General features: G+C 39.3%; 5 protein-coding genes and 1 long non-coding RNA gene across 29 annotated transcripts; 1 reads left to right on the top strand and 5 right to left on the bottom strand.

The window, feature by feature from the left end:
* Positions 1–234: 234 nt before the first annotated feature.
* ABI2 (abl interactor 2) lies at positions 235–69,847 on the bottom strand. Of its 19 annotated transcripts, none has more exons than XM_062640657.1 (12): positions 69,604–69,844; positions 40,776–40,943; positions 32,607–32,783; positions 29,007–29,024; positions 22,126–22,223; positions 21,183–21,329; positions 20,024–20,145; positions 18,882–19,064; positions 16,197–16,355; positions 11,784–11,870; positions 11,286–11,459; positions 235–6,174 (listed from the first exon to the last, which is right to left on the bottom strand). In XM_062640657.1, the coding sequence occupies exons 1-12, from the start codon at positions 69,718–69,720 to the stop codon at positions 5,999–6,001; spliced, it is 1,626 nt and encodes a 541-aa protein (XP_062496641.1). In that variant the 5' UTR covers positions 69,721–69,844; the 3' UTR covers positions 235–5,998. The 19 variants fall into 19 exon arrangements, with proteins under 19 accessions (XP_062496641.1, XP_062496640.1, XP_062496642.1 ...); XM_062640656.1 differs by having other exon boundaries at positions 20,024–20,148; positions 69,604–69,836; XM_062640658.1 differs by lacking the exon at positions 69,604–69,844 and adding an exon at positions 69,288–69,359 and having other exon boundaries at positions 20,024–20,148.
* A 15,671-nt stretch (positions 69,848–85,518) lies between these two features.
* On the bottom strand, positions 85,519–101,438 carry LOC134175124 (cytochrome P450 20A1). Its single transcript, XM_062640622.1, has 13 exons — positions 101,300–101,438; positions 100,646–100,695; positions 100,392–100,558; positions 95,051–95,196; positions 94,228–94,395; positions 93,313–93,391; positions 91,534–91,649; positions 91,065–91,119; positions 89,696–89,816; positions 88,689–88,800; positions 87,993–88,057; positions 86,047–86,136; positions 85,519–85,869 (listed from the first exon to the last, which is right to left on the bottom strand). The coding sequence occupies exons 1-13, from the start codon at positions 101,369–101,371 to the stop codon at positions 85,719–85,721; spliced, it is 1,392 nt and encodes a 463-aa protein (XP_062496606.1). The 5' UTR covers positions 101,372–101,438; the 3' UTR covers positions 85,519–85,718.
* LOC134175125 (alpha-aspartyl dipeptidase-like) lies at positions 101,212–108,699 on the top strand. Of its 2 annotated transcripts, none has more exons than XM_062640623.1 (8): positions 101,212–101,342; positions 101,707–101,791; positions 102,830–102,904; positions 103,432–103,511; positions 104,891–105,064; positions 106,526–106,585; positions 107,413–107,495; positions 108,073–108,699. In XM_062640623.1, the coding sequence occupies exons 1-8, from the start codon at positions 101,331–101,333 to the stop codon at positions 108,149–108,151; spliced, it is 648 nt and encodes a 215-aa protein (XP_062496607.1). In that variant the 5' UTR covers positions 101,212–101,330; the 3' UTR covers positions 108,152–108,699. The 2 variants fall into 2 exon arrangements, with proteins under 2 accessions (XP_062496607.1, XP_062496608.1); XM_062640624.1 differs by lacking the exon at positions 101,212–101,342 and adding an exon at positions 101,492–101,622 and having other exon boundaries at positions 101,703–101,791.
* A 5,824-nt stretch (positions 108,700–114,523) lies between these two features.
* NBEAL1 (neurobeachin like 1) lies at positions 114,524–193,841 on the bottom strand. Of its 5 annotated transcripts, XM_062640643.1 has the most exons (56): positions 193,692–193,840; positions 192,905–193,202; positions 176,695–176,786; positions 171,181–171,342; positions 169,788–169,869; positions 169,479–169,606; positions 167,365–167,447; positions 164,950–165,035; positions 163,148–163,454; positions 162,090–162,196; positions 158,602–158,688; positions 157,053–157,136; positions 155,436–155,534; positions 154,760–155,340; positions 154,158–154,290; positions 153,494–153,613; positions 151,896–152,199; positions 150,388–150,473; positions 149,881–149,970; positions 147,588–147,756; positions 146,422–146,555; positions 145,866–146,025; positions 145,667–145,769; positions 144,264–144,420; positions 143,530–143,688; positions 143,018–143,177; positions 142,661–142,749; positions 141,232–141,813; positions 140,460–140,635; positions 139,934–140,087; positions 138,323–138,451; positions 137,307–137,612; positions 137,055–137,204; positions 136,004–136,161; positions 135,194–135,318; positions 134,181–134,307; positions 132,585–132,733; positions 131,944–132,077; positions 130,938–131,039; positions 129,794–129,889; positions 129,541–129,665; positions 128,166–128,306; positions 127,936–128,066; positions 126,702–126,811; positions 126,023–126,140; positions 125,216–125,313; positions 124,789–124,905; positions 124,536–124,625; positions 123,261–123,370; positions 122,471–122,643; positions 122,116–122,210; positions 120,279–120,395; positions 119,444–119,605; positions 118,198–118,346; positions 117,401–117,536; positions 114,524–114,882 (listed from the first exon to the last, which is right to left on the bottom strand). In XM_062640643.1, exons 2-56 carry the CDS (start codon positions 192,953–192,955, stop codon positions 114,781–114,783), a joined length of 8,175 nt encoding a protein of 2,724 aa, XP_062496627.1. In that variant the 5' UTR covers positions 192,956–193,202; positions 193,692–193,840; the 3' UTR covers positions 114,524–114,780. The 5 variants fall into 5 exon arrangements, 4 of the variants coding, with proteins under 4 accessions (XP_062496627.1, XP_062496629.1, XP_062496626.1 ...); XM_062640645.1 differs by lacking the exon at positions 158,602–158,688; XM_062640642.1 differs by lacking the exon at positions 114,524–114,882 and having other exon boundaries at positions 116,988–117,536; positions 193,692–193,841.
* A 5,264-nt stretch (positions 193,842–199,105) lies between these two features.
* On the bottom strand, positions 199,106–200,132 carry LOC134175123 (uncharacterized). Its single transcript, XR_009968901.1, has 2 exons — positions 200,047–200,132; positions 199,106–199,360 (listed from the first exon to the last, which is right to left on the bottom strand). It is a non-coding gene; the product is annotated as an uncharacterized LOC134175123 (long non-coding RNA).
* A 5,888-nt stretch (positions 200,133–206,020) lies between these two features.
* Positions 206,021–208,194, bottom strand: LOC134175118 (gamma-crystallin D-like). The gene is given in 4 exon segments (XM_062640615.1): positions 206,021–206,778; positions 206,780–206,917; positions 207,955–208,085; positions 208,186–208,194. Coding segments are annotated over 4 exon segments (438 nt in total). The 3' UTR covers positions 206,021–206,618.
* Positions 208,195–209,499: the final 1,305 nt, after the last annotated feature.

The following is a 209,499-nucleotide window of genomic DNA, read 5'->3' on the forward strand; positions in this document are numbered from 1 at the left end:
GTGATGACAGGAAATGAGTAGTCATACAGAAGTGGAGGGAGGAGCTGCTGAAGGCAGCAGGCTCGATGCCAGTGCTCATACCTTTGCTGGGGGAAGTAAGTGCTGCGCTTGTAGCTCCCCTGGGATAGGGCTTCTGCATATACAGGCAACTGTCTCTGGCCTTGTTGTGTTGAAAAGCCTGTAGCTAAAGACAAGGATTGTGACTCGGCAGTGGCACGCTCACAGAACACAGTGTGTGCTTTGTTCTTTTTATTTAGGGCTCGTAACAAGAGGGTTTAGTACACGGCAACAGTTAATTCCAAGTACAATTAAAAAAATTTAAAAATTGGGTTTTTCACTCACTGGAAGGTGGTTCAAATGGCACACACAATAAAACATTACTGGTGGCATACAGCTCCCCAGAGTCCTGCGGACTTGGTCATTTACAGTGGGCTCTGCACTCAGACACTGCATCAGCAGTGCCAAAAGCAAAAGCACAGCGTGCTTCTCTGACTGCAAACCAAAGAGGGGGCATGGGGGGGTTATCTGCTTTCAGAAAAAAAGTGCATGGACAAAATCCATGTTAGACACTGACATTTCCAGAGAATTCATAGAAACTACTTGTCCATGCAAGTTGCAAAAGACACTTTTTCAAATGTGAAAAGAAGCACTTGTTCTTTACAAAAAAAATCTCAGACATGTCAGCACTTTACCAAGGCGCTGTAATGGAAATGAATTTGTACACAGTTCTTCCTCATCAGTCAGTAGTGGTTGGATTCTTCTGTGGGTTTAAGAGAAACCGAACAAATGTACTGCACACATTTCAGCTGTCCCCACGCTGGTGTTCAGCAGGATGCTGGGTGTAAGCTTACCTCTGGACAACAGGCTGCTGCTGACCTTTTTGTAACACATCTTGTAATAAGCAAAGGTCCTAATAAAATTTGTATGTTTAGCGTACCAAAGGAAAAAAAACACTTCCTGCGTGGGCAGGACATTGCACAAAACACATGGGTGTTTTTCTGAATGAAACGCCATGGTCTGTGAATTATTCTTTGTAACAGCAGTTGGCAAACCTTGGCTGCATCTAGCTTTCAGCATCCGTCCCATGGACATGAAGTGGGTGTCCCACTATTCCTGCAGTTTCAAAATCAAAAGTAGATCAGTAGGACTGTTACTACACACTGACTTCAGCTATTGGGGAAATTAAGAAAAACAACTACACACCGTTCCGTTCATGCACCATTCTGACTTCTGGGTAGTACCAGTTTACCCACAAACTGTGGCAGTGCCAAATACTCGAGATGCCAAAAGGTGGAAAAGGTGAATGTACCTGTTAAGCACAGCAAATTCTTGAAAGTGATGCCCTATGAGCCATAGCTCTTTATCTGCCTGCCAGTGCTCAGTTTACACTACCATGGTCTCTAGAGATCAGTGTTGTAAATACTTGCTTTAGCGAATGCAGCAGTGCTGTACTTTTCTCACTGCCACTGTTGTCAACATAGGAATTGGAAGTCTCTGCATGGGGTTTGTAATGCTTCCTGAAATGCTGCAGTGCTCAACAAGTGACTTTATACTCTAAATGCAAGTACTGCTTCCAGTAGAAGTCACAGCACTACGGTCTTTCCAACAGCATCCTCTAGCAGCTTCCAACAAGTTCCCCTGCAAGACAATACAAATGGCACCTGTTTCACATGATGTCCTGCTCCACCCCTGGGAGCAGAAGCCCTGTAAATGCTCCCAGTTTGCTAATCCACATGAAGTCACATCCTTTCTGGAAAGGAAATTAAAGTTTTGCTTTTGATTTATGCCTAAAGCCCAGCAACGTAACTAAAAGAGCTCATTTCTAGCAGAGAAGCTCATTCCCACAATATGTACACACACACCAGGCAGGCAGCCTACCCTCTGCCAGAAGTGTCCTGCTGCAGCTTCGCTTTTCATGATCAACTGAAACACCCTAGATAAAAGTACCACTTTTCAGACACTGCATTACTGCAAATGTCACCTTTGGCTGTCACCACGAACCCACAGCAGCACAGCACGTAAATGCTCAGGAGCTGTGAGCTTAGCAAGAACTAGCTGAATCTAAGGCTTCCTGGCATCCACTGATAAGCCACACTGCCACAGACCACTGGCACTGTGGGCAGCTGTGGTTCAAACCAGCAGCAATTTCCAGCCACATTCAGGAACATCCAACTCAACTAACCACAAAGACAACCTGAGTCACAGGAACGTGGTAAGCCTCCTGGTAACACTACCCTGCTCTGCCAGCTACCTTGGGGCCATGCTGCACCTCTTGTCCTCCAGTGAGAACAATGGCTCTTCATTCTCACCAGTCAGGCCAGCAAGTCTTCAGGCATAGCTTCAGCTCTGGTGCCTACTCCAGTCCATGGGCATGGGCACACCATCAGGATGCTCAAGCATAAAATTTGCTGCTTGCCTGTTCTGCTCCTCTCAGGCCTCTGCTGCATCAGTAAGAGAAACAACATGAAGCTATCACAGAAAGATTAAAAAAAACCACCACCCAAAACAATGTGGTGCAACACATGCCACCTCAGCCATGTCTCTGACACTGGAAAGAAGGCACCAACATAACCTGCTTCAGCACTAGACAGGGTCAGACTTGTAGGACCTCTTCTAGCACAGGCACATGGCAGTGAGGCAGCTGTAAATAGCGCTGGCCCTAGCAAGGAAAGAATCTTGAATACAGCAAACCAAGGCAAGACTGACCACTAGAGGATGCTGACTGAGTTCTGTGCATAATAAAAATAGCTGCCTGGGCTAAGGCAGCTCTCTCAAAGGGAGAAACATACTCATTTTGGCCATACAGCTTTCTTTGGGCTATTCTGGAGTGTCTCCTTCCCCCACCTCTCATGCATACACACTGCTGATCAACAGCCTGTGATACTGAACACATTCAGCTGTGGCAGCAGAACTCAGTGAAGAGATGTGCACCTATCTGAAATACTGAGGTGTTCCCCTCTTCCTTCTCCACCCCCTTTTTAAAGTAAGCACCTCAAATAAAAAGGAGTGGGGCAAAGAAGGTTTCAGAGAAGGAGAAGTACAAGGGACAAAACTGGAAACATGACTCGTACTGACTTTACTAGCATGCAATCTATGTAACAGTAATATACACAGCCTGTTTACCTTGGCCTGATCTAAGACCATTACATCACATCATCCCCAAACAAGCCACAGAATTAAAACCTGTACAAAATAAAAACTATGCATAAACTTCAACAAATTTCTTTACATTAGTACTGCATAATAAAGCATAAAACCAGCAGGAGGTGACCCAAAAATTCCATCCACAGCAATTCTTGCAGCATAAACAATCCCACTTGCTATCAGCAGGGACCTGACTAACCCCTGGGCCCTCAGACCAAGGCCAGTTCCTTAAGGAGCTTCACACATTCCACTCTCAAGGTTTTGCAGCTTCATCTTCCCTGCTGTGCTCTGGCAGGGGCTCAGCACTTCCCAGAGTTCACACTGCTCTGCTCTCACAACACAGAAAACTTGCAAGATGAACTGCCTGACTGAAGAACAAGGACACTGGTGTGTGCCACACACAGAGGAGGTACACACTATACCCACCCACCCAGCAGAAGCGTTCAAGCACATGCTCTTTCTTACACAGACCTAGTTAAAAACACATTTCAACAATGCATGACCTCCCACGTGCAGCATGTGTGCACAGGGAGAGAGGTTCAGCTCTCATTCAGTAACTCTCTAAGCTGCCCTAACTTGATGCAATTGAGCACCATGCTCAAGTCTTTACCACAGACATACCCAGGGCAAGAGAAAGGAGGAAAGCATTGATAGTCCTGGAAAACAGCCACCCTGTGAGCACCAAAGGCTTGTGAAATACTGCTGTTCCACCACCTGGGCCGAGAGCACTGCCTCCCTGTGCAAAATGTGTAGGTCTGTCCTATGACACTAGAAACAGTCATTCCAGTGACTGACAACCTGTGTTTCCAGGCTTGCTCCCAGAGAAACAATGGGGTGAGGAAATTAACCACAGCTGCTTCTGCTAGTCTTGCTGCAAGTCACAGGTTTTCAGAGAAGCAGGTAGTGGATTGATAGGGGGAGAAAGTAACCTCTATCTTTGTACCAGTTTCTTCAAACTTGTACCTGCTGTAGGCTTCAACCAAACTAGTTCCGTATGCACTGTCACAGGAGTTAACATACTCTTCCACAAGCTCACAGGGGTGATCACATTCATCCATGTCCATCCATACAAACACACCTCACGTTTGTTTCCTCTTTCTTCCTCAAGCAGCTACAGTGCCTCCCCGCCCAGGAATGCACCAAACCTATACCTCCACCCTGATACTGCACTGATCACCTAACAAGGGCACTGGGTCAATTACCTCTATCCTTGCCAAAACCGTCACAAACCCAGCCTCGATGCTCTCTTGTGCACTGCTCTGTTCTACACACAGGCCTCAGAAGACAGCTGCAGCACTGTCACACCTTTGGGGACCTACTGCTGGTACCAGCTGGAACTCGGCCAGGTGACAGAAGTTGCTAGGGAAGATGCCCTGGCCCAGGAGACTGGCAATGCAGGCATCAGCTCTATTTGTAGGCTAACAGGACTGCAATGAGATTTACCCAGCTCACTCTGTTAATGCATGACATTTACCCAAAGATAACATTTGGTCCTTCCTGACCAAGGGCAGACTAGTGCAGCCATCACTTTACACTGATCTGCTGGGCAGAATCACTGAGCAGCATTTTTAACTGAGACTAGATTAAAAAGCAAACTAGCAACACAAGGGGCTACAGAGTCTTTACTTGGTAATAACTCCACCCAGATCCAGCAGTCAGCTCAGAATACCTATTTCTTTATAACAGACAATGGAGAGGGCTGGGGGAAGAGCTAGGACTACTACCAGTTACTGCTTGGATTTCCATGGGAAACCAGTACACACAACAGCCCTTTTTGCTTCCACTGAAGAGATTTTGGCAACAGACATGAAGACGACAATTGCCGTTTGTCCTGCCTCTACACAGGGCTCTCACAGTACATATGCAAATCTAATCAAGTACAAAATAGCCAATTTACAATACCTGATTGGATTTTTAAGATTATATTGTGCATAAGACTAAAGTCGGGGGTAAGTTTCACTAGTGCAAGGAGGTGCGAGTAGACTTGAGCCTTAGATCACAGCCCCTAGAGTTTATCCTCAGACCCCAGGAGAACCTGTAAACTTTGTTTTGCATTCACCGTCAACAGCATCTGTGAGTTCTGTTTAAACCAGCAGCGCCCGTGGCAAGTAGCTCACTGTGGAGAGGAGCACACTTACATCAGTGCAGAACACAAAACGAACTGGTGGCATTCAAAAGATGAGGAAATGGGGGTGGGGGTCCTCTGGGCTGCAGCCATTTTAGTTGTCTAAACTGAAAGGTGAGTAAATGAAAGCCAGCTCTGTGTGCCCCTGTGTCAGCCTACATGTGCAGAGCAGCTGCAGATGGGTTTATGCTAAAGATGTAACCAGCTATCTGGAAGTCAGTTATAGGAACGCCTCTATGTAAAATTCCAGTTTGCTAGCACATGATTTCTTCCAGCTGCATGGGAGCATAGTATAGAACAGGAGGGCTGTCCACTGGCTGGTAAACCTTCACCACAAACATCCAGGACATCCCAAGCGCCAGGCACTGCTGCCAAGGGTAGTACCACAAGGACACACAGGATTCCAAGACATATCCCAAGCCTGTCAGAAGAAGTCAGTAATTGAGTGAAGTATCAGCTACTCAACGAGTTTTACATCTGAATGTGTCAGCTTAATTCAGCATCAGATGGGCCAGGATAGCCTCTGCTGGCAGCTGAAAGAGCCATTTGTTCAAACAACTCAAATCGCTATTGGTTTATAATGGGGGAGGATGGGAAGAAAGGGGGAAGAGTGGTTGTTACAGTTATCCTTCATTCAGTTAGATTGGATGGGGCCCCAGAGGCTGGTGGAGACCTGGGAAGCCCTGACAGCTCCTGCAGCAGGAGATGCAGTGTTCTGTCCTCTAGTCTTCACTCCGAGTAATGCATGATTGACTCCACATAGTTCCCTGGGAAGAGCCCGGTCACTCCATTCATGACCCCTTCATACCAGCCGTCGTCATTTTTCTTGATAACATAAATAATGGCACCTTCTTGAAATGATAGCTCATCTTCTTTGTCCTTTGTGTAGTCATAGATTGCCACCACTAGGAAAGAACAGAGTGTGACTGTTAGGAGAGGTACAGGGAGAAGAAGGAAAAAAGAAGAAAAAAAAAACAAACAAACAAAAAAAATCAACCTGCCTCATACAAAGTTCCCCACATTCAAGGCAACCTCAGAGAGCTGCACTGCCTCACCTCTGTGTGTGCAGAATAACCTGCTGAGAGCATCAGCTTCCTCCAGCCCCTTTTATAAGAGCTCATGCTTTGAAGCACATGAGTCAGGACCACTGTAATTCTTCTATTTTTACTATTCCCAGACCCATCAGAGGAGAAGTTTACAAATACACAAAAAGCTTTTGGTGAGGAATGATACAAGGAGGTGGCTGTAAGTCCCCATGGCTATGACTGCTATTTCAGAGTTCATGTATTAGATATATGCGCTAAATCAGATCCCTGCACAACTACTAATCAGCAGGAAAACATGGAAGAGGAAGAGCAGCAAGAGCTCTTTTCAGATCACAGTATGTGTGAGCCAAGGCTAATGTCTCAGACTTCCATCTACCTTAGATAATGCCACATTTAAATCTGTAAAATGCGAAGGTGCAGTCCCAGTAGCTAGAAGTCACTCCCACAGTATACGGTGCCAAGGTGGCTCCCAGTTTTAGGAACTAGGAAGTAAGGTAATTCTCTGAAACAAAATGTATGCCTACTATATCACAGGACAATTTTCTTACAGCTGCAGAATATTTTACTGAAGGCACAAAAGCTGTCAGTAAAGTCAAAGAAATTGGACAAAGCACTGGCAAATATTAAAGAGGTCATTGCCCTGAAATGGCAGGAAAGAGACATCAACTCAGTATGTTTTTCCATTCTTAGTCCTACCAATTATTATGTGTTCCATACAGAAAATCAGCTATGCTGGACTCTGAATACTTTAAACAAATAGCATCAGTCACTGCTTTGAGCACTTGGCAATGAAACACGCAATGCTGTCACTGAAAGAAAATGGATGTTGGACAGAGATCCTAAAATCTCATACTGAGGATAGAAGGGAAGATACTCTGAACAAAAGCAAGGAGAAAAAATTAACAGCATGTGTTCATGAGCACAGTTTCCAAGAGTCCTATTAAACTCATCATGTTGTTCAAAAGAAAAGAGGTCATTTCCTTTTGAGGGGCCAAAGGAATCAATACAAATATTTACTAGGGAAACCTGGATCCTGAAAAGATTATCAAGTAGAACATCCAAATCAATGCCAGTGGAGACTCAGAGTATCTATAGAGATTTTATATTTTGTATCAGATCTCCCAAACAGGAGATTTGTATCATTTGACCAGAGCATATTTGAAAAACACATGTTGCTAGTTCTATGCTTATGCACCCTTGTGCAGTCCCTCATTCTAACTAGTTTTAGACATACCATTCTAAGGAAACAAAACACTAAAGGAGAAATTAATAAAATTTCAGCTTGAGAACCAGAAGTCACTGCACAAACACAAGATACAATTAAAGTCCTCCAAAATTCCTTTTTAACTGCCTTCTATGAACTATATTCTCATTTAAAAACACTTCTTCCTACAGTCACTGTGCTGTTCTTAAGTCTTTTGATAATAATAATCCAAGGATCGTGGTAACTTACACTTCCTTTCTTTCTCATGTTTGAGTGTACTCTAGTCCCTTCTCATACTGAATGGTCTCACTATTTCATGATCACAAGTACGAAAAACTCTTTCCTAATTTCGTTATTAAAATTTGCTTCTTGTTAAGCCTCTTATAAAATTACCCGAAGCCTGGTTTTGTTTTTACACCATTGAGTTACCAGGAGCCCAGGCCAGTACTGCAATAAAGGCTCCAGATGAGACACGAAGCAGCAATACTGACTCAGGAGGTGGCACCCTTTCCTGCGAGACTGAGCCAGGACCTCTTTTCTATCTGAAGCATGTTCAGAGAGAAACTCGGGTAGTTTCTATCTTAACATGTTTCAATGTACATATGGAAACCAGAATTACTCCTTTAGGTGTATGTTCTTCCAATCAGTGATCTTTGGTCCTTCAGCAATTACACAGTTCGGCTGAACCCCATTCACATCAAACTGACCATTAACATAGCCCAGACTGATAATCCAACAGAAACCTGATATATGTGACCACACACCTTCTCTATTTGGCGTGAAGGCATTTTTTTCTTCTGGATACCTGTTTTGATTTTTTGGTTTTTGATTTGCAAAGCTGGGACATTTTCTTACCTCTTCATACCACAGACCCAGACAGAGAGCTCAATGGAAAACTGCAGTATGTTTCCCTGGACACTGCAGGTTGGCTGTTGCTATTATAGCCATGTGTTAGTGCCCTCAAGTTCAATGTCCCCAGTAACTGTATCCTACCTAAGAGTTTCTCCATCTGTTCAAAATAGATCTGCTATTCACTTCTTCCTTAACTGTAGGTTAAAGCATGTCTTAATGTTAAATACACCTCCCACAACACATGACCCATTTACAGAACAGGATCACACTGAACCCCATCTCGATAGCAACCCCCTGGATTTGACACCTCCTTAGTGTCCCAGCTTCTGCCTTCTCGCTTCTGCAAAGGTTATCTGCACTAATCCCATTAGAAACACTTCCATATGAACTTAAATTTAAGTGAGCAGCCATACCAAAAGAATAAGCACAAATCCTAGGAATTGCTACTCTACTTACTGGGGGTAATAGTGTCTGACCAGCCATTTCCACCAGTTTTGTCCACTTTGAATCATGTGGCACAGAATACTGTTTACTGGAACTTCAGGGGCTGCCATAGGAATAATTAATTTGCAGAAGATAATGCATTATTATTCCACAGCAGCGTAAGTATAGACATTCTTTGGGTATGTGTCATGGTTTAAGCTCAGCCACGCAGCTCGTTCACTCACTGCCCCCCCTTTCCTTCTCCAGCTCCTGGAGGGCTGGGGAAGAGAATGAAAAGAATGTAACTCCCATGGGCTGAGATAAGAACAGTCCAGTAACTAAGGTATAACACAAAACACTGCTGCTACCACCAATAATAATGGTAATGAGGGAAATAACAAGGGAAGAGAATACAACTGCTCACCACCCACAGACTGATACCCAGCCCAACCCAGCAGTGAACTAGCCCTTCCGGGTAACTGCCCCCAGTTTACATCCTGGGCATGATGTGCTGTGGTATGGAATACCTCTTTGGTCAGTTTGGGTCAGGTGTCCTGTCTCTGCTTCCTCCTGGCTTCCCCTCCTCCCTGGCAGAGCATGAGACTCACAAAGTCCTTGGGCAGACTAAACATTTGAGCAGTAACTAAAAACATCGGTGTTATCAGCACTATTCCCAGGCCGAAAGTCAAAAACACAGCACTGCACCAGCTACTAAGGAGAAGAAAAAATGACTGCTACTGCTGAACCAGGACAATATGAAAGTCCTCTTTCAGCATGGGACTTTTCAATAACTTTCAAGTTTATCTGTTACAACCAAAAAAAAAAAAAGAAAAAAAAAATCACAGCCAAGCACTGTTCTCCCATCTCCAGCAAAGCAGACGAATCTCAAGATGTGGGCTGAAGGGAAGAAAAGCTATTAATGTAACTAGAACAGAATCTATGCTTATGTCAGTTCCCCATTTTTTCTGGGACTGTAAAACTATTATTTAATTTCTTCATACACTGTAAACATTTTACAATGTATAAAGAAGTTGTTATTAGTTTTATGAGTATTTCTCAGAACACAGCAACCTTTTAGATATTTCAGTCATCTAGTTTTCAAAATATTGATCAAAATTATGTTTTTGCATAGGCAAAATATGACAGAAAGTCTGGTTTCCTATACTTATGCTTTTCTGCAGAAATCTGTTTTGACTAAAAGCCTGTCTCCAGCTTATCCTTAAAGACTCCCATTACGGTTTGCTATCCCATGTCATTATTTCTTCAAACAGAAAGTTGTTTTTCCCAGGCCACATGCCACATGATTTTGTGGCCTCTCTTCCACACAGACACACACACAAACACCCCCCTTTGCATTATTTGCTATAAACAACCAATGCACATCAGGGTCCTCTTTTTTCTGTTTTGCTCCTAGCTGAAATGCCACTGAGGATTTGCTAAGGGCCAGACAGCGGGAATAACAGAAACATAACAGAGATAGTGACACTTGCTTTCAATCAAGGGTGTGGAGAGGTCAACAGATAAAGCGTCTCACAAATGGTCTCAGCTTGTTCTCAGCCGAGCTTGGGTACTCCCTGCACTAAACACACCAGCTAAACAGAGGGTGGGAGAATAACAAAAAACCTTCCACATATTTCTCCATCTCCCTCAGGAATAGTAATATTTCCTTTGGGCTGGAGTTGACAGAAAGCACCTCTTCCATCTCTTTTTCCCCTCCCTCCTGTCAAGTCCTGCACTGGCATTCTTGAATTATTTTCCCTTACGCAAACTGAATGTTTTTAACAGTCATTCCACTGAGACACCTAGTTGCTTTGCAATATCAGATTTTCTATCACCTTTTCCTAAGAGGTACATGACCCTGTTTCACAGGAGAACACCAGGCTGTAGACTTTTTCATATTCAAGCACCTCTAAGCCATTTACCTATTGAGTTTATTTTACCTGAGTTTTACTCCAGCATGTTCCCACACACCTGCTTCAGAACTGGAAGACATCTAGATGCAGCCCTGCAGCAATACCTCAGTCCTATGCACACCCAGCACTTTTTAGCTTAGCATAGTCCCACATTGATGCAGCATTGCATCTCACAGAGCCCTAAACACACACTGCAGCAACTCTCCAGATACACACATATAGTTCCAAGTGCAACTGCAGCACTGATTCATTCATTTTTGACCTCATACGAATTTGATTATCAGGATTAAGCAGATTACTGAAAGGTGAGTCTTAAATAGATGACAGAGCATTTAAAAAATACGTAATTAGCCAGCTATTCAGTATCTTTCTTTTGTGGAGAAAGGGGTGAAAGAATCAGTCAGACTTAGCAGAGTAGCTTAACTTCTGTTCTTTAAATTACTATTTGGAGGAGCACCTTCACCACAATACTACAAAGGTATTTAGGCAGACTCCATGTCCAAAGCAGGATGGCAGGTGGTTATGCAAAATTATTGCTGCAAACACGATACTATCATCTCTACTAGCTCTAAACATACCCTTTTCTAAGTAGGTCCTTGGTGCCCAAGGAGGGTCCTCCTCAGCATATGGATCACTGTACTCCACCACTGCTGCTTCCTCCTCCTCATAATCCTCTGGAGGTGGTGGTGGAGGTGGAGATTCATCAAACACTGGCTCATCCACAGGCGGTGGTGGGGGAGGAGTATCTGAAACTGAAAATAAACAGTAGTATAACCATGAAAATGTCTCTAGAACCATGGTAGCAGGTTGAAGAAATACTCTCTATCCCAAGTAGTTGCACTGGGACCAATAGTTAGAACTTGTGGAAATACACCAGAGACAATAAAATTCAGAAAAGGAAGGATCAGGTTTCTCCAAGAAAATTATTTCCTTTTCCTTCCCTTCAAATTTTAGATGAACTTGCAGAGGCAGTACAGCAATCAGAATTCTGGCTATATACAGACAAATCCTTCATCCACTCAAAACAGAAGTCATGTCCAGTAATAAATCATAGCACAAGGAAGCAGCAAACTTACTGTTTTCTTGAACTCTGGCCACAAATCCCATTAGTGGTAACTGTGGAGTTACCTGTAGGATGGAGGGGGGAGGAGGAGCAAGGGATGCTGCCACAGAAATTAAAAAGAGAGAGGCATTCAGTTAGAAACACAACAAAGCAACAAACAGGAAAGTAGATGTCATCACCACTCAGACAGTGTAGCAGTCTGCCAGACTCACATATAAAGGCTGACATTCAAAGCAAAATGGCTCAGGTGGTTTAAGGGTATTCCTAAACCTTACTTCAAGGAGATGTCTCTTGTTTTTAAAATTTCCAAGCAGCTCTTTTCCATAAGATTAAGAATCCATGCTGAAGCATTCTCTTAAGTTGAAGCTTATTGCTACAGCAACACAGCACTTCATGAACAGACCTAAGTAACAAATCTATCAAGAGGATTCTTTCCCTGTAATCCTCCACCTTTCAGATCAAACTGATATTTTTAGAGATGACTTCTGTAGCGGCATCAACCAATCCTTAGTAATGAAAATTAATATAACAACTTTACACCAAAAAGTAGGCCAAAAACCCAATCGAATGCAGTAGTTATTTTAGGCAAAACAGCCCACTGCACTGAACTCCGAATGGCCCTGGTACAATACATGAGAATTCACACTTAAAGAAGATACATTCAGCCAGTTGCAATGTTACAATACGGAACTGTGGTTTAACCCAGGAATGAAAGTTTCAATTTTCTAGTTCAGGTAAAAAAGTAGTTACCTAGTTTTATGTAGGTTTAGTATCACTTTGCTAAAGTAACAGTAATGTTCTTTAAGCAAGTTACAAGATTACTGTTTAGAAGGCACACCTCAGGAAAAGCACAGCTAAACAATTTGTTAGTAGCGGCACACAAAACATTTAGTCACGTCCAAAAGACTGAGAGGAAAATGGTGTACACTTCAGGTACCAGCACATTTCTTTAGCCTGCAGAAAACTAAATTTCAGACTCATCCCAGAGCCAGTAAGAAAACTGCCAGGTATGATGTAGTATTTTTCAAAATTAATTCATGCCATCACAACAAATGAGAAAAGCTCCAGGGCATTTAAAATTAATGTCTCAAAATTTCTTCTGTTGGCTTCCTGTATTTCAGTAGAACTATTATCTGAAGTGCTTTGAATTTCTTCTGTCACTCACATTCACATTTCTTTCATAACTACACATCCCAAACAAAAATCAAACCCAACAGAGCAACCATCCTTTTTGTTGTAAAATACCCCTGTACTTCCATATAAAGCAAGCTCCATTATCTCACCATTTAATTGGTATTTCTTGAGAAAAACTGAAATAGATTTCTAATTACAGCTTCTCTAAATTGAGTGATGTGACCTCTGAGGGTATTTATTCTTTCAAGTGCAATCACAGTAGCTAGGAAAAAATTGGTCTTGCATTTTTTCAATGAAGGAAAAGGGAACTTGAATTTGAAATCCTACTGAAATGCAGTAATATTCATGATTTCAGCATCCTTGTGCAGCTCTGAAGTCCCTACCTTTTTAATTACACATGCTATAAAAATGCTCAGTTTCAAAATGTTTCCTCTATTCATCATCATGTAGATTCACACAATTCGTATCTATCACACGAGACTAGTATTTCCTGGGTCCCTTCAGCGTACTTCGTTCATGTGCTATTCCTTTGAAAGAAATAAAGAGGCTTTCCACATAGAAAATAAATCACTCTAGACAAGCATTCCAAGCAACTATGAAAAAAAAATTTTAGTTTGGGTTATGCAGTTTAATCAAAATGGTGATGCTAATGCTAGCTGACATCATTCTTTGTTTATTCATTTGGTTTGTGCTTCCGCCTATGCACAGTGCAGGGACTATCCTATTTTATATATATATCATACTATATGATATATACATATATACATAGCATATATATTATACTATATGATATATAGTGACTCTAATCTAGTTTTGATATTTAGGAGCCAATATGATAAATATTTTATTAACAATGACTTTGTTTATAAGGGGCATCAAAAGAACTTTACTGTACCTCTGCTGCCTCAAAAGACAATATGAACACCAGCTTAAATGCTCCCTCCCAGCTTCTTTCCATGTAGACCATTGGTAGATTAAGAGTTTAATCAACACAGTTGATGTATATTAATTCAGAAATACGCAAAAGCACCTTCTACTAGACTGCTTCAGACTGATAAGAATTCAGCTACACAGTGTATAGTGCAAACCACCATCTTGGTACTCGCCCAGATTCTCCCACAGGGTTTTCAGCCTGTGCTGAACTCCGCACACTGCTTCGACACTGGTATCTAAGGCTGAGAAGTTAAAACACTTTTTAGGTGGCATGGCTGGCAAGAGCAGCTTTGGGCAGACATACGCTGAGACCATTTAGGGTTTGCATTTCTTAATATTTTCTTTTCAGTTATTAAAAAGGTCTCACCATGAAGTAGGGAAATTATGTTATCTTAGAACTGGCCTTCAAAAGAGCGAGACAAGGAAAGGATCTTTCATCTTCCTGTGAAACGAATAAACAAAAATGGCTATGCCAACATACTAAAAACATACTAAATGGAGGTGGAAAAACCAGCCTGCAGAACACAAGCCACAGCTGGCACACTCCTCGGCCTGTTGCAAGGTCTCTTTTTAATCTCTTAAGTTTGTGTTTTCTCCCTCTCTTCAGGAATGCTGAGAAGCAATTGTGGCCCCTGTCCTGTAACTACTAACCCTGCTCTTTACAGACTAAACAGTCCTCCTGTTCTTAGGGTCTCATCAATTACACATGCTCAAGCATCCTCTCCTTTCAAGGTAAAGGCCAAAAAAACTTGGATTTACTAACAGTCATAACTGCAAAACTAATAAATTCTGTATTCTGCCAGAAATATATATATATATATAAAAAGTCTGTTACTACAACTGCTTATTTGTTGTATCAAGTATGCCAGTATAATTTAAGTATTACGTTTGTGATTTACCGCTCAAGTGACTAATCACAATAATCATTATCTTCTTAGCCACAATTCAGTATGCAGACTGCACTGCGGTTCTGTAACCTATTTAAAGTCTATCTGGCATCTTCTGTGATTACCTATTAACAATGCAATGGTGGCTTGAAGAGAACTATCCCTTTGCTAAAGCAGAAATGCACAGCAGTTGTCAGAAACTCTCTGGATATGCTAAAAATCCTCTTTACTGCTAAGGTAATCCTGAAAGTTTCTTTTATTGCTATTACCCATTCCTTCTTGCCTGTTCCCCTACTGCCTTCAATATGCACATAATGTGATTAACACCACCATGTATTTCAGGCAACTGGGCTGCAATTTAGTTATATATCCTCCTCCATTCCTCTGTCCCCAACAGGATGATCCATTTCCTTCTCATGTTATGCACAAGCATGGCAGGATAATTCACAAGCAGTAACATTTGAACCTGATCAAATCTTTTAAATGCAGATTGCAGCATTTGACCTAATTCTAAATTCAGTGCTCAATTAAAAAAAACAAACCTAAAGGGAAAAAAAAAAAACAACACAAAACCAAACCAAACAAACAACAAACCTAAACAAACAAAAACCCAAATAAACACACACACACAAAACCAAACCAAACCAGTAAAAACCACCACCACAAAACATAAATGCACTGTGGTACTTAATGCACAGTGGTACTTCCAAGTCAACATACAATCCTGCTGGTAATGGCTGATTTCTTAACAAGGAACCTTCAGCATGTTTCCTGCATCTTTCACAGCAGCTTCATTAAAAAAGAAAGTCTCCCTTACTCTGTTATTGAAACCTTCATGTCACTTCAGAAGCACAGGAAAAGGACTGCTTAGATAAAAGCAACTGTGTTACGCCTGTCACACAGACACACCATTCCTTGTTAATATCTCATCCTGCTTTTTAAGACAGGTTGTCTATTAAAATAACATCACCTGTAGACTTAACAGATAACACAGCACCTTTGTATCCCATACCAAACACCATGACGACTCCACGGTGTCTAATGCTTACCCTTGTATAACAAATGCAATTTCTTGAACTGACCATTAATCAGAAGGAAAAAGCATACAAGATAAAGACTGATTAATGAAGTATCAGTGTTCTGGTGCAATGTCAAATACCCATCCATGCAACAAAGCAGATACATGACACATGGTGTAGTAAAGGAATTAAGCTTCTCTGATAGTGACTGTGAGATCAAAAGTAATTTATTTGGCAACAAAGCCAGTATTGTTTTAAACTGCTTGGCATAATGAGAGCTGAACACTCTGTACTTTGACTGCAGCTTTGGCATGGCTACCCGCAATGTACTGGAAGTCACCCGAGACTAACTGCAAGATCTGCAGGGGCAACAGAACATAAGATTTCAGAGACCCGAAGGCCTCTCCATTCACCTCTGTGCTGAATTCCAACAGAGCAGAAAAACTTTCTTACTTGGATTCTGGTTATAAAATGGCCCTCCATTCATCTGGTTCTGAAGGCTTGTCTGTGATGTGATCGAAGGAGGACGCCGATATGGCAAAGATCCCCCTATTGTTGGGGGGGTGTGTCGAGATGCAGGCCTGTTCATGCTGTAGAACTGAACTGGGTGACCTAGGTTAGAAAGAGAAATGTATTAGCAAAGAGAGGAATGATGACTGCCTGTTTTATATTCGCATTCAAGATTCAAAGGCTTGGAAAGGTTTTGGGGTCTTTTTAAAGACATCTGCATCCTAGGAGCTGTCAGACAGTTGAACTGCAAGGCTGTCAGGACACTGGATATCTCAATAGAAACACAAAAAACAGCTCTCCCTACTGCCTCTAATCAGCACTGCTCACAAAATCCAAATACAGAGCTGTCTAAGCTACAAAGCTTCAATATGAAAGAAAATAATTCCCAGTTATCCATTCTATACAATGCAACAGCTTCTTGCAAATTTAGTTATTTATAAACCTGCAAAAAAGTTACACTTCACAGTTCAGCAATTAAACACCATATACGTACAAAGTAACTGTACGCCATTTCCAAGATTCAAAGCTGTTACCTTCTGCAACCGAAAAACACAATACTAACTACGCTACTGCTATTCAGGAAACATGCAGAGAGCCATCTGGGGAGAAGAGAATGTTAGGAACTCCTTGAAGAAGGAAATAAATTAAATCGTACTCAAAGCCCCTTTCCCTCAGGGAGCTGTCAATTGAAACAACTCCTTAAAAACTTGCTCTTGGTTTCAATCACTTCCTGTATCAAAATAATTGATCCTGATTCTAAGCAAGACCACTAAGCTCTCTTCTGTGCTCAAATAAAGTTCTTTTCCTTATATGCTGTATATAATAAACTGGATTTATTATAGCCATATGGGTTATTACCCTCCTTAACTATTCTGCCTCCACCATTCTGAAGAAATGCAAGGAAACAAGGGGAGAAGGGGTGGTCACTGTGGCTGAGGAGAATTGCATGGAGGGGAGTAAACAGGGCAGCAGAACAAAGAAATGGGCATTTTTTAAAAAACCTGCACTGTTTTCTCCATTCTGCTTGGATTCCTTTGCAAAGCTTCACACTAGGTCAGTAAATAAAATGTTACTTGCTCCTAAGAGCAAATGCAAAAATCCACATTCCTCCTGCTTTGTATGGATACATCCCAAAAAATGCACTTTTTACAGACGGAGGAGTTACTACAAAGGAATCCTCCTAATGCGTGTGTGTGTGTGTGTGTGTGTGTATATATATAAAAGATACATATATATCTTTTTCACATTTTTCCTAATACATCTTTCCAGTGTGCCTGTCTCCCTGTTTCTTAATGCACTGGTAGAAATTGGTGGTGATTAGAATGAAGCGAGGACAGAAAAAAGATGCATAAGAAATCCTTAAGAACCAAAACCTACAACTTCATAGATGGTAAACTATACAGTCTCTTCAAAAACTTTTTTCAGAGGAGCCGTGCAAGCACCCTCACTAATAGCACAGGGCAAGAAAAGATCTTAGAAAGGTGAGTAACCTGAAATTTCTCTTACAGATTGTGAATGTGAATTTATAGCCATTAAAACATTAATCTCTGCTCGACTTTGATTTATTAAAAATACAGAAGCATTATGGCTTAAGTAGAATACTGACAGTGCATCAAAAATGGAAAACTGACTGAGGGCCCACATGACACAGATCATCATCTAATCATGGAAGTAGTTTAGACAACAGGATCATCTTCTAATACCAAAATTCATTACAGTCTGGAAGCTTCTAGTCAGAGTCATGGATTCTAGCATAAGTATATTCCCATTTTATATGTGTCACAGCACCTTAAACTAAATAGGACTTCAGGAATGCTTCTGGCACCTGGTGAAATTCTAAGAGACACCAACAGTAATAAATACACAAACCTATTCAGACCATTGTGATCAGCCTCCACTATAACAACATAACAAAGGTCGTAGGTAGCTCTGTACGAATTTCACTGTCTAAAGGAGATCTTTAAAATACAGGTGTAACTCCCTGTTCAAAACCTGATATAGAACAGTCTTATGGTTATGCTGCAACTTCAGCATATGAGAAAATGAAAAAGCGTAGGGTAATTTCATAAGCACTAAAAAAAGCAATTTGCAATATACACCCAACATACCATGTATTAAAACAAAATGCTTTAGCACTATTCTGCATAATAAAAAAATTGTATTCTACCTGACACTGAACACAAAAAAAATTGGCTTTTTTAATCAGTTCATTGAAGGAATACCTGTCATTTGAAAGCACTGAAGAGACAAGTCATACAAATTATACTTTGCTAGATGCACTTTTTTTTATTCGATCACTGAAAGAGATCAGACCCAAACTATCAGTGCTGGTTCCCCCACCATAATTATTCTATGAGAGTCTCAGTATTCAAACTGTAATCAAATTATAATAATTAATTATATACATGTAAAAATAATAGAATTAAAAATTATTGCTCTTTATAAAACTAGCACATCTTGAATTGTCTGCTGTAGCCATTACCTTATAGCTGGTTATTAGCAGATATTTTCTGGTTATATTTTAAAACATAATTTAAAAAAGGTCACTGCTTCTGAAGTAACTTTGAAAAAGCCTTGGATCGTGATCACATCTGGGTTCCTCTGCCCACCAGCTGAGCACACACTCACCTGTAGAGGGTGTGGAAGAAACAGCAGGGGGAGTTGGAGAGGTGAAGCCATCAGCAAGGGGCTGAGCTCCTGCAGCAGCAGCAGCAGCATCTGGGGCAGCAGAGGAAGGGGCAGGAGCAGGAGGAGTGGGGGCAGGAGCAGAGGTAGCAGGAAGGGGAGCAGTGCCAGCCGAGCCAGCAGGGGCTACGTGAAGAGAGGAGGAAGAGGTGGAGTTAATAAGGAGATATGTTAGCAAGGATTAGAGAAAGCTGCTGACTATCCAGTGTTAGCTCTTCATTAGATGCATAGTATTTTAGAATGCACGAGGAGATGAGAGAAAAATGGAGCTGTTAAAAAAAGGCTCATTCCTATGTAGACGGTAAATGAGGGTCAAGCAAATCCACTTCTTTACAGGTCTGAAGGGAACAACCCAGAAGTTCTCACTGAAAGCCATCACTTCTGAAAGATGCCTTTACACCTTGCTATTTATGCTTCTATCTGCAGCATGGCTGCCTTTAGCTTTGCATAAATTACCTAATTAGAGAAGAGGAGAGCCAAATATGTCCAGTTCTTTGTTTCAGTAGCATCATGTATCTCAGATTATGTTGCAAACCAACTATGCACTTCACTTAAAGGACTGAGCAAAGGAAGAAGAGTACTAATGTCACCTCCTATTTCTGGAAAGACTGTGGCAATTACATTGAACAAGTATCTTTTTGTGACAACTCAGGCTTGCACTAATGTACTAAAGATTTACTCTGTGACTGCCTCTCACTTCATCTAATTTTCTAAAAACATGCTTCTATGTATCTGCACAGCCACTGAAAGAAACATGTATTTGCTCAAAAGGACAAGGGAGAAGTTTCCCCCAGCCTACTAAAAAAGTAGTTGTGCCCTACCTAGTTACATGTAGGCAGACAGGCAAAAAAAAAAAGGGACAAACAAATTAATATATATAATATACGAAGCAAGCATGGGAGCACATCAGACACCACCAGAAAAGATATTATTTGATTCAAACTCACACTTTAAATAGCAAGCAATTTTCAAGGCTTACACATTTCTGGATAATGAACTTTGAGACTTTCCTTGGGGTTTAGGAGACTCGCAAATGATAAAGGTTAATGCAGAGTCAGAAAGAGGAACAGTAAGTTTCCACTTACCTGGATAGACACTGGGAGGAGATGGTGTAGGAACAGCAATTGGAACACCCACACTTCCACTTCCACTGTTCTCTCGACTGCTGCTCCTACTACTTGGATGGCTTCCTCCACTACTCCCACTGCTGCTGTAAGAAACCAAAATAACCCATGGTATGAATATGCTGCTGTGCATGCTGAAACATAAGATCCCTCATATAGCACCTTCCTAATTCAGAGAAGTAACAGGGAAAACGAGAAAAGAAACAAGGATGATACAGACCTATATAAAGCTTAGTTTTTCTAAAACTCTCTGCACTTTTGACTACAACACGACAGTTTTTTCAGTTAGTAAACTTGCCCAAAAATGAAAAACTTTTGCAACCTTGTTCCATAGCACAACATTGCAATATTGTTAAACCCTACTGAGCAAAGACAGACCTTTTTCCTGTAACTCATAAAACATGTAGACTGTTCAGACCCTGATTTGTGTGCTTTCACGTGAGATTACTAGAATCTGGAAATTTCAAGATGAAGTAAAAGTCAGGTTTTCTTATATCTTAAGTCCATCTGTTTTGCCATCCTCAAGTGCTTATGATGTTTACAGATTTCAAGGGGTAGTATTTAGACCTGTCACATCACTGAACTTATTATCCTACAGAAAAAGCTACCTTTCTCCAGAATCTTTGGTAGCATAATTCAGCTTTATTCTCTGAATGTTGTTACCAATAGCCTCAAAATACAATGCTCTTTTTCAGCTACTCAATCTATAAATATCAAAGACCATTCAAACAAAAATGTGACCACAGACATACTGGGCAGTCCTTCAACATGTAGAAAGCAAGTTGTGTACAAAGTCTTTTCCCAGTTCTGAAAGCATTTCTTAAAATATCACTATCTACCCACTTGAAAAACATCACAATTTTAGTAACTAAGTACTGTAACTAAGTGATGGCACTAAAATTAAAGTGACTAGGGGATTAAGTGAACAATCTTAAAATGATTCACTATTCTGGGTTTATTAGAGTGCATTCTCCTCATGCCAAATGATGTTCCAAGTCCATATTGTAAATTAGCAGGTTTCACTGTAAAGGTGCAGATGGATTTGATATTTATCACAGCTTTTATTGTCTATGTGCTTATACAATACTAACCACACACTGTACAGGACTACATTGAATACCTGTATGTGCGATTCCTCTGATTCACAGAAGCAGTTCTAACAGGGCTCTGTTGTGAGGGAGCCATATTGCGCGTTGGGCTAGGCACGTAGTCGTTTGGTACCACTGGAGGACGTACCGGCTCCAATGTACGATAGGGAGAATGACGCCTGCCCAAGGACAAGCACATATCAGAAGCAAATTAAAATAATACAGACAAACCTAAAGATTTTTCATTCTTTAAAAAACAGCTACATACTAATCAGTAATAAGAGCTAATGAAAAAAAGTACGTTTTCCTGCAAGTTTGCTGTATCTACTTCACAGGATGAGAAAAAACAATTGAGGATTTCTTCATGTACTTCAAGCTTCCTAACAATAAACTCTGTGTTGCACATCCCATTCATGCTTTAAAAGTAATCCATATCTTGTTTTAAGATAAAACACCACAGTTTGTACGTATATACATAATAACATACCAACAGACTGAATTTATCCCAGTTCTAACATATTTTCCTAAGGTCAAAGTCAAGTTCACAGACTTAACACGAAAGCACTTCCATCACACACAGCATAAATAATTAATGAACAGTGCCACATACTAATTTTCCAGTTGTTTAGCACCATCTGTCAAAGCCACACAGTTACTGATTTTTTACTCTAAAGCACGTAGTTGTAAGTGTTCTGCAATGGTAAAGAAGTTCCTGTCGGGAAAGTAATGATGCCCGCTGTCTTCCGACAGAAACACGGTAACTGATACATGAGACAAGATCAGTGTAAGAGAATGAGAACATAACACCCCTTGACCTTTGTGAATGGTTAAAACAAACAAACAAACAAAAAAAGTAAACTCCAAACCAAACAAAAATACCCAAACAAACCCCACACCACAGAAAAAGAAACAATCTTCCTTTTTTCCCTCCTCTTGTTCACCAAAACCGTTCATAGATTTGGTAACTGCACTTACCCAATAGTTCCTTTTCCTGACATCGGTGGACTTGGTGGCTTCTGGGTGGGTGGTGTTGTACGAGGCAGCCCACCCATCTTCATATTCTGTGTGCTGACCTGCATGAAAGAATGGGGAGAAAAAAAACGGCCTTCACTAAGCTCAAGCTTCTAGGGGGAGAGACACTGAGATACCTTTAGCAATTAAGCAGGGAAAAGTTAAAATGAACAAAAAAAATTGAGAGGCCATGCATTTTATATGCAATTTCCACTCTGCTAGAAGTCAAGAGTTGAGCTCAAAGGACTCTTTATTATATGGGGGGGGGGGTGTAAAAAATTGTATGTACAAAGAGTGAATTTGCCTTTAGGCTGTCATATAAAAACACTAACAATACAGACACTGTATCTAACTTGGTTAAACCCTCCAGTCATCTTTTGAGATAAAGACAGTTATTTCAGTTTGCATTACTGAATGGTAGGTTTGCAAAAGTATTTTTGAATACTCTTAAAAAATACTGAGGTTTATCTGATAGGTGACAATTCAAAGTTATCCATACAAATATGGAAGGGTCAAAGTAATCTCCAAATATGATCCATTACTGGCTCAATGTTTTCACAGTATGATATTTTTTAAGATAATATTTATTGTAAATATTATTTATATATATGTAAACCTAGAGAGAAAGCTATATGGAGAAACATAAAAAGATGCAATTTTCCCTCCATCATATCTGTAGCAATTTAATCTCTAAGAATTGATAAATAAATGGATGGGGAGAAAAATATTTAGCAGTGATGTGACCTAATTGTGGTTGCCCATTTCCCCTCTTTCAGGGTAAAATACTAACGAAGTAACTTTTGTATTAAAGAATTTACTCTAACTTATTTTAAAAACTCATCTGCATTTCTGACTGATTGACCAGTATAGGAATCCTAAACAATTGTTACCAGTGTAGGCATTTTGCTTATGCCAGCCAAGTGTAATTCTCTCAATGCATACACCCAATACATGGTCTTCCTACAAGTCTCTGTGAAAACAGCTGTGATTTATGAATGCTCAAAGAAATGCTCAGACAGAGGGATATTCAACAAACCTAACTAAGCATGCTTACATCCCTTTTTCTGTTGTTCTGTAATGCTCTATTTCACAGTGTTTCTTATTTCCAAAATGTTAAGTCTTGCCTACTACCCCTACCTCCCATATATAAAAGAAACAGAGACCAAGGCATTAAGAGTATTTGCAAACACCAGTAAAGGCAAATTACTCCTTTAAAATTTGACTATAACAACTCATTTAAAACCCTGACAATGTTTAGATTTGTGAACTCATAAATATTGCCAACAGTGCAGAGCAATATAATCAATATTCTAATGCACTGAAACTCAATTCCCTGGCTCTAGATAATCCCAGTGCTATTACATTTTCAATCTGCTAGGAGGAAAAGAAAATCAAGCAATGGAAGTTGTTTGTTGGGTTTGGGTTTCTTTTGTCAGATTCAAAAAACAGATGTTTGGATTTAGTTGTGCAAGAGTACTTTGTAATGTCAATTTAAAACTTTACTTTGCATAGTCTTATGAAGTCCTTTAAGCCAACTCTAAGCAACAAGAAATCTAAAGTTAATTCAAGTGAGGGATGAGGTAAGCACTGAACTACAACTACTTGAAGGGAGGAGGGTAAGTGTAAAATGTTTTATTCTATATACGGAACATTAAGAAACAGCACAAAATTAGATTTTTTTTTTTTAAAGTTGCAGCACCCCTGTACTTCCTTTTTAATAAGATGCCTGTTTTACTCACCCACCTATCTCAGTTGCCCAAAAAACCCCACCTTACTGCATTGTCTCTTGCTATATTTCAAACTGCCCATTAAGCCTACAGGGGCAGGGGTTTTGAAAGTTTTTAGATGACAGCAAATGTCAACCAATCTGCATGCCCCTGAAAAGTCCATTTAGGTGTTTCAACCTAATTCTTTCTGATCAGATGAGGTAACCACTAGCTAATACTTTACAGTTAATGTAAGATTCCATATATTTAACCATAAAGGCTCTAATTATTCATATACAATCACTGCAGGAACAAAAATGATGTTTTAGGCTTCCACTGGGCTAGAACTACACAAAAAGAAAGGACAGTAGAGGTGGAGAATGTAGCGCCATCACACAGTATACAGTAACAATTCAAAGTAATACTTGCCTAATGCATAAATCCAGTGACTGCTAGTTACTTTCATTAACATTGTGAATAAATATACCCTTGACATAGGATGGGAAATAAGCTTTAGAAAATACTGCCAAAAAGAAGTGGATCATATTTTAGCCACGAAACTACAGTCACAAAAGGAGCCATCCTTAAAGACTAAAATGAAAGATGGGGAAATGCACTGACAGTAAGCTTAGTTTCAAGCTCTTTGTAATGACTTTTCAACATTGAAATCAAAATGTTAAAAAAACAGGTTTACAGGGCTGTCATCAAATCTGACAGCACTGATGGCTTTAAGAGCAGCTACTGCAAGTTCCCCTTCGACTTATGGCCAAATAATCATAGAAGAGAAATAAAGAATATAACATTTTTCCAACCGTTCTGGTCAGATCTGTGGAAATAATACCATACAAACCACTAAGAAAGTTTACAGACTGCCTTGAAGAAAGAAAAGTAAAATAAAATTTAAAACTACAGAGTTGCAACTTCAGTTGAGATACAAACACTGTCACATTTCCAGCTGTCCCTTTCTATGACAACTTCTACTAGAAGGGGAAAAAGGGGGAGGGGGGAAGACATTAATGCCCCCCTCTTGCAAAATTTTACTCTATTGTCTCTTCTGGTTTGCACATATGATTGTAAAGATCATTTCCATACACAAATTCTCATTCACACACATTCCTCTTACAAATCCAAAGCAACCAGCAGAACTCAGGTCACATTTGCATTTGCTTTCAAGTTTCCAAAATCCCTTTTCTGGAGTAAAGTGGAAAGTGGAATTTGCCAGAAGTCACCCGGTTTCTGACCACATTTCCCCTGGCTCTGCACAGCTGAAACTATGTAGATGCAACTGGTTTAATCAGAGGGGGAAAGCAGAAGAATGCATCTGTCTTCTGGGGGCTGGTTTGCAGGACCCCACAGATCTATGGCTGGTGTGTAGTTAAAGCTTGCAAATTCTTTTATGAAACTGTGTGGCACAATGGAGCCTACACCCAGAAACACAAAGGATTACCTCTGCCTCTGCTCACAACTGCCAAAAAAGCTAACCACTGTGCTAAAAAAATTAAAAATTAAGACAGTAGTAATGATCTGGGTACAATGCTCATTAAAAAAAGAAAAAAAATGTCGCTGGACTGTTCTAAAAATGGGAAGACAACCCTGTGAACAGCAAGTAGCACACGGGGTCTTACCCAGAACACATACACGGATTTTTTCCTTTTTTTTTTTTGCCTCTTCCCATGGAAGCAAGAAAGTAGAAAATATTACAACTGTGGACCACTGTTTAAAAAGGGTACAATAGTATTTCATCCAGTACCTTCTCTACTAATCTACATTGTCAGTTTTAGAAAGGTGACATCTGATGACTTTAAGACGCAGTACAGGACTGACTAGAGCCCTTAGAAAATTATAATTAATGTTTTGAATAAATAAGACTTATTTGTCCAATTTTTATTTTTGGCAACTAGTTTTTCCATAGATGCAGTGATTAAAGCACCTTCTTAAGGTGCTACATATGACTGAGTTTCATTTACAGTTACATTTTTAGAAACATTTAAGAGATTAAGCTTCTTTAGCACTCCACCATATAAGACATTTGTAGTGAAATAAACAAGTTAACACTGAGAAATCCTGCAGTTCATTCAATTCAGTTCTTGGGAACATTTTTCATGAGCAAAAAAAAAAAAAAATCACTGAACAAGAAATGCATAAACACATAGGTGGCCAGATGAAAGAGCTGCTCATCAGAGGTGCAAAAACTACAAAAACTATTTGCACCAAAGCACTGTGTATTTACATGGCTGCAAGGCACCTACCTGTAAGGAAGATTTCAATACACGTGTTTTACTCTTCTGAAGAACATTTCATTGTCAGTCCAATTACCAAAACAAAGTGTTTTGGTTTGTTATTAGGTTTTGTTGTTTGCCTTTTTGGGGGTTTGTTGTTGTGGGTTTTTTTTTAATTTTGGTTCCCCTCACTCCCACCCCACACCCCTGTCAAGAATCCTGAATACCAGCTGTTCCACACACTCAAATCTCAGGAGGAGCTACTTTCTAAAGCTAAAATCAGGCTCAGCCTAGAAATTTTTAAGTGGTGCTTTACCATCATATTAGATTTTCTAGAACTTTCAGCATGTCAAAAGAATCATGTTTTGCCCAAAATCTAGTCAGAAAAAGTGTCCCATCAGTGATGTTCCACAGGTCATATTCAGAAACTTCAAGCAGCTACTCAACCTTCTTGAGCAACTTTATATCTGACTCCAGCACAAACAAACTAAGGCTGAATGAAATCTACCTTCTGAAACCTTGCTTCATCTTGTTAACACTACAGAAAGGAGGCACAGATTTTTGACCCATTATCTGCTACCTCAAAGTAAATTCCCTTTCAGGCTGTGTTCAGCCACTTGAGTAACTTACTCTGTATATCTAATTAAACTATATGTTTGTCAGTTGATATGAAAGTGAAATATCTCGGGAAATGACCATAAGATGCAGCTTCAGCAAGGGAATTAACTAGTTTTCACCACATCCACTTATGTAAAGTAACTGAAGAACCAAGTCTGGCAAATCAAAAAGCTTTAAACAATGTCATCTTCAATTGATTTGCTGACAGCAGATGCTACAGATATTCCTTTGACTTCTAATTGGCATTTTCTTCAAAATCTGTTTAAGTTTAACCTACCCAGACACAAGCACAGCCCTGCTACAGTCAGTCAGTTTAATATTGGAACTGTTGACTAAGACTAAGGGCTCTTCACAGCCATGAAAATCAATGCAGGCTAAACATGTCATATCCAGTCTCTCGTAAGTAAAATTATTTCTCACATGGAACTAGCGTTAGTAGCTGTCTTTCAGGTTTCATCTCTCGGGCCAATGAACAGCAACTCTACTGAGATTTAACTAGTAACTAATGTCCACTAAGAGAAGCTATGCTGCTTTTTGACTTAATTCTTTTTTTAAATCCTCACGTTTTGGCAATGAGTTGATTGACATGTTGTCATTTCCCAAATCAAATTTCTGATCAGATTCTCTCGAGTGAAAACAAAGAAACATTTTAACTTGCATTATAACCAAAAATGTTACTTTCATTCCAAACCTATAAATAGAAAAAAATCATTTTCTGTGAAAAGCTAAAGGCTCTTATCACCATGGCAGATGAGATTATCTGATACAGTACCTCACATAAAAATCTATAATTATATATAAATTTATTTTTAGGATAGTCATTACTTGTTTATAATTGAAACTACAGAGAGCAACAAAAAACACCTGAGTTTGCAAAATTTTTTTTTTTATGATTGCTAGGAAAATGGTCATCCAATATAAACTGTGCTCAGAATAAGCCATCTTCAGCATTAGATGTATCCACTCTGTGTGGATACAGACAGAAAGAGCCAGAGAGAAGATTCTGCAATTCTCAAATAAAAAGCATTTAAACACTATGTGACTTGAAATACCATACCTCACACACTTATGTAAAAATGTATTTCAAATAACATGCAAGAAATCTCTCATTTATTAAACATTTTCCATTGTGATCAGATGTACTACACAGACTTAAATACATTACTAAAAGTATCACCTGGACAATTCCATCAGGATGTCATTGGGATAGCTACAGTAATACCTGGTTTTATAGGCAATCTTCTGAGGAATATGCACGATTTTCTTTCAGCTTTTTCCAATCATGGAAAACACTTAGTAATGAAAAATATTTCACATTAACTTGGAACTTCATTTAATTAATATACTCATACTACATGTAAATATTCTGTGTTCTTAAGTACAGTTCCCTCTTTAAAACTGTGGCGGGCTGCTACTAGAAAACTTTCATTCCCTCTTTTCCCAAACCACTAGCACTTCAGGAAAAGAAAGATGTCACAATACTCAATGAAGGTTATGACCTATCAATTAATGTGCTATGAACTCCAACACAGTATCATGTAACATCATTTAACTGCTTGCCTAATTGATTTGATGTTTTTTATTGCTACTTCTGCAGCTCCTAAGGCTACTAGCATTTAAACCTTTTTAAAGTCCTTGAGAATTTTACATACTTCACTGAGTTCTTTGCTGTACTACATTTAATACTCAACTAAAATGTATCACATAGCTTGTTTAGGATTTATATTTTGCACAACTATCAAATCTGTGAAAATTTCCACATATGAATGCCTCTCAGGATTTAAACAGTGCTAGCAGTTTCTGAAAAAAAATAAGGATACTGCAACTTTAAAAAATAACATACAGATTTGAATTTGTTACAGACCTTTGGAGCCCATTATCTGAGCAATCTCACACTGAAACATTAATCCAAATCAAATCATACCTTATACCGCATATAGGATAAAAAGAATATTACACAGGGGGAGGCTCATATTCAGCTGCCTAATTCACTGTACCTTTTCATCTATACAAGATTAGCACAACATTCCACCCTTGCAAATCATCTACTAGGTATGCTGAAGACAGTTAATATTTTGCCACAAGTCTTTTCAAATTAACTGTGTTAGCTTCCTTACATAAATACATCAATTTGTATCACAAAATGTTTATCTGCAATGAAATCATTCAACAGAAGGTCTGATACACAGGAGGGAGAGTGGGTGTTGTTTTAAACAATCAAGTAACATTTATGTTAATCATCTCCCCGTGTGTAATAATCTCAGAAGAATAAGAATGGAAATCCAGCCCTGGGGTTTCTTACCTTAAATCTAAGCAACCACTTAATGCATAAATGGAGCAAATAAAAGAGGTAAGGAAAAAAAGCATTGAAAGGTTAGTTGGAACTTCAGGATATGAAGAGAAAGGAAAAAGAAAGAAAAAAGTTAAGCATTCAGCATTAACAAAATAATGTATCAGTAGATCATAGAAAGAGTGATTAAAGCAGAAGGTGTCATGAACAAAAAGATTTAAGCTGAAACTTTTAACATACATTGACTACAAAGCCTTTGGATTAATACCTTAAAATTTATGCTCTGTACAATGTTTACGCAAGTTGTTACAGTGCTAACAAAATGTCAGCTTCTTTCAGAATGAATTGTGAGATCTAGATAGATTAGCTTTAGAGATTAAATTATTTGTGCTCTCAAAGAATAGCCTTATCAATACCTTTACTCATTTAAATGGTTACATGCATTAACATATTTACAACAGCCCCCAGAATATTAAGCTACTATTTCCTTTCTCAGCTAATATTTCTCTCCTAGACAATGCTGTTAGTTAACTCTTAACCTGATGTCGTGACATCTCTCTTGAACAAATGACAAGAGCAAATCATTATGTCTTGTAAGAAGTACAGCACTCTATATGGATACTGCACCACATACCAGTATTTTCTAAGCTGTATTTTAAGACATTAATCAACAGCTAAATCTTATTTTAAAGCCTAAGCGCTAGCTTTTTGACACTGAGTCTTACACCTTACTGGCATGCATCTCCTCTTCTTTCCATACAACCACTTTTTCAGAAATACTAGTCTTTCCATTTCAATGTGATTTGACCGTTTTCAGTTCAGCTAATCTGAACGTACTATTCTTGTAAAAACAAACATTAAATACGCAGAATCTCAACAGCAGAGCATCCAGGGTGCCTACTCTGTTTCATCCACTTAGAAGAGACCCTAATGTATTAAAAAAGAAACATAATAGGATTTACTAGGAAAATCTCCTGTCTTTGACTTTAAAGTTCTATGGATCTATTAACCAAAACAGTCTCTGCTTCATACAGCTACACAGGAAAACCAGGTGCCCCTGTACTGGCCAGGGTGGCCAGTTACGTAAGAGGGTCCATGACCTTTTCCTCAATAGCATTCCCTGATAATTTACCTTAATACACATGACTTTGAATGGATCTTCTTTTCCTTTTTTCCCCTCATCCTCTTGACTAAAAAGCTCTTAGGAGGGACAAACAGATCTGAAGATTTTGTAACTCAGAAAACATTTGAAAAAAATTAAAATCAAATCTCTTTTAGAGAGATCTTCAGATTCCTGCAGCATGGTAGCTTAGGGAGGGAAGATGAGGAGAGACCGCTGGAATGATAGTGGCACTTAAATTCTCTCTCACCTCTAAAGAAACCATATGGTAAAGCATCTCTTCCTGAAGATGCTTTGAATTTCTGAATGGAAGGAATAGGTGCTCAAGTGCCTATATTACTTCTCTCAACATGGTAGACTGGATTTCTTGGCCAAGCACAAAAACAGGTTCATAAGCACAACTGGCCACTTCCTCCCATCAGCAACAGAATGTTTTTCTTCTTCTGCGCTGAACAGATGGTTAACCTGATTGGAACACATCTATGGATCTTAAGGATAGCATGATTTCAAGTTCTCCAACTTACTGTCACATCTATGGATCTTAAGGATAGCATGATTTCAAGTTCTCCACTTACTGTTTCACAAGTACACAATACTTTTCTATTTTCTTGATACATACAGTATATTGTAAATAAAGTTTGTAAAATGTTTTCAGCATACCACAAGCATAAAAATGGATGCAAATACACATTTGACTCATCATCCATTTGATGAACTATGTTCTTTCAGAACATACCTCATTGCATCAGTGAGTACTGTTCTGCTACACTGAGGTAAGTGGGATACCAGTTATAATGGTTTAGAGCCTGTGCTAAATAAGATTGTGCTGCTGAACAATTAAAAACTATTCTTTAATGAGTTCTAAAATAATCTCCTTGAAACAAAAGTGATCATTAAAATATTAGCAACAGTAATCCTACAGGTTAATATGCTTCATCCACATCCAGAAGGAGTTCTGCTGACCTGCATAAATTCAAAATTTGTAAGAATTAGCAGCAGATTTTAACGCAAGACTGGTAATAATTTCTGGGTGAAAACTCTAGTTATTAATGCTGGGGTTTGTTGGTTTGGTTTTCTAAATCAAGCTTAAAGAGTCACTTGTCTTTTTAAAATCTGTCTAAAGTTACAAACCGAGACTGACTCTTTCAGTAGGAAATGGGGAAGAAAGACTTCCTGTTAAAGATATTGAAAGATATTGATTGTTAAAGATATTGAAAGACCTTGAGAAAAATTGCTTGGCAAAGATATTTAAATTGGACTGTTCAGAATTTGAATTTTAAGAGTTTGGTTAAACCATCTTTGTCATTTAAATAGCTATCCAAGCAGGCAGTTCAAGTTGAACAACATAGGTAACCTAATGCAGTTAGGTGTCAAGCAAAAGAAATTTTGCCATCCAAGCAGGCAGTTCAAGTTGAACAACACAGGTAACCTAATGCAGTTAGGTGTCAAGCAAAAGAAATTTTGCCATCCAAGCAGGCAGTTCAAGTTGAACAACACAGGTAACCTAATGCAGTTAGGCGTCAAGCAAAAGAAATTTTGGTGTACACTGACTGGAAGAAGCACCTTACCTTACTGCTACTTAGCAGATTTACAGATTTGTTAGTTTTTCATGTGAAAATGACACTGCTTTATGTTATTTACCTTTCTTCTCCTGGAACTTTAACACTGTCAGTGTTCTCTTTTCCATATTTGTTTTCCTGGCAGCACAAGTTAACAATGAGCTCACACCTGCCAAGACTGTTTACATTCAGGATGCGCTTTTAAAAATGTGCATAAATAATCTCACACATGATATTACTGCTGTTGTGTACACTGATCTAACATCCGCATACAACAGCCACCAGTTGCGTCTCAGTCTGATCTTTGCCCTGAAATGCCTCCTTTTTTCCTAGTCTTAAAAGAGAAAACCAGCTGGCTTCAAGCTTGGCAGCAGTATTCCCATTCTGAAACTCCATATGGCACTAAAGTTGTAGAGCACTCACTTTAACAAAGCGCATCACAGGATATGGGTATAACTGACTGACAGAAGGAAGAAAAGGCAGCCCATAATACTTCTTATGCAAACCCTTTCTTCAGGTGAGCTTCAAAGCAAACCAGTGGCAATTACAGCTGGATCATAGTTTGTGGTGCTAATTCAAGCAGGAAACTGATGGCCATTAGCCTTTCAGTCCCCAGGTATATCCCTGGCAACTGATTAAGAAAACAAGTAACAGCATCACACAAGCAGGCATTCAGACCCATTTTAAAAGGTGAGACCCATAGTCTCAAATATCCTCAGAAATAAGGTTGAGTAGGCTTGCAAGATTTAGAAACACTGGGACAAGGGAAAAAGAAGAGGCAACTGCAAATTGGACAGGACTCCTCTTATGCTTATAGACACACTGGCCAAGCAAGGAGAAACTGGTGTATTACTACGAGAAACAGCAAGTTATTTTGAAAATATACAAAAGACAATGTATTTGCAGTTTGGCTGTTTTAACAATATCACCTACCTTCACTCCATGTCCAATATCATCTAGAATTGTATAATCAATAGGTTTCCTGATGTAGCGAACTGGTCGCTCCAAGTTAGCTGGTGCAATGATTTTGTGAGTTCTTGAGGTGTTTTTGTTTGTAGTCAAGATACCAATTTCTCTTCTAGCAACTTTTTCTTTGTGAATGTCCACCGTCTACAAAAGACGCAGTGTATTTACTAACAGTGGTATGCATTTGAATACAGAGTCAGTATAAAAGAAAATTGAATCAGTTCCAACGTTTTGAAGATCCCTGTACACTGTGCTAAACATATCACTACGTATACTTGATTCCATCATCTTTATTCAATTTACTGTTGAACTTGCCACCTCTAAACCCACACTAACAGCTATGGGTTCTTTGGGTTCTCTGTTACTCTAATTCTTTACAGTTCAGCAAAATTTCTTCTCCCTTCCATCCCTGGTAGTTCCCGTCAATTTACTGACACAGTTTTATACGATTCCTTAAATTATCCTTTTTAATTTTACAAATACTCCCTAAGCTTGTCCTGAAATAGGCTCCAACTAGATGAAGTTTAAGGATACCTTCCCAAAACTTAACTTCTATGACCTGAAAAACAAATCATAAACAGGTTTTCTTACACTGTAAAACAGTTTGCTATACTAGGACTGGTAGTCATCTGATAGAATAAAATTTCACTCAGACAAATTGATACGGTATTTTAGTCACTACAAATCACTCATCACAAAGCAATTATTAGATTTTAGAAAGTGCTCAGTACTGACTTGTCTACAGTGAAGCCAACGGTTAAGCCCACTGTCTTCACTTAGAATGTCTAAGGCCAATGCTGAAAATCCCTTCTTCCACATATTACGAGTACCACCAAAGAATCTCCAGTGTAAGATAAAGCCCTGCTGAAAATCCATTGCCTAAAAACCTGTTATTGAATCTTGGCTGGTAACTAGACTAGGAAAAAATGTTTAATTATTCCTTCCACAATAACAAAATCTCTTAAATCATGTCGCACAGAGATGTTGCATCATTTAAAACAAAAAATTCTTTGCTCACAAAGCAGCTTTCCTCATAGGAAACTTGCCAGAGTTGTGAACAAACATTTCAGCTACACGCTAACAAGAAAAAGGTAAGAAAACAGCCAAAATCACCAACTGTATCCAAGCCAAAAAAAGGACATGCCATTAGGATTCCTAAACATTCACATGACTTCCTGTTACTGCTTGAGTACATGAATGGCACCAGAAAGACTTTTCACAATTAGGAGGCAGGCTCCATAGCAATTAAGTAACAGGAACAAATGAGAATTCACTTTCACAACAGACATTTCTTTCCACTTCTTTTTTTCCTTCGGGCAGGGACTGGGGCAGCGTGGTTGGCTACACTGGTTTACGCTATTGTTTGTTCTACTGATAGCAAAACAGACCCTGTATTGCTTCATGCAACCATCATAACCTTTAAAACTACAAAAATTAAAAACTGAAGAAACAAAAAGCCACTTCCAAGAAGTTATTTCTTCACATTCTTTCCAGAGAAGAATTTTCATAAATACAAAGAACATCATATGGAAGCTTAAATTACTATCTATCAAGATTACTCAGTACTTCCTAGCAACATAGTTTCAGGATCTTGCAACTTTGTTAAAGTTATGTACTGAATACAGTTGTCAGGTACATTTCTGCAACCTCTAGTACCACCTGCCCAGAACTGTAAGGTTTCTACTAAAGTTGCACAGCTATTTCTTAAAACAAAGCTATGGAAAAGTAGATTATTCAAAGTCAAAATATGTTGGCAAGTCTCTATGGAAAGCTCAAGTTTGTTGAGCAATGATTTGAAATTTAATAGTAAACTATGTGGGACACATCCTCCATCACGCTCGCCAAAAAAAAAAAAAAAAAAAACCAAACAAAAAAAAATTAGAATTGGCCAATATATAAACTCTGTGGAAACACACATATTTCTATGACTACTTAACAACTAAAGCACTCTCCATGCAATTTTGCCAAAGTCCTTCTTGAAGGTCCCTGTGATGACCTGGTCTAGGTACTACCCCCGAGTACAACAGTGCAGATCAGATCTTAACAGCTCTTATGATGTTACTGGCTATACAAACACCAGTGCAAATAGAGCACATAAGCAAGTTCCAGGCCAGAGTACCAAAAGGATACTGTTCTGCAACAGCATAGGATTTAATACTTTATTGTCCATCACAGGTTTTTATCCCTTCGCTGTGCCAAAAACCTTTGCTTTTGCAGCATAGTGGAAGAAGTTCTGGAACAAACAGCAGTCATACCAGACAGCCTACAAAGTCTTCAGCTCACTTGTTGAATAGTCAGAAAGCACATACTTTCTAATGATATGTGACTGCAGTAACTTGGAGGACAGTCTCATGTTTAATACCACTGAAGAATTCAATCTCCACAATTATCTCGAACTTCATCTGTCATCTAGACATGTCACTAGAGAACTGCAGAAATACCACGTTGCCTCTTGAATGGTCTTTGTCTCACAGTCCTCTGATACCATTAACTAGGATGTTAAACCACCTCAGCTGCAACAGCAGCTGCACCTCAAATGCTATGTGACATTTCAAATGTACTGAAACATCAAAATCTAATGGGTCTGAATCTGGTCATTCAAAACTCGTTTATGCCTTGGACACTACATTTTCAGAGCCTTAATTTCAATCTATAAATCAGAAAGAAAATACAGTAATTCATGCAGTGTTAGCAAGATTATCTCTTCCTTTCTTTCCAAGAATTTGATGTTTGCAACTTTAAAGATGTTCTTTTAATATATTTTTGTATATATCGATAATTACGCAATTATCCATAAATACAGTGAGAGTTCAGATAATATAATGCACATATTATTGTAGTGATGGTACCTTCGCACTGTGAAAAATTGTTTCCATGAATGAAAAGCATGGTTTTTTTAATCATTCATAGGATTTATGAGTACAACCAGTTTCCTTAAGGACCATGGTGATCAGTGAGGCATTACTACAGTACCAAACAATGAAATGCATAGAAGCTAATTACATGCTGAAGCTCATCTAATGGGAATTCTCTTGCATGATGATTCAGAATATCTCTTTTTCATTGCATAGCTATGGAATAACTAAGAACACAAAATCAGCACCTAACTCTGTTTTTTAAGTATTTTGCTGGGAGGTTTTTTACAAGTTTATTTTTTTTTGCTTTAGTAGACAGCTAGAACCCTAAGATCTTAAGACACCTATAAAACAGAGGAAAGGAACATTGTGGTATATGATTAGTAAAGAATGGAACAAAGATTAACCTGCTACTAAAGAAAATGAAATAACTTCTCCTCAACACAGGTAATTATTGCCTCCAGCACTAGCATAAATCCCTTAAGTGAGACAGGAGAATGCTAGCAGAACGTTTATTCAGCAGTTGGGAAACTTCTGTTGAGAAGTTTGGGGGATTAGAGCTGGACTAACAGAATACCTGGCTTGAAAAGTCTATCAGAAAACACAAATGGGATATCCTGTGCCCTTCTATAACTTAAAGCCACTGTTTTTTAACAAGAAGTTTCAGACTTCTGACAGCTTTCCCTCCACCACCCCCAAGCTTCTTTGGCAAAAGCTTTAAAATGGCAGTTTGTTAAAGGCTGGGCTCATTACTATAATGTTTTCGTATGTTTTCCTACATGCCTGCAATAAGCCATGGGGAAATAAATTAAAAACCCACTACTTTTTTTTTATTGTTATTACGATTTTTCTGGCCATTTTGAAACATCAAGTTGCCATACTGAGTTCAATGATAACAGCCTCAAGATCTGTAAAGATCAAAATAAAAAAAAAAAAAACAAAAACATTAAATCATTTCTGGGTTTCCAAAATCGACAGTATTTACCACTTCACGTAAACGTCACTGAACTCAGTTTCGAGAAATATTCTTCTCTACCTCTAAGTGAAATTTCTCAAGGTATTAAGTTAGTACTTGTGCTGGTTTTGGCTAGTGTCAATTTTCTTCATAGCAGCTAGTACAGGACTATGTTTCAGATTTGTTCTGGAAACAGGGTTGATAACACAGTGATGTTTTAGTTATTGCTGAGCAGTGCTTACACAGAGTCAAGGGCTTTTCTGCCTCTCACCCCACCCCACCAGTGAGTAGGCTGGGGGTGCACAAAGCATTGGGAGGGACAGCTGACCCCAACTGACCCAAGGGAGATTACATACCATATGATGTCATGCTCAGCATACAAAGCTGGGGGTAGGATTGCTGGGGGGCCACTGTTCAGGAATGACCAGGCATCAGTCAGTTGGTAGTGAGCAATTGTTTTCATTTGCATAAATTCTCAGGTTTTACAGGTCTCTTTGTGATTTTCCTTTTAATGAAAAATTTTAATCATCATTGTTACTATATTTTAATTATTAAACTCCCTTTACCTCAACCCATAAGTTTTTTCACTTTTACTCTTCTGATTCTCTCTCCACAACATGCTGGGGGGGTGGGGAGTGAGCAAGCAGCTGTCAGGGGCTTAGTTGCCCCAAACCATCACAGCACCTTGAAAGTCTAAATTGTAGTGAAATTTCAGAAATAAAAGTCTCCAGAAGCCTTGATCTCTTCTTCTTCTCAAAACAATCTATTGTAAATGTATCAATATATTGACAGTTTGAGCTCTTAAAATTCAATTAAAAAAAAAATCTTCAAAGGAAATTTTGTTTAAATATAGTGTGGCTGAGCTTTAATTTTTTTTTTTAAATTTGATCTGATAGAATTTAAATTAATTGCAAATTACCTTGAAAACTGGATTATTACTTGAAAAAGAGTGTCTGATTTTGACAATCAGAAATGTTACTTTAATTGCCTAAAGTTGTATGCAATTTATACTCAAAGAAAGAGGGTATAATGATACAAAAATGCTGAAAACCTACTTGCTCCATAAACAGGTAATGCATACTGTGGAAAATGAGACTTACATTACCATTTTTTTAAGAGTTTGGCTGTTCTTGTAACTTGCAGGACTAAGAATTGAAAATGGTTACAAGGCGTTACTGACTTACCAATGGAAGGTCCAAGCTACCTTCCCTTCAGAGACCAACCAGCTCACACATGTTGCTACAGTTCAGCTAAGTAGCACGTGCTGACTATAGAGCAGGTTAAGTCTCTGCTCTATTCAATACCTGTTCCCACACCCAATGTCATGGGAGTCAGATTCTGCAGTGCCACTGGAGATAACTCATTGCTGTCATTCATCTTTGTGATAGCATGCTTGTTTACATAATTAGCAGCAGAGAACAGTTTTAAAGATTACCTTGCTAACTACAGAGTATTCTATAACTAAACCTGAGAAAACTACTTCTCATCATACAAATATTAAAACCTGAAAATCTGCCAGATTAATTTAAAGAATTTGGATGTTATGAACTTTTCAGTGTCTGCTAACTTGAAAACTGTAACACAGGGGTTTTTTAGTAAATACAAATATTTACGTAGATTATCTGTATTTAGGATTTAAATTTTCAGACAAATATGAAACACTGCATATGATCTAGTTCTGGACAAGGTTCAAAAAGGCAAATGAGAATAGATTCATTAGCTTTCAGACCAAATAAAAGTAATCTTAGAATTTAAACCAATAGGATTTAACCACTTGCATAAAAATAGATTCAATAGTAACAATTTCCTTATTCAGGACCTATATATGATCTGAAAAACCACAAATGAGTATCAGCTTCCTTTTCAGTTCTTTGATTAAGTTGGTATTCAGAAGGAAACATAGAAAGTGACATAAATTGGCATTCTATCAATGAACAGAGAGCTAGAATAATTTATCTTATCAAGTTAATCACATCTCTTCCAGTTTGAGCTACTCTTGAACAAAATAAGCATTTTAAAAAAAGTTTTCTTACTAAGAGCCAAATTATTTTGCTCCCTTCTTTGGAGAATATATGGAATTGAAAATCAAATTAAAAGCAGGATTACATGTCCAGATACCACAATTTGTATTAGTGTTTTCTAAACTTAAGCATCAACAGCTACTGCCCAAAGCATTAATGCAGTAACACACTGCGAGCAGATGGGAATTAGCAACCTGTTTTCTGTTCTACATTACTGACACCATTTCAAGTCAGACAGACTGAAATCATAATTTGGCATTGAGGTATTCTATCATGAGACATTTTAAGTGGTACTAGAAACAGCCCAGTAAACTTTACACCCAACATAAAAACGACCAAGGAAGTCTTGCACAGGTTAAGCTTGTTCCAGAAGAAGTATAACTAAATTTCCTGAAAATGTATTATTTATTACATAGAAACTATGACAAAATAAATTAAAAGAAATTAAAGACAGCTAATACAACATCGGTATCATGGGATGAAGCCATTTCTGAACATATTAAATTCAACTTAACAAAGCTTCTTTGATCAACACACTCTATGTATTGTAATATCCAAAGTTCAATACTGTCTGCTCCTCTGATACAATTTCTTCTTTGAAGATTTGGGGAGCATCCTATATATGGATAATGTAGACACCCCCCCCCAAAAAAAAAAAAACAACACACAAACCCAAATCAAAACTAACCTAATTTTCAATTTTACAGTGATATTAATTAAAAAAAAAACCAAAACCACAACAAAAAAACAAAACAAAACACCTACTACTTTTTTTGTTGTTATGCAACTACAGCCTATGAATTTTGGCAGATACATCTTCATTAGATGTTGGGTGATTGTAATGCAGTTCTCAATTTTAACTAACTAGCCATTTATATAAATGCAAAAGACAATCTAACCAGCATCTCAAGCTGCATAAATCTCAGCTTCTCAGAATAAAACTAAAGTGCTGTGACTTTTTTGCAAAGCTATTTTACAGACTCTGTGTGACAAAATGAACTTTCCACATCTATAAAATGCGAAATCCAGACAATACCGAATATTTTTACTCATGTACTGTCTTTTGCATCACGCTCTCAAAGAGCTGAAATACTTGTCAGCTGTCACTATTCTCTCAAGAAACACATACACATATAGCATATATACACACACAGAGTTATATGCACACATACACAGCATATATATATAGCACATATACATATACACACAGAGAGTAATTTGTGACATTTTCTGAGGAAAAAGAAAAAACTAATTGACTTGTCTATGGATTAAAAAGAAGCATGTAGCAGAAGAAATCAAACTTCTCAGCTTACTTTTTAAGGATGAAACTGCATGAGATAACTGAGGCAATCTAACAGGGTACTACTACAGCCCAGCATAAAATTATTCACTTCTTTTGCTGATTCAAACCTCTACTAGTTTGGCAAACCTTTAGGCACCAGCAAATTAATATATCAGCTCAATTTCTTTATTTCCTACCTTACACAGCTACTACTTTCAAATGCCTTTCCAAATACCACAATATTCTTAATTGATGACATTATCACATAGAGATCAAGAAACTCTAGCAGCTAAAATGTGTTGGCCAAATAAGATACAAAACATTCAGTAAGGATGCCAACCAACTCTCCAGTAACAGAAAAACAGAAACTACTGGATCATTTGCTCTTAATTTCTCTTTTAATCCATCAATTTATATTGCCCTGAAACAGCCAACAAAGGCATGAGTTCTGCAACCATACACAAATTTGAAACATTAGTTTTGCCTTCTGTTCATGTCATTGCAAAGTACATTTTATTTAGAAAAGCCAGGAGCAAACTGCTTTTGTCATCTATGTTTTTGTCATTAGATGCCAGTACTACAGAAACAGGAAAAGTTAAAAGATGACAAGTATTGTTTTTCACCACCGCATTCATATTCCTTTCAATTGTAAGTGCCTGTAGCCAATAAATACCAAGTACAGTAAGTCACCAAACAGGAGCTGGAAAGCTTAATCAATCCCTTAACATAATATTCTTATTTTTCACATTAGCTATTTTAATGCGCTTTTCACTTATGCAGAATGGCCCCCCTCCAAACAATACGTTGGCCAAGAATATACTTAACCTCTTATCCTATGTAAAATTTTCACACTAACACATATATATAATCACATAATGAGACCCATTCCCAGAATTAATATAATAAAAAATGCATCCTTCTGTTTTAAATGTGATTATCTTCCTCATTCACAAAATGTCAGGTGAGTTTTACTTGCTATGTAATTTCAATAACAAAGAAGCGGAATCAGGAAAAAAGTCTCACTTGTGAAATATGGTTGATTGAAGATTCCATGCGTCGAAGTTGGGATGCCTGGATATCCAGCATCTGGAGAACATTGTTGGCCAAAGTGTTGATCAGGTAGGCTACGCTTGCTAAAGACTGGGTTGTGTAGGCTTTGGTTTCTTCCAGGGCTCGCTGCTTATCTGCTGACTAAAAGCAGAAATAAAAGGTTTAAAGTCTCTCACACAAAGATTTTTTGAATGAATCCCTTTTCTCTGTCTTTAAAAGAACAAAGACTTATACAAGTCAAACTAATTCTACATCAAAGTTACAATTTTTCCTCCTTTCCATTCATGCCACAAAAGATACTTTGTATTAAGATATTTGTATTAAGAGTTTCTGTATTTTATACAAGCTCAAATATAGTGTGATACAATACACTCATCTTTTCATCAAAGTGCAATTTTATACTGTATTTTAGCAATAAACTTTAAAAGCGTTCAGAGATACCTATAATTTAGTTCTTTTAAGCTCTGTATTTTTTAGAACTGCTTAGTTCTTCTAAACTTTGTACTTCAATTAGATCTCGTAACAGCCTCTACGGATCTGCCAAATACCATATTCCTCATCTTTTCCAATTATTTAGACTTCATTATCGCCACAAATGGTTGCTCACAGTGAATGAACTACAATTACTCCCTTAAAATGGTAGGTGAATAAAATTTGAGAGGAACAGTTTTCAAGGAGAACAAGTCTGTTTTCTTTTTAAAGATGTGCTTCTTCACATTGTATTTTCTTCTATAAAGAATTAATACGATTCATTTTTCTAGTAGCAGAGCACCTAAAAATATTAAAGTTATCAAGCCAGAAGACACCCAGCAGAAGTTTAAAAACACAAATACATTTCAAACAACATTACAGATAATACATTAAGAGTTGTCAGGGTTCTGTGCTTCTCCCTTGAGTAGAAGTTCACATCACTAAGATCTAATTCAGTACAAAGAATACAAATTACAGCATGGATACAACATATGATTAAGATGCTAAGAAACTTTTACATTTCCAAAGCTTTGGAATACATGAAATTTCACTTTTAGGTGGCTATTTCCCAAGACCCTGTAGTAAGACTCTTCAAGGATGGGGGTGGAAGTCACCCAAAAAACAACTAACAACCACACATGTAAACACAGACACTGGACAATTAAATGCTATTCAATAAATATGATATTCAATACTTTTTCTTTCCTGGCAACCTCTCCTGTGCCCACAAACAACACTGGTAATCTGGTTGGCCTGTTCGGATTCCTTCTTCTTACAGGCCATACTAGTACCACTTCCTAGTCTGCTTCGAGAAAGGAAGACAGCAGCTGCTGTTCAGCCATACGAGAGCTCCCACGATTGTGCGGGAGGGAAGGAATGCTGTAGATGGGAAGCATTCCTGCCTGGCTGTTTCCTTCCCATACCGCAGACAAAACCAGACCCAGCAGCAGAAGGAAACAAAAATTTTAAGAGACTGCTTCTCAGGGCAGAGTATGATAATCCCCAACAGACCATGCTTGTAAAGGCTACCTTATATCCAGCAGTAAAGAAGTTAGATAAATACTATCCCCAGACCCCATTTAACAACTCATGACTTTTAGCCAGCTGAATGGCATGTCTTTACATAAAGAGCTTCAAACTCGGCCTAAGGACTCCCAAATGAAGGAATACAAAGCTGTTGCCTCTACTCTCACACTTCTAAATGCATTTATAAATGCATTCATTCTTTCCCTGTCCCTACTCATAGCCCCAGCTCAGTCTGCAAATATCACTGCAGCAGGCATACACACTACTGGACAGTTTCACAGCTATTCAAACAATTTCTGAATGGCAATAATAAAAATGAACAGAAGCTTGTCAGTTTTCCTCTGCAGCAGCTGACAAAGTCTATTTATAGAAGCAGAAACTGATTTACATTAACACACTGTATATCCAGAATAGCCAGCAAACAGTATTTTTTCATTAGTAGTCCAAAGTGTTTGAGAACAAAAGGAAAACAATTTACCATTTTAGAAATTATGAGCCTCTGCTATGATCCTACTGCTTAAAGAAATACAAATAGGACTATGTGTTCAGAGCTCGTCCTTTGATGTAAACTAATAGCTAAATTCAAGTCACCCCATTCACACCAGTTCAAACCAACAAGGAATTGGCTTCTCGATCCTCAAACACATTAAAAAATCTCATAAAACAACAATAATATAAAGACATTTGGAAGTGTTATTAGCACAAAACCCCTCTTGATTGAGAGGTCTAGTTTGTGTATTTGGCTGATAACCTGAACAACTATCATTTGCTCTGCATGCCTTTATATGGAGCCCAAAATTCTCTGAAGTAAACTCATGCTTGGCGCAACATAATTAAAGTCTGAACTTTCTCTCTGTGTACTGAAAGATGCAGAATGTGTTGAATTTTCAAATTGAAGATATCTGAACTACTGTTGTCAAGCCATTTCACAACAACAAATTAATGACAGCATTTTAAAACAACTAAATTCACCCTAAAAATTTTCAAGCAATAAAAACTTGGGTCTCACAAAACAATTTGGAAAAGCAGCTTGGAATACTTACAGCAAATCTGAAGTTACCCTGTGGAGATGAAATAATAAATTTAACTTGAAATGGTAAGTTGTGTTTTGCAAGAAATCGTACTTCTAATTGAGAACGTAGATTTCCAGAGGTGGTACCTTACCATATGCTCCTATACAACAAGTTTCTCATGTACAGTCCCAATGGACATCAAATTATGTTGCTTACAACTGCTGCCATGCTCAAACCTAAAAACAGATTTAGATAACCAATGGTACACTAATAACCAAGTATGTAATAACTAGTAACTATGTAACTAAAGGGATTTCTAAAATAACAATGATTTCAAGTTATCAGTAAATTCAATTCAAACAATAACCCTCATCAGACTAAGATCTGATACTCAGATTTTCAGAACACAAAAGTACCAGTCATACCTGATTTTAAGGCAGGCAAAAAGTTATTTCAATATCCACACCTACCTAAAATCTCTAGTGAAAGATCAAAAAAACTAATTTGGCCCTAATCAAACCAATAGCATTTCTACAGTAGTTTCAGTAACCTATGGAATACTGTTTCTATGTAGAATATTGAAAACAAGAGAAATGTATCTTGCTATGCTCATAACAAAATGAAGATGCATTACTGTAAACATTTAAGGATATTCACCAGAATCCTTTAAGCCCCCCAGTTCTCAGAAAGACTGCAGTCAAGAATGGTAGCAGGTGTTTTTTCAGTGCCCTGACCTAAATGAAATGCCAAGAAACAGACCACTGAATATCTCTCCATTTTAAAGGTTTCAAGTACCTTTAATCTAGCACTCATGCACAAAAAAATTTGTGTGCCTATGAAAAAACAAATTGACATTGTAACACCTATACACACATCACTCTTAGGGAAGCAGTGCTTCCAACTGTTGAATCAGCTTGATCTGTACTTCTTTTTTCATGGATATTAAATTAAGAAATCAAAGCTGTTGTCTGACAAGTAAGTCTTCTGCAACACTGCCAACACAGACTCATTCCTAGTCTTAACACATCCATTCCACTACTAATCATGATATTATGGAGACGCAGGTTCTAATTTAACCAGCAGTACCTGAGGAAGTACTGATCCCCAACACAAACAACATACTCTTTGCTGTAGTGAACTAGACCAGGAGGTGAGTTCCAAATGAAGGTTATCTGATCCATAAACCAAATTATGAGTTCTTCCTCCTCCAAACCACTGCATAGCCACAAAACACACAAGAAAGCACACTATCAAAAATAAACAGAACCATCCAGGGTTGATCTGCTTCCTAAAGGAACAATGTCTACAAAGTAGACATCGCTGCAATTTTGCCAGCCCTCCACTACCTTCCCTCTTAACCTCCCAAGACCTGTCCACACTGCCTCATTTGTTTCCCTTAATATTTTTCCATTAACTGTGTTAAGAAAGTTGCTACGTCTCCATGTCTTAAAACTTCCCACTTCAACTTTTCAAACAGTGTTAAGAACATACTTGAGCATTGCAGCTGGATCATCTTCACAGCCTTAAAAAGACAAGATGTTTGGATTATTGATGTTTTCCATGCCCACGTCATCCAATTTACATGCAGCAACCTAATATCTATTCTGTTTATCGTTTTTCTCCATACAATGCACACAGCAGGTGGTCTACACTGAGTCACAAAGCAACATCCTTTTCTCCTCTTTCAGCAGTAAGAGCACCGTTTTAATTCACCACAGAGAGCTCATCTGATGCTCCTACCAGCCACATACAGGGTAAGGATGATGTCAGGCTATCTTTGCAGCAGCGGGAAGTGGCACCCCTAGATGCATCCAGACACAGCTGCAGCCATTGCTCTGCCCAGCTGTCCCCTGCAGAATATTTTCCATCTGTAGAAAGCACCCACTACTAAAACAGTTGGTTTTCCTCCTCCAGAAAACAAAACTATAGACTAGATGGAAATATTGCACATGATGGATCCAGTCCAAAAGCTACAACATAGACTACAGTGACTACTCTGTACAAAGCTGGGGCTTTTAGATAGCAGGAAAAGATGAAAGTCATTCAAGTCAGCTATGAATGCACAGACTTCATATTCAGCAAGAAAAGGCATGTATTACTGTCCTGGATTCAGCAGTAGCAGTCATTTTTCTCTTTCTTAGTAGCTGGTGCAGTGCTGTGTTTTTTACTTTCAGCCTGGGAACAGTACTGATAACACTGATGTTTTTATTTGCTGCTCAGTAATGTTTACTCCGACCAAGGACTTTCTGAGTCTCATGCTCTGCCAGGGAGGAGGGGAAGCCAGGAGGAAGCAGAGACAGGACACCTGACCCAAACTAGCCAAAGGGGTAATTCCATACCACAGCACGTCATGCCCAGTATATAAACCGGGGGCAGTTACCCGGAAGGGTTAGATCACTGCTCAGGTCAGGCTGGGCATCGGTCGGCAGGTGGTGAGCAGTTGTATTGTCTTCCCTTATCATCATTATTATTGGTGGTAGCAGTAGCGGTTAGTGTTATACCTTAATTACCGGACTGTTCTTATCTCAAACCGTGGGAGTTACATTATTTCGATTCTGCTCCCCATCCCTTCGGGAGCAGAAGGGAGAAAGGGGGAAGGGGAAGTGAGTGAGTGGCTGCATGTCTGAGTTGCCGACTGGGCTTAAACCACGACAGTTACATACACCATGCAATAGTATGGGCTTGCTTTCAGACACTCGAGAATGATGAAGTTTCTACTTCCACATGCTAGTCCAAACAAAGACGGACATGAAGTCTAACACAGCTCAGAAATTATGATACAAATGTGGGTTATGAAATCTAATGCAAAAATGAAAAATATTTTCAGGCGAACACTGCTAGCATTAGAAAGGATAGGGAATTCAACCTGCAGTAAGTGCAAAGATGACTACTTTTCATGTGAGGATGTAGAATCTAGGCATCATTTTTCATAGCCACTCTGAAAGTTACGTTTACATAGCACAATTAGATTATCAGATTTGAATAAGAAATCGCCTGGATTGATGACTGTAAGATATCCTTTTACTTTAGGACTTAAACCTCTCAATGTGTTTTCTCCTGCCTAGGGAAATACAAACTTTTGTATTTGCACAAGGAATATAAAAACAAATTATAAAGAAGAAAAAAAAATACTGAATGGAGAGGGTGGGGCAGATGAGAAAAGGAAACATGCAGTAAAATATGCAAAATGCCAGAATAATTCTGCTGTATGAATGGTAAGAGGAAACCTACATGCATATGGAGCACAAAAAGCAGGGTTAGGAAGGAATGAGATTTTAATAGATTCTTCCACCCCAAAGTGAGATCAGAAAGAATACAGCGATGAAGTCTATTATGCCACTGTTAAGAACTTGAACAATTTTGTACAAAATGACAGCTATTAATGCAGAAAGAAATTCTACAATGAAACAAATGATGGAGGCAACATGAGCACTACAGTAAGATTTACAGAATATCAACCCAACCAGATGAAAGCAGAAATGGTACCAAATGCTACAAATGCTATCAAATTAAAAGAAAAGGAAAGACTTAAAAGACAGCAACATGTTGAAGAAAAATACAGTTCTTATGAATTGGAAAGAGCTAATTGAGAGATCTGAAAATGAAGCATGAGAGGAAGTGCTATAAGCTTCTGGCAGTTTAGTTGGTTACTGTACCAAGGTCTCTTTCCTGCTCCAGTTCTAACAAATAAATAAATAAATAAAATTAACCACTAGTCATCATCAGTTTCCAAATTCAAAGTTTTCAGTTGGGGTAACAAAATTTACACAACAAAGTCTTACCAGATGCGCCAAAAAGCCTGGACCTATAAGTTGATAAAGAAATTGCGGGGTTTATTACAGAAGATTAACACAAATTGCTGCCTTTAATATCAATATGGAAAAAAAAAATCTTCCAAGATTAATACTTACTGTTGAATTGAAAGGGAAAGAAAAAGAATTTACCACCAAATTTTCATTCATAAAAATCTCTTAGACAAAGACAGTTCCGAACGGAAAAATCTCAATTCATACTCAAATCAACTCTCCAGTGTACAATGCATTTAGGTGTCTAAGTAGAAGCTGAGTTATTAACTACACTGAAAGGTGTGCCCACAATTTAATAATCACTTCCTCAACATATACATCATCTCCTGCTATTGTTCTAAACAGTACCGTTTACTGAAACAAGCTCATATTACATGAGACAAAAAAGTAACAGTGAAATTTTGAGAATGGAACAGATAAATTGCTTTGATTACTGTTAATATAAATCCAAACAAGCATTTGTCTTAAGACCAGCAAGCAAAACCCCTCATGCTTCTTTTGACTCTGCATCAGCTTCAAGAAGCCTCAAGAACAAAAGCTGGATGCCACAGAGATCAACAAGCCTGTGTTATTCAGTACAAAATGTGCTCAACTATGATGCTGACAAAGCATACTTCGGTTTTCCTGTGAAAAACAGAAGATCAAACTTTATATCATCTTTTCCATTTTAATTGTTGCTGAATTCCTTGAAGTTACTGAAAGCCTCATACATAATTAAATATTTTACACACATTTATTCAACTGCACAGATGGTATTTGCTTAGCCTATCCAAGTGCTTTCTGAGGTCCTTTCATAAGCTACTAAAAATGATTGAGAAGAGAACTGAGCATCATTAATTCAATAATTATGCCAAAATCATGCCAAAAAGTTACATAACTGGTAATGAAAAATACAATAGATTTCTGTTTTAACAAACCATCTCATTAAATAGTTACTTGCTCAAGAATATCCCTTATCCCTTTCCTCACTACCAGAACTGCTCATTCCCACCATGAAAAACCATGTGCCATGCAATTCCTAAGTAGTTAGTCTGTAACACACAGGTGAGACAAGCACGAAAAGCAGAAATAATCACTGACTTGTCAGAACAGAAGGAAATGAGATCTCCCAGAACTCCTGGAAAAAAAACACCACAGAACTACCAGAAAACCTGAAAAAAAATCCCTTTGGATGTGCAGGATCCATGTGTTCTCCCAGTACAATGAACACAGGGGAAAACCCATTCTACTTGCTCTTTGTTATAACCACAGCTCCAACATATTTGGAGGTTGGGGCAGATATTTTTGGATTTTGTCAGTTGTAATACTATAATCTCCAAATTATTCATCCCTACATGTGAACACTTTTCTCTGTATAATTGGTTATTCTTATAATTATTGCTATTATTATTTTAGGAAGAGGGCTAGCATGATTGCTTTGTGACTTTACTCAAATGTATGCACATTTATTTTAAAATTAAGGAGAGCTGGTAGTCATCTTGCCCATTTGCATCTACTCTACATCATAAGCATGAATTAATCAACTGCAAAGAAACATAAGCAAACAACATCTCAGATATGAATAGGAACCACTTAACACATGCCCTTCCATAAACCCACTGATAAGTTCCATGACAAGTTTCTATTATTCTAAATTCAAAAGAATACATAAGAAGCAAGACACACTGAAACTACATAACAGAGGAAGCATCAAGATTAATGGGACTGGTAATCTGGGATACAATTTAGTAGAAATGGTACCTCTGGACTTTGGAGATAGAATATTTTTATTTAATAGTAATTTTAACACCACCATATCTGGACAGCTAACTATAATTAAAGTAACCTGCTTGACAACTCTCCGCTCCATTTGTGAAGAATGGAGCATGCTAGTCTCCCAGTGACATGCTTCCTTTCTTATTAGTGAACTACACCCAGAAATAACAATACACAATGCAAGAATCAGCACTATAATGAAACTTGAGTTCTAGGTGGACCATCCAGGCACAGAGGTTACAGTCAGGCACCTAAACTATCCCACCTTATAAATATTTGTCAAACTGAAAAGTACATTTCTTCACAATTGCTTCTAAAGTCTCTACTCAATTTGTAAATGAAGGAATTTAATTTGATGTTCACACAAAGTGCTTTTAAAATTTAAACACCTTTAAATGGGAAGTTACTGGAGTAAATTCTAAATACAACTCGAAAGAAATGGGATTAGGATGACTGTCATAGTACTGTGAATTCTGCATATTCTAAATCTAATCAAACACACAATCTTTTGAGCTGAGATCCAACAGTAATCTAAGCATAGCAATCATCAAAGCTGTATAAGGCATTATGGCATCTAGGTTAAAAACAATCATTACAGAAGATACCAATTTCAGAATAAAGAATGCAACAAAACTATCATTAGATTTTATAATTCAAACAACATTCAAGGACCAAGCAATAAATGTGGTATCTATAAAAGAAAAATCCATTTCCAAATGCAAGGTTAACTGCATTCATCATATTCCATTGATATAAAGTATAAATAAGGCTATTTCCATTTCATAATTAAATTATGATAATAATTTGCTTATTTTACCTGCAAACTGATAACACACATGCTAGCTGTGTAATATCCTCTTAGCACTCATACTTTCGTAGTCTTTGATATCAGGTTGTTCTGGTTTTCAGATTACTAAAACATTATAATGATGTACTAAATGTCACTAGAATTTCTGGATCATAAGTGTGACTTCCCAATTTCTAAGCCAGCTGAAACTCAGTATCAATAATTCTCTACAGACAGTATCAGGTCATTCATTACATTGAAGTCTTTTCACTGCAGTTGATTCATTTGGTATTTTCGGTGCTGATCCTCAAACTGTGGGTTTGATTAACAGCTAGGACAGCTACCTCCCAAAGAAATGTACACAAAGTCTAATCTCCTAAATGGAAAAGCAACTTTTAAAAATACATACTGCATTCGAGGCTGTCAGTGAGGGCAAAACTAACTCACTGGTTTGAAATTTATGACAGAAATAACTACTGCACCCAAAAGATAACAACAAGTGATAACTGCGGACAAGTACAGCTTTCCCTGACATCTAATCACTTGCAACACTGTTTTCATCCTGCCAGCATCACTGCAACAAATCTGTCATCTGTTTCACTTAACCATCACTAGGATCAAACTTAATGTTGTTTTCCATACATTCACAAGCACAGCTGACCAGTGCACACATACAAATGTCCTACTCTCGCCAAAACTGGCAAGTTCCTATTCTTCCAAAGGACAGCTAAAGTCCTGTTTATGAAAAAAAAAAAAAAAAAACAACAAACCAGCCCATGCTAAATCCATACAAGCCTCCTAGACAAGGTTATAAAGTTTGTTCAACACACAAAGTAAATAGTTTAAAATGACAGATCACAAGGAGCTGAACAGCATGACAGAATCCAAATGTGATTATAACTAAAATGTAGTTAACATGTAGTTATATCAATAGATATTCATCACTGCTTTACAGCATCAGTTGTAGCTCTTGCATGAGAAATAAGCAGCAGTGACAAAAATGTATTCCCCGTGCACATTTAAGACTCTGCTTGTTCTGTTAATCAATGAAGGCTTCACCTTCCTCTGTTAGCTCTTTGACAATAACACAGCTGAGAGAAGTGGATCATTTTCTAGTTCATCTGACAACATGATTATTATTAGAGTTACAAATACAAGGCAAATTTTGGCTTTAATACCAATACAAAATCAACATATTTGTAGCCATAAGTGACTAAGCCAACACAAATGCACCAGAAGAACCTTAGAAACAGCAAAGTTTTTCAGGCTTAACTCTACTATCTCATGTACTTGCTGTTCCAAAATTCTTCATTCACCAAGGATGCTTCAGTGTGCAGTTTTCACTGATTGTACAAATAAAAATAATGGATTAATTCAGTCGAAATCAAATTTTTTATAGCTACTTGATCAAAATAAAACAAGTCACCATAGCCGCTGCAGAAGTTAACTTTTCAGATGCAAAGTGGCCTTCAGAAGTTAGAACAAATTACAATCATAGAGCAATCACTCTGCTGTTCAAAAAAGAAAGTTATTTGTACCAAATTGTATTCTCCTTGGCAATATCAGATAAACAGGTTTTCACACACTCAAGAAACCTGACCAGGTCCACCATTTCTAAGAAAAGGATGTCTATTTCAGCTTCACAAAACATTATCCAGTCACAGGGGTTTATGTAACATCTGAGTTATTTCCCAACTTTGCCAGTTTCTTCATTCAACTATAAATTCTCAATTCATTACATAGCAATGAATGAGGCCAATTAATGACTTTAATTTAGAATCACAAGCAGAGTTATCTGTGGCAGTAGAAGCAGGTTCTGCTTCCAAGTGTCCATTGCCAGACATTACAATTTTATAGCAAGAAAAGCTAAGTAGGACACGCAGCCATGCCATCAACCATCATGGTTTAGAGCCTAATGTACTAATGTAATCAGTCAGATGGCAGGACAGCTTGTAATTGCCAGAGTGTAATTACAGCATATAAGGGGAAGATATACACCCTATTCAGCCAATAGCTCCCAAAAGAAAGGCAGGCAAATGTGGAAATGAAACCCACCTCAGCTACCACAGCTATATCAGGCAGTCATTGAGCTGTGTTAAGAGTCCCATTTTCACTAGGCAGGAAAAGTAAGGTACCCAAGGAACACAAGCTGATGGACAGCCTTTGCTGTCTGTCCCAGCAAATATAATCCTGCTTCTTTAAAATTGTTCCCACAGTGTCAAGCCAACTAACACAAATCTTTTAATTGCCATCCACTGCCTCTCCTTCCTCACATGAGCACTCCCCAAATTTTTATCATTCTAGAAGTTATATTTTAAACTAGCTATCTTTAATAACTATGGCTAAAAAACAAACAAACAAAAAAGACAAAGAGGCAGAGCTACTCCAGGTAACAGGAGTATGCCATCTCAAAAATAATCAACAGGTAGAGGAGAGGGCTTAAACTAAAACTAAATGGGGGCAGGAATTTGTGTTATCACTTTTCTATTTCTAGGAAACAGACACACTTGGATTACCCAAATCCATTTAGTGATCAGTTAACTACATCTGAAATTATTCTTAGCTGGCACTCTTTAAAGCTGCTGTCAATTTGAACATAATGAAAGGAATGAACTGTCTTCAGATATATGCCCACAATCTAACAGAACAATAACACAAATACCTTTTATTTCATACAAAAAATTAGAGCTCAAAATAAGAAACTTTCATGCAACAATCACAACATAAAACATTCCTTCATGAGGCAAAAGAACCACTGGAAGCACATTAGAACTCCAAAACCTAGAGATTCATGGTTAAATTAGCAGAGCCTGAGAGCTGCAGTGACAGTTGATGGCTCTAAAGCACAGAACTAAAGAAATCGGAAGAGGTGTCCCTCCATTTCTCCATGAAAGGTTTCCCAGTCTCTCCAGCTTTACTTTTTTTTCCCCTTTTAAACAAACATAGCACCCTTCCTTACTTACTGCAGAACCACCTGAAGGCCAAAGTCTCCAGTTTCTCCAATGCTATATCATCACACAGACCAGAGTAATGGACATTTGCACCCCATTAGATGACCAGACATAAATATATTCCTGTTCTGACTCTGAAAAGTCACAACAGTCCACACATCTTACAGGCCTTTTTCCTCACCTTCACTGAAGAGCTTGACAGAAAGAGAGCAGAAGCAAGTAGACAACAGTTTGATTTTTTTTTCTCCATAACCACGTTCAGCCTGCTGAAAGCTGACCCTTGTCATACTACCCATCTACTGAAGGTGGGGGTGGTAACACTCAATAATACACTGCCATAACTGAACCAAGGATGAAAACAAATTAAAACTACCATGATCAACAAATATAAGTGAAACAAATTCAGGAGAAGTTCACTGAAAATTGCTAAACAAAACCAATGCCTTCTTATTCAATAGTTTTTTTCCCTCTGTGCCATGAAAGCTGTATCTGATCACTTTTCTGGAAAAGAATGTTTTTTACGAAGTTTTGCTCCTGTTACCATAGCGCTGGACAAAACCCAATACTGTCAAAGTGAGAATGAGATTCTAGCCTCTTATGCAGAGACTATTAGCCCACCTCTAGATCTGTTCTGCACTCCTTGAGTAACTAGTGAAGGTTTTACAAATACAAAAGTCATGTCTCCAAGAAAGGAGTCCCAGCCTAATTCACACAGGTAGACTGCTAGAAATAAAGGGGTTTCAGAAGTTCATCCATTTTGTTTATGTTTGTAACAGAGTTGTCAATACATAAAAACCAGAAGGTTGCAGGAGGCTTTTCATTAACTAAACTCAAACTTTGCTTTGCTGCTATGATTTAAGAAACTCAAAAAATAAGCAGGGGAAAAACAAAAAAAAAAAAACCAAAAAACCCAAACAAAAAAACCAAAACCTTAATTAGTAGTTATTCTCTTTTCCCCAGTTAACCAGCAGTTTTGGTCCATTTACTTCAAAATTAGAAGTAAACCTTCTGTCAATTGCTATGTAGTTCAAGAACAGCAAGCAAAGTTGCTATATTCAACCTGCAGTATATAACTTAACACCACAGCATCAAGTTTTCTGTAACTATTTCCAGCGAGGTCTGTATTTTACACACACATTTTCCTAAGCACGACCTATTTTCACACTAATTGCAGTGCTTCTTGCCCAGAGACTTTTCCATGCAAGCAGTAACTCAATTTTTTTTAAAGTAATATATGGACATTTTACATCCATAAACGGATGTGCATGTTATGTCTCATATGTCTCATATCAACTACACTGCAACTGTAATGCACTTATCTCCATACAATACTACTTAGTCAATTACTTAACAATTAACAAATACCATACTGAAGTATAAAAAACAATATGCTGGATAAATATAGCAAAATCGGGTAAAGATTTCCTCCACATACAGTAATTTTTACATTGCCAGACTGGAAAACACTATGACTGTGTTGCAGGTCACAGAGCCATTTCAGAATTTCTCTCTAGCAACAGGGAGAGCTTTCAGCTTGTTAAAGAGAAGCTGGAATTTGAAACACGTGATCTACCAGAGGCAAGGGGCATCTTGCTTAGCTACAAAGCTGAACATCCAAGTCAGAATAAGCCTGAAGAACCTGTATTTTTCTGAAAATTCCTTCAGAATGGCACCAGGGATTTCATACAGTGAATGTTTACAACTGCTGTCTTAAAGCAAAGCAATGGCATTACCTGATTGCCAGAATAATGGAACTGGACACCTCGGCAGAAGCTGTGTGAATTCTACATAGTTGGTTTTACTCATGTGCCCAAAGAAAGTGCATTATTTATCAAATATCTTCTTTGAATCAAGAGCACAAGAGGTTAATAGATTTAAATGAATATGACTAACCCCATGACAGCAATACCAGACAAGAGTTTCTATTTCTAAAAGCTTAAGTTCCTTTGTTCCAACATTTAAGTATCAGTTGAAGACAGCACTTAACTATAACTTATGTGAACACCACACAAAATTACATGCTAAGACTCTGAAAAACACAACTTTAGCAATATCCCAGTCAACACGCAGCAGCAAACCTCTGTGCAGGACCTCTAAGAAGAGGCAGCAGCCAAGGACACAGTTCTATCAGCATACCTTGCAAATAATCAGACAATCAAATTACTTGGCATCCAACAGAAGAGAGAGTTCTGCAAACTTGACAGCAATTATGAAATGTAAGATAAGTAGCACATACAAAGGCACAAGAAGTTTTAAGAAGAAAAAGCTATCACAAAAGCTGAAAGGGTCCTTCAGAAAAAAAGACAGATGAATGAATACTCTAAAAGTATTATAGAGCATCTGCAATGCCCAAAAAATTAGCAGCTGCTCATCTTTGAGCATACATTAATCATGTCCAAGACCTTAGCTTTCACTAAAAAACATTTTTTACCACCAAAGCACTTACAGGGACTATTTTAACATTATTTCCCCCAAACAGGCACATGTTTTTGTTTTCTGTTTGACTAATTTGAGCCAGACTTCCATAAGGCTCCTTCAGATTCGTTCAGATTTCTGCATGTACTGGTGCTGTGCAGCCCAAGACCTGTATAAATATCCCTTAGTCACTCCTGTTATCAATCAGGACACATTTTTGTAAAGCTATGGAACACCATTTTTTTTCCTCCAATCAATATTTATAGAGTGGTTAAGAATTCATATTGGACAGAAAAGACACCATCTGTCACAGACATCTTGGCAGAAGCTAAAAATGTACTGCTATTTTTTCCCTACAACAGCCACATTCTGAGTAGTCCAATGAAACTTAATCTCAGAACTTCCATGAAGTAAATCAATCCATTATTATCCTCACCTAACAAAATTCCTACTAATGGACTTTTAGATGCAATAGTCTTTAAAGTCTATTTTTACACACAATTTTCAAAGAAAAGTCATATACAGCCTATTGTTGCCTCAAACAGGGAAACCCCTTCCTTTCATACAATTTAAATTCTGAATATTTCAGTAAAAGAATAACTTTAATCCCACAGTTGAGAATTATTACACTGTTCCCCATATAGGACAAACTTCATTATATCCAACTACAGCAGCAATACTGGATAGTTTTACACATTCTGGCAAGTCTCACAATGACAAGAGCTCTCAGCTGTAAATACAACACGAAGGATGCAAGCATTACATGCAGTCTTGAAGCCAGCCTACTCAAAATGCACCAACAGCATGCCTGCAACTTCAAGCATACCTGTAACTTCAAGCATACCTGTAAGCACTAATGTGGTGACTACTTATGTCATTATGCTTAGATAGCCTAACAGTGTTAAACTGAAGTTACAGAAATGAAAGCTTATAGGATAAAAATAGAAAGTGACTCCGCAAACTTGAGAAAGAACATACAATTCCTCTCCCAGCAGTTTCGTGCTGCATTACAGGATACAAGAACACCTACCTTTGTGTTTACATTCACCATAATCATGACACAGAATGAAACTCTTAAACTTCACTTATTCACTCAACTGAAATGATGTTCTGACAATCCTGAGCTCTTCCTTGTCACAAGAATAGAAATGTTAGGAAATGCAACAACAAAATAAGAACACTTCAAATGCTGAATGCCTTTTCTATGTCACAAAAGGTTCTCTTGCCTCACATTCTTCCTTCTTTTTTTTTTTTTTTTTTTACATGAATTTGCTTGTTTTCAGGTTGTCCTAACAGACTGTTACAATTGTATAGTCGGCAAGTTCACTACCATCGGGGGGGGGGGAACAAACAAAAACTTTTCCCTATACCTTAATGAATTAAAGTGCTGCACAAATGACTTTTTCATTTCACAGAACATGTAATATCACCTCTACCTGCCTAGGTATGGCAATATATAAAATTATCCTGGAGAGTTTCACAATATAAAATACAGAGAGGCATGGAAAAAGCAGGAATTTTCAAGCAGCTTTTTAGACAAGAAATTCTCTCCTTTACTTTTGCAGAACACCCCACCAACTATATAATCTCTAATGCTCCACCTCCCTAGACACAGGCAAGTGGCTTTTTTGCAAAACTCACCATCTTCCAGTCAACTTACTCAACAGCTTGTCCCTAAAAAACAGGAAATACCACCCTGTGTCCACATTGCATTCAGCAGAAGAAAAACATGCAAACAATTCTTGAAGGACTGGGTTCAAACACAGCCTTAAGTGCCTATGAAATCCAGACCAAAAAAGTCCTTGGAAAAAGGCTCCTTCCACTCTCTTTGTAAGTAAAAACAGTACTTACCCTGACTGGTAAAGTATGAAATCTAGAGATGAACAATATCACATAAGAGCTGTGTTACTTAAAACCAAAAGAATTAGGTAGAAGCAGTTGCCTGCTCAAATTGTGATTTACTTTGTGCAAAGGCATGTAATGAAAAGAAACTTCGCTCAGAAAAAAAAACAAAAAAAACCCACAACAAACCCCAAAAAACAAGCAAACAAACAAAAAAAAACAGCTGGACAAACTAACACAATACATATTAAATGGAAAGAAAAAAATACACCCAAAAAACCCACCCACACCAATAATCCTCACATTTCAATCTCCACATCTTAACCCCTCCGACAGAACCTAAACAACAAATCCTTTTTGAAAATTTCAGCCTTTCAGAGCTGCCCTGGGTTCAATCGCATTTACCACAGAGTAATGTCAAGAGGCCTGAAAACTGAGGTCAAATCAGTTAAAAAAAAAGAAAAAAATACCACAGGAAGACTATCATTTCTCTCCCTCAAAAACAAAAAAAGTGCATTTTGGTCCCATTTATCAGAAGGAGAACTGAAATCATACCTGTATAGTAACTGCAGCAGATCGCCAAAGCAAACTTCAGACCTAAAGCTTGTGCATCATCTCCAGAGCAGCTCTCTTTCTCAAACGATAGAACACATCACACTGCTTATGGAAAAAGACAGATCCAGAGAAACTCCAGCTGCTGCCAGTATCATTACGCAGCCTCAAGGGTATCACAGAAAATGGAAGAAAATACTGCTTGGTTTTAACGGGGGGGGGGGGGGTATAATTTATTTAAAACTGAAAAGAAATAAAAATGAAAAACATACTTAAGGAAATTTAAGATACCATGTCACGCAAAAAATCGTATTTGAGATTATACACTGACTGTAAAGACATTGAGCATGCTGCTTAAAAAAGAAGCTAGATTTAGTAAAATACAATACTTTGAACCTTCAGCAGGGGTAAAGAAATTTCATTCTTCTCTGGATCCTTAACACAAGTTACAACTATAAAAAGGTAAGAAAAGTTCATGGAAGGTGGAGCACAAGAAAAATGTTTGTTTTTTTTTCAGTGTCAGAAAATAAGCAAAGACAAAATCCCCTTCTCTTTATAGTACTTTAAAACACGACAATGAACTGAGAACCTGACCAAAAAAAAAAAAAAAAAAAGGCTGCAAAAACAACATCCTCACTAGTTTAGGCTGACTACACACCACTCTGTCATTCAGAGTCTGCTCCTCAGAGCTTTTGCATGCTCAATCTTTCTGCCCCTTCTAAAAGGGAATTACTCCATGGGCATCATTTCCCTAAGGGCACAAACACAAACAAGCCTAAATCTTTGAAGATGATTTCCAAGATCACCAGCACCTGAATAAAATGAGAAAACTGAGAAGTATATCAGAAAACACTTCACGCTGGTTTATCAAAGTAACAAATAAATGTAATGTCACAGTTTTATGCGTCTCTACAACTCCATTCACTCCCAGTTCTCTAGTTATTAGCCATGGTGGGAAAAACCAACTAATTTCACTATTTCACATATACACTCCACCATATAAAAATCTTCAATCTTTCCCATGAATTTATATAGATCTTGCTTAACTAACATGAGCTAATTGACACATTAATTCCCTCTCCTTGGAATGCCAAACCAACACCAATCTGTGCAATGATCATTTCAAAGGATACAGGATATATGGTATTCAGGATACCAAAAATATGGTATTAAACAGAAGCAGTATCCCCAATAGCCCAGTGAAATGGATTACAGTGGACAATATAAAACATTTCATTTAATGGGCATAAAATGCAATCATGAACAAGTTCAGAATAAACACGCAGGGGAAAAACACATGAAAGAGAAATTAAAACTGCATATATTTTCATTATTTATTTAAAATATCTAGCCTTTTTTAGAATGCCATAAAATCATAAACGCTATCTCATAACAATAATTCCACAGATTAAGTAACATTACCTATCAAACTAAACTTAGTACCCCTGTACTTTACTCAAGAAAAGTGGAAAACCAGTGTACACAGCTCATATTCTTCACAACACCATTTGCATATTCTTAAAATTTATTATTTCTCTGCCAAAAACAACAGCCCCTTTTTCGAGGTTTCAGGCATTTTTTAATCTCTCTGACATCCATCATCCATCTCAGCCTCTTATTTTGCTGTTAGCAGTGTGGGGAATAAGAGGTTGGCAACTTCTCCTTTTAGATATATTTATAAATAGTGAAAATTACTGTAAATTTTCCATAACGGCATGATATTCTATTACATAAAAGGGATTTTTTTTCTCCCTTTGGCTAAATACTTTGTGCTCATCCTCCCACCCCTTGCACTCCAGACAGATAAAACTTATGCTAACTGATCCCAAATAGCCATTTAATTTAGGATATTTAACATATTTACATTCCCCACAAGTGGCAGCAGACCAGTGGTTTTTACCCAACAAGAAAGTAGGTAGACAAAGTTCTGCAGTCTGCAATAAACATTCTGCCTCACATATAAAGCGATAAACTAGCACAACTTCTCATGCCAACTTACAAACTTGCCACCTAGCAAACAAAAAAATTACAGTGAATTACAAACTCTGCAACACCCAACACCTCTCAAACAATATTTAAAAGGACATAATTCAAAATCACTTTGAGAATTTGCATTCTACAAACACATACTGTATAACGATTATTATTAAAGCAAATCAAGACAAATTAGTTCACTTTGAATTCACACTAAACTACTCACTAATAAATGGCTTTGTGTATTTTGTTTGTTAAACAGACTAAAATCTTCTCTTTGAGAAGAAATCATATTCAAAAATACAATTTCAGTTATGTTTATATATCCCCATCTGCTAAGAACAGCAATACCGAGAACAGACTTTGACTGTTCTGAGACAGGCTTTACAGACAGACAAGCAGCAATTCTGCTTTCAAAAGTCACATATTACCTAAAGGTTATCTGTCATGACCCTTTCATGTTTAACAAGTTTCCACTAAGGGGCAGAAACAACACCTGACATTTTCACTACTAACCTAACCTTCGGGCCCAAAGAGCAGCACTGCTGCTGCAAAAAGCTTGAAATAACCTGATATCTTGAAGAACTTCTCTCTTACCTTAAAACAGTCCATCTAACAGCTTAGTGCCCTCATGAGGGATGGTCCCACTCTTTCCCTACTTCATTCCCACCTCCTCCATCACTTCACACTTCCACCATCACTGAGCAAAGCAATGATGCTTTTCTTGTCCTAGTCAGTTTTCTGTTGGTTCAGCTAACTGAGCGGGCTCACAAATGATCACATAAGGACCAGACCCAGGACAAGGACATAATTAGAATATAAGCAGAAAGATGGTAGATAAGCTCAGCAATCTTGCACCTAAACAGCAGCAAGGCCTAATATTTGCATATTTTGATAGGCATTGCTTTAATTTCTAGACACCTTATGTTCCAAACATTTCTAGGTGGGTATGAGGAATAATTTATGCACTTAATCTTAAATACAAGTTTTCCAATATAAAAAAAAAAAAAAAAAAAAAGAAAGTCTTATTCAGGATAGTCCAGCAAGCAGTCCATTCAATCTCGTCAAGGCAGGCCTTCATAGAATAGAATCATAGAATAGCTAGGGCTGGAAAAGACCTCAAGATCATCCAGCTCCAACCCCCTGCCATGGGCAGGGACACCTCCCACCAAACCATGCCACCCAAGGCCCTGTCCAACCTGGCCCTTCATAAATCTCAATCAGAATGCTTCTTAATATTCCCACACCCAGCACAAAATTTAGAGCCACTGCCAGAGCCACCCAGCTGGTAACACACTGGACGAAGAGAAAATTGCTATCTGCCCTTCATTGCTGAAAAGACTGGGGCAGTCTTCTAAAGTCTTCAATCCCACCTATGAAACTTTAACACTGACAAGCAAGTAAATATATTTTTCAAACCTTCCTCTCATAAGGCACAAAGCAAAAAGTCTTAATTCTTATTCCATGTAACTATGATAGAAAGATTTCCTTCACTAAAATCCGAATTTAAATCACTTTCCTCTCCTTCCTTGAAACCAGTGAACCTCTTTATATTAACACTAAACAAAATCTCACAGAAATTCTTACAAGATTTAGCCTAGTCTTTTATCAAAAAGAATAACAGAAATTAATATCTGCTTTCTAACAACGTTTATCAACATCCCAATAATTTGCTCATAAAACATTGCCCATAAAACATCAAAAATCATTACTATCATCTTGCTATATTATTTTCATGTCATACAAGTTAATCATATGATAGTCATGCAAATATTAAAGAACAGTAGTTCACAATGTAGGAAATAGCTCTTCTGCAGCTCATCTATTTATTCATGTAAATATAACTGAAAATTGAAAAGAATTAAAATCCATTTAATGATGGCATGCAGGTTGAAATAAGCTTCTTCAAACAAAACCATCTCAGGCTTCCCTAAAATCTGTTAATAGTATCAGCTGAAATAGCAATTTAATAGCCATGATCTGCTCTTCTAAGACTATAGGTTTTAAAAAAAGGGTATTATCTATAGCATAAATCAACTCTGACAAAACAGCAAACAGCTCAAATAGATAAAAGACCCCAAAGTTATTCCCAAGAATTTTGACAGAGTTCATAAAAATTAAAGCAGTAAATTCACAGCAAAATTACAAAATACTCTAATAAAAACATTCACATATACCTAGAAGAGTTTTTAACTTTAGCAAAAAATACTAGATTTACGAGTTCAGCACAAAACTAGCTTTGGCTACGTGTATAACCAACACATAGGCTACCCAAACCAAGTAATATTTGTCCCTCATCCCACAATTAACTGAGCATAAAACAACTTCACTACAGTAACACTAAGCAAATAACAATAAAACAAGCACTTATATTTCAAACTGAAAGACCATTAAGAATAGATATTACAATGACATCTACTGGGAAATAAGCTGCAGGAAAAGTGGAGTCCATAGTTCAGAGCGTATCACTATAAATTTGACAGAGCAACTGGCTCATTGCACCTGGGAGCCAGAAAATTAACATTTCTCACTGAAAAAGGCACAGTTCATTTGCAAGAACATATTAGTCAAAAAAATTTCACTTCAAGAAAAAATTGCCAACCTAACCTGCAAGAACCCTGAAAAGAAGAAATGCACCTAAATTCAGCGTGCTGTGATTACATGCTTCATCTACTGAAATGCAGTTTTGCTTCATAAAGTATGAATAGCCCAATGTCTAAGGTTCCAGGTACAGGTATCCAACAAAATTTACAAAACTTAGATTACTAAGCAAGAGGCTAATTTCAGGTGCACATTTAAGCATGAAAACACAATATTTGAAGAGAAAATCCAAGATAAATGGGCCAGCAGAATCTAGATGTAGACTCTACCGAAAGCTTGTCAAAAAACATGGTACTTAAATACATTTATCAATAAAATATTGCGTTGAACATAGAGTAAGATATCACTTGCTTAAAGCACTGACTGGAGAAGCACTTTTCTTACATGGTGCACCACAGTGGTAAACCACTTCCTGCCTTAAAACCTACAGCACTAAACCACAAAGATTAATGATGCAAATGCAAGTAGAACATGAGCAACAGACAATAAATTTTAGAGAACTTATTAACTGTAGGATGCAGAAGCTTGCTACTTGGAATTACAATTCTTGAGCAATGTAATTCAGTAACCACAATGCAAAAACAAACTATAGAAGAGAACAATTAAAATACCACCTGTAACTAACAGTTACGGTCACAATACTTTGTATTAGCTACTTGCAAATTTACAGGTTGTATTTTTGCACTTATACAATACAGTATTACCATCAGCAAGTCCCATTACCACCAATAAAATGGCTTATGCTATTTCTACATCCACTCAATATAGAATCAATCTCACTCTTCCGCTCACTCCAGGTTGAACTTATAACACTATAAATGCATTAAATTAGCTTTCCTGGCAAAACACAGCACAGTTAATGCAAAGGAAAAGTAGACTGGTTGAGTGATAAATACTTCACCAACTTGGCCAGCTATACTCACTCACTTGAAAGGAAACAGACAAGATAGTCCTATACTCACATTATCACTAAACTTACCAACCTAACAACAAGCTCACCGTAAACCTTGAGTAGAAAGAAACATGCACTAACAATTGGTGCAACCATTTAATATAGTTACAACTCTGATGGGCATATATAGACTGAACTACTACCATGGAATTTAATTTCAGAAAATTAGAATCAAAGACACATAAGCAACATACTTTCAAGTACTTTTTTCCTATATTTGTCATACATATTGAAAATATTTAGTGTCACTTCTGCAGATTTTTATTTTTATATATGCTGTTAATGCAAGGGAGGCTAACTCTCTCCTTCAAGCAACAGTTTCTGCCAACCTTACCAACAGTAAACGTCAATGCAGAGCGCACTGAAGTAATGCCCCTTCAGACACATGGCAAGGTTTTGGTAGTGGGTTAGCCTCTGTGGGAAGAGTTCAGGAGCTGCCCTCATGACAGGCTAAGCCAGCTCCAAAACAGACTTGCCACCAGCCAAAGCTGTGTCAGGCAGTGATGCTGGTGGTGCCTCTGTGATAGCTTATTTAAGAAAGGGAAAAAAAACACTGCAAAGCAGCTGTGAGAGAGCAATAAGAAAAACGTGAGGGAAACAACCCTGCAGACACCAAGGTCAGAGAAGGGGCAAGACATGTTTCCAGACCCTGGACAGAGATACCCCTGCAGCCCATGGAGAACATCATGGTGGCAGAGGTCATCCACCTGCAGCCAACAAAGGACCACTGTGGAACAGATCACATGCTGCAGCAGGTGGGTATGCTCTGAAAGAAGCTACAGCCCATTGAAAGCCCACATCAGAGCAGGCTCCTGGCAAATGATGCAGACTATGGAGAGAAATCCATGCAGGAACAGGTTCTCCAGCAGGAATTATGGCCCATGGAAGACCCAGACTGGAGCAGTCTGTTCCCCACTGGGAAGAGCTTACACTGGAGCAGCTCTTTAAGAACTGCAGCCTGTGGGAAGGACCCATGCTGGAGCACTTTGTGAAGGACTGTCCCATTAGGGGGAACCCACATTCACGACAGGGAAAGGTGTGAGGAGGAAGGAGAGGCATAGACAGTGTGCTACAAACTGACTGCAAGCCCCATTCTCCATCCCCCTGCACCACTTGGGAGGAGTTAGAAGAGTTGGGAATGAAGGGGTGTTGAGCTTGCGAAGAATGGAGGGCTGGGGGGGAAGGCAGTTTTAGTTTCGGTTTCTCACTATCCTACTCTATTTCTAATTGGCAATAAATTAAATTAATATTCCACAAATCGAGTTGGTTTTGCCCATGGCGGTCATCAGTGTGTGATGTCCCCGTCCTTAACCCATAAGTTTTTCCTTACTTTCTCCTGTTGTTCTATTAAGGACTGAGAGTGAGAGCATGGCTTGGTAGGCACCTCGCAGACAGTCAAGGTTAACCAACCACAGCATACTACTTCAATTTAAAATCACACGTTTTCTGACATCCTACAATAGCCTGGCAGGCCAGATATACCTACGTATTAATTCACTGCACTTAGGAGTAAGATACTATATTGTCCACATATCTTAATGACTTCTATGATTCTATGTATCCATTACCACTACTAGTTTCCTAATATTTTTAAAGAGTTTCAACTTGTCAGCATCTTCCTGAATTGTTGGTCTAACATTCACTGGAGCTAATCAATATCTGCTTTCATGTCTGATGAACAAGTGTTCCACCCATCAGTCCTCTTATCACCTCTTCACCAAAGCTGAATTATAAAAGAAACAAGCTTAAGGAGCAGAAAGGTTGAAAATAACTCTTCTGATAGTCACATTTCTGATGGTTAAATATATTTTACAAATCTGAGTTGCCTTTGTTAAGGTGATACACATCTTCAGAGAAGAGAATAGAGATTATTACTAAAGATCTAACCACCAAGTTACTATTTATAAAGGACTGCCATTTCTGCAATTTAAAACTGGTATGCTAATTCTAGCATTCTTCTCTTATTCAACCTTATTCTCTTGTTCAACCTACTGGAAGATAGATGCTTCCAAATCTACAGCTACTTGGTCTAAGTAAGATTAACAGATATGTGGAAAAGAACTATGAAACTCATCTGTCTACAGACTGTAGTAAAATTACTGAGAAACAAATAGTTTTCACTTTTATGTCTATTTAAAAGAAAGCTATCTGCAGGAGCTGAAAGCAGGTACTTCTAATAACCAGAAGGATGGACTATTAAGAACAGCAATAAAAATCCACTCCCATCCTTCCCCTCACAAACAACAGAAGGCTGTTTCTGTGTATAAAAAGCAATACAGTCATGGCAACCCGGACTATGAAGAGAGGAAAATCAGAAGCTCACGCTCCCCTTTCAGTCTCTAGAGCTGACAAGTAAAGTATAATACTCTTGAAAAGCTAATAAATAGAGAGCTAAGAAATTCTTTTAGAAGAATCTAGATAACACAGTACATGGAAATCCTACATCCTACACCCCTTCTGAAAGCTGAGCAAGGCACAGAGGATTGGCCTTTCACTCAATTCTGCATGCTAACTTTGGTGACAGGACTTCCCTCACCCAAATCTGTTCCTGCTAGATACTTCCTGGCTGAAATGCCTCCATCTGGTAATTTTTTCTGATGTTTTTAACAAAGAGTTAACAGACACAAGCATTCAGTTACCCTAGAAAGCTCCATGCACTGTGCAAAATGACAAGCTGATTTTTTTAAAAAAGCAAGGATCACGAGGAGCAAATAGAAGATTATTCTAGAACAGACTTACACAGGACAGCCTCAAAGAAACTGGACAGGTCAAGACAATGTTTGGAATTTATGTCAGTATACCAGTAATTTGCATAATTGCTTGGTCTTGTTACACCATCATAAGTTATGATTTTCTTCAGGATACTGATGAACAAAAACAATGCAGGAATATGAAAACTTTAAACACAGCGCATTGCCCAGCATAACTAGTTCTCTGCTTTTTATGAAATACCCAGATACATTAATGCAGACTGCAAATATGTTTTCTTATAGTATCAGATACATCAGACAATCATAGAATCATAGAATAGTTAGGGTTGGAAAGGACCTTAAGATCATCTAGTTCCAACCCCCCTGCCGTGGGCAGGGACACCTTACCCCAAATCATATCACCCAAGGCCTCGCCCAACCTGGTCTTGACTCAGATAATATATTCCAGAGAATTACTCTGTTGCAGAGTTTAGACTGAGACTGAACTTGGTAACAGAGAACACAGCACTAGTACATAAAGCATTGAATAGGCAGAATAAAATTTAACCCATGACTGACATTGTGTCAGATACCACAAAAACATCCTCCTAGATAAAAACACTTATCTTCCTCTTCTCTTTAAGAAGCTGAAGTATGACATAGGAATAACTCCATGACTTCTCCAAGTTATTGAAGAAGAAGCCCTTCTGGGCAAGAAAAGTTATTTGATTTCTGTAGTAACACAAGCAGATTAAAGTGAGCAACTTACACATTATCTTTAAAAGCTGTAATTTTGTATAAAGTAGAATCAGAAAAATTACTAAACTAATTGCTATGGTACTCAAATTTATACTTAAATTTTCTCCTATCCATTTATTTTCCTATTTAATGGAAGAGTATCTCTTGAAAAGCACATCACCTTACCAGGTAACTGATTGACTAGAGGGCTGAGAAACCGACTTACCCAGTGGGAAAATTTAAAAAGAACAACCATTGATAAAGAAAAATTAACGAAAAAACTTTTTTTGTCCAAACAGTAGCTTTTTTACTTTCATTACTGCAGGATCACTTATTGAATATTTGCTCTATTTCCTACAGTCTTCCACAAAATTTTAAGCTGAAGTGCTCCGAAACCTTATTGTATCACAGACTCAAGGGAAGGATAACAATTTATGTAACATTCCCTGTTGCTACAGTGATTGAGCTAAGTATCAATTATAATTTGCATAAACACTGCCAAAAATTTAAAGAACTGATTTTCCACTTCTTAAGCAGAAGTCAAATGAGTTGCAGTTGCCACAACTTCTACTACTATAAACTACAAGCAACTTCCACATGTAGGAGATCAGGTTTGATTATTTTGAAGCTGCTATGATATTGCTAAGGGGGGGAAGGAAGAGAAAAATACATTCACCTTAGCACTGAACTTCAACTGACCTATGCCTCCACTGACTTTTGCAACCATTTTTGTACTTGACAAAAAAAATCTCAAAGCACCAACTGACATAGAAAAGGGAGTGGCTTGTCTACAGACAAGTACAGTCCAGTGTAGCACCTACATCAATGGTCCCATCACCACACTGCCTACCATCCTGCAGATTATATTCAGGTCTCGGTCACTTTCTGAGCCTCCAGGAGATCTGAAGAATAACCACAACAAAACTTCCTGTCAACAACAAAACACTAAAGGATTACAGTAGAATTATCCCATCTTCACTACATGACTTTCTGGACAACTACTCTTCCATATGCCTCTAAGAAATCACATGCCCATCTTCACCATAAAATCCAAGGCTACTATTTTGAACGTAATTTGGATTTAATTGGACATAAGAGCTTTGGGATTATAACCATTATTATAATCAAAATCACCAGTATCCAACTAATCAATAGTTATAGTCCCATATACAGCTTTGTATACAGATCCTGTGCAAGAGTTTATGCAGCTCTGGCACCATTAAGGCGAGGGGGGTTCACCAACAGATTTGCTGCTAGGACACTCGCATCACTAAATGCAGAATCCCCTCACGCTGGACCTCTTCTGTACAAAAATCCCACTCTGTGGTCTCTCAGCCAATTCCAAAGACTGGAGCCTATCGCCTTCCTGCTGTCCTTCATTCACCACTTGTTTAAAATTTAAACATGTCCATGCTGTGACCCATACTGCACCTTGCAGTCAACACTCACAATACAGTTTTGTTCTTTCATTCTCACCTCCCCCTTAAAGCTCTCTGTTGTCACGATGCTTGGATAAATGGCCAACAGTCAGGGAATTGCTGTGAAGTGGCCAGAATCCATCAGGCTGACCAAGAGTGCCTCATTCTTTTCGTTCACTCACCATCTGTCTGTATCCATCTCCATACAGTCCTTACAGACTGTATGCTGTCTGCGGCAATAACCACCTTTTTTCATTCTCTATTTGCACAAAACTGCATGGAGTCCTCCTCTGTAGTTTTAGTTAAAACAATAAAAGCGAGCTGTTCAACACTGATTTTATAAACGGGTTTATACAAAGAAAAGGAAAAATGGTCAGAAAAAGGACAAAAAAAAAAAAAAGCCAACTCAAACTACATCTGCTTCTTCCTATTTGGTTCTGCCTTCCAAGACTCCTCTTCCCTATTTCAGAAAAAATCAGTTTTCCAGTTTTCATAAAAGCATAAATCTAAATACATGTATGTCAAGTTATGGCTGTAAGAAAGCATTTCAATATATTTCTCTTCAAGAATGTAAGCCACACTACTTCAACACAGGACAAGTTATTACATAATAAGATACACCTCTAATTTCCTGTAATTGACATGTTTTGTAATGACCCAAAATATGCAAAGTCTTCTCTCTAGAGGGCAGTTGGTCATCAAACAATTCAAAAGAAACAGAGCTGTTTTTAGAGGGGCATTTTAAATATTCTGTCACTGGTTCAACATTCTCTCCCATCTTCACTGACATAACCTCATCACAAGATCTCATCCCGACTTGTCTTCTGGAAACACACAAGCATTTTCCACTTAGGAGACTGAAAGCAAAACCAAGACTGGGGCGCTTTGTATCTTCACAGAAGACACCACAAACCCATGTCCCTCTCTTCTGTTTCCTACACATTCAGACCCTTCTTAGGGGGTCTTTTTGGGGGGGGGAACTCTTTCATTTGGCCCTACAATTGCTATGAACATAAGCTGACAATATTTTTTTTCTCTTCCTAGTAAAAAGAGAAAGAAAGAAAAAACCCAAAGTCCTAACATCAACCTGGCTTCAGAGTGGTCAGAACACAAATCACCCACTGCGGTTGCAACTTGGGCGTAATCTCCTTCTCCCTAATTCTGTATCATCTCTACTACATCATGCTTTCATCCTGCACCTACAACTTGGTAGCTGCCCTTCCTATCAAATACCCCAACCCTGCTTGGGAAAGGAAATATAAACTGACAGGTATATCCCAATTAAAACACATAGCATTGTGTTCTAAATTAACAAGCAAAAAAAGCTGTATTTACACGAGACCAGTACCTCCTCAGTTTATCACACCATCTCCGTGCTGCTAGCAAAGGAGAGCAGAAGGTGGGAAAGGAACGAAAAGGAGCAACACAGACGACACCATCCGAAATAAATATTCAACACGCTCACAAAGTGGAAGGAATTTAGAAATCAATTACATATCTAAACGCCTCGTCACACCGGGGTAGTTTATGCTGGAGGTGAACCAGCTCTCCAGTCCCCAGGCTGCAGCAGTCAGTGCCACCCACCCGTCGCCCTCTCATCGCGAAGGGGACAGGGGTGGCACGACTCCGCTCCGCCGACCCCGGAGTCGGCCCCACCGCCAACACCGGGGTAGAGAGGAGGACACGACCCTGCCCAGCCCTCGTGGGGCTGCTCCATGACCACCGCCTCGCCATCCGGGGCCACCTCAGCACCAGTGACCGTTAGGCGGGGACGGCGACCGTTATGCCGCGCGCGCCCCGCCCGCCGCACCTGGATGTAGTTGGTCTCGCAATACTCGGCCACCCGCTCCAGGTTCGTGTAGCTGTCGAACAGGGCCCGGCGCCCCCCCGGGATCTCTTCCTCCAGCAGCATCTGCAGCTCCGCCATCTTCACATCCTCTCACCCGGTCCGTCCGTCTCTCTGTCCGTCCTCCTCGCCTCCCTTCGCTCCGCGCTGTACCCTTTCCCCCCTCCCACCCCACGGCGTTACTCGCCACCCGAGCCCGGCCTCGCGCCGCGGGCAGGAAGCGCGCGCGCGCCAGACCCCCACCGCGGCGGTGAACGGGACGCGGCCGGCAGACACCTCTTGCGCATGCGCCCGCCTCCCACCGAACACCCCCCCCCCCCCCCCCCCCCCCAACCTTCCCCTCCGTCCCGCAGAGCGCCCACTTCCGGCCCGGCGGAGGGACGCGGGTGATAAGTGGGATGGTCCGGTGGCGGATCGGCTGCAGCGTGTGCAAGGGCGGTTCTCCTTCACCTCGGGCGGTTTGTACAAAGCAGAAGCGATCCCTGCCTTGTTGTGCAGTTTTCTTAGGGGTCTGGTTTGTTTTTAACATCAGGTGCGGGGCTCGGCCCGGTCCCCGGAACTACGGAACCATTGAGTAGTTTGGGTTGGAAGGGACCTTCAGCGGTCCCTTAGCGCAGTCCCCTTGCAATGAGCATCCTCAGCTACATCAGGTTGCTCAGAACCACATCCAGCCTGGCCTTGAATGTCTCCAGGGATGGGGCATCGACCACCTCTCTGGGCAACCTGTGCCAGGGTTTTACCAAGCCTCATTGTAAAGAATTTCTTCCTCAGGTCCAGCCTCTTTTAGTTTGAAACCATCACCCTGTCACAAGTCCTGCTAAAAAGTCTCTCCCATCTTTCTTACAGGTCCCTTTTAAGAACTTTAAGGCCACAATAAAAGTCTCCCCAGTCTTCCCCAGCTTGAACAACCGCAACTCTCTCAGCCTTTCCTGATAGGAGAGGTGTTCCATCCCTCCGGTGGCTGGATCTCGCTCCAGAGGCAGCAGTGTCACCTTGAGTTGTTGCCCCAGGGGTGTCCCCTGGAACTGGAGCTGGCTCCAGCCACAGCATTAGTCTGGAGGGCCAACACCAAATAACAACATGTACCTTCATTGTAGGAAGGCTTGGCGCTTTTTTTTAATCATCATTTTGCACTAATTTACTCAGTGGCAGCTTGCTAGCAGCACTCTTCCCAAAGCATCAGTGTAACACCACATATATTGATACCTCTGGAAGCTTTGTCCTCAATACAATGTGAGCTAGGATCAGACCCTCATGCTTTTAGTATAGCTGCTGCTCTGCTCTTCTGATGAGCAGAGGAAGAACAAAATGTTTCTTTTGTGCAGATTCGGCCTGAAAAGCTGCTATTGTACAGGGGCAAGAGGAAGGGTAAATTCTCAGCTGCCAAGTAGTCAGCTTTTCAGCTTTAACAGAAAAGCGTATTAATGAAGGGTCAGCAGAAACAGAGGAAGGACAGCCTCGTGGCTGAAGCACAACACTGAAGCCATGAGTTAGGAGGTCTGTTTGGTCAGTTCCCGGCTTTAACACTGACTTCCTTTATGTCCCAGGCAAGTCACTCAGTATCTCTACAGTTGTGATGAAAATGCCCACCCTTAGAGGAATGTGGAAGGCTTTCCCACTGAATTCCTTCACCTGAACCCAAAAGTAGCCTTTCCCCTCCCCCAGGAAAAAGAAAAGGCAATCAGCCCTCTCAGCAGAAGTGTCCCAGCTTTCTCTAGGGGAGCTCATTTGTCTCTTTGAAATGAATTGCAGCTGTGATTACTTGCTTCATGTTCCCGTGAGGCTCCAGAGCTTCTGCTGCCTCTGTAGTGCAGCCCTGCATGATTGGACATCCCTTACATACTCTGAATACAACAGTCTGATATTTTCCCAGCCTCTCTGTTACAGACAATTCTGTGGTAGTCACCAGCTAGAGAAGATCCAGTGCTGCAGTCCTTGTACACCAACCTGGTACTCTAGAAACAGTTGTTCTCGTGCCTTGAAAGCTGTTGCAAAGGCATCCAGCTAGATAGCCCTGGGTGCCAGGTGATTTCTAGAATTAGAAGCAGATTGTAAACAGCTCCTGGGGTCATGCAATAAACATTTCATCTTTGGGCCAGTCCTTTTTAAGTTTCTTCCCTTAAAAGAAAAATGAGATAGAAATCCCTGTCTTGAGGAGTGTCTGCCTGGAGATATTTCCTCTTATCTCGCTTAGCTCTCCCATGTGAAGGATGAGTCAGGCACAGTGTTCATTATACTGCTTTAAAAACCCTCATATGTAAAGCATTTTTCTCCCAATTTTAAATATGGCCCAAAATTCACAACTTCAACTACTTGACTGTGTGCTATAATTTTTCTACAGGCAGTTGAATTGCCAAGGGTAATTCATATTTTCCAGCTGCAGTAGACTTAATCTCACAAGAAGTCTTGAGAATTGCAAAACACCCTGCTAGAGACCCCCCACTATGGCATGTGCGGGGAAGGGAGGGGTGACTGCTCGAGAACACAAGTACCCTATCACCCAGTACCCACGCTCCAGCACGGGGCTGTGCTAGCGCGGTGTCAGGTTGCCTGCAACTCTTCACAGCAGATGCTGGCACTCCCTGCCCTAAAACAAGGACTAAAAAAGTGTCATCCAGGCTTGCTCTTGGTGCCCTGTACCCCCAAAGTTTATAAACCATGAGTTATACATCCAGAATTACTGACTGTGAACTAATTAAAGAATAAATCCTGATTGTCGGCTCCTCTGCTGGTCATTAATGTGCCTTTTGAGAGAGCTAATCAGAGCCTTCACTGCAAGGGCTCAGAGAAGAAAAGCCAACCAAATCAACTCAAGGCTGCTGCGGGTGTGGAGCTCCATTCTTGTCCCACATCTCCAAGAATCAGCAATGGCCAGGCCTCCTCACCCTCAGGCTTGCAGCTGATGAGTAACACCTTTGCCTTTCGGTAATGGGCCCCATGCTCCCTCCTCCACAGTACCTTTAGCTTGAGCTCTGCTCATCACATCTGCTCCTGCTGCTGCAGCTCCAGGAGCTGCTCATGCCAATGCTCCCACCACTCTTCATTTCTATGCCAAGCTGGAGGCAGGCTAAAGCTGCCTTCTCTCTTCATTCATTTGCTTTTCAGGTGTGAAGTCAAGCTGTCATTTGGCAGCTCCCCAGAAAACCTGCATGATCTTTCTTTCGGCAAAAGGAGAAAGCTGTCAAGATGTAAAGAGGAAGGTTCTCTAAAGATGCTGTTAGGAATTTTAACTTGGATTAGCAGCACCAGACTGTAGGGAGAGGGAACTGTTAATTGTTTCATCTTCTCTCTGTGCTTTTGGGTACCATCAGAGCCTGCTTTGAGGGGAAACCTGAGAGATCCCATCTGCTCTTAGATCTGCACCCAGCATCAGCAAACCTTCTTGCACAGTTCCCACCCATGGGTCAGACACCTGCTGACCTCTCAGTGGCCCTGGGTGTAAGAAAAAAAATACATGCACACAGCTGCACATCACAGTAGCTAGACCAACCCGCCTGCGCAATCAGGTGCTAGTTATCACCACACGCTTACATTTTAATAGGGTACTCATTTGTGGATTAAAATTTAGGTATGAAGAACCCTCCTGTCAGAATAATGGCCATCCTATAATCCTCTGTATGCATACCAAAAAGAATTAGAAATCGTGTTTAAATTAGACCAACTGAATCCAACTACTAGTTCCCTAAATTTACATTAATGGCTTCCCATCTATCCAGTGATGTGCTAAACTAATTTTAAGTTTTTATACCCCCTCAGCCCTAATTACAGTATCAGATGCTTAAACTTTTCCAACTTTTTTAAAAATCCTTTTTTATGAGATTTTACCTTTGATCAGTATCTTTGAGACTTGGAAGCAAATGTATTTTCCACCTAAAAGTGCTGCTTACAGTCACCAGAAAATAGGAAGACAAGCATCTAGCTGGAGACACCAAACTGGAGGTTGAGACCCAAAAACACAGGGACCACTATTCTTCCAACTTCTCTCACATGTGTTAGGGTTTTACCTCTGCCAGTCACCCAAGGGAGTCACCCAAGGGAGTCACCTACTCGCAAACACTTGCATGGACAAGCCAATGCTTTGGTGTGTGCAGTCTTGTAGTTGGGCACTTTGTGTGGATGTCCCACATACCAAAGTTTGAATTACCAATTCTTAATTAGAGAAAAGTAATAATGGGGTAGCTCAAAGGCCACCTGGTTTTGGCACGACAGTAAGAAACCACAATCAAAAGCCTCTTTCATTTTTTTTGCTGTATGGAAAACTGAACAGCACAATCACCACATTGGGGTATGTAAGTAAACATCCTGTTTAGACAGATGACCAGGTCAGATATCCAACAGATCCTTCTGTAGGTTTTCAGTTCACTTATGTAAGTAACTCTGCTCTAGTTTCATGAGGTTCCCATTTATGAGCCCCCTTTTTTTTCTTTTCATGTTTTGTAGATGGTAGAAACAAAAGCTGAAAACCCCTGTGCTTGCTGCATCACATGGAGCTGGGCAGATTTGCAGCTGGAGAAAAGTCAAAGGTCTCTGATACCAAACTTACAGCCATATGCACTGACCACAGTAGATGGGAGGGAGGGGTGGGAGAGGGAGGGAAAACTGGGCAGTTTAAGAAAGTAGTCTGTAACTGAAGCATGTACCTTCAGTCCTTCAACAAAAACGTCGTCATGCCATCCTGCTCACTTCACACAGTGTCTGGATCTGCCTCTGGCTGCATGGCAGGTCTTTGCCATATAATCTAAAGCACCTGAAGCAAACAGCACCTTATTTAACTCCCACAGTTATACTAGAATGCCAGGGGTGCCCCCCCCAGCACAGAATGCAGATTCTACATATCCAGTGCTGCAACAAATGGTGCCAGGATCCCAAGGCATCTTAAAGGATCAACTCCGGTCCTTGCTGTAAACCAGAATGAAAAACCCACACAGCCTGCAGCTGTACATTCTCCTCCTGCTTCCTCAGGCATTCCACAATTTGCTGGGCAATCAAGATTATAACCACAGATTGCCTCTCTGTTTATGAGAAACTGCAGCTGTGTAAAACACTTGCTGCACAAAGGGTAAGACAAGTGACCTATGGGGTAGTTTATAGCTCCTGGAAGTGTTTGTGCTAACATTGCTATTTCAGTACCACCTCAGGTGGAGCCAGTGCATGATTGACATCTGATGGCCAACAGCACCTCCAGAGAGGGACAGGACATGCTACAGAGACCCAGACTGTTCTAGAACATGCCTCATTCCAAATACCAAGCTTTTTTTCCTAGGAATTCAAGATTTCTCTTGAACTTTTATTTCATCACAGCATTGTGTGAGAAGGACAGAGGCAGTACAAGGGGAGAAAGTCTCTAAGGAAGGAAGAGGTCAAACTAAATAGGAAAAATAATGATCTCTTTCTAACATTTCAGACTTTAAAAGAAAACAGGCAACAAATGGTCTCAAAGAGAAGCCAGCACAAAGTACAGTTGCTCATCAGTTTCCTTCCAAGGGTTCAAACAACAAAGAACTCAGGGAGAGGGGGACGAAAGAGCCGCTCTAACTTGTTTTTCTTTCCTGCCACTGTTCCTTCTCAAAGATGCAAACCCAGACCAACTGCCAAGTCCTTTCCCACCCTGTCCTGACCCTGTGACACCCCCCAAGTAAGGTCTGATATGGCTGCTGGGGAGACAGACCCCAAAGTACAGACAGTGGAGTTAACGCTCCAGTACAGCACATGAGAAAAAATACTCTCTCAAATACTGTTTCCAGCTCACTACAGACTGGAGCAGATGTTACTGGCCTAGTTATGGTTTCTTCACATTTGCCAGTTTGCTCTGCAGCTGCAACAGTTAGAACCATTCTCTGAGGTCTCTGTTTCTTCCTGTATGAAATTAAAGTTCAGATTTTTAGGTACTCGCATAATTCCAGGAACTTGCCCCCTGGAGCTTTTTTAATCCTGTCCTGTTTGTAATCATGCTTTTACCACATAAACCACTTCAAAAAGGTTTTTATGGCCTTGCATATTCTTAGAAGCCACCAAACGAATGTGTGTTGTTTCTAGAACTAGCATAACTCCATTGCATGGGAAAGATAATAAACCACATCTGCGAATCATCTTTCCACCTTCCATCACACATCTGGTCAAGTGATCCTCTCACAAGGCTGCGATGGCAGTTCCTCTTTGGAATCATAGAATCAACTAGGTTGGAAAATACGTTTAAGATCATCAAGTCCAACCATTACCCCGGGACTGCCAAGACCACCACTAAACCATGTCACTGAGGGCCTCATCTACATGGTCTTTGAACACTTTCAAGGGACAGTGATTCCACCACTGCTCTGGACAGCCTGTTCCAATGCCTGATCACCCTCTCTGTGAAGAAATTGTTTCTAATATCCAATCTAAACCTCCCCTGGGCCAGCCAGATTCCAACTCATCGAAGAATCCACCTATGCAGGCCATGAGCAGCCAAATTGTCCAGGAGAAATTTTTGCACAGCTCTTGCTCACTATCACAGTCTGCATTGCTCTCCTTCTCCCAACTGCTTTGTCCTCCTGCTTGACTAACACACAGGAGCATTTCAGCCCTTTCTCTCCCCCACAGCCATTTCCGGCAGCATGGTAACAGCACAAATCAAAACGATGCAGTACTGCCTAACAGGAGATGGAGACTGATGGCTCCCCATCAGTCACAGCAGCTTCACCCACCTCAGCCCAAATCTGGTTTGACAGAATATTTATGTGCAGAAGGCAGCCAGGCTTCCCAGCACTGCCTCCTCTGAGAGGGACCTTAAAGGACTCATTTATTTCAAAGGCAAATATATCTCTGAATCATATGAGTGAGGTTTTAGCAGGAAAGAGTTAGAGCTTAAGATAAACCATCCTGCTACAAACTAATCAAAGTCAGAACCTCAGCACCCTGGAATGTAAGACAGGACCCCAAAGTCATGTGCCAGCACATGAAGTTTGATCTGTCTCATACAGGTGTAAGGATAAGCATTTTTTCTTTCCATCTTAGTCTCTTTAGGACTGGGTTTTCCAGAGAACACAATGGAGCGAGGTGTTCACACGCATGAATTCAAATGGGGCAGATGCCAGCCTTAGCTAACAAGCCTCTAGTGAGTTGGGGCTGAGGTGGGTGCACAGCTGGGGTGTACAGCAGCTTGTGACACTGGTTTCAAGAGTCCCTGTCAGACTGCTGCTTCCCCAGCTAGGGAATGGGATTGCTGCAGAAGACATCCCTAGCACAAGGCCAGAGGTGAATGGCTCGAAGGCCACAGGTTGGTCACCCTTCACCTGATGGAGTCTGGGGTTGAGCCACTGAGAGATAAACAAAACTGAGCTCTGCTGTTCAAAGTAATCATACAAGCCTGTGTAGATCCCTGACCGCACACAGAGATTTATGTGAATCAGGCAATTCATCCTCTCTAAACAGCCTTACTCCCTGCTCTGTGCTCACTACCCGTGGGGCCTAGCTATGCATTAATTCCCCTCTTTTCCTCTCTGCACTTTGCTGCAGCATGCATTCACTAAATATAATTTGACAGCTTAACTTTCTCAGGTCCACAGCTTCAATACGCATGCATTACTTCTGTGTGCCAAGTCAAACAAGCCAAGTCACAGGCTCCCTCCCAGCTCATCTTGTATGAAGAATGAGCACATCCTCATGTCCTCTCCCTTCTCACGTCCATCACTGTTGTTGGAATGGGCTCACAGAGCCATTTGCAGTAGCACATCTCTCAAAAATCTAGCAGCCTCAGAACCACACAACTAAGAGTTAACTGTTCTGGTTGTTTTGCAAACACTAGCTAGCCCTCAGCTCTAATCAGTTTGTCCGCTTCCACTAGTTCCAGTTTTGGCTTAATTCTAAGGCTCTTTGACGCCATAATTCCTGTATAATTTCATTGCATATGAGGGCTTTTACATCAAAGTGGTACCTTCTTACTCTTTCTGCCTCAGTAGCTTCAAAAAGTGCCATGTTCTCCAATGTGTACTTACTGAAATGTCATTGAAATCTGCCTTCTAGTTGTATCACCTGACCAAATCTCAAGGGACTGCTTCTCATTCCAGAAAAATCTGGTCCTTGTCAGTATACATGACACCTCCAGCCAAAGGGCTCATCTATCCACTTGCTAGCTGTACTCCTTGATTCAGAAATCCAGAACTCATTAGAGTATTGAATGTTGAGTATACACACAGCTACGATAAGAGATTTCAGGGCACAGACTGGCTATCATCTCTAATATGTAGGAAGAAGAGCAGAGAAGCAAAAATATACAGCTGGTGTACTTTTGCTCCTCTACTGCCAATCTGATTTTTCAAGCTGTTTCTATACAAAGGAAAAAAGCAGAATGGAGAAATGCTTATCTAAAAGAAATGGCTGGAAGCTCAGCAGCTCCTAGGATAAAATACCTGCAAGTAGCCTTCCTCCTCCCCTACCTCCTCAGGAACCAGCAGTATTTCTCACAGCTTTCCATTAACTACTTTTATTATCTGAAAGTCTGCCCACATGAGTAATTGAGTGAGTCACATCAGTGAAAGACCTGGTGGAGTTTTATGAGGAGGCTGCACTGTAAAATTTCTTAAAATCACAGCTTATTCTACACAATGAGGATTTTTAGTTGTGGTGACAATTTCAAGACCAGTGCTGCAGTAGGGGGAGAAAGAAACAGAGAAGTGATAAAGATTTCCAGTTCTTGAGGGTAATTGAGAAAATGTGATTGCTCAGCTCAGTTTACCACACTGGAACAGTACAGCTATAAAATAAATAAAGGCTAATGCAAGCTGTATGTCTGCAGTATTTTTATCTTTACTATGTAAAAGTCGCTATCATCATCAAGGCTCCCCAAGCACAAAAAGAGGTTCACTATGAACTACATATAACAAGTGGTCCTAGCTAGTTATCACTGCTGGGATATGAAACCAAATCCAGCAAATCCTCTGCATCACTTCCTTTTTCTTTGCATTATGACAATACTAGACTTGCAAAAACATCAAGGCATTTAAATAGTCAAGTAGGTGCTTAATGGGGTATAGAAAATCAAAACACCTAAACAGCTTCAAAAATTTCATCTCTAGTGACTGAAAGCCACAACTGAGATTTAAGTGCAACTGTCCTAGGCCGGCATATGAATAGTCAGTGGTATTCAATGCAATCACACAGCATAAATAATAGCGACAGTCATACAAAGGCTTGCAGGCCCAGGCCCATGTTTGAAGTTAATTTAGAGCAGTCTGTTAGCAAGCAATCAATTTACTCCTTCCTTTTAGAACAATATCATCAAATCAAGGTGCAGGCTCTGGCAAATTTAGTATGAATTCTGCACAACAGAAGGACTACATTCTTCAAACACCCTCTCCATTCCCAAATACCTTGCTCAGCAATGAATGTGGGGCAGCTACAACCATTAGACCAGCTGGTTTCCCATCATATGCCACGGTGTATTCTTGCAGACATCCCTGTCAGCTCCCATTAGTTCACATGGCTCACTCCTCCCAAGGCACCTTTCCCCCTTTCAGACTCCTGGAAGAGCTTGCAAAAGCAGGACAGCCACCTCACAAGGCCAGAACATGTTCAGAAACAAATCTGCTGCACTTTTCTCCCCAAGCAGGACAGTTGCAGGTGGCACGACAGGGCTTTTTGGCCTGGAAACTGCATTTGTGGGAGTTTAGAGCTTGTACACATCATAACAGAGTAGCATTCGTCCACACCCCCTTTACAGCAGCAATACAGTTACTGCTGATGCCCGTAGTGCTCCAAAGCCCATCCCTGTATCAGGCTGACTTAGAAGCACTCGAGGATTGAGTAGGAGACAGGGAAGTTGTCAAGGGTAATAAAGTCACCCTAGCTAGATCTGAGCCTTGCTTATTGTGTATCAGGGTCTTGGCCAGTATGAAACAATGCTACTAAGTGCCTATTTCCATCCTCTGACAATATGAACTTTGCTTTTTCAGACACCCTGATTTGCTTTCTCTCCCTCACCCCAAAAGATAAATGGCTGAATATCACTTTCTCTTACTATTCCAACAGATTTTTGTTTCTTTCTGGATTCATGGCCCAGGGAAATTTGTCCAGGGAGAGAGCCTTAATGGGTGAATAGCACCTTCTCATGTATATATGACTATTTATTTCCTCCCAGCCTCCCCTCCCCAAGGCTTCTGAACATCAAGTACTTGCAGAAATCAACTAGTCTATTGCTGAAACACAGCCCCTGGGCCAGCAGGTACACAGCACAGCTAGAGCATCTCGTTCCATCAGTTAAATTAAAGATCTGAATCCAGCTGATGGCTGGGCCCAGCAAGCTCTCTTTTAGAGAGGATACCCAGGGCCTTCTGCATAGAACTCTGAAGGGGAAGATGATCACTTTACCCTTGCTGCAGTGTCTGAGTCATTACTGAGTTGGAAGCAACTGTTAAAAAAAGCCTTTTTTGGTGAGACTAGAGTTGGCAGCCAAGCAGGCACAGCATTGGATGTCTCACTGCCAGGCTTGTGACAGAGCTGACCTGCCTGGATGCCAGTGGGGAGGTAGGAGCAGTGCGTGCCAGTGCCCATGAGTTGCTCAGCACTGCAGAGACTGAAGCAGAGAAGCAGAGAGGTTCAGAGGTGGCCCCACCTCCCACACCCCATATAAATAGCAAATATTTCCTACCTCATAGTGTCACTGCAGCATCACTTGCCCTCCTGCAGCAATGCTCCACTGTCACTGAGGAACTGAGGCACTCATCAGGGACACATTTTAACTGGTTCTTCTGCCCTTTCAGTTCTGCATCCTCTCTTCTTTGGCCAAAGCAAAAGGCCTCAGCTACCTTATCACCACTACTATCACTTATCTGTAGGTCAATTATAGTTCAGATTTTGCTCCAAGTTACACTGGTTTTAATGCAGAATCCTACACGATTTGTCCTTGCAACTTTTTACTGGCCTAGCATTGATCTATTTAAACTACTTTTCCCATTAAAGAAATGATCAAGTGCTTGTGTCACAGGTGTTGGTGGAGATACAGAACTATGACTGATGCTTTTGCCTCCTGGAAGCAAGGCTTTTCTTTACAGGAGCATTAACATCAGAGCCATCGCACATACTTCATTTCTCTTGGGTTCAGGCTCCTCTGTAAAAGAAATAGGAAGGACCTGAAAAGTAGGGAAAAAATTCTTTCCACTTCAGCTCTCCCCAGATCTTTCTGTGGGAATCACAACTGTGTTTTGAATGCTAAAATTCACACAGATTTAAAAATACTTATCTTCAAGGAATGTTGCTATGGAAACTCTTATTTTCTCTCCTTCCCCACCCTCCATATGCGAGGAACATTTTCTTCGTCTTTTTTTTCCTGCATGTGGTAGTTCCTCTTCCCCGTCTGCTACTGCCACAAACCTGGCATTGAATCCTAAGAGACATCAAACAGGCCTTTTGTTTAGTTGAAAAGTGATTGCTAAAAACAGTCCCAAGCTCAACTAGAGAGAGATGCCAAGATGGGTACATACTCTCAGGCCCCAGAGGAAGATGCCTGGAATATTTTCCACCAATTCCTGCTTTGGACAAGTGGAAAGGAGCAGCAAGAGCTGCCATGGCAATTGCAACAACGCCACTTCCTGGTGACAAAACCCACAGGTGATAAAGATATTCCTCTCATTAAAAGTCTTTCTGCTCCTTTCTTGTCACTTGTGATAAAGGGGTAGGAAAGTGGGTGAATCCTGTATGCTCAAAGTGTTTCATGAAGGTACTGCATTACCACATTGCTTTTGCCCCAAAGCTACAAGAGGATCTGAGCACAAAAAGGAAGTCAATAAACTGTAGAGTGAATGCTGCTGATTAGGATATATCTATATCCAAGGGTCAACGTCAGGGAGCCCCTTCTGTAGCATTAACAGAAACCTCAGGAAATTCATACATGGTCCTGTTGAGGGGTGAGACTGTACAGAAATCTTCTGCTGTCAGTGAAAAACTGCACAGTACCCAAAACAGAAAGAGTGAGAAGGCAATCAATGCTGCTTACCAAAATGTTCATGCACAAACTAGACACTGTTTTCCCAGTTTGGACTGCCAGCAGCCCCAGGTTCACATAACTGCACAGCTAATGGGGGAGCTGGCACAAGAACTGACCAAGGTATTTTAAATCAGCAAACATCCACTCTACCCAACAGCCACCATTTATTGTTGCAGCAAGGACAGAAGTTGCAAAGACATGCCTTCTATTTCATGATGGAAAATAGAACATACAGCCCCCAACTCTGTGCTGCATGCCACAGCCACTACCAGCAAGTCCTTAAACTGCTGGTAACAGAAGGCTATTACTAATTTGCAAGAATGGCTCTATATCCAGCCCAGGTTAATTAAAATCTAGAGGTAACATCATTCATAGATATTTCGGAGGTAGTGAGAAGCTAGCTCAGTAAGCTGTCTTGAAGTTAACTGTATCACCAGTTGCCACCAGCACAAGAGGAAAAAGCATAAGGCTTTGTCAGCTAAAAAAAAACAGCCATAACAACCAATTAGTGATGGCCTGATTGCTCCTGACACCTGTGCTGGCTGCCCGCTTCTGAGAGCGGCAGGTTGTACAGGCACAGATATATTTAGTCTTCCACCTTCCGTGAGTTTGTAGCCCTCTGTAGAAGCTTATTCTACAATAGGAGTCCAAGGAATGAAATGACAGCTTTTCTGTATGCATTTCAAAACCATCCTGTGGAATCTGTTAAGCAGCTTTCTGGTGTAGAACAGAATATGAAGCATAGAAAGCAATAATTCCCTGCATTATAGAAGCAACCTCCCCCTCTTGGCTTTGTTCCTAGACTAAGGCATCCTGTTTTTCTACAGGTTGCAGTGCTTGCCTGCATTCCCATGTTACCGCCAGAAAGGAATTTCTGGGCTTTAGATGTGTCCTTAGTGCGTGGGTCTGAGCAGCAGGACTGACAAAACCCTGTTCTCTATTGACTCCAGAGACTGGCTATCTGCTACAGTGCAAGCGCTGACTCAGGCTTTTCCCCACGCTAGCATCTCTCAATGCTTTGGCTTTGGCTGCAATCTTGTGACACATCTAGCACAGACTCCCTGTGCCAGGTCATCTCTCCCCACCTCCCTAAATTTGTAGAAACATAAAAGTGTTGAGATGTCAAACCCCTATTCCTGTCAAATGCAGCTGATTTACCTCAAAGGCTCAGAAGTCACTTCTTGTAAAATGAGAATGGGGAAAATGGTCAAACATAAGTGGGGAGGGGAGCAAGTACTACAAACACAAGTATTACTTAAGAATTCAGGCCAAACAAGAATTAGACAACAGTACATGATGGACAAGGGGAGGAATGGTACAAAACCAGTATTTCAAGCTTCCAATCAAAATAGATTAAAACTTCATGAGAAAGCTCTGATCCATGAACATTCCCACACAAAAAAGGGGGTCTGCTGCACAGGAAAAAGATCCACAGTTGGACTGATGAGTTTTGCACTAAATCTGCATAGTTAGGCTGACTGAAATGACCAACACAGAGTCAGGAATGGAAACTGACAGACTTCAGCAAACAATGTTGCTGTGACCTCAATGCCACTACAGCAGTGCATAACAAATGCTTGAGAGCACCTAACCCCCCCCTTTCCTTCCATCCTTAACACATTTCCTTAACTGATGAGTCAGGGTGTTTTTTGACAGCAGTTTTGAGCAAACACAAACTAATCACTTTGGACCACATTCTTCTATCACTCAGGGACTCCTGTTACCACGCTTGGTTACTGGCTCAGCCTAAGAGCACAGTTTTACAGGATGCAATACCTCTGCAGACTGACAAATTATGGAGAATTACTCCCATTTCTGATTCTTGTAACTGGGGAAGGGCTGCTCTAAGGCATTTGGCCTGCACAGCTCCAGGAAGGCAGAAAAATGCCATAACAGAAGTCTGAACAATCACACTTGGGAAGCTTTTCTGGTGCTTGAAAGCTTCACCCCTATGACATGGCTACAGGAAAGCAGATCTCAGATCCTTGCCACTCAAATATACAACAGGCAGCTATTCCTTGTGCAGTTCCTAGCAAAGACAGCGCTACCCTACCATTTTTTCCCCCAAGGCAGCAATAACTTAGCCTCCATTTTGCCTTGTCTGCACACCAGGGATGCTTTAAATTAAAATCCTTTACCTCACTGATTTCTCCAGAAGTTTTGGGAAACATCTGCAACCTTCAAGAAAAACAGGCCTTTTTGCAGAAGCAGTGAAGCAAAACCTAACATGAATCACCATCTGGGGACATGACCAACCTTCAGTTAAATGGAGGTCAGATTAGCAAGAGCTTTTTTGCAGTTCATTATAAAAATCAATGCAAGTCAGGCAGCAAGGTGAACTACACAAAACTCCTTTTTCTACCCAGCAGACAAAATCCCAGTAGAACAGTATCTCTGTCCCACCTTTTCCCCAACAAAAACTGCACTGGGGTGGTGGAGATTTGAATCTCTATAGCTCCAAAAAAAGCAGAGCTCACACATTAAACCCAAGAGCAGAATCTTCTTTGTCTGGTGCCCACAGAGGCTGGCATCAGATGTTACCCCATAAGAGCTGACAGGTCTGCATTTAGGCTGGCACTTGGCAGCAATATAAGAGCCAAAACATTTTTATAAGAGCAGCAGATTTCCTGACCTGGAAGGTGCCAGTGAGAGGAACAATATCTGTAGAAACGGGAACTGCAGCTACCAGGTATGTGTGCCCTGCCTGCAGAGGCAGCAGAAAGTAGCTCTAATTGGAGCCACAGGCTTCCAGCCTGCTCTGTGGTGGATCGGTAGCTGTGTACACCACTGCAGTATGAACAACACTTCACCTACCACCACACAGCTTTGGGTGGGAAAGGGGCTAGGAACCAGAGCTAACAGAGAAGTCAGGTGTATGAGGAAAAGACTTACAAAAGATCAGGTAAAGGGTGATCCTGCATAAGAGGAGTTAAAAAAAGGGAGGGGAGGGGGAGAAACACAACCTGAAAAAGAAGTCAGATGGCAATTACCCCAATGAGACAAGGAGGTAAGAGGCTCCTACCTCACAAGTTCTTCAGTGGGGCTCTGAAAAATCTCTCAGGAACTAGCCTATGATGGCCAAAAGAGAAAGAAGCAGGGAAAAGCATGTGAACACATGGCATGTGATGCTGCTTTGGCTGGCACCCATTTTGGAGCAGTAAAAAGATTCTTTGAAAGGCTTTTGAATTATTAAGTACAACATTATTCCAAAACCCTATAAAATCATCACACTCTCTTTCCAGTATTTGCATGACCAGCCTCTTGCTGACCCATGCTGAATGGGTCTGCAAGTGCTGAATGAACTGCAAGCATCTGTCAATTTCTGATGCTGATTAGATTAGACACTGCCCTCAGAAAAGTCAGGACAGAGAATCTCTTTCTCACAGCTTTGTTCTGCGGTTTTATTTCATTTCATTATATTGTTACTGATGCCTCTGTTTTCTCAGGGGCCAAATCAATTTTATTCCTCTTGATTTACTAGCATTTCTCAGTCATCTGTTCTCTTGCAACCCCACAGCATGGCAAGATTACACAGCAAGAGAACTGGTGGTTCAATTCCCACCCTGCTTCATTTCCCCCTCTCTCACATACACTCACACATTTCACAAGATATATCTGCTCTTCCTGACAATTTTAGCTATAGCTGAAGGGAAGGAAAGACACTTTGAATAAAATACCTCTATATAGAGAAAGGATTTGTCCTTGTTTCTCCAAGGTCTTCTCTAACTAGGATCCATGAAGAAGCATTCCACTGGATAAGAGGAGCACTATTACCTACCTCTGGCTGCTGTAGAAAAGGGGCTGGATTAACCAGAGCTTTGGTCTTTGACTAGCTGACACCCAAAAGCTCATACATAAACCACTGCAAGTTTTTCTTGCTTCCTTTGCAAACAGATCCAAAAGCAAATGTAAAAAAGGCATACAGATGAAATCTACTTTAATATGACTGGTTGAGTTAGAAAAAGTACCCAAAAGAGGCATGTGGTTAAGAATGTGCAAGGTAACAAAATCTGGATGTAAAATTCCTTGGCTGAGTCAGCTTGGCGCCAGCATGATACCCCCTAAGACTCTTGGTCAGAACTTCACTGCTGGCATTTTTAGCCCCTTGTTATGCTCACTCTTAGCTTCTCTTAGACACTGTTATCCATGCTTCTTCCTTTGGTGAGGTTACCAGCTCATATTTTGTCTCCATGACTTGTCCTTTCACTGGGTGGAGAAAGAGTTTCCTTACCAGGACACTCAGGAGAACTGTAGCCACCATATAAGCAAACCTGAGGGAAGACGCAGGAGGCAAGAAAAAAAGAGTAAAACCCTTGCTATGATGTAAATCTGCCAAAGAACAACTGCCAGCTTGGAAGGATTGTCTCAGCAGTAGCAGGAAGAGACTGAAAGCACCTTCTCTCCTGTCTGCCACAGTCACACACAAAGACCTCCTTCCCTGTGCTCACCTTAACTCCGGGCACTCCTGGCTTCCTGAAAAACCCAACAAGGAGAGGTTTTTCATGGCTGATTCCTCATTGAATCTCTCCGGGTCAAACCTACAAAAGACAAAACACACTCAGGCTTTCTATGTGGGCACAGGATTCTTTCCCCAGGCACATGTGTGAACACACATGAGCAAAGAAACTGGCAACGAGATACTGAATCTCACTAATTTGCTCTCTCTAAATCATGCTGGGTAATTCCATACACATATATGAAGGCAATTGTGCATCCACTCCATTGACGTTCCCAGCTGCTCAGCTGTGTCCCAGCTTGGTCAAAATGCTGATAAACTGAGTTAGTGCAACACAGGGCTGGAACTAATATGCATTACCTCTCAGCAGTGGGTATTTAGCCTGTGTACACAGCTGAGCTGATGCTGCTACCTGCCCCCTATTCCCCTCCAGGGCACATATAATCTGATTTTTCATCTTTTCTCTCTCCCCATGTCCCTTCCTCTATCACTTCCAAAAATACTTCCCTTTTCAACTTGCCCCTCACGCTTGTCTTCAAACAGCTGGTGTGTGTATGTGTATGGGCTGGGGGAGGGAAGCTGGTGACTCATTCAAGTGAGAAAAGTGGCTTCCAGCATTAGGATGGTGAAGGCTGTGAGAAAACTATTATCCAAGGCTGCCATGAGTTAAAACAAGAGTCCCATAATCAACTAACTACAGGGAGGCTAATAAAATATAATTCAATTTAAATATATATATAAAAAGAGCAATCAGGAAATTTGATGGATGGGAGTCAGTTCTCTTTCACTTTCAGCTAAATCTTTCTGCTTATACTTCAAGCCTTTGGCTAGCTGCCTGAACATCCAAGCTCTGCTTCTACCAAGGTGAAAAGGTATGTGGGTGCTGACCCTCAGTAAAAGCAGCATCAAACTTACATTTCCCTGAACTGAAGAAGCAAATTAGAGATGTTGTAATAGGAAAGAAAATGCATTTGCCTAACAAAGAAATAGCGAGGGCAAACAGCCACGCACAATATTTTTGTACACTAGGTAGCTAGATAAAAAGATCACAAAGAGCTGATCTCTGTCACTGAAATACACATGTACCTCAGGCTAAACCACAACCCCCTTCTCCTTGGAATAGAAGTGTTCATAGAAGTCCTCATGGTCCCTCCCACAAGGCCTCAGTAAACCCTTCCTAAACAGTGCGTGTCCTATCCTAGCGGGCAATCCCCAAGATGCTCACGAATCAGTGCATCAATGCCTGACCCTTCTGTAAGAGCTACACTTGCAGGAGAGGACAAGTGCTGTTCTAAAGGCTCTATTCTTTCTGCTAAATCCCAGCTGTCTGTTCTCTCTGTCTGGAATAACTGACCCACATTTTTTTCCCAGCCCAAGTGAAGCAAGTCAAATACATGTTAATATTTGCCACCTGGAGGCCACAGCAGCTACAGCAATTTTTTCTTTAACCTCTGAAATACTGGCCTGGATCCAGTTTTGTTTTCACAGACAGAAGAAATGAGGAAGCATTTCCTTTCTCCTTGGAAAAATAAAACTTCAGACTGACATTTCCTCCTTTGTGTCATGATGACAAATAGTGAGTCCAAAGCCATGCAAATCACTGTTTCTCTCTCACAGAAAACCTTAAAAAGAATTTACTGGCATTTGCCACAGAATCTGCGTGCATGTGTTCACGCAAAAGTAGTTTTTTATTAAACTATTACACGCACATACACACGCAGACTGCAGCACGTGTGACTTGAACTGACCCAAAATCCCACCCATGGAGACAAACAAACCAAGACCTTCATAAATTGATCTTCTTACAGACTCGCTTTCATCTCCAGGATCTGCTTAAGGCAGGTCCTGCAGCCAAACAGGCTGTGCTCCAAGATCTAAAGAATATTAATTAAAACCCAAAAGGAATTAGTTGCAATAAAAGTCTTTGATTTTACGTACTTATATGGTGACAGCCAAGATGAGCTATCCTGCAGCATCACACCAAGAGCATAAAGCACAAGTGTCTGCAAAGAAAATTAGGACGTGTATGTCAGAGCGGAAAGAAATGCACAATTAAAGACATGTCTGGACAGCCCTGCTGGGTGACAATTATTCTGTAGACTACTCAGATTTATTAGGTGGATTAAAAAGATAATATGCTATATTCATATACAGATTTCCATAATCCATGCCCAGATGTTAGGATCTTAACTTCTAATGCACATGCTACAGCCATTAGTAGAGAGGGTCTGATCGCATTCCTCTACTCTTGATGGCATGTGTGTATGGACTGTTTTATCCTCTGCAGTGGAAGGTACCACACTGTGTGGGAAACATGGGTGATATGATCAGTCTTGAAATTTTGCTCTTTTATGCACAACTGAGACCCTAAGCCCCTTCAAAAGTTGACTCGTCCCTGGTGGATGCAGAACTGGAAGCAAATCTGCTCAGCAGGAAAACATGAATCCCCAGAGCCTCCCCCACAGAGGAACTGCAGGGCAAACTTTGAGCTAAACTGTACATGCAGATGACAGACAGCTGCTCAGGTTCAACTGCATCAGAAGAAATGGTCTTCCTGCCTCACCCCTCCACGGGAAAAAAAGGAAATAGCAAATTCCCCTACAGGAAAGGAGAGTGCTCTCAGTATGGCCCTACCTCTTTGGGGATAGTATGCTGGTCAACTCTGCCCTCCAGCTCCTGCAGCTGTGCAGCAATGGGAGTGAGCTTCGCTGTCCGCACTGTCTCACACAGAACTTGCCGACAGTATCTGCAATTGGTAAGATTTGGTCACTTTAACCCTCACAGAGAAAAGCTTGTCCATGTCCTTGTGGCAGCAAGGAGAGCTGAGTCACCTGCTGTACTGAGGGTCACAGTCTGCTCTTGGAGCTGTCCCAAGCCACACTGAGGCACTTCATTTTTTTTCTGGCAAGGAGTCCCAACATGCTTGAAAGCAGCATTAAATCTCATTGTCAGCTTTTAGGGAAGGTTATCAAGATCTCTCTTTGCCACGCTTTTTTAACCAGATTTTAAACAAAAAAAAAAAAAAAAAACTCTGCTAAAAAGTATAAACACACCAGCCCCTTTGCTGGACCTCTCATGCATACAAGCAGCAGCAAGAAACCCACATATTCAGTACTCCCCTACTGAAACTGTAACACTAGTCCAATACAAAATGCACACAGTTGCACCAACAAATGCAAAATAAAACAAAGGTACACTGCTGATCAGTCATCATCCTGTAGCCCTTTGAAAAGAAGATTATTCCCTGCTTTCTCTCTAAATATGTCTAACACAAATCTAATCACTAAAATGATTACCTCTACTTTTGGAAAACTAGATCAGAAACAAGATAGTAAGCAAACAAACTGGCCTGGCAGCCAGGGCATCGATTCTGTCCTCTCATTTGCTGATGAACCTAAAAGGTTTCCTACAGACACCCTGAAAAGAGCAGCCTGGTCCCCACATCCAGAAGCCCTTCAGCATATTCCCTCTGCGCTGCAAGTCAACTTGTGGTTCGATCCCTTCCAGACAAAAAGAAGGGAGTAGCTTTTGGACGCCTTCTTCTGGCCCAGTCTAGGCTGGACATCAGGCTCCAGCACATGAAGCCTCTGTCCCCACCACATGAAGTAACCTTCCTCTGCTGCTCCTTCCATGGGACCCACCTGAGCTGCTCGATTTTCTCATGGGTAATTGGTCCCTTCCCCAGAACACGGTCCATCTCCTTGTAGAGATTCTGCTGAATGTCTTCTGAGGTTGTCAGGAAATAGACTGCCCAGGTACACACTGGGGAAGAAATCAAGACAAGACTGGAGCCACAAGATTCAATCCTTTACAAACTGCATTCAGTTTTCTTACTTTCTGTATTTGCAACATTACTTCTTGACCCAGAAAAGAGTGACCTCTGTTCACAGCAGGCTCTACTGATTCTGCATTCAGTGGCAGGAGTAGAGACCCTAAAATTCTTTCCAATGCTATGAGGAGTTTGGGGAACTGTGCAGTGAGCCACTCCCCCTCACAGCTCTGGAGAAGGGACCACACAGCCCCACAGCCCTGGGGAACCAGGGTTATCAGACAAACCATGCAAATGAAAGGCTGGTTTGTCCAAAACATCAGAAAAATCCCTTATTTAGGTGGCTTCCCCAGCACATCTCAGGCAAGTACTGATGTCAGCCAATGTCTGGGGCTCCACTACAGCTCTCTGCAGCAGGCTGGCCAGCACTTGTCTCCCCTACATCTTTTTGTGAGGTACCTGACAAAAAGTATCTTCAATGTCAAAGTGAAAAAGAAACCTTGCATAAGAAATAAGCATGTTAGACGCAGTTTCCCTAAAGCTACAAGGGAATGTTTCTACCAGTCCGAACCATCTATTCATGAGAACTATCTGGAATCCCTGAGGATTTAAGCCCCTTAAAATTAGAGTATTCCTGGAGTACTTGGAGAGGATATTCTCTGGGAGAGTTTTATCATAGTTACCAAATTTACTCTGCACATTCTTTAACACCCAGCTGCACCTGAGAGGTTTTCTCTGGAGTCCCAGCCCCACTGGCTGAGATACAACACTTGATAATCATCGAAGTAGCTCCTTTGAAAGTCTTCCACACATGGAACACACCTATCCTACAGAAATTCAAAGCAGCCAGTCAGATTCCAGAACTCTGCCTTAATTTCCCTTCCATGTGCCAGAACCTATTTTATAACATGATCTTTGTGGCTTACATCTCCCGGTGCTTTTTCATCAAACTTAGCATCAGTTGGTTCAGGTCAGAGTGCAAGCGAAACGCAATGGGAAGAAATTCTAAGGTTCACCAAAAGACTGGGAAGGCTGTCAAACAGCTTAGTTTCAGCTCACTAGCTGTGAATCTGTGTCAAGAGTCTGATGTAAAAATTAGCCTCTTCTATACACCTATAGCTCAGGAGAAAGAGAATGATGAATATAATTCTTTATTAGCCTAGAATAAGTGTCAGTGTCATCACACACAGTTTTAGACAGCTGAATGTAAGGATGAAAAGTTACCTACAATCAGTACTTACAGTTAGCAGTGATTATGCATCCTGCCAAGGAGAAAATCATTGTATCTTCTAGAATCTAGGAAATAAAATCTACTTTAGAGAATGAAGACCATAAGACTTAAAAGATCAAAAAGAAGTGGCACATTCTCCACTCAAGCACATGAAATCCCTTTAGTGCAGAGAGCAGGAAATACATCTAGAAGACATGGAATGAACTCTCTGTATAACTTCCACTGGAATGGTACATAAGACATGCCTAATATTAACATACTTCTGGTTTATAAAAATAGCAATGAAGCAGTGGCAAGGAAAGCTACCAAAGTCTAATGCAATTAAACATTGTAGGAGTGGAAAAAAAGAGCAAGAAACCCTGCTTTAGTAAGAAATCTGATTTAATACAAAAACCTAAATCAATCAAAGGTTGAAATGTAATGAGCTGCCCATCTAGCAAAACTCCATCACTGCGTCATGATATAAAACCTTCACAGACCTGCTGGTCACTCAGTTTCCCTTGCAGCAAGGTGTCTATAAAGACGTGCCTGTTGAATGATCTGCCTCGGCGTTCCTTTGTAACTTTTCTTAAGGTGGATTCCATCTCCATCAGAGCTGTGGAAGCAAAATGAAATGTGGCTCTTTTTAATGTGGTCATCCTGAGTGCTGCAGAGAAGCAAATCCATCTCCCCAAGCAGATTTTCAGACCAGCTGTCCCTGCTGGGCTCACGTACAGAAGCAGCCTCTGTTACACATTACTGTCAATTTGGAAGGTGGTATCTTCAATTTAGTTGAAAATGTAGAAACCAAGTAAGACAGGTTGACTATAAAAAGCCATCCTTACAGGTATAACTGAGACATGTAATCTGTGAGCTGAAATCATATAAGGGGCATTCAAATAACAGTTAAGTGTTGAACAATCAGAGAATGTGATTAATCAGCCCCCATATAAAATAATGGTTGAGGCAGATAACACCAGTTGCATGGGCTTTAGAGTTATAATTACTAAAGTGTGACAGCACCTCCAGCCACTGACACTGTCCATTTCGCTAGGGGTTCTACAAGCATGGTGCAAGAGGATGGTTCTGTGCTTAAGTCTGCACAGAGAGAGAGAAGAAGGTGGGGAAAACATGGGAGGGTTTTGGCACAAAGAGCCACATAACTGGGTGCCTAACTCCTGGGGATGTTGTGGGATCTAGGGGGAGTTAGGGACCTAGATGCCATCTGCCATCTGATTTAAATGACCTACTCAAGACTACCCAGGAAATGTAGAGCAGAAGTTGGATGTGAAACGCAATTCACCAAGGCCCAATCCAGCCCTTTTATTTTAGAACTACCTTTCCTCCCTCCTCTCCGCACAGGAAGGCCAGCAACACTTAAACACCAAGCCTCACTACTTGGAGTTTGTAAAATTGTGTCCTAATGTATCATACTACTACAACTCAGGAAGGGTCCTGAACAAGTGGCCATGGGTGAGGCTCATTTTAATGGGGCAGTAGTTGTCCTCAGGTTCTGAAATCCACAGAACTAGGAACATAAAGAAGGGAACACTGGAATTGAAGGATTTACAAGCAAATCCTTAGTTCTAGATACAAGCTGATTTTGTTTAACATCTTATCAATCAACACTGAAAGGATTAACTAGTAACAACAAAAAAGATGGAATAACTGAAAAATAAAATAACTTACTGTGAAATAATGAGAAATAAAAGCACTGCCACATTAGACCTGAAAATCATGTTACCTTGAAACAGCACATCAGAGGCTATCACATGAAAGGTATCCATCAAATACCTAAAATATCAAAAAAAAAAACCTCTGTACTTGTGCCTTGTGAGTGACTGGCAGTGCATTCACCAGATGCTGCATCTTAAGAATGATCATACAGGCCAAATCAAGTGGCTCCTTCTGTCTCCACAGTTGCCTGCCTCCAAAAGAGGTCAAAAGTGGATGCTTGGAAACAGAATAGGAAGGCAGCAAGCAAACCACAGTACTTCCCAGGATCCTCTAGCAGTCTTCAGACTGGACAGATCCTAGAACTAGACCGGGAACTACAGTTCTACTCCTACAAACTTTTTGCACAATAGCAGGCTTGTCACACAATTCCAAAACAATGATCTTATGTGAGAGTAAGGAGAACACATCTGGCAGCTTACGGCATGATGACCAACTCTGCAGAAAAGCCAAAAGAGCTTGGCAAATTAAGTGCTTCCATACACTAGCTAACTCTAAGTATTAATCAGAGTGAGAGGAAGATCATGATTTTGGGAAGAACCTACCATCTTCGTAGAGCTTCTTCCTAGTCATGTTTTTGTCAAGGGACCCATCCAAGAAACCTTTCCCAATCTCTGACCAGATCTGAAAGACAGACAGAGAGAAGAGCACCATCACTCACCACAGGCTGAGACTGCTGGCACTCTTCCATTCTTTCCTATTCAGAAAAACAAGAACAAAAAATAAAGACTTCCTCTGAATATGGAACTGCTCTCCTCTTTAGGACATCATATCCCATTCCAGATATTACATCTATGATAGCTGAAATTGAGTTGAAATGAAACAACTGCAATTACAACTGCAGGGGAAAAGGCATGGGAATCTTCAATGGGAAATGGAACTGCTTCTTTCTGACCCTATCATCAGCCGTTTTCACATCCTCAGATGAGGATACAGCTTGGGACCTCCTCAGATTTTCCTTTCTCCACAATGTCACAGAGCATTCAGATCTTTGAAAAGTTCCACTGGCAGTCCCAGTAGAGTTTAACTAGCTTAGGTACCAAATAGCTCTCAATTGCCATTGGATCTAGGTTACTGATCCCCACAGACCCTTTAGAAACACCTTAGACTAATGACAGCAGGATTAACAGCAGGATCTTTCTTTTTATGCTCCATCCCTGGCAGTGTCCAAGGCTAGGTTGGACAAAGCCTTGGGTAACATTATTTAGTGTGAGGTGTCCCTGCCCACGGCAGGGGGGTAGGAACTAGATGATCTTAAGGTCCTTTCCAACCCTAACTATACTGTGATTCTATGATTCTATAGTTTAAGCCTGGGACAACTTAGGCGGAGCCTTTAAGCTCTTAACATCAATGTTAAAGTCTTTGCAGTAGCTTGAACTAAACTGCACACTGACACAAGCTGGGTGCTATTGGCATGGAAAAATACAACAGGAAATATCCTGGATCTTTGTGACACTTACTGCATCATGGTACCTGCGGAATTGGATGACTTCCGCATCATCTTCAAAGCTGCTGCCCATAGCCGTCTGCGTGACAGACTTCATGGCAAAGCCCAGCATGTGCTGGCAGAGTGGCACATGCTGTGCCTCAGGGAGGGAGAGCCATTTGGCTAGCAACTCTTCTGACAGCTTGAGAGGGAAGGAACCATTAGTTGGCAGCAGCAGTATCAGCAGCCTATTTACCAAACACACCCTGGAGACATTCCCACCCAGTTCTTAAGGCAGACCACACTTTCAAGGCTATGGCATGAAGCTACATTCTTTCTTGGATTTCCTTCCATTGTTAATTTAAACAGTAACATTTTAGCCTCACATCTTTGGCCTCTTCTCAAGGTTTTCCCCCAACAAGGCATGCCTGTCCTCATCTCTTGTTCCCTTTGTCACAAAAGAAACCTTAAACTCTTGAATTCTAACAGCTCCAGATAGGAAAACATATTCTGGCTGCTGGACTGAGCCAACAGAATAGCTCTTCACCTGTCTGTGGACCCAGTAGGTGGTTCTTTGCTCCTCCCTCCTGTCCTGGGAAATAAATCTAGAATCCAAATTCTCCAGTATATTTAACTGCATCTGGCACCTTGGCATAAAAAAATCACCAAGATCAGCCCTTCCCTCTAACTTACTGGAGCTAAGAGAAACCAAATATTCACACCGTGCTTGAGTGGGCAGAGGCTGTTCACTGCCTCAGATGTTTATAGTCCCAGCATTAATTTGAATGCAGGTCCCTTATCCTAGCAATCATTCTCACTAAACTTTCCTGTGAACCCGTACAAAGACAGTTACGTACCTTCTGGATGAGAGCACAATTACTCTGCAAGGCCTTGGTCACACCATTTTCATACAGCTTTCTCCTCATGTGACTCTCTCCTGTATCCCTATTCAGGCCGGACTGGTACCTCAAGAGGGACTTTAGCATTGTCTCAAAGGGATCCACTGAAAACAGATAAAGGAAATACCATTTGAAAGTCAGTCACACAACACAGGGATGATGAAAACACCAACCTCTTTAATCAGGCACTGCTACTTCTGGCCAGTGAGGAAGTCATGGCTCCTTCCCCCAGGAACAGGTTCTTCAGGGTGTCAAGCTTCTCTTGCTCAGTGTGGGCTGGAACCTCGTAAGATCTCTGTGTCAGGTTCCATCCCTCCTACAGAGGCTGCCTGCTAGCTCTACCAAGTAACTCTTCAGTAACAATGCCTGGGAAGCTTGTTCCAGTTCCCAGCTAGCTGCGCCACTGACCTGGTGACAACAGTGAGCATGACAATGCTCCTTTCCCTTCTCCTCCAGACTCATCTGCAGCCCTCTAGCACATTCCCCCTTGACATCTGGTGCATTCTCCTGCCCTGACCATGGCTATGCACTCAAGGTATATCAGCTTGCATAAGATACTTCACCAGAAGTTGCTCTCTGCACTCCTTACCTCACTTCACAGCCCCAGCAAACCTCATCTGACACCCTACTGCTCTGCATGATTTCTCTTGTATGCAGAGTTCCCTACTTAAGAGCCCTTCTCAAACTAACACCTACCTCTCTCAGCCAGGGCTGCCTCCAGCAGAAAAGCTCTTATAGAAAACAGTACCCTACTAAGCTACAGAATGCTTTCTACTGCTAATCACCTTACTTTCCATCTTCCTTCCATACAGACACTTGCAACAGCATATAGACAGAAACACATACCTTCCATTATCCATATCCATGGCTCACTTCAGTTAGATTTTTAACTCTGAATTTCATCACCATCATCAATTTGCTGAATTAGGTGGTAATACAAACTGTGCAATAAAGTATGGTCTGTGTTTTTCCCTCTCTATAAACTTTTCTGTGGGTCTTGCAGAGCTGACAGAATCTTTAAGGAACTACTTGGAAGCAACAATCAAGGAGGGTTTCAAGAGGAGTGTTTACCACAATCTATTATTTCTCCCAGGTGCAGAGTGAAACCTCTGGAGCATCAGGAAACATCAAGGCTGGGACTCTACCAACTGTGGATGTATCTAGGATTCCATGTAGATGTATCTAGGATTCCCAGCAGAGATTCAGGGACTCATTACGCTACTGGACAACCATACAAGAAGAGACAATTCCCACCTGCAGAGGACTTACTAGCCAGTGACACAAAAGAAGCTAACGACGCCAGACAGCACGAACATGGCAAACTTTCCTGAATGCTTTTCTCTCACATAATTTGCCTTCCAATGTTTTTAAGCTCTGGATCTTACCCCCTTTCTCACTTTGAGTGACAAGGAGTATGTGTATGTGTCGTTTGGCACAGCAGATGGTACCTGAGGTTCTCCACGTGGAGCAGGCTGTTACATGACTCTAGCTGCTGCTGACAATTCCTCCTCCAAGGTACTCTGCCATGGAGTGGTGGCTGCTGCTATTCATGCAACAGCTCTCTGCTGACTGGCCCTGGCAGACCTAGGCACAGTACCAGAGTAGCCAGAAAGACACATGGCTGGTGGTAAAGCCCACACAGCAAATCTGGCAAGCAGAGGCGTTTGGAGAAGACAGAGGATGCTTAGCACAGTCACCTGCAGAAACTGCAGTTTTCCTGGTGCATATGAAAGAAACCTGCTGGATCAGCTATAAGCTCCACTTTTTTCTCCCCTGTCCCTAGTGCAAACTGGCAGTCCCATGCCACTGGTCCACTCAGTGTTGTGACCTCAGTACTGCAGAGCCCAGGCTGCCCTTTGCTCAGGGCTGGCCATACCTCACAGTATTTGAGAAACTACTATTTCTCTGCAGCTGCAAGAGGCTAGTGACTCCACAAGGTGCAAACTGCTTCTTGAGACAGAGCTCTGGCCTGCCAGTACTTCAACAGACTTCTTCCTTTGTTCTTGTCTTAAAAACATCTCTAGGGTAATGTTTTCAGTCCTCATATTGAAATTTTGACCGTACTTTCCACTTACAAGGAGATCTCTCTCATCCCAAGATCCTCAGAGCAATTTCCTGGACACCACTGTAAGTAAATATGGAGAAAAGGTAACTCTGGATAGTCAAGATAGATGCCAAACAGAACTGAACATCAGAGATGGAAAGGACCTCTGAAGCTGCACAGTACAAATGCACAGGCTAGGACTCATAACTCCATCTACAGCACCCAGTGTGCTTCAGGTTCATTGTCCCAACCCAAAAGGCAACATCGATTCATGGGAGTTTCCCAAGTGGGTGTCTGAACACACCGCTACTGCTGATCCTGAATTAGTCCCCCCTGTTCACATCCATACCCTTCCCAGGACTGGACTACTTCCCTTTAGCCTCCCATAGGAATCACCGGTATCAGCAGCAAAGTTTTGCTTCCTTTGAATTCTCTTTGCAAATTAATCTCAACCAAGCTTTAAGAAGCTATGAAAACATACCAACTTCAAACACTGCTTTAAGCATGAGGGGAAACAGTCTCCTGGCACTGGGAACCTTTTAATAATTACAAATACAACTAGTCCAACTTCAAGGCTCTCATAAAAGGTGCACTATCAGCACCTCTCTCTCACTTTCTCTCTCCAAGAAGTTTGGTCATATCAGACTTCTTCGAGAGAGACACACACATGAGATGCTATGCTACTTGGAGCCAAACCCTACACCTCAAACTCGGAAACCAACGAGCAGGCATCTATGAAGAGCAGCTCTGCCCTCAGCTACCCCATCAAACTGAGGAGGAGTCACACAGCGAGGGTTTTCAGGTGGCATTGGAGAGTCAGGAGTTGGATAGTCCACAGTGGCTGTCTCCTGTTCCATAGCACTCTGTGCTCAGAAGAATCACAGAATGGGTTGGGTTGGAAGAGAAACCTTCACCTAGTTCCATCCCCCTGACATAGGCAGGGGCACCTTCCACTAGACCAGGTTGCTCTAAGCCCCATCCAGCTTGGCCTTGAACGCTTCCAGGGATGGGGCAGCCACAGTTTCTCTGGGCAACCTGTTCCAGTGCCTCAGCAACCCCACAGTAAAGAACTTTTTCCTAATGTCTAATGTAAATCCACCCTCTCTCAGTTGAAAGCCATTCTCCCTTGTCCTGTCACTACATGCCCTTGTAAAAAGTCCCTCTCCAGTATTCTCATAAGCCCCCTTTAGGTACTGGAAGGCTGCTTATCACGTCCCCTTGGAGCAAATGATACAGAAAGTGTTTTGCTAGAGCCACTTAGCTACTATGTGCCCGTTTATACCTGAAAGCTCCAGGAAAAATAATCAAAGATTCCTCACCTCTAAAAAAGTTTGAGCACTTTTGACAAGTATCAGTGCTAAAAGGGAAGCACTGAAACAACATCACTGCTTTTCCAAGTCTGAGTTCAGTACAGCTCATGAGAGCCCTTCTTAAGCCTGCTGCTGCTGCCTTTATGAGGATGCGCCCCATAAGCTTTTCCTTCTGCTGGGCTGAACACACTTTCCCTGGCTCCTCCTGCTTGACAGGCTCCCAACTTCCCTGAGAGCACAGGCAGCCTTTCTTTACATTTGCTTTATTCAAAATCATGCCTGAGTAGAGTCAGAGCCATACACAGGATTCCGGGTCTGGCTCATGTTCATCTTGTATAATAGCTGAGATGTTTTCTTCTCTCTACAGATTATACGTGACTCAACATACTCTCCTCTTTTTTTCCACCCTGCAGGCAATTAATGCAGCCTGCTTTTGCTCCTCCTCTTCCTGTTTCTGCTACCCCAGGCTCAAGGTTACCCATCTCACTCCTTTTCCCTGTACTGACAAGGGGTCTCAGCGTGATGCAATCAAGGCAGACTGCTAACATAAGTGGGAGTATTTCACCTCCCCAACACAGCATTTCACTTTCTCAACACAATCCAGCCTTGCTTCCTCTTCCACTTCTGATATCCCATTACCTCCAGCTTCAGTGACAACTCAAGCAGTATCCAAGCAAATTCTGAACCAAAACCCTGACAGCAACACAGTTCTATCACTTTCCTTGTCTGTTAGTGTAATTATCAAAGAAGTAAGGCGTGCATTTCCTATTTATCCCGATCCTTAAAAAATGCTCAGCCCTTAGCATAGCAGGACACTGGACTAGCCTGTAGCTGCCTAGGTCACTTCATTTCCCACATTTAAGTCCAGGAACTTTATTTAGTTTTCTCTAGTATTTTAGCACTCCCAAATTCAGAACACTTCAGGGAACTTGCCTGCTCAGAGGCCTGTCACCACTCCTGGGACTGTCTGTTCAATTTCCCTCAAAATCGCTTGAGTGCATTCAGATCTTTCCGGGCGAGTTTCCACCTTCTGGAGTGGCACTGCTATCTACTGTGACTTGCTGATCTTTCTTAACTCCCACTCCTTCCCCAGATTGTCACCATTTTGTTCAAGTCTGTCATGCAACTACACAAGAAGCTTACCCATCACAACCCCAGCATAAAGCAATGATAAGATACCTGCCTGTGCATAAAGACAGACTACAGGAACAGGTCAGAGATGTGCAACCAGCACCTCAGTCAACCTTGTAAGATGAAAACTGGAAAAACAAGAGGTTAAGCCCAAACAACTGAGTTAACACGGTGTCTGTGATCACCTTAGGACGCAAAACACACACCTAAGATGCTCACACCATAAATTAAAATACCCTCCCAGGACTACGATGGTCAACTCAGCTACCAGCACCACTCACCACTTCTGAGACTAGAAGATTATTTAAGGTTTTCAGCACAAAATTCTGCATACCAAAATAAAATCAAAGTGAAAGAACTTCTTCAAATAATACTTTAAACCTCAGACTGAAACGTACAACGGGGCTATCACAAACTAGCACAGCTGTTTCCAGACTTAATTTAGCAAAACTCCCCTCTTAAATTGTATTTCAAGCTGCTTTTAAAATGTATGTCAAGTGGTTACAGGATCTTCACCTTGCTGTTTCAAGCGACATTAATGAGCATGATGCTTTCCATAAACATTTGTCTGTAAGGAGATGGTAAAAGACACAAGCATACTAATTTCTTGACAGCCACTGAACAGCAGCAACTCTTGGTCACTGATATTCAAGTCCAATAAGCAGGACCAAATCCATACCTTAACCACCATGTCAGCTGCAAACTAAGTCTCACTTTTTCTACTTAGAATGAAACCTTAATTTCCTTTGACAAGGGATGCCCAGCAAGGCCAGAAGTAACAAGCAGACTCAAAGACAAAGTAAAGAACACTTACACAACCGGTTGGGGTTAATATGTTGTTTCAGGAGATCAATGGAGCCAAGGCTGACAACAAGACGCCTTCCAAACCAGAAAGACACCAGTGGGCCATATTTCTCATGAAGGTTCACCAGGAACTCATGCAAACTCCTGCTGGCAATGATATCTGGAAGGTTGCCGTCCCTGGAGAACAGAAAGTGTGTATCTGGTCATGAACTGTATCCTCTGTCAAAGCTGAACTTGATCGATGCGGAGATGGAAACTACTTACTTTTCATTAGTTGGAGCCAGCCCAGGGATACCTGATGCTTGCCTAGATGCCTGGAGTAAAAGGAAACATATCAACCTCCTTGAACGTAAGATTTTATACAAGTCCCGCAGTTTTCCAGCAGGAGAGCTGGATTCTCCACATCAATACTGCTGCACTACTTACAAACGTTTACCAAATGCTAGATAAGCTACATCTTCAGGCCTCAAATCTGCTAAGGCTGATGAAACCAACCGTGTGTGCCTGGTCCCGCTGGCTAAACCAGCACTATTCACCTGGTTAGAAGAAAGATCCCCGCACAAAGATTTAGAGGGTCAGGACTGCAATGCAGATCCTACACCCAGATTTTGCCCTGGGGAGCCGCACACTGCAGCACTGCGAGGTGAGCAGACAAAGCCTTTCCAAGAGGGATTCACACAGAACGTGGCCGGGCCGCCCTGCACAACAGCTTGCCGCCGGCACCAGCCACGTCCACGGCAGGACCTGGGCCCCAGGGCACGACCACGGGGAGCCCGAAACCCCACCGAAGCCCAGGAGATGTGGAAGGGGCCGGGAACGCCCAAGGAGAGGTGGCGGCTCGGCCCCAAGGCCGCTGCCTGCTCGCCTGCAGCGGGGACCGGGCCGTGCGCCCTCCCTTCCCACTGCCGGCAGCATTACCGGGTAGAGGTAGAGCACGGCGCCCACCAGGATGAGCACGAAAGTGACGGCGAAGATAGCGAAGTCCAGCATGGCCAGACAAGGCCGGGCCGGGGCTGCGGCGGGAGCGGCAGCCGAGCCCCACCTCACGGGCCGCCGGCGGGGCAGGAAGAGGCGGGCCGGGCCGCGCCGCGCCGAGCCGGGGCAGGGCGGGCTGTGGTTGCACGCACCGCCCGCGGCGGTATGGGGAGCCCGAGGCGTCTGCTGCTGGTGTCCAACTCCACCCTGCACGGAGGGGGGTACCTGGGCCACTGCCAGGAGCACATCAAGAGCTTCCTCGGGGAGTAAGCGCTGCGCGGGGGCTGCGGGACCCTGCCCCGGCCGCCCGCCACCCCTCTAAGAGCTCTCTTCCTCCCCTCTCCAGGAAGGTGAAGCGGGTGCTGTTCGTTCCCTACGCCCTGCACGACCGCGATGCCTACGCCAGGACCGCGAGGGCGAAGTTTGAAAGCTTGGGTAAGGCTGGGCCGGCGCCGGGAAACGTCGCCGTGGGGCAGGCGTGAGGAGGAGGCGAGGCGATGAACGCCTCCGGGCGGACAGCTCTCTCACAGGGTGTTGTACTGGGTGGGGATGGGTTCGGCTCTCTGCTGCTCCCTGCGCAGTTACGGACAGCAGGAAGTTGTTTGCTGACTCCTACCTCGAAGCAGATGCTTTTGAGGCCTCCGGAAGAAATCTTACTGTAAACACTTCTAACCACTTCAGGGAGGAAATGTTTATTCCTAAGGGGCATCTTTTTATTCTCCTTAATCACATGGGGATTGTTCCAGGACATCTGAAACCTCTGCTCAAGCCGTGCAACTACTGGCATAAAACATTACCATAATGTGCTTCCATGCTGAGCAGCAACTGAACTTTGTTTAGAGGAATAATCTTTCCAGAGCAGCCTACAGCAACACCTCCACCTCTTATCTATCACCATTAACTTTGGATTTGTTACTGTAGGAATAGTCAGTACTCACTTCCCTGACCTGCACTTTGCTCCTTGCCTTGCAGAAAGATTGCTGCTATCGCATGTCTGTGTTCTTCCATCTCTCCTGGCACTTCCCTTACTCAGTGAACCCCAGCAAGCCAAATCTGTGAAGGCCAGACATTTTAGCCATTACTAAAACAACACTCAGATATTTGCACTAATGCAAGACATCCTGTTCAGACTCACAGCCAAGCTGAAGACTGACAGCTTTTTTCTTATTTTCTAGTTAGTTGGTAATGCTCATCATGACTTCGTGCCTGAGCCTACAGCTGCTGAGTGAAATGCTCTGCTCTTGGACACTGAGCACATATATCCGTAAAGCAGACATTACCATTGGTACAGCTGGATGCAGAAGCCCTGTGCTAGACAAATGCTCTGGTTTATGTTGTATAGTTCTCTGAAATTTCCCTGGTTGTTTGGTGAGGCATTTGGCTTAGGGTCAGGGGTGGGTAGGGAGGAACTGGACATACCACATTCTTCCATCAAATTGAAGTGGCAAAGGTAAATACTTTTTTTCATTTAAGGTTATGGGCTGGACAGCATTCATGAATCTTGTGATCCAGTGGAAGCTGTAAGGAAATCTGAAGCAATATTTATCGGTAAGTTCTACTTCCTGCTCCCTGATGAGGGTTTATGTAGAGCACTGGATTAGGCCTGCTTAGAGCTGGCACTTCTACAGTGACAACAATGAAAAAGTTGGATTTAGCAATTATTAGGAACTACATAAAACAGTACTTTAATTGGGAACAATAGCACCCTAAATTTAGTGGTGGGGAGGGAAATATGAGACATTAATGGAAATTCATCTCCGTTAAGTTTCAATTATCAGTTCCAAGAAGATCCAGGGCTACAGTGTTTAAACTGACCATAGTCCTAATACCATGCTCCTGCATATAAGAACAGTGTCAGCTGTCAAACAGCCAGCGTCAGTGTCACAAGGACTTGGGGCATGAACCCACAGCCTACCCCATGACCATCTTTCTGAAGCTTCTGGTTTTACTGCTGCTCAAAGCAGGATACTACCCTGAATAGAGCATAGAAATGATTGAACCTGCCAAGTTTATAAGGGCTTCAATTAAAACTGGTGGTGAAAGCACACTAAATAAGCTGGACTCTCTTTCTACAGGAGGTGGAAACACATTCCGTCTCCTGAAAGCTCTCTACGACAACAGTTTGATACAGGAGATCAGAAAAAGAGTTCTTGAGGTAAAAACTAGAAGACTTGGGCCAAGTCTGAATGGCAGGATCTCATGCATAAGCTGGTGTTCAGACTAATCCAAGTTGATTCTACATCTTTGTTTCTAATATGCTTCAAGTACTGAGCCATCTCATGCAACCTGGTGAACTCGGATTCTGTGGCCAAATAGGGCTGTCATTAGTCACTGAAGCCTGAAAAGAGTAAGGTCAGCAAACTGTCTAGGGCAGTTTCCCAGATGTGGGACTGCAAGACTTTGTGATGGACAGTGCTCTGTAGTACCTTAGAAGTAAGGCCCTCAATTTACCATAGTAATGAAGAGCAGTGCAAGATTTAATCTATGTCCAGAAACACTGATTTTCAGCTTTGTTTCTTGTTAATATACTGATTTGTTCACATGGTAGATCTTTTGCTAATAAACTGATGATAGAATTGTATCCCTGTGTGCCTTTTAGACATGTCCTTTTATGTCCTCTTGTTGGTGCTGACAGTGGTGTAATTACCTCTTGTACATCCTTAACCTGGAATTATGAGTTTCCATGCCATTGAGCTCTTCTGGTCAGCAGCCCCATTCTCACTGGTGAATTTTGTAAGGCCCAGCAAAGATACATCATCCATGGAGAAGAACAGAAGCGAGGTGTTCCTCTAGCAATATGGAACTCCAAGCGACTTCAGGCAGATTGATGCACCATATGTTTGAAAAGGCCAGCTGCCAAGAAGAAAGGTTAGCTAGGCTCTCTTAATATAAAGAAATCCAGTGCCAGTTTTGAGCAGAAAAGCCAGAAAATGTTTGAGTCCTCACAAAGTCTAGATAACTATTTGGTTATATTAGCACCAGTTCTCTCAAGATAACTTATTTTTATAAATTGTTCAGCATTATCCACATACTTGCATGTTTATATGGAATCCTTCCATGTACAGCATAGTATTATGTATGTAGTAGTAATACCAAAAGTAGCCCTAAACTGGCTGCTTATAGTACTGGTAAGTTGATGCTGTGGCACCATTGTACTCAGCTTCAGACAATCTGCTATTTTCAGAAGCTAGTTAAGACCTGTTCAGGTATTTCCTGTAACTGAAATGTAGACCAGTCTCTTGACAGCGGAGTCCAGTATATGCACTGACAACCTCATGAGTTCTTCTTGCACTGGGATCAGAGTTGTGAGTATAGGACACTCAACAACTAGTTCTCTGACAACCATGACATATACAATCTGTTGCCCACCTCAAAACCTGAATTCTTGTTCTGCTTTTCATCTGTAAAGTTAACAATCAGATGAGCTAGAAGGATTTTGATCTGATTGCTGAGTCTCTGAGATTGATAGAAGATGCTATAAAATGCAGTTCCTAGTTGTGATATTGCATACTAATCATTGCTTCTGTCTTTCAGGATGGGATTCCTTACATGGGATCCAGCGCAGGAACTAATGTCGCTACCATCAGCATCAATACTACCAATGATATGCCAATTGTTTATCCACCTTCCCTGCAGGCCCTAGGCTTAATTCCTTTTAATATTAACCCCCACTATCTGGACCCAGATGTTAAAAGCAGTCACATGGGTGTAAGTAAAGAATGCCAGAGCTAACACAGGAATCAGGGTGCAGAGGTTTAATGATAATGTGCACTTGTAAGGCCTTACAAAAGCTATAGGATGTCTGACAGCTGCTTCCTAGAGCACCTGGAAATGCCAATGAAGCAGTAACACTTTACTCCCTCGTAAAGTTTTACTTTGAATGGGAAGAGGAGTTGGCATCGGTATTACTGGCATGGAACAAAGTGTTTCTCACAAACAGAAGCTTTGCAGTATCTGAAATACTGCTGCTTCATACCTGGTATGGAACTGGAGGGGTGGGGGAAGGAGGTAAACTTGAAACATTAAGAGGCCATGCACTGTGTTTCTGCAAAGTCCTATTATAATCTCTCTTGCCTGCTGCGTGATTCAAGTTAAACATACATTAAGAGGCCTAAATATCTCAAGGTCTGAAGGAACTATCAGAACAGGGAGATCTTAGGATTGTATGCAGTCTTGTTCTGTAAGAAAATACCTAGGGACCAGTGTCCTCAAAGAGAGCATACCTGGTAGTGGCCAGTGCCAAGCAAGCACATGTACTGGTACAGCTGAAACTTCAACCACAAAGATGGCCATATCCTCTGTACGGAGGAGCTGATTCTTGAATAGCTTGCTAGGAGGCAGTTCCTCAGAGAACAGTTTCTGTGGTGCATCTTTTTAACAGCCAAAAAAACTTCTCTCCTTGTAAGCAAAATTTCTCCATGGTTAGAAAAGTATTAAGAATTAGGGAAGCATGAAGAGATGAAGGATCAGGGTGTGCTTCTAGAATCTAAATGAAGTTGTAGGTACCCATTTAATCAGCTTGTCACTAGATAAGCAGGCAGTCTTCTCCCTATAAATAACTTTTGCTCTTTCTCTGAGAGGACGTTGGAAGCTCTGTGCTGTACCAAGTCCCTGCTGTGTTCCTTTTTCCTTACCAACAAATCCTTCTGGTTCAATTTCTTCATCTACTGTTGCTCAGTTCAGCAGCAAGCTCTTAGGAAACATGGCAGAGCTTCTCACAGAAGGAAATTCTTCAGTGTAATACCTACTTGATGACAAACAAGCATATACTTAATCAGTGGAAATTCGTGGTTCACTAATCTCCTCCATGAAGGTGGAATCTCATCCATTTGCTTCAGTGCTCATGTTCTGAGGGTGAGCACACACAGGTAGCATTAAAACAACCAAAACCCCAGAACCAAAACCCCCAAAATACTGGTTGAATTGAGTGGAAATAAGACTTACCAGGGTTGGGATTGTGTGGGTTCTGTTTGATCAACCTGCAGCAATTACTGCTAATGATGGAGAGTAAAATACATATCTGTTAAAGTCAATCCTGTCACTCCATTCTGTTTGAGGGGAAGTGCCTGTTTTGTTTAATGTTATGAAATTGCTCAGTGTTGCACTAACTGGATAGCTCCAAATCCTACCTGACTTCCTAGGCAGCTAAATCTACATTCATTATTGCAGGAGACAAGAGAGGAAAGAATTCGCCAGTATCATGAAGAACCAAACACCCCTCCAGTTCTGGTGGGTAGTAATTTCCAGTCAGGAGCTACTACTGATTTTATATGGCTGTAGTATGGTAAATATTTATATGCATTCTTGCTAGCTTTCACTGTCATTTTCCTTGCCTGAAGTTCCAAGCCTTAGAGAACTGTGGTATAGAAGGCTAGTTGTATTCTAGCCAAGAGCTTCAAATTTGGATTTTGTTCATTTACAAAAAATGGGTTAGAACAAATGAAACACATTCTGCCCATTAGATGTTTGGAGTCCTGTTGCAAAACACTGTATTTAAGGCAGCTCCGATCTTTCCAGTCACCAGCCACCAGCTGTATTCTTGTACACTGGAGGTGGTGTGCATGCAGCTGGTAAGATACCACCCTGTAATCTTTCTGAAGATACTCTTAACTTTAAATTTTGTTCTAATCTTCCGTAGGTTTCTGAATTTGCTCAATTCAGTAGTATGTTTATAATTACAGTATGTCTGTATGGGAGAGTGGGACCTCAGGGTTTCCTGTCCCTGTGCTTGAGCTTGGAGTATACAAATTGTGCTCTGCCAAACCCAGCTGGCTGCTGCTTCGCCCAAACTGGATCTAAGAATGGTGGTAGCAGAAGTAATCATGGAAAAAATACACTTAATGGTTTCTCCATTAAAAGTGAGAAATAAAATAAACAAAACTGGCTTCTAAAGCAAGGTAACTCACCGAGTTTTGCCTTGGCACCTTTGTTAGAAATATGTATGGAAGTCTTGTCTGTAGTCATGGTGAGCTGCACTAAGACTGGCCTGCTTGTGACAAGCACTCTAGCCTTTCAAATAGCTTGATAATAACAATAAATGTTACCACCTACATTAGGGCTTGCGGGAAGGTGCGATGCTGCTAGTGGAAGGAGACAAAGCCACCTTGCAAGGAGTGACAGGAGCACGCCTGTTTTTGAGGTAAATGCTTCATTTGAATTGATATTCTCCTTCAGATAGAAAGGAAGAGACATACTATTAGACTCCTGGTCCATGGTGCCTGTCCCCCACATCAGAATCCCTTAATCCCTTGCTTCCATTTCTCTTTGGGGAAAATATGAGTATTGCTTTATGCTCCAGATGAGTAGGCAGTATGACAGCACTTAAAGGATGTCTAGCTTACCCAGTTAGTTCTATGGTGTTACATCCACTAATGCTTATGCTTCTGAACTATTAGTTACCATTCACAGAAAGTGCCCCTGTAGTCAGTGCTGTTACTGAATGCCAGGGGAATGCCAGTTTGGCCCTAATGCATTGAACTCCAGAACAAGGGAACTCATGTCTTTGTCATATAAAGATTACTAAGAAATCTAATATGTATGTCCCGAGATGCACGGAAGCTAAGAAATCTAATATGCATGGCCTGAGATGCAGGGAAGAAACGGAGTCACAACTCTGCTTGACAGGAATAAGGATGCCTTGTTCTATCCCTAGTAACAGATGGAAGCACAGTCCTAGCTCCTGCTAAAGCTCACAGCATGGTTTTTCTTGTTTACAGGGGTAAGAAACCAACTGAACATGAGCCTGGAACAGATTTCAGTTTCCTCCTGATTGACAGTAATCTTCAGAATCTGTAGCCTTGTATATTCTGCAGCAAAAGTCACTAAATGGGGACACAATGAGGAGGGAGGGAAGGGATGCTTCTAGTCCCAGGGTGGGTGAAAAACCGTATCTTTATAAATAAATATGCAGTAATAGGCTCTTTTTCCCACCCTAATTCATGTCTCAAGATATCTCTCCTTCCCAGCAAAAGGACAATTTTTCTTGCAATACCTGAGTAATCATAGCTATTCTTAGCCTGAAAGGGTCTGTATTTTCATGTAGCCACTTCCATTCCTTCTCCACCAAATGTTTAACACATTTAAGACAGGACACAGAGTCAGCTGTTCCTGCTGCCTAGCTTTACCTGCTAAATTAAAGAATTGTTAGTTTAGTGTATTCCCACACATTTAACTTCATTTTTCCACTATTAATAAAGGGAGAAGTTATGCATTCAATTACTTTTATTTGCTTCAAACTCATGTTAAATATATACAATGCTAATTATATACAAAAGTGTGCATGTTAAAAATTTCAGGTTACAAACTTGCAAATCCTAGAAAAGTGCAAAATTTTAAAACATCTTCCACCATGCTGTACAGAAAAAAATCCATCATTAGCCAATATACACACTCTTAAAATATACTGATCAAAACAAAGTAAGACATACAGTATTCTCTTAAAGCACCCAGAAGGGAAAAAGATATTGCACAGAAGACTGACAAGCAAGTTCATTACAGTGTCTGAAGGCTCGTTTTTGAAAGTAGGTATTTCCAACACTCCTCAGACCTAACATTTAACTCTTAAAAAAGGCATTTTTTGGCATTTAAAAATCCATTTGTAATCACATAATTGCACGGTCTGTAAGAATTTGAGAAGATACAGTTAACTGTTGCTGTAAGGCCCTTGCTTCCACTCCCTCATTAGCATTAGTAAAAAAGCATCAAGCAAACTGAGTAGCATTATAGCTTCCATCAAAACACTGACCAAAGGGAGGCAAGTCTCACAAGCAGCATTTCTCTAATCTTTTATTAAGCTGCTCCTGCATAGTGAAGGGTTGAACCAGAACACAGATCACAAGTTTTCCTTGATCCCCCCCCACCATGGCTTTCTTTAAGCAACAGCTCTCAGCTACATATGACTAAAGCAGTACTGTCAGGTGCAAGACTATTTTACAAAGTTACTTCAAGGCAAAAAGTATAGCTCCCTCAAGAGGAAAATACTGACTAGATTGGAAGCTAAATAAACAAGTGGCTTCTAAGTTCAGTTAGATCTAAGATATATATGGCTGGATGGTTTTTACTTCAATCTCAGAACACCTCAGAAGCTTTAAACCATAACCTATACTGACAATCCTGCTTCTGTGACAGAAGATACATTATGAAATTCTCTGTGCAGAGTCTAATCACAGACCTAAGCTCTGGAAGTACTTGCCAAATTTCCCAAGTAGACAAAATAGAACACATAACCGGAGGAATTCTCTCCTAAAGGAAACAAGTGAAACACCACCTATTTTATCTGGGCCATTTGGGTAAATGGTAACTAAAAGAAGACATACCAATTTTCTTCCACAGATGCACAGCAAAAGGTGAATTAAAGCCAAACAAAGGGTACCTTTGATTAAACACTACGGGCAGTTCCTCATGTATGCAGTGTCCAAGACTGCAGTTAAGATGAATAGTGCATGACAAACTCATGCAGAGCATGCTATGCTGCCATTCAGAGGCATTTCTGCATTCAGGCATCTGATGATTATAACAGCGATGAAGGGGACAATAGTATTTTACCATTATGTTTTTTTAACTGCAATAGCTTTTCAGAAAACCCTTGTTTCCTTTAAAAGTATCTGTTAACAAGGGCAATTCATAGCAATGAGGGAAATTTGGCTTCTTGGGATGGAAGGAAAGACATCTTCCAAACACCAGTTAAGTCTAACACTGGTATACAATGAACCCACATGCATATGACTGCACAAAAATTGTCAGTTTCCCCAAAAGGAAACTACTAAGTGTCATGTTTACAGCTGAAACCAACATAGCTTTTAAACCAAAAAGCATGAAAAGCCCATTCTAGAAAGCACTGAAGCACATGCTTGAATTTCCACCCAATTAAATATAACCCTATGTAGTGCTTTCAGCTAACAGTATTAGATGAGGCCTTAGGTTCACATTAGGATATGTATTTATATGTAGGTTGGGTTTTTTTGGTAATTTTTTGACAGGAAAAAATATATTCACAGCACATAGCCTCAGCACCTAACCTAGCCAGCAAGATGCCTTTCACAGTGGAAGAGAGGAGTGCCTTCAGGTGACAATACAGAGCAAATGTCTACATAGACTCTCAGTGTAGGAGTGGATGGAGGTGGACACCTCCTCTACTTCCCTCCCCAGCTCTAAAGCTCCCTACCATAATCTGTATATAGATACAGATTTTCAACTAAATATACACACACACTAAAAACTTTGTTAAGCATTTGGCTGCTGTACGTACACTTGCAATGATTTTGTTAATTGAGATTGGGAAAGACTTGCAGAGGAAACAGGGAGGAGGGAGACATGGTCTAGGGAAGCGAGGTATACAGCTCCCTTGCTTGACTAAGGCAAGAGTTGGAAGACCTAGCTAATTACTGTGCATTACAAATAAAAATGAATTTACCACTCCTGCAGGACTGTCTTAAAGCAGGCTGATGTAGGACTGTTACCAGTCCCACACAGCATTTTTACAGTGCAGTAGCTTAGTTCCTCGCACCTCATTTAAAGGACACAAAAATACAACCCTTAAGAGGATCCTTACAAAACAGCTGATTGACTAGACTTATTTAAAGCCTGTGAAGACTTTGATTAACCTGTTTTGAGATAAAAGTCATGATCTAAGGTACACTGGGGGGGAGAAAGCTTGTTTATTTCAATTGCAGATTAGCAAAACAATTGTAATGTGCAGGTGGGGGTTTTTTTGATAATTTTGTTTGTTTGTTTGTTTCCTTTTTAATCAATCAGGCCCTAATTTCCACAATGCCTGTTAACCACCAGAAGAAGTGCAGTTAGTTTAAGATCAGTATTTTGTGCTGGTGTTGTTAAAGTACATGGATGACAAAGATGTAGTTTCTAAATAATCTATGATTATTAGGTAACAAATATATTGATATCAAGTAACTTGTGTCAGATGCTAACTTGAACAGCAAGCATTTCACTTTCTGAATGCTTGTACAGTACAAAACCTGCACAGACTAGATGAGATTCCTCACTATAGATAAAGACAAGTAAAGGACTATAAAGAACAAGTAAATTGATAGAGAAGTTTAACAAACATTTTACTTGAAATAAAGGAGAAATGTCTTCTAAATATCATCCTTTGGTATGGAGAATTTAATACTGCTAACTACTCGATCTCATTTATATATAAGAATGGAAAGAGAGTTGGGTTTCATTTTCTTACTACTTACTCAGCTTCAAAGGTAAGAATATCTTAAACTCTGATACATATCATAAGGGTTGTTCCAAAAAAATTAAAAGAAGATACCACCAAACTTGAGGAAATCAAAGAATTATGGAAGTCAGTTTGCTAATTCACAGTGCACTGCATAACAGACCTCAATTCAACCACCCTAAATAGCTGATAAGAAAAAAATATTTTCTACTTTTAAAAAAGATTTATACAAATAAGTTAAAGCCAAAAGAAACAACGTACCACCTAACGCTTACACTTGTGTCCTGTATCTTTTATTTAAAGCTGGTTTAGATAAAGTGCAGACCTTCAAGTCTATGGGGGTCTTTCTAGAGGGCCTCTGGCAACAACGCTAAGCATGCAGTGGTGTTTACCTCCCATCCTCAAGGACCAGATAAAAGATCAAAAGGCAATGGATGTTGCCATTACACACAGTGCATAAAGCAGCCTAGGGCTCACCTCTGCCCCTCTTCATTCTTGCTGCTGTTTTGTCCTGAGCACAAAGTAGCTTTAAGTTTCAGAGCTCAGGAAATGCCCACAATTAAACTGATCCCAGATGCTTGTGACAACGCATAATGCTTGTAACATAATGAAATGATGGTACTCAATGTCAAAGCTTTTCACCATAGACTTTCATCCCAAATTATTGCAGCAACATTATATTTTACTTAAACTGATGCAGTGTATTCAATATTCTTTAATACTAAACTACAAACAACCATTTATTCAACCATTGTATAAATTTACCCAACCCAGAGTAGGATGTTTTCAAACCCTTATTTGAACCCCTCTGTGGAGGTGACAAAAAAATGAACTATGCTTTCACCAAACACTACGAAAGACCTCTCTCCTCAATTTTTCCACTTGATTCTGCTAGCCCAAAACATCATTTCCTGCCCTCTTCCCTTGCAAGTAAACACTTAACCTCATACATGCATTTAGACAGAACATATATGCAAACTTACAAAAACTATTAACTCAATGTCCCAAATGAATTTTCCAACTTCCCATAACACAGAAAGATCTCACATTCTGAGCTGAAATTCTTCTAAACTACTCTTGGAAGAGCTCCCCTGGAATCCCTCCTTCATGAAATCATAATGGACAAACATACTTCACATTCTCATGAACACAATACTTCCAGAGTATCCTTAGTATTCTTACTAGATAAGCAATTGATTACAAAATAGTGTTTTCACGTCTCTGTAGCTTATTTGAAAGTACAGGTGCATTTGGGTAATTTCTTTACATACATGGAGGCTGGAAAAACCACACTGCTCTACTTTTGGAAATTTAATGCTCTCTTGGCAAGTGACTCAGGGAAATAATTCTTATTTCTCCTAACTTTCCAGACAATCCAGTCTGTCACAGTGATTAGCTAGAACATTGCAACTATGCATAGACCCACTTGTTCACTAGTCTGATTTATTATTTCATTTACAAAAATTAAGAAAAAGCAGCGTAACTTTCTTTGCACAGCACATTAATCAGTCACTAGGAGGGCTGTTTGGTTTTTTTTCCAGTAAAGAAATTGAGGCAGTGAAAACAGTTTAAATGAGACTAACAAAACTTGTTAAGATTATCCTTTTGTGGGGTAAGGAGATATTATTTCTACAAAGTTAATAAATATTGTGCTAAAAGTTAATGAAATAAGATTATACATTATGGAGTTCCTCAGGTAGTTCAACAGCTCCCCAGCCACAGGGAATATCTGATAACATTTATAAGAGATACAACACACATTCATTTCCATAAATAAATAAAAATAACAAGAAAAGTAATGGCAGAGGGAAGAAAGGGGTAGTCAAAGGGGAACATACTAGCTAACAGTCACTTAGAGCTCTGCCTTATACCTATAATTCCTCTTACCCCATCGTATTTTCTCCTTCTAATAGACATACATACATGAATATACATATATATACAAACATACACACATATAATACATATGCACACATACCTTTGCCTGCCAATCCAAAAACCTGTCTTATTCCTTCAGCACCAGGCTTTTCTAACAGTATAGGGTTTATCATTTAAATCAGTAACATTATAAAAATGTCAGAATGATAGGAAAACACACGCCCTTCTATCATCATGTATTGTTAAACAAAACAAAAAAAAATCAGTAATGGCTTCTCTAAAATATAGCACATAATCCATAACTGTTTTGTTGGATATAGCACAGGTAAGGATCTGACATTTTCTCATCCCATGTCTTAAACACATCTTGAAAATGGATACTTTATCTGTTTCCTTGCTTGCTTACAGAGGGCAAACAAGAAAAAAAAGGCTAACAAGTGGTTTGGTGAACACCAAGCCAAGAAACAAATAGATGCTACTTAATTAAATTATGCTGCACATAATTAAATTATGTTCTGTCTAAATTGTTTAAATGATTTTGCAGTGAAAATCTTGTTTTATTTGCAGGAGTTAGCTCACTAATGAAGCAGACTGATCTTTGACCAATACATAGATACTGATTCTTCCTCTGTATTTCTTAAAGATATTAAATATATTATGGGATTTCTTGGTGTGTGGCTTAGTCTACCTAACAACATAAATTTTCAGCAGCAAGTATTTCCTACCTCCTTTAGCTCCTTCACCACCTTCAACTCCTTTGAAGTTAGTCATGTCTGTACTTAAAAAAATTTCTGATAATCAAGTAGTGCAACACAGATGTTTTGTGCAGAACAGCCTAAAACTGAAACTACACAAAAGAAGATAGCAATAGCCATTTACAGAAACAAATTGCAACAGATTGTTCATTGGGCTAAAAAAAAAAAAATATATATACAGAAAAGGTCATAACTGCCAGCTATCTCAATTCTGAATCTGACCACTGAGACTGCCAGAATTTTCATTTACTGATGGAGAATTACAATGCTGTCAAAGCAAAGCCAAATAGCTTCTTTGTGATCAAGGAGGACCTTCAGCTTTAAATCAAATGCTATTTATCTTAAATTCAATTTATTTTTTTTTTTCTGAAACACACTTTTAGCAGCTATTTAGAGAGGGATTCTGCTGTGACCACATTGACACAGTTAAGGAAAAATATGCAAGCAAGCTAAGTTGCCTGATTACATATGCTTATTACTATACCTCTACCATAGCTTCATCATCAACAGACTTAAGAATTAAGGCTCTGAAAGGTGAGATACACATTTAAAGTGACCAAAAGATTAAACATGTTTCTGGAATCCATGAGAGAAGGTAGAAGCAGCAATCACTTGGAATCTTGAGTGTTATATTCAGTCTCTCCTGATGAAATCTGGCTGAGCCGTTTGCTTGATCCCCACAGCTTTCGGGAAAGCTGACCTGAGCGCATCTGTTTAAAAGTAATTCAGAGAAACAAAAGGAGGGGGAAGGGATAAGGTGGATAAATTAAAAAGGAATTCAGACACTGATTTTGGTGAAATGAAGACACTACAATGTACTGCATAAACAAAATCACACCAACAAAAATTATTTGAAAACAAAACCAAAAGCTACATTTAGGGATGATATTTGGGACTGACAAAAAACATCAGACAAAACACTAATCACAGTCTTCTCTGATATTGAACAGTTAAAGGGATAATGCCAAATCATGAGTATTTAATACTTAACCTACTTCAAACAGCTTAGAAGCAGTGTTAGGAAGGAAAAAAAGAAATATGAGGTAAATGTCAAGCAAAAATGAACTAAATTAGAAGAAAGGACATTTTATTTTAAAGATTTCAAACAAAAATTGCTAGAAGTGAAAAGGAAAAGATAACCAAAATGCAAGGCAGTGATGGCAGAAGGAAGGTAAGAGAGAAAGGTTATCTCCTGGTGTCAAATTTATACAGTCTTCCAAAGATCCTGTGTGCAGTGCTCAGAGTGAAATTTAAACCAGAAATAACTCATACTGAATATTGCATAAGTCAAGACAGGTAACAAGCAACCAGAGGCTGTATTAAATCCAGCATCTGGTAGGTCTGCAATCTGACAATAATTTGTAAGAAACTGTTTTAATTTACTCCTCAAGTACAACACTTACGATTGGCCGGCAGTGATCAGCCTCGCAGCTGATTAGATTAAGAAATCCCTTGCAGTTAATAAACAGGATGCATGCCTTAACAGCACAAGTTTAGAGTAGTTCCCAGCAGTTGATACAACAAATGCAGCATGCTTAGGAACTCTTATCACCACAGCAGCAACGTCCTAGGAAAGGCACAGTGCTGACCAGGATTAATGCTAACAGGTGGTAATTCCTCAGAGCTCTGCAATATCCCAAACAGCTAAAGTAATTGTTAAAAATACAAAGACATTTATTATACTTCACGTCATGCTGGATACTGTCAATGCGGAAACACTATAGGCCAATCTTAATACCAAGCAGCATTTCGCACATTAAAGGTCAGTCTCTCCCTTTATCCTAAGGATCAGTATCATCGAAATCCCGAACTACAACACTGTCTTCTGCATAAGGATGAAGTTCTAGTAACGAATATATTTCTTCCAAACTACAAATAAACAAATAAATACCCCACATACACATACTTTTCAAATATATTGATGCCATTATAGAAAACTAGAAAATCTGGGATATAACATTTTTCCTTACATGTTTGTGCTTTTTAGAAATATCTATGTACATGGATATTAACCTTGCAGATCATCTGAATTATAAACAGAAAATCCTGGAAAATCATTGGAAAGTCTCTACATTCATAAAAGGAACCCAGTATTTGAAACAACGCTTTTTCCATAGTTAGAAAAATAGATGTTAGAAAGAACTGGGGAAAAAAAAAAAAAAAAAAAGAAAAAGCCTTCAGTCTAATAAGATACATAAATTTCAGCCTACAAAAAAATCTTTTCTATGCAATAGGAAGCTTAGAAATGACAGAGACTTTAAAGCTGCTGTTACAAACATATGTTTAACCATATCATAAACAGCTCTTTGTCAATTCTACAGTAGGAAAAAGCTGTCCAACTGGAACTCAGTGTAAACCTCCCCTCCCCATCTGCTGCAAGCAAAATCAGAGTACTGTATTAAACTATATATCTCCTAGCTAAAACATTTTAAAATGCTGGCAAATAAAGTTGCAGTTTTCACAATTAAAGTACAAAATCAAATGATACATCTTCTCTGCCATTTACTAAGGTCATGCAAAAGTGATAACCACATTTTCAAATAAATATACTGCAGCACAATGGAGATCGGGTTATAAAGAGAATAAGCTAACTCAAGTACTTTGAAAGTCATGAGAAGTAGTACTTAAAGCAAAATCTACATCTTGCACAAGAAAAGTTGGGCATAGCTATTCGACAGATGGATGCTCTGTATTTGATACTGCATATGCAGTACCAACAAGTTTATATTCACCATATGGAGCACAGAGCATATTGGGAACCTACACAGGTGATGTGCACTGCAATTACAGAAAGAAGTAATACTTTTTTTTTTACCCCCCAATGTCATACAATGCATATTAAAAGATATCTAACAGAAACCATAAAAAATAAAGTATCTTGCTCTCTTTCATTTCCAATTTTCTTCTGGAAAATTATCTCATCAAGAAGCATTTGAGAACACTATCATGTTCAGAAAAGATTAGCTATTATGACTTTGCCCATTCAGGTGTGATAGAAGTCTGCAAGTTAGTCCAGCTGAGCTTCCCATCTGCGATCCCTATTATACCTTTGATTCTTAATGAGAAATTTCAGTAGAGCAGTCTCAAAAGTTATTTCTTTCCCACTGAAAACTGAAACTTGCTCTTAAATTTACCCTGCCATAGAGGAGACCTCTTGCTCAACTGGAAAGCAGAAATAAGTGAGTTTCCCATTGTTCGGTAGAAAAAGTTCTTGATGGTGGGTTTTACCTCTGCTGGCTTGCCAACACCAACGATAATCAACTTGCCATCCTCCAAGCCAACAAGGATGTGGCTATATTCTTTTGTGACAGAAATGCAATGAATTGGCAGTCGCATGGCTAAGGGGGAGATGGTCAAACCCAAGCTGAAATGAACAAAAACCACATATAGTATATTGTGTATTTGCACGTATTGCAAAGAATCACACTGCATTTGAAACTGCTGTCCACAGGATGCATTATAGAACAGCTTCTCAAGGATCCAGTTAGTGATTTCAATTATTGTAAACTTCTAAGGAATAATCTAACCGCACCCCAGAATAAAGCTCAAATAACAAGAAAAGGCATGGATGGGTAAGTTAAGCCATTTCACTGAAGAACTGTGACATTAGTACTACAACTGCCTAAGAGACAAAGATCAGGGACCGGAATGGGTTGCCCAAGGAAACTGTGGCTGCTCCATCACTGACAGTGCTCAAGGCCAGCTTGGGAAGAGCCTTGGGCGACATAGCCTAGTGTGAGATGTCCCTGTCGATAGCAGGGGGTTGGAACTAGATGATCCTGAGGTCCTTTCCAACCCAAACCATTCTATGATTCTATAATAACTCCCATTCTGAGGAGCAATGGAGCCCTACAGGGCATAGCAGTACATGGACTTCAAAACTCCACGCAGAACTACATGAGGCTTGAACCTGCAGTTGCTGCCTTCCCAGTAACCAATGAGAGATGGGGACAATCACAGCTTTTCTCAGTAAGCCTTTATATTTACATCTCAGTAATAAATCACTGATGGTGTTGGTACATTACCTGTAGAGATCCCGTATGGAAAGAAATCCTTGTAAGCTGCCCATCACAATATACTCGCCAGTCACACACATATCTGACACTTCCTCCTTCAGAGTCTCAGAACCCAGATATTTTCCATTGACAGAATAGAGATGTAATGCATTCTTATCCTGAATAGATCAAAAATAAATCTGTCACAGAGGACTGAACGGATTAAGATTGTATTATCTGTATCTTTAGCTCTCTAACAGGAACTTACTTGGACAATAATCCACAGACAATATTACTGACAACAGCCTCCTTGCTGAACGATAAAAGAGTACCAAGCCTATATGAAATGTGTATGCATACCAGGTCCTCTACGGGAATTTTTGAAGTTATTGCTCATTACCTCATGATGCAACATGGTAACATCTTACCTATCTATCTAATCAATCCCAAATTTTCTGGACACATCCATGGACTTAATGGACAGGTCTATTTTATATGGGTTTTTGTTAAGAGAGAAGAAGGGAAAAGAGCACTCATCTTACGCCCTGCTGCCACCCTTTCCCCCAGTCTGAAAAGCAGAAGGAAATGGGTATATTTCCACAGAGCTAGATACAGAAGCGTTTTCTGGACAAGGCAATGAATTCTTGATGAATTAAAGATACAGCTAACATGACCATACTATGCTCTTCCAGCTTGACAATACCTTCCTTGGTCACTTCTCTCCCCATCTTCCCCATGCAGCTAGCATGCTTATCTCCAATAAAATTGTCTTCCAAGAGATTTCCTATGCTCATAGAAATAACAGCTCTACACTTACTAAACCAACTACACAGCTACTCAATAGATAGGATAAGGTAAACTGTGAACCTTTCAGCTATACCTCCAATCCAAAGCTAAGAAACATCAGTATAGTCACTGGGCATCTTGCACTCAGAGCTTAATGCTCCCCCCTTACAAGCCTCTGTATCTGTGCACAGTGGAACTCGTTTCCCCTAGTTTTACATTTCAAAGCAGCTTCCCCAGGAAGACTCATTAGTGCATGCTTGGGCATCTTCCTTGCAGCTGTTTGAAGATTTTCATGAAGCTCACAGGAGCACAGTATATCTGTGATTTATCTTTTAATCAAATTGCACTCAAAATGGCTAGCAAAATTAAAAAGGGGAAACAGACACAGCATGCTTAAAAAGCCTCATTACTTTACGAAATAAGGATAAAGTGAGGTACATTTATTATTAAAGTCTTCAGTGAAAGAGAGGTACTCCATGAAACTAAATACCTTAAGAGTAGTCTTTCCTTCTATGCTGGTGTGGACAACTATATGGCCTTCCCAAGACACAGCCAGGTTTGGAACAGTCAGCAGGAGAGAGCTCTCACAAGGCGGTCGCAAAGTCCTCACATACTGACCTTTCCGAACAGTGCGGACAATAACAGTCCCATCCTGCAGTGACCAAATTCAGTTAAGTTGCTACTCAGCAGACACATTACCACAGCATGCAGAAAGAGTATTTAAATACAGAGAGAATACTTTGAAAGCACTTAAATCCTTAACCGGAGATCAAAACTCCTGAGCATTAGGAATTCTAAACAAAGAGGCATTCTCCTGAAGGCCATGTACTATAGGCATACGAAAAAACAAATGCAAACAGGGCAAGATGGGAAGAGCAGACAGCAAATCAGGTATTTCATATGCCATATTTATGAGTGAACATTATGGGCGTTACAGAGTCAGAGTTCGGCAGCTTGCCTATATTAGAGTACAGTATGTAGTAGAGCATGAGTAAGCTGCACAGAACCTTCAAGGTTAAGGAAATCAGGGAAGAAACTGTTACAGAATTGTTTCTATGAGAAACCTGAGATCTCCAAGTAAGTCCACACACATTAAAGCTCATCTGTGCAGAATAACAAAGCATGGTAGCTGAGGCCTATGCTGTGCAGTTTGAGAGAGCCTGGTTTAAGCAGGCAGCAAGGGAGATGGCATGTATCTTCTGCAAGGCTGAAGAAAAAAATAATTGTGAAATAGTCACATTTTATTGTACTCAATCAACTTCAGACACGCTGTATGGTATAAGTAGAGAAGAGGGCAAAGAAGGGGAAGGTATAAGGACGCTTACCCGGGATCCTGATACTGCCATATCCAGTTCGGTGCTGATGCCAACACTCGAAACTTCATCAGTATGCCCATAAAGGATCTGTAATGGTTTAGGTGCCAGGCCTACAGGCACTCCTCCCTGAAAGTAACAAAAAGTGCAATGACACATTCTCTTGCAGCTGAAGGACAAACAAAAAATAAGTTTCTGGTATCTTTAGTATCGGTTGTGTGAGATGTATATTTGACATAGGCCAAAACCAAAGGTACAACTCACACATTCCAATTTCAATTTTTTGCCTTTTATGTCAGCAGCCCTATTTACTGAAGTCACAAGAACGAATGAACATAGTTAATATGTGGATGTGAAAGACAGATTTACTTAGCTGACTTCTATCCCTTCAGATGTCTAGGTGTGCAAGGAATTGAGCACTACCATCACAGCTAAGCTTAAAGAAACTGAAAGCTATTTCACTTAAAGTTACAGCAACGCTATTTTCTATTTTAAATTCTATTTTCTAAGGAAAAAGTAAGGAAACAATCCCTCTCAGTGACTACCACTAGAGTAATATGCAAAGGAAATCTTGCAATAATGTTCATTGAAAAGAGTAATTTCCCCACATGACTGCAGGGTGTCAAAATTATTTAGTACTTTGTTCCAGGGAGTGTACTGTCAGCATATACAGACTTATTCTCACAAACCACTTCAAAGGCAAGACCTGTACTTAAAGAGAAGGTACAGAAAATAGTTCTGCAGAGCACTATTTATTCTCATTTCTGTGATAAAAATTTGACCGCCAACCAAACCCTGAAAGCCTGAAGCATGCAGGAATGCAGAACAAGTGTCAAAATACAGAGCTGGGATAGAGGGTGACAATGCAGAACAGACAAGCAGAGCAGAAGTGACAGTATGCAGTCCCATTGCTGCCACATTGTAAAGACCAAGATAAAAGTCTCATAAGAAGAATTTACAATACATACAGCATCACTTATACATATGTTAAATAAAAAAGAAAAATACATTAAAAGTCTTTTAAAAAGCAATTCTGAACAAAGTTAATCACCAGAGGATGACTTAACTCACAAATTGCAAAGAAATAAATTTTAAAGTTCCAACATTTATCCTTACTTGAGAAAAACAAATACTGCACTAAGGAGTCGCACTGTCCATAACATGACAGTTCCTGCCTGCAGTTATTCCTACCTGTATATCTGAAGTTGCTTGAAGCAGCAATCAGAAGTGAACATTTAACATGCATATGGATGGAAACTGTCTCCCATTTTGGGTGTAAGCACAGACATGCATTGCACAAGCACTTTCATTATGTGAAAGCACAAGACTAATATTAAAGAATTCAAAAACACAAGTGTAAATCCAGGAAACAGACTAATGTCACTGCTAACTCCTAGTGTAGTCATCAGTACTAGCCACAGAGGAAATGCAATGCTAAAATGCAACTACTGGAGTGAACAGCAGTCTAGAAATGTAAAAATAGTCAACTACAAGCATTGTTCTGACTAATTCTGGTAGTCTCAAGCAGTGTTTCTCTCCTTCCGTTCTCTCATCTGTATAATGAAGGGTAGTATTTGCCCATACTGAAAATAATCTATGATACCTTTGAGAGTGACTCTAAAATACTGTACTTCAGCTATATAGTAACTAATGTGTGTGGTGAACATTTCAAACACAGAACACAATGGGAGTAACAAAATTACTAAGCTAATCAATTTCAGTGGACTTTCTTCCCTGCAATCCTGAAAAAAAAAGAAAATCAATAAACGATCACACCAAAACAGAGAAGCACAAAAAAAAAAAACAAACATTCCGGAACTGCTTCTTTGAGTATGCCTAAATAACATACCTGATGAATTATGTGCCATATCATACAGGTAGTATCTCTAGAGCCTGAAATTAAATGAATTCCACAGTAGTCTATTGCCAAGCAGGTCACAATATCTAGATGAAGGAATGAAAACAAAGTTATCACATACATATTTAAGACTGTTTTCCCACAGAGACACAATGTGCATGCAACGTATCAATGATGTATGCTGGTTTGCAGTCAGCATTCTTCTCTTCTTAACACCACCATTTCTTTATACCTGCTACGTTTGTCTGCCCAAGTGCCCTGGCTATAGTTCTTTCCAAAAAGACCAAAAATCAAGGTACAATACATAAAACCTTTAATTTCACAATATAAAGAGTTAGTTACTAACCCATATGCCTGATGTGCTGTCCAATCAGCTTGCCTTTTGTAAGCGATGTTACTCTGATGCTATTGTCCCAGTGTCCTCCACTAAAGAGCAGTTTTGCATCATGGGATACTGCAAACAACTTAGAGGTGATCTCCAGCCCCGGTGCAAAAGGACCGCTCACGTTGCGTTGTGTTCTGTAGGGAAATGATGAGAAGCTAAATAAGAGTAACCTTAGTCCAAATCAATATATTTTATGCATTTTGCACTTTAAAATTAAAAAGCCTTAAAAATTATGAAATTCCATCTATAAAAGAGGCTATATTTAAAAAAAAAAAAAAGAGAAGAAAGGTGAAATCCTGCCTCACAAGAACCACAGCAAAACTCACCGCCATTGGCAAGCTGAAGTAAGATTTCACCTTAGATCTTTTCAATCTTTTATGCAATTTAATAACTCATGTGGCTACTAAGTATTGTAACATTGAATTAAAAACAGAGAAACAAAACCACCACATATACCTGCACTATAGTGTAACAAAGTATAAAGATTGCCCATCTCAGATTCCAAGATGAGTTTTTATGATTATTAGAAAAAAAATTAGAAATAGCTCTAAGAATGCAGAACCTTAAAATGCCACTTGCGTAACTCTTCACAGTGTTACAGATTAGAGACAATGTTCCTGAACACTGGCAGATGCATTCTTAGGTGAAAATTCAGCCAATGATAACAGTAGAATCCACTAACTGTTGAACAATTACTGTATTTTATTACTGTACATACATTCATCTGCACCCCTCCTCATCATTTGCTTACTTGGGATTTGTCACTGTGGTATCCCTTATGAATGTAAAGTAGTTGGAGATATTTTTATCATAAGGCAGCCAACCATGAGTTCCAATAATGCAGTTGAGGCTTGCCGTTACCTAAAAATGGTTTGATAGAAACATCGGTGAAACTCAGTGGTATATTCTCTTCTTGCTTCGATGGTAACAGAGCTTGCATAAAATCCAGTATAGGCTTCTTGAGAATTTACCACAAAAGAAAAAAAAACAAAACACACACCCCCTCACGCACAAATTTTCTAAACAAGTAAATAAAATAATCTCACTCAGGTGAGTTAATCCATGTGTAGTATATATTATTGAGTTAGAATAGTGAATATTTTAGATAGGTCAGAGAAGTTGAATGGGGGAAGAGGGCAGAGAGAAAAAAATATGAAACAAAACAAAAATCTCAGCCAACGAACCCCTCCTAAACATTTAATTAAAGTTCAGTCATTTAGTTTAAGCTGCTGCTTTGTTTTGAAACAGTAATCACTAACAGTTAACATACTAACACGGGAGGTTTTAAAAAAGTTACGCTACAGTTCTATTTCTGAGAAACTAAGAAAAGAATCCAAATAGTTGAGGTATATTTTCAATGAGCATTTCAGACATGTCCAAATTCCAAATGTCACATGCACATATGACATTGTGCCAGGACAATAAGTTTGACCTACAAAATAGAAGTATTGAAAAAGAATATTCTCTCCTGCAATACATATTATTGCACAGGGGCCAGTATGCAGACCATACATACAGATGTAATCACAAAACCACTCTCCTCCTCTCATCATTTAGCCATCTGTTATAGTACCAGCATCTTTACTAGTCAGTGCAAAAGTTAACTTTATGAACAGTGCAGCCCTCTAGAGAATATATATATGCCACATATGGTATAGGTTAATATATGATTTGGAAAGTAATGATAAGCATAATGATACTATTAATAACTCAATCCTGTCATTTTAAAGCTGGGCTGCATTACATTAGGAAATTACTACCATGGAAGCAGATCAAGTGGGCAACTTACAACACACCTCACTACAACTTATGCTCATGTATCATCATCAGCTCTTAAATGTCATTCAACAAATCAGCCTGGCTTCCCTTCAGAAGACAAATATTTAACTTACAGCCGACATTCATTAGAGATTAAGGAAACACATTTGAACAGGGACACTTAAGAAGTGCTTCTTTACGAGCTGTATGGAAAAAAATACACCTATTTGACTGCAATTTAAGAATAGCATTGACACACACAACTCACCAAAATCTCTGGGCTTCCCTGAGAAATAAAAGAACGTGACTGGGTCCTGGGGACAACAGCTTTGACAATGGGCACACCATCACTGATTCCCTACAAGAAAGGACATGGTTTTGGTTCATTTTATATACACTGCATTTTAAAATATTTCTATAAATAGGAAACAAGTTTATTTTCATCTAGGTTGTGATCTTTTGTTTCAAGTATAACAGAAGTTTGAGATTAGATTTAAAACAGTTTCAAGTAGCACATATACCTCTATGAAGAATGACTTTAGTTCAGTGAGGTGTTGGAAGAGATTCAAAGTAGAGGTATCACTTTTAGTTAGTCTTTGTACTACTTCTTCTGCTGACAGCCTTTGTGGATGGGGCTCCTAGGAGACAATATTTGAAGAAATATCAGATTAGTCAAATTTAACAAGCTGTTGTATGGCAATCAATGGGAAAGATGATTTTTAAGTGCCTAATTTTCCTTCTTAAAGTTAATTAATTTCTTCTGAAAATTGTATGCTACATTTCCATCAGTGTGACCTTTACAAATGGTAATATGGCAAAGACTTAACATTCCTAAAAGTCAAAACTATTATCTTAAAAACCGTTACTTTTTCACTTTCTCAGAAGTCCTGTGTAACTCAATTGGATTTAACCACAAAGGTCTGACTGAAATGCAACAAAGAGCATTACCTTTAACAGCTGACAGGGAGTTTGTCCAAAATTGTTTATCATCCCTTCTAAAGCTTTCCTTTCTTTATCGTCTGTTAAAGCATCCAAATCCACAGCCCCTGGATCACAACCAGAATGATGAAGAGTAGCAAAAAGGAAAAACAACATAATCCAAACAATTTACTGAGAATCAATATGGTCAACAAATGTTGCAGAACTTAATTGCACCATTATCATCTGTTACCCAAGAAAAGCCTCCAAACAATGCCTCTGTATAAAATATGATCTGAAAACTCCAGTCTGCATTTTAAGTATACGTAAGTGCAAGAATTGCAGGCTTTTGTCTTATCAAATGAATTTAATATATTTCATACATGAAGTTGCACACAAACTACCCAAAATTCCAAAGAATTAACAAATAACATCTGTCTTAAGTATTTGTTGGTTTTAAGTAACTTGCCTTGACTCCTAAACCACAAGAAGCTTCTTCCCACAAAACGCTTTTAAGCAAGCAAACGAGAAACTAACAAAAAACCCCAAGCACCTTTAGAAACAAAAATACAAGCAACTGGAACCACCCCCTTAAAGAAAAAAAACCCCAAACAAAACCAAAACATCTTTATTAATATTTTAGGTTTATAACTGCTGATCAAAGCATCAAATATTCTGTTTATGGGATGATAAATTACAAGTTATGCTGCCATATTTCATCTATAATTCTGCTACCTTACCATATGCTACTGTATGGCATGCTCAAAAATCAAGTGTTTTTAATACTCAAAACCCACAAGTCTGATGATAATGACAAGAGAGCATACTGCTTAGTACCTTCATAAGTACAATAATAGAACACATTGAGCGCCTCCACTGCAGCTGGTCCCCTCTGCTTGTAGCCAAAAATCAAATCTATCCATTCATGAAGATGAGCAGAAACATACTCAGATTCCTAGAAGGAAAAAATCCTCTTGTAAGAGTAAGGTAAGTACTGCTCCCCTCTTGAAGTATTTTCTGTGGAAGAGATATAATTACTAAACTCAGAGTGTCCACAACCAGGTATATACCAGTGTACAGGGCAGAAGCATAAGAATATCCATGTGTGTTAAGGGCAGTAACTGCCAGGTAAGACGGAAAATAAATACAGTGAAGCAGCACATTTAGACTACTGAAACACAACTATGCAAGGAAAGGTAAGCTGCTAGTTCCCTAGCAGCACACAGAATAGTCTTCAAAAAACAAGGGAAGTCTTATTATCTAAACCCACCCAATTCTGTATGCTATCTCCTAGGGCAGCAAATTCCCAAATTATTAGTATCTTCAGGATCTTTCCTTTTTTATTTTTGAACATTTTATTGACATGCACAGTGCTTTTAACTGAAAGTTCTAATGCTATCTTTAAGTCAAATGCAACCACAACTCTAGTTTGAATGTAGTCCCAGTATTTTACACAGTGATAATGTATAAATGAGCTTTCTTTACCATCACTTCACACATACAAACATCATCTTACCAGAGCCTTCCTGTGTTTATAAATGAAGTCTTCTGGGGAATGGGCCCATTTGGGGAGAACAACATCATTTACCACCTCTTTGGATATTTGAAGCTGACCTAAGTTAAAACCTAGTGAATTATTTGGAAAAATACATGGATTACTACAAAATATTATCTTGATTTCTTAATAAAGATTAAAAAGCATTCTTTTCTCAATGAAGGATAATGAAAAATTCTAATGCAGATCTCCAATAACCCCACTGACATAGGAGGCTAGGGTCTGCTCTGAATGTTTAAAATGTGACATGATACAGGATGACAAACATCCAAAGATCCCAGTCCCAATCTTTAAAGTAGTAGAAATATTTTACACATCTATCTGTAAACGTATCTGCATTTGCTTTAACACATTTCAATGAGGTTATCCATAAGAATTAGGTTACTTACAGGTTTAAATGATTGTATAATCAAGGCTTTCAGTAAATCTTAAATACCACTAACTTTAATTGGAAAAACTCTACTTCAATGACTTTTGAAAGCATGACTTGGATGTTTTCCATTTTTATAGTTTAGAACTCTAGCAGATTGTTGTGAGCAGACTAAATCATCAGCAGCACAAAAATACAAAACCGTTTTTAAATTGCGTAATAGGTAGAGAATGAATTCCCTAGGCAACAAATATGAGATTCCTAGCCATTTTTTCATTCACATCAGAATGCAGGATGCTGCCTTTTCAATCAGCATTATATTTGAGTGAAACAGCTTTCTTTTTTTCCTTCTTCTGATGGGTACTGAAACCTTACATGGCTCTAAAATCAGGTGACTTTCAACACTGCATTGGAAGACAACAGTAACAAGCAGAAAGCATGTTTGTTGCCTGGAACAAATAGAAGACCTCACATGTTTCAAGATGTTCAAACTCTATCATCCAATGAGCCTAGTAAAAAGAATACTAATTAATCTGTATTAACGTCTGCTAACCATTTAGTCAGTATTAACTATTGCTAACTTTTTCTTTACCAAACATCCAAATGAGCATCTCTGATATTTTACACTAGGTAAACACAACGTTTAGGCTGCTGCTTTGCACAGCTGGTGTCTTTGTTATCTGAAGCCAACATGAGTAATTTCTACAAGCATACTATAAAGCTTAAACAAGAAGTGTTCCACAGTGTTTACAAATCATGGTAAATAAATTTTCTGAAGAATACAGGAACACTTTCCTATGGAAATATTCTGAGCAGTCAGTTTACCATTCTGATTCTCCAGGAACTCTGGAAAGTAGAAGAACTCTGGGATAAGTTCCTTGACATCATTGGGGTTGTCCATGAGTGCTTGCCAGGCAGCAGGAATAGAGTGGAACTGCCTGTCAGCACAGTCGAATCTGTGGATTAGAAAACTCAGGTCAGACTTTAATCATTCTCTCAATAAAATGATATGAAAGAGAAAAAAAAGACATGCTGCTTATTTGCTCACATCATACCTGCCACTTTGGAGTTGGATATGAAGTGTTGTGAAAGGTTCTACCCGAATGAGGTAATGCATGACACCAGCAGCATTTGAGTAATGTGTCCCATAGTGAAATTTGTCAATCATCCCAAGGGGATCCTCAAAATTCTCATATCTAAAGAAATAAATATTTGTGAATACAGCTGAGCCATACAGCTGATTCACATGTGGCTTATGCTTAGCGGAGGCTAGGATTCAAAAGAAACAAGCACAGCAATCTATAAAAGAACAATACATTAAATTCTGTTAAATATGAGGATTCCAAATACGACTTAGTCCCTAAGCAAGGCTGCTGAAAGATAGAAATATCCACCAAATGAAGCCTTTACATACCTATTCTTATACTATTCCTTAGGCATTTGCTATCATCTTTAAGAAACTGGATAAAGGGCAAGACAGGACTGATTTAGCATGCCTTTATAACCACAGGCAACCCCCCCCACATCACTAAGATGAACATTTATTATTGAAAGGACTTGCCACAGTTTCCTGCAAGATTTAAGGGGCTGGTGGTGTGTGATGGGGGAAGTGTGTGTGTGACTGTATCAGAATGCAGGAAGATTTCCATAACACTCATGTCCATTTCCTTTTCTACTGGTAAACATACTCTACAGTACTATGCCACCATCTGGCTGATATATTCCTCAGTGTCACAAGGCTAGTAAGAGAAATGATAGCTAAGCATACTGCTGGAACCAATTTCATTACAGTCAGGCATAGAGCCTAATAATGCAAAGAAAATTCTCTTATGTTCCTCCAAGTATTCAGAAGAAAGCTGGTTTTGGAGGATGCCTGATAAGCGTAATTTGGTACAACAGCATGCTCACTTTCCACACTAGCAAAAAAGGAAGGATCACTACACTGATGTGTAGGTGTAAGCACTTGTCATTCCTACCTGCAGAGGATTTGCCAAAAGTCATTGAGTTATATTTTGTTTTAAAGCTAATAATCTATGCTCAAAAAGAAGAGCAGGAAGCACAGATTTAGGAACAGTGCTACCTCTCAGCGCAAGCAGCTCAAGTAATTGGTATGATCTTGAATCAGACATGGACACAGTACGTTTCTTTAAGGTGCTGGGCCATTAAATTAAGTGTTTCTACAGCCTTTTTGTTTTTATTCTCCACCTCTAAGAAACAATTGAAAATTTACAACGACAAGTTTTGTCCTTTCACTGCCACATAAGCTAACTAAGCTGAATGCAGCAGGAACAACAACCTTTGCAAATGTATCTGTGATGTTATAAAACTAGCTTTAAGAATTTCACTGTTACAACTTTACTTTTCTAATGTGTTATTGGCCTGGAGATTCAGAAAAGACTAACAAATATAATTGAGAGGTCAAACACATACTTCTCTTTCACAGCCTTAGCATTCTTTTCATTTACCACCCCTATGGGTTTGGACAGATCCCTAAAGACTTCAGGATTATTCAGGTCCAGTTCTTCTGAAGTATAATCTCGTAAAATCCAGGGGAACTAAAACCAAAAAGAGTCAAAGATCAAACTGAGATTAAAAATACATCTTTCAAGATAGAAAAATAAATCTCTTTGGTAAAAATTCTTAAAAAAAAAAAAATTTTTTTCAGAATTTTTCTTTTCATTACCACAGGGTATTGAGCGAGGTCATTGTAAGTTCGTCCTGCCATTGTGTTCAGCTGAATAAGGTAGTCAAAGTTGGATATTTCTCTATTCACCCATTTCTGAAGAACAAAAGAAAAAAAAGATACAATGGAAGTTACTATAGCAAAGATACCACTATTGCAAATTACATTCATCTGCCAGGGGATAGTACTGGGAAGTGAAAGGCACAAGACTGTAAGAATGGTATGAAAGCCTAAATTTATTTTCTCCTAATAAAGTTAATTTTTCCACTGATTCAGTGACTGTGCTACCTGTATTTCACTGAAATAATGTCCCTGATTGATGCCAGTACTGTTTTAAATACAGGGCAGCAGAAAATTAGCAGGTTCAGAATAAGAAAAGAAGAAAAACAGGAATTTGTAAACTAACACTGCCGTTGCACCTTTGCTCCACTATTATATTTCAAACCAAACAACAGAGCTCTGTTCAGAAGATCTCAGTATCTCTCTGTAATGTGATGGAGACATTTCATTACAGAAGATATTTTCTCCATGTAAATAAAAAACATGGTAGCTTTTATTGTTAAGGAAAAAAAGAAAAGGTATTTGCCATGTTTTAAAAGTCAATTGCAAACCTTTCTCAGAGAAGCCTAAATGATCTCCCTCAGAAGGAGGGATAAAAATACATTTACTACATTTAAAAGTTTGTCCATGTTTAGTGTAATACAAACATTTTGACTTTGTCCTTTTATACCAATATTATTAGTTCCTCTAAAGACTGTATTTCCCGCCTAATCTTCACATGCACTTTGAGGAAAGCCCCATCAAGAAAAGGTAGCATGGAAAATTATTTGCAAAGATAGTGAAAAAAGTTCCAAAAATGTGCACTCAAGATCATGCACTAAAAATAGAAGCAGGTTTTTCATTCTTGTTGGAACATTTGTCATAATCGCATCAACAGAGCCTGACTCCATTTACCTCACTGACTGCAAAGACAAAACACAGCAGTTCTAAAAAGTATGCATGTGAAAGTTCAGGGATCAGATTGAGGTACAGAAGTTGGCAGTTGTCATCTAAACACTGAGAGAAAAAAACAACCTAAAATCAGTAGTCCAGGACCTTCCAGGACTCCTTCAAGAAGCAGAGGAATGCTCTAGATGGCCCATACCTGCATCAGACCTGAAGCTTTAAAAAGTTCCTGTGGAGATCTGGTCCCAGAAATATTTGGAGAATGCAGCGACAGTATTCTACTATATACTTTGTTTCGCACCTGTTAGAAAATAGCATTAATAAAAACATTATTCTGGAGATTGAAGCTTACAAGTAAACAGCTTCCCTGCTAATTAAAATGTGCAATAAACAGATCATAGTTACACTTTTAAACTCTTTATCTCTTGCTGCATAAAACATCTGGGACATGGATGGACGCGACATCCTTCGGTTACATGTTATAAAGGCAATATATGTAATGTTTTTGTGTGTGTAGATGCTACACAGAAAATCATTATTGCCAGAGAATTCGTCTGGGAAACACTGCTGCTGTTCAAATAAAATTACACCAATGTTTTCCCTACAAAACTATTGCAAAGATTTATTTACTTAAACACACACATTTTATAGGAGTTATTCATAAACTCACCTACTAGTATATAACTCATCCTAAATTCTAATACATTAGTCTCTCATACAAAGGGTCACTGACAGTGACATTGTTGCTGGGACGGATGTGAGAGGAGAGGGAGTGAACGAGAATGATTCACTAATCCTAAACCATGGAATGTAGACACAGCAACAATTTCCAGTATTGTGGTAAAATAGAAAGTCTCTTTTCTGTTGTAACTAATTTGCTCAGAATACTTAAGATTGGTTAAGTGTGGGCTTCAAGATATTTAGATTACTATTCATGTAATTCTAGTTAAATAATTGTTGTGTATCAGAGAGAGAGAAAGATAGGTAAAAGAAGAATCTCGTTTTATCCATCTTTTCATAATTAATCAGTTTCTAGATGCCAGACTTTTCACAGTCTAGTTTTCCATAATGGCTATATCTAGCAAACCTTTTGCTACTGGCATTGCAGTATGAAAGACATCAGCTTCAAATTAGACATGATCAGTGAACTTAAACTTGACATTTGTGCTAATTATATAAATCAAGAAAATATAGGAAACCCATACCTCCTTATTGAAGTTGAGGAAATAGTTGGTTTGATCTGTAAGGAAGATCTCCAAAGCTGACCTCCTCAGGTTGTACCGACGCAAATGTATCTCTCGAATCTGAGAAAGGTGCCATTTGAAATCAAAACCTACCCCTAAGAACAGCACTTTGATTAGTGGCCGAGGATATATCAAAAACTTTTCATAGACATAATGCAGTCTCATTTCCAATCATTTTGCTAGGAAAATATTACTAACTTCAGCTACTGCTCTGCTGAAAGAAAGAGGCAGCAGGAAATAGCTGATCAAGTACAGAATTTGGTTTTGCCTTCTGATCAAAAACACATTTTAAATGTATAATGCTGACAAAAAGAGGAGGGAGGTGCCATTTAAACAACAAATTAGAGTTAATAATTTTTTAATCCAGCTTAATTTTTTTTTTTTAAGAAATACTAAGAATAGTGAATCAGTTTAACAGCTCAGCAAGCACAGTTCCAGATTCCTGATTCTGAAGGGATGAGCCAGACACTGATCACCAAGTACAACATTAATTTTAGGTACAGATTCACAACTTGTCTCTTTGTAATTAGTTTGACACTCATCCTACTAAAAACAGAATGCTGAACTGCACTGAAAAGAAAGAAATAACGGATTGTGCTCACCTTCCTCTTTTTCAATGCTACCATCAAAGAAATAGATGTGCTGGGTAGTGATCTCCAGCCTGCCAGGTATCACATCAATTACTGTAATGAGTTCACAGTCTTCAGACAGTATTAGCTTTTCTTTCTGACTTTGCTCGTCCTTGTCATCCCTACAAAAATACCACCAAGCATTACACAGCTGGGTAGATAATACAGTTGCTTAGGTGCTTGGGTAAAGAGTACAGTTCAGAAAATAATCAAATTTGAATGGCATTAAAAGTACAACATAAATTATTATATGAAACTACTTCTATGAGAGGTCTTGGATGTTTCAGACTAGACTACCTAACATCATTTAATAGCATCACTCTTCAGGTTTGATATTTCAGTCTCAGGCACAATGGACTTGACCTTCTTTGAGATATGAAAACATGAGGCTGCATTTCTCTTATTTAATTGCTAGGTGCTTAAATGCTCTGACCCAGAGCACAGTTGAGTCCTGGTTCATGTGACTAAAGTTATCTTCAGAAGCATTTGAAGAAATGCTTGCTCAGAAGTCTACAGACATGACACATCACAAGCAAGCATTTAATAACCTTTAAGATATAAGAAAACGTATTAGTATCACTCAAAGAAGTGCCACATCTCTACTGTGTGGAGACAGTGTTCTCACAGGAGAATGCATAATTGGTACATAAACTCTGAATAATCCTGAAAGATACAGCAAGGCCATGAGAGGCCCGAGGAAGATTAAGCAAGCAAGATAAGAAGCAGCTGGAATTCACCGAGTTAATGAGAACTGTGGACTGTTGGCAAGCTTTCGAGGTCAAGTTCTCACACCTGTGCTTAACCAATTATATGTTAGTCACTAAGGGTCTTCAAGACATGTATCCAATTATAATATGCCAAATCACTGTAAGTGCGTGTAAGAAATAGCATATAAGGAATTAAGGCTTTGTAATAAATTTGGCAATCACTTGATCACATTGATCATCTCTGCGTTGTCCGTGACTCCCACGTCAACACTACTGGACTTGAACACATGAATGCATGCACAAAATCATATGTCCAGTTACTGAAGCAAAGCATCTGGTATCTCTCCCTGCCTTCAACGAAAGCACATGAAGGAAGCACAGCAAGTCTTCTCTCTGGAATGCTCTTAAACAGAGAGGACTCCAGCAGATTAATACCAACTAAGCAACTATGCAGATGACAGTATAGCAAATGCCCCTGGCATCTATGAACAAGAGACAGTTCCAGTTTGGTCTGTGCCCCTACCATGCAGGCCACTTCTCGAGAATTATAGCAAATGTACATTATAGAAAGCCTCAATTCTGTAGCTGCAGCTCCAGGCCAGCTATGAGGAATGAACCACTAAAAGATCCTCACAAACCACAAGCATCTGCTCTGCCTTATAATCCCTGGGGCTCTCTCTCTTCACAATGATAAATCCAACAGCAACTATTCTGCTATTCAGAATTACAACAAAGCCCTGGATTATATTGTTACGGCTAGAGAAGAAAGAGGGAAGCTTTGCATGCTAATCAACTCCCAAAGTTGTTCCTTTCTCCTTATCCCTAGCACAGAAACAGATTTCAACTCTTCTGTTGTACTTACAAGTTGGAACCGGCTGCTGTGTCTTCTTCAGGTAGTTCAAGAACATCATCTTCCAAGTCACTCACTTTCACCTGCTTCACCACCTCCAGAAGCAGAGACTCACTAGAGGGCTGTGTCTGATGCACACCTATCATAAGTAGACATTTGAGCTCAGAAAATTTTTTGATACAATGCTTTGGAAAGCTAAACTACCAAGTGTATTTTCTACTGCGGAATGTTGGTTTTAACTGAATTAAGAAGCAACCAGACTTCTTAAATACTTTTGGGGGCAAGCAGAACTAAAAATACACCCAAACTGCACTGAAATATATGTCAAGTTTTAACAGTATAAAGGGAAGTCATAAACATGTAAGAAAATTTTAAACTGAATCCTGATGTGGACATTTCCAATAAAAACACTTTTCAGTGTTCTGCCAGACACTTAAATCATGCAAACTTCATGGAAACAGACTGCATTTGATTTTGCTTACTTGGGTTTACAGGAGTGAAGGTTATTTGTTTGAGTCTTAATATCCAATACACCTACTTAAAGGACCACTCAAGTAGGTTAAACTCGGCTGTTTAAACGAAGTACGTCATATCTACACATGTTAATAGCAAGCTCCAACAGGTTTTAAACAAATACGGCCTACTTCCTCTGATCTCATTGTTTCCTTTTCTTGAAAAATGCCTTAGCAAAGAAATCTATGTGACTGCTTATTTTTATATAACAAAGGAGTTTGGCAGGTTCAGTGGCTTGTTTTGGTTTTATGTTTTGGTTTGGGTTTTGTTGTTGTTGATTTGTTCTCCCCCCCCCCAATACACATTTCAATGAACAAGGGGAAATGAATTCAGTAGGAAGATGCTGTTTCGGGTCAAAGCACCACTCTCATGTTACGTATTTTACTAAAGAGAAAATAAAGAAAAATCAAGATTTAGGTATCTACCATCACAGATTCTTAAAGACAAAGAGTAAGGCATATATCTTTTTTCAGATTGAAGAATACCAAGTAAAATATCAAATACAACTTTACCTAAATTATCTCTCAGGTCACTAGCATCCTGGTGAGAGTTGAAGTTGTAATTCTGTACTAGTTTTAGTCTCATACGTGAAAAATTTTCCACGTTTGATAGTTTCCAGTGAATAGGATGCCGTTTCCTAAGAAAATGAGAATATTCATAAAAACACTCAAAAAGCTAAAGACCTATATGAATGAACTGATTACAAAAGAGTACCCATTTAGAAAAATACTGGTTATCCACTTGTACATTGTAAAATATAAAAGCAACAAACTGCATTTTAATTTCATATTTTACACTGCAGCTCTTACCATCCTAAAGCACTTTGTAAACACTATTCATTTTCTACTGAAATGTATCAAATTGCTTACACTTCCAGAATTTTATCCAGAATTTCCCCAAAAAGCTAAGACAGACAAAATGTATTCTTTTAAATTGAAATTACCTATATGCATAAAAACCTCATCTTTATTATCAAGCCTGGTCTCTGTTTTCCAACAGAACCATCGATACATAGGAGCTCTCAAAAAGTTTTTGCAACACTCCATTGATAAATACTTTTTATTTGTCGCAAGAAAATTTAGTTTTCAGGTGAACAGCTCAGCATTACACTTCAAACTTTGCATTTTGGTAATTAAAGGCAGAAAACATTATAAAAGATGAATTCAATATTAACTTCGCATCTCAAGAATGGCTATCAATGTCAATTTGACAAGTTTTTGTGTGAACCTTGTCAAATTGATCATGTGAAAGAGTAGGTCAGCCATGTGAAAAAATAGGGCTTAAGCATCATTTATGGTTTGACTTAAGAACTTCAGTCTTACATTTCAGACCAAGGACCACATTCAGAGAGCAAGTAAAGCTGTGCTGCTCTCCACTGTCTCAGAGTAGCTGTGTGTTGACTGTTAAGTTGCCTTAGCATACTGTTGTACCGCAGATTTTCCTGTCGAGCCTTTCTGCTGAATGGTTCCACAAAATGCTCCTGAAAGACCATTAAAAATATATATATCACTGAAACAACTCTGACCTTTGAAAACACAGTTTTAGGGCTTCCAGGAATTCTCATAAATTAAGAAGGAACAAAAGTTTAGCAGTAAAGACTTCTGAAAATTTAAGTTAATGACTATGAGAGAAATTTTAAAATGCTTAGTACTGGAAGAAATGGAGTTAAATTTCTCCTTAAAGATACAAACTAAGAGTTATCAATGCTGAATCCATACCAAAGCAATTTTTCATGATGGGTATAGTTGTCATTATCTGAAATCTTATTATAATAGGTAAGATTTTTCTTTAAATTCTGATATTCTAGAATGTGAGTCAACAACTTACTACAAGGATCCTTGCTAAGATGACAAAGGGAATATAAGAAAAATGTAACTTAGCTATAATATTTGCTGTAATTACCAGTTAATTCTAATGCTTAGCTGAGTCTGAACCTTACATAGAAAGATCAGTTCAAAAAACAATTTCTCCACACATTAAATAGGAACTATTGAGTTTCAAATGTTTTCATTGTGAAAACCCTCCAACTCATCTCATAATGGAGAATGTTTTAATACTACAAAATAGAAATCAGAATAAAAGAAGAGGTAGCTTATAGCTAAGCATAATTTTAGGTTGCTGTACTATGAGAAAGGCCTGCTCTCCTGAAATAACTCTGCTTACAGATAAGACTCTTAAATAGAAAGAACAGAATCAAAAAGCATATCTTAGAAGTGCATAGAGTCACACTGCTCACAAAAACCTTAGAACAATTAACCTGCCTGCTGCAATCACTTGAATTGGATCATCCTGGAATTCAGTTTCTCCGTCTCTGAGAAGAACTGTCTCAGGAGTTGCCATCTAAGAGAAACTTGAACTCACTCAAAACCTTACCTGAAATTTAAGCTTACTTTCTCCTCTCTCACGGTCTCGCTTGTGCATGTTCACCATAAATGCTTCGTAACAATCTTTCCAGTAAAGTGCCATCTGCTCGTGATCATGTCTGAATGAATTCTCTTCATACTGCTTCATATTTGGAATAATCTGGTCTCACCAAAACAAAAAGCACTATGTGATTTCTGAAGGAGTCCTTCTGCTTTCGTGGCTAAGAGGGGTAAAATGATACAAAAAGAATCTACTACTTACATATTTGTCAATATAAATTTGCCACTCATCAGAGCCGCAGTATTCTTGAAAGTCCTCAAAGAAAGATGGGCTGCCATTCGTAGGAGGCAGCGAAGGAAGATGCAGGTTCATGAACAGAAGTTCATAAATCTTGGATACCAATGTCCGAACAAGGGGAATCAAAAATGAGTAAGTTTCTGTCTTCTCTTCAATTGATCTACTCAAGATGCCTTCCAGCTTCCCCAAGAGGTAGCATGCTTCAGGCTGACTCTCAATTACCTTGGTCTGGAGAAGGGTGTTTAGCTTGGCTGCTGCCATAGCACAGACCTATACAGAAACAACAAAAAATGAATGCAATTCTCAAAATAGTAATTCTGAGCACCTATCTATTTAGCACAGAAGTATGTACATATTCTAACTGTATACCAAGTAGCCTGAAGGCACACCTGCATCAGATGGTTTATTGCGAGGTGTCCCTCCCCACGGCAAGGCGGGGGGAACTAGATGATGTTAAGGTCCTTTCCAACCTTAACTATTCTATGGTTCTGCATGGGCACTGATCACTTACTCGTCCTATGATGACCAAACCTGAGTCAGCTGCAACTTTAAAGTCACACAGCTGCACTGAGACAATCACATACTTAAACTAATAATTCTGGCTTTATTGAAGGGCTCATATTCCAGACTAACTTTGTCACAACAGTCCAGGTTCATACGCACCTAATGTATGTAAACCTGGAACAGCTAATAAATATATTTTATGGTAGAACCAAAATCTTACTGCCACTAGTGCCTTTATATTCCCATCTTCAAACAGCTTGTCCTCTACCTCTTTCTCAGGCTCAGGAAGTGCTCATTGACAGGACTGTAGAGGAAATTTGTCAATGGTAAGAACCAATAAAATATCTTCCCTATAGAAGGGTGAAGGACTGCCATCAGTTTGCTCACTGGTATGAGCAGCTCCCCCGTTAAGTCAAAGCAGTTTCATCAAACATGTACTTAGAACACAGTACCACCTGCAGGCATTTATAACAAACCTGTAAGTTATCTCGTGCAATGAATCCAAGGAGCAACTGGACTTGTACTTGTGAAAGCCTACTTGCTTCTAGGCCAGCAGAGTACCAGACTGACAGGCTATCCATGAGAGTCACTAGTTCTTCCAAGAGCTATTGTAAAAACAAGAAGATTTGCATGAAATAAAATTAGCAACAGATACTCCAGCTGGAGACACAACAATTTCAAACAGCCAAAGAGGCAATCGGCACAGTCCCCCAGGAAGGAAAACAAGGCTTCTTTTATGAATATCTGATTTAATGAAATGCTTGAAACTTCATAATGTCTTCAAAAAAATATTAATCTATTTCAAAAAACTCTTCAAAATAAATAAATCAGGAGATACTCCTTTCTGTCAGTAATTCCATACTAGAAGTGATGCAAACTTTCTGAAAGGTAGGTACTCCCAGGGCAAATGACATGTTTCACTATCCAGATGTGTTAGATTAAAACTAATATACTTGATACATCCTCTAGTAAATTATTCAAACGTAAAATCATGCTTTTGTTAAGCCATGGAATCACATGAATGCTTCTGTGGCAACCTGAAAGCTGTCCTGCTTAGAATATTACGGTGATTTAAATTCTCCTGTTATTTTCAATTCAGAATTGGAAATTAGCACAACCCTCATTGCTCCAAAGCTCCGACCTCATTTCTAATTAGATTTCAGAATGCTAGACCATAACAGAAAGCAAAGGTTTTACCAAGACACTGTTCAAAACCAAGCAAAAGCTGTAAGATTAAGCCATGTTTACTTATAAGCAGGCATTTTAGAATGTTGATGACTCTTAACGTTACTTTCTTTTACTTCAAAAGTAGGCTTAAACCACCTGATTTTTCTTTAAGGATTTATCACGACAGTGATGGTTTACATATAACACCTCTCCCCTTTGGCCTTGAAAAATAGAAAAATCAATAGCAACTCAGCCAGTGAAGGAAGCAAGACCACTGCCAGAAATTACATGAATGTTGAGGCAAATTACGGGTGTCTACAACATATATGTCAAGAAAGCAAGAGAAGATAGATGACTGAAAGCTTCTTTACCTTACTAGTTACTGTGTTTGCTAGTCACTTTCTTCCTCAGACCTCATGTTTCTGGCTCTGATACATAAAATTGAGCTATTTGAATATATATGCACAAAATCACGTTTAAACTCCAATATGGGTCAAAGCCCAGAAGTGACATTTCTCCGCTTGCAAGTAAGAGCAGAGTTTTGGCTAGTCTTTTATTCAGGACATATACAATGTAACATGCAACACAGGCTGATTAATGGTGCAAAATCTGTTTAGGCTACAACTGACATGGTTTCCTTAGCTCCTACATTTTCTAAATATTTCTCCAGTCTGAAGAGACCTGGATTTTCAATAAATTGTACCATTTAAAGTCCTATTTAACTTACAAAATTAACTATATTCCCTGTAGTAAGTATTCATTCTTTTTTACTCATTAAGGGGCAATCCGTTCCACTATGAACCCTTTAATAGCTATAGTTTAAAAGCATATGCCTAGAAGGGATGAGAGTATCTAAGCTGACAACATTTTCATAACTATTTCAATGTAAACACAGTGTTTCTATCATGCCGTTACTATACCTTTTCAGTCCACAAATTTGAATTAACTAGTCCTTCTGCCTGCAGGAAATCCTGTACAATTAGCAAGAGCTTGAAGGCATTTTCAGCATGTGTAGGGAGAGCTTTTGAATCTCTGTTATCAGTGACTGACCATTCTAACATCTTCTCCAGCAAGCTGCATAGAAAACAAAATCCCAAAGTAATTATTATATGTTTTAAATGTAAGTGGCTTTAAAAAAATCCAATTAAGTATTTAATTGAACTGCCTAGTCTGTAGTGACATAACTGCCATCTCCTCAATAAGCCAAAGAGGTACAAGAGACTTTGAGAGGCTCATGAAACCAGCAATACAGTTTCAAAATCTCATTGCCACATGACACTATTAAATAGGTAGCAGAATATACTTCTGACAGTAGGTGATGAGAGAGCAACAAAAAATACACCTTGTTGGGAAACAGCCACCTCTTCCCAGTATCACTATTGCCCTTTATTTTTCTGTTTTTCTTCAAAAGGGATGAAAGAACCTGTCCTTGAACTGTACACTCACTTGAGTTTTATTTCATCAGAAGGCCGCAGCAACTCATTGGATATCCCCAGTTTGGTCAGTGCAGAAAACACCTGTCCTCTCTCAATCCAAGCAGCATCATCAGATTTCTCAATGCCTTTCCACATTATACACAGTAGGATGTCTGTAAGTAACTGTATGAGTTCATTATCACCCCCCTACAAAAGAAGTTAAATGTTTACAGCCCTTCTAGAACACTTTCAAAACATTTCGTGTTCATCACAGTCCTTATGCTTGCATGTTTCAGCATTTTTGAAAATTCTGCAGTCTGAAGTCCAATTGCCAAATACATGAACATGCAAATACCAGAGACTGTGGCTTGCTTGTATGTTGTAACAGGTATCGACTTGACTTCAACATTGTTATTTCAACCTGACCTTTAGCTACTCTTGAATTCTTCACAGCAAGTCTGCTCCCTGCCTCCTCTGGATGATAAAGAATGTTGAAATATAGAGGGGTGGGGGAGCTGTTAGGTTTTTTTATTTGGGGGAGGGGGGAGGGATGGAGAATCTTATGTTATGTTGTTGTTGTTATTCTTTTAACATCAAAGCTATTCCAACTACTCAACAAAAAAAAAAAGACATTACAAAACAAAATACCCCTAATTGCTGTAATAGAGATATATTGTTTGCTTTTCTGTTGGAAGATGGGAGGAAAAAAAAAAATGGACAATAATTATCCATCAGAGAGAAGATTGAAAATAAAGGAATTGCAGACACTTATAAAAACTAACCACACAGAGTGAACTACTTACTCCTTGGTTTTCAAATAAGGAAAGATCAGCGGGGAAGCCCACATCATTTATAACTCCCAGCTCCTTGTCAGGCTGCCCAGAGAATGGTTTCCTGTTCTCTGTAGGTGATGGCGTGCTGGGCTGGCTATCTGTCATCTGATTCACAATGTCAGCCAATTCATAGGAGTCCACACTGGACAGATCTAAACTTAAATGTGAAGGGTTACTGTGCCACAGTTCTTCTCGGTCCTCCAACCTAAAAGACATCTCCGCTGTGGATGCATCCTCCAATGGCATAACAGAGAAATGAGCAGGGACATTCAGGGATTTGTTATCTTCTAAACTCCATTGATCAAACAGACCATTAACAGATGCAAAGCTGCCAGTTTTGTCTCCCTCTGCCTTATCAGATTGATGTTTCTGAAGCTCTTCAGCAGGAGGCTTTTTTTCCTCTTCCCTTATGGAATCAGCCCTGTTCTCTTTAAAGACAATCCGAATATCTGAGTTTTCTTTCAGGAATAGTCTAATCAAAGTGTCCTGCCAGCCCAGCTGCTGAGAAATCTGTTGTGCTGCATCCAACTGGGAATGCAAAAGGTGCAAAACCTAAGGATAGAAGATATCCCACACCTACACATTACTTTTTGCTTGTAACTGCATTAATTCTGGATTTTCAAATAATCATTTTATGATCTCACAGCAGGGTTTTTTTTGTGGTTAATAAGAAGCAAACATGCCATAAATCAATTTTTGTCATTAGAAAAATATATTTGAGAAAAAAATAGAAAAAATCTGAGGAGTAATGGAGAAAAGAAGCATATCAAAGCATTCAGCCACTTTTCTGCAAAAATTCCAGCTAAAGCCAGTTATCACAACAAATAATCCTATTCAGCCACTACTCTACAAGGAAAGAAAATCTAGAACAGAAAATATGGATGATTAGGAACCATTAAATAGATAAAATTAAGAAAGCTGCAGTATTAATAGCTTACTGATAATACACATTATCATTTCACTTCTTTCACTTTGAGAAACCTTAATAGACAATACAGTGCCTCACAGCTACATTCAGTACTATCAATTCCAGTGATACAACCAGACAGGGTTTAGTTTAGGAAGAAATCACTGTTAAGTCACCATTTTTTCCCTATCATTTCCCTGAATCCCTGACCACTCTCATGAACCACAATATGATCTATGAAAATAACATATTAAAAATGCAAGCTATTTGAGAATCACGATAGACATTTTATTTTTCCTTTTGTTTTTTAAAAGGACTTGAATACATAAAATTCAACATTAAATGACAGATGAGCTTCATTTTTAACCTAAATCATGGCTTAGGAGAGCAGCAGTGCAAATACCACTCCTGTGTCTCAAATAATTAAGATACCACACTATACAACTTATAGGCTTAAAGGACAGTATTTCAGTTTTAAAGGAGATGACTAACCTTTCTACAGATAACCACTCTCACATTTATATCTGATCTGTGAGCCAGATGCACTACAGCTAATAGATCTTTATAATTCACAACAGGATCTGTAGGGGAGAAAAAACAAACACAGTATCATGCAAGAGAATGTAAGAGCCAAATATTAAAAATTGCCTTAGAGCTCACTTCTACATTCAGGCATAGTAAGGGAACAAACTTAAAGGAACTAAGAAAACATTAGTGGAGACTGATAAGAACTTCAACCAGAACAGCCCCACAAGGTAAGAGCTCTAGTTTTCCTGAGTAAAAACCCAAATATATTTGCCTTTCAGCAGCAGCAATTTACTAATGCTAAGCACAACACTTGCTAATTACCTGCATACAGAACTTGGTTAATAAGGTTTTTAATAAAAGAAACAGTAACTGGCGATTCATTCAGAAGGAGCCCCAGTCCAGAGTATCCCACTTCTCTGAGTCTCATACGGTGCTTACTACGTTCATAAACTTTAGTACATTTCAGCATCTCTTCCACAATCTGCAATGAAAAGTCCGCAAGAATGCAAAATAAACACAAACGAGCATCCAGATCTCTTAAACTTAATCGTATGTAACAGGCTGATGCACTGTTTTTAAAGTTTACTCTGTATGTCAACTCAAACAACATGGACTTCTTTTTTTTCCAGATCCCAATACTTTATTTCAAGAAAATACTAACTCCACCATGACTATTTAACAAACAATAACATCTAGCTAACATGAGAGAAGAAAAAATTAATAGAACTTGGAGGTTTAGTATCTTTGCAATACACTTCTGCAGTCAGACCATTGAAAAAATGCAAATTTATATTCAATTGATTATTTTAAAATCATAGAATTCAATTCATTACCTTGAACACAAGTTCTCTAAGCCTGTCAGAGTACCTTTGATGCAATAACAGAGCATAAAGAATATCAGCATTCCCTGGTTCAAAAAGCAATAGAAAAAGTTGGTCTGGGGTTGGGCTGGAATGAAGTAGGCTGAAGAGAACATCCAGAATTCCACAGAGCTATAAAATTAAGACAATTGCATTAATCCACAGTTCATTCAGGCTTTGTGCTCTGTTTGGGAAAAAAATTCTTGGCTTTTAAATTTTACCCTTTGCTTGTTATAGACATATTATCTGCTGTATATTATGCATTTAAAATTTTAATAGTTTTTTCATATACAGAACACCTTATCAAACTCTAATCAGAGCTACAAAGCAAGTTCAAGTTCTCTTGATGTCTACTAAATAGAAACTACATCATTACAGCTTTTGATCAGTTTAAGTCAAATTCATTTGGGTTTGTAAACTAAGAGAACTTTTCTAATGACAGTATTACAAAACATGTGCTTTCTGCTCTCTTTAGGGGAAAAGAAAACCAGTAAAAATATGGCCATCTGCAGAGCACTTTGTCAAGCACCCAGACTCCTTCCATAACCTGCCTTAGCTACAGATAAACAGAACCACACAGAACGCTTTGCTCATTGTCTTTTCTTTTTTGTTCCCCCACATTTTAAGCACACAAGATTTCCAAGCACCAAGAAGCCAAATCAAAAACATGTACAGTTTAAACTACTAATTTATCCCATCTTGGATACCTGCTCCTCTTCACTGGTGGCAGCAATGTATCCTACAATGCTCTGTATTTCTTCATGTGTTCCACCTTTGCTCAGGAAATATTTGATCAATCCATAGAGAGATGTCCGTATTGTTCTGAGGTCATCAGGAGCCAAATCACTGTCTTTACAGCTACTCCTATACACCAATAGACAGGAAGGCAACCTAAGAAAGTTCTTCATGACTCATTAATAGCAGCTAGACTGTACTAGTTTTGTAATTTTTCATCTACCCAGATAGCATGGCACAAGCTATCAATTTTTACTGAAGTAAGGCAACTGGATAGTAATAAGCAATAGTAGACCAGACCTACCAAGTCTGAAAAAAGCCCTGAAATGTAGACTTGTACTGATCAGGATATAGGTCAGGATTTCAGGTTCCCCTCCCACCCTCTAAATGAAAGAGCCATCTTCATCAGGGACATAACTATACTCGTAAGCAGATATAAATCACCGAGACTGAAAGCCAAAATGTTATATTCCTAAAAAAGTCCTACTTAAAATTCTACAAGAATATAAAAGAACTTAAAATGATAGTCACCCTCTCTTTTTATAATGGTAATGATGACTTAACTTGCATTGTTGATAACAAGTTCTTCACTTTTGTAATTTTAATGACTTCCAAGCATTTCTAGTATAACTGACTTGAATTTTACATAATCCTATCTGTGCAGGTTTTGGCTGGGGTAGAGATAATTTTCTTCATAGTAGTTAGTATGAGACTGTGTTCTGGAATCGTGCTGGAAACGGTAACACAGGGATGCTTTCATTACTGCTGAGCCATGCTCACACTGAATCAAGGCCTTTGCTACCCCTCATACAACCAACCCAAGGAATATTCCATTCCACATGATGTCATGCTCAGCATATAAAACTGGGAGAAGGAGGAAGTGGGGGTGGAGGGGACATTCAGAGTGATGCCTTTTATATTCCCAAGTAACCATCAGGTGTGATGGAGCTCTGCTTTCCTGGAGATGGCTGAACACCCACCTGCTGATGATAAGTGGTGAATGAATTCCTTATTTTGCTTTGCTTGCATTCAATGGCTTTTGCTTTACCCTTTAAACTGTCTTTATCTCAACCCATGAGTTTTCTCACTTTTACTCTTTCAGTTCTCACTCCTAACCAACTTGGGGAAAGTTAGCAAGCGGGTTTGTTGTGGGGTGGGGTTAAACCATGACACTATCATAAAAATTAAAGTCAAGGAAAAGTATTAAGTCAAATGGAAAAAAAAAACAGTGCTATTTTGAAAATTAAATCAACCACCAAAAACCAACCTGCAGCTTTATTTTTTAATTTTCTCACTAGGATGATGGGTAAAAAAAACAAAACAAACCAACAGCCACATACAATAAATGAGGAATTAGAAGAGGTAAAACTCATACCCATAATAAATCCTGAGTGTATCTAGAAGAAACTGCACACCATATTTCTTTCTGAAGAGTCTTCTGCTGTCTTTGATGATTGTAGAAAGATATTGTATGTGCCCTACAAAGCAAAGTTTTCTATTAGAACCGACATACAGATTTATGTCAAGTGAAGTGTACTGTGTCTTTGCACAGTTGCCCAAGCCCAAGAGCTCACCAATTCTGAAGGGGAAGTCCCCACTGTTCCAGATACTGAAGTCAAAAAGTAAGTGTTGATACATCTGCTGCAAAAGCTGCATGTTCTTTTCTACAGAGACTTGTTCTATCAACAACTGCACAGCCATCAGGACATTTACGTCCATTAAGATGCTTGGCACCTTTCAAAATAACAACAGGTGTTAGCACTAAAAATATTGAATGTCCTAAAAAACTACCATTTTTTAAATCAAATTTTGAGATTCTTTTATCTTCTACAGCAATGTTTGCTTACATTAAAGCAATACAAGAAACACGAAACCAGTCCAGTTTGAATAATCACACAAACACAGTATGTATAACAAAAAAAGTAGAACATTAAAAAAAAGCCAAAACACAGTGTTTCACTTTGCAAATCAAGATCAACTCCTCACACTTTTTTTGTTTTCAGAAACATGAGAAAGGAAAGCACATACTAAGAAGACCTTTGAAGACCTTAGCTAGACTAAGAGTTCTAAAGTAATTAGGACCTCATCCATAACATTCATTACTAAAGGATGCTCCTCTAACTTCCCCACCTTCTGTAACAAGGCTCCGAGCGTGGCAACTCCATGGGAGTGAATGAGATTTTCTTGGTTAACATGGTGTCTCTGAATAAAGTGTTTTATCATCAAGATAAAAGTTGCAACAATGTTCTTCTCCAGGCGGGCTTCTGCAAAACAGAACAGCAGTAGCAAAAGCCTCATGGTTTATTGTTGGACCACTGCACAAAAGCAGAGGGAAGAAGTAAAATCAAGTGTTCAGATTCCTCGCTATTTCCTGAGCTTCCCAACTTCTTTTCTGTTTGCTCCCTAGCTGAAGGCTGTCTTCAGATTTTTCCAGTGCAGCATCATAGTTGTCCCACGTCTCTTCAGAACCTGACTTCAGTTGCTTTATCCATCTGGCTGTACACTGGACATTCTCTTTCAATTACAATCTTTCACATAAGATGCTGTATTCTCCCTCTCTAGTAGAAAACTGACACTTTCTAGCCATGCTATGCAAAAATTTAAGATTTTAATTTAAAAATTATTTACTTCATGTCATCTGAAAAAAAACCAAACAAACAAAAAAAAAAAAAAAAAACCCTTTTCCATTGCAAGGTCTCATTTCCCCCAGTTTTCTGTTAAGATCAAAATTAATTTTCAGGGGTATTAGCACAGTTTAAAAAAAAAATAAAATCTATCCTTAAGGCTTCCTTCCCATATGTTTTAAATTTTAATACTAAAACCTGAAAATCTGACTGTATGGAATAGGTAGGAGTCTGAACATTTTCTTACTAAAAGTTTGGCTAAAGGCTAAACAATACTGCTTTGATGCTGCAAATTATTTGTGCGGCTGGCTGATCCAGCACTCAAGATGTAGGAAAGCTCCTCCTATTGACATTAGTAGGCTTTGCATCAAACAATTTCTCAAAAAGATCAGAACAAACCTTTCAGAATTACACTAACGTAATAGTAAATCATGAAAAGAAACATAATACTATTAAACATAGCTATATTTGAAATACATAAGTTAATTTTACAGACTGCAAAACAGTTCGTCCTGAGTACCTATGTCAGATATCAAGGAACAGAAAAAACCTTTCAGCTTTACATAGGTACTCTGCAAAAGCTAGCACATAATAAAATGGCTTTCTGTCATTACAGGGAGATTTTTAATAAACAAGCTTAAAAATTACTTCAGTTCAACTGTAATTTCCTACCTGACGCCTTCGTGGATGACAACACCACCCAGTCTCCCTCTACAGGAGTAACTAGCTCTGGAGGTAGAGTTTCCCCTTCAGACTTCTGCGGCACTCTTCCACCAAGAAAACTGATCTGCTCCAGCAATGGAAACAGCACATTTATTCCACCAATACAGTTGATCATATCCTAAATCAAGAGAAAAAAAGCAGGAAAAACCATCACCATAACTAAAATTTCCTAATCTACGTAACATAAATTTACTTCAAATACAAGAAACCTTACACACTCACAAATTAATCAGAATATTTCACATACCACTTTGAAACTGGTTTTAAACACTGTTTAACAGAACTCCCCAAGTTTCAGACACTGCAATTATATACGTACCTTCCTGTCAGCTCTTGTTTTGAAATTGCATTTTCACATTTCCTTCCCCCTCTCCCCACATAAACATGGGAAGTGAAAGATACAAATCTTAAAAAGAATCTTCTGATAAGTATATTTGAAAACTAGGAAAAACATTTCTCCTATTTCTCAGATACTCGCAGCAAGCGGTAAGATAACACTGTACATGCTTTAATCGCATTCCTGCAAGATTTCAACTTCAGACAGTTAATAAATAATAAAATTTGATTTCCACAAGTAACTTTGCACATACTTCAGTTCTAAGTCTCTTTAAAATTCAGGTATCCTAATCCCCCTTTTTTCCTCCCCCCTCAAGCAGGGATAGCATGAGATTTCACTTCTTGTGGTGAGGTATAAGATACTCAAATCAGATTTCTAGAAGTGATTCACAATGCCACTTAGAAAATTAGGGTCTCAGCAAACTAGCTGGACACACCTATTAATTTGCTCAGCTTAATCAAATGAAAACTATTGCGTAGTAAAATTTTAACAGCCCAAAACCCCCAATATCCTGTAAACCAATTTATTAATGTTAGATACTATTCTCCTGTCCCAGTCAGAAATACTGGGGAGAAGTAAAGAAAATAATCATTTTAATCTTCATTTTTTTGTATTTTTTCAGTTGCTCCATGTGCCTTTGTGGTGCTCCCTCTCCAGCCTATGTTTATTAAGGTGAATTTAACAAAAGTGAACAATTATATTAAGAAGGTTCTTTATATCTGCAAAATTTATCTCATGGGTGAAGACTTCTGGGATGGTTGAGCAAAACAAGAGGCATGACAGACCTGCAGCTTTTGGATACAGAAACCGACTTAAGGTTCAAAAAGAGAATTTGAACCAGAAGACAGCAGTAACTGTAGCTTCTTCTAGGCTGTCCCTATCTCTTTGCGAGATCCTCATCAGCTCTCAGGGGTTTTTCCACACTCTAATCCTCCTCAAGAGGGTGCTAAACGCCATCATGTTTTTTAATGAATGATTCTCCTAAGGCTTGTACTCACAATATGCTTTCCTAAAAAGCCAGAGATATAAATACTCCTCACTCAACCCTCTTCCCACTACTGGATGAAGAGAACAAACTGCAGTATTTTCAAACTATTCATATCGTAGCAAAATTAACTAGCAAGTATCTGAATTTTCTTAACATTCATCTTCACAAGTCAGCATACTCACAGTATAGCTTCAACAGTATTCCTTATTAGTTTGCTAGAACAGTTGATTGTGCACTGTTCTTAAACATAAAAAGCAGCTCATATTTACTTGTTTGTATATTTTTTCTCAAGACAAAAAAGATAGGGTAATTCACTGACAAGTTTTCTACACTCAGACTTTGAGTGCAGAAAACTATAGTGAATATTTGTTTTTTTCCTCTGAAATGAGGCTTTTGGACTGTGAGATCATCTAGCCCTGCCAACCCAAATAAATAAGATGACTAACTTATTGCTTAAAATAAATGATGGGTGCTTGTGATATTTGAATTCTAGAACTTGCTTTCTGCTGGAGTTAGTCTGCAATTCAAAAGTATTCTTTATGACTAACACAGCAAAAGTCACACGTGTTAACCCTACTACTCTTAATCTAAATCAGAATTTAAGACTACCATGACAGAACTCCCTAGAAATGATAAAATGCTTTCAATACAAAACATGTATCGAACAGATTATGAAAAATAGATAGCCACCACAAAATATCTCAATGCATTATCTATGATAAGAGCAATAGCCCTTTTAAATTATCAGTAAATGTAATGCAATACTACTCCAGCTTCAGCATTAACCCATTAATTCTCATTACAAAATCATGCTGTATCTGCATTATGATAATGACCTCCACATCCCAAAAATTAATTGAACTTATGCAACCACTGTCATATTCACAGCTGGTTCTGCTTCTTTGGAATGAATTTACCTTTATGTCCCAGTTCACTACTTTGTTTCCAGTTAGCCTTCCATGTAAAAGATTTGCAGACAGGTCAAGACAAATTGGGTTTCTGCAGGCCTGTTAAACAAATGAAAAGGCTACAATATCATTTAGGAAACAAGTTACAGATACGTGAACACAAGATTTATAAATGATGCGTAACACGTTTCAAGAAGTTTGTGCCATTGTGTTGATACTGAAGTATTTTAACAATTTGGAATTCCTGGAATATCATACATGTTATCTTAGATTTGACATTCAAAATTGTACAAGGTAATTCTGTCCTTTTGACACACAAGAACAAAACCCTGTGCAAGGCTATACTTTAAGAAAGCTCTCAATGATCGTTACCTTCCCATAACCACCACAGCGTAAAGATAGTAAGCTCACCTGTTCTATGAAACAACAATCACAAAGCAAAACAGACTATCTAGAACATATTTTTAAATCAATGCACACTGTGTAATCAAAGAGAAGTTACGTATTGTTTCATACCTTTGGTGTATAATGGAGCAACACCTTACTGGGGAGATCTGCTACTTCAGCCTCTTGAGACTTCCATGGAGTTAAACAGTTTGGACCTATTAAAAAATATATTAAAATTATATACATATATAGAGAATCATAGAAGCATAGAAGAGTTAAGATTGGAAAGGACCTTAAGATCCCCAAGTTCCAACCCCCCTGCCATGGGCAGGGACACCTCACACTAAACCATGTCACCCAAGGCTCTGTCCAACCTGGTTCTTATTCACAATTTCCCTGGGCAACCCATTCCAGTGCCTCACTACCCTTAAAGTAAAGAACTTCTTCCTTATATCTAACCTAAATTTCTCCTGTTTAAGTTTGAACGCATTACCCCTTGTCCTGCACTACAGTCCCTAATGAAGTGTCTCTCCCCAGAATCCTTATAAGCCCTCTTCAGATACTGGAAGGCTCCTATGAGATCTCCATGCAGCCTTCTCTTCAGCCTGTCCTCATACGGGAGGTGCTCCAGCCCCCTCATCATCCTCGTGGCCCTCCTCTGGACTTGTTCCAACAGTTCCATGTCCTTTTCATGTTGAGGACACCAGAACTGCACACAATGCTCCAAGAGAGGTCTCACGAGAGCAGAGTAGAGGGACAGGATCACCTCCTTCGACCTGCTGGTCACTCTTCCTTATATGTGTTAAGAGTCCACTGGATATTGATTTCAACCTTCACAAATTTTATACTATTATGCTTTACTGCAGCAACAAAGAGGACACTCTGAACCATACCTATTTGAGATACGCTTTGAAGCGGTCTCTATGACTTAAATAATCATTCCACAGGGTCTGTTTAAAAAGAAATACATTCTTGACAAAAGCTAAACTATACAAAGAAGGGGTGTTTATACGTTCAAACAGATCTAATGTTTCTGTCTTTGAAATACCTGCCTCATATCTGTCACAAATCTGTCATCAAGCCCAAATGTCCACAAAACAAGTAAACTTTAAGAGAGGTTTTTTTTAGTAACACAAAATATTTCTTTTAAATGATGGAAGTGCTCTTATGCTAATCTCTAACAACCTCAAGTCATTATGGAACTTAACACCTTAATACCTTGAACTGTAAGACATATTTCATCAGATTTATTTTTTTTTTTAAATGACCCCTTATTTACTAATTGATTCTTGTGGAAAAATCCTCAAGCATAAATTACCTTTAACTGGCCTATCAAAACAAGAGCAATACTTTGAGCAAAAATTAAGAACTTGCAAGTGAAAATACTACTTAACATTTTGACTTAGACAGGTCTGTACATATGACAGAGAAGCTAATGCAAATACATTTTAAATAAAAACTTCATAAAGTACTTATAATTCCATTTTAAGCTTGTTTTAAGGCCCCCTCACTTAGGTCAGCTCTGCAGTTCTTCTGGGTTATAACTTCGTTTTGCATCTGTGTAGAGCAAAGCTCAGTGGGATCTTGTCATAACTCATACCTTTATTCCACTAAAAACCAGTATAATCACCACTTACCTGCTAAATATAATGCTTTCACCTGAGGAGGTTGCAGTGCTTCATGAAATATGATAACTGACCCAAGTTGGCCCTCCAAAGATGTTGGACATCCCCATTCACTGTCCTGAGTCCCTGCTGAGATCATCTTGGTGATGAGCTCTGGTTTTCCAAGCACCCCACTCCAACTTCCCGTAGAGAGAATGCCCCCAAGTGATGTCCGATGGGGCATAATGGGGGAGGAAAAAGGCGGATCTGGTATCTGAGATGGAGGAGGAGTTGTCGTCCTTTGACCAGCTGAACCAATGCAGCAAGATGTAAAAGACTGGAGAGTCATACGTGGAAGAAAACAAAACACAACACATACTGTAAATCTAACCTGCTCCTTTCCACAGTTTCCAAAATAAATCTTTAGACTGTCTCTAGCAAACTTCAACTAAATAAATTAAACCAAGACTTTAATTTACTAAACTTGTTGCATGCCAACTTGTTACGTGCCAACAAGTTCTGGCATGCCCCGGAAAAGCATCAATCCAGCACTAGGCCAAAAAAAAAGCATACGCTTTGCACAACAGCAGAGTGCCCCTTCTCCAATTAAGAGCCATTTGATCACCTCAATCATTGTCTGACCTCCTGCCAACCTCTAGTGGCAGCAGAGCCAAGAATTATTGTGCTCCAAATACCCTGATAAATGTTCCTTTTCTGGATTATATTCCCACATACTAGCCCAGCGTATCTGCTTACTTATATTTCTCATATCAGCTATTCCACTCAAATAGATGCTCTCATGAGAGGCTTACTTGCCCTGCTTTTACCTAGTTTGTTTATAGTGCTTATTCTACAGATGAGCCATTATCCAGAGTTTTATCCTGCAACAGCAATTATTTACTCTCATTTTTCAGTGTTAAGTGGACTGTGTCCAAATTAAGTGTTTGATCCACATATTTAACAAATAAAAAATTAGGATTTACAAAAGAGGGAAGAATGCTTAGTGCTGTAGCCCATCTTAAAATGGATTTGTTCCACAAAAGGAATGGACAAAACTGACAAAAAAAGCTAAATATGACATATACTTATTTTGATGGCTAGTATGTTTTTTAGGCTAAATGTGAAATATTCAAAATAGTTAGATTATCTGCATGTAAACTGCTTATCCAGCTAACCTAGATGAGAGATTAGCACACAGATGAGAGATTAAGGATATTAAGGGAACATCCATAAAATACAAGTTAAAAAAGTTACTGCTGAAAACAACAGGTAATATTCCTCATTGAGGACTGACACATCAATCCTACTAGCAGAGTTGTGATTTATTATGATTTACTAAAATTATGTCAGTATGATCAGATGATTATTTTGAGGAAAACCTCACAATCTAATCTCACTGGGAGTTTCTGTTTGGTTCTTAAACTGAGATGACTAAGCAAGCATTAATGAATGGTTAGTTATATTCCAAACTGATACTCTGGACACTGTCCAAAGTCGAACAGAAGCCTACAGCAATAAGCTAAGGTATCCTATACTCCTATGTAGTTTCCAAATTGAAAAAAGCCAACTCCGCTCTCATTGTTCTGTAAGAGCTCAATACAACAGGAGTATGATTCAGAAGGTGAACTTACTTCATTCATGGCAGGGAATCGAAGTGGGGCAGAGACCTTCTGCTGTCCATTGACATAGATGTACACAAGGCTCTGACCAAAGGGCCTCTTTCCAGGCATGTGAACAATAGTTATGTTGTGCTGGTTAAGCAATATAAAATAATTGGGTCATTATTAAAAAGCAGCGAAATGACTGTACAGAAACATTTAACTTCATCCCCACTAAACTGGTGAGGAAACCACTTAAGAAAATTAATCCTAAACAACAATAAAATAAGCTGCTTTAAACAGGTTTCATGATAATGCACATCAGTCCTTAAGTATGTGAATAGAAAAAACCAAGGCAGAAACACAATAACACACTTAATTCATTCACATAGCAACCACAGCCACCTATACTTGTTTTAACTTAATATATAAAACTCTGCATTTTTAAAAGAATCTCAAATGTAAGCTGGTTACAGCATTGTGCAGTAACAAATGCTTATTAACACAGGCATAATTTAGCTCAATCAAACACTAATCTACATGGGAATTGCTTGCATTATTTGAGATCAGATCTGTTCTTATGCCATGAATTATTTAAATATAATAGACCATTTGTAAAACAACCAAAAAATCGGAATTTGACTCCTGAGCTAACAGAACTATCCTAATCAAAATGGTTTTTAGTACCAGATCTTACCCAGAGAGAGTCAAAAAAACAATGGTCAGGTAGCATCACTGTCGCATATTCCCTCTTCGTGCAAACTGCAACCACCAATACCCCAGAGTACGTAATAAACGCTTCAAAACCCATACCGCTTCCTGTAAAAAAGCTACAGAAAAAGACAACAAAACACACAATCAAGGACTTACTTCATCAAAATTACTGGAAATCACCTAACAGTACATTAAGGAGAGAACCAATTTATCCACTTGTCGTTGGTCCAACATTTACTATTTGAAAAGTGTCCTTTTCATTGTGGTCTCATAGCAAACCACTTTTACAGGGAACAGTGAAAAGGCTGTTCTGAGGTGGTTTTTTATCTTGTTTTGTTTAAGCTATGAACCATAACAAAACTTGGTATTATGGATACTGAAACTGTAGACAAGAAACCATTATAATGGAGAAACTACATGCTTGCTTCTGCAACACAGCCTGGCTCAGGTGACAGGTAAAACTGATCCCTTTCACAAACTAAACACTATATATTGCATTCTATAAAGATAAACAGATACGGTACCATGTGCACAGGGAACAGATTACCAAGATTTGTGCTGTTGATGTAGTTACAGTAACTATACCTATAGAGTTGCTTCCTCTTGCCGCTTTTGCTAGTTGTGCTAGGGTCCACCCGGTCCTGGTCAAGGCAGAGCCAAGCATTGAAAGAAAACGCAGAGCCTGGCCACTTGTGAATTGATGGAACAGCAATTCCAGCCATGCTGTGGTACAAGTTGAAATACTGCAAAGCACTAGCCATGCCCTGCTTTCGGGCCATTGCCAGGATGGCTCGCATCACTGGAACAACGTAAGGGTGAGCTTGTTTTGGTTCCTCAGTCCTCAGGAGCCGTATTAGTTGAAGCAGTTCTTCTGAGCCCATTGACTGGCTCCCCAAAGAGCCCAGAAGGGCAATGAGGTTCTCTGCACAAGTAGAGTGGAGTGCAGAGTAGGACTTCAGTGTCTCAATGATACGGATGACCATGTTCGCATTGACACACGTGGCACGACTTTGTCTGTTAATACAGCAGATTCGCCTCAACCAATTTGAGATGAAAATCTGCAGGTCATGTGATTCTAGTTCTGGAAGCCACTGGATAAGCAGCAATAAGGGCTGGACATTACTAATGCCTAGTATCCCAACAGCCATGTGGTCACCTTCAACAGCCTGAAAAAACAGCAGACATGAAATACAATAAAATAGAGCTAGAAATACTGTTGAAAAGATGTAAGCATTTTAGTATTCAAAAAAGCACATCTCACCATATTCATGAGTTCTTCCAGCAATTCCCGTGAGGGCTGACCCAGCGATTTCAGTACCTCATAGATATGTGCATAACCAATCCTCTCTTTGAAGACCTCCTGAGGATAAAAATCCCAGTCTCACTAACAAATAAAATGGACAAAAATTGCTCGTCTACTGCAGGAGGTTCTAATTTAACACAATACTAGACACAGAAGAATTAGAATGCAAGAATAATGCAGGCTAGAAGTCTCTTTTCGCTATGTCCAATGTGTAATCTCTAGCATGCTGCAGATGAGAAGTATTTCACTGCAGCATGCAGATAAACTAAAGACTAAAAGTTATACTTTAGTAAGTACCTGTATAAGAATATAATTGATTTGGTATAATAAAAATGTTAGTTCTGTCACAAAATACTAATAGCTTCATTTTTTTAATGCAAACTACAGCATGAAATGGTTACATTGAGAATTAGAAGTATTCAGATATTAATTTCTGAGTGAAACACTTTCCCAGACTAGCTTGATGAAAAACCACCCATTCTGAACACTTCAAAAAATTAGAGTTTTTCAGGGAAGCTTTTCTGAAAATGAACTGATTTTACAAAAAATATCAAGATGCAAAAGGACGAATCTGTCAGAAGTGAGGTGGTTTCTCAGGTAAATGCAGAAAGAAATAAACACATGTTGCAGTGGAAGTACAACTGAAAACTTTACTGACCCTTTGTGAATCACAGCCAGTCCCCACCTCCAACATTCAACTCTTCCCAGGCTTTCCAGAGTCAGTGGAGAAACAAGCACTCTGAGTAATGCTCTGGAGGAGCATAACTATCACTCTGACTGTACTGCAAATAGCAACCAAACCAGATGACTCCCACTCTCCACTGTGCAGCCACATCCCTTTCCCTATGCCAAGACTAGAGAATCATTCAACCATGGTGTGAATCTAATGAACTCAGCAGTCTAAGAATAAATACACTGGTTTTCTGTGGGCTTACCTTCCAGTCAGATTCACAAACCAGCCACAGCCTATCCATTTATCAAATCACAAGAATAACTACAAAGGAAATTGCCAGAGAGGTTGTGGAATCTCCTTCCTTGGAGATATTCAAGAGCCACCTGGACACAATCATGAGCAGAGTGCTCTAGGTGACCCTGCTGAGCAGGAACATTTGAATAGATGACACCCAGTGGTCTCTTCCAACCTCAACCATTCTATGATTCTGCAAAAGTCAGGGGAATGGCAAAACCACCATTTGGACAGCAGTACTATCCTGGGTTAGTTTAAAGCCATAATAAAACTACAACACAGACCCCTACCTGAAAACTCCTGCAAACATCCATGAATTCTACCCCAAATATTCATGCAGCAAATAATGATGTACTTCCTTTACAAAGGTTCCAACTGCTATTAATACTTCAATCTTCCAGTTTTGTTAGAAAGATGGGTCATTGTCCACCCATTAAATGCATATAAATGGATAAAGGATGCTAATCGCTATTCCTATGTGGCAAGAATGTGTGACCACAACCTGCTCATCTTCACTAGCAAGATTCATCGAGATACTGTGATAAAAACACTAACTGGACACAAGACCAAGAAACCTACTGCAAACAGACCTCTGCATAAACTGTTACCTTAGCAGCCGGAGAACTGTGCATTACTGCAGTGAGGGCTTGAATGGTTGAAACTGCCAAGCGGTCTAGGTGCCCCTGAAACACCTGAAAGTAGCAGGTACAGAAGTTATATACTAATATACAAAGACAGTTCAGCTCCAAAATCTATACTGTGCCCTCCTGTTAGGAGGGAAACCAAGAGTTTGTTAACATGCTTCAAAAATCATTTCCCCACTAGGCAAGATTTCATCATCCTATGGCCTACGGTAATTACATGACAGGAGACAACTAGCCACATACTTCAAGAGGAGAGAAGCACTCACAACACACATTGCACTTCAAATATTCTGATGGACAAACAGGTTTTCCTCATGCGTCTAATGGACAACCTCAAGAGGGAGGGAGGAAAACAAATTAGAAACCTCTTGCAGTATGTGTGTGTGTGCTGCTGGACGGTCAGGCACCTGTGTGTGCTGCTGGACAGTCAGTTCATACAAAGTGTTTCTTATTCCATCCAAGCCCCTACACACCAATACAGCACACACACACAAACAAAACATAAGAGAGAAATTACACCAGCACAGTAATGTGGCTGCCTCACTCATAGCCTCATTGCACAGATCAACATCTCTTTTTCCAAATTAAGCTATCTTTTGAGGTTTGTTTTTTTTTTACCCTGCAATTCTTGCTTATATTGTTATTTCTATGGTGGTTGTACGGACAAAAATGTTGGAACACTATTTCACATCCATCAGTAAATCTAATTAGCAAAACTGCAAACAAACATACTCTGTTTCATCATCTCTGAAATATTATATGCATATCAGACTTATTCTGAAAATGAAGCATCAAGAATCAAAGACAGTGTCAGATGTGAAGAAACATTTACATGCGGTTAGAGTGCTGCACTGAGTTTCCACAAAAGCCGAAGCTATTAGTTAGAATCACAATTTGTAATTACCATACCTTGAATTTAGCATTTCTTTACATTTTAAATCAGAACAAAATCATTCTACTATAAAATTAATACAACAATTTGCATTTGAAACTTTACACAGTATTTTGGGAAAAATTAAAGCAACAGGCTATTCCTACCTCCCTGATTCAGCCTGTCCATTGTTTTGTTAACATCTGTTCTTGATAACAAGCAAAAAATCAGGACAAATACAACCACTGAGATTCACAAACAAGGCCCCAGAATCCAAAACACCACAGTGCTGAGACAAAGAAGCAAAAAAGAGGAAAGGGAGGGGGGAAAATCACCACCAAGTTGACAGAATTTACTTGGATTCCATTCATGTACTTCACCTTTTCCTTAAAAGAAACGTAAGTGTTGCTCAGTATTGCAAATATCTATAATTTGAAGCAGATGAATAAAACTGACATTGAATTCAATCAGTTAATCAGAAAAATTATTTTCTAGAGGCAGGGAATATTGGTGTGTGCAGCAGCCTATGTTCATCTTGCTGCAGAAGGCTTAAAGAGGATGGTTAAGGTGAAGCACAGGAATCAACTTTCCTGTGATTGTGTCTTGACTTCAACTGAAGCAAAATAGAGGTTAGGTAGGTACCTGGTCCTCATTCATTTCTGTCAGTAATTTGTTGGCAAGGTCTTTCTCACTCTTGTCTGCCACTTTATTGTTAGCATTTAAAAACAGCTGTTAGAAACAGAGACAAGAACAATGGAAATAATCGCATTAAACAGTTGCCTGCAGCCAAACCTGTGGAGGCTGCCTTGGATTTGAATTTCACAATTAAAAAATAGAAAATATAATAAAAATTCTCCCACTGGTGAGACACAATCCTCCATTACTATCAGCCTTCTGTTGGTCTTACAATACCAAAGATTACATGGTATTTTTCCTGAATAGTAATTGCCTTTTTTTTTTCCCCCCAGAATTAAATGAAGATTTGTAATGGCTGAGACAAGGAAACAGATCTATCTGGAATTCATACTGGTCACCGGCTTAGCAACTGGGTTTTCATTTAAGGTATGCAACATGACAGGAGGTTCTCAAACATTTACTTGTAAGAAATAAACCCAACAGTGGGGCATTAGCAAAGAAATTGGTGCTGAAGTTTCACCATTTTTGCACTCATGTTTCATCCTAGGTGAAGACTGAAGATACACAGAAATTTTTTATCTTCAAACAGCAAGAGGAGCAGAATTTGTGGGGCACATAGTCTTTAGGACGAGTAAAATACCTCTGTCATCATCCTAAGAATCAGAGAGGTTGTAAACAGCTTTACATCAAACATACACCTATCCTGCATCTTCTGCTAAGAAACTGCTCTTAGTAGCTAGATTCCCGAGCAGTTCCTGAACTTATAAGTTTAAAGCTCAAATTCATAATCAATTACAGTCACTTTGTGTGCAAAGTTAAGCCATAACCTAATCAGAACTATATATTATCTTTTTCTGGTTTTAGATTCTACTGATCCCTGATCGAAATGTTTTAAAAGTCACTTAGGGGAAAAAAAGAAAAAGAAAAAATTTAACAATAGTTGCCCTGAACGGGTAAGAATTCAACATTTGTCATTTTTTTTCCTCAGACATTTTGTTTTATTCTCTGCTGGGTAGTCTCTCTGAAAAGGAACAACCTGAGAAATCAACTTGCATAAATTAAGGTAAAACAGAAGGACAACACTCAAGATATTATTTTGACTTACATAGGTGTGAAAGCACATAGAAACACATGTCATTTTGAAAGGTACATTACAGTCAAAAGAACTTAGCATTGCAGAATAACTGTAACATGCCTCAGAGGGTTATAACATTAACAAGTAGAAATAAGAACATTAAACAGAAGCAAATGCAGACATGCAAAAAAAAAAACAACCCTCATTAGATTTTTCATATGGGTTACTCCAGTTCTGATAATACATGTCAAGTGGAAAAAATATATTTTCATTACAATGTCCATAAGGTATTAATTCTTCTATTTAAAAGCTGTTTAGAAACTATTTTTTTTTAACCAGGCATACTGCTAGTGGTCATTGTGCTTTGCTTAGTCTGACCTCTCTAAGAGAATTTAACAGATGAAAAAAGATTCAGGGCCAATAACACAGCTTGTTAAGTGATTTTGTGTAGAACAAGCACCTCCTGATACCTCTAAAATACAGTCCCTCTTCCAGATGTCACAGACAAAAAGCAACATTCAGACCATCAAAACTTAACTGAACACTTAAGTTTTCTGCAGATCTCTAACCCTAGAGCATAGTTAAGGGAAGACAGTTTGCCCGTAAGTATTATAACCTGTAAATATAAGGGAGATTTACATTTTGGAAGATTGTTGAATTGCAAATGACTAAGAAGTATGACTAGAAGTCTGGCCTTGAATATCCTGAGTTCTTTGGGATATCCACAGCAGAAATAGTGGCATGGATTTTCTTTACCCCTTCTTTCCATGGAAATTTTTTGCACTTCAAATTTGCTGAAGATTCAATAGCTTCCCGAGTTTCAGGTGTGTGTATGGACTCTCCCACTATGTGAAGAACATTCTTCACACAGCTTGCTGTTGAATCCAGTAGCAAGATTTTCATAGGTAAAGAAAAAAAATCTAGAAATAGAGTCTCCACCCCAGCTAATAAGAAGAAATCCTAATTCCACAGCTAAATTCATCTTTGCTTTCTGGCTTTGAAAAAGAATAGAGACAGAGTATATTGGAAAATAAACATACAACACCTTCTCAGCATCCATCCTCTCCCCACTTCTCATCTTTAGGGTATTCTAATTGTGAAAGGATAAAAAATTCCCACCACATAGCAAACTAGTAGCACTGAGTGACTATCACAGGAAAAAAAAATAAAAATTAAAAAAAAAACCCCACAAGCAGAATAAAAATAAAAGGAGCAGGTTGTAAAAATAGAAAGCTGTTCCTGCCTTCTTAAATTCCACCACTTGTTTATATAAGAACAGAAACATGGCTAGAGCCTCCATGAATAGGTAAACATCACACTGCTTAATGATTTAAGGAGAAACCAAAAGAGAAATTTCTTATAGAGTACAAGGTCAGTATAAAAATAGGCGCAGATTCCCAAACAGAAGGAGGAGAATGGAAAGGTCATTTATTTTCATGAGGAGATAAAAAAAAAAACCACTACAAACACTGTTTGAACACTTCAAGTCAGCTGGCATTCTGCCATTGATTATAGTTACAGTTCTAACACAATCCAAACACATTTATTTTTAATTAATCACTGCTCTGAAGTATGATCTAATAAAAAAATCGAAATGGATTTGAATCAAATTGCATACTATAGCTAGCATTAAATGAGCTCAAAATAGCCACACTACCAATGTATCACAGACAGAAATACAATAGTCCACAAAGTTACATCATATCTATGTTCTTCTACACAGGGAAAAATGAAATCTACAAAGCAATCAGTGGAAGACACTATCTTGCAAATTATCACCATCTGGGACTGAGATGAAAACACAACATCTATGTAAACACTAAGTCCTATGTAGAAGGAGAAGAACAATTGAAGAACATTTGTAACAGCTTGAGCTTGTGTTTTATGTCAGCTACACAAAACTAATATTTTGAAGAAATTACCAGGCAGACCAGCAAGGGTTTGAGTTTTTTCTAATGGAAAAATATGCTTCCAAAATTAGAATTCACACCTCCATCTGGCAGCAGTTGTGACTTCCTAGCAATCCAGTGACAGAATATAGAAAACATAATACCAAAACAAAAAAAAAAACGCCAACCCGAAAGATTCTTTATGGAGGTTGGTTCCAGTAAGAACCTCAATAGATTTTAGAGACCAAGAGGTGTCTGTGAAGATAGAGACTCAAAATAAGCATTCATTGTTTTAACCACAAGACAAACAACAAACACCATTATTTAATTAAGAATAAATATTCTAGAGTGACTTGAAACTTTCAGATCTTTCATAGCATTAGTGGCTCTAACCATTCCAAGTTTTAGTTCCAGTATGCAGACACTATAAAATTGCATTTAATTCAGAAAGAAAACATAAAGTTAATAAATATACCTGCAGTATTACAAGACAAGTTTTGTTAAAAATATGCTGATAAGGGAAAATTTACCTTGCAGTTCTGCAACAGTCGAATGAGATGCTCAAAGCAGTTACTGTTAAGGAAAATTGCCTGCAGAACAGGCCTATCTGTGCAGTCTAACATGGCTGTGACGGTATCTATAAAATTAAAACAGAACTGGCATCAAAGACAAAACATTTCCCAACAAATTTTTTTTTCAGCATAATAAACATGGGGGAAAATTATATAACAAACTATGTTTTGTGAATTCTTTGATCAAGGATAATGCACATGTTAAATACAAAGCGCAAGGCCTAAAGCTAAACATTTTGATGCTATAAAAATTATCATGTAACCCACTATTTCTGGAGAAAAATTCAGCTACGAAGTATCTTTGATTGCTCCAGGGCTCTGTTTAAAGTCATTGCTATTTGTGAGTACATAAGCAGCCTGTCCCTTATTTAAAGCACACAAATACTTGCTTCCTCATGAAGCAATTACTCTGGAAGTTTGGGAAAAGAAATACCTTTATTTTTATCTCCCATTTCGTACATCAAAGTAGAAAAAAAACCCAAATCCTGAATTCTTATCCAGTGACTTAAACCCACTGTTTCAGACCATCACTTTCAGCCAATATTTACAACAATGCCATTTGAAAAGTGAACAATCACCAAACAGCCACCACAGACCCACTTTACTACGCAATTATAGGCTGATGTCAGCTGTTGCAAAGCAAAAGGGTTTTGGGTTTTTTTGGGGGGTTTTTTTGGAGTGGGAAGATTTTGTGGGGGTTTTTTGTTGTTTTTGTTTGTTGTTTTTTTTTTTTTTCAAATGGAGACTGGCAGTACATGAACCTTGACACTGGTTAAATGGTAGCCATCTGATAGCCTCTTCTGTTGTTTTCGGTGGTTTTTTTTTGTAGTGAATGATTAAACAAGAACACACCTAAAGTGATGTCAATGAAGAAATGTTTGCAATTTTTGGATTGCTCACCCAAGTGAACATTTTTTGGTAGACATTCAGTTACACTACTATCATGGTTTAATCATTACTTGCTTTAGAGTTATTATGAAGAGATACTTAAAGGAGCTGCACAATTGACTACTCACTCAGCATTTGGATCTGTAGTGCTATGAACCTGCTCTCCCACTGCCTGCATCGCCTTGGATTAGGTAAAGCTGAATGGTCTGAATTAAGCAACTTGAAATAGTTCTCCAATATTGTACTTGTTTCCACTTGCCGCTGGTCAGAACTGCTTGTTAGAAGGATATGGACAACTTCTGTCAGGCACTTCAGAGTCAGCTCTGCCTTCCTGCTCACTTCCTCAGGGTTCCTGTCGTCCCAGTTGTCACAGTCTGCTAAAACACGCATCAAGACTTCCATGGTGGCAGGAGATACTGCTTGAAGAGCATTCCTCTGAAACCCATGGGGTAAAGAAGTGATTAAGGAACTAGTAATAAATAAAAATCAAACCTCTTCAAACCAGCAGTTTCTGAGTTGAATCATTCAACATGCATTATTGTGCCTCTTAATGCCCTGTAATTGTTAAATATTAAACAGTCAACTTGGACTGTATCGACAGCTACAGACGAAATGCATCCCATCTTGCTCACTTTTTCGAAGAGAATGCATAAAGGGAAAAAGATATATAATTTAAATGCATGTTAAAAATTCTTATAAAGCAGCCTTGATAAGCTTCTAATTCTAGGTAAAGCTGCACTTGAAATCTCATTCTAGATCATGAGATTCATGATACTTTAAAAGCTTTGAAAAGAACATAGTAATTTGCAAACACTTGTCCAGGCCCCAAATGCATTTTCCTAACCTCTCTTCCTGGGGGTCTGACTGCATAGCCTGAAGGCTACCTTAAAGGTGCGGCAGGAGCCCAACCTTCTAGAGAGCGCTTTGGCACTTAAGGTGCTGCCTGCCTTAAGGAGCTTCATTCAAGCTGTGGTTCCCAACCTTTTATTTGCCTGAGCTATGTTGCAGCTGGGCCTATGCCAGGCCACATACTGTCTTGAACCTGACCTAGTGTCTTGAACCTTGACTGCTCAGATTGACCTTAGACCTGCCTCATCAATATGGATGGGCTGGCAACCACTGACTTAACTGACCCTAGTCACCATCACGAGACCAAATCCCCACCCTGATGTGCTGACCAGATTTCCTGACTTGATCTCAGGCTTCATCACTACAGAGTTGTTTAGTGATCTAGGCTGGCTGATCCTGGTTACCACCTCCAGACCTACTCATATCCCCCTGTTCAACTACAGTGAGACTGCACCTTTTGCCAGTGAGGTCAACTGCCTCTACGTGCCTGGTCATCATGCTCAGTCACATGCTGCCTTCTCTGGTGGACCTGTGCCTGGCTTTGCTGCTCCCTCTCTTCTGGATCATTGTTTGCTTGTGACCTGACTAAGTAGCACATTACAGAAGTCAGCCAAGAGAGTGGATGTTGGCTTTGCTGATAACGAACATTCTCTTTTCTTCACATCTTCACATTCTTTCAAAGACTTTAAACAGCTTCCAAGCTATAAAGGCCCCACGCCTCTACCATTGGGAAGCAGGCTAGATGAATTTCACGTGTTGATACAATACTTGTATCTCTGCAGATAGAAGCTCCTAATCTAGTTATTCACATTTTTTTCTTTATGATATAAAAATATTACAATAAGCTCATACGAATGCATGGTTATCATAGACAGCAAATTCCTACTGTTATCTGAAAGCAGGACCTAGCTTTTAGCATTTAGATACTATTGAACACAGAATTACCCTAAACTTCATAAGACAAACAGACAATTCATAGTTAATAAATTTTTCTCATTTGTGGGTTATGGAGTATTTATAAGCCTTAATAAACATGCATTTGGAGGCTTCAGCAGCTGAAAAGAGTTCAGAGAGTCCTTACCTGACCACCAGCCACAATAGCTCCAAAAAGATGCAGCAGGCAACATTTTAGGCTTTCCTTGAGATGTTCACTTTCTTGAAAGCATTCTGATTGGAGTATATAAAAAGGAGGAGGACTGCTTACTTTGGTCATATAAATTATAGAAAGTTTTTCCTCTCAAAAAAAGAACACCAAACAAAATAACAACAAAAAGCATCTCCACTCCCTGCCATCATGCAAAGTTTTATTTAAAAAGTTTTCAACTATATAATCTCCACCTTCTTTCACATAAATCAGACACAAATACATCAATTCCAGCATTATCAAAGTAACAACAAGACCACACTTATCACAAATTCACAGAGCCAGACCTTCAGGTTGCATAAAACTTTTCACGCTGGCTGGCAGAACTATAGACAGAACAGCTGTTGAGCTGATCCATAATGTAATATGATCCCATTTTGTCCATACTAATGGGAAATAGGAGGACATGTTAAAATGCAAGCAGCTAGCAAGCATGACAAAAGCTAGAGCAATTTTGGCACAGAATATCTAATGCTATATGCAGTGCAGGTAGCTCAATAAAAACAGTCTCTGAGTTTGTTCCCTTTATGCCAAACTTCCCAGGGAAGCCTATGCAGGCCTGTAACCTTTCTAGCAGTAGTCTTTTTAAAGGCCATTATCCTGCATCTCTTCTCAAGCCATATCTGATATAAATTAACTATAAACAGCCTCAGTAACTCTTCTTAGAAAGAGATGTAACCTGGATATTGTTGCTATAGCAGTAACGCTAGATTCAAAGTAGCTGCAACAAAGTACAAAGGATTATTTTATTTGGAATTAACCAAATTAACCGAAACTTCCAATAACTCCATGAGGTAGAACCAATAATGACTTGGGTTTGCAAAACAGTGAGATTTTACACAAACAATAGAAACTGAAAATGCAAGAATTTTATATTCATTAAAATAATAATACAACCTTTAAGGCAATTACCAATTACTGGCAAGTAAGATTTCTAACTATATACTGAATTCGTAAGCCTGTTTGAGAAGAAAATTGCACAATTATTTTTTAAATCTGGTCTTCCAAGGAAACAATGCTTAGATGATCACAGTTATAATGGTAGTCCCACCATTCCCATGACTTACAGTCTCTGAATCTTTTGGGGAAACTCGGACAAATTCAAAAGAGCAGCACCCAGCAGATTGTGAGTAAATTGTTAGGGTGGGTAGACCAAAAAAAAAAAAAAAGCCTCATGAGTGCTGCCACAGCAGAATGCCTAAAGCACATGCTTTGCAATTTCTTGTTCTGACTCTCCTGCCAGTTGGCCAACCAGCAGAGCTGTATCTGCCAGCTAATTAGTACAGTTGTAGCTCAGCCACAGTATATAATATTTAAGGGATATAGGAAGAACCAGGGTGCAATGCACTGAATGGGGAAGAAAGAACCTGCAGATGATATTCCTCAGAAGCAGCCTTTACAGAGGGTTTCCAGTACTCTGGCACTAAGATAATGGCATTTTACTGGCATCTGCTCTTCGGTCTTTTGGCAACTAGCCTATTTTATGTACATAGAGAGAGAATCTCAAGGAACAGGACGAGTATATGACTCGAACCTAGAGAAACCAAATTCACAAACAAGAACAGAGCCTTCCTTTTTTATTTCCAATTAAAGCTGAGTTGATAGCTGCAAAACGGATCAATTTCACTTATACCCCAACTCCAGCATATTCCTGCCACCTCAATTCTATTGGCACTTAGCTGCTTCAACTCTGTTGTCACCAGAAATTTGGCGTGCTAAACTGGGAAACTAGCTGGGTACCCCACTTTCCCAAGATTTAAGTACAGAGCATGCCACATAAATCCTCCTTTTCCACACAGCCAATCTGTAATGGTGAGAACACATGAATTCCAAAGTAGCCATCATGATATTCAATGGCTTAACCAGAAAAAAAAACAAAGAAGTTTCCCAAACTTTTAGTCCAAGGAACATTTATTTACTCACTGGATGGCACAGAGGTGCCTTCTTTCTAGCTATTAAATCATATTAACATACAAAAATGCATGAACATTTCCCTGAGATTATTTTTCCATGTGAGTTATCATTACAGTTGCTACAGGGATCTTACATTCAATCACTGTATGTACCCTAATAAATACAGAAGTTGGCAATTTAGAGAACCAACCCTCTTCAATTATATTAGGCAATGAAAGAAAGTCTGAAAACATCCAAGCTTTCCAAGATGAGCAAGAATGGCAAGGTGATGCTCAGAGCACGAAACAAGCAGACAAAGCAACCCACTTCATTCAGCCTCAGAAAGCAAGCAAGGTGCTTTCACATCTATCAGGCATTCTTAGGGGAAAGGAACTTGGAATCACTAAGTTGATTCCTTTAACAATAACTACTTTTAAACATGCTGTGAATGATACTTACGGTAAAAAAAAGGGACAAACTCAACAGTGAGAGAAGCTGGTTTATACTTCTGTCTGCTCTTCTCAACCGTACTAAGGAAACGTCTGCAAGTACATTCAAAAAAGATACATAAATCAAATATGAGACCATGGGTATATGGTATCATATACCATATTATATGATACTATAAAAAACACTACCAAACACTACTAAATCAGGAGTTACCTTTCACCTACAGGATCAAGAAAAATAGCATAGTAATATTTTATCCTGAAAAAATTAATCATAGCTAATCCCATATTTACTGTTCTACTGCTAGAAATACCTTAGCTTTATACAATATGGTTTAGATGCCAGCAAGCTGTTATTTAGTCCTTGCTTACTGTAACTAAGCTACCAGCTAGACTGCCAAATTTCTTAAGCATGCAATTTGAAATGGACACAAATCATTATTATGGGTTCATTGGAGGAGGAGGGAGAAGAATGACATAACAACACCATCAAATTAAAGGGGTTTAATTCTACTGATACATTTTTGAAAAGGTTATAAGTGTAACACATATATACTGTGATCTTCAATATTTTCTTTTGCCCTAATTCAACCAGGTCTGCCTCCCCATCCCTTCTGGCATCCCTGTTCCACCAGTTTACAAAAATGGGCCTGTTTCTGAAAGAAGAAAGCAATAGAAGGACCTTCATGTTGGTCAGTTACAGCCAACCACCTCTTAGTATATCCTTGAATTTAATTTTGTTTTAACTCCTAGACTGCTAGTAAATATAACTTTAGAAAGGTATTTAAGTCATATCCAGTTTCAGAAAGCATAATACTTTTCTGTGGTGTGATTATATTGATTCATTGCCAAAATCTACACCTTCACTGGTTGTAAATTTACTTATTTTGTGTACCTGTTCTCTACCTAAGATACCATGAAATGTGTTGGTACTGCCTACATGACATCTGAAATCAGTTTAGCAGTATGCTGGCATGCCATATGTGAGAACTGGTATCAATTCATGCTCTGTCCTAGAAAAGGGGAATTCTCATGTTGCACATTAATACCAGAAGTTGTGATCTCTACATGCTCCTTAAAATTTTGTGCACAATAATTCAAGCTGTTATTGAGGATACTATCCTCTGTTTCCGTAACAGCCTCATAAAACCTGCAGTCCGTGCAGTATTATGGCATACAGCCGGTTTCAAGCTACAAAGAAACTCCAGCAGCCAAGGTAGACAGCTCATATCATTTCCATTCTGTTTGCATGATGTTGCACGCAAGTGACTTGCTGCACAAATGCAAGTCACCAAATGTATGTTGTGAGAATGGACCTGATGTTTTACAAGACTAGGTAACATGAAATATGATCTCTCTATCCTTTTAGTTATTTGTATGCACAGATCTAATATCTGATGCATGTCAAAATGGTCCTGATGGCAATAAAACTGAGGACCTAAAGGAAAAGCAGCTCTGAATAATAGCAGCAAGGGGCAAGCAACAACTTCAGCCCTTGACAACACTGCAGAAAAACGTTAACTATACAAAACTATGTACATTTAACATTACTGCCATCAGTTTGGGGCTAATAAGGGAGAACTGTGCAAGAAAAAGATCTCTCAGAAATTTGTAAGAGATCTCTGAAGAGCCAGTTATAGAAGATAAAGCGAATCACTAGAAGGTTCAAAGGCCAGGCCCTGTACCTAGAATGACAGAAATTAGGCATCGCCAAAAGCCCATTTCCTGGCTCTCTACACTTTCCACCTTACAAAAAGCATCACAACTCAGCTTTCCACTAAATGAAACAGGATTTACTGGTACTCTTAGGATATATTACTCTGACACCTTTGGCGGCAATGAAGTTCAGTTCCTAGCATGCCTGCTTCAGGATGTTAGTTTTGGTAAAAAAATTATTTCATTAATGCTATTCTAAAGAGTGTGTCTTTGAGGGAAAAAAATCCTTAAACATACTATCAAGTGCTCAAGGCTATCAATTTTAACAGTTGTAAAATGTAGTAATATAGAGGTAACAACTTTTTTAGTTTGATATCAGGCAGTAGTTCTGTCAGAAACTTGACATATTGTTCATCTAAAGTTATCATCAACCACAGTATTTATAACCCTGTTCCAATCCACATATACCCTGCAATTCGCTGCCTCCAGTTTCGATATGGATCGTAGAGGCTTTCACAAAAAGCCAATGCATGTCGCACAAATTCTTCTATAGGGGTCTGATCTGCCAGTTCTTTTTCTTTTGTTTTGCTTTTTAACTGAGGAAAAAAAAAAGAAGCAAGCTGTGGTCAGAAGTTGAAAATTCATCTTGATCACCTTCAGAACAGTTCTGAGCCCATACATTGTTTCCCACACAACACTAGCATTGAAAAAAGTGGATCATATTAACAGGAGCAGGAAGTACTGGATGGCAAAAAATGAGAACTGTTAATCACATACCTGTTGAATGTATAACGTAGTCATGGTGATAACATGGTTAATGTATGAACACATCCCAATCTCTTCCACATTAGCCAAATTTCTATGAAGACAACATAAAAACCACAGAAATGTACACAGTGTACCATTTGAGGCTAGTTCAAACGATGTCTGTTTTAGCATTCTGTCTATAACTATAAAAAAAGTATAACAGCATTTCAAAAATACTTGTCGTGTACTGCATGTACTCAATTGTTTATTTCTGTCACAGTAAGAACAGAGCCCACAAGTTTTCTTCTACTGGAAGGAAAAGAAAGGCCCCAGTCACTCTGCTGTAGGCCAATTCTGTTGGAATTTGGGGTTTCAAAGGTTAAGCAGATTCCCAGGACACTCTAAATAGAAAGCTCTGAAATGGTATCTGAAAATAAAGACAGCAACTTCCACTTCTCCCACATTACTTGTGCATAGACTTTCTAAAACTTTAGCAAACACATTACCCAGAAGCATTTATTCACTTTAAAGTCTCCCAATGAAAACAAATACCTAATAAATTATTTTAGAACATAAATAAATCAAGAGCAATAAGGAAACAGCATACACATTATTTCTCAGTCTTGAGAATAAGTCACAAAGATCAGATACTGAAGTGATGACATAAGGAGAACTTGACAGCAATTAAAGACTGACAATAGCTTGTACTTCAGAGGCATTACCACCACCTACTCAGCTTATATTTAATATTCCAGGAAACAAACACTGCCCTACAGCTTTCATATTGTTTCATGGGAAGGAGAGACAGTGGTCTTAAAAGCTGCTTCTAATATTCCTCAGAAAAGGAGACCCCCTTCCTCTCTTAATGCAGTTTATAATAGAAGACTGAAGAAAGGGAGGACTAGATCCCTAAAACCAGTTTATTCACCTGCTTCAACAGAATTACAAAATAAGGCACAAGTTTCAGAAGGAATCCAGCTGCATTAATAGTGTAATCAGTCAGTTTCTTAAGCTGTTTATGGAATTACAAGCACGTCAAGAATGTGAAACAGTTCTTCCTGTACAATTCTCTCTCAAGTTACTTCATACCCGACACTTGTTAGAGTCTGTAATTTCTTTTAAAAGTACTTCTTATACCAGGTACACCATATCTTGAGTTCCCTTAGATATATCTTATGTGACTACAAGGATATCCATCCTATTTCTCGTGGCAACCATTACTGCCAAGATGACTCCCTTGTTTCCTTCTCTTTTTTATTCCCTCTTCCTTTACTTTGAAGACTGTGAGAAGTGAAATTTCTCCGTTTCTCCTGGAAAGTGTCAAATCACATTGTTTGTGTCATTACAACTTCTATTTATTGGCTGTACCACAATTTCTTTAACAAAACAGTAGCACTGCTGAGGTAACAATAAGAACAAATACCTGCAAAGGATGATAAAGAATTTCACAAGTAAAAGTGAGAGAGCCTGCTGCTGCTCTTCTAGTCCATCTGACATTTTCTGGACACACTGTAGCAGCTGGAGCCTGAGGACCTGAAGAATGTTATCAGGAAGCAGTGATATTCCTGGAGGAATGTCATCCACCCTAAAGAGAAAAACCACATACAAAACCGTTAATCATGCAAATTATATGCTACCAAACAATTTAAGGTGCTTATGTAATGTTCCAATAAGCCTCTAAAAGAAAGGTTGCTGAACGGATGGTTCACAAACACTTCCTAATGAACCAAAAGGAAAAGCCTGGTGGCAATATGCCACCTTGAGCTTCCTTTTCCCCAGTAACAAACTCCACTGAATAAAAAGGTGTTAAAAATTCATTAACTGGATTCCTCAGTGCTCCTCCATGCAATGATCTGCCTTAATTGCCATGGAGAAATTGCATGATTTTCATCAGGTAAATGGGTGGCCTGGGAAATCCCTAAATAAGGAAAGGGATGGCCACAATGGAATGACACATGAAAACTAAACTCAAAGGGAGTATTTTCAACTTTCTACTGAAGATTAGGTGCCCAAATAAATGAGATACCAATTATTAAATAGTTAATGAAGCCCAGTTGGTAGACATCCACAGTGAGCTTCGTGTCTTCCTCACATGCATTAAAAAGCCATAAAAGCTAAGATTAAATACAAAAAGAAAGCTGTTCACAATAAGACTGAACAAAGGAAGATGTGAAAACCAGGGTCTGAATGTGCAAGAGAGGGAGCTCTCAAAAATCCGAGTCTTGGCACACCGATTTTGCATGAAAAAAATCACCCATCCTTATTAGTTTCTGGATATCATTAACCCAGGAAATAGGGATTTTTTTCTGCTATTTAATTATTTTTAGTAGTCAAAAAGACTGTTGCATTGCTGTTAAAAGTAACAACTTTCCCAAGGCCAGACATGGCCCTGAAGAACATGAGGTATTCTTGCCTAATATTTTTACTAAACTGAAACATCTTTTAGAAATACACTAGTGAGAACCAAAGGAAAGAAAGAAGAAAATCACAAAACCAGTATTTAAGCCACTAACCCAGTTACAGCCACATAGAAACCCATTTTCATCAACAGTATGGAAATATGTAGGAGTGTTAGAACATTCTCTTGGGTGAATATTGTTTATCTGCTGTTGTACATGCTAAAGAGTTTGCCTCTAGCATCAGCTGTGTAATCGACACACTCTCTATGAAGTCTACACAGGAAAAGGAAAACACAAGCACAAGCCTCACAGCTTACAAAAGCCTTACACATGGCTAAAGTTGGAGAAAATTACAACAAAAATTCAGCTAGCTCAAAAACTTGCTAATGACGCGTATGTATATCCCTGTAAGAAGCAGCATCAAAAAGTGTGGGGAAATGCAGTGAATGACGCTAAATACTGTGATACCACTTATTTGCAGGAAATGGGGAACAATATGTCATTTAGATCTTAAGTTGAAAAGGAAGCTTATGCAGAAGGGAAGAACTGACACCAAATTTAGTAAAACTAGACAGGTGTGACAGCAAGCTCCCACATCCTAGAAAACAAGTGCAACCCATACATATACAAAGGATCAAATACTGTTGATTCCTTTGCCTCTTCACAAAGTTGTGCAATTTGCTTTTCAGATCCTGAGAATCAGAATCTTCAAATTTGTGTTAAAAATTTCTGAATTATTTACAGGGCCTCAGCTTTAAACTGATAGAGACACTAACCACAAAATTAAAAGCAACTGCTTTTTTCCAACACAACTGCCAAGAAAGAAATCTCAATTTCTGTGACAGCAGCTTCATCCCTCAAAATGCCAGCAGATCCATACCCTCTGGGACTATGAACATGGCTCCTCATAACCTGCTAATTCACCATATCTCTGTATTAGGAAAACCATACTTTTTGACAGCTGAAATTATATATGCAGAAGTAATTTCCCTAAAATGGCCATCAAGTCTTTTTCAGTAAGATCATAAAATGCTTTACAAGAGAGCAAACTGCATACCCTTCATGCCTCATGTCCCAGAGAATGTTTTCTCTGCAGTAGCTGCCTGACTGTGCTATTGCACAACCCATGAGCATTTACTGCCTTATGCAGGACTGACACAAGAAACACTAAAATTGAATATACTACAGAGTATACAAAAAATTATAAATGTTCATAAATAATCAAACTTCTTTTCACCTCAGAGCAAATTACCACTCTATCACCACAAAAATGAGGAAGTTACATTTGTGGACATGTAGTTCTAATTTTTCCCAGCAAGGCTACTTGTGTGAACTAAGTATTCCAAAAGCAGGCAAGCTTAAAACCCCCATAAATCTCAAAAAAACGTATCTTAACTGACATTCAACTGCTGGTACTCTACCTCACATATGAGGAAGACCTTGACACATTTGGGTTCTTTTTGTTTATAATTTCCTTGCATTACATTAACATTTTGCAGCAATATAAACTGCCATCTCAGGTGTCTGAAAGGAAGTTAAATTACTCTCTGAATTGTATTCACCTATTGCAGCTCAAACTCACACTGGCACTTTCAACCTCTCCTCCACCAGTGTTAAGCCCTTTGGAACAAAGGGCTGTAGAAAACCAGGCTTTACTTTTCAACCACCATGAAACCATGTAATCAGCATTTCCATCATGATTCCTGCATCATTTTTATATGGGTTTGAAGTCAACAAATTGGTTTCTATGGTACTTTGCATGAGCTGCCTTTAAGCTGCTTTACTTGAGATCATGCAAACCAAAAGCAGAAAAAGAGCATGAGAATACTCTGGAGGCCTTTGTTGTTTCTAAAAGCATTAACCCAAATGACAATTCCTCTCCTTCAGTGAGGGGAAAAAAAAACCCTCCCACCAGCTGGCAAAGGTTTTATCCTTTTCACAGTAAACACATATAAAATGAATAGTAGAGAAAGAACAGGCACTATTAATCTTTCATGCTCAATGTTCAAAGCCATCAGCATACCTATTTTTACATTTTCAGTAAAATCACCTCACCTTTTCAGTAAAATCATCAAGAATACCATTAATGAACCATTACATTTAAAAATATAGGGTATGGATGGAGCTGTATAAGCCTATAAGCTGCATAACTGTATAAGCTCTACTTATACAGTCAAATCATACCACTGGATACACTCATCCTCTATATTTAGAGATTTCCTAATTCTGCACTATGTAGCATCTTTCAGATATCCAAAGCAGATTTCAGGAAATTATATAGTTTAATTTGTAGAAGAAATACTCTTAGCAGTTAAACCAGCATCTGACAGTGCCAATCAAAGAGTCCTTCTTTCAAGAAGGAAAAAAAAAAAACCACAAAACCACTAATAGTTTCATTACAATTCTTAAGTGGCGTTTTCTTGTATGCTACAAAAACCACATATGTTTTACATTGACACAGAACTTCATGCCTGTCTTCCAAAAGGTTAGTTTTGTCCAGCAATCTGTACAAGCTTTCTTCTCCCTACACAGTTTCTCATTATTTCCTGGCATTTGCCCTTCAGTACATCAGGTCATTCAGGCATGCAGCTGTAAAGCATACTAAGATTCATCTAGGGAGAAAAAAACCCAAAGTATTAGTCCACTCAGTTTCTCATTTACTAGCATTATGCATTATTTCCAATATCAAAAGACAGAACTACTTATTCAATAACTTGGTTTTACTGGAGTTGCTCGAGTCTACAGGTTCCTATGACCCAAAGAAAAGACTCACTGGAAATCAGTATTTGTTGGTTCCACACTGACCTACTTCTTTTCTGTGGGCTTAGTAATATCAGTTCCACAATGCAAATGCCTGCAATATAAATTGACAAACTCCAGAAAGATGCCACTTCTCACACACCTGGTTATCTCATAAATGCCAATAAGGGCAGAAACTGCAATTATTTGTTAATCCTAATATCTGCTCTCAAAAAGTGTAATTTTTATTACAGCCATAAAAGCACAGGACTGATCTGCCTTCATCCCTGTATTGTTTTGATAGGCCTTCTCTACATTTGTTACACAAATGAGTCTAAATCCACATGGGCCTATTCTTCCAGCCTAAATCACTAATCCTGTCATTAACCTCAGAAAAATACACTATTTTTATGCTCACTAAGCCATCATTTAGCACAACAAAGATGCTGCTATTGTTCTGCACAACTAAGCTTCATGTGTTTTTTTTTTAAGTTGCTGTAAAAAAAATCACTAAAAAAAACAAAACCCAAAACTCAAAAAACATCAACAGAAAGAAACAAAAGAACTCTTGAGAACTTTAAAGTACCAAGGCATTCTTCTCTTGCATTGTTCAGATTCCAACATTAAGTAGTATGTTAAAGATAACCTGTGCCAAAGGATAAACCTTTTTCTTTAACACAGTAAGATGCATTTTTGACACTGCAAACAAAACAGATTTTAAGAAAGAGTACAGAATTAAGTTGAAGGTCTTGCTTCTTGGTAATTGCACTATATATTTTACATCCGTATAATACAAAGACCCAATAAAAGCCCAGTTTTTATTCACCAAGATCCAGATGCAACATTCTTTATTTCCTTGTTAACAGTAGAGGCTATCACACTTCAAACAGGATCTGATCCAAAGTCCATTAAAGAATTTCCATTGATTTCAACAGGGCTTGGACGGCAGCCATCATGCAGGGAGAGCCATTCTTTGCGTTCAAACACCAGTAGCTGTATCAGCTATAATACTGACACCACTTCTCATGATTTCTGAATTCCACAGCTTTTGTTCTTCCTTAAAACCCTTAGCTCATGCAAGCATCTCAAAAGCAAGAGAAAACATCCAGTGCCTAAGTTTCTATTCCTCATTTGCAAAGTTAGTCTTCAAAACACAACCCTCAGAACAGAGTGAATTCAAAATACTAAATACGGAACTATGAAATTAGACTTCAATACCACCTCAAGATTATCTCTGAGAACTTGTGGTAAGCAACATGACTGAAGTCAGCAATATTCTTGCCCTGAACTGAAGTCTTCATGATTATAAAGAAACCACTTTAAAGCGTATCATCTGTACATATTTAAAAGGTTTTCAATGAAAGATTCTGATATCTTAGCTAAGCATTTCATCTCATCCTTACTTTTAAAGCAATCCCTGAAATAAAATTACAAACCCTTTACCTACATTTTACTTCTCTTCAGTCACTGCTGTACAGATACCAAGCACTAACACTGACTAACAGTATTTTATATGCAACATTTAATGAATACTTATTTAAAAACATGCACAAGGAACAATATTTCTATGAGCAAGAGCAAGTGAATACTCATGACATCTCCTGATATAATGCAAATACCAGTATTTGCCTAGTTTCATCATTCCCTTCCCGATTTGACCTTCAAAAGAATGGGAGTGCCACTCAACAACTGAAAAGTCTTTCTTTTGTTTAAAGGTAGTATTGACATTGAACAAGACTGGGCTCTCAGCCAGGTCTGTTTCAGGTATCAAAGATGAATGGGTCTGTAATTCTACATACCGAGTTGGCAGCTTCTCGAAGTCCACATCCAGAAACTGTTCATAGCTAGAAACAAAGCTATCCAGCCACAGCTTCAGGTAATCTGGATCTTTCTGCAAATAAGAAGAGAATGTTAAGCAATATTGCCCTCAGGAAAATCTGTCAACAACTCTGAAAAACTAACTTGAATGGAAAGCTTTCCTTTAATGCTTTTCAATGGGAGAAAGGAGGGAATATGCAGATTTTCAGAATTAAAATTTAAAACCCAGTGTCCTTTTAAATTCTCAGCCATGTGGTGCTGATGTGACATTTTAATGTATTCATTAGTTCATGTGTTTCTACTTCCTGGTACCAGTGCCAACCAAAGCATTTTAGCTTCTCCCCTACACACAGCCAATCTTTACATACTCTCCAGAGTAATACATATCAGGTTTACAAAATTACTAGTATATTCTAGTCTAGATAGCATAAATGTTAGTACACCACATTCTTTATGGTTTATAAAATTAAGAACTCCAATGACAATCCTAATCACAAAATAATTTGCTTTTTGCTTCAGCCATTGATCAATATGGCAGCTAGCAGCAGATCAGAGCCAGACTGAGTGTTCCAAGAGACAACGCAGAACTTGTGACTTGTATACCAAATATCTACAAAACAAGATAAGAATTTAAATTTAGACTTCCTAGTTGTTCTTTGTAGAGTACACAGACTCTGTTCATGACCAGCAGTTCCTCAGGGCTGGGCACCATTGACAGAAGGGAGGGTAGATACTAGACCACTGCAAGTCATCACAGGAAAACTCTGTCAAAACATGCCATTTGAGATAGTGTCATTTTAGAAGTCAAGCTGCTTAATTTTCAAAAGCAAGCTGCCAGACCACAGGTAACGTATTCCTCCTCAAGGACTGTACAGTCACAGCCATTAATACACACCATGCAGTCCCACATTCTATGTTATAAATAATCTTCAAAATAACTTTCAAATATTTGCCTGAAGCATTACAGATTTTAAATTGCTTCTGATATGCTCCAAATTTTATAAAAATTTGCAAAAGGCTTCTTTTCGTTCATCCTTCTCGTTTCCCTTTTCTGTATCTCCTTCTTTTTGCTTGTTGCCTTTATGTTACCACAGATACTCCCTAATAGCCAATTATTTCCCTTCAGTGTTAAGACCAAAGATTAACCTCTGAATAATTAACACACACAGTATTCTGGGGCTATATCAAGCTAACAGAAAGAGTTGCCAAGACAGACTGTCCGACAGAGTACTGTCAGTGCAAAATTGGCAGTACAAAGGAGCCTCTGGAGGGGAAGGCATGCAGAATAAAATAAAAATGGGAATCCAGAATCTGAAGTGCTGCAAAATTCTTCTCAGAGCATCTTCCCACATCTTTGAAGACATGGGAATCCCTTTCTCATACTAGACTTCACCCTTCCCCATACTCTCAAAGATCACTCCTAACTTAAGCAAGAAGTGTCAAAGATACCCTGACACAATTTACCTCACTATCACTATTAATTATATATGAAATGCGTTCAGATACTGTGACAACAGCTGTCAAATAAAACCCTCAGCTAGATACATACCTATTTGCTTTCACTGCCTTTAACGCATATTCTTGTTTATTTTTTCTAATTGTCTTATTTTTCCTTCTTCCACATTAGTCCCAGTTTCTCCCTCATTCATATTCTTTCTTCCTCATCTCCGCTTTATTCCCTTTCGTTTTTTTAAGTCACCACTCCTTTTCTGTCAAAAATTTGTCAAAAAAATATTATGCCCTGTAAGTGCAGTGTAGCCTTGTCCTCATGCTTAATAGGTATAGAACTACCAAACAGTTATCTTAGACACACACCTAGTAACTGCCTTCGGGATGCAACCACAACCTACAGAATGAAGCAAGCTTTGAGATAGAGTATAAATTCAATGCTTCCAAGCCACCTCCACAGAATTAGACAGATTATTTCAATCAGGTGAGTACAGAATATTCATTAATTATTCAGAGATAAAACACCTTGAAAATCAAACTAAAAAATGGGCAAGAGGTAAGACTTACTAATACCTAAAAAGAATGGGCTCAAAGTAGCAGATGTTGTCTGCCGACACTAAAGCTTTTAAAAAACTGTTTCATATTTAAAGCTTTAGCATTCTTGTAATTCACAGCAAGTTACTTTAGCCACATACAAACTATTTCACAGCATCATAAAGATGAGGAAAACCAGGATATTTTACCAATTACAGTATAGCTCAGGCTACAGAGGACAAAACAATACCATCCATAGCAAAGTAACCAACAGCAATTTTGCCATATGCATGGTTCATGTCCCTAATGATAATGTGCAAAACTGAACATATTTGACTTTTACCTGTTGAACAAACAGCTTTTTCTTGGCATGAGCAAGTTCTCCTTGAAATGTAACATGAATTACTAAATTGATCCTATTCATATTCCCAAACTAAATTTGTTACCACAGGTAAGGCTCGCAACTAGCTGTTGACAATAAACTTTTGTAGGAAAAGTCAGATTTTCTTGGTCGCGTATCATGAAGGAAGTTGTGCAAATAATGTCATTATGAGACTTAAAATTGCATTAACAAAAGACTGTGAATGAGAGGAGAGGAATGGGAGGACAAAAGACAAAATTAGATTAAATGCCTGCTTGCTCATTTTTAATAATATAGCCTAAATCAACTTCAAGTTTAAGATTAAATTAAGCCTCCTTACCCTTAAACTATAATGCCTTTGCAAGACTGTTAGTGCAAGAGAGAAGACTGGCAGACAAAATATGCAATAGAAAGCAATTATGTAGATGGCAAGAACAGGGCACTGATGTTATAAAAGGCTAAATGTTTTTGCTTACCTGTAGCGCACATACTACTCAATTCACTTTACCACTGAACTCCTCCCAATTCTGGTAAAAACCAAGAACTGTAGTATTGTTTGATCATTACTTGCAGCACAATATTTAACTCCCTTGTACCTCAATCCCCTGCCAGCCTATTAAATACATATTATTCCGAGCTATTAAAATAATCAAGCTTTGATATCAAATTACAAGGTAAAACTACTGGAATGTGCCAGTAGCAAATTGCTTACACAACAGTTGACTCATTCTGAGTCAAATCTAGGGATGCACATCCAGGCAATAGCACTTGGGAAAAAAAAAAAAAAAAAAGAATAACAAAATTATCAAGGTGAAAAAGCAAACAAGATCGCTTAGCAACATAAGAAACACTAATAAATAAATCTCCATTATAAACCACCTAATAGAAGAATGCCACCTTTCCAGAAACAAATATGGAGACTTACAAACTAAGAGTACATCATTCCAGGAAAAAATGACCCAATATTCAACAGGTTTGCTACAGACACATAAATTATTTCAAAGATGTTAGAAACTTCAGTTAAAATCAGCTTTCAAACTTTGAATCTGGCCCAGGTTTTCTGTTTTCTTTATTAGCAGCAATCAGCCCAGATCCGACGCACCAGTCACCTGTGGAAAGCTACAAGAAATTTAAATTTTACTGAAGCAGTTTTAAGAAAGGAAACTTACAATGGTACATGTTACCCATGGCAAAGTATACAAATACGTCCATTCCTAAAACATAGCTAAACACACACCTTTATGAAGACCAGCCTAGAGTGTTTCAGATGCATCTTATACTTTCCTAAACCAGAAGAGCGTTGGTTGAGGATAAAAACTGACTTTTTATATTGGTTTACATTTATAATTTCAGAATTAAACCAGACAGTAGTAATGGGTATCAGCTGCTTCCTGCACCATGTACACCGCAATTATCCTACCCAGCACCTTTATCTTGAACTGAACTTTTTTTTGAGGTCAGCTGCTGCCATCTAATATGAAGTTTACATTCAGTGGATTTTAGAATCAACTGAGTTCCCTCCCTACCCACTTTTTCAACTATTCTCTTTTTTCCCATGACAGAAATGGTAAAGCACATTAACAGCAGAACACAAATTGACCTAATTTCAACATGAACATATTTGTGTTCTTCAATGCCAGATCAATTTTCCGAGCCAGTATATGCTGCAATCCAACAAGTATCTGTGTTACCACATGGCAGAAGATAGCATTCCATGTGTACCACAATACTACAGATCTATGTTGCTACTAACAGATGTCTGAACAGCAACCCCAGCTCCAATTGATACTCTATAAATTGTTAGCTACTCCATTGTATCTGAAGTCCTCCTAAGGAAGCAATAACTTAGCCAGACCATAGTAAGGCATCTTAAATGCTCAGATGCCTTATCAGTAAAAGCCATGAAACCTGTGGAAACCTGATTCCCCACTTTCATAATTTCCCTTTGTTGTCATTCTGCAGACTAGTAGCTGCAACCCATACCCCAGACAACAGATCCAAGGTGTTTTCTGTAGTGCTGGTTGAAGACATACCATCCTTTTTGGTACAAACCAATATACGTTTTTATAATACACCACAAGGATAAACTGGGATAAACCAATTTTAGGTTGGTGCTCTTTCCCAGCCCTTCCACACACAGTCTGCAGACATGCCTTATGAGATCAGCAAGAAATGCAAAGGAAACATTTGATTTGTGCAAAGCAGTAAAAGCAGAAAGAAGCTAAATGTGGTAATAAAACACCTGTCACCAGTTACAGGTTTCCAATCACTAGAAGAAGATAAGAAAATGTTGATTTTCTAAACCTTGCTGCCTTCTAAGCCACAAGCCTAAACTTTTCATTTATTTTATGTGAAACTTGCCTTATGCCATTTGGTAAATTCAAAACAAATTTCTTTATCTTATTTGAATAATAATTCATATATGGAGACTGCATGCCTTAATACTTCTGGAAGATAATTTCCACAAGGATTAAAATTCCAAGAAGCTAAAAATCCAACTTAGTTTAGCCATTTTACTATTTCTCTTCAAAACAATAAACTGAAACAACCAGAGTTTTGACAGGGCTATTTTAAGAGAGTGTCGTTGTAAGGATACGTGCAAATCTAAAATAAATAAATAAATAATTTAAAAGGTAAACAGTCCTGTAATTGATATCCACAAGTCCGAAGAGCCTAAGCTTAGGCATCCGAGCTCAACACATTGTAATAAATGTCTGTGAAACTGCCATAGCAACAGTTATTCACCTGCAGTAATGAAAGAAAAAAATATTTTAAGCCTATTAAATCAAATGTAGATCAGAGCACCTAAAAGTGAAAATACTTCCTTGTTCTGCCTTTCCTTAAATACTTCTGGTTTTCTTAAACAAAACACACCCAAAACCAAACAAAAAACCCTGAACTACCAGCCTTTAAGCCTCCATTTTTATAACATCCTCTTGGCACCATAATAGGTGTCATAGTCCTTTACATTTGGAAAGGCTGCCAGGCCCAATTAGTATTGCGCTCCTAATAGGAACACCCCTTTCCCCCTACCTCCTCCCAAAAAAGCAAACAAACAAAAAAAAAAACCCACACTCAAAAAAGCACAACAACATGAAAAAAAAGAAAAAACAAACCTAAAAATCGTCATAAAATACATCCAGGAGAGGCTGGTTCATTTGTTGTTTTTTTCTTAACTAACACAGTTAATACTACACTAGAAAGTTAAAAAAAAAAATTGCTAAATAAAATATGTCTCTTAGTGTACAGTATGGATAGCAATACTGTGGCTAAACACTGCCAAACATTATCAAATTTTCCAGGAAGTCTACATTTTAACAGTTGCAATATATAAACTCTAGCAAGGCTACCCTTAGACTTGGTGGAACTGAGAAACGAGCTCTCAATGCTAACACCAACTTTAAGTTTAGCTACACTGAACCAAAGCCAATAGCAGAGAAGTTTAGTCTAACACCTTTCTGAAAGATACAACATTCTCTAAGGCAATGAAGTAAAAAGAAACTATAAGCAAAAACTACATTAACTTTGGACAGGCTCTTGTCTTTGATGTACTAAATTATCTAGAAATTATAATAGCTTTCTCTACTCTTTATGAAGACGGATGAAATGATTCACAAAGAAATGTCCTGTCTCCCCCCCCCGCCCCGTAACTATTTGCTTATACAAGACGGTCAACAGGAATTTTTTGCACCAATAATCACATTTTTAAAACTCGTAACAAGCCAGACAGTTTTTAATTCTTACAGCTAAGTTAAACAAAAACATCTTACACAAAACTGGCATTGAAATCCTCCCACTGAAAGTGTTTAGACCCGCACCTGTAGAATACAGGCAGCACATTCACCCAAGGTTTCAAATCAGTATAAGTGCTGCTTTTAGATTTAACCATAACTTCCAGCCCTACTAACACTCCAAGCAAACAGACACAACTGGAAGAGCAAAGCTCAATACAATTTTTATAGCCACATCCAGGAAGTATTAGTTGTTAAAACAAAAGCTGGACCCACCCGAGGCTATTTGCAGCATCACATTCCATGCTCCAAAGGCAAAAATTCCCTGCAGAGCAGTTCAGAGTCAGACAGGGAGACAAGATCGACTTGTTTAACAAGACAGTTGTTTGAAGTCGTTAAATTTAACATCAAAAAGCCAGCCTGGTCTGACTACTGTGCATAGCAGTCAGTCAACCTTCAAAGTGGATTTCAGTTTAGAAGCACTACCATGAAATCTCACTGGCACTAGTATTCCGGTAACTAATTCCCCACCCCCAAGCATTATATTTAAAATAAGAACAATTCCTTGGTGTTAAGGCTGAATTAGACCTATCAAAAATGACATCAGGAAATTAAACATCAAATACTACTGCACTTAGATCACCAGTGAGTTTAATAGTACTAAAACTAACTGAAATAGTCTGCATAATACAGAACGGTTGATCATTTCTCAACACTGAAATAAACTCTTTGTTGAGGGATTACAAGGTTTCCTTTAAGGGAGCTTTTTCCTCTTCATGTTTTCAGACATAAAAAGCAACATTTTCAGCATAAAATCTCCTAGGAGCCTTTGTTCCAAAATATGCCAAAGTGTTTATACTTTTCATGAACCTTTAAAATCTGTAAAATGCCAAAATAAAACCTGAAAAGCCTCATTATAGCAACAACAGAGTTAGAATTAATAAAAGCTTTCATGATAAACTGCCTGAAACTGGCTAAATTGCCTTGACAAATTCAATCAATTCTAATTGTCAAGGGAAACACCTTTGGGCACAACTTTTCCCTTTGACCGCAATACTAATTTCTGAATCAGCTGTTGATCCAAAAGAAGGAAGGCTCCCAGCAAGTCATTATAAACATCCTTTTCCAAAATTCACACAAGCCTTCTGCTCCATTTCTGGAATTAAAAGAAAAAGGGGGATGTGTTTCGCTTTGTAAGTGCGAGTTGCAGTGAAACAACAATAGAAACAACTATTTTGGGGCAAGTTTAAAATCTCCATTTGGCATACAGATTTATACCAAAAAAAAAGCCTATAGCTGTCAATCACTATAAAATTTAACTCACAAACATCAGAAGTCAAAATCAATATACTTTCTCTCTTTTCAAAGCGAGGAAAATAATTATAATCTTCCCCTAATCTTCCATTAAGGCCCTAGGTTAAAGTAAAAGCCCATTATGTGAGAGCTGTTATTTGATTTCCTTTCTACTTCAACTCCCCAACAAAACAGGGAAAACAAAACTAGTTTTATTACTAAAATGGAAGGAAAGCCTCTATTTTTCTCTCTTGCTCCTTTTTTGCTGTTGTTTTTCAATGACAACACAATTACAGCCTTGTAGCTTGGAACTGGCACGTGACTGATGCCACCCATAGGATGAATCTAGTTAATCTAATTTCAATGTCTTCACATTTGATATAAAGTGCCACTTGGCAAGTTCCAGGTACAACCCGATACATAGTATTTCAGCCTTTTAAACGCTACTGCACAGGGCACTTACCAGGAATATTATATTCTATTAACATTCACTTTTTCCATCAAAGTTGAAATAACAAACCAACAGTAGTAAAATCTGGAAGCTGAATTTTATGCCTAAGGGAACAAGAAGTATCTTAACTCCAAGAAAACTAAAATCACATGATGTCAAAAGTCTACAGTGCCAAGAACAACCTAAACTTAATGAAAATTCAAACTATAGTTTAGGGGAGGTTTAGAGTTTAACACTTGATTGCTCTGAAACTCGAAGTTATGTTGCTGTTTTACATGAGAAATGGGCCAAGTTTTAGCTACAACACACACGAAGACTGCTTATGCACCATCAAGTTTCTAACTTTGTGTGATGTAGAAGCTTAACACAAACTGAAAGGAAGGGGAATGGTGCTACAACAGTAAAACCAGACTATTATTTCACCCAACCAACAGCCAAATATTGTCAAGTGTTTCAGCAGATAAAGGCAGAGAATTTGTGTACAGCTTGCCAAAAAGTCACCCGTATTTGTTTCAAAGTGTTATAAGATGACCATACACCAAATTTAACTAAAGCAAGTTTTTCTTTCTTTAGCTATTAATTTCACTGGTTTTGTCTTCTCAGCCTCACCAGGCAGCTGAACTGTACTGTGAAGGTATAAAAACACCTCACCTAAGCACATTTTTCAAAAGCCCCTTAAAAAAAAAAAAAAAAAAAAAATCAGACTCCAAAACTGGGCATAGCAGAATTTGTGTTACTTGTTCAACTGCTGTTTAGTATCCCTTGCACTTCTGTCAGTACAGATTTAAATGATTAGCACACATAGATATTGAGGTCAGATTTTGGCAAATAACACCACTGTCTTTATATCCTGCTTTATTTCCAAGAGCTTTAATTTATACACAACAGCTATTAAAGGACTATTCTTCTCATCATGGTATTTTCTCTCCCCAATTCCAAGTTTGCCCTTGAAAGGACGTGAACATTACATATCTAAACAAAAACTGGTTTGGTTTGGTTTGTTTTTTAACTAAATTATGGAACATCAAATAAAACCTTTTCTCTCCTTGCTTCTCAGAACATGCTCAAACATTTAGCCTACACACCCCATGAAGCTTCAGCCATTTATCAAGAAAACTGTCCATTCCAGCTAGTCCTAAATTCAGCAAAAGCACATGTAAATGAATACCAACTTTCGCATAGGTAAGTGCATTACACAATCATTCACTGACAGAGCTGGTAAGGCGACTTACAAGCAGCCCGCACCTAACATAACCACTTTCTACAAAACTAAGATTATGTCACTGGAAACTCTGAGCTGATACCCCACATATACTGTCAGTTAACGTTTCCACCACTCTTCCACAGAAGCCAAGCATTTACTCTTACTGCATGATGCTTTTAGGAAAAGCAGTGTCAATAACTTTTAAAATTGTTTTGGTTCCTAAATTCTCCTTCCATATTGAAAGTGAAAACTGGCCGTAAGCCATATGAAGGTGCAATGTTTTCCTAGAATTATTATTTATTACTAATACTAACAGAATAATCATGCTATCTTATTGACGGAATCTGACTCAAACCACTTCATTTTTACTTTGCTTTTAATAGATTTTTCTGGCATTAATGTTAAATCCTTTTTTCCAAACCTTTCCAACCTCTGATTTCACTTCTTTATTATTTTTTTTAGATGTCTTATGTGATACTCCTTCAGGCTCTCAGTCAGGTTCTGGTGAATGACAACTGACAAGACAAAGAGTACCAATTCTCCCTACATTAATAATTAAATGCAAATTCATTCACTGTTTTAATTCAGATTTCAGGAATATGCCCTCAAATATTTGGATTCATCCCTATTCCCCCAACTTCAGTTTAAAAGCCAAAATTACTCAAAATAGTTATTTAAAGTGTATTTCCTATGCCTAACTGCTACCTATTGAATAATTAAAGGTTTAGCATCTGCTTTGATTTTATGCTCTCTTTGTACTATGTAAAAGTAGTACTTAGCCATTAATTTATTTTATTTTGTTTTAAAATATGCTCTGCTTTTAGATACTGGTATAACTAGCTATTCTTACACTTAAATTTAATTCCTAATTTTACTTAGCCATAGTTAGCTGTGTTACTCAATGGTCAAACAATTATTTAATGCCACTTACTCCTAATGCTTACTATACATGCAATCCTCAACCATAAATCAGAGAAACAGATTGTCATAAATGCTCTAAATATCAGAGGAAACATCAACACACAAATATTTATGAGTACATAAATCTAAGAGCTAATGTTTAGATTTACAGATGCACAGGGGAGCCTTAGTGAGATGTCCAACTTAAAACAGCATTTATGGTGAGAGAAAAAAAAAAAAAAAAAATCACTAAAATACAGTTTTAATTTCTTGGTGTTTCCATCATATCTCCCATTCTCTGCTGCAGCCTCACACTTACTAGAAGATAAATTGGAAAAGTTAGCAGAACAAATGATTTCTTTTAAAAATAAGATGTTTATCTGTACTGTTGAGACATGTGCATGTTTTGGTGGTTTTCATTACGTATATTTCTTTCATCAAGAAAAGCTCAGTAATTAAAGAAGCTCTTCTCTCTTCAGTAACAGCTGGTTAACCTTTCTGAAGCCTGTAAATATTTTAACAGTACCCACTGACAAATTGGGATTCAGGCATTAAACTACAATGCTGTTCAACAGGCAGCTGGCAAGCCTTTCTCCCGTTTCCATATTACAGCACAAACATACTGCACATTTGAGTTGGTTCTCCAACATTTTTTTATCAGAACACATGCTATCCCTGGATCTGAACCACATGACCAAATTAAAAGTGCCAGAGCTCAGATACCACACAACAGCCTTGTGTTTGTTAAATTCACTCTAATATTAGTACATCAACACTCAGAACCAACAGCCTGTGTTTCTAGCTTTATGATAAATCATTCCATTTAACAGCCATTAGATTCTTTCACTTCTATAAAAACTTGATCTGGAATACATTTGTTGGTATGTTCAGAACTGATGTTTCTCATTAATTCCACTTAGTTTCTCACTAATCCACAAACCTGTGGACATGTAGGAATTTCAGTCTCATGCTGAACACCAGTAAAACCCCGAATCTTAAGAAACAAAGCCTGGACAAACCTCAGATACTTCTTTACCTAAAAGTAGCAGCTACATATAGGTATTGCCAAAGATGCTATAGGATGGTAAGAATAAAAAATAGTTTCTATGTAGCTTTCAGAATATGATGGTTTTCTTACATCTCTGTCTCTTAGATTTATCTGCTGTCTCATTTCAACCTGAAGTCTGCATTCTTTGTGGCAGAGTTGCTGTTCTGTGTCTGAACAACCATCAGCACAAGGTCGTCCCTTGTCCACAATTAAGGAAGGTAGTGGCTACTACAAGTTAAGAGACTGATGTCTCATATATACATCAGTTATTTATATGAAAAGTTCTATGTTTGTAGATATCAGAATTGTGTTAGTTCTTGAGCTATGAGACAGCTCTGTAAATAGCAGACAGTAAATTCAGAACTGAAGTGCAACTGTTCTTGTTTACCTATATCCATTCTTAGTTCAGCATCTAGTAAATAAAGACAAAGATATTTCACCAACACATGGCCACCTGTGACTTGTGACATGCTCTTTTACAAATTACACTCCCTCAGAATACAGGGATTTACTTAAAACTATGGGCAGAAAAGTTATTTTGACACAGCAATTGTTTAATAAATCTTCATTCACAAGTTTTAACAGAGGCATGAATTTACATGATAATTGTGACTTACAAGAAACCACTTTTACTGAACACTTTGTTTGCTCAAGTATTCATCTAGCTGTAAATTGAATACTTCTTTATCTAGCATAACAAAGGCAATATATAGTTATGCAAGATGAATCGTTGACAAATTAGCAGTTGCACAAGAAAGAAAACAAGTGCAAGCCAAGTCAAGATGAGATCATATTTGGGATGCAAAGGTCAGTGTTTCACACGAGGCTCACAGTTTCATGTCAAAGATTATATTCTTGTTGAATTACATGTGCTTCACCATAACTGATCCTAATTTTGCTAAAACCACATTTCTTTGAGAAACACAACTACTATATCATTTAGGTGAACAAATTCAGTTCAATCATATTACTTGAAGCAGCCCTACAATAATCATGTCTATAAGCTGATCTGATCATAAGCTTTTTTAGCTTATTTACAAATACTCTCCAATTTTATACAGGGACAAAAGTTAAAAACCCCTTACAAGCAAAAACTCACATTATTTAATATAAACTGATGAACCACCCCTTCGCCCTTACGCCTTTGAAACCCCACTTTTAAGGCAATTGGGGATTTTTTTTCTTTCCTTCTTTTTTGATTGAGGAGAAAATCTCTTTCCATACAAAAGGGTATCTGATCACTTTCCAAGTAAAATAATTAATATCAGAAATCCTGACATGCTTTATGCCCAAGAGTCTGAAACACCTACCGGAACAACTGCAGATAAAATACACACAGTTAAAAATCTTACAGATAAAATAGAAATTGAACCTCTTTAATTTAAATCTGCAGTAATGGTTACTTCAAAGGATTATTTTGGTATATGGATACATACTTAACATCTAAGAAAAGCTTAATCAACTAATATTACAATAGTAATATTGTTACAGCTATGCTGGTCTAAGGCTACACGGCAAAACTGGTAGAGATCACTTCAGTCACATGAACATGAAAAGGTCACAGATACACACGAAAGCAAGTCCTTTCCCCAGACTACTTCAGTTCCACTAAGAGAGCTCTTCTGCTGTACATTTATGTTAGTAAAGCCTTTTCAGGTATCTGCTGCGTATGCACTTTCATGAGAAATGTTTCAGGCTTCTGTGTAGACTATTGAAGGCTTTCAACTGACGGTCAATATGCTTGATATTACTATCGTCTACCTAGCCTACTGCAGAAAACTTTTTCTAGTGACTTCTACCACTAGGAAAAGTTTTAGTCCTTTTAGTCTAGTCCTTCTAGAAAGGACCTGTGTTACCTGCTCTACATATAATTCAATTATCTTAAAAGACACCACACTCCTACATTTGGATGAGGGGAGAGTAGCTTACATCCACATCAGTATTCAAGTAACAGCACTGTACCTTAACAGATAATTGAACAGGAAAAATAGAACAAAAAACATTTGAAAAGCACCAAAAAACATGCAAGTTGCATCCTTAACAATGCTTTCTTTGCAAAAAATTTGACATCACCATTTAAAAGAAAAAACAAACCAAACAAAACTAAAGCATTAACAGCTCAGACTATCAACAATACAGTGCTGTGATACAACCCCAATTGTATCACAATTTCACTAAGTTTAATGAATTTTTAAACTGCTTCCATGCATAAATCATGTGTAGCATGATTAAACACCTTAAACAGCAGATTGTAATATGCCACTTTGCAGCAACTGCCCTACAGGATAGCTTTTAGGGGAACAAAAGCTAAAAAATATAAATCCAAAACCAAACCTCAACCTTAGATGAGAAACCGCCAGAAGAAACACAAGTGAATACCAACTAAAAATGAACTTTTTCAGCCACACAAACATGACCTTAAAAAAAAAAAAAAAAGAAAAAGAAACCACCTCATACACAGTGTCATCCAAAGACCGCTTCTGCAGCGATCCCAGCTACATGCTGCTGTCTGCCCAAACAAGCTGAACTGCAGAAGAGGCAACGAAAACAGAGAAATGCCCTCCTAATGTTACTTTGCACAAAATTAATAGGTGTGGCTGACACCTGATGCTGCCAGAGATGTTAGGTGATCACAAAGAACAAGAGTCCTGACCTCGGATAGAAAGTTAGATAGTAACACAGAATTACCCATCACTCTGAAGTCATGAAAAACCCTGCTGCTGTAGCACAGAGTGCTATATTTAACATACTACCATGAAGGACCCACTTATCTAAAAAAGGCAAAGCAAACAAGTCTATTTTTTTAGCAACAATATGAAGCATCACAAAAAAAAAGGAGGTTGGATTTCACAGTTTCTTTAGCTAGCAAGGCTGCAAAAGCTAAAACCACATACTTGGTATTTGTGGCACAACAAATTCCCACCTTACTCAACCGTGACTCTCCAGCAGTTATTGTAGTTGGGAGGAATTGCCTAGCTTTCTTCCTTCCCAGGATGTCAGCCACAAAGTCACGACAGTGCAACATACAGGATATGCTTCACTGGGCAGTCCCAGGTATAAGGAACTTCTTAAACCACTATATCCTGTCATCTTACGCTAGATGCTCCATGGAGAACAAAGTATAGCACACAGATGTTTTCAATATATAACTGAACAATCTAATTTACATTAAGGCTTTACAACATTTTACATCCTCAGACCTAGCTTCTTCAGTTGCTCCTAACTTCCACAAACTTAATCCAAGATAAAACACTTATGCTGGATGCCTGCCCCAAGCAGAATGAGGTAAACCAGTTGAGAGAAAGAAAAACCAGTTTTGTGTCCAGCATGTTTTGAAGAAGTGAAGATTCCTCTTTCAGAGTTACTCTAGTTGCCTTCAAATTTTGACAGTTAGGGTTTATATATATATATATTTATATACATATACATACACACTTTGCTACTTAAAACCTAGTCCTTACCAACATATGAACCCATTAATTGTGCCTTTAACATATGGCTCTGGGAAAAAAAGGCTAAAAAAACATCACCAACAGCTCATATAGGCTAAGTATATAAAAAAGATACTTTCAATATGCCATTCTCCATTACCCAAGAGCTGACTGAGTCAGTACACAGCATTCCCATAGAGAAACTGAACGTCCTCTAAGTGATCTAAAGCACACAAAGCACACATTTTAACTAGTACTCCTTTATTTATGCAAGCTTCCTGCTAGTAAGAGGACAATATGAAGATGGAAAGCATACAATCTGAATGAAAGGTTCCGGCAAAGGATGAGAAGGTGTAAGACAAACAAAAATTTTATAAAGAACTAGGGAGGAAAGAGACATAGACCGGCTGGGTAAAGAAATTCAGAGCTTGGCTCATTTGGCTCATTTCTGCAGCCCTGTCTCCCAAAGCAAAGGAAAGCCTGGATTCTTGGGAGTCTGTTCCAAGTGTCTTTGCTCTTCTCACATCGATGAACTCACTGGCAAAACATCCATGTCCTCCAGTGCTAGGCTATTTCCTACTACCATTGGCAGTACTACGTTAGTTTAAAAGGCAAACATCTATGCAAATACGTTTCAACCCAACAGACCACCCACACTGGTAGCAGCAAGAAGTCATACCATGCTATTATGTTTGCACTAGTTTTATTTTTAACATCTAGAGCATTAGGGTTGCAAACTCACACACAAAAATTAAGAAAAGCTACAATTAAAACTGCTTTGTGCAATCTCCATCCACTGCTTTATGCACTTGTTCAGACTGCATGTACTTAAATTCTAACATTTTATGCTCTCAAGATAGGCCTTCTGTAGAAATGAACTGGGAAGAAGAACAAGAGAATGTCTGTTTTACCCTTGGTGTCCTACTGGTTTGAAAAGTTAAAGGAACTGAGATACCTATGAAGCATGAGACTGCAAAGAGAAAAAGCAAAACAAACCCAGTGATTAAGGCCACCAAAAGCTAGCCTTGCCACTGAGTGCCTATATGACAGTAGGCCAGTCCTTTCCCCTGCCTTTAGAGTCATTTTTTGTATGGTTTTTATTTTACAGATATCTATTCAGATCATCTGCAATCCAATTTGTGCACATACTCGGCAACCCAGAAGCAATTAGGCTCTGTTCTTTAAACATATCAATTGCTTTACGCTATAAAATGCAAATGGAAACAGGACAGAATTTTAATAACAGTCTTGCCAGATGAAGGAAATTCATTATTATTAATGGAATACTTAAATGTTCTGATGATAACCAGCAAAGGAAGACTTGCAAGTAACTTGATAAATCTGCTCTTTGGGATGGCTTTCACTAATATAGTTTAAAAGAAACTGGAGCTTCACACAAAAAGTATAAAGCTAAGTACCAGACAGCACTGAATGAATATATTTTAATGCCACAGCCGTACAAAGAATGATGTGAACATATGCATTCACATAGTTAAAAGATATACCTAGAATAACTGCTTAAACTGAGCCGCAAACACTGTGCAATTCACACCGCACACACAAAAAAGCCCAACCTTAAGGGCAAATAAGAGATAAGGTTAGATGCAGTCTAAGAATATTAGCTGGATATAGTCTGCAGTTATATCCTTACAGAAGCCAGACAAGTCTATGCAATTTGTGAGGAAAAAAAAAAATAATAACAGGCTAAAAAATGTTACAGAAACATTTTAAATACCTGACTTCCAAACAGAAGAGGAAATAGACAAACAACCCTCCCCCAAATATTTACCTTATTGCAATAAAGCATCCAAAGCTCATACAGCCTCTCTCGGGATGCCATTCCTTCCCTTGCTCTTTTCGCGATAGCAGCTACTTTTGTTCAAGATCCTACCATGCTCGGTTCCCAGGTGCTTTTTCCGTAGACCTGACTTTATTATTACAGTTATATCATAACCCGAAGAATCAAAGATGAAAATAACAGCGTCTCAGTCTCTCCTTATCGGGTAAAAAACGTAGCACAACACAGGCAACTGCAGGCAGGGGTCAAGCATGTCCGTTCTTCGCCAGCGCCTCTTCGGTTTTAACCTCTGAAAGTGAAAACATACCCTTCAGGCCTTTGGTGGAGGAAGGAAATAACAAATCCGCACTTAAAGCCCACAGACGACCTCGGGAATTACGCGGCGGCAGTTCGCATCGTTTTCGTGTCTGACATTACCACCCCTACGACGGAGAACTCTGGTTTCTGATCTCCGTGACGCTTTCTTCTTTCCTGCAGGGAAGCAGCAGGGCAGCTGTCCCGGGGGAGCTCTGAGGCGGCTATGGTAATGCCCGGAGGGGACGGAAGCCGCCTGCACGCCTGAGCCCCAGCCCGTCAGTGACAACCGCTGCCCTGCTCGCCCCAGGCCCGGACTCCGCAGCGGCCTCGGAGCCCGGCGGGCCCAGGCAGAGTCGTCTCCCGCAGCCTGAGGGATGCCTAGGAAGAGACGCTGCCCGCGGCCTCTTCGCTCCCCGCAGGGCCCCGTGCTGCCCCGCCGCCCGCTCCCGAGCGAAAGCAGCTGCCCCGTGCCGCCACCTACCGCGCCCTCAGCCTCCCGCAGCTCCCACCGCGCTACCGCGGCCTCTCTCCCCGCAGCCTTCCCGGGCCACTGCGGGCGGCGGCCGGGCAATGCCGAGCGGCAGCCGGACGGCGGAGGGGGCCGGACGTCGCCACATCGCCCGCCCCGCCCGCATTCCGGCACACGCCCCGGGCCGCTGCCGAGGGGCGGGGAGGCCGCGAGCGCCATCTTGGCTTCGGGCAGGGGCAGTACCGCCAGCGCCGGCGGAGCGCCGAAGGTCGGGGCCGCTGGCTGGACAGGGGGAGGCCTGTGGGGTGGACTGGGGCCGCTGTGGAAGCTGCGATAGCTGTGTTGGCAGAGCCATGCTCAGCACACTCCACTTCACCCGAGGAGCAGGCGGTCCCCGTAAGGTGACGCGACCCTCTCCTGCCCGAGGGGTCTCCTTGCCTGTAAAAGGATCGGCATTCCCAGTCCTTGCGAGACCGAACACCTCAGGAAACGTCCGCGTTGCTTTGTAGGCAGTAAAGCTGAGGAAGCACGTACATGTGTTTTGCACACAGTCCAGAGAGGCCTGCCTCCGTAGCCTGAGTGTGGACATGTATGCACATACAACCTGCTACTGCTTTAAAGTCTGTACCTCGTATGCAGAGCTTGAGTAGAACTAAGAAAACACTCCTAAAATAAAGTCAGATTTCTAAAGGAGGAATGTGAAAAGATTCTTCAGCTTGCTGGTGTTGCTCTTCTCAAACGTGTGGGTAGCGCACTGACCCTCCCGAAGGCACAGTGCTCCAGCAAGGGACTTTTCCTCCTGCTCTGCTCACTCAGTAGTAGGATCCTTCTAGCACGGCTTGCCAGGGAACAGGCCTCCCTTGGAAAGTGGGGAGGGAAATTAATGCTGTGTCAGGCTCCAATTAAGGGAGAAGGAGATTTAAGGAGGCCTGAGCCTTCTCCTCCAGGTTGCTGTGAGGCCCTGAAACCTCTGAACACAGCCCTGCTCCGCATCAGGTGATGAAGCATTCATTGCGCTGTCGATTCCTTTGCAGGGGATTTCCGCACCACTGCAATGATTTCACATGAGTTTTGAAAGTCCTTTGCAAAGGCATTGACTGTGCAATGTCATTGTACTGCCTGCTGTACGAAAAATTGCTAGGGATGGAGAAATGTCACCAAAAGCCCAGAGATAGTCTGATATTGGTCCCTGCGATACCGCTTTGTTTTTAGATGAGTGAACTTTCCCTGGAGAAATTTAAGGGCTAATGTGTGCTTGGTGTTGTATGATCTAGATCAGTATTGTGATAGTGGGAGAAATATCTTTTACTGCAGTGTCTAAACATAATTCCTAGCACGAATGGAGAGACACTGACAAAAAGGAGTCTGTAATATTTTTAGTTGTGTGAGACACGTGCTGTGGTACTTACTGCTAGCCACCATGGTCTCCTGGCTTAAGGCTGCAACATGATTTTTTCCATTAAGAAAAAAATAGGAGCTCAGAGGCAAGCTCAGTCCCAGGGCAGGACCTGCTAAGCTTAAAGCACCCTGTTCCTCCAGGAACAGAAAAGATTCTGCCTCCTTCTTGAGGGACTTATCTCAGGGCTCAAGTTAACTGCTAGGAGGTTCTCCCTAACAGCCAGCCTGTATCACCTTTGAAGCAAATTCAAATATTATTTGTCCTCTCCATAGTAATATGGAAAAAGGACACTCTTTGTACCATACTTTTTGAGTTATATTTTACCTATCACACCTTCTTATAGCCTTTCCTATGCTAAAACAACAGTCTTTATTTCAAACTTCTCTTACAATTTGCTCCCATTGAAAAAGTCAGGCCCAATCAAAACCATGCAAAACCACCAATCCTTCCTTGAAATACAGCTCAGTATTCTTGCATTATTAGCTTTTACCAGTGCTAGGAGGTGCTCCCACATAAAGAAGTCCGACAGTAGACTCCACTAAAACAACAAAAACCACCTACTGATAGAGATGGGAGACTCCTTCCTTCTTAAGTGCTGCTGCCTACCTAATTGGGATGCTCACAGAGTATAAACCAGCCATTTCCTACTCTGCTGGAATTGTAATGACGTAGTTATCCTAGTGGGCTTAAACAATTGCTGCTGCTTGTGTAGATAGTTCTTGCCTTTTATAGGTGCTCTGGAGGGAGAGTAAAACATGTATAGCCTGTTCCAGCAGCATCCAGGGTGAGTAGTCCACTGATCTGATCTTCCAAAGGTATTTCTTTAAACAGCTTGCTCACTGTAGAATTGTTATGATGACTTTTAGATGTCTGTGTTGCCAGGTATAGGACAAGTTTAATATTTCCCTGTCAGTATAGATAAACAGGCAGTATTCATTGAGTTCTTTCTTGTATGTAAATATGAGCAACAAAGAGAGGTTAGTGGGGAAAGGTGAACTACAGCTCTGTCCCTACAGGTGTAGTATAACTCAGAGTGAAATTATAATTCCATATGCTTACTGTGATAAAGATTCAGCTAAGGATGCGGGAGTCAAAGAATGGAAGGAGGATGTAAAAAAAAGCATTACTAGCTATGTATGGGTACTTTAAAGTGTGACTGTGTATGAACTGGTCTAGCAATGAAAACTAATTACCTAACTTTTCATCATCTTTTCTTCCATAACTATGTATCAGTTGTTTCATGGATCTTAAATAGCCAGGTAGGCAGTGTTCATTTGTATTTCATTGTCCCTTAGCTGCTGTCTTGTGGTAGCTGTCTGTTTACAGCACTGGTTGTTTTTCATATGTTGTACATTATTTGTGGTTTTGTACTTTATCTCTTTTCAGTGGCTGCATATTAGTAATTTAATCTTGCTATGAACTTGTCAGTCAGCAAGTTCAGGTAACAGAAAGGTTACAGAGAAGGGTGTGAATAGGGAGAAAGCATGAGTTTGACGTTAAGGAAAGACTCAATAAAGGAGTGGACTGCATTGGATTGCAGCTTTGAGATCAGGGACCTCTGAAGTGGCAGGAAAAAACCCACACTTTATAGTAAAGCTTTTGTTAAGTTATACTTATTTCTCATAGGAGGTAATGAAACAGATACAAATCTGTATCTGACTTTCAGATACTCTGAAACATGTTGTTTGACTGTAAGGCTTCTACTGAGATCATGCCCAGGAGCAGCAAAAATCATGCTGGGGTACATCAATGGCAAAGCTTTTATCTGAGGTTTTTCTTGATGTCTTGGGGCTAATGCTTTGTTTACTAACAATGAGGACCTGAATTATGCTTAGAATTGAACCTGCCTCTCAATTCTTCCACCTTCCTATACAAACAGACCCTTGTACAGAAGCAAGGTGTAGTCTGTACATTCCAAGTAAGCAAGTGGCCTTCGCAGCTGTGTTTAAAACTCCCACTATCAAAATACCTCTTGGGTATGTAAAGAAGTAGGGCTTTGTATATACGAGTTTCTAGCCATTCAAACCTAATTAACCTGAGACTGCATTTGGTGGGCTAGTAGAAAGGAAGAAGTTGGCCCTTGCAAGATGCTACAGCCTCTGAGATGGTGTTTTGCAGAGGGTAGCACAGGATCAGCTTGCCTTGAGTTTCTCTGACTGTGATTGCACAAAATGAGTGTGCAATTATTCTATTAGGTAAGGCAGCACACTTAATTGGTGTTTATTCTTCGTTCTGTCACCATATTCACATTGTACCCTGGGCAGCTCAGGGCTTGTTAGCTGCTTGCAAAATTTGGAAATGGGAAGGAATTTGTTTGCCCCTTGACACATAAGCTGATATCTAGGCATTTTAGTTGCTTTCTTTCAAAGTGTTGGAGACTGGCCAGAGCTAAAGCTGGGAGGTGATGGTCTCTCTAATAGCATTAAGCCCCTTTGGCCCCTGGCTGCTCTGTTTCATATATGCAGGGTTAAACCATTAACCAGACTCAAATTCAGGAAGGAATTTAGCCCAGGGTAGCCTGGGACCATGGTGAGTGTTTTTGTTGTTCTTTGTCCTTTCAGCTTGTTTCCAAGGGGGGCCTTCATGATAATGAATCCCCTGCTGTAAAAGGCCCAGGATCTCTTATGCTGCTTTTCTATAACATAGGCTCCCTTAGCAGAGGCTTTAGGTTTGCAGCTGTGCTAGGAATGTTCTTGTTTAAGGTACACATTAAAGATTCTTCCAGCCTAATTAAATAATATGCTTTTGTCTGCTTAGGTTCTTACAGGTTGTAATAGCCAGTAAAGATTCATGGATGGGTGTTAAGGCTTAGAACTGCCCCTTTCCTCTGCTGTCATTTAGGTTATCTATGCTAGAGCTAGCACGTGTAGACTCACGCTATAGAATCATAGAATAGTTAGACTTGGAAAGGACTTTAAGATCATCTAGTTCCAACCTCATGGTATAGCTGTCTTTGTTTTGCAGATTGTCAAAGATATCAATTGTTAGTGCACAAATTTGCGTTGTGAAAGTGTTCTCCTTCCTTCACCAAACTCACTTTTCACTCAAAGTAAGCCCTTACTCGTCACTGTTTTATGGCCAGTGATCAGTGAAGTTACTGTACTTGGACTTCAAATGGTAGTGCTTTAGTTAAGAAGCTGTTTAACAAAATGCTTTCATTATGTTGCAGAGCTCAGCAGATTTGAATCTACAGCATGACTCCTCAAAGCAATCTGTATCAGGAGAGAAAAAAAACCTAACATGGCAGCAAGCAAGGTTTAAAGATGTGTAGGTGTTGGTAGTCTCTGATGATCTGTCTGTACTTAATTCCCTCTCAGCTGACATAAGCATGTCCTGAGAATGGATGCTATAGCAACTTGGGGCCTAACTCCTCTTTGTGTGGGGAAGAATGCAAATGAAGGGAAATAACTGAAGGGAATTGGGCTTAAGAAAGCTCCGACCACTGCTAGACTGTTCCAACCTTGCTGGGGCTCTTGCAAAATGTTAGAACTGTGGCCTCCCAGAAGTTAGATGTTGGTTGCAGCACAGTGCCTGCTTTTGAGTGGGATGTGAAACTGAGGGTGTGCCATTCCCTGTGTCCTTGTGAATCCTACAGGGACTCTGCTAGCTTACTCCTGACACAGGCAAAGTATAGAGACCTGAATGATGGCTAGTGTTGTGAGACATGCAAACAGAGTTTTAAAGATCCTGCAAAGTTATGTCAACAACAGTGTGCCCTTAAAAGTATGTGTGAGATTTGGGCGGGGGCCACTTGCACACTGAATGAATTGTAGACTCTTTAACATAATGGGTCTCTCTTCTGGTTTTTAACCCCAGACATTAGAGAAAGCTCCTACTTCTCTGTGATGCTGAGGGTCAACATGAGTTCATGACTACAGACAGTGTGAGGTCCTGGCTAAACAAAAGAGCATAGTGTAGGCCGTGAGCTGGAAATAGGAGCCATTCAATCCTGTGCAGGACTCTGGACTTAATGCTAAGTGGCAACAGGAACTACTGGACCCCAGGACTCTATTATCACAAAGTGAACAAGCTATTGAGAGATTTATTTTGATATCTGTAACACTACAAATAGTAGTTGACAGAGATAATTCTAATTAATAAACATGGTAAATACTGTAAATGCTTTGCTTTTTCTTAAGTCATCTAGTGTCACAGATGCAGGTTTGGTATGCAATATCTCCATGAGGATACTGTGACTGTGAGTTTACCAACCTATTCACAGGAGAACTACTTTGGAGAAGGACATTGCTTTCATGGGGACATTCAAGATGCAGGGTACACCCTATAATAAATTAAAGTGTAGGATTTGTCCCATGGAATCAGTGACAGGTGGATTTTTTGATTTTTGTTATCATAAATGAATGTTTTCCATTTTTTCCTCTAAGGTCTGAAATAATACTTACCTTCAAAGATGCTATTTTTAAATTATCTGAGACTGCAAATAAAAATTTAGTTTGGCAATTTAGATGCAGGTTTTCTCTGAGCTTGGGTGTTACCAGCTCATTTCCTCTGACTTCTGGGGAATTAGTCCTACGAGTAAAGCAAGCATACAGGCTCTGAAGCCCACTATAGTCAGGACTGACTGGTGGATTTTAAATCAAAAGCTAAAAGCATTGCAAGAAAAGGGAGCCTTAGGTGGCAGGTTTTTCTCTGCTTTTCCTCTAAGATGATAAACTGTTTGAAGACTGTCTCTGACTCTTGTATGTAGCACAGCTAAGATCTGATGTAGAAAAATACTTCTTGCTAATGCTCAACACAGTTTCTGCAGGTGTTCAAGTGCAGTTGTATAGACACAAGATTACTGCTGCTGTACAAAGACCAACACCTTAATTGCTTTAAAAAAGCAAACAAAAAAACCCCAACCAAACAAAAACCTACCACAAGTGAGCCCAACACCACTTTAGTATCACTTTCTATGACCAAGTAGCCTGCTTGTTTGATGTGAGGTGCGTAGTGGACATTGTCTACCTGGATCTTTCCAAGGCTTTTGATAGTTTCTCACAGCCTCCTCCTAGAGAAACTAACACTTTATGGCCTTGATGAGTGGTCTCTGCACCCAGAAAATTGTGGTAAATAGCTCCTTAGTCTCTTCCCAGGAGCCTCCCAAGTCAACTTCCCTTCAGTTCATCTTGTTCTCACCCTCATCATCTTTGACTCTTTCCCTCTACAGCTTGAAAGGACACAAGTGCTTGCACTAGCTTTCAGCACTTCGATCCAGAACTTGGCTTAACTAAGTGAAACCCAGAACTGCATGTCAGTGAAAACAATAGCTGCATTATCTTATGCAGATGGAATGTATTTGGAAACTTGCTGTGATGGTTTATGAAGCTTCTACTGGACAAGCAAACTGAGTTGTACATAAAGGTTACAACATGGGTGAACTTAATTTTGCATGAATTTTGGAAGGATTCATTCCAGCATGAAGGCTATTCCTGGGCCAAATCTCAGACCCTTAGCCTTATGTGAGAGTACTGAAATATTTCACATCTTGGCAACCTTTTCCCTCTTAGTAAAACTTTTCCAGGGAATGAGTCTAGAAGAAAAAACACAGATTTATGATGTGCTGAATTCTTCAGAAAAATCTATCATGAGGCAAACATGCATTCATTTGCATCTCAAATACATGGTGGTGTTTCTACAATGGGATGTGTCAAGTTGCCTCTGTAGTAGTATAGTCACTATCTTTGCCTACCTTGAAAGAAAAACGTTGACTGGGGTATGGAGATGCTTAGTTCTCAACTCTGTACTAAACTTCTTTGTTTAGATCATGTATAGCCAAAGTGGTTTTATATATATAATATAATAGATATACTCCTCATCTGCCCCCTAGCAAGCACTAATCAGCCATCATTTGATTGGGAATCCTAACTGACTTATTTACCTCTTTGGGAATCTAAACCCCATTAGGTGAACTTTGTAAGTGTCCTTTCTATTGCCCTCCTTCTAACACAGAGGTGTCTGGGGAAGTTGTTACTTGTGCCAGAGTTGTCAAAATGGCGTGTAGTGCTCTGATTCCAATATAGGCAGTAGCATACATGGAGATGGCATGGAGAACTCCTGTAATGATACAAGACTTAATGGAGTCATTGAAGCCCATCCCATCGTCTCAGAAGTACTGGTGGCCTATGTAGCTGGGACATGCATGCATCATCCAGCAGCCATTTTCCATTGCGGTAGAGTTACAATGGTTGAGGTGGGCACGCAGGTGTGGCTGGACTGTGGGGCTTCACAGGAGCAGCCCTTAAAGACTCTGTCATCAAAGAAAGTGATCTGCAATAAAACAAAAGTAACCCTGTCACACTGGAAAGTATTTGAAAGCTGGCTTTGTTTGCATAGATTGTACAAAACAATCCAAAGACCTGAAAGATCCATAGGGACACTTGTACCAGGCCCAAAGACTAGCAAAGCCTTTATGTTCATTTTCTATAGGATGAACAGACAGTCAGTGGTGTTTTCATTTGTCTATTACTACAAATGACAGGTGGATATCCCTTTGGGACTCTGGGAAGTGGGGGGCATCTCTCATCATGATGATTTCATGCTGGAAATAGCCTGTCAGCAGTTTTATGACAAGTTTTTTTAGCATTTGGAGAAAGTGAAACCCAAATTGCTCTTTGACTGAAAGCTTCATGGATGACTTCTGTGTATCACACAGCCATTCAACTTTTGCCCATCTCCTGCACCCTGTCCTGGGCTCCTAGGAATCTTCTGTAATGTAGAATGCAGAAAAGGGAAGAAATAATTTTCCTACAGCTGGATTACACTGAAGCTTTCACCTCTCTTAATGATACAGCAACAAAACAAGACTGTTATGCATAACCCAAGTTAATCATTAAGCACTCTGGGTCATGTTGGGCAGCTGTATCTTAACAGCAGTAAAACTGAGTAAGAAAAACTTAAATTCAGTGGCATTGTTTGGTGATATTTGTTACATTTTGGGGGATAGAGTACTTAAAACTTATTTTCCTGTACATCTTAGTCTAAGATTATATAAATTTTAGGTCTCTTTCAGCATCTGACAAACTCAAAGGGAAACTAGAAAGACAGAAAAATAAAGCCAAAAGATTTCTTATGCGTAAATGTTTTGGCATTTGAAAGTTTCCAAGGACAATATAGGCTTTCTTTAGGAAACTTATCAAAGACCTAGATAATAAAACCACCACTTGAGGTTTCCCCACAGGTAATTTGTTGGTAGATCACCAAGCTATGTTTGCAAACATACTTGCCTATAAGGAGCTATGCAGGTGCTAGGTTGGTTGTCAGTGCTCCAATCATTCAGCCATTCTTACTTTTGCAGTTTTTATTATGATTTAATTGTGAGCTCTTAGCATGCAGGAGTTGCAGCAGTCCTTTATACACAGTGCACAGTGCTACATCCACAGGAATTGGATGAAAGGTAATTTTTTGCTCAGCAAAGAGAATGGATGTTTTTTCCCTTCCCTTTCTCCATTATCATTCTCTAAACAAAAGTCAATAGCAGTAGTCTGGGGGGTACACACTTTATTGGTACTGTCAGTAAGCAGAGAATCAGACTAAAGGGGAGGTCAAGTAATATTTCTTTTAGTTATTTTACTGATGGAAGACGTGCAAGTGATAGTGCTGGAAGTGCTTCAGCAGAATTGTTTCATGTCACTGTTTTTACTCTCCTCTGTTTTACTTGAGAGATGTACCGATATCTTAGTCACTGAGGTGAAATGCAACAGCACATTAATTTCTTCAGCTGAAGAAACTTTAATTGCAGTTGAACTTAAATAAAGAAAAAGCTGTTTAGGAAGAATGCTCTTAAGTTTTCAGTCTGATCTGATTAATCCCAAAGATGCTCAGGGCTGTTCATTCTGGGCCCTTGCTTGGTGAGGTGTAGTACAATTCTCATTCAATCAAAACATTGTAGTTGTCTTTAGAAGCCTGGGCAATAGGTAGCCTCAAAGTCAGAGCTGGTTTGAATTTATTTGAAGGGCAGGCTGAAGCTGATGTACTTTGGGGCTATGCAGGTAAAGTTATTCTGCTGATGGCCACCTTTGGGTTCTAGCAGGAACTTTTTTCTTAGTTTGTCTCATTTGAGTAATGGGAGGTAACCCCAAAAAAAGTGCGTTTTCATATTTCCTGCTCATACTGCATGGAGCAACAGTAGATCTTTTTGTCGCACTGGCTTCTTGTTCAAACAAAAAGCAACATGGTTGTACTTTCTTGCTTGAGTCTTTCATTATGAGTCTTGTATGGTGATTTCATGAAGCTACAAAACTTTAGGGGTGAATCTTTAGCTGGTCTGGTTTTGTACTCTAGTTGTGCTCCTGATGGGTGTTGTAAATGGTATCACTCCTGCCAGCCTCTCTCTTGGAGGTGCTTCCTCAGGCAGGAAATTGTAGCCTTTAACACTGGAAGCAGAATGAAGGAAGAACGTGAATTAAAGTCTGGCAGTTGCTTTTGAATACCTCCATGCTTTGTTTGGAGCAAAAATAACTTCTTCCTGATGGTTAACGCTAAGCAAATTGAATTAACTTACAGGAACAACTATGTGCAGGCCTGTGCTTGCATTTCTCACAGGTCTTTGACAGGCTCAGAAGTGTTAGACTCTTTTGGTTCTTTCTGTGGTCATGCCTGCTTTGTGGAGCCAGTTTTCCTTTTGGGTCCTGAATGGTCCTTCATAGTTAATACAGTGGGCACAGGGCTTGGTGATGAAGCCTGGAGTTTGAGAGATGAGAGTAGGGGCAGTGATACATGAATTCCTTCTTATAGCTACAAATGTAGAGCAGCCATCATGAGTCAGATCAGTGGTTCAGCTAATCAAGTAACTTGGCAGCAGCTGTGACCATGAGTAGCCATCATGGGAAGGGTAGATTTGAAGCAAATACATATGATACTTTCTTCAGACTTCAAGACTGCAGTAATTTTAGCTCAAGAGGTTTCCTGGTCATGAGGTTGCTTCTGGTTAATAATCCTCAGTGGATTTGTCTTACAAGTACTCATCCAGCTTCTCCATGAATCCTGTAGACTTTCCCCTTCCAGGAACCTATGACACAGATGGGCTGGGCACTGCAGGAAGGGCTTCAGTTTGATTTTTAAACTCTAGAGCCAAAATATCTTGTTAGCCAAATGGTATCCGTGATCTGAGGAGTCAGGTTATTCATGCCTGTTTCAACTGCTCTCATCTACAATGCTGCTAGAACAGCTGCTTTTACATGGAGATTGCCTGATTCTGCACCCCGGAAAAACTCAAGCATAGGGATACTCTGTAAATAGCAACGAGCGTTTATGTAGAGAAACCTACCCTGCATGCCAGCAACTGGAGTGCCTGCTACCAACCATAAAACAATCCACAGGAACCTGGAAGACATGTCAGCAGAAACTTGGATGCTCTCTGTGGATTTCCAGTGTTCCTCTCCTCTGACACCCTTGTGCTTACTGTATGTTTGAGGTTCTCTGAGCATTTGCAAGCAAAAGCAACTAAAACCTTCTGGTGCTCCTTGAAAACTAGGGATTCCAAACATTCCTGTCTCAGGCGGAAAAAATTGGAGAGGTTTGGCCATCCCCAAACTCTCGGATGCGGCAGATACAAGAATCCAGACATCCTAAATATTGCTCTGATCACTGTAGTATATTTCTGTTCATTCTTGCCTTTGACCAAAGGAATGCCAGCATGTAACCTACACATCAGTACTATACATCACATATTTCTCAATTGCACTAATTGAACTAGCTACTTCGTTGAAGTACATATGCATATGTTAATTGCTGTTTGGGGGCTGGTCTGTTTTTTCTTACTGAAGGCAAATGAAATATTTTGGTTCCCTGTTCTAAGCAGGCAAGTGGATACTGCACTTGAAGTGCTGTATTATTTTGCAAACTTTGGTTAGCACACTAACCTAAGCATGCTAACACACATATTACTTATACGATGCAGTTCCTATAGATGCAAATATTAAGCATTTGTGAAAAAGAGGAAACATGCTTTTGTACACTTCTGCCTTGAGAGCTAAATTGTTCATGCTCCATTTCTCTCTGGCTGAAACATGGTGTTCTTATGCACACCAGACATTTGCAGCAGTTCAACAACCTACTTTGTGCAGTAAAACACAGGTGGGAGGGCACAAAGTGTCCCATGTACAAAAAAAAAAAAGATAAGAAGGGCAAAGAAGGGTTCTATTTTCCTCTCCAGTGTTGTCAGGGAAAGGCTGGAGAGGATCACTAGCAGGCTATTATTGATGGGTCATGTGAGCATGAAATAATGGCTAAATGAGGTCTCTGACATTAGCAAGTAGAGATGTTGAATTTTAAGAAGTCTACCTCACTGCGATAGAAGTTGCTGAGTTTTATTCTAGGACTCCATTATCAGGATGTTTATTAGGCAAAACCAAATCACAGCCTAACATTTAAAGCTCAGATGGAAGGACTTAAAATTAAACATGCACTAGATAAGGCTGCAGAGTGTTCTAGTATTTCTATGCTCTCCCTACTGCTTTCTCTTTCCAAAAGTCTCCAGCACCTTGCTGAAGAGCAGTAGTATATTTGCCTAACTATGCCTGGGAAAAAAATTCTAGACTCCACTACCTAGATGAGATCTATGTTAAGATGTAAGATCCTTTAACTGTTTTGTATTTTATTATGGCTCTCATTCATTATTGCACAGAGTGCCTGCTGGCATAGGATTCAGTGATGATTAGTAGGCATATACATAATTATTTCAATGATAATTAATGCTGCAATAGGATTTTTTGAGCACAAGAAGATGTTGTCCTGTTTCTAATCCACACTGGTGTGCTTATTTAGTTCCTTTTGCATGCAGAATAGCCTGGCAGTTGAGGGATTTAGCTCGATCTCTAACTGCTGCAGCAGATCAGTGCAGCTCTGAAGTTAGCAGGGGCAGGGCAACTGACACCAGCTGAACATTTAGTTCATGGAGATTCACTGAAACGTGCTATATAAAGGTGGTGTGATTTTTAAGGATCTGGAAAAAGTATTTCTGGAGGAATCAACTGGGATAAGACTGGAAAGTTTTGCTGGAACAGTGGTAGCATGGAGCAGCTTGTTTCCATGAAGAATTTGATGCCAAATGCAGCATTCACCTTGTTCTGAGTTTGTCTGCATCTTTCTGTCCTTTTCCTCCTCAGTCAGTACTTTGCTGGATATAACTACTAATGGGACTTATTTTCCTATTCCACAGTACATGATAATTTAAATGTTAAAGGTCCAACTGCATATTGTTAACCTGGTAAGTGCAGAACTGTAATCTATTCCTAGATCAAAACCTGTAAAACTGGAGAAAACTTTGATGAAAGAATCAGACCTCCTCCTACACTTACCAGGGCTAGAAATATGCAGCTGGACCTTTAACAGTTATTTAAATTATCATGTAACTTTGCAACAGCTGGATAAATGTGAATATTTTTTTAAAGTATATCCCATCTCCCCCTAAAGTGTGAGAGAAATTGGATTTCCCTCTGGACTGCACAGTTTTAATTTGTTTGTAGTACTGAAGGAAGATTCATTTGAACAAGGATTTTGAAATGCATTCACTATTTGTTTATTGTGGGAGCAAAAACTCAGTGCAAGTCAGCCAGCCTCTGCAAAGAGACAATTTTGGTGTTTACTACACCCTGGTCAAGCAATCTTCTGTATTCCCTGGGCTTCAGTAAACACTATTGGCTCCTGAGGGTGGGTATTTCATACAAGACCCAAGAACCACCTAAAATATTGAGAGCAGATCTTAGGGAGATGGATGTAGCCTGGGACTGATAGGCAATCATCAGTGAGCTCCAACTTTTGGCCTTGCAGCTTCTCTCTTTCAAAGAGCTGAATCCTGTAGGAAACAGATTTCTGCAGTGCCAAGCACAGTAAAAATCTAGGAAAGACAGAAATTTAACTGATTCTGACATTACTGAACAAGACATACATAAAGAGCTGCTAGGAGCATTTCTGAGAAACTGTGTTCTGGAGATGGGATTGTGAAGAGGTTCAGTCTTTTGAAGCTCTCACCCATATGGAGGAGCTCAGGTGTGCCAGCAAATGGGTATGATCACGTGTGGTAGGAAGTAAATGGAGGATGCTTTATGATTTATAGATTTTATAAGGACTCTATTTTGTGGTAATAGGAGCAAATGTATTCAGGTGACTTTGAGATGATCTGTGGTGCTTACTCATAACCAGTCATGAATATTGTGGCCTTTTCAGAATTACGCTATTAAAAAACATTAAACATGTTATTCCATATGCTCCAATTATACACTGGTGCACAGGCAATTACCACGTGGCAAACTGCTAAGCAGTGTGAAGCATGGGAGTGTTCCTGCTGCTATAGCTTACACAGTCTGGTATACCTTACTAACCAGAGAAGTATTTCAGCAAGTATTAGTTCTTTGCCTGACTTTAACCAACACAATTTTTGTGTCAGGAAAGCTGTATTGATTGCAAACCTGATTTAACATGTTCTTGTGTCACTGAATCATAACATAGTATGGTCATGAGCAAGTTGCATACATCAACTTACAGCAGAACTTTATCAGCTGGCCCTGCTAGACCTTCCCTGCATAGTGTCAAAAACATTTCTACCTAGAAATAGTCACTCAGCTTTCTTTTAGCATCTCCAAGTTACGAACAGGCCCTGGAAATAGCACTGATATTAAACAGATTATTTCCTTCATTTCCAGTGAAACTTTGCATTGCCTTGCCGAACTTTGCCTGTTTCTCAAGTTACTTGAAGAGACTGTATACCTATATTCTTAAAGGATAAACTATACCAAACTTCTTAAACTGTGATACACTGTGAAGTAGAAATTATTTGTAGGATTACATGGCAAGACCTGATGGAGTCATAGATAATGAACAACTTCTCAAAGTTAGTACAGTCTTTCCTTTTTACAGTACTGGTGTTCTCAGTAATTGGGGTTCTCAGAAATTGTTCAGCTGCCTTTTTCTACCTGGATGGAATTGTATTTTTTCGCATATGACCACGGATCAAGGTGATCACTGCCACATTCATACCAGTGACCCTAGAAGCTCTTGTCTTCATAAAAAAAAAATTATCTCCAATATAAACATTTGCAAAGATTCATAATCCATCCAAGTGTCTATGTCAGAACAGGGTACTGGCATACTGGGGCTTCTACTTACCTTTCCCATTTTTGGCAGTTTGCTGAGGTGAAAGCTGAGAGCTATGAGCAAACACTGTAGTTGCTTTTATATACCATAGTCCTAATGCTGCACCTGTGAAAAGTAATACAAAAAGGCACGTTGTAAGCTGTGCGGAGATCTATGTTTTGTCTTTGTCGTGGTTTAAACCCTAGCCAGACAGCTTGTTCACCCACTCCCAGTGAGTGGTGCCGGGCTGAGAGCAATCGAGGGCCCCCCCCCCCCAGGGCTCTCCCCTTCCCCGCTCCCGGAGGAACGGGGAGGAGGATCAAAAGGGTGCAACTCCTACGGGTTGGGACAAGAACAGTCCAGCAACCAATGTACAACACAAATCACCACCGCTACCACCAGCTACAACAATGATAAGAGAAAATAACAAGGGAAGAGAATACAATACCACCGGCCAAGAAACGAGCCCTACCCAGAAGCCCGTGTCCTTCCAGGTAACTCCCAGTTACCCCCCACCCTGGGCATGACGTGCTGTGGTATGGAATACCTCTTTGGCTAGCCTGGGTCAGGCGCCCCATCTCTGCTTCCTCACGGCTTCCCCTCCTCCCTGGCAGAGCATGAGACTCACGAAGTCCTTGGTCAGGGTAAACATCACTTAGCAACAACTGAAAACATCGGTATCACCAGCACTGTTCCCAGGCTGGAAGTCAAAACACAGCACTGCCCCAGCTACCACGAAGGAGAAACATGACTACTACTGCTGAAACCAGGACAGTCTTTATTGTAGTTATGGCATTATTTGCATTTACCATGTAAGATTCTTATTTTTCTGGGGTTTGGGCTGCATTTGCTGGTGCTATGTGCAGGTGAAATACTGTGCAGCTGTGGAGTGCACTATATTTTCATCTGGTATCAGCAGTTTCATGTGGTGCACCTGACCCAGTGGTGGATATATGTATAAGCACAGTTCTTTACACAACCTCCTTTGCCTGAAAGCTCTCAAACTCAGCGGACCTGAGCAATTTCTCACATAGGTCTCTTCCTCTCCCACTGTGTTGATTACCTCTTACCTAATTTTGCCCTATAGTAATCTTTCCTTTTTTGAGAGCAGATGAACTTTGCTTTGGTTTCAACTCTTTGTCACCAGCTTTATCCTGGAAACAGGAAAAGTCTCCCTGTCATGTGGTATTGTTAGCTTTTCCTTACTAATCCCCTCTATTATGTACAGATTTTAGCACAGACATGATAGGAGGAAACAGTGACTAAAAGTTTCAGTCTCTTCCTGGTGTGTGGTTGACTATTGCATTCCTGAAGGCTAGCAGTCAAGTGGTTCTTTATTAGATGTTT

Source organism: Pezoporus occidentalis, unplaced genomic scaffold (genome assembly GCF_034315485.1).
Source record: "Pezoporus occidentalis ecotype Australia unplaced genomic scaffold, CSIRO_AGI_Poc_V1 ctg66, whole genome shotgun sequence".
Lineage (NCBI taxonomy): Eukaryota > Metazoa > Chordata > Aves > Psittaciformes > Psittacidae > Pezoporus > Pezoporus occidentalis.

Excerpts from the sequence above, each read along its gene's own strand:
- LOC134175124 (XM_062640622.1), bottom strand. The coding sequence starts at position 101,371 with ATGCTGGACTTCGCTATCTTCGCCGTCACTTTCGTGCTCATCCTGGTG. Across the intron at positions 91,650-93,312 it reads GAAGAAGCTCTACGAAGATG|CTCTGATGGAGATGGAATCC; the intron begins GTAGGTTCTTCC and ends TTGCTTCCACAG. Across the intron at positions 88,801-89,695 it reads GAGAAAATCGAGCAGCTCAG|ATACTGTCGGCAAGTTCTGT; the intron begins GTGGGTCCCATG and ends TACCAATTGCAG.
- NBEAL1 (XM_062640642.1), bottom strand. The coding sequence starts at position 192,955 with ATGGCATCCCGAGAGAGGCTGTATGAGCTTTGGATGCTTTATTGCAAT. Across the intron at positions 137,205-137,306 it reads AAATTTATATTGACAAATAT|ATTATTCCAAATATGAAGCA; the intron begins GTAAGTAGTAGA and ends TGGTGAGACCAG. Across the intron at positions 136,162-137,054 it reads AAAGTAAGCTTAAATTTCAG|GAGCATTTTGTGGAACCATT; the intron begins GTAAGGTTTTGA and ends ATGGTCTTTCAG.
- LOC134175125 (XM_062640624.1), top strand. The coding sequence starts at position 101,522 with ATGGGGAGCCCGAGGCGTCTGCTGCTGGTGTCCAACTCCACCCTGCAC. Across the intron at positions 102,905-103,431 it reads ATCTGAAGCAATATTTATCG|GAGGTGGAAACACATTCCGT; the intron begins GTAAGTTCTACT and ends CTCTTTCTACAG. Across the intron at positions 105,065-106,525 it reads TTAAAAGCAGTCACATGGGT|GAGACAAGAGAGGAAAGAAT; the intron begins GTAAGTAAAGAA and ends TCATTATTGCAG.
- ABI2 (XM_062640656.1), bottom strand. The coding sequence starts at position 69,720 with ATGGCGGAGCTGCAGATGCTGCTGGAGGAAGAGATCCCGGGGGGGCGC. Across the intron at positions 32,784-40,775 it reads CAATCAACCATATTTCACAA|ACGGTGGACATTCACAAAGA; the intron begins GTGAGACTTTTT and ends CGTCTTTTGTAG. Across the intron at positions 6,175-11,285 it reads AAGGACCTACTTAGAAAAGG|TGGTGGCAATCTATGACTAC; the intron begins GTATGTTTAGAG and ends GTTCTTTCCTAG.